This window comes from Lithobates pipiens, unplaced genomic scaffold, assembly GCF_037356315.1.
Source record: "Lithobates pipiens isolate NorthernLeopardFrog02 unplaced genomic scaffold, aLitPip1_a1.2 Scaffold_16, whole genome shotgun sequence".
Taxonomy (NCBI): Eukaryota; Metazoa; Chordata; class Amphibia; order Anura; family Ranidae; genus Lithobates; species Lithobates pipiens.
In genome coordinates, this window is record NW_027507748.1 from 227,370,860 (window position 1) to 227,659,217 (window position 288,358).

Here is a 288,358-nt window from a genome sequence, read left to right on the forward strand (position 1 = left end):
AAGTCCCTCTCTGGGGAAAAAAGGTGACCCTCTCCCACATCTCCATCTCACCAACCTCTAATTGATTTAAAAAAGAAAAACAGCTAAATGCCCCTATTTTACTTACCTAAAGCTGCAGTGATGAGACCCTGCCAACTTCAGTCTACTGTTTATTTCCTGGATGGGTCTTTCACTGCCTACATGACACTTCCTTTGGCTATCCAGTGGTGGGATATTCTCAGAATACAGAAGACTACTGATATCAATGGAGGGGAACAGAGTGTCTGGATGCCATCACACTGCAGGATTAACGCCCCCCCTCCCATCCACCAATGGCAGCACCAAGACACCTGGTTGGTGCAGGATGAGCATGTACTCATGCTATTCTATGCTAATGCAGTCTGAATAGCAAATCACCATAGTATTTTACTCTATGGTAATACAGAACCAAACCACGGTCAGATTGTGCTTTTTGCTTATGCTTGCTGAGTAATAAGTCATGGCCAGATGCTTAATGCAAGTAAAGCTGGCCATACATGGATTGAAATTGGTCTGGTTCAGCAAGGACCAGCAGCATTTCAATCCATGTATGGGCTAGTTGGTTGTACACAAGTTCATCTATTAATCGACTTGTGTACAACCAGCCTGTTGGGTTTTTCCTGAACAGTCAGTGCCACCAGCTATAGTTTGCAACCGTGTTCACTGCATTCTGTTGACGGGGAAGGTTTCCCACCAGCAGAACATAAAAGCACAGCAGGAGACTTTGCCGATCCACATTGAACGTGCACTGCTGGACTTAGTCCCTTATAGTCTGGTTCACCTGTCTACTGGGAACTACATCTAACCCATGGGCCACTGACACCTGCATTCCCCCTACTCTGCCAAATACAACTTAGACATGTTGGTTTGTGTCAGTATGCCCCTGCATATTTGCTAATAGATGTACTGTAAGACTGTATTCATTCTCTAAAGAGAGAATCTTTGAAACTAATTTTGGTCTGCAGCTATTATGCCCAAATCTAGTAATTTGTTTTCTCTTGATTGTGGTGGTCAGCTTTATCCTTTAAATTAGTGGCATTGATTGCTCCAGTTTGTGATTGTATCTTGTTGAGCCATGGGATACATGTTGTCAAATGGCTGTGATTTTTATCTCCAGCTGTACCGTTGTCCTGGATTATCTTTGAGGAACAATGTTTTATACGATACTACTGTTGGCAAGAGCAGCCATCTTCCTTGGCAGAAGAAACCTAAGGCCGCGTACACACGGGCGGACTGTCTGGCCAACTAAGTCCGTCAGACAATCCGACAGATAGTCCGTCCTACTTTTGAATGAACGGACTTGACCACACACGATGAACAGACAGTCCGCTGAAAGCTTGCGCGATGACGTGTACAGCACGTACGACGGGACTAGAAATACGACGTCCAATACACTGCAATGCAACCTTCGGCCGTGTAAATCCTTTCTGAGCATGCGCCATACTTAGTCCGTCCAACTTGCCTACTCACGAGCGGACTGTCCGCTGAAACCAAGTTTGGACGGACAATATTACGGAAATTCCGAAAGACTTAGTCCGCCAGACTGTCCGCTGAAAAAGTCTGCTGAAGCCCACACACGAGCGGACTGTCCGCTGAAACACGTTTCAGCGGACCAAGTCCGTCAGACAGTCCGCCCGTGTGTACGCGGCCTAAGGAATACACTGTTAGGTCTTCCTTTTCTCTCCCACAGTTGATAAATGTTCCTTTTGTTTCTCTACTTCTTTGTCAAGACCCTGCAAGCCCGGTTCCCACTCTGTCTGCAAAGTCTGTCACTCATAGTCTGCCAAATCATCAGACTAGCATTTGTTGACATGCAAGGTTGCCCCCACTTTCAAGAGTGGGGGAACACTTGAAAAAAGTTGCATGTTCATTGCTTAGGTGCAAGAGGTAGTATCCCAGGAATATAAACTGAAGCTTTACTTCCTGTCCCCTCCTCAGTTTTTCACCTCCAAACTGTATGTCACCCCACAGATTATCAGGATTAAATAATGCCCTCTTGGGTCTTCTTGATAAAGGTGCCACTGCCCTCGTTCCTGCAGCGGAAAAATTTCAGAGATTCAATTTCAACGTATTCACCCTTTACCAAAGAGACTTTCTGATTTTAGTAAGCATCAAGGACACATACCTGCATGGCCCCATGTTTTCAGTACATCCGTGTTTCTTACTGTTTGCTATTAGTTCATGGGCCAGCCCTTCAGCCTCTTGTCTGTACCTCAAGTGTTTACCAAATGTTACATTTAGTAGTAGACCTGCTACACTCTTGTAACATCCTTATTGTGGCATAGTTGGATGACCTACTGTTTAGGGAACATTTGGTGCAGGCTTTGACTGCTCAGAAGTTGCAGCAGCTAGTATGGCTCCTGAGCCTTCAGGAATTGCAACCCACTCATCAATTGAAGTATATAGATGTAGTCCTGAACACAGATCAGGCCAGGGCGTTTCCTCCTCAGAAATGTCAGATTTTCCTTTCTTATATTCAAGCCTTCTATTCTACTATTTTAGTCAACTAAAATACGACTAAAACAATTGAAATTACAAATATACGACTAAAACTAAAATGGCATTTTAGTCAAAAGACTAAAATACAGACTAAAACTAAAATGGCATTTGAGTCAAAAGAGTATCATTAAAACTAAATTAAGATCATTAATTAACAAATTAACATCAATTTTATGCAAGCCCTTGGATACGGGACTATATACAAGATTTTAGTAATGACAACGCTATCATTAGCAGTAATCAGCATGAATTCATGAAGAATTGTTCTTGCCAAACCAATCTATTAACCTTCTATGAGGAGGGGAGCTGCATCTAGATAAAGAAAGGCCTGTAGTGTATATCTGGATTTTGCAAAAGCATTTGATACAGTTCCCCATAAATGTTTACTGTACAAAGTAAGGTCCGTTGGCATGGACCATAAGGTGAGTACATGGATTGAAAACTGGCTAAAGGGGCGAGTTCAGAGTGTAGTGATAAGTGAGGAGTACTCAGAATCAGGTCCGGGGTGGAAAGGGGGGTCCCCCAGGGTTCTGTCCTGGAACCAATCCTATTTAATTTATTCATAAATGACCTGGAGGATTGGATAAACAACTCAATCTCTGTATTTGTGGATGATACTAAGCTAAGCAGGGTAATAACTTCTCCACAGGATGTGGAAATCTTGCAAGAAGATCTGAACAATTTAATGGGGCGGGCAACTACATGGCAAATGAGGTTTAATGTATAAAAATGTAAAATAATGCATTTGGGTGGCAAAAATGTGAATGCAATCTATACACTGGGGGGAGGACCTCTGGGGGAATCTAGGATGTAAAAGGACCTGGTGGTCCTAGTAGATGACAGGCTCAGCAATGGCATGCAAGCTGCTGCAAGCAAAGCAAACAGAGTATTGGCATGCATTAAAAAAGGGGATTAACTCCAGAGATAAAACAATAATTTTCCCGCTCTCCAAGACTCTGGTCAGGCCGCACCTGGAGTATGCTGTCCAGTTCTGGGCACCAGTCCTCAGGGAGGATGTGCTGGAAATAGAGAGCCCAGAGAAGGGACCCACCCACCTCTGACCCACCACTTACCCCTGAGCCACCCACCCCCCCAACCCACTTATCCCTGACCCACCTACCCACCACTTACCCCTAAGCCACCCACCCACCCCAACATACTTACCCCTGACCAACCCTTTTACCCCTAACCCACCCCAACCCACTTATCCCTGACCCACCCACCACCTACCCCTGAGCCACCCACTCACCCCAACATACTTACCCCTGACCAACCCAATTACCCCTGACCCACTCACCCACCCCAACCCACTTATCCCTCACCCACCACCTACCCCTGACCCACCCAACTCTGACCCACCATTTACCCCTGAGCCACCCGCCCACCCCAACCCATTTATCCCTGATTCACCTACCCACCACTTACCCCTAAGCCATCCACCTACCCCTGACCCACCCAAAACTTACCCCTGAGCCACCCACTTCAACATACTTACCCCTGACCAACCCACTTACCCCTGACCCACTCACCCATGCCAACCCACTTATCCCTGACCCACCTACCCCAGACCCACCACCTACCCCTGACCCACCTACCTCTGATTTACCTTCTTCTGACCCATCTACCTCTGATCCACCTACCCCTGTCCCCTCCCTCTATCCCCCTGCCCCCTCTATCTCCCTGTCCCACTGGTGGCATGATCCGTTATGCAGACAAAGCTCAAGACAGGTGCCAATCAGTGCCAAGCCCTGCTGTTTGGATATAGAGCAGGTTGGGAAAAATTTCTTCTCTCTGCCAGGAATGATCATTGTCATGGTCTATACTTTGGTCCATGGTGGGCATTTCTTCTTCTTTCTGCCAAAAATGACTGACTCTTATACAGCCTGTGTCAGTATACTCTATATTCCAGTATAGGCTAACACTGTGCTGCCTTATCAAATGCAGACCATTAAGATCCACACAGTATCTGAGATTATTTATCAGGAGGGTGGCGGCTGCAATCCACTCAGGGAGGACATCAATGTCGAAAAATATTTCCTGCCATTCAGGGGTCCAGAATCCATGGTTAATAAACAAACAAAAGATTGTGGTGAAAATAATGTTTATGATGGCGTTAATTCTAATTTGTTCTAATGTAGAACATGGGCCGGCTGCAGATATTGAGCTTATACTGCAATGTAGTCAGCCAGATGTTGTGTATTGTCACTCCTCCATAGAACATGACTGTCCCGATCCTATGTGGTAAGGGACTGGAATTCACTGGGTTTGCGCCAACCAAAAATGTTCCAATGCAGCTGATCAATCCGATTGCTAAGATGGCGTTCTGCGCCCAGGGGTGGCAATTCTCTGAGCGTATGGAGAGGTGTTTTGTACATATAGTACTTGATGAGGGCATCAAGAGCAGCCGCCAATGCTACAGTAGAACACCAAAGAAAATGGACTTCTCCAGTTCGATGCATCCAGTATTGCTGATATACAATACATAGGTTTTAAAATGATGATTTTCAACAGTGAGGACAAATGTTATTAATCCCACACTGACCAAAATTGCCAGAATAATTGCTAGAAAAACCAATCTGTTCATTTTTAAATGCAAATATGATTTGAAGTGAAAATAAAGCCGTTCAACTCAATACAACGTGGAGCTGATTAATCTGTGTGCTTCCTCTACGCTCTACAACTGTAGAATGAGGCTGGTAGCTGTGTGTGCTCTTATATTGGAAGACAAGCTGATGTCATAGTGAGTGGGCAGAGCTTTTTTTTTTTCCAAACTTTATTTACCAAAAAGCCTTTGAACAACAAATACCCACACTGGTTTGTAATATAGGATAATGTATCTGGGATTAAGTATCTACAGCTTGGTAAAAAATATGAATAACTTGATAAATGTGTTTTTAGCAAGGAACAAACGTTCCACATTATTAAATCTGCTACAAAAATGAGTGTGTGCTGTAAACTGCCTCCGGCATTGCTCCTGTTTCTTCTTGCTGGAGGCTGGCATTTTGTGAACAGAAGGAAATTATAAAGCGGAAACCAAACCCATCAATTTTAACAGTTTAAAAAAAAACAGTTACATTCATGGAATACGGGGATTTCTTTCTTTATTATTTTTTATTTAACCACTTAAAGTGTAAGTAAACCCATCGATTTGGCGGTTTAAAAAAACGGTTGCATTTCCAGCACATGCCGGGATTGTAACTGTCACATTGTTTGTGCTCTCGACTGGGGTGTCGGGCCATCCAATGGCTAGAGTCATAAGTGATCATATATGGGTTAAAAAAACAAAAAAACAAAACAAAAACATGTTTATGCTGTTTTTTTGCTTCTGTTTGCCTAGTTTGACAATAGCCTTTTTAAAACAACCATTATTCTAGATACAAAGTATGCCTTTTATTTTGCAACTAATTATTTTATTTTTTTCCAAAGAAAAATTATTTTTATTAGATAACAGGTAGTACAAACAGGTAATTCAATACAGAACATATGTATTACAAATACAGGAATATATGCCCAGGACAGGCTTCACAAACCAGTAACAGAGAAGACATCTAGGCCAAAAGTAGTATACATTGAGGATAATATACCTTGTTTGTGATGTATGTAGAGAGGGTAAACTCGATATCTGTACCGAATGAGGAGAAGGTTGTGAGTTGCCTCTCAGGGAGCTGTGCGGTGTTAGAGGTCAGTCATTTTAATATTGCCACCTAAATTATCTCTTTTGTGGTGTCTATTATTCACTTAAAATGCGTGATGAATATAATATTAAGTTCTGTCTTGTGGTTTTGTTTATTTGTTCGTGTATGTGTCCAGCACATCTTCGAATTCCGTCCTGAGTCAGAAGGTATTTAGGAAGAGAGGGGGTGGGGTAGGGTAGGGGTAGCTATAAAGGAGATATATTTTGTGGTCTGCCAGAAGTCGATGTGAGTGTATTATGTTTGATGGAGCTCTTGACAGGTTATGTTTTTGTATGTGTATATTGATAGAATGCTTCAATTGAGTTTCTCCCCATGGAGAGTCAGTGTCTCGAGGATTTTTACAGCTGATCTTTCAGTTTATACTGGTCTAATTGGCTTATGGTGTGGTTTCTCTCAGTTATGGTGGTTGCATATTTTTAAGGTACACTTCAGTTGTTTTAAAGTGTGTCCAGCAGGCCCAGAGCGTAGAGAATTTGTGTGGTGCGTTACGGGATATTGCGATGAGTTCTTCCATTTCTTCGATTCTGCATATTCTTTTGAACCGATCTGAGATAGAGGGTGTTCTAGGAGTGCCCCATAGAGGTGGTATGCACATTTTAGCCGCGTTAACTAGCATCATGGCTAGTGATTTGAAATATGGAATATTATCAGTCTTAGGGAGGTGTAATAAGAACTGCGCAGGTGAGTATTCTAGCGTATAAGTGGTATACTGTGTACTTGTTTCCAGAATACCTGAATGTTGGGACATTTCCACCAAATGTGTAAGAGGTCCCCTTGCTCGCTTTGGCACCTCCAGCACTTATCAGAGTATGCTGTGTCAAACTTATGTAGTATAGCCGGGGTGCGATACCAGCGTGCGATAACTTTATAGTTTGCCTCCTGAATGGAGACATTTATAGAGCTTTTGTGGGTATTTCTGTATATTGTGTCCCAGGAGTCACTGGTCAAGTCTATACCTAGGTCTTTGTTCCATGCTTTGCATGCCCTTCCGTCATTCGTCTGCGTATTGTTCCAAAACATACTGTATATCCTAGAGATGACGTGTCGTTGTGGAGTGTCACTAAGGCACAATTTTTCTAAGTCTGTTAGTGCTTCTGTTGAGTTCATCTTGCTTTTAATGCTGTCTACATAGTGCTTGAGTTGCCAGTATTCTAGCGCGTTTAATTTACGTGTTGTGCAGGATGTTTCTATTTGTTCTTGGGTTAACAAATTGCCTTTATGTGTTATGTGGTATAAACGTAGACCTATTTCTGGTTGTGTGTGGGATAGAGGGTGGTGTTCCATACCAGGTGGGAACTGTGGATTGTTCAAGATTGGTGTGAGGGGGTCTGGGTTTGCAGAGAGTTTAAGTCTGTGGTTAGAATGCTTAAAGCATTCCAGCGTGGGGCCTATCGTTGGGTGATTCATAAAGGTATTTAGTTGTAATTTGTTTTTAATCCAAGGAGTCCCCATTATGGGGTATGTAGAGAATGAGTTCTCTAGGGCTACCCAGTCTTTGGTCCGTTTATGTATGTGCCAGTCTATAATTCGTTGTAAGTGACATGCCCAATAATAATGTTGTATATCAGGTACTCCTATACCCCCTTTGGTTTTGGGTTTGATTAGCTGGTTATAGCTGATTCTTGGGTGCTTCTGGTCCCATATAAAATTTCTGTTCATTCTTGCGATCATTTTTAAAAATGTATTTGGGAGTTTGATAGTGATCGTTTGGAGTAGATAGAGCACGCGTGGTAAGATATTCATCTTGATTATGGCCGTTCGTCCAAACCACGAAAAGTGTGATTTGTTCCACTTTTTAAGGTCGTCCTTAATGGTTTTGAGTAGTGGTAGATGTTTTTTTTTTTCAAAATAGTTTTTATTGAGTTTAGCAAACATACAACAATGCAAATAAGCAGTAGGTACAAACGGTACTATAGGTACAATAGGTACAATATATTGTTCAGTTAAGTACATAACGGTCAATAACATCAGCTTATAAACAGAAATAATGATAGGGAAGGGTGAGAGGTGGGGAGGGGGGGAGAGTGGGAGGGGGGGAGAAGAAAGGGAGTTAAGAAAAAGAGGGGGGAAGAGAAGGGGGGGAGGATGGGAGGGGAGGAGGTAAGAGAGGACAGAGAGCTGTGGTATTATCCAGAATCAAAGAATTAATCAAACATTGCGGTAATGGTCAAACCATACCGTCCAGGGATACCAGAGAGTTTTAATGCGATATTGGTTGTGTTTCCCTCTAGAGAGGACAATCTCATATGTATAGTGAGTTTGGACTACCATGATAATTTCGTCCAGTGAAGGGGCTGCAGTTGTCTTCCATTTCCTTGCTATCAAGAGTTTTGTGGCTAAGAGAATGTGTGTGGTGATTAAACATAGGTCGGGTGGAATATCATTGATGGTGATATTGAGGATCGCCAGATGAGGAGTAAGTGGAATGTATAGGTGCAGAACTTCATGTATTAGTGTTTCTACTTTGGACCAGATTTGTTTTATACGTGGGCATGACCAGAAAATATTTATTGTCCCAGGCATGTTACATTCTCTCCAGCAGGTATGCGTTGTTTGTTTGTTAAATTTGACCATTCTATAGGGTGACAAGTACCACCTCATTAGAAGTTTTTGGGTGAGCTCCCAGAGTGCGGAGCAAGCAGTGTATTTGTAAGTGGACTTAATTGCTTGTTGCCACTGATAATCTGAGAATTGTGTTTTAAGATCTGTCTCCCAGTCTGTAAGAGGCTTGGACTTGTAAAACGTGTGTTTCCCCTGTAAGGTGGAGTACACTATGGAGATCCCTTTAGAGTTATGGTCGTTAAAGAAGGGGAACTTCCAAATGTTTAGTGGTAAAGAACTTTCTAAAGATGGGTGAGCAGCGAGGCAATGTCTTATCCTGCAGTACGTAAGATAGTCCTTCATGCGAGTGGCCGACTGTTGTTGCATGAGTGTATGCGAATTGGACTTAATTAGGGAGCGAAGTTCTGACGTGCAAGTTGCCAGGGCAGATATCCAAGCAGGGATGTGAAGGTCGGGAGTAAGTAATTGTAGTGTCTCAAGGGGGATGGGTATGGGTCGCATGGGAAGATTCGTCCAGTTAGTGTAATGTAGTGTTCTCCAAGTTTTGGCAGTGGCTTGTATGGTAGGTGAGTACAGGGATAGTTGTGGAGACTTAGTGGAAGTGCTAAACAACCAGGTGGATAGGTTAGCTCCAGGTGTCATTGCGTTCTCGATATCTCCCCACAGGGTATTGGTGTGTGTGTTGAACCATTCTTTCATTTGGGATATGATGGTAGCAAAATAGTAATCCTTAACATCTATGTGTCCCATACCACCTACCAATCTGTGTTTAATGAGCTTTGTATGATTGCATCGTGGTTTCTTGCCCTGCCAGAGGAAGTGTGTTAATGCAGATTGTAGTGAATTAAGATAACAGAGCGGTATGGGTATAGGAAGTGTACGAAATACATATAGCAGTTTAGGTATTGCCATCATCTTGAAGGCAGCTAGACGACCCGCCCAAGAAAATTCATGTTTCGAGATCTTTTCCGTGTCTTGGAGTAGTATTTGTTTGATGTCAGCATAGTTACGGGAGAAGAGTAACTTTGTGAATCTAGTAATATGTACACCCAGATATGGTAAACCAGTGTCAGCCCAAGAGTAAGGGAACAAGTTTCTAAGGAGGTTACCAGTGGTCGCATCCAAACCCATGTCTAAAATAAGGGATTTATGTTCATTTACTTTATAACAGGATACAGCACTGAACCGTTTCAATAATGAATGTAGCGAAGCCAGGGAATGTAGGGGATCCGCGATCATCAATATTACGTCATCAGCAAATAAATTAATTTTGTGTTCTGTCTGGCCAATGGTGAATCCTTTTATGTTGCAATGTGTTCTAGTGTGTTCGGCTAAGGGTTCCATTATTAGGTTAAAAATAAGTGGAGATAGGGGGCACCCTTGGCGCGTGCCATTAGTGATCTGGAAGCGTCTAGATAACATTTCAGAGGTATATACTTGGGCGGATGGTGACGAGTATAGAGCCAAAATTGCAGAGAGTATCGTATCCTGGAATCCAAACTTAAGTAGGGTTGCTTTCATATATTCCCAATGTACTCTATCGAACGTCTTCTCTGCATCTAAAGATAGAAGCAGAGAAGGCGTTCTAGTAAGTTCAGCATGGTGTATCACATTAATTATTCTACGGGTAGCATCAAAGGCTTGTCTCCCCTTGGTAAATCCGGATTGGTCTCTATGTATTAAATGGGGCATTAAGTCTATCAGTCTGTTAGCTATAAGTTTGGCGTAGATCTTGGTGTCTATATTTAGAAGAGAGATTGGCCTAAAATTTTGTGGATGTGATGGGTCCTTCCCCGGCTTCGGCAGCGTAATAATAAGAGCAGATAACATTTCTGGAGGTAGGGAGGAGGAGGAGGCAGCATCGTTGCATACTCTGGAAAAGTAGGGACTGAGGAGCGAGCTAAATTTGTTATAATATTCACCGGTGAGACCATCTGGGATCGGAGATTTGTTGGATGGCAGAGCAGATATGGTGTTAATAATTTCCTGAGGTGTGAGTGGTGCATTCAGTGATTGAAGTTGATCACTTGAGAGTCGTGGGAGTTTTATTTCTTGGAGAAAGGAATCTATGGCCTGAGGAGAGGGTTGTATGGTATTGGGGTCAGTTCTTAAATTGTAGAGAGATTCGTAGTAGTGGCTGAATGCGTCTGCTATAGCAGAAGGATCTATCACTTTTTTATTCATGGTGGGGTGAAATATGAAAGGAATTTTAGTCTTGGAGTAGTGGCCTTTAATTCTGGTAGCCATGGCTCGTCCAGCTTTGTTACCAGTGGAATAATGTACAGCTCTAAAGTATGTATGTGCTTTCTGGTAAGAATCAAGTAGGTGGGCTCGTAGTTCTGGCCTAAGGTGATCCAATTTAAGTTTAGTGGAGGGGTTAGGGTTGGATTGATTTTGGTTTTCCAGGATTTTGATGTCTGAAGTAAGTGTGTCTAGGCGCTGTGATCTCCTCCTCCTCTCTTTAGCTCCCAATTGTATAAATACTCCTCTTATGAACGCTTTATGAGCGTTCCATAGTGTGAAATAACAGACTCTTCATTGAGGGAGAAGTACTCCTCCAATGCTTGCTTGAGGTGTTCAGAATGTGACGGGGAGTTGATAAATGAGGCATTAGCTCTCCAGATCCGGGTTTTGGATGTGGTCGGAGCGTCTTCTACAGTTATCATAATCGGTGCATGGTCGGACCATGTAATGGTAGCAATCTCTGAAGCAGATATATGGGGTAAAGTCCATTTGTCTACCAGGAAGTAATCAATGCGTGTGTAAGAATTATGGCGTGGGGAGAAGTATGAATAGTCTCTTTCTGTAGTGTAGTGACATCTCCAAACGTCATAGAGATCATTATTCCTTATGAAGGGTCCCATTTGGGAGGCAGGTCTAGTAGTGTGGGAGGAGGTATCGATGGTGATGTCCGGGACTATGTTGAAGTCTCCACATATGAGTTGGCCGTGTTTAAATTTATTTATCTTCTTCAGAAGCTTGGAGAGGAAGTCAATTTGCTTTTTGTTGGGTGCATATAGGGCCAGAATAGTATATCTGGTGTTATTTAAAGAGCAATCTAGCGCAAGATATCTTCCATTGGGATCTACTAGGCTATCGTGAAGCGAAAAGGAGAGGGTAGTTTTTATTGCTATTAAAACTCAGTTTCTTTTTTCAGGCCCCGAGGCTCGAAAGATATTGGGGAAGTGTCTATTGGTACATGTGGGTTCTGCTGTGATTTTAAAGTGCGTCTCCTGAACGCAAAGGACATCACAGTGAGAAGATAGTGCAGTTTTCCACAGAGACGAGCTCTTGGCTGGATGATTGAGTCCCTTGACATTGAGAGACAAAAATTTAAGCATTCTGTGCGAAGGTGAATGAGGGTCGTGGGAGGTGTAGTAGTACTCACAGTTGACGGCTTATCAGGTGTTGTCGGTGTAGAAGCTGCGGAGACGATGGGTCCACTGGTCGGTTGATGGAGCAGGTGTGGCAGTCAGTAATGGTCTGAGGGCTGTTCTCTCCAAGGAAAGGATGTGTGGGGGAAATAAACGGACAGTCAATATACGCAGGTTGAAACAACAGTAAAAAGGAGATAAAAACAATGGAAAGGGGGTGAGATGATGAGAGGAAGAAAGGTAGAGCTCGGTAGTAAGATGGTGGAACTACCTAGCAATCTGTGGGGGTAGAGTTCGTGTACAATCTGCAACGAGCAGGCACTGGAACAGAGGTTGCAGTGGATTTCTAAACAGTGATACCACTAATCTCATGCTCAGTAGCTGGAGTGGACCCTAGGGTCAGAGGAGCCAGGGAGTTGGTTTTTAGTATGCAGCTTCTGGGTCGGCATTACGGGTTCAGGGACAATGCCCCATTCACGGAGAAGCTGTATACCTTCTTCAACTGTATGGATGCTGTATTTCTTTCCATTTCTGTTGATCAGGAGCTTGGTGGGGTAACCCCATTGATATGGAATCTTGTGATTATTTAGTGGCTTAGTAATGGTGTGTAGTTGGCGCCATTGCTGGCGCGTGTACTGGGATATATCCGCATAGAATTGCAGTTTTTGGTATGGTGGAGGAAGATGTTCCATTCTTCTGGTTTTTGCTAGAAGCATATCTTTGGTGTGGAAGAAATGTATTCTCATGAGGGTATCCCGTGGAACTTCCACAGATAAGTGGGGCGGTTTCAGAAGTCGGTGAATACGATCGATGATCGTTTCAACTGGGGGCAGATCAGGCAGGATTGAGGAAATCATCTTTCTAGCATAAGATTGTAAGTCTGAGGGCAAGATTGTTTCGGGTATCCCCCTGATTTTTACATTATTGCGCCTCGAGCGATCTTCAAGGTCCGCCATTTTGGCGCAAACCCATTGTTCTTCTCTGGTGTGGTCATGAGTATCAACTAAATCGTTAACTGTGACAGCCATTGTGCCCATCTTCTGTTCAATAATGTTTACTTTGCCACTCGTGTTGCCCATTTCAGACTTGAACGCTGTGAATAGCGAGGCAATGTCAGAGTGTAGGGAGCTGTGCAGTGAGATCAGCATGTCTTTTAACATGGTGTCTATCACAGGCTGATTTGTGGTGGGGAAGGCCGCAATAGGGTAGGATGCTGGTGTCTGTGTGAGGAGACTGTCCAGTGTAGGCCTTACCTTCAGGGCTTGAATAGTAGCATCTAGCCTCATTCGTGACTTAGCCAGGCTGCTGGATGCTGACTGGGGTCCCTGTGAAGCTGCGGAGTTCACATCTTCTTCCTGTGTCTGTGTGTTCAAGGTGTCCGCGTCAGGCAAATCAGTATAGGCCCGTTCGTTTTGCTGTGAGGTATCGCGGGCACCATTTTGAGAGCTGCCGGAGGAAAAGAAGTCTGTCAATTTTTTCGGGTGCCGGTACTCCTTTAGTTTTTGCAAAATTCCGTTCTGATTCCTGAACGTGTGGGGATCCGGTTGGTTCATTTTTCGGCGGTTGGATCAGCGGTATACAGCTATTTTCATCCGTTCAGTGCAGGAGCTGAGGAGTCAGGCTTCCATTCAGCTCGGCAGTTGGCCACGCCCCCCCTGGTAGATGGTTTTTAAGAAAGAGATTTGATAGGCTTACGGGTAACTGTATCCCCAAGTAGGTTAGTGTGTCTGCCTTCCATATGAACAGAAAGTTTTGTTTGCAATGTGACACTTGTTGTTCTGTAAGGGTTATGTTAAGGGCGTGTGATTTTGTAAAGTTTATTTTGAGATGTGCTATGTATTGTAATAATCTAAAATCTTTAAGAAGGTTAGGGATGGTTATAAGGGGTTTAGATAGAAATAGGAGAATATCGTCCGCGAATGCGGCTAGTTTAAACTCCTTATCTGCTATTGAAATTCCGTGTATGTCTTGGCTGTTTCTCAGTCTATGGAGGAGAGGTTCTAGTGTAAGGATGAATAGGATAGGGGAGAGGGGGCATCCCTGACGTGTGCCGTCTTTTATTTGGAAGGCCTTTGACAATTACTCTGATTTTCGCACTAGGATTGTTATAAAGAGACGTTATAAGGTTTATAAGTCTCTCTCCGAAGCCGAGCTTTCGTAGTACAGCTTCGAGGTAATCCCATGCTAGCCTGTCAAAGGCCTTCTCGGTGTCTAGTGACAGGAAAAATCCAGGGGATTTGTTGGAAGAGAGCCAGTGGTGTATGTTGATCGCTTTGAGGGTATTGTCCCTAGCTTCCCTTCCTGGGACAAACCCTACCTGATCTGTTGAGATGAGGTTTGGGATAAGGGGAAGTATGCGATTGGCTATGATTTTTGCAAATATTTTTAAATCTGCGTTCAGCAGTGAGATGGGGCGATAGTTTGAGGCAAGTTCTTTGTCCTTTCCAGGTTTGGGGATTACACATATATGTGCTTCAAGTAGGGTGTTGGATGACCTTTAAGGTTGGGACAATAAATTGAAAGCTTTTAAAAAAGGGGTGGTAAGTATGTTTGAGAAAGTTTTATAGTAGGTCATGCAAAATCCGTCTGGCCCGGGGCTTTTGCCTATTTTCATTTGTTTGATAGCTGTTAGAAATTCTTCTCCAGGGGACCGTCTATGGATTTTGCTTGTTCAGGGGAGATGGGTTTAGGGCTGTTTTGTGTGAGGAAATCCGCGATTATATCCTCACGTGGCCTAGTGTCGTTCTGTGGTGTTTGTTCTGTATAATATTGGGCAAAGTGATTTGCGATGTCATCGCTATTGGATAGCGTTGATGTCAGGGACGATTTGAGCTTGTGTATGGTGATGTTTGCTTTTTTTGTTTGCTCTAGCTAAGAGCCTTCCGTTTTTATTGCTATGCTCATAGAAGAGCTTCTGGGAGAGAATATAATTTTTCTTCGTCTTTTTCCCAAGTTCTTCCTTGAGTTGCTTTCTGGCCTGCTCCAATTCTTGTAAGGTGGAACGGGCCATTGTGAGTTTGTGCGACTGTTCCAGTTTTCATATTCGGTTTAGCAGGGCATTAGTCACTTCTTGCTGGGTACGTTTACGGGCGGAGGCCAGTTTGATTAATGCCCCCCTGACCACGCATTTATGGGCTTCCCATTGGGTTATATAGGACGTGTCAGGAGTGTCATTTGTTTTAAAGTAGTCTTTTATTATTTTTATTATTATTATTGTTATTATCATTATTATTGTACAACGATGTTCCTTGTTCAAAGGAAGATACATTTATTTACTATTTACAGTTATTTTTTTTATTTGCATATGCATTGTTTTGACACAGCACTGCATAAGAAATTAAATAAAACAAAAAACTAGCACATAGACCTTAAAAGAAAAATAAAGTAATGTCAATAAAAAAATAAAGAAGTTTCTTAGAGGCTAATTAGGTTATCATGGGGCATGGCAGCACAGTGGCTTAATGGTTAGCACATATGCCTTGCAGGACTGGGGTCATTGATTTGAAACTCAAGCAGGATATTCTAAAGGTGGGTGCACACTATAGGAAAATCGGGCGAATGATTGTCTGGTTTTCCTCGATGTTTCACAGCAAGTTGGAACCGACGAAGGAAATAATGTAAAAAAGTTCTCCTACAACAAAGGCTTTTTTTGCTCATTACCAATGCAGTACAAATCAAACAAAAATCATTTGTTCTGTTCACGCATGAGAAAAATTTTGGTGCTGGCCCTTTGGAAAATTTTGTTTGCAAAGTCTGAATCTGATGTTGAAAGTTTGTGTGCACACTGTATGAAAATCGACCGATCGTGCCTCGTATGGACTTTTTCTTCAGATTTTCTCATAGTGTGTACCCAGCTTAAGGAAAAGGCTTACAGGCGTACCAGACTTGTTGCTCAGAGAGGACTTGGCAGAGACCTGCAGCATGTTTGTGCGTGTGGGAAACTGTGCTATACTCCTGTGCATGAGCACACATGCTGCGTTTCTCTGCCACTGTATGGGTCTTAACAGACTTGTAGCGTGTCTGCGCATATGTGGACATTTAGCATAATTTTGCAAACACAGACCGCAGATCTCAGGTCCTCTATATGCGCATACATGATATATGTGCACAGCATATACTACAAAATAACAAGAAATATTCAGAGCAGATATATAAGTAAGAACAAATGTGATGGTGGCCAGCTGAACACTACAAGGATAATTCACAATAAACCTTGAAGATAAAATATAACACAACCAGTGCAGCGCAACAATAAATATGTAATGTAACAATGGCGTCACTAGGGTTGGTGTCACCCGGTGCAAAAAAAAAATGGTGTCACCCCCCACCAGCTATAGTCCCCCTTCAGTACAGACCCCCCTCCACTAACTAAAGACCCCACTCACAAAGTATAGATCCTCCTCCCTCAGTCCAGACCAGCCTCCATCAATATAGACCCCCTCCCTCAGTATAAACCTCCCCCTTAGTACAGACACCCCTTCAGTGCAGATCCCTCCATCAGTACAGACACCCCCACCTCAATACAGACACCCCCACCTCAGTACAGACACCCTCTATCAGAAAAGACACCCTCACCTCACTGCAGACCCCCCCAGCATTACAGAAACCCCCACCTCAGTGCAGACCCCCTCTATCAGTACAGACACCCCCACCTCAGTGCAGACCCCCACCTCAGTACAGACACCCCCACCTCAGTGTAGACCTCCTCTATCAGTACAGACACCCCACCTCAGTGCAGACCCCCTCTACCAGTACAGACACCCCCACCTCGGTGCAGACCTCACCTCAGTACAGACACCCCCACCTCAGTGCAGACCCCCTCTACCAATACAGACACTCCCACCTCAGTGCAGACCCCCTCTATCAGTACAGACACCCCCACCTCAGTGCAGACCCCCACCTCAGTACAGACACCCCCACCTCAGTGCAGACCCCCCTATCAGTACAGACACCCACCTCGGTGCAGACCCCCTCTACCAGTACAGACACCCCCACCTCGGTGCAGACCCCCACCTCAGTGCAGACTCCACCTCAGTACAGACACCCCCACCTCAGTGCAGACCCCCTCTACCAATACAGACACCCCCACCTCAGTGCAGACCCCCACCTCAGTACAGCCACCCCCACCTCAGTGCAGACCCCCACCACCAGTACAGACACCCCCACCTCAGTGCAGACCCCCACCTCAGTACAGACACCCCCACCTCAGTGCAGACCCCACCTCAGTGCAGACACCCCCACCTCAGTGCAGACCCCCTCTACCAGTACAGACACCCCCACCTCAGTGCAGACCCCACCTCAGTACAGACACTCCCACCTCAGTGCAGACCCCCTCTACCAGTACAGACACTCCCACCTCAGTGCAGCCCCCCACCTCAGGGCAGACCCCCTCTACCAGAACAGACACCCCCACCTCAGTGCAGACCCCCCAGCATTACAGACACCCCCACCTCTGTGCAGACCCCTCAGTGCAGACACCCCCCCTCAGTGCAGACCCGCCTCAGTTACAGGCCCCTTCAGTGCAGACCCCCCAGCAGTACAGACAACCCCCAGTGCAGACCCCCCTCAGTACAGACACCCCCTTAGTGCAGACCCCCCAGCAGTACAGACACCCCCCAGTGCAGACACCCTCTAGTGCAGGCACCCCTCAGTACAGACACCCCTCAGTACAGAAACCACTCAATGCAGACCCCCCAGTGCAGACTCCCCTCAGTGCAGACCCCCCCAGTGCAGACACCCCCCAGTGCAGACACCCCAGCATTACAGACCCCCCTTTGTGCAGACCCCCCAGTGCAGACCCCCCCAGTAGTACAGACCCCCCTCCGTGCAGATCCCCCCAGTGCAGACCCCCCAGTGCAGACACCCCAGCAGTACAGACCCCCCTCTGTGCAGACACCCCAGTGCAGACCCCCCAGTGCAGACACCCCCAGTGCAGACACCCCCCCCAGTGCAGACATCCCCAGCAGTACAGACCCCCCCTTAGTACAGACACCACCCTCCGTACATACCCCCCAGTGCATACTCCCCTTACATACCTCAGAACAGCAGATACACACAGCGGTGTGTGTCCCTCCAGCTCGGGTTCCTCCTCCTCTGTGGATGTAAACAGAGAGGAGGGGAGGCAGCTTCGTTCCACTCCTCTGAGGGACACCGCCGCAGTGTGAGACACAGAGCAGCGGCGGTATTAGCGGTGACGCTACCCACGGTGTCACCCCTCTGGTGGGTGTCACCCGGGTGCGGCCCACACCCCCTGCACACCCCTAGCAACGCCACTGTCATGTAACAATAACAGTCCCAATATGCAACATGATCCTCCTCTATGTGCACGGTGCCTGATGTCAAATAAGACAGTGATCAAGAGTGAATGAAGCCCATCCACCAGAGACAATCCTAGCCTCTCACCTCAAACATTTGACCTGAAACAGGTCACACAGCATGTATTCCCACAACAGGAGGTATCAATGTCCAAGGAATCAGCAATATTCAGATCGTTCCCATATATGTAAATAAAGATAAAAGATCTAGTGCACTCTGTTTCATATGTTTTATTTGCAACAAAAAAGATAAATACTCACTTACAAAGAGAGCACTTCAGCCAAGTGCAGCCGTATAGGCATTGGTTTGATCATGATTTGAGAGGGGGATAGGGCTAGTTTGTAAACTTTCACCAATAAGTTGAAATGTAACAATAAGTTGAAATGTAACACTAAGAACATCAAACTTACTTGAAATATTCATTTCAACCAAACCCCCTTCTTAGATATAGAAATTTTCAAGAAGGACGATCGTTTTCTTACTAGGAACCATTTTAAGCCAACAGACCATAACGCATAAATAGAGCCACCATAATTGCTGACACCAATAGAGATGGAATTGGCAATAAAAGAGAGTTCCATATGATTACGGGTTACAGTAGTCAATATAAAAAAACTCGAAAATCAAATCTAAATATTGCCCAATACTTAAACATGATTGAGTTCTTGGTCCAGGACTTCCCATAAAGCCTTGGTTTATTTATGATAAAGCCCCCTCACTTTAGAGTTCAGTTCATCTGTTACACACAAATAGGGATGAGCTTCGCGTTCGAGTCAAACCCATGTTTGACTCGAACATCGCCTGTTCGCCCATTTGGCGAATTCTGAACGTTATAGGCAATTCGCGCCAAATTTGAGTGGCGCATCATGACCCATAATTCACTGCGGCATCTCAGTGCATTGCTGGCTGCCGATTGGCCAAGCATGCACTATGACCCGCATGTTTTAGCAAATCACAGAGCAGAAAAAAAATGGAGAGCCATGATTGGCCAAAGCCTGGGTGGCTTGGGCCAATTATGTCTCAGGGGGTTTAGTACACGCCTCACACTATATAAGGCCGCCTGCATGGCGGCCTTGTGTAGTGTGTTGCGGTGGCGGAGAGAGATAGACAGAGGGACAGTGTAATTTGATTTAAGTTAGATAGACTAGGCAGTCGAGTCAGCTTCAGTTACAGTGTGTAGAGGATATATATGCATCCCAGGTGTGTTGTATATATATTTATACACTGTATTCTGTTTAGCTAGATCCGTTCCTGTTATTCTCTTCATAATATACTGACAGGCAGGGAGCTGCACTATTTTCACTTAATGTACTGTGTCCTTTGCACAGTGTGCACCTAAAGCTTTACCTGAATACAATTGCCGGCGTTCTCATACAAATACAGGCAGGGAGCTGCAGTATTTTGTTTTCGTGTCCTTTGCACAGTGTGCACCTAAAGCTTACCTGCATACAATTGCCGGTGTTCTCATACTAATAATACTACAAGCAGGCAGTTGATTCTGCTAGCTGCAGTATGATCAGTATACATATACATCCCAGCTTTGTGCAGCTACATCTCCCTACAGGCCATTAGTATGTCTGGAAGGCCAACAAGGAGAGACAGACAGTCACGAGCCAAATAAAAGAGGGCAAGCATGCTCTGTGTCTAGAGGCAACAGTGCTGGTCGTAGACACGGTGCATCCTCATCAGCAAGTGGCCGTGGGACATGCTCGTCCTTTTTTTTCACCAGTTGGTTGTGTTGAGCTGCAACATGCCGAAGACTTAGTAGAGTGGATGACCAAGCCGCCCCTTATCCTCCTTATCCTCTCTCACCCAGGCTCAGGGTACTTTGTCTGACAAAGCAGCTGCCAATGCGGCCTCTTCCCTCGGCTCATTGGCATCAGTCACTCCTACCCTAGCCGCACCATGTTCTCCTGAGGAGTCCCCCAAACTGTTTGACCACAGTGTTGGGTACAGGAGGATGCCCAGCATTTTGAAGGCTCTGATGATAGTACCCAGCTAGAGGAAGGCAGTAACGTGAGCCCAGAGAGAGGGATTGCCCGAGAAGGACAGCAATCTCTGATGTGGCCATAGGAAATATCCTTTGGCACCCTCAAACATCTTGAGAAACATGATGGTCATCTTGGGAAGCCAGAAAAAAATAGGTCAACTCCAACAAAAAAAGAGAACTCTATGGCACCTGGTATTCCCAGGCGGTCTCCCATCCAGGTACTAACCAGGCCTGACCCTACTTAGCCTCTGAGATTAGAAGAGATTGGGCGCTTTCAGGCTGATTTGGCCGTAGGGACTAGGGAATCTCATGTGGCACCCTCAACCCTCTTGAGAAATGCCAAGATGGTCACCTTTAAATACTAGAAACAAAATAGATAAACTCCAAAGAAAAAAAAGAAGCCTACATCACCTGGTAATCCCAGGCCAGGCCCGACCCTGCTTAGCTCCTGAGATCAGAAGAGATTGGGCGCTTTCAGGCTAATGTGGCCAAAGGTAATCTCATTTGGCACCCTCAACCCTCTTGAGAAATGAATCAAAGGACAGGAAGGGAGATTAGGGATTTTCGCGGTGCTAATTAACAAAGTACAATTAATTAAAGTACAAAATTACTAGTACAAAAATTTATTAAGTTTGAGGTTAAAATCAGTAGCAATATATGCTTAAAAGATTCAGAATAATGCAATACAGTGGTTGTTCTCGTCAAGCACACATAGTCCCGACATGTTTCGCATTGGATTGCTTCTTCAGGGGATGTGTGAATGTTTGAACAAGATCTAGACCGAAAATACAAAAATAATAATAGAATATATCACAAAATTCATAAGTGCAGAAATAGGGAAAAAAAAAAAAAAAACACACACACACAGACACACATCAAACCCACCTTCAGCCACTACGTTGGTGGTAAAGTAGGGGAATTGTCCACCTCGGGGGTTAGCCGCAGCAGTGCTGAATCGCAGGGGGCTAAAAAGCCAACCCAAGGAAACTGATAGAAAAAGGGGTATGTAGTAAGAAAAAAAAAAAATAAAACAAAAAAAAACGAAATTTGAAATTTTGGGATAATTTAAAGTTCTTTAATACATGACTTAATTTTAAGGTTGCTAAAATAAAACAGCCTTTTAGGGGTGAAAAACCCTCTAAAGTATAGAAATTGAGAAAGGTAGTACAAAGATATATTTTAATTTCAAATGTATTACTTACATAGGTTGGATAATTGTAAGAAATGGGGACGCTCGTATTTTGAAAAAAATCTTTTTGAGCACTCAGGGAGACACACCTGCACAGAAATACCAGCTGGGTGGCCAATCAGAGAGAAAACAAAACGAAGATTAGAAGGGTTAGAATAGATAAGAAAGTATATCTCAAAAGGGTGGTGTGTACATCATAAACTGAGTGTTATAAAAACACAAACCCTCAAGCATATAGATATACACCAAGAGTTACACATTAGCATCCCAAAGCATAGAATTCAAAGCCAGGGAGTCAATGCAGACATACAAAAAGAGACATGGACAGTAGCCCAGGTCTAAAGAGTTGAAAAACCGGCAGAAAGAGAAGTGAACGTTTGCAAATGAAAAAAACGATCGAGTAAATATAAAAAGATATAACAGTAAGCTTACCAAGAAGTACAGAGTCTGGAGGATCAAGCGTCACCCTTGGCTGCGACCCGCAAAGGAATGACGATATTACGAAGGCTTTTTATATGCCCCGCCATCAAGCCGGCGTCTGACGTAGTCGGCCTGATGTGGACAAAAGGAGCGCTATTGCGCATGCTCACCAATGGGACGAGACTGAATAAGCCTACAAATCCCATAATGCCTCAAGCATGTGGGCGGAGGAAAGAGGGGAACGATCGATGCCTTCGTAAAAGGCGACGGCATAGACGAACGTGGCCACCAATCCGACTGCCCAGTCAGGCGTAGAGGCGAAAACGATGGAAAAAAAGGGTCGGAACAGAATGGCAAAAGAAATGGCCAATCCTTCCGACCGATGTAAGGGGAGCGTCGCAGCGCTAAAGAGGGGCAGTGGCACACAAGGCGCCTATGCCCCCGGGCGTCCGTGCGAACAGCACTGATGGGGAAACCGTGGAGGTGGACCATTCGGGTGGGAAATCATAAAAGGGAGGGCAAAAAATTATTTCTCTAAAAGCTGCACATAACAGAACATAATAATATCATAAACATATAAACATATACATGATGTATTCTTATACTCAAAACAAATCAATACAGACAAATTTCAAATAAAACAATACAATAATACAATTAAACAATGGAAAAAAAAAAAAGGGGGGGGAAGGGGGAAGAAGGGAGGGGGAAATGGGAACCCAACCAGGTTCCCTCTCAGAGGGGCGGTCAGCAGGACTGAAGGGCCAGAAAAGGTTTCTATATCACAAAAAGGGTTTAAAGCTTAAGTTTTCATTAAAGCCAGGTGAAATTGTAGCCCTTAGATTAAAAATCCATTCAGCTTCATGTTGAAGTAAGATATTATCCACACTGCCCCCTCTCACATCAAGGGGGATATGTTCAAGTGCGGAAAAGGTGATAAATTTGGGATTGAAAGCATGGAAGAGGCCAACGTGTCGACTGATGGCCGTCTCCATTTTCTTTTTAATAATGGGTTTGATGTGGTCCTTGATTCGAATACAAAATTGTCGCTTTGTTTTACCTACATAAAACCCGCCACAAAGGCAACGGGCAAGATATATAACGCCCTGTGTTTGGCATGTGACTCGATGTTTAATGGAGTGCCATTTGCCATTTGGCAGTTTAAGTTTGGTATGTGAATTAACATAACAACAAACGTCACAATGGCCACATGGAAAAGTGCCATTAGTTACTTTTCTAGTGTCCAACTTTGGTTGTTCAAAGTGACTATGCACTAGTTTATCTTTGAGAGAGGGAACTCTTTTAAAGGTAACTTCGGGAAAATTTTTAATATATTTCTTGGTAGTAGGGTCAGCTAGAAGGAGTGGCCAAAACTTGTGTAGAATTTCCTTAAACTTACGATGCTGATTAGAATAGCGAGTAATAATTCTAACTGAATCATTTGTATTGGAACGTCGGGTTGAGAAAATAAGTGAAGTTCTAGTTTTGGGTTTTACACGGTTATAGGCTCGTTTCAAGCATTTATGACTGTATCCTCTTTTTCTCAATCTTTGGTAAAGGTCATCAGCTGCTGTATTAAAATCTGAGTTTTTGCTACAATTTCGCTTTAAACGCAAATATTGGCTATAAGGAATACTATTAATCAAAGAAATTGGGTGAAAGCTAGTAGCGTGTAAAACCGTGTTACCAGCAGATGGTTTCCTAAATAAGAAAGAGTTGAGTCTACCTTCACTGTCCAAAGAGATGGTTATGTCTAAAAAGTTAACTATTGACTGACTATGTTGCATAGTAAATTTCAAATTAAAATTATTAATAGAAATCAATTGAAAAAAAGTTTTTAATTCTGTTTCCGTGCCTGACCAAAAAAAAAGAACATCGTCGATATAACGAAACCATGAAACAATTTTATCCAAAAACGGTGACAAATCTTCTCTAGAGAAAGTTTCCTTTTCCCACCCCCCCAGGTACAGGTTTGCATACGATGGGGCACATTTAGTCCCCATCGCAACCCCCTGTACCTGGAGGTAGTGGGTGGAGTCAAAAACAAAGACATTATGCTTAAGAATATATTCAAGAAGGTCCACAACAAAAGAACTATATTGTAAGAAAGAGGAGCCTCTTTCGGAAAGAAACCTGCGTACAACTTCAACTCCCTTGTCATGGGGAATTGTGTTGTAGAGGCTTTCGATATCCAGGGCAACCAACCATGAGTTGGGAGGGAGAGACAGTCCCTCAATCATTCTTAACAGATCGATGGTATCTTTAACATATGAAGATAAAGAGATGACATGTGGACTTAGATAGCTATCAACTAATGCGCTCGCATTTTCAGTTAAACAGGAACATCCTGAAATGATAGGACGTCCTGGAGGATTTGTTTGAGACTTATGAATTTTCGGTAGTGCGTAAAAAGTTGGAATCTTTGGATCCTTGGTGTTTAGGAATTTCCATGTGTTAAGGTCAATGACCCCTTGTTGATATGCCTTAAAAATGAGATTCAAATAGATATTTCGATAATTTAGAATAACGGTTTTAGAAATAGGACGATACCAATTTCTATTGGACAGTATATTTCGACACATGGAAGTGTATTGTGCAACTTCCATGATCACCAAATTTCCGCCCTTGTCTGCGGGCTTAATAATTAAATTTGTATTTTTTTGTAGAGATTTAATAGCTGCTCTGTGTTGTAACGAAAGATTGGTAGATAAGGGTGAGTGGAAAGACAATTTCTCGATCTCTATAGTTGTTTGCTGTATAAACGCCCAAATGTTTGGGTTTGCATTGAGTAGAGGAAATGCTCTGGATTTGCATTTAAAGGATGGAGGAGGGGGAAAGGAAACACCTGGGACCGACAGACTCGGAGTAAAAATTACTTCCGAGTCGTCGTCATCAGTGTTGCCCTCCTCCCATAATTCCATCAAATTTTTGATAGCATAATGTTCGGTCATATTTTCATAAGACCGGACATCGTCATTACTATTAAAACCTGCAGTAGCAGGCTTATCAAAGATAACTCGATACAACAATCTACGGGCAAAAAGATGTAAATCCTTAATAAGTTGAAATTTGGTTGTATTTGAATCAGGACAAAAGGTTAGTCCTAATTTCAAAACTTCCAATTCAGGTTCGGATAATCTCTGTGATGATAAATTTATTATTGACAACTCATTTGTAGATGAATCAAGATTACCTTGTACATAAGTATCGTTCAAATCATCGGTGGAATCGGGTCCTTGCCTAAAAAAATAGGTGCCAGTTTCAAATCTGCAGGTAAAGGAGTACCTAGAGGCGAGATAATGACAATAATGTAATGATTCTTACAATTATCCAACCTATGTAAGTAATACATTTGAAATTAAAATATATCTTTGTACTACCTTTCTCAATTTCTATACTTTAGAGGGTTTTTCACCCCTAAAAGGCTGTTTTATTTTAGCAACCTTAAAATTAAGTCATGTATTAAAGAACTTTAAATTATCCCAAAATTTCAAATTTAGTTTTTTTTTTTTTTTTTTTTTTTTTTTTTTTCTCACTACATACCCCTTTTTCTATCAGTTTCCTTGGGTTGGCTTTTTAGCCCCCTGCGATTCAGCACTGCTGCGGCTAACCCCCGAGGTGGACAATTCCCCTACTTTACCACCAACGTAGTGGCTGAAGGTGGGTTTGATGTGTGTCTGTGTGTGTGTTTTTTTTTTTTTTTTCCTATTTCTGCACTTATGAATTTTGTGATATATTCTATTATTATTTTTGTATTTTCGGTCTAGATCTTGTTCAAACATTCACACATCCCCTGAAGAAGCAATCCAATGCGAAACATGTCGGGACTATGTGTGCTTGACGAGAACAACCACTGTATTGCATTATTCTGAATCTTTTAAGCATATATTGCTACTGATTTTAACCTCAAACTTAATAAATTTTTGTACTAGTAATTTTGTACTTTAATTAATTGTACTTTGTTAATTAGCACCGTGAAAATCCCTAATCTCCCTTCCTGTCCTTTGATTCATGTTTCAAATTTTCAGGGATGAGGTGCCATCTTTGTTAGGTGTTGCTTGAGGCTGAACCATCAAAATTATTCCAATTTTGTCCCCTGGTGTTTCAATACACTATTTTCTCTTTGGTTCATCATCAACAACACAACATATGTTTCTACTCTGTTATCTTAGTAAATAATAACGTGTATTGCATTGTGTTTTTTTTTTTTTTTCTCTCTTCCCTTCCCACACGTTCCCTTATCTCGGTATGGCGGCCTTTAGTGGCGAGGCCTGGGATGCTTTAATGGACAAAGTCCAACTTACACAAAAAACAGGCGACATTTCAGATAAAGATCTCGATTTTGCTTTCCTTAGATTACAACGCCTTCTCGAACGAAAGGTTCGAGTTTTTTGGCACAAAAAATATTTCCATAAATACATAGAAAATCTCATTGTACCTTTTGGACTGCGAATCCAGATCTTTCCTAATATTAAAAAAGTAGATGATATCATTAAATCGAAATGGGAAGAAAATCTACAAACATGCTCTTTTGGCATGATGTCTTTGCTATGTATTCAGTATGACCATGAACTCTCTATACTGGACAGTCTAATCTCCCATTGGTATGAAGATCATGAATCTAGAATTTCGACCACGAGATTTCAGAAAAAGGAACAGGACCTTCAAGTCCTTATTGAAAAATATACTTTAGAAATTATTCAGATCAAAGAAAATAAATTTGCCAGGGATAACCTGGCCCATACAAATGGTTATGCCTACAAATGGACTTGAGATTCCAAACCTAAATTCACTAAACCTTTCAACTCACGTACAAATAGAAATAATGATAACACCCCCAATGTCTCTCCACCCTCCTCTTTTTCTTCTACACAGTCAACCATGTATCGTGACCTGTCTGAGGACAGAGTACCGAAAAAAAGAAAAGGGAACTCTGAACACGCCTCCACTGAGTCCCTTCGGAATCAATTGGGCACTCCGCTCTCTCGTCGGGCACCACCGTTTTCATCGAAACCAACACCTGCTGGCACACTTGCGATGTTTCACCCCTCTCACTCCCTTTCTTTAAGCTCTCGTGGCACACAATCAATGATAAATCAATGCACAGCCTCTTCGGCCCAGGCAACTTCCTCTATAACTTCTTTGCAATCTGCGAGTCCATCGGTAAGCACTACCAATGTCATTATCTCGCCTCTAGGTACTCCTTTACCTGCAGATTTGAAACTGGCACCTATTTTTTTAGGCAAGGACCCGATTCCACCGATGATTTGAACGATACTTATGTACAAGGTAATCTTGATTCATCTACAAATGAGTTGTCAATAATAAATTTATCATCACAGAGATTATCCGAACCTGAATTGGAAGTTTTGAAATTAGGACTAACCTTTTGTCCTGATTCAAATACAACCAAATTTCAACTTATTAAGGATTTACATCTTTTTGCCCGTAGATTGTTGTATCGAGTTATCTTTGATAAGCCTGCTACTGCAGGTTTTAATAGTAATGACGATGTCCGGTCTTATGAAAATATGACCGAACATTATGCTATCAAAAATTTGATGGAATTATGGGAGGAGGGCAACACTGATGACGACGACTCGGAAGTAATTTTTACTCCGAGTCTGTCGGTCCCAGGTGTTTCCTTTCCCCCTCCTCCATCCTTTAAATGCAAATCCAGAGCATTTCCTCTACTCAATGCAAACCCAAACATTTGGGCGTTTATACAGCAAACAACTATAGAGATCGAGAAATTGTCTTTCCACTCACCCTTATCTACCAATCTTTCGTTACAACACAGAGCAGCTATTAAATCTCTACAAAAAAATACAAATTTAATTATTAAGCCCGCAGACAAGGGCGGAAATTTGGTGATCATGGAAGTTGCACAATACACTTCCATGTGTCGAAATATACTGTCCAATAGAAATTGGTATCGTCCTATTTCTAAAACCGTTATTCTAAATTATCGAAATATCTATTTGAATCTCATTTTTAAGGCATATCAACAAGGGGTCATTGACCTTAACACATGGAAATTCCTAAACACCAAGGATCCAAAGATTCCAACTTTTTACGCACTACCGAAAATTCATAAGTCTCAAACAAATCCTCCAGGACGTCCTATCATTTCAGGATGTTCCTGTTTAACTGAAAATGCGAGCGCATTAGTTGATAGCTATCTAAGTCCACATGTCATCTCTTTATCTTCATATGTTAAAGATACCATCGATCTGTTAAGAATGATTGAGGGACTGTCTCTCCCTCCCAACTCATGGTTGGTTGCCCTGGATATCGAAAGCCTCTACAACACAATTCCCCATGACAAGGGAGTTGAAGTTGTACGCAGGTTTCTTTCCGAAAGAGGCTCCTCTTTCTTACAATATAGTTCTTTTGTTGTGGACCTTCTTGAATATATTCTTAAGCATAATGTCTTTGTTTTTGACTCCACCCACTACCTCCAGGTACAGGGGGTTGCGATGGGGACTAAATGTGCCCCATCGTATGCAAACCTGTACCTGGGGGGGTGGGAAAAGGAAACTTTCTCTAGAGAAGATTTGTCACCGTTTTTGGATAAAATTGTTTCATGGTTTCGTTATATCGACGATGTTCTTTTTTTTTTGGTCAGGCACGGAAACAGAATTAAAAACTTTTTTTCAATTGATTTCTATTAATAATTTTAATTTGAAATTTACTATGCAACATAGTCAGTCAATAGTTAACTTTTTAGACATAACCATCTCTTTGGACAGTGAAGGTAGACTCAACTCTTTCTTATTTAGGAAACCATCTGCTGGTAACACGGTTTTACACGCTACTAGCTTTCACCCAATTTCTTTGATTAATAGTATTCCTTATAGCCAATATTTGCGTTTAAAGCGAAATTGTAGCAAAAACTCAGATTTTAATACAGCAGCTGATGACCTTTACCAAAGATTGAGAAAAAGAGGATACAGTCATAAATGCTTGAAACGAGCCTATAACCGTGTAAAACCCAAAACTAGAACTTCACTTATTTTCTCAACCCGACGTTCCAATACAAATGATTCAGTTAGAATTATTACTCGCTATTCTAATCAGCATCGTAAGTTTAAGGAAATTCTACACAAGTTTTGGCCACTCCTTCTAGCTGACCCTACTACCAAGAAATATATTAAAAATGTTCCCGAAGTTACCTTTAAAAGAGTTCCCTCTCTCAAAGATAAACTAGTGCATAGTCACTTTGAACAACCAAAGTTGGACACTAGAAAAGTAACTAATGGCACTTTTCCATGTGGCCATTGTGACGTTTGTTGTTATGTTAATTCACATACCAAACTTAAACTGCCAAATGGCAAATGGCACTCCATTAAACATCGAGTCACATGCCAAACACAGGGCGTTATATATCTTGCCCGTTGCCTTTGTGGCGGGTTTTATGTAGGTAAAACAAAGCGACAATTTTGTATTCGAATCAAGGACCACATCAAACCCATTATTAAAAAGAAAATGGAGACGGCCATCAGTCGACACGTTGGCCTCTTCCATGCTTTCAATCCCAAATTTATCACCTTTTCCGCACTTGAACATATCCCCCTTGATGTGAGAGGGGGCAGTGTGGATAATATCTTACTTCAACATGAAGCCGAATGGATTTTTAATCTAAGGGCTACAATTTCACCTGGCTTTAATGAAAACTTAAGCTTTAAACCCTTTTTGTGATATAGAAACCTTTTCTGGCCCTTCAGTCCTGCTGACCGCCCCTCTGAGAGGGAACCTGGTTGGGTTCCCATTTCCCCCTCCCTTCTTCCCCCTTTCCCCCCCCCCCTTTTTTTTTTTTTTTTCCATTGTTTTATTGTATTATTGTATTGTTTTATTTGAAATTTGTCTGTATTGATTTGTTTTGAGTATAAGAATACATCATGTATATGTTTATATGTTTATGATATTATTATGTTCTGTTATGTGCAGCTTTTAGAGAAATAATTTTTTGCCCTCCCCTTTTATGATTTCCCACCCGAATGGTCCACCTCCACGGTTTCCCCATCAGTGCTGTTCGCACGGACGCCCGGGGGCATAGGCGCCTTGTGTGCCACTGCCCCTCTTTAGCGCTGCGACGCTCCCCTTACATCGGTCGGAAGGATTGGCCATTTCTTTTGCCATTCTGTTCCGACCCTTTTTTTCCATCGTTTTCGCCTCTACGCCTGACTGGGCGGTCGGATTGGTGGCCACGTTCGTCTATGCCGTCGCCTTTTACGAAGGCATCGATCGTTCCCCTCTTTCCTCCGCCCACATGCTTGAGGCATTATGGGATTTGTAGGCTTATTCAGTCTCGTCCCATTGGTGAGCATGCGCAATAGCGCTCCTTTTGTCCGCATCAGGCCGACTACGTCAGACGCCGGCTTGATGGCGGGGCATATAAAAAGCCTTCGTAATATCGTCATTCCTTTGCGGGTCGCAGCCAAGGGTGACGCTTGATCCTCCAGACTCTGTACTTCTTGGTAAGCTTACTGTTATATCTTTTTATATTTACTCGATCGTTTTTTTCATTTGCAAACGTTCACTTCTCTTTCTGCCGGTTTTTCAACTCTTTAGACCTGGGCTACTGTCCATGTCTCTTTTTGTATGTCTGCATTGACTCCCTGGCTTTGAATTCTATGCTTTGGGATGCTAATTTGGGATGTAACTCTTGGTGTATATCTATATGCTTGAGGGTTTGTGTTTTTATAACACTCAGTTTATGATGTACACACCACCCTTTTGAGATATACTTTCTTATCTATTCTAACCCTTCTAATCTTCGTTTTGTTTTCTCTCTGATTGGCCACCCAGCTGGTATTTCTGTGCAGGTGTGTCTCCCTGAGTGCTCAAAAAGATTTTTTTCAAAATACGAGCGTCCCCATTTCTTACAATTATCCAACCTATGTAAGTAATACATTTGAAATTAAAATATATCTTTGTACTACCTTTCTCAATTTCTATACTTTAGAGGGTTTTTCACCCCTAAAAGGCTGTTTTATTTTAGCAACCTTAAAATTAAGTCATGTATTAAAGAACTTTAAATTATCCCAAAATTTCAAATTTCGTTTTTTTTTTTTTTTGTTTTTTTGTTTTTTTTCTTACTACATACCCCTTTTTCTATCAGTTTCCTTGGGTTGGCTTTTTAGCCCCCTGCGATTCAGCACTGCTGCGGCTAACCCCCGAGGTGGACAATTCCCCTACTTTACCACCAACGTAGTGGCTGAAGGTGGGTTTGATGTGTGTCTGTGTGTCTGTGTTTTTTTTTTTTTTTTTCCCTATTTCTGCACTTATGAATTTTGTGATATATTCTATTATTATTTTTGTATTTTCGGTCTAGATCTTGTTCAAACATTCACACATCCCCTGAAGAAGCAATCCAATGCGAAACATGTCGGGACTATGTGTGCTTGACGAGAACAACCACTGTATTGCATTATTCTGAATCTTTTAAGCATATATTGCTACTGATTTTAACCTCAAACTTAATAAATTTTTGTACTAGTAATTTTGTACTTTAATTAATTGTACTTTGTTAATTAGCACCGCGAAAATCCCTAATCTCCCTTCCTGTCCTTTGATTCATGTTTTAAATTTTCAGGGATGAGGTGCCATCTTTGTTAGGTGTTGCTTGAGGCTGAACCATCAAAATTATTCCCCTCTTGAGAAATGCCAAGATGGTTACCTTGGGAACCAAGAAAAAAATAGGTCAAGTCCAACAAAAAAAGAAGCCTACGTCAAATGGTATTCCAAGGCGGTCTCCCATTCAGGAACTAACAAAGCTCAACCCTGCTTAGCCTCTGAGATCAGACGAGATTGGGCGCCTTCAGGCTGATGTAGCCATAGGCAACCTCCTTTGGCACCCTCAACCCTCTTGAGAAATGCCAAGTTTGATACCTTGGGGAACAAGAAAAAAAAATAGGTTCACTTCAACAAAGAAAAGAAGCCTACGGCACCTGGTATTCCAAGGCGGTCTCCCATCCAGGTGCTAACCAAGCTCGACCCTGCTTAGCCTCCGAGATCAGGTGCTTTCAGGCTGATATGGCCATAGGCAAGCTCCCTTGGCACCCTCAACCCTCTTGAGAAATGCCAAGATGGTCACATTGGGAAACGAAAAAAAAATAGGTAAACTCCAACAAAAAAAAGAAGCCTACGGCACCTGGTATTCCAAGGCGGTCTCCCATCCAGGTACTAACAAAGCTTGACCCTGCTTAGCCTCCATGATCAGATGAAATCGGATGCTTTCAAGCTGATGTTGCCATAGGTAAGCTCCTTTGGCACCCTCAACCCTCTTGAAAAATGCCAGGATGGTCACCTTGGGAAACAAGAAAAAAATAGGTCAACTCCAACAAAAAAAAGAAGCCTATGGCACCTGGTATTCCAAGGCGGTCTCCTATCCAGGTACTAACCAAGCTCGACCCTGCTTAGCCTCCAAGATAAGATGAGATTGAATGCTTTCAAGCTGATATGGCCATGGGCAACCTCCTTTGGCCCCCTCAACCCTCTTGAGAAATGCCAAGATGGTCACCTTGGGAAACAAGAAAAAAATAGCTCAACTCCAACAAAAAAAAGAAGCCTACGGCACCTAGCATTCCAAGGCAATCTCCCATCCAGGTACTAACCAAGCTCGACCCTGCTTAGCCTCCCAAATCAGGTGCTTTCGGGCTAATGTGGCCATGGGCAAGCTCCTATGGCCCCCTCAACCCTCTTGAGAAATGCCAAGATGGTCAGCTTGGGAAACAAGAAAAAAAATAGGTCTACTCCAACAAAAAGAAAGAAGCCTATGGCACCTGGTATTCCAGGCGGTCTCCTTTCCAGATACTAACCAGGCCTGACCCTGCTTAGCCACCGATATCAGATGAAATCTGGCTATTTCAGGCTAATGTGGCTGTAGGCAATCTCCTTTGGCACCCTCAACTCCCTTGAGAAACGCCAAGATGGGAACGAAGAAACAAATAGGCCAACTCCTACAAAAAAAAGAAGAATACGGCACCTGGTATTCCAAGGCGGTCTCCCATCCAGAAACAAAGCAAGCTCAATCTTGCTTAGCCTCTGAGATCAGATGAGATCAGGTGCTTTTTAGGCTGATGTGGCCATAGGTAAGCTCCTTTGGCACCCTCAACTCTCTTGAGAAATGCCAAGATGGTCACATTGGGAAACGAAAAAAAAATAGGTAAACTCCAACAAAAAAAAGAAGCCTACGGCACCTGGTATTCCAAGGCGGTCTCCCATCCAGGTACTAACAAAGCTTGACCCTGCTTAGCCTCCATGATCAGATGAAATCGGATGCTTTCAAGCTGATGTTGCCATAGGTAAGCTCCTTTGGCACCCTCAACCCTCTTGAAAAATGCCAGGATGGTCCCCTTGGGAAACAAGAAAAAAAATAGGTAAACTCCAACAAAAAGAAAGAAGCCTATGTCGCCTGGTATTCCAGGCGGTCTCCTATCCAGGGACTAACCATGCCTGACCCTGCTTAGGCACCGATATCAGATGAAATCGGGCTATTTCAGGCTAATGTGGCCGTTGGCAATCTCCTTTGGCACCCTCAACCCTCTTGAGAAATGCCAAGATGGTTACCTTGGGAACCAAGAAAAAAATAGGTCAAGTCCAACAAAAAAAAAGAAGCTTACGGCAAGTGGTATTCCAAGGGGGTCTCCCTTCCAGGAACTAACAAAGCTTGATCTTGCTTAGCTCTAAGATCAGATGAGATCAGGTACTTCCAGACTGATGTGGCCATAGGCAAACTCCTTTGGTACCCTCAACCCTCTTGAGAAATGCCAAGATGGTCACCTTGGGAAACAAGAAAAAAAATTGTTCAACTCCAACAAAAAAAAGAAGCCTATTGCACCTGGTATTCCCAGGCAATCTCCCATCCAGGTACTAACCAGGCTCAACCCTGTTTAGCCTCCGAGGTCAGACGAGATTGCATGCTTTCGGGCTGATGTGGCCATAGGCAACCTCATTTGGCCCCCTCAACCCTCTTGAGAAATGCCAAGTTTGATACCTTGGGAAACAAGAAAAAAATAGTTTCACTCCAACAAAAAAAAGAAGCATACGGCACCTGGTATTCCAAGGCGTTCTCCCATCCAGATACTAACCAAGCTCAACCTCGAAGATCAGGTGCTTTCAGGCTGATGTGGCCATAGGCAAGCTCCTTTAGCACCCTCAACCCTCTTGAGAAATGCCAAGATGGTCACCTTGGGAAACAAGAAAAAAATAGGTAAACTACAAAAAAAAAGCCTACAGCACCTGGTATTTCAAGGCAGTCTCCCATCCAGGTACTAACCAAGCTTGACCCTGCTTAGCCTCCCAGATCAGGTGCTTTCAGGCTAATATGGCCATAGGCAAGCTCCTTTGGCCCCCCTCAACGCTCTTGAGAAATGCCAAGATAGTCACATTGGGAAACAAGAAAAAAAATAGGTCAACTCTAACAAAAAAAAAATTCCAAGGTTGTCTCCCATCCAGGTACTAACCAAGCTCGACCCTGCTTAGCCTTACAAGATCAGGTGTTTCCAGCTGATGTTGCCATAGGCAAGCTCCTTTGGCACCCTCAACCCTCTTGAGAAATGCCAAGATGGTTACCTTGGGAACCAAGAAAAAAATAGGTCAAGTCCAACGAAAAAAAGAAGCCTACGCCAAATGGCATTCCAAGGTGGTCTCCCATCCGGGAACTAACAAAGCTCGATCTTGCTTAGCGCAAAGATCAGATGAAATGGGGTATTTTCAGACCGATGTGGCCATAGGCGAACTCCTTTGCCACCCTCAACCCTCTTGAGAAATGCCAAGATGGTCACCTTGGGAAACAACAAAAAAAAATAGGTCAACACCAACAAAAAGAAAGAAGCCTATATCACCTGGTTTTCCCAGGTGGTCTCCCATCCAGATACTAACCAGGCCTGACACTGCTTAGCCTCCGAGATTAGACAAGATCAGGCGCTTTCAGGGTAATGTGGCTGTAGGCAATCTCCTTTGGCACCCTCAACCCTGTTGAGAAACGCCAAGATGGTCACCTTGGGAAACAAGAAAAAAATAGGTCAACTCCAACAAAAGAAAGAAGCCTATGGCACCTGGTATTCCAGGCGGTCTCCCATCCAAGTACTAACCAGGCCTTACCCTGGTTAGCCACCAATATCGGATGAGATTGGGTGCTTTCAGGCTGATGGTGCCATAGGAAATCTCATAGTTTCATAGTTTCATAGTTAGTTAGGTTGAATAAAGACACCAGTCCTGAGTGAGTGTCTACAATTGTCCCTATCTCTGTACATTGCACACTCATGTTGGTCTCTACCCTCAAGGAGCCCACAATCCACAGTCCCCATTCATATACTAGGGCCAATTATGTACAGAAGCCAATTAACCTACCTGCATGTCTTTGGATTGTGGGAGGAAACCCACACAGGCACAGGGAGAACATGCAAACTCCAGGCAGGTAGTGTCGTGGTTGGGATTTGAACCAGCAACCCTTCTTACTGCTAGGTGAGAGTGCTAACCACTACACCACTGCCCTGCCCTTTTGCACCCTCCAGCAAAAAAAAAGAAGCCGACGGCACCTGGTATTCCCAGGCGGTATCCGATCCTGGCGCGACCCTGCTTAGCCTCCGATATCAGATGAGATCTTGCGCTCTCAGGCTGATGTGGCCGTAGGCAATCTTGTTTGGCATCCTCAACCCTCTTAAGAAACACTAAGATGATCATTGTGACGGAACCTTTCCACCACACTCAGCTTGAGTGTTTCCGTCTATATACCGCTTCCTAAGTCCTGGAACACGAGTCCAATGGATCTGGCTATAGGAACCCCCAAGAACTAGACAACGCCAGTCTTGGAGTACATCAGAAATAGCCTTTTATTTGAGTTCTCCCACAGATATATACAGCAAGATGACTAAAACCTAACCTAATTAGCATGAGCTAATTATCTAATCATTGACCCAGACCAGTTGACTGAGAGATAACACTTTTCAGGGTATGTCTCCTAGCTCACTGACTGACTATTCAATACACATTACCATATTACCATAAACATCAACACAGGGTTAATTAGCACAACAACATTGTGTGGAATATTCTTAGAGGCCAGACTAGACTGATTTACACAACAGACAGGTGGATAGAGTTCATGACATTAGCATTTAACAGTGTGTGTCCCAACAGTGTGATTCAGTCTATTGCTAATATGGCATATACATATCCAGAGTCTGTGTGTCTTGGGGGACGGCATGAATCCAAGTAGCACCTCAGGGGTCCCCAGGCATATAACTCAAAAAGAGCACTGTTCCCCCAAATGCCGGGGCCCATAATCGCAAGGCAAGAGGCTGGCATTCAGTCCCCTCCAACAGCTTCTGTCCCAGCTAGGTCTGTCACAGTCATCTTGGGAAAGAAGAAGCAAAATAGGTCAACTCCAACCAAAAAATTGAAGCCTACGGCTCCTGGAGTTCCCAGTCGAGGCAGCCCCCCATCCAGGTACTAACCTGGCCCGACCCTAATTAACCTCTGAGATCAGAAGAGATCAGAAACTTTCTAGTTGATGTGGCCGTAGGCAATCATGTTTGGCACCCTCAACAATCTTGAGAAACGTCAAGACGGTCACCTTGGGAAACAAGAAACAAAATAGTTCAACTCCAACAAAAAAAAAGCCTATGGCTCCTGGTATTTCCAGACGGTCTGCCATCCAGGTACTGACTAGGCCCGACCATGCTTAGCCTCCGAAATCAAACGGGATCAGGCGCATTAAGGCTGAAGTGGCCATAGGCAATCTCATTTGACGCCCTCAACCCTCTTCAGAAACACCAAGATGGTCACCTTGGGAAACATGAAACAAAATTGGTCAACTGCAACAAAAAAAAGTATTCCCATGCGGTCTCCCATACAGGTACTAACCAGGCCCGACCCTGCTTTGACCTCCAAGATCAGATGAGATTGGACGCTTTTAGGCTGATGTGGCAATCTCCTTTTGCACCCTCAACCCTCTTGAGAAATGCCAAGATGGTCACCTTGGGAAAAAAGAAAGAAAATAGGTCCAGTCCAACAAAAAAATAAGTCTACGGCACCAGGTATTCCCAGGCAGTCTCCCATCCAGGTACTAACTAGGCCCGACCCTGCTTAGCCTCTGAAATCAAACTGGATCAGGCGCATTCAGGCTGAAGTGCCCATAGGCAAGCTCGTTTGACGCCCTCAACCCTCTTCAGAAATGCCAAGATGGTCACCTTGGGAAACATGAAACAAAATTGGTCAACTGCAACAAAAAAAAGTATTCCCATGCGGTCTCCTATACAGGTACTAACCAGGCCCGACCCTGCTTTGACCTCCAAGATCAGATGAGATCGGGCGCTTTTAGGCTGATGTGATCATAGGTAATTTTGTATGGCACCCTCAACCCTCTGGAGAAACGCCAAGATGGTCAACTTAGGAAACAAGAAAAAAAATAGGTAAACTCCAACAAAAATAAGATGCCTATGGCACCTGGTATTCCCAGGTGGTCTCCCATCTAGGTACAAACCAGGCACAACCCTGCTTAGCCTCTGAGATCAGACAAGATCGGATGCTTTTAGGCTGATGTGGAAATAGGCAACGTTCTTTGGCACCCTCAACCCTCTTGAGAAACGTCAAGATGTTCTCCTTGGGAAAGAAGAAAAAATAGGTCAACTCCAACAAAAAATTCAAGCCAACAGCACCTGGTATTCCCAGGTGGTCTCCCATCCAGGTATTAACCAGGCCCAACCCTGCTTGGCCTGCGAGATCAGATGCGATCAGGTGTTTTCAGGCTGATGTTGCCTTAGGCAATATCATCGGGGACCCTCAACCCTCTTGAGAAATGCCAAGATGGTCACCTTGGGAAACAAGTAACAAAATAGGTCAACTCCAACAAAAAAAAGAAGCTTACGGCACCTGCTATTCCCAGTCGGTCTCCCATGCAGGTACTTAACAGGCCGGACGCTGCTTGTGCTCCGAGATCAGATAATATCAGGCACCTTCAGGCTGATGTGGCCATAGTCAATCTTCTTTGGTACCCTCAACCCTCTTGAGAAACGACAAGATGTTAACCTTTGGAAACAAGAACAAAATGGGTCAACTACTAATCAGGCCCGACCCTGCTTTGGCTCTAAGATCAGATGCGATCTGGTGTTTTCACGCTGAAGTTGCCATAGGCATTCTCCTTAGGCACCCATAACCCTCTTGAAAAACTCCAAGATGGTCACCTTGGGAAACAGGAAAAAAATAGGTCAACTCAAAAAAAAAAGAAGCTTATGGCACTTGGTATACCCAGTTGGTCTCCCATCCAGGTACTATCCAGGCCTGACTCTGCATTGCCTAAGCGAGCAGATGAAATTGGATGCTTTCAGGCTGATGTGGCCATAAGCAAACTCCTTCTGCATCCTCAACCCTCTTGAGATACGCCAAGATAGTCACCTTGGGACACAAGAAAAAAATAGGTCAACTCCATCAAAAAAATAAGCCTATGGCACCTGGTATTCCCAGACGGTCTCCCATCCAGGCTCTAACCAGGTCCAACCCCTCTTAGCCTCCGAGATCAGATGAGATCAGGTGCTATCAGGCTGATGTGGCTGTAGGAAATCTTGCTTGGCATCCTCAATCCTCTTGAGAAACGCCAAGATAGTTTCCTTGGGAAATAAGAAACAAACTAGGGCCACTCCAACAAAAAAAAAGATAAGCCTACAGCACCAGGTATTCTAAGGTGGTCTCCCATCCATTAACTAACCAGACCTGACTCTGCTTAACCTTGGAGAGCAGATGAGATTGGGCTCTTTCAGGCTGATGTGGCCATAGACAATCTCCTTTGCAACCCTCAACCCTCTTGAGAAACGCAAGGATGGTCACCTTGGGATACAAGAAACAAAGTAGGTCAACTCCAACAAAAAGAAACGAAGCCTACAGCACCTGGTATTCCCAAGCGGTTTCCCATCCAGGTACTAACCAGGCCTGACCCTGCTTAGCCTCTGAGATCAGATGAGATAGGTCGCTTTCAGACTGATGTGACCGAAGCCAATCTCCTGTGTTGAGAAACACCAAGATGGTTACCTTGGGAAGCAAGAAACAAAATAGGACAACTGCAACAACAAAAAAGAAGCCTACAGCACCATGTGATCCAAGACGATCTCCCATCCATTAACTAACCAGGCCTGCTCCTGCTTAAAATCTGAGATCAGATGAGACCTGGAACTTTCAGGCTGATGTGGACATAGGCAACCTCCTTTGGCACCCTCAACCCTCTTGAGAAATGACAAGATGGTCACCGTAGGAAACAAGAAAAAAATAGGTCACCTCCTAAAAAAAAATGTTAGCCTACAGCACCTGGTATTCCCAAGCAGTCTCCCATCCAGGTACTAACCAATTCCCACCCTGCTTAGCCTCTAAGATCAGACTGATGTGGCCATAGCCACACTCCTTTGGCACCCTATAAGGCGGCACAGTGGTGTAGTGGTTAGCACTCTCACCTAGCAGTAAGAAGAGTCGCTGGTTTGAATCCCAACCACAACACTACCTGCCTGGAGTTTGCATGTTCTCCCTGTGCATGCATGGGTTTCCTCCGGGTACTCCGGTTTCCTCCCACAATCCAAAGACATGCAGGTAGGTTAATTGGCTTCTGTCCAAAATTGGCCCTGATATATAAATGGGGACCTTGGATTGTGGGCTGCTTGAGGGTAGGGACCGATGTGAGTGTGCAATGTACAGGGATAGGGACAATTGTAGATGCTCACTCAGGTTGAACTGGATGGACTGGTGTCTTTATTCAACCTTAGCAACTATGAAACTATGAAACCCTCAACCCTCTTGAAAAACACAAGTATGGTCACCTTGGGATACAAGAAACAAAGTAGGTCAACTCCAACAAAAAGAAAAGAAGCCTACAGCACCTGGCCATATGCAACCTGTTTAGGCACCCTCAACCCTCTTAAGAAATTCAAAGATGGTCATCATGGGAAACAAGATAAAAAATAGGTCAACTCCACCTAAAAAAAAGAAGCCTACAGTACCTTGTATTCCCAGGCGGTCTCCCATCCAGGTACTAACCAGGCATGACCCTGCTTAGCCTCCGAAATCGGTTGAGATAGGGTGCTTTCATGCTGATGTTGCCAGAGGTGATTGCCTTTGGCGCCCTCAACCCTTTTCAGAAACGTCAAGATGGTCACAGAAAAAAAATAGGTCAACTCCAACTAAAAAAAAGAAGACTACGGCATCTGGTATTCCCAGGCGGTCTCCCATCCAGGGCTGACCTTACTTTTGCGCTTTCAGACCGATGTGACCATAGGCAGTCTCCTTTGGCACCCTCGACCCTCTTGAGAAAAGCCAAGATGGTCACCTTGGGAAACAAGAAGAAGAATAGCTCAACTCCAACAAATTAAAGAAGCCTACGGCACCTGGTATTCCCAGGTGGTCTCCCATCCAGGTGCTAACCAGGCCCAACCCTGCTTAGCCTCCAAGGTCAGAAGAGAACTGGCGCTTTCAGGGTGATGTTACCGCAGGTAACCTCTTTTGGTACCCTCAACCCTCTTGCAAAATGCCAAGATTGTCACCTTGAGAAACAAGAAAAAAAAATAGGTCAACTCCAACAAATAAAAGAAGCCTACAGCACCTGTTATTCCCAGGCGGTCTCCAATCCAGGTACCAACCAGGTCTGACCCCGCTTAGCCTCTGAGATCAGACGAGATAGGGTGCTTTCAGACTGATGTAGACATAGGCACTCTCCTTTGGCACCCTCAACCCTCTTGAGAAAAGCCAAGATGTCACCTTTGGAAACAAGAAAAAAAATAGGTAAAATTCAACAAAAAAAAGAAGCTTACGGCAGCTGGTATTCCCAGGCAGGCTCCCATCCACGTACTAACCAGGTCTGTCCCTGTTTAGCCTCCGAGATCAGCTGAGATCAGATGCTTTCAGGATGATGTTGCTGCAGGCGCTCTCTTTTGGAACCCTCAACCCTCTTGAGAAAAGTCTTGGGAAACAAGAAAAAAAATAGGTCAACTCCAACAAAAAAAGAGGCATACTTCACCTGGGAGACTGTCTGGGAATACCAAGTGCTGTAGGCTGATTTTTTTTTTGTTGGAGTTGAACAGTTTTTTTCTTGTTTCCCAAGTGACGATCTTGCCGTTTCTCAAGAGAGTTGAGGGTGCCAATGGAGTTTGCCTGCTAGCCCTAGATCTTGTCTGAACTTGGAGGCTAAGCAGGGTCAGGCCTGGTTAGTACCTCTATGGTAGATCGCCTGGGAATACCAGGTGCTGTAGGCTTTTTTTTTCTGTTGGCGTTGACCTATTTTTTTTCTGGTTTCCCAAGGTGACCATCTTGGCGTTTCTCAAGAGGGTTGAGGGTGCCAAAGTAAATTGCCTATGGCCACATCAGCCTGAAAGCACCTGATTTTGTCTAATCTCAGAGCCTAAACAGGGCCAGGCCTGGTTAGTACCTGGATGGGAGACCACATGGCAATACCAGGTGCCATAAGCTTCTTCTTTATTTGTTGGAGTTGACCTATTCTTTTTCTTTTTCAAAAGGTAACCATCTTGGCGTTTCTCCAGAGGGTTGAGGGTGTCAAACTAAATTGCCTACGGCCACATCAGCCTGAAAGCGCCCGATATTGTCTGATCTCAGAAGGCGAAGCAGGGTCGGGCCTGGTTAGTATCTGGATGGAAGACCGCCTGGGAACACCAGGTGCCTTATTCTTCTTTTTTAGGAGGTGACCTATATTTTTTCTTGTTTTCCAAGGTGACCATCTTGGCGTTTCTCAAGAGGGTTGAGGGTGCCAAAGGAAATTGACTATGGTCACATAAGCCTGAAAGTGCCCAATCTCAACTGATATTGGTGGCTAAGCAGGGTCAGGTCTGGTTATTACCTGGATAAGAGACCACCTGGAATACAAGGTGCCATAGGCTTCTTTCTTTTTGATGGAGTTGACTCATTTTTCTCTTGCCAAAGGTGACCATCTTGGAGTTTCTCAAGAGGGTTAAGGGTGCCAAATGAGTTTGCCTACTTCCACATCAGCCTGAAAGCACCCGATTTTGTCTGATCTCAGAGACTAAGCATGGTCATGCTATCTTAGCACCTGGATGGGAGACCGCCTGGGAATAAAAGGTACTGTAGGCTTCTTCTTTTTTTGTTGGAGTTGTCCTCTTTTATTTCTTGTTTCCCAAGGTGACCATCTTGGTATTTCTCAAGAGGGTTAAGGGTGCCAAACAAGATAGCCTATGGCCACATCAGCCTGAAAGCACCCAATCTCATCTTAACTTGGAGGCCAAGCAGGGTCGAGCTTGTTTAGTACCTGAATGGGAGACTGCCTGTGCCATAGGCTTCTTTTTTTTGTTGGAGTTTACCTATTTTTTTCTTGTTTCCCAAGGTGACCATCTTGGCGTTTCTCAAGAGGGTTGAGGGTGCCAAATAAGATTGCCTACGACCAAATCAGCCTGAAAGTGCCCCATATTGTTTTATTTCAGAGGCTAAGCAGGGTCGTGCCTGGTTATTACCTTGATGGTAGACCGCCTGGGAATGCCAGGTGCCGTAGGCTTCTTTTTTTTGTTGGAGTTGACCTATTTTGTTTCTGGTTTCCCAAGGTGACCATCTTGGCGTTTCTCAAGAGGGTTGAGTTTGCCAAATGCTATTGCTTATGACCACATCAGCCTGAAAGCACCTGATCTTGGACGCTAAACAGGATCAGGCCTGGTTAGTACCTGGATGGGAGAACGCCTGGGAATAAAAGGTACTGTAGGCTTCTTCTTTTTTTGTTGGAGTTGTCCTCTTTTATTTCTTGTTTCCCAAGGTGACCATCTTGGTATTTCTCAAGATGGTTAAGGGTGCCAAACAAGATAGCCTATGGCCACATCAGCCTGAAAGCACCCAATCTCATCTTAACTTGGAGGCCAAGCAGGGTCGAGCTTGTTTAGTACCTGAATGGGAGACTGCCTGTGCCATAGGCTTCTTTTTTTTGTTGGAGTTTACCTATTTTTTTCTTGTTTCCCAAGGTGACCATCTTGGCGTTTCTCAAGAGGGTTGAGGGTGCCAAATAAGATTGCCTACGACCAAATCAGCCTGAAAGTGCCCCATATTGTTTTATTTCAGAGGTTAAGCAGGGTCGTGCCTGGTTATTACCTTGATGGTAGACCGCCTGGGAATGCCAGGTGCTGTAGGCTTCTTTTTTTTGTTGGAGTTGACCTATTTTGTTTCTGGTTTCCCAAGGTGACCATCTTGGCGTTTCTCAAGAGGGTTGAGTTTGCCAAATGCTATTGCTTATGACCACATCAGCCTGAAAGCACCTGATCTCGGACGCTAAACAGGATCAGGCCTGGTTAGTACCTGGATGGGAGAACGCCTGGGAATACTAGGTGCCGTAGGCTTCTTTTTTTGTTGGAGTTGACCTATTTTGTTTCTTGTACCTCAAGGGGACCATCCTTGCGTTTCTCAAGGGGTTTTAGGGTGCCAAAGGAGATTGCCTAAGGCCACATCAGCCTGAATGCTCCCAATCTCATCTGCTTTGGGAGGCTAAGCAGGGTCAGGCCTTGTTAGTACCTGGATGGGAGACCGCCTGGAATTCCAGGTGCCGTAGGCTTCTTTTTTTGTTTAAGTTGACTTATTTTGTTTCTTGTTTCCCAAGGTGACAATCTTCTCATTTCTCAAGAGGGTTGAGGGTGCTTAAGGAGATTGCCTATGGCCACATCAGCCTGAAAGTGCCCGATATCGTCTGATTTTGGAGGCTAAGCAGGGTCAGTCCTGTTTAGTACTTGTATGGAATACCGCCTGGGAATACCAGGTGCTGCAGGCTTCTTTTTTTTGTTGGAGTTGACCTATTTTGTTTCTTAGGTGACCATCTTGGCATTTCTCAAGAGGGTTGAGGGTGCCAAAGTAGATTCCCTATGGCCACATCAGCCTGAAAGTACCCAATCTTGTCTGACCTTGGAAGCAGAGTCAGCCCCTGGTTAAAGAGGAAGTAAACCCTTTCAAACCACTTTGACCTACAGGTAAGCCTAGATTAAGGCTTACCTGTAGGTCCAAGCAATATCTCCTAAACCTATATGGTTTAGGAGATATTTGCCCGAAAATGGGCACCGCTGTCTACGGCGCATGCGCCGTAGACAGTGGCGCGCAGGCGCACTAAATGCGGCAAGTCCAAGAATGGATTTGCCTAATTTGTCGACTCCCGTGCGCATGCGCGGGAGTGACGTCATCGCGGCTTCGCCGAATGGCAGAGGCGGAGCTGCGAGACGCGACTCCCGTGCGCATGCGCGGGAGTGACGTCATCGCGGCTTCGCCGCTGTGATTCGTCGGAGCTGCGAGACGCCACCAGCAAGATGGATGCGGCGGACTACAGGGGACAGCGGCGACTTCGCTGGCTCCTGTGTCAGGTAAGTGACACATAATGGGCTACTATGCGATGCATAGTAGTCCATTATGCTTTACCTTTGCAGGGAAAAAAAGAGGAAGTAAACCCATCAGGGTTTACTTCCTCTTTAATACCTGTATAGTAGACCACCTGGGAAAATCAGGTGCCGTAGGCTTCTGTTTTTTCTATTGGAGTTCACCTATTTTTTTCTGTTTTTCAAAGGTGATCATTGTGGTGTTTCTCAAGGGGGTTGAGGGTACCAAATGATATGTATGGCCTGAAATGCCTGATCTCATCTGATCTCAGAGGCTAAGCAGGGTCAGGCATTGTAAGTACCTGGATGGGAGACCGCCTGGCAATACAAGGTGCCGTAGGCTTCTTTTTTTTGTTTGAGTTGACCTATTTTTTTCTTGTTTACCAAGGTGACCATCTTGGCATTTCTCAAGAGGGTTGAGGGTACCAAAGCAGATTGCCTATGGCCACATCAGCCTGAAAGTACCTAATTTAGAAGGCTAAGCAGGGTCGGGTCTGGTTAGTACCTGGTTGGGAATACCAGGTGCCGTAGGCATCTTTTTTTTGTTGGAGCTGACCTATTTTTTTTTCTTGTTTGCCAAGGTGACCATCTTGGTGTTTCTCTAGAGGGTTGACGATGCCAAAGAGATTACTTACGCCCACATCAGCTGGAAAGCATCTGGTCTGGGAGGCTAAGCAGGGTTGGCTCTGGTTAGTACCTGGATGGGAGACTGCCTGGGCATGCCTGGTGCCATAGGCTTCTTTTTTTGGAGTTTACCTATTTTGTTTCTTGTTTCCCAAGGTGACCATCTTGACGTTTATCAAGAGAGTTCAGGGTGCCAAAGGAGATTGCCTATGGCCACATAAGCCTGAAAGCGCCCGATCTCATCTGATCATGGAGGCTAAGCAGTGTCGGGCCTGGTTTGTACCTGGTTGGGAGACCTTATAGGAATACCAGGTGCCGTAGGCTTCCTTTTTTTTCTTGGAGTTGACCTATTTTGTTTCTTGTATCCCAAGGTGAGAGAACGCCTGGGTATACCAGGTGCTGTAGGTTTTTTTTTTTGTTGGAGATAACCTATTTTTTTTTTCTTGTTTCCCAAGATGACCATCTTGGCGTTTCTCAAGAGAGTTGAGGGTGCCAAAGGATATTGCCTATGGCCACATAAGCCTGAAAGTGCCCGATCTCATCTGATGGTTGAGGCTAAGCAGTGTCGGGCCTGGTTACTACCTGGATGGGAGACCACATGGCAATACCAGGTGCCATAAGCTTCTTCTTTATTTGTTGGAGTTGGCCTATTCTTTTTCCCAAGGTAACCATCTTGGCTTTTCTCCAGAGGGTTGAGGGTGTCAAACTAAATTGCCTATGGCCACATCATCCTGAGAGCGCCCAATCTCATCTGATCTCGGAGGCTAAACAGTATCGGGCCTGGTTAGTACCTGGATGGGAGACCGCCTGGAAATACCTATTTTGTTTCTTGTATCCCAAGGTGACCATCCTTGCGTTTCTCAAGAGGGTCGAGTGTGTCGAAGGAGATTGCTTATGGCCACATCAGCCTGAAAGGGCCCAATCTCCTCTGATTTCGGAGGTTAAGCAGGGTTGAGACCTGGTTAGCACTTGGATGGGAGGCTGCTTGGGAATACCAGGTGCCATAGGCGCCTATATTTTTTTGTTGGAGTTGACCTATTTTTTTTTTTGTTTTCCAAGGTGACCATCTTAGCGTTTTTCAAGAGGGTTGAGAGCGCCAAAGGAGATTGTCTATGGCCACATCAGCCTGAAAGAATCTGATCCCAGAGGCTGAACAGTGTGGGGCCTTGTTAGTACCTGGATGGGAGACCGCCTGGGAATGCCAGGTGCCGTAGGCTTCTTTATTTTGTTTGAGTTGACCTATTTTTTTCTTGTTTACCAAGGTGACCATCTTGGCATTTCTCAAGAGGGTTGAGGGTACCAAAGCAGATTGCCTATGGCCACATCAGCCTGAAAGTACCTAATTTAGGAGACTAAGCAGGGTCGGGTCTGGTTAGTACCTGGTTGGGAATACTAGATGCCGTAGGCATCTTTTTTTTGTTGGAGCTGACCTATTTTTTTTTTCTTGTTTGCCAAGGTGACCATCTTGGTGTTTCTCTAGAGGGTTGACGATGCCAAAGAGATTACTTACGCCCACATCAGCCGGAAAGCATCTGGTCTGGGAGGCTAAGCAGGGTCGAGTCTGGTTAGTACCTGGATGGGATACCACCTGGGAATGCCAGGTGCCGTAGGTACCTTTTTTTGTTGGAGTTGACCTATTTTTTTCTTGTTTACCAAGGTGACCATCTTGGCGTTTCTCAAGATGGTTGAGGGTGCCTAAGGAGATTGCCTATGGCCACATCAGCCTGAAAGTTCCTGACTTTGGAGGCTAAGCAGGGTCAGGGCTGGTTAGTACCTGGATGGGAGACCGCCTGGGAATACCAGGTACCGTAGGCATCTTTATTTTGTTGGAGTTGACCTATTTCTTTTCTTGTTTCCCAAGGTGACCATCTTGGCGTTTCTCTAGAGGGTTGAGGATGCCTAAGAGATTACCTACACCCACATCAGCCGGAAAGCATCTGGTCTGGGAGGCTAAGCAGGGTCGAGTCTGGTTAGTACCTGGATGGGATACCACCTGGGAATGCCAGGTGCCGTAGGTACCTTTTTTTGTTGGAGTTGACCTATTTTTTTCTTGTTTACCAGGGTGACCATCTTGGCGTTTCTCAAGATGGTTGAGGGTGCCTAAGGAGATTGCCTATGGCCACATCAGCCTGAAAGTACCTGACTTTGGAGGCTAAGCAGGGTCAGGGCTGGTTAGTACCTGGATGGGAGACCGCCTGGGAATACCAGGTGCTATAGGCATCTTTTTTTTGTTAGAGTTGACCTTTTTTCTTCCTTATTTCCCAAGGTGACCATCTTGGCGTTTCTCTAGAGGGTTGAGGATGCCAAAGGAGATTACCTATGGCCACAACACCCAGAAAGCATCTGATCTGGGAGGCTAAGCAGGGTCGGGCCTGCTTAGTACCTGGATGGGAGACTGCCTGGGAATGTCAGGTGCTGTAGACTTCTTTTTTTTTTGGAGTTTACATATTTTTTTAATTTTTCCCAAGGTGAACATCTTGGCGTATATCAAGAGGGTTGAGGGTGCCAAAGGAGATTATCTACGGCCACATCAGCGTGAAAATTCCTGATCTTAGAGGCTAAGCAGGGTCAGGCCTAGTTAGTACCTGGCTGGGACTAACAGGTGCTATTGGCTTCTTTTTTTTGTAGTTGACCTATTTTTTATTTTATTTCCCATGGTGACCATCTTGGTCTTTCTCAAAAGGGTTGAGGGTGCCAAAGGAGATTGCCTGTGGATGCATCAGCCTGAAAGTGCCCGATCTTGTCTGATCTTGGAAGCTAAGTAGGGTTGGGCCTGGTTAATACCTGGATGGGAGACCGCCTTGGATTACCAGGTGCTGTAGGCTTCTTTTTTTTGATGGAGTTGACCTATTTTTTTTCTTGTTTACCAAGGTGACCATCTTGGCGTTTCTCAAGAGGTTTGAGGGTGCCAAAGGAGACTGCCTATGGCCACATCAGCCTGAAAGCATCTGATTTCAGAGGCTAAGAAGGGTTTGGTCTCGTTAGTACCTGTATGGGAGACCGCCTGAGAATAGCAGGTGCAGTAGGCATCTTTATTTGAGGTTGAGGGTGCCAAAGGAGATTATCAATAGTCACATCAGCCTGAAAGCACCCAATCTCATCTTATCTTGGAGGCTAAGCAGGGTCAGGCCTGGTTAGTACTTGGATAAGAGACCGCCTGGGAACACCAGGTGCCGTAGGCTTCTTTTTTTTGTTGGAGTTGACCTATTTTTTTTTTCCTGTTTCCCAAGCTGCCCATCTTGGCATTTCTCAAGGGGGTTGAGGGTGCCAAAGGAAATTGCCTACGGCCATTTCAGCATCTGATTTTGTCTAGACAGAGGTGGCCAGGTCAGGACAGGATAGGGGAGAGATTATGTCATATAGGTGGTCAGTAGCAGAGTAGAGAAGTGAAGGGTTAAAGTGGTGAAGGCTCCTACAAGTAATTGTTTGCTGCTTGGAGGGAGGGGTGGTTGGAGGCAAGGATACAGTGAACCTAATGAGGTTGTGATCAGAGAGAGGAAAGGGGGTGTTTGTGAGATTGCAGAAATGGGAGAATACAAGTTCAAGGGTATTACCATTGGAGTGAGTGGAAGTATGTGTCCATTGGGTTAAGTGACAAGATGAGGTTAAGTCAAGAATTTTAGCTGTAGTAGGGCTGTTAACATTGACAGGAATGTTGAAGTCACCAAGAATGATAGTGGGTATTTCAGAGGAGAGAAAGTAGGATAGCCAGGCAGCAAAATCATCAAGAAAGTGCAATACCGATCCAGGAGGCCGTTAAATTGCTGCAATCCTCAGAGAAATAGGAGAGAACAGTGCATCTTGAAAGAAGAGAGGGATAGAGATAAAGGGATAGGAAGGACTTGGAAGGTGCTTTGTGTAGATAGAAGGAATCCAACTCCACCTCCTTTCTGTCTGTTGGGTCTGGGGGAGTGAGTCCAATGGAGGCCACCATTGGAGATGGAAGAAGGGGAAGCTGAGTCAAAATTCTGATGCCAGATTTCGGTTATGGCGAGTATGTTAAAGCCATGAGAGATGAAGCGTTCATGTACAGATATTAGCTTATTATAGATAGAACAGACGTTCCAAAGGGTGCATGAGATAGGTGGGCTGCTTTGAGGAAGCAGGGGGATAGAAATTAAACTGAGTGGATTGTGGTGGTTGCCAGAGGAGGTGGGGTATTGGATATGTGGCATTCAGTTGGAAAATGGCAGAGCAGGATTAGGAGAACTGTCACCTGAGACTAGGAGAAGGAGGAGGGTGAGGAAGGCAAGATCGGAGTGGGATGGGAATGGGATGAGCGCACATGTCTAGTTGCCCTGGTGCTTATGTCAGCATGTGGGTGAAGCAAATGCAGGAGATGATGGATGCAGTAGTAGGGAGAGGGTGGGAGTGAGGGTGGTATGTGTATGCTGCAGGATAGACAAGAGGGGTAGAGTAAGAATAATTTGAGGATAGAAGACAGACACAAATGTGAGAAGGAAGATAATGAGGAGCATGTTAGTGGATAGAGAGTGGGAATCTGACTTGATAGGAAGAAAAAAGTCAAATGCTGGTTTGCTTGTCATCTTTCAGAGTGGAGCAGAGTTCTTGTTGTATCTTCATTCAGCTTCAGTTATCCTGCTTTTGTTAAACTGTGGCGGAGTTTAAAGATATGACAGCAGAAGACTACCAAATATAAAACAGCAATGTCAGATAGTTCAGCAGAATAGAGCGTACAGATGGAGAGTAGACATTTACCAAATATAAAACAGCAATATCTGATAGTTCAGCAGAGTAGGGCCTTATAGGCCAATAGCTTTAATAAATACTGATTTTAAAATATTATCGAAGATACTCACCTTAAAGTGGATGTAAACCCAATTTTATTTTATTTTTTGACGTAATGTAGAGTATAGAATGTCCTATCATTTGAGCCCAGTCTGGCCACAAAAGTTAATCCAGCTCTGAGCAATCCTCTTTTATTGTTCAGTGAGATAAATCTTGACAATCAGAGAAAAACTTTGTTAAATCCTCCCCCTTGCTGTGAGTGACAGTTGATTTACATATCTGGTGCACTAGCCTAAGAGACATGCATTCTTTTTTAATTCCCTCCCACTCCTTTCTTCTGCTGCTCTGCAAGGATTGGCTGTTCCACAGCTCAGCATGATTTGGGATGCTGAAGTCATGTGGGGACTTTTCTGGGTTTTGACTGGATGCTAGTGATCATAGCAGAAGTTCAGTGGAATAAATACACAGGAGAAAATACATGTGGATAAGGGGAGTGAAGGGCTGAGCGGGGAGTCTACTGACATCATGATGCACTCACTGTGCCCTGGAAAACAGACCCACCCACAAAATCTGCAGTTTTTCGGGTCTCATAGCAGACAGAGGGGAAACATTTGACAGATAAGTATACATGCAGGAGGCATGTATATCCTTCTAGATAACCAATGTTGCAGTAGTTTAGAAAGGATGAGAGTGGGTTTACCTCAACTTTAAGAATCTATTATTGACTCAGATCAGATTGGATTTATGCCCCAAAGAACAACAGATATTAATTCACGTAGATTACACACTAATATACATGTCAAATATATAAATGAAGGCTCTAGAACGGTTGCCACTTTGGATATAGGAATGAGAAATACGTAGAAGGATGGGATTCCCATTGGTGTTTATCTCGTGGTTGCAGACATTGTATCAAAATCCCATATCAGTGATCAAGCTGGGCAGAAGGTTGCCAGCCCTTTTCCAGCTATATAGGGGGACGCGACAGGGCTGCCCTCTCTCTCCAATTCTCTTTGCGATAGCAATAGAGCTGGTGGCAAAGGCTCTTTGGGCTTCTTCAGATCTTTGGGGACTTAGAATTGGAGGGTAGGAGGAGAGGGTAGCCCTATATGCAGATGATAGGCTGCTATTCATGAATAATACCAGTTAACCATGACAGGGAGCCTTGGACCTGATGAATACATAATCAGGGGTTACGGGGCTTAGGGTGAATTGGAGTAAATCTTTGCTATTGATCCAGGGGCACAGGCAACGGCATCTTTGAATTTGCCATTTTTGACAGAATTTAAATATTTAGGGACTTCATCTAACCCCAATAGTTCAGGAGGTTAGGAAAAAAATTTAAATCATGGGAGATGTTACCTTTGTTGTTACTAGTCGGATAAATTTAATAAAAATTAAGATCCTTCCAAAATTTTTATATATACAGCATATTGAAATTCTCCACAGTGGTTGCCAAAATCTTTTTTTAAACAACTTCATAGTATCTTTACTTAATTTCTATGGAGGAACCAGTCACCTAGATATAAACTTACCACACTTATGCACCCCTTGGTATTTTCAGATTTTCATAAATATTATTTGGCAGCACAGCTGGTAGCAGCAGTAGGATGGCTTAATCCATATAAATGTAATCCTTCTATAATGTTAGAGGCGGCGGACCGGCGGTGGTACATTCCATTGAGTCACTTCAAGCATTTTTGTTTTGAGGCTTGAAAGCCTCATATAATTTGACCTCCTTAATGATAACAACTATTAGGGCGTAGAGAATCGGTCTAGCTTGTGAGAAATATCCCGGAATGACTATGTACCAGAATATCCCCTTGTGGGGGAATCCCAAATTACCCCAACTGAGCTCCATTCAAGATCCAGGTGCCTAAGCTAAATATAAGGTTAAAACTATAGACCAGGTAGTGCAGGGAGGAAATGTGAAACTCTTTGTAAGATTAATGGAACTATGGAATAGTCCAGATAGTTATTTTTTACGCTATGTGCATCTTTCTCACTCCCTTTCTGCTCAATTCCCACAAGGTCTCCCCCAACTTATAGAGTAGGTTTCAGCAGATTTTTTTCATATATTCTGGACCTGCCTGGCTATCATCATGTTTTGGGCAGGAGTCATAGAAATAATTGTGGCAGTTACATCTGTCGCTCTAGAACAGAGCATGGAGATTTGCCTCTTATGCCCTGTACACACTGACCATGTGACTTTCCGATGGAAAATGTGCGATCAGATCTTGTTGTTGGAAAATCCGATCATGTGTGGTCTCCATCTGACTTTTTCCGTTGGAATTTCCGACACAAAATGTTTGAGAGCAGGATCTAAAATTTTCCGACAACAAAATCCTATTGTTTCAATTCTGATCGTTTGTAGACAATTCCGACGGACAAAGTGGCCCGCATGCTCAGAATAAATTACAAGACGAAAGCTATTGGCTACTGGCCCATTTATAGTCCCGCGGTATGTGTTGTACGTCACCGCGTTCTGAACGTTGGGGTTTTCCCACAACTTTGTGCAACCGTGTGTATGCAAGACAAGTGTAGGCCAAAATCTGTTGGCAAAAATCCAATGGATTTTGTCGTCCGAATGTTCAACCGTGTGTACAGGACATTAGGCTTAGTGAAAAAAATAATTATGCAGTGGCAAAAATATCCCGGCATGACTATGTACCAGAATACCCCCTTGTGGGGGAATCCCCAGTTACCCCAGCTGAGCTCCATTCAAGATCCAGGTGCCTAAGCTAAATATAAGGTTAAAACTATAGACCAGGTAGTGCAGGGAGGAAATGTGAAACTCTTTGTAAGATTAATGGAACTATGGAATAGTCCAGATAGTTATTTTTTACGCTATATGCATCTTGCTCACCCCTTTCTGCTCAGTTCCCACAAGGTCTCCCCCAACTTATAGAGTCCAGGTTAGAGCAGGTAGTTAGAACAAAATCAATAAAGAAACCCATATCAGCTCTATATACCCACCTTTTGACAGTATCTCTATCGGATATGAGGAAGCTCTGGTCAAGATGGGAGAAGGATATCCCAAAGTTAGAGGAAGAAGATTGGAAAGATATATGGGGTTTCCCCTTTCAGACAGTGGTATCTTTTCTGGGATAAACTCATAGAATTTAAGCTAATACATAGAGCTTATTATACACCATATAGACTACATAAAATAAGTCCATCAAATTCTCAGAACTGCTGGAGATGCGGATAGGTTTCAGGAGATTTTTTTCATATATTCTGGACCTGCCTGGCTATCATCATGTTTTGGGCAGGAGTCATAGACATAATTGTGGCAGTTACATCTATCGCTCTAGAACAGAGCATGGAGATTTGCCTCTTATGCCCTGTACACACTGACCGTGTGACTTTCTGATGGAAAATGTGCGTTCAGATCGTGTTGTCGGAAAATCCGATCATGTGTGGTCTCCATCTGACTTTTTCCGTTGGAATTTCCGACACACAATGTTTGAGAGCAGGATCTAAAATTTTCCGACAACAAAATCCTATTGTTTCAATTCTGATCGTTTGTAGACAATTCCGACAGGCAAAGTGGCCCGCATGCTCAGAATAAATTACAAGATGAAAGCTATTGGCTACTGGCCCATTTATAGTCCCGCGGTATGTGTTGTACGTCACCGCGTTCTGAACGTTGGGGTTTTCCCACAACTTTGTGCAACCGTGTGTATGCAAGACAAGTTTAGGCCAAAATCTGTTGGAAAAAATCCAATGAATTTTGTCGTCGGAATGTTCCACCGTGTGTACAGGACATTAGGCTTAGTGGAAAAAATAGTTATTCAGTGGCAAAGAGAACACAAATAAGCCTATCACTTTTCTATGAGAGAAAGAAAATTGTATTAAACTGGAAAAAAATGGCTCCACCGTCACTAGCCTTTTGGAAATATCTAGTAAATAGTAATTTATCTCTATATAAAGATACATATTATAACAGAGGAAATCAAAAAAAAAATATGAGAAAGTTTGGTCTAGTTGGATAGAACATCCTATAACTGCATCGGAACAGTCTATGGACTAAACAAAAATAAATAGCAATAAGGCAGGGAAGATAGACGGGAGTGAACATGTGGGAAGTCTAATGAGCACTAACATGAAGCAATTTAAGATAAGAAAGCAAGGGAGTATACAAAATACACCAAGGTATGAGTTGATCGGGGGAGAATGAGACTTTTGTGGTGATGCAACTGTGGATATAATAAAGTATGTGTAGAAGCTCCTGCATGAGCTCAAAATAGAGTCTGAATGTATGTTTTTTTTCTGTATTTGAAAAAAAATAAAGAAATAAAAACAAAACAAAAAAAAATGCATTTTCTTTTTGCACTGCTTGCTCTAAATCTTATTTCAAATACTTGTATTTACGTTTCCTGTATCTATGCTTTCTCTGTATTTCCTTAAAGCAATAAAGACATATTGAAAAACAAAATACTTTAAAATGAAATTACACTGAATTGATTGTTATAAAGAACAGCATGCCGTTCTTTCAATTTTCTAGCGTTGTTGTGACCTGTATGTGAATGGCCTTCAATTTTTATCTCAAATAAATTGGTAACAGTAAAAGTAAATCTTCTGCCACATAAAAAGTCATATTTATTAATGAATTCATATTACAGAAGCAGAACAAATAAATTACATTTATATTTACAAAGACTTACATAGAATGTTTCATAAAGTAATGGATTTCATAACTAGAAATAAAGCAGGCTTTTAAAAGCAGCTAGTGAGTCTATTTGCTGACGAACTGCCAGGCTTCCCTTTATCCTATGAACGTCATTATTTAATTCTTTCCCAAGTACTGTATGTAGAAATACTGTCAGAAAGATGCTTAGCTCATGGCACCAACTGAAGCTAAGCTGTCTACACATAATACCACAATGTTGCCTGACAGACTGCGAGATCTATTTTCAATTCAAATGCATGTTTTATATTTTGTTATGGAAAAATGTATTGGTACAGGAAAATACAGTGCTCATACAGTTAAATTTGAGAAAAACGGTGTTATAGGAATAGGAATTCTGTGTAAACATGTTTCATGTTATATGACCCTCATCAGTGCAAGTCTTAGCCTTCAGAGATCGATGGTATGATACATTTAAAATGAAGCAGACGGGTAAAAGTAGAATCAATGTGTTGTCCTTGCCAGATTATAAGGGCAACACTGCATTTGTGTACAGCATATATGTGCAGCAGCTCTGTACAGTCCACTGTGATGGGAGCTAAATAAAGGCTTGGGATGGTCACCGTAGATCAATATGCATTTACAAAACACTACCGTGTAACAAAAAAAAAAGTTCTTACACTTTCATACACATTATATACATGGTACTTTTGCCAGTAAGATGTACAGTATAGTTGTAAATGATACAAGGAAGTTGATTGTACACATAGGTAAGTCCCCCCTGTGATGTCCATGATTGGAGATAATCCTTAAGTCATGGAACTTTATAGATCTGATGTTGTCTCCTCAGTGAGCTATGAATCCTTTATTGACAAAAATCATTGCTGTATCCTTCAGAAAAATTCCCACGATATTCAGTGAATGCTCCCAAAGAGAAAAGAAAAGCAATCTTCTCTGCCTTTATTCTGAAGCAAGATCAGTATGTGGCTTTAATACACAGGTAACTGCATAGCCCTTCTGTTGACAGAAAAAAAATCATGCATTATTACATGAAACATAACAACAGACTTTAGTACCACTTTAAACGATTTTCCAAATAATTTAAAAGTTCTAACAGTCCTTAACTCTAATGCATTCCCTGCATTAACGGTACAAAAGATCCCCTACTAAATATTCACCCTACCACCTACCCCCCCCCCCCCACAAACACTTACCTGAATCCAGTCAGTGATCCAGCACTGTCCAGGCTGCAGCTCTTCTCCCTTCATTTCCTGGTTTCACAGAAAGTCAAAACCTGTGCGGTGGAAGCTGGGGACATGGCCGAGCTGCGCTGTTTGTGACTATGGATGCACAAAGCACAGCTCTAGAGTGCGCCTGCATGGGTGCCCTCATAACACACATCTTGCAATAGTGGCACTGACAAGAAGGAGGAGTGGATAGTGCTGGTGGGGAACTCCAGAAGAGGAGGCAAGGAACCACTTTGTGCAATGCCATTGCACAGAGCAGGTAAGTATAAACTAATTTTTATACTAATAAAAAGAAGGCTTTAATATGACTTTAAGTATACAGTATATAAACCGTTAAAAATGTAATATATTGTAGCATATCAGTCCTTGATATGAAGTGGCTGCATTAGGTTCTCTTTTTAGGCTTTATGTCCTTTATTTTCAATAGGGCATTCTGCCAGAATTGCACACCCTGTTCTACAGTAACAACACTCACTCACTGTACTGTATCTATTGGGGATGCTACTTTTTCACCCTAGGCTGCTTTCCTGATTGGGATTACAAAACTCTTATTTTCTCCTCATTTCCATTACACAGTGAAGGATTTTTTTGTAGTTCAGAGAAGATAGCTGAGAATGAAATTTGACATATCAGTTCAGTGCACAAGAAGTTACAAGGATACAGGAATCCTTGAAGATAAACTTGTTTTTTTTCTATATGTGTTGTTCTATAGTGTTGGGATAGTGTCAAATTCTTATTACTGTCTGTGTTCTCACTGGATGATTCTCTCTCTTTATTTTTCCTGGTGACAATTGTCACTGGAACATAAAGTGATGGTAAATCTGTGAATTTCCAGTTGTCACCAGAATAAGAGTTGGGGACACCTGTTCCTAATTTTGTAGAGATATCCTCTCACTTCCTGCTGTATCTTCAGGACAAAAAGTGAAGGGATGGCTCCCCAATGGGACACAGACAGTAACAAAAATAAACTGACAAGGATTTTTACCCTTCTCTGTTATGTCCAAAATTTGAAAAAAAAAATGTGGGCTTTACTCTGTGTTTGCTCATGGTTAAATTTGGTAAATATAGCTAACAAAGGTCATAGCACAGCAAAGCCCATTATTAAGATGAATGCTGAGTGAAAAAGCTTGTTGTTCTACCTGTGTTAGGCCACTTTCACATGAGTCAGATCCGCTGAGCTGGTGGAGTCTGCCAGCTCAGCGGGTGATCGCTCCATTGATACCTGCTGAGCCGGTGGATGACAGGTCCATCTCTTCTCACTGTGCAGGGGTAGACCTGTCAGAGCTACGATGTCTATGGGAGATCGGACGAAAACAGATCCGCCATTCCATTTTCATCCGATCCCACCCAATCCGATCTGCCAGACAGATGCCAAATGTATCGCCATACGTCTGTTTTCAGCAAATCTTATCAGATCAGATGGCAGGCCAGTGTCAGCGGACACATCTCCATTGACATCTGCCTGCCCATACAATTCAAAGGGTGGCCCGCTCGGATCCGCCTGAAAAACCAAACACCCAAGCATTTTTCCTATCAACAAAAATGTAGCATGTTAACCAAGTTGTTATAATAAATTATATACAAAGCTAAAATATATATATTTTTTTTTTTTTTTGTTTGTGTAGTTTGTCAATAGAGGGGGGGAAGCTTAGAATCCCTATTTGGTTTTACCATTATCTGGAGCTCCACACACTTTTTCACCCTGAAAATCGGGTGCAAATAGCGTGTGCATGTTATATGCCGATACTTCAATTTTTGCTGCCTCGGAGGAGACAAGGAGGGGGGCATGATGAGCACCATCAGATTACATACAGTAAGAATCTCCTATTTACTTGGCGGCCTCTATAATAGGAAGTCCCATCTCCTGGGCCGCCTATGGAACACTGTTCTGTCTATCATAGGAGATTCTCACTGTATGTAATCTGTTGGCGCTCATCCCGCCCCCTCCCTGTCCCTTTTAGGCTGCAGATGGGTATCGATCAGACTTTACTGATGGCAACGTTGAGGCTGCTACATTTAAGGCAGTGGTGAGGCTGCTGCATTGATGGCAATGGTGAGGCTGCTGCATTGATGGCAATGGTGAGGCTGCAGCATTGATGGCAATGGTGAGGCTGCAGCATTGATGTGGACTAATGAGGCTGCATTGATGGCACTTGTGAGGCTGCAGATGGCCATTGATCAGGCTGCATTGATGGCAATGGTGAGGCTGCAGATGGGCACTGACCCCTATTTTGATTCAAAGTTCCTTATTTAAAATGTACGTTTTTTTCCTGAAACTTTTCTCTTAAAATGAATGTGCGTATTATGTGCCTGTGCATGTTATACGCCGATAAATATGGTAAATTGATAAATACCTTTTCTCCTCAGTAATGCTGTATATAGTAGCCTTGTGAATTATATCAGTGTCCAATTGAGCACTGGCTAAAGCTTGTAAGAGGAGTTTTCATTCTACTCTGACTGTCCAATGAGAATGCAAAACCCCTGACCCTCTGTCTGGACAGTGGCAATTGGCCCTGTGCTGATCACATGCACTCTCCCCCCCAAAAAAACTCTCTATCAATACACACCAAACTGAGCATGTGCAGCCTGACTCCAAGGCTATGTACTATCAGGAGATGGATTGGGGACAGTAAAACAAAGGGATGATCAGAGAAGGCAGGATCAAAGAGCCTTTTAACACAGTGCAGAGGATTAACCCCTTAGGTTCAACAGTGAGTATAACAAGCATGCTTAACTGTATATACAGACTGATTTTTTTTTGGCTCACTTATTTTCCCAGAAGTCTGCACTACAATACAAGTCAGATTTTTGACATTCCCTGCAACAAAAATATCATCTTTGGTAAGATACTCCCAATAGGAAATAATATATAAAGGGATACAGACCCTACAATTTTCCTCATTAGAGCCCTGATTCTGCAGGAGCTGTTTGAGAATTAAAAAAAACACTCCCATTTGACTCACTGAGAACAGGGGCACAGAGGAACAAACAGTGATTTCTTCAGAAAGGTAGGAATCTGCAACAAAGTTTGTTAAAATCCTTGCAACGTATATAGATCACCCAGAGGGGATCGTTCTTTTCTCAATAAAAGTGGAATTACGCTTTAAGTGGCCTCACTCTTCAAAAGGTTTGGCACCCCTGATGTAGGGGATGAATGGCAAGAAACAAGGGTCACACAAGAGATGAGAATGCTACCTCTTTTAGTGAAGGAACCTGCCATTTGGGTTTTTTACGGAGCACGAGGGTCTCTAAGAATTAACACATATGATCTTACATATCAGTGCAAAACAATAGCAGTTCAATAAACTGACCTGTAGAGGAAATGTGTTACTAAAAAGGGTTGTAAACCCTCATGTTTTTTCATATTAATGCATCCTAAGCACCCGTTTTACTTACCTGAGCACACTTCATTCAGTCAGCGGAGACCCGCTCTCCCTCTCTCAATGGGTCCTGGCTCTTGATTGGATAGATTGATAGCAGAACAGCCATTGGCATTTGCTGCTGTCAATCACATCTAATGATGCGGGCGCCGTGGGTGAGCGCTTCTGCTAGGGGATTATCTGATGCGGGGAGGAGCTGTGAGAGCTGCCGAGGGACCCCAGAAGACATTGTTCGGGGCCACACTGTGCAAAACGAGCTGCACAGTGGAGGTAAGTATGACATTTGTTATTTGTAAAAATTTTAACTAGATAATCAATGTAAAAAAATCTTTTTTAATCTTAAGATTAGGTTATTGTTTACCATCTTTGAATCTGTACACTAGTAAGAAATTCAGCACTAGTTATAACTATTTAAATGCCCAACTATGATTCTAAACAGTATTACTATGAAATATATTTCATACTTTCCAGATGTTGGTTCTCCAATATTGTTCATATATAAGGATGAACAAATTGGTTCACAAAATCTGGTATTTACTCCAGAACATGCTGCTTGCCATGGATGTGTAATCTGTATGAGTGAACCAATATGTTATTTGTAAACTGGCAAACATTGAGAGTGTTTAGCTGTTCTTTGAGTGTCCTCCATTTATGTGAAGGCCATGATACATCTTGGCCAAAAGCATCTTATACCTTGGCAGTAGCTAGTAGGGGTTCTCTTTATATTTACTGGCAGAGGGCACAATGCAATATGAAGTGACATTGCCTGTCCGATGTAACAGCTGTGGTAGTGTGGTACCCCACCAGTGTATGGACCCAGCATTTTCAACCAGGCGGGTTGAGGGGCTCCAGGGAGCTTGCAACATTGGGAGGAAACTGACTTTTAAGTTTCCTCATTATTTACTAAATCCTGTTTTGGGATCTGGAGTCCGGAGATTTCGTAGTGATCCGGGTGGGATGAAATCCCCAGTCCTGGGTCCAGGTTTTGGGATTCACCAGCACACTCACTGGTCAGGTGTGTGTTGGTCTATTTCTAGACACCTGACCATGGTTCTGGGCTCCACCCTCCCGAAGAGTCCAGGCAAGCAAGGGAGAAGCATGCATGTCTGCATGGTGTAGTCAGAGGGCCCAAAGCTGTAGGATGAGCAGTGAGGAAGAGTAAAAGAGTTACAGTCCATGATCTCTATTATATGGCCAAGAGGGCTGAAGGGTAAAGCCCAAACGGCAGTACTGCTGACCATAAAGCCAGGTGGCTTGGTATTTTTCATTTACTACTGCTGTGAAATTGAAACCCTTGCGTGGGAATTATTGATGGACATTTTCTTTTCTTTTTTAATAAAAGTGGGTCAAAAAGCCCTGAAAATTGAGTTTCTGGTGTGAATTGGTCTCGCTAGCGGGTGCTTCACTTGAGTTAAACAACCCCCAATATTACACAGCATAGACCTAATAAGGAATTACTATAAAAGGTCACCATTAAAGAGAAAGGCAATCTTTAATCATTTGCTACACTAGCCTACCATTTTACCATGAGTGTTTTTAAACCATTATTCTTATCTTTTATTTTAAGTATTCTTTCTCCCAGCTGCAGACTTTTTTGTCTTTTTTTAATTGAGCTGCCCTTTAATCAGGGGCAAGCTAATTCTTAAAACTGACATATGGGGAAGTGGAGCTGCCCCTGCACTGCAAGGGTTAAATGTTTATCTCTAGGGTACAAGGAAAAGCACCTTTGCTTACCCAATCCTTTGCTTCCGCAGGCCCCCTGCAGGCTGTTAGATCAGCCCCTGCAGCCTCTTCTCTCCTGTGCTTCAGTTGCTCTCTAATAGCTCATCAATAGATACCACGCAGAGCCCATAGCCCTGCTTTGGACATGTGGACGCTGAGGAACAGTGTCCACCAAAGCATAGGGGAGTGATTGGTGCCAGAGGAATGGGGTTCAGGTAAATAAAAGTGCTTTCCCACCCCTAGACCTAAATGAACATTAAACCCTTGTAGTTTCTGGGACAGCCCTACTGCAAAGGAGGATTTTTACTTTCCCTCAGAAGAAGACCTTAACAAAGATCTCCTTGATGTACTGGACAGAAGTTTTTTGTTTTGGAATAGTTTTACATAGAAATGATTACACAAAGTAATAAGTAAGAGATTGATTGTAAACTGAAATATTGGAGGGGTTTGAAGCCCAAACACATTTTTTGGAGGAAAAAGAGATCTGCAACTTAATGAGATATCACTTAACACACATATTATTATAAAATAATCGTAACCATAAATACATTCAACTTACAATGAAACATAGTCAGCCAGAATACAGTAATGCTGTCACATGACTGAGCAGACCCCTGTCTGTCCACTGCCACAGTGTGTGTAATTCGTAGTTTTCGCTGAAGTTGTGATGCCGTTCATGAATGCCCTGAAATGAAAAACGACAAAGTATAATTTTTAGAGTATTAAACATCTTTATTCCTTTATAAGGCTACTTTCACACTGGGGCGGAAGAGAGGGGCGTTAGCGGTAAAGCACTGCTAGTTTTAGCGATGATTTACCACTGTTATAGCAATGCTTTTTGGCCCCTGCTAACGGCTCAAAAAAGGGTTAAAAGCTCTCGTGCTGTGCACTGCTAAAGCGCTTTGGCAATGGCAATGGCAGGGGCAGTTTAAGAGCTGTGTTCGGTATACACCGTTCCCCCCCACCCCAAAGATGCTGCTTGCAGGACTTTTTCTCCTGTTCTGCAAGCGCACTGCCCCAGTGTGAAAGCACTAAGGCTTTCACACTGGAGAAGCATGAGAGGCAATTTTCAGGCTAAAATGCCTGAAAAGTGCCAGCTAGCAAACAAGAGGGTATAAAAGGTTTAATAAAAAAAATACTTATAAGAGCAATATTAAAACAGGCATTAGGAAACACAAGATGTATCTTACACCCTCCACTGGCACCACAACATCACTGCTGCTTCCTTGCCTAGCCTGACATACTTTTCATCTGAATGGACTACTTCTGGGAGGTAGTACTTTTTTTTATTAAACCTTTTATAATACATTGGACTCTGCACAATGAGTTTTTTCTCTTCTCATTGATATACAACATGGCTGGTCTGAGGTTCCCTAAGGATTTGTTAACATGGCGATTTCCATCAGTGATATCCACAATGCAGTTGAAAAACCTGAAGTTAAGGGGTCAAACTCACTGATGCATGTACAGACCTTTAGAGGCCTGAGAATCTGGTAAGAGGATGATTTTCTCCTATCGGGAGGACTGGATGTTGCACTAATTTAGAACTGGAGGACATCTGCACTTGATTGTGAATCACCTTTATGGACTATATGGACACATACTAATAATTGTTAATTTTATCATACCATTGATACTGTCACTTAACCAGTTCCCGACCAGCGCACGCCGATGTACATCGGCAGAATGGCACGGGCAGGCATATTGGCTTACAGGTACGTCCAATCTTTAATGCCGCCCTGCCATCACGAGCGCGCTGCCAGCGGCACGCTCGCTGGTCGGGACCCCCGTGAGTCTGGTCGTGGGTCCCGCGGACTCGATCGCCATGGGCATACCCGCGATCGTCTCACGGGGTGGCTGAACGGAGAGATGCCGTTGTAAACAGCATCTCCCCGTTCTGCCTAGCAACTAGTGATGCTGATCTCTGCTCCATGTGATTGGAGCAGAGATCAGTGTTCACTAAATGAAAGCCCAGCCCCCCACAGTTAGTAACACACCCCTAGGAACAAGTAACCCCTACACTGCCACCCACTAGTTAAAACCCTTCACTGCCAGTGTCATTTACACAGGAATCACTGCATTTATATAGCAGTGATTGCTGTATAAACGACAATGGTCCCAAAAATGTGTCAAAAATGTCCGATGTGTCCGCCATAATGTCTCAGTCACAATAAAAATCGCTGATCGCCGCCATTACTAGTAAAAAAAAAAAAATTCCATAAGACTACCCCCTATTTTGTAAACGCTATAACTTTTGCACAAACCAATCAATAATTTGCCAAAAATATGTAGAAGAATACGTATCGGCCTAAACTGAGGGAAAACATTTTTTTATATATATTTTTGGGGGATATTTATTATAACAAAAAGTAAAAAATAATGCGTTTTTTTTTCAAAATTGTTGCTCTATTTTTGTTTATAGCGCAAAAAATAAAAAACACAGATGTGATCAAATACCACCAAAAGAAAGCTCTATTTGTGGGGAAAAAAAGGACGTCAATTTTGTTTGGGAGACACATCGCACGACCGTGCAATTGTCAGTTAAAGCGACGCAGTGCCGAATCGCAAAAAGTGGTCTGGTCTTTGGCCAACAAAATGGTTCGGGGCTGAAGTGGTTAATAAGCCATTCATAGTGATTTAGACATAAGGTTACAACAGCACAACACATTTTTTATTTTATAACAAACTAACAAGCTGTGTTATTTCTGAATACCATATTGTAAATGAGGTATCGATACCCAAATTAGTCAGAGTGTAAAAGTGAGTGTGCTGGGTGTGCAACATGTGATGAAAAGGGTGTGGGAGTATTGTATGGCGCTATTGTGATGCAAGGCACTAGAGAAATAGTGTGGGTAAACAAAATGTAGTATTAATAATAAACCTATATTACATAATGATGAAAAGCTTTAAAGTCTACATTAAGTGGTTGTAAACCCTTGTTTACAACTTTATGTTACAGGTAAGCCTATATTGAGGCTTACCTGTAGCTAACAAGGATATGTCATAAACCCGCATGGTTTAGGAGATATCCCTGTATTTGCATGTACCGATGTCATGCGTTGTCGGTGACGTCCCGCACATGTGATGTCGTGACATCACGCAATTGCATCGGAGGTGATGGCGAGTGCCAGGGATCACGCCTTCCGGAATGCCAAGGGGGCCATGCAGATACCGCTGGTATGGCGGTGGGGGCAGGCAGGGGAGTTTTTGACGAGGAGGAGCTTGGCGCCTGCAATCCATAGGTAATCCATAGGTAATTAATTGAGACACAACATAAATTAGCAGTTCCCAGATGATCCTGAGGCAATCTCAGGAATGCTGCCACTTCATATAAAAAGAAGTTAACACTAGGTAAGCGCAGCAATTTGTACACGCAAGTCTGGCTGATATCAGTAATTTTTTGAACATTTCATTTACTCACTGTTTTCCCTTCTTGGGCTCTCTATATAATTACTATCTAGCACAGCTATTATACTTCCCCATCATTGTAAAGATATGGTTTTATCAAATACCTCAATACTCGTACCTAGCACCAAACACTTTTCATTTTGTTTAGTTTAACCAATACATGGATTCTTTCACCATCACAGGCACTTAATGTAGACTTTAAAGGCTTTTCATCATTTTGATAATTATGTAATATAGGTTTATTATTAACACTACATTTAGTTTCCCCACACTATTTCTTTAGCGCCTTGCATCACGTTTGTACAATACTCTCACACCCTTTTCATCACATGTTGCACACCTAGCACACTCACTTTTACACTCTGACTAATCTGGGTATCAATACCTCATTTACAATATCCCTATTTAATTTATCCTACTTATATAAATTAAAACTAATCAAACTCTAAACCAATCTAACCAATGGTTAAATCATATAATAAAACTAATAGGTCCAATTAATATGAATCAAATATTTGATTTAGTACGGGCCAGTCTGTAGTCACAAAACTGTACTAGATACTCACAGAATACCTAAATACTAAGGTTTATCAATACCCAATTGCAGGTGCCTTGCCCCCCCCCCCCCGTCCTCCCCTCCAGGTCCAAGCATATGGCCCCTTGCAAGTCCGATGTACTGTGTATCCACCTGTTGGGCATGGAGGGAACATGCACGGTCATTGTGATCTTTGAACTCAAATGTTTTAACAATCTGGTTTGTGTGATGCATCCTCACTATATCATCTACTTAATGGTAAAAATACTTCCATGTATATGGAGAGACATTGTTTTTTTTGCACAATTTGAAATATTATAATAATGTTCTGTACATTGACAAAAGTCTTAAATTAAATTATATTTTTTTGATACATTTCCCTAGAATCTAAATCCCCCTGAAGAAGACCATACCGGGTCGAAATGCATTGGGGTATTCATGTGGATACGAATGTTGTAAGTGCAATTGGCAGATTATGTTCTCCTGAGGGCCTCTTTGCCATGAGTGATGTATTATGTTGTTGTTTGTTAACGTGAACCAGAGTTTGTATTTTTTATAATAAACCCATTACATATTTTAATCTATCTTGAATTTCTGATCTACTCCATATCCTTATATCAATATTTAAATGTTTTGCTGCTTAAAAAAACCCCATGGGGAAACTTTCCATTTTTTGAAAAAAAATGCATATTTAAGTTAAACCATACTGCAAATGGGCAGTAACCAATCAGAATATATGCACACTAGTCTGACTTCAGTAAAATCAAATATACTAGATTACATTCTGTGCAATATTTATAATTAAGCACAAATATCTGGATGAAATGACCTGATTGTACTGTACACAAATGAAGAACTTTTTTTTACAAATGTGTGTCGCTGCCTTTTATAACAAAAGGCTTTTGTGTAGAAAGCATTTTCATAAGAATGGATTTCTATATCCCACTGTTAGTTTAAAAGCACGATGATGTTGCTGCTCAAAGACAGTCACCTTCACTTCTGCCTCTTACAATGGAATAGGTTGGTATTCTTAGCTATTTATATACTGTTTTTCTGTGCTTTTATTCTGAGACTCATCATCACTAAGTACTTTGTTTTCACTTAAACTCATGTGATCTTAGTCTATTCTATATGGGTAGAATATGTCCCCTTCCAATGCTACAGGCTTATATGGCAACATACAAATTACTTGCGCTAGAAAATATATTTTCTAAAATCACAAATGTATCTATCTGTCTTGGTTTTGAAGTTTCATTTTAGGATATATTGACTAGTAAATGATTTCTAACATATTATGCTGCTTATTATTGCTGGATTAAAAAAACAATTATTGTTGGGCATATTTGTCCACATTTTAAAATATTTTCCAAAATGCAAAATATCAGTGGGCACCAGAAAATATGGTTAATTTATGAAAGGAATAAAACTTCACTTTGCTTAGTGAATGGATCATTAATGTGAACATCACTTCATCTCAGTCATATGCAAGCAAAAATATTGTTATTTTAATTCCCCTTGAACAAAAATTGGGTATTCAATATGAGCTCTTTTAGAAGCAAAAACTTTTATTTGTGGCAGGTATATACTATATTAGTGTCCATGTCTAAGGTGTCAGAATTAGAGGGAGCAGCATCAATCCCAAATTTTACAAATTGTGATAACTTTTCCCCAATTTTCCAAGGGATGCAGGAGATGCTGAGCAGAGCCATGAGGCACTTAATAGATCAGGAAACATTAAATAGACTGTTTTGTGTACTCATTCCACAACTCAGACACCCTCCCCCCCATGTAATGTACATAGTTACATAGTTAGTCAGGTTGAAAAAAGTACATCAAGTTTAACCAAAACAAAATAAAAAATAATACAATCCCATATACAAGAAAGGACTTTGCTCGCTTTGGAAACTGCAGCTTGGCATTGCATGCTATTATTGAGCTTATGATCTACCAAAACTCCCAGATCCTTCTCCATTGATTCCCCCAGTTGTACTCCCCCTAGTATGTATGATGCATGCATATTCTTAGCCCCCAAGTGTATAACTTTACATTTATCAACATTAAACCTCATTTGTGACTTAGTTGCCCAATTAGACATTGCATTGAAGATGGATTGTAAACTGGAGACATCCTGTAAGGACGTTATTCTACTGCATAGCTTAGTGTCATCTGCAAAGACTGAAATTTTACTTTTAATCCCAGACCCTATATAATTTATAAAGATTATAAAAAATAAGGTTCCCGGCACTGAACCTTGGGGTACACCACTGATAACCTTAGACCATTCAGAGTAAGAGTCATTAACTGCTTCAATACAGGACATTTCCCCCCTCCTTCCTGCCCAGACCAATTTTTAGTTTTCAGCACTGTTGCAATTTGAATGACAATTGCGCAGTCATGCAACACCGCACCCAAATGAAAATGTTATGTTTTTTCCCCATAAATAAAGCTTTCTTTTGGTGGTATTTGATCACCTCTGCGGTTTTTATTTTTTGCGCTATAAAGAAAAGAAGAGCAACAATTTTGAAAAAAACACAATATTGTTTACTTTTTGCTATAATAAATATCCCATTAAAAATATATATATATATTTTTTCCACAGTTTAGGCTGATATGTATTCTTCTACATATTTTTGGTAAAAAAAATTGCAATAAGCGTATATTGATTGGTTTGCGCAAAAGTTATAGCATCTACAAAATATGGGATAGATTTATGTCATTTTTATTTATTTATTTATTACTAGTAATGGCAGTGATCTGCAATTTTTTTTCATGACTGCGACATTGCGACGGACATATTGGACACTTTTGACACATTTTTGGGACCATTCACATTTATACAGCGATCGATGCTATAAAAATGCACTGATTACTGTGTACATGTGACTGGCAGGGAAGGGGTTAACACTAGGGGGCGATCGATGGGTTAATTCTGTTTACTAGGGAGTGATTCTAACTGTAGGGGTCGGGGACTCACAAGGAGAGGGAACCGATCGGTGTTCCTCTGTACTGGGAACAAACCATCTATCTCTTCTCACCTGACAGAACGCGGATCTGTGTGTTTACATACACAGATCCACGGTCCTGCTGTGTTCATGGGCAATCGAGGGTGCCCGGCGAACATCGCAGCTGCTGGGCACGCGGACTGGGTCCCTAGCATCACGCTGCATGTGTGCCCCCTGGATGGCTGGGAAGCCCAGGATGTCATATGACGCCCACACAGGATGGGAGATCTCATCTGCAGACGTCATATCACTATGGGTGGTTAATGAAGTGGTTAACCACTACTCTCTGAATTCTGTCTTTTTGTATCCATTTACAAATTGATCTTTCCAAACCTGTAGACTTTACCTTACACATTAGCCATGTGTGGGGAACTGTGTCAAACGCTTTTACAAAATCCAGGTATACCATGTCCACAGCCACCCCTCCAAGGTTTTACTTACCTCCTCCTAAAAAGAAATCAGGTTTCTTTGACAACTTCTGTCTTTCATGAATCTATGCTGTCTGTTGCTTAAAATATTTATTTTCCAGCAAGAATTCGTCTATGTGGTCGTTTATTAAACTTTCCAGTATCTTCCCAACTATAGGAGTTAAACTAACAGGTAAAGACTTTGATCCCTTTTTAAATATGGACACCACATTGGCCCATTACAGTAACGACTCCCTAAATATTAGAAACAATGGCCTAGAAATGACAGAGCTCAATTCTTTTAGGATCCGTGGGTGGATGCCATCTGGTCTGTCTAAATATTTCTGGACCATATCCCTTTTGAGCCATTGTGGATCATTTGGGGTTGTGTCAATATCATCCCCATTATGGACATGAGCTCCCCCACGCTCCTTTGTATACACAGTAGACATGTGTGATTCATTTCATACGAATCGAAAATTCATACATTCTTATGAATCCGAAATACAAATTTTTATGCATACGAATTCCGTACGAAATACAAAATTTAGTTTACGAATTTCTAATCCAAATTCATAGTTAACGAACCTAAAAGTTAAAAAGCCAGGAAGTCAGCACAGAACAGGGATGGTGGGAACCCCTCATAATGATAAATGCATCATAACGAAAATTCGTAATTGTTACAAAAAGTTAACGAGCCTAAAAGTTAAAACCCCAGAAAGTCAGCACAGAGATGGTGGGAACCCTATGGGTAATTTCCAGGGCTGGACTGGCACAGAAATTTGGCCCTGGACTTCATCCAGACTGGCCCACTTACATTTTGAGTGTCCCATCATCAGCCACTTACAACAGAGTGTCCCATCAGCACCACCTTACATGAGAGTGTCCCATGAGCAGCCCCCTTACATCGGTGTCCCATCAGCACCCCCTTACATCAGAGTGTCCCATGAGCAGCCCCCTTACATCAGAGTGTCCCATCAGCAGCCCCCTTACATCAGAGTGTCCCATGAGCAGCCCCCTTACATCAAAGTGTGCCATCAGCAGCCCCCCTACATCAGAGTGTCCCATCAGCAGCCCCCTTACATCAGAGTGTCCCATCAGCAGCCCCCTTAGATCAGAGTGTCCCATCAGCAGCCCCTTACATCAGAGTGTCCCATCAGCACCCCCTTACATCAGAGTGTCCCATCAGCAGCCCCCTTACATTAGAGTGCCCCATCAGCAGCCCTCTTACATCAGAGTGTCCCATCAGCAGCCCCCTTACATCAGAGTGTCCCATCAGCAGCCCCCTTACATCAGAGTGTCCCATCAGCAGCCCCTTACATCAGAGTGTCCCATCACCAGCCCCCTTACATCAGAGCGTCCCATCACCAGCCCCCTTACATCAGAGTGGCCCACTGAACCATCGGCCCACCGGGAAACTCCCGGTAGTCCCGATGGCCAGTACATGCCTGGTTATTTCTATGCTTACGAATTTCGGAATTTCGGAGCCAAATTAACAGAATTGTGACTGGTGTTTTGTTCACCAATTAAGAGGAAGTCAGCACCGCACAGGGATGATGGGAGCCCCTCATAATGGTAAATTCATCATAATGAACTTTTGTTATTTTTACGAAAAGTTAAAGGTTAAAAACCCAGGAAGTCAGTACAGCACAGAGATGGTGGGAGCCTCTCATAATGATAAATTCATCCTAACAAACTTCATTATTTTAACAAAACGTTTACGAATCTAACGGAAATTCGTATTTCATACGAATCTGAATTTCATTTCTTACACAAATTATGAAATGCAAATTTGTTTTTGTAAAAAACGAAACGGAACAAAACAAAACACATTTTTTGACGGCGCCCATGTCTAATACACAGAGCTGAAGAAAGTATTTAATACATTTGCCTTCTCTTTGTCCCCAGTTACCCACTCTAGATTATTTTGTAAAGGGCCTAAATGCTCAGACCTGACCTTTTTACTATTAATATATTTGAAGAATTTTTGGGAGTTTGTCCTACTATATTTTGCAATCTGTTGTTCGTTTTGAATTTTTGCACCCTTAATTTCATTTTTACATATTCTGTTATATTCTTTGTAACATTTAAACAATGATAGTGTTCCTTCATTTTTACATTTTGTAAAAGCCTGTCGTTCATTTTGAATTTTTGCATCCTTGATTTCCTTTTTATGTAGACCATTAGCACCTTACATGGACTGATAGCTGCATTCCACATCACAGTCCTTAGAATGATTGCCACCTACACATATAGCACAACTATAAAGAAATGTAAGTTTTATAAATGAAACAATGTGGTGCTTATAAAATAATATTATCCACAAATGCAGTGATATAAATGTAAAGAAACATCCAGGAAAACAGGGTGTATGCACACAGGAAACAGTTGAACTAAACAGTAACAGTGTTAGATTGCCCCCTTACTGATCCACATTCACACTAGACTTGTGGAGGGGTGGGGAGGGGTTATTGTTTAGGGTGGAGAGGCAAGGGGAGTTTTAGGGTGGAGAGGTGTGGGGCAGTTTTAGGGTGGAGAGGCAGGGAGGGAAAATGTAGGAAGTGGGGGTTTGGGAAACCCACAGCTGCACTTCCCTGCCCCACAACACTCAGCAGCCCTACCCTCCCCACTCCATGAATCTCTGCAGCAGTTGAGAAAAGTGAACAGAGGTGGGGGAGGGGAGCCAAGTTCACGGCAGGACACACTACACATCAGGTGGAGCAGTCACTCTGTAGCCATCCTGCAGAGGAGTCTGAGGATTCGGGGTAGCATGCCGGGAGGAAGAGACATGCCATTGAAAACAGCAAAAAAAGAGAATTGCAGCAGCCAGGTATACTCTGTCTTCAGCTGCAATCCTCTTTGTCATTCACAGTGAGAGAGATCACCTCTGATCCCCGCACTCACCTTCTGCTCTGGTACAGCGTGCTTGGGCTCAGCTCTGCACCCACCTGCCGTATCTGTGATCTGCTCCTTGCCTCACATCACAGGGTCCTGGGTTGCAGTCAAGTAGTCTCCGCAGTGTCCGCACTCCACTCTGACTCCAGGGAAAACTGGAAGTGACGCCGTAGTGCTGAAAGAGCACCGCCCAGTCGCTCTCCATTCCCAGCCAATGAAAACAATGGACAAGAGCCAAGGACAAATCACTGGAGAGTGGAAGTGTTTGCGTGCGCATTACTTGCGCCCTGAACATGCCCTGAACATGGACAAATCAAATCATAGACCGCTGTGTGTCCGGCGCCTGGTCATTCTTAACCACTAGCCAATCAGCCACCGCGGTTATACTGCGGCAGATTGGCTCAGCTGGGCAAATCTCCATAGCTGTACATCACTCCTTTAAGACGTGAAAGCAGGCGCGTGTTCCCGGAGCCGATGTGCATGTCCCGCGATCTCCCATGACAGAGCGAGAACTGAGATCTGTGTGTGTAAATACACAAATCCTGGTTCTTTCTAGGGATAGGATACAGATTGTGTGTTCATACTCTCTCCTCCCCTAGTCAGTCCCATCCCCCCTACAGTTAGAACACACCCAGGGGACACAGTTAACCCCTTGATAGCCCCCTAGTGTTAACCCCTTCCCTGCCAATGTAATTTATACAGTAACCAATGGCTATTTTTAGCTCTGATTGCTGTATAAATGTCAATGGTCCCAAAAAATTGTCAAAAGTGTCTGATCTGACCGCCAAAATATCGCAATCTGGATATAAATCGCAGATCGCTGCCATTACTAGTAAAAAAAAACTAAAACTAAAAATTACATAAATCTATCCCCTATTTTGTAGACTCTATAACTTTTGAGCAAACCAATCAATATACACTTATTGCGATTTTTTTTACCAGAAATATGTAGAAGAATACATATCGGCCTAAACTGAGGAAAAAAAATTATTTTTGTTTTTTATGTGGGATATTTATTATAGCATGAACTACAGAATATTATGTTTTTTTCAAAATTTTCGCTCTTTTTTTGTTTATAGCACAAAAAAGAAAACCACAGAGGTGATCAAATACCACCAAAAGAAAGCTATATTTGTGAGAAAAATTTTGTTTAGGTACAACGTAGCACCACCGCGCAATTGTCAGTTAAAGTGACGCAGTGTCTAATTGCAAAATATGGCCTAGTCAAGAAGGGCTGCCACTGATCAGATGACAAGACCCAAAATGCCAAAAAAGAAAACCAGGTTCCAAGAAGAACTTACTGATCCAACTGAGTGTGGGTACAAGCCCTAGTACTTTAACCACTTGGGACCCGCGTTATAGCCGAATGACGGCTACAGTGCGGATCTCCTTTTCCGGGACTACGTCTATTGACGTAGTCCCGTACATGAGCGGCCTGCGCGCCCCCTGAGGGGCGCGCGTGGCGCGCTCTGTGATCGGCGAGTCTATGAGACTCGCCTGATCACCGATCAGAGCAAGGGGTCGATCCCAACCCCTTATCACGTGATCAGCTGTCAGCCAATGACAGCTGATCATGTGATATAACGGAGCCGGTAAACGGCTATTATTCCTCCTCGCGCTGACAGCGCGAGGAGAAAAAAAAAAGCCGATCACCGGCGGCCGTGATCGGGACATCAGTCCCGATCATGGCCAGCCCTGCCCGTGCCCACCTGCCCCCTGCCAGTGCCCACCTGCCCCCTCATCAATAAAGATGATAAAAAATAAGTGCCCCCCGTCAGTGCCACAAAGCAGTGCCCATAGTGCCACCCAGCAGTGCCCACAGTGCCACCCAGCAGTGCCACCCAGCAGTGCCCACAGTGCCACCCAGCAGTGCCCACAATCTGCCTCAACAAAGGTGCTGCACCCCAGTGCCACATATCCGTGCCCATCAGTGTCATCTACCAGTGCCCATCAGTGCCCATCAGTGCCGCCCATCAGTGCCCAGCAGTGCCACCTATCAGTGCCACCTATCAGTGCCCATCAGTCCCATCTATCAGTGGTACCTATTAGTGTCCCTTAGTGCCACCCATCCGTGCCACCCATCTGTGCCACCCATCCATGCCATCTTATCTGTGCCCATCTTTGCCCATCAGTGCCGCCTTATCTGTGCCCATCGGTGCCGCCTTATCTGTGCCTATTAGTGCCGCCTTAACTATGCCTATCAGTGCCCACCAGTGCAGCCTATCAGTGCCCACCAATGCAGCCTATCAGTGCCCACCAATGCAGCCTATCAGTGCCCACCAGTGAAGCCTATCAGTGCCGCCTCATCAGCGCACTTCAATGAAGGAGAAAAATGACCTGTTTGCAAAATTTTATAACAAACTATTAAACATGATTTTTTTTTTTTTTGCATCTTTTTTTGTTTGTTTAGCAAAAAATAAAACTCCCAGCTGTAATTAAATACCACCAAAAGAAAGCTCTATTTGTGGGAAAAAATGATAAAAATTTCATTTGGGTACAGTGTTGTATGCCCGCGCAATTGTCATTCAAAGTGCATCAGCGCTGAAAGCTGAAAATTGGTCTGGGACTGAGGGGAGTTTAAGTGCCCAGTAAGCAAGTGGTTAAATCAACAGGGCCAGAAGGTTTTGTGGTGACTATCACTACAGGAGGCCAGGGGTTACAAGTTAGTGGAGAGGTAATGTGAAATATTTTCCTAACAAACTTCAGGTATCTCTTTCACTATTAAAACTAATGTTAAACACTGCAGTTAAAAAATCAAAAAAGTTATTATAACACAGGTAGTGTTATGCCCCTTTCACATTGGGGCAGCTTCTAACTGTTAGTGCCTGTAAAGCACCTCGGTGTGAAAGGGATCTTAGAATATGCCTGATATAGAATTTTGAGATAATGTTTAGAAGGCATTCTGAAAACCATTACATTTAGGTTACCAACCTGCTTGAAGTGAACTTGGGACAGGCTAAGAACATTCAAGTGTTTTATTTTAACAAACAGTAAGTACTGTGGAGTAGCAATACAAAGGTTGGGGATGACAGATTATCTCCCTAACAAGTATAAATCAATTTGAGCTTAAGAATTTTATGACACTGATAAAATAAACATGGTAAGGAAATATAAACATTTGAGAATGTAGAACTAAAATTTTCTAAGTTCCTTTTCTATCGCATCTAGCACAATTGCTTTAGTCTTGGGAGGAGCAGAACATACAGAATTTTGATATAATGTTACAGAACTTACTGTTTTTTGTGACTTTTCTTCATCAGAACATGTTCTGAGCAGGATATTGGCTTTCCTTTCTCATAGGTTTCACCTGAGCTTCCATGTGCCACATATAAATTAGTAGGAACTGAAAACTTATCAGTCTTAGCAGTTACATTAGATAAGTCCAAGGGTTTGCACTGAGGGATTTCCATGCACAGAATATCATGATCTAAGTTAGACTTCTTTGTGCTGCTCTTCTTGGCTGTGTTTTCTTGAACAGAAGTCTGAGCACTGATCTTTTTTGAAAGGATCTTTGGAGAGCCGGATTCCTTTATGGGATTTTTCTGAGAAGTTGGACTTGCTTGAGGAGGAGGCTTTTGAGTGCTGTTAGTTGTAACATTAACTGGTGAAGTTGTCTTTTTGCAAGATGTATTTGCAGATGGCGTTTTTTGCATGCTATGTCCTTTAATTTTCTCAGAAGGTGGCAATGTGAGATCAAGAGATTGAGAAATGTTTTTAGGTTTCTGTTGCTGGTTGTCCTTTGAATGTGAATCAGATTGTGTTGGTCTACTCAGAGTTGTAGACTTTGTAGCCTGACTAGCCTGTGGCTTGACTATTGTTGAGGAGTGATCATCGTTTATGGAAGCAGCTTGATTTATTTCTGAAAGTGTATTGTGCACTGGACTGGTCTGTGTAGCACTATTTTGTTTTATATTCCTGAGGTATTTTTTGGGAGGGTCACTTTGCACCCCTTGATTTGACTTGGGAAGAACATGGCCTTGAGTTGGTTTATGGTGAGATGAATTAGCATTAGCCCTCTTGCTTTGCTCAAGATGACTCTGGTGGAAATCCACTGAACTGGTATCTTTTGAAAAGTTATCACATACATCATTTGTTGCTTTTATTACATCAGGATTTTTCTTATCATGGCAAAGGTTACATAAACTCTTTGTCTCTGTGCTTCCAGTAGACAGTTTGTTGGCTGCATGGACAAGTAAGCTATCCTTGTCATATAGGCTTCCATCCTGAGAAGTGCTGATGATTGGGGTTGATGATCTTGTAGCATCATATACTTTGATAGTGGGCACTCCAATCTTTACCTCAGAAGAAGATCCACAGCTTTGCTGACTGTTATGCATATGCATTTTTTTCATGTGATAAACAACTGTTGCTGCATTGAATGCTTGCTGCAAAAAAAGATAACAAACTATTACTGATTTTACATTTAGATCTATTGCATCCCACTCAATAAATGCAGAATTGTTCTTTCTTTTGATTGTGCCACTGCATACTACGGTGATATTTTTCTGCAAAATTATTTTGATTTATTTTTATATAAAGTGAGATTACTGGGCTTTACTTAGTTGCAAGTGAACAGATAAAGCATAGATTGTTGTTAGAGCTTGACGGTGTAAATTATAGATTTTTTGAAACAAGGAGCATTTTTATTTTTTCTTAAGAACGTGATCAGTAAGCATGGGTATAGGACTCTGTATATGGAGATTCTATATGTATTTATTTGTTTTCTTTTGGTTGAACTAGATGGACTTGACTAATTATCAAATATTATACAAAAACGTGCAAACCACTTACTCTCCATTTGCTTTTAGCAAAGTTCTTCTTAATCTGGATGCTTACTGAATGATAAATATCTCGACGGAGAGCAGTGTTTCCAGCAATCCTGTAGATAGAAAAATACCGCATTGTTTAGTCCTGTAGTGAATGAGAAACAAAATATAACTAAATAAAATAACTAAAACAAAGCAGCTTCCCTTTGACTGGTATTCGAGTCACCTTTTTCATTTGTATTAACACATATGCTGCAGGGACTGAAGTGACTTTGTGAGTTGGTATATTTCTACAGTTTAAACCATTTAACCTCTTTATTAGCAATATAAACTGACAGGGATTCTAACTCTTCTACACTGTAGCCATCCCACTGAATATCTCATGAGATAAAACACTGCATGGTTTAATGAGGTAAATACTGCATATTTTGGAAAAATACCGCACGCAGTGTTTTAGAAGCATTTTTTTGTGAATGGCTAAAATACAGGCAGTCCCCAAGTTACGAACACCCGAGTTACAAATGACTCCTACTTATGAATGGCCTCAAATGCCAGCCACTTGTGCTCCACGCTGGCACTGGATACTTTTCGAGCACCTCCGGACACATCCCACACTGAAGTACTACGCTCCAGATAACATAACAAGTGCCCGGAACATCCCACATCCATGCACAGGCGGAAGTTACACTTACGAACGCAGTGTTCCAACCGGTAGTTACGCTTACAAATTCAGTGTTACGAATTAGGAACATCTTCGACTTACGAACAAAGCTATAGTCCCTATTGTGTTCGTAACTCTGGGACTGCCTGTATTTTTGGAAAAAGATATGCGTTATTTGACCACATTGCTTAAAGGGATAGATACCGCTTCATGAATGGAGTCCACTGTGTCAATTTTTTTTTTTTTCAAATATGATTTTGTTAATTGCATATACATACTTTAACAGTGTTTACAGAATGAGAGATCATAGTCTCCTAAAATAATAAGCATATATTACAAAAGAAACTTAACATATATTAGATTTATACATACAAGAACTCAAAAATCGAAGTATCTCCCGATCTCACTGCTACAATAATCTAAGTTCCTGCTTCTTATCACCTTATGTGACAAAGCAACAAATCTAAATAGAGGACCAGAGGAGATAACAAAAAAAAAGAAAAAAAAAAGGGGGGGAGGGAAGTTTTAAAGGGGAGGGAAGGGGAAAAATAAATAAATAAATAAATAAATAAATAGGGGAAGGATTCCAAAAATGGCACTTGGTATTGCATCTGATGTCTCTTTGATTGCACATCCATCATATCTCTTAACTCAGACTCTTCTGAATTAATAAACAAATTCCAAGAGGTCCATGTCTTTTTATATAACTTCTGTCTATCAGTTGCTGTCAATATCAGGTCCTCCATCTTTCTGTGTCAAATTATTTTTATTAGTATCTGAACGAGTACAAAAAGCATGCATAACACAATATGGGCCAAATTATATTTTTGTAATGCTTGGGACTAAAACAGACATAAGACTGAATCACTTTCAGTTCAGTGTAAAGAATAGTATATGTTATAGGGTAAGCCTGTTTTATTTTCCTAAAGGGCGGCTTAAAAAAAAATGCTGTTTCAACACAACTGAAAATGTTGTTTGACTGTCACTTTGATCCTCTAGCTCCGAAAGTTACTTGCACGTAAAAAGTATGTATGCCAAGAGATCTGTCTTGCTGTATATAAGTATCTGTAACTTACTAATCAGATATTTTCAAGGCAATCTAGGGACTGGTATGCTCCGAGAAGGGTAGTAATAAAAGAGCATATCTTTAATTAATCATGGCACCTTCCTTTAAAGTGTGCTCTATAGTTTTAAATATGTTAGGAGTAGATGTTTTTGTTTAGAACCCTCAGGACACTGGCCAATTGATACCACACTGTTATCTCTTTGCCTTTTTTTTTTTCAAGGCAAAATGTAACATAGATAATATAAGCTATTGTAGCTGTCAGAGAAATTGACTACAATGGCTTTCTCCATCTTCTTCCTAGGCAAACGACATTTTGAATTGCAATCCCAACATCGCAAGCTACTCACCACCCCACCTCACCACTAGCCAGGAGGAAATTCAACAAATGTATAACTGAGAATTAGCATGATAAGACATATATAAATTAAGGTATACACTATCTTATAAACAATACATAAAATGTTTGCCATTTATTAGATAAATACTCTGTTTAAAAATTCCAAGGTGTTAAAATATAAGTTAGTACTTTCCACTGGGGCTTGTCATTTGATTTTTACAAACTTCAATCACAAATATGCAAAGATTAAAAACTTGTATGTGGTTATGTTCAAAGAAATATTTGGGTCTGCTTGGTGTAAGGCTATAAATCAACTATGGAAGTGAATTTATTTCTATGGAAGAGATTGCCGTATAGTTTTTTTATGTGCACTAAACCTTAGCATTTTAGAACAAAGGCTGTGCACAGGAATAAATAGTATATATTTTTTATACATATGATTAATTATACACAATAATGAGATTGACATTAGGGATGAGCTTCGTGTTCGAGTCGAACATACGTTCGTCTCGAACATTGGCTGTTCGTCCGTTCGGCGAAGTCCGAACATTTTGGTCCGTTCGCGTCAAATTCGTGTGGCGCTCACGGCCCACAATGCACTGCGATGGCGCAGTGCATTGCTGTCTCATGATTGGCCAAGCATGCGCTGTGACCCCGCATGCTTAGCCAATCACAGCGCCAGCAGCGAGGAGAGCCATGATTGGCCACAGGCAGGATGCCTGTGGCCAATCATAGCTCAGGCTGTGTAGTGCACGCCCCACACTATATAAGGCCGCCAGCGCGGCGGCCTCGTGTAGTGTGTTGGCGTCTGAAGCAGTGGGTGTTCTGTGTACCTTCAACACAGTACACACCGATCGTTTTCGGCCGATTTTCGATCTTGCTGTTGTGTAGTGGTTATTGTCTGCGTGCCCTGACCGCAGTATACACCGCTATATTCACCTCAACTATATAGCTAGTGATCTATCTTTTATAATAGAGCTTGCAGTCAGTAGTGTTAGGAGATAGTGCGTGCTGTCTGCGCGCTCTGTACCCAGTACATACCGCTATATCCACCTACATAGCTGTTCTCTATTTGAGCCCACTTGCCATCTGCAGGAGTTATTGGAAGTTGTGTGTGCTTCCAGCACAGCACAGTATACATCTGTATATACCCCTTTATCTCTGGTGTTCTATAATAAAGGCATCTGCAGGAGTTAGTGGGTGTTCTGTGTACCTTCAACACAGTACACACCGATCGTTTTCGGACGATTTTCGATCTTGCTGTTGTGTAGTGGTTGTTGTCTGCTTGCCCTGACTGCAGTATACACCGCTATATTCACCTCACCTATATAGCTAGTGATCTATCTTTTATAATAGAGCTTGCAGTCAGTAGTGTTAGGAGATAGTGCGTGCTGTCTGCGCGCTCTGTACCCAGTATATACCGCTATATCCACCTATATAGCTCTTCTCTATTTGAGACCACTTGCCATCTGCAGGAGTTATTGGAAGTTGTGTGTGCCTCCAGCACAGCACAGTATACATCTGTATATACCCCTTTATCTCTGGTGTTCTATAATAAAGGCATCTGCAGGAGTTAGTGGGTGTTGTGTGCCTCTAGCACAATATACACTACCCAACTGCTTTTTTACCCAACTCCCTTCAGGCCATTACCATGTCTGGAAGGCCAGCAAGGATAGGAAGACAGGCGCGAGCCGATAAAAGAGGGCAAGCAGGCTCTGTGTCTAGAGACAACAGTGCTGGTCGTGGACGCGGTGCATTGTCATCAGCACGTGGCCATGGGACACGCTTGTCCTTCTTTTCGGCAGCTGGACATGTTGAACCGCAACATGCCAACGACTTGGTAGAGTGGATGACCAAGTCCTCTTCATCCTCCTCATCCTCTCTCACCCAGTCTCAGGGTACTAGCAAAGCAGCTGCCAACGCATCGTCTTCCCTCCTCTCAATGTCATCATCAGTGACTCCTTCCCTAGACCCACCACGTCCTCCTGAGGAGTCTCCTGAACTCTTTGAGCACAGTGTTGGGTACATGCTCCAGGAGGATGCCCAGTGTTTTGTGGGCTCTGATGATGACACTCAGCTAGAGGAAGGCAGTACCGTGAGCGCAGAGAGAGGGGATGCTCAAGAAGGACAGCAATCTGGCAGTCATGTTCCACAAGCTGCAGCATACTGCCAGGTTTGCTACAGCGATGAAGAGGGAGGAGATGATGAGGGCACTGACTCCACGTGGGTGCTTGGAAGGAGAGAGGAGGAGGAGGAGGAGGAGGAGGAGGCACATGTCCAACGAGGCAGGATGCCCTCCGGGGGCCAGCTTAGGGGCAGCACACCAACTGAATCACACCGCAGAGCTCCGCCTGTGCAGAGCGCTGCCTCTGCGCGTTATTCTAAAAGTTCTTTGGTGTGGGCCTTTTTTGAGACGAGTGCATCAGATCGCACCGCTGCTATTTGCAACATATGTCTCAAGCGTATCTCACGTGGCCAAAACATCAACCCTCTCCTTGCTCCTCCTCACCTGGCATCTCCAACCCCACTAGACCTTCAGTCCTCTCTGAAACCTGCTCTGAGAGGAATGAAGGTGTAGAATTAGGTGTGTCACAGCCAAGTGCTTCCGGGAACTCTGCTAGCGGTACACCCACGTCCGATTATAGCAGGCAAATGTCCCTGCCCCAGCTGCTGGACCGGCGAAAGAAGTTCACTCCCAGCCATCCACATGCCCAGCGGTTGAATGCTAGCTTGGCTAAATTGCTAGCACTTCAACTGCTGCCTTTTCAGTTGGTAGACTCGGCCCCCTTCCGTGAGTTTGTACAATGTGCGGTTCCTCAGTGGCAGGTCCCCAAATGCCACTTTTTCTCACGGAAGGCGATTCCGGCTCTCTACCGGCATGTGGAAGGCAATGTCCTTGCCTCGCTGGACAGGGCGGTCAGCGGTAAGGTGCATATTACCGCTGACTCATGGTCCAGCAGGCATGGACAGGGACGTTACCTGTCTTTCACGGCCCATTGGGTCACTCTTCTGGCAGCTGGGAAGGATGCAGGACAAGGTGCAGTAGTGTTGGAGGTTGTTCCGTCACCACGCCTCCAAAATGCTACTATTGGTTGTGACACACCTCTCTCCTCCACCCCCTCCTCTTCTTCTTCCTCCATGGCCTCTTCCAGTGCTCTGTCCTCAGAACCAGCGGTGCTCCGTAGGCGTTCCAGGGGCTACGCAAGTACGCAGGCAAAACGATGCCATGCCGTGCTTGCGCTGGTTTGTTTGGGGGACAGGAGCCACACTGGGGCGGATGTTTTGTCAGCTCTGCAGGGGCAGGCCGAGAGGTGGTTGACGCCACGCCAGCTTAAGCCAGGAATGGTGGTTTGCGACAATGGCACCAACCTCCTCTCCGCCCTCCGACAGGGACAACTGACCCATGTGCCCTGTGTAGCTCACGTCCTTAACCTGGTGGTGCAGCGGTTCTTGGGCAGGTACCCCGGCTTACAGAATGTCCTGAAGCAGGCCAGGAAAGTCTGTGTGCATTTCCGCCGATCATTTAATGCCTGTGCTCGGCTGGCTGAGCTCCAAAAGGAGTTGAACCTGCCCAAGAACCGCCTTATATGTGACATGCCCACCAGATGGAACTCAACATTGGCCATGCTGCAGCGGCTGCACACGCAGCAGAGGGCCATCAATGAGTACCTGTGTGACTACGGCACCAGGACAGGGTCAGGGGAGCTCGGTTTTTTCTCACCACGCCAGTGGGGCATGATCAGGGATGCATGCACTGTCCTGTCACCGTTTGAGGAGGCCACAAGGATGGTGAGCAGTGACAGTGCATGCATCAGTGACACTGTACCTCTTGTCCACCTCTTGGAGCATACGCTGCGTGGAATAATGGACAGGGCACTTGAGGCAGAACAGAGGCAGGAAGAGGAGGACTTCCTTGCCTCTCAAGGCCCCCTTTATCCAGACAGTGTTCCTGCTGTGCCACCCATCCCACAGGAAGAGGATGAGGAGGAGGAAGAGGAGGAGGAGGATGATTGTGTCAGCATGGAGGTGGAGGCTGGCACTCAGCATCAGCATCAGCAGCAACAGCAGCAGTCTTGTAGGGATGATTTACAGTCCCAAGAAACACGTGGACTTGTACGTGGCTGGGAGGAGGTAGCTGCGGATCATGTTGTCCTTAGTGACCCAGAGGACTCCGGACCGAATGCCTCAGCTACCCTACGCTGCATAACCTCCCTGATCCTGCAAAGCCTGCGGAAGGATCCTCGTATTCTTCAGATCAAGGAGAGGGACCATTACTGGCTGGCCACTCTCCTTGATCCACGGTACAAGGGTAAGGTTGCCGACCTTATCTTGCCATCGCAGAGGGAGCAGAGGATGAGACATCTCCGGGAGGGCTTGCAGAAAGGTCTGTGCAATGCGTTCCCAGAGACTGGGAGGTTACAAACTCCTGGTCCTGGACAACGTGTTGCTGAGGCATTGGTCAGAAGGAGCGGTGGAGAAGGTGGCCGTCTGACTGATGCTTTCAGACAATTTTTTAGTCCGCAGCCCCAAGGTATGATCGGTTCCAGCACCCATCGCCAGCGTCTGATTTACATGGTGCAGGAATACCTAGGGGCAAGGTCAGACTTGGACACCTTTCCCACCGAAAATCCTCTGGCTTACTGGGTCTTGAGGATGGATCACTGGCCAGAGCTTGCACAGTATGCAATTGAGCTACTGGCCTGTCCTGCATCCAGCGTTCTTTCGGAACGCACCTTCAGTGCTGCTGGTGGCTTTGTTACCGATCACAGGGTGCGCCTGTCCACCGAATCAGTTGATCGACTGACCTTCATCAAGATGAATCAGTCTTGGATCACCCACAGCTACCAAGCACCTGAAGCTGATGTAATTTTTTTTGAAATATCACATCCCTTCAAGACTGCCTATGCTGATGCTGAGTGACTGTCCTGTTATGTTGATTGTCTATCCTCTTCCTCCTCCGCTGATATGTTGGAAGAACATTTCTGGTTTTGGTTGATGCCATCAGCCCAATTTTTCTGCCCCTGTTTAACAGGGGCGTTTAAGTACAATTTTTGATGCAATGCTTTGCAGCAGGGCTAATTCCTGCAATCAAACAAGAGCATATGGGAGAGGTTGCAGTGTGGTGGCACCAGCACCAGTGCCTAAGGCCCAATTTTTCTGCCCCTGTTTAACAGGGGCATTTAATTACAATTTTTGATGCAATGCTTTGCAGCAGGGCTAATTCCTGCATTAAAACTATAGTATATGGCAGAGGTTGCAGTGTGGTGGCACCAGCACCAGTGCCTAAGGCCCAATTTTTCTGCCCCTGTTTAACAGGGGCGTTTAATTACAATTTTTGATGCAATGCTTTGCAGCAGGGCTAATTCCTGCAATAAAACTAGAGTATATGGCAGAGGTTGCAGTGTGGTGGCACCAGCACCAGTGCCTAAGGCCCAATTTTTCTGCCCCTGTTTAACAGGGGCGTTTAAGTACAATTTTTGATGCAATGCTTTGCAGCAGGGCTAATTCCTGCAATAAAACTAGAGTATATGGCAGAGGTTGCAGTGTGGTGGCACCAGCACCAGTGCCTAAGGCCCAATTTTTCTGCCCCTGTATAACAGGGGCGTTTAAGTACAATTTTTGATGCAATGCTTTGCAGCAGGGCTAATTCCTGCAATAAAACTAGAGTATATGGAAGAGGTTGCAGTGTGGTGGCACCAGCAGCAGTGCCTAAGGCCAAATTTTTCTGTCCCTGTTTAACAGGGGCGTTTAAGTACAATTTTTGATGCAATGCTTTGCAGCAGGGCTAATTCCTGCAATAAAACTAGAGTATATGGCAGAGGTTGCAGTGTGGTGGCACCAGCACCAGTGCCTAAGGCCCAATTTTTCTGCCCCTGTTTAACAGGGGCGTTTAAGTACAATTTTTGATGCAATGCTTTGCAGCAGGGCTAATTCCTGCAATAAAACTAGAGTATATGGAAGAGGTTGCAGTGTGGTGGCACCAGCACCAGTGCCTAAGGCCCAATTTTTCTGCCCCTGTTTAACAGGGGCGTTTAAGTACAATTTTTGATGCAATGCTTTGCAGCAGGGCTAATTCCTGCAATAAAACTAGAGTATATGGCAGAGGTTGCAGTGTGGTGGCACCAGCACCAGTGCCTAAGGCCCAATTTTTCTGCCCCTGTATAACAGGGGCGTTTAAGTACAATTTTTGATGCAATGCTTTGCAGCAGGGCTAATTCCTGCAATAAAACTAGAGTATATGGAAGAGGTTGCAGTGTGGTGGCACCAGCAGCAGTGCCTAAGGCCAAATTTTTCTGTCCCTGTTTAACAGGGGCGTTTAAGTACAATTTTTGATGCAATGCTTTGCAGCAGGGCTAATTCCTGCAATAAAACTAGAGTATATGGCAGAGGTTGCAGTGTGGTGGCACCAGCACCAGTGCCTAAGGCCCAATTTTTCTGCCCCTGTTTAACAGGGGCGTTTAAGTACAATTTTTGATGCAATGCTTTGCAGCAGGGCTAATTCCTGCAATAAAACTAGAGTATATGGAAGAGGTTGCAGTGTGGTGGCACCAGCAGCAGTGCCTAAGGCCAAATTTTTCTGTCCCTGTTTAACAGGGGCGTTTAAGTACAATTTTTGATGCAATGCTTTGCAGCAGGGCTAATTCCTGCAATAAAACTAGAGTATATGGAAGAGGTAGCAGTGTGGTGGCACCAGCAGCAGTGCCTAAGGCCAAATTTTTCTGCCCCTGTTTAACAGGGACATGTAATTACAATTCTTGATATAATATTTCACAGGAGGGCCCCTTCCTGTGCCCACCCAGAGTAACGGTGAGGACTTATAGTGTTGTGGCACCAGCACCACAACCACCAAAGGTAAATTTTTCTACCACTGTTCAACAATGGCATGTAATTACAATTCTTGATATAATCGTTCACAGCAGGGTGCTCCAGCGCCCACCAAGAGTCACTTTGAGGGCTTACAATGTTGTGGCAAAACCAACACCTTGTTCCGCCATTTCTGCAGAGCATATAGGGCAGGCCCCTACTTTCAAACATCCAATTTACAAACATCTCCTACTTGCAAACGGAAGGAGACAACAGCAAGTGAGATGAAAAAAGATGGACGACAAAACAAATTATACAGGGGTGATAACCCTTCCCTATGTTTTCCAAAAAGCTTAAAAATACTTTTTTTGACTGGAGCTACACTTTAAAAATGTACCAGTTGAAAATTACAAACAGATTCAACTTAACACAACAAACCTACACAGTCCCTGTCTTGCTTGCACCACCTGTATACTGCTGTTCTGAGTATATAGGGCCTGGGGGCCACACGCATTTCCTTTTTTTAATATGGGTACAGGGTTCCCCTTAATATGCGTACAAGACCCAAATAGGCTGGTAATGGGCAGGGAGGGCTACCCATGCCATTTTTCTCAATGATTTTCAACCATATTGCAGGAACCAGATATAACATTAAAACCGCAAGCAGTTTTAAATGGTGTTATTTCCGTTTAATGTCATTTTGTGCAGGGACTGTTCTAAACACGGGAAACACGTGGCACTTCACAGGCATACTACAGACACCCCCCAGGCACCATATTTAAAGGAATATTTCACTTTTTTTTTTCACTTTAATCGTCATTAAAATCAGTGCTCCCGCCAAAACGGACATTTTTAAAAACATTTTAGGCATTGACCCATGTCCCCTGGGGCAGGAGCCAGGTCCCCAAACCCTTTTTAGGACAGTATCTTGCATATTAGCCGTTAAAATTAGCACTTTTCATTTCGAACGTTCGAGTCCCATAGACTTCAATGGGGTTCTAAAGTTCGTTCGAATTTGGGGTCCGTTCGAAAGTTCTGGTGCGAACCGAACCGGGGGGTGTTCGGCTCATCCCTAATTGACATATACCATTTTAATGTGTGTAAACCTCAACATTTTAGAAGAAAAGCTGTGCACAACATGGCATTTATTTTGTCAACACACACTGTGACTCAAAACTTTAGCTTTTTGTGAAACAGTTTACAAGATACTTTATTCATTGTCTTTAGTTCCTACTGCCAGACACCAGCTAATTAGATGATCATATCATTGAGCATGACTGTTATATACTGACATTCCTCTAAATTGCAATACAATGTTTATTGACTAAATTGTCTGACATTTTTCTTCCTTTTTTAAATGGCACTTAAGATAGATGTGTGGAAATGATACATGGAGTGCCACTGTGCACTTGCTAACAGCTGTTGTTAGAGTCATTTCACAGTAACATTAATAGGTTTTTACCACTGGAACCTTAAAGTGCAATCTTACCATGGATGCTTAAGGGCCTTCTCACAGTTATAGCGTTTTTTGGGATCCTTCTCTAAAAGGCAACTTATGAAATCTTTTGCTGGAAGAAAAGATAAATCAGCAAGGTTAGAAAAATGATAGTTAATCTAATATTACCGATTGATCTTGCAAAAGGTAATGTTTTAATGGGCCTATTTACAATCTAAACAAAGAAAAAAGAAGGATTTTAAAGTTTGCCACTAATAACTCCTAAATAAAGGAGATGAGTACTAGAATTTTCCATATAAAAGAATACAAACTTTATAGTCCAAAAATCATAAAATTAGTATATACATATATATAAAACAAACAAAAAAACTAAACTATTTACTATCATTAGACTAGATACTGCCCTTAGGGGTTCCCTGACAGCTGTGTTTGGGCTAGAATTGTATTAGCTATATGTACTCCATCGGGGAATCGAATGACACCCATTAGGGAGAAAACTGTTTTTTATGCCGATTTTAGGATTTTTGGACTATAAATAAACTTTGTATACTTTTATTCGCAAAATTATAGCACTCATCTCTATTATTTAGGGGTTATTAGTGGAAACCTTTTAAAGTCCTTTTTTTTCTTTGTTTTTTGAGTCAGTTATCATTGGATGCTGTGGCACATTAACAATCTATGCTTCTTTGTGCTACAGAACACATATATGTATATATAGATAAAAGTGACATTGTTGTCCATAGCCACATACATGCACACAGGAACACATACCAGATTTAGAAATGTCATCCCAAAATGGGGATTCAAATTCATAAGTGCCATCCTTGATTTTCTCAAACAGCTTAGATTCAGTTTCTTCATAGAAAGGGGGGTAGCCACATAATCTGGAGTAAAAAACAAAAACAAAAAAAACGTAAACGTAAGGTAAAAAGGTAAACATTATGAAACTTTAATTATTTAAATCATTTACTACTTGACCTCTATATAGGTTCACATGTTTCAAATGTAAAATCTCAATGCACTGTGTTGGAGCACATAATCATGAGATATAGAATTTTCAACATTCCTAGGATACTGCAGGAAGGCTGACTGATATCATCCTCATCTAGGAGATGCATTGGAAAATTGAGTCTAAAGTAAACACAGTATTTTTTACTTTTAATTAACCACCTCAATACTGGGCACTTTTACCCCCTTCCTTCCCAGACCAATTTAAGCTTTCAGTGCTCTTTCACTTTGAATGACAATTATTCAGTCACGCTACCCTGTACCAAAATGTTTTTTTTTATAACTTTTTTTTTTTTTACACAAATAGAGCTTTCATTTGATGGTATTTATTAACTACTGGGTTTTTTTATTTTTTGCGATTTGTGAAAATCTTGAAAAAAACAATCATTTCTACTTTCTTTTTAAAAGAAATCCAATGAAATCGAATATCCTCATACATTTAAGCCAGAATGTATTTGGTAAAAAAACAAATCCTGATAAGTGTATGATAGGTGGTTTATATGAAAGTCATAGAGCTTACAAGCTATGCTACGTATCATTAAAATTTGAACAATCCTGATGTACTGACGGCATATCTAATTTCTTGAGGCCCTAAAATTACAGTACAAATATCCCCCAAATTACCCTTTTTTGGAAAGAAGACAGTCCAAAGTATTTAGTAGGTGGCATAGTGAATTTTTTGAAGTTGCAATTTTTTCCCACAACACTTTGGAAGAAATGTATATATTTTTTGCAAAATTGTCATAATTACAAGTTATTTCTCACACACTGCATATGCATACTTGCAATTACACCCCAAAATACATTATGATACTCCTCTTGAGTATGGCGATACCACATGTGTGAGACTTTCCACAGCCTGGCCACATACAGAGGCCCAACATCCAAGTAGCAACTTCAGGCATTCTAGGAGCATAAATCACCCATCTAATGTCATGACTACCTATCACAATTTTGAAGGCCCTGGAGCACCAGGACAATAGAAACTTTCACAAAATAACCTCATTTTGGAAAGCAAAGACCCCAACATATATTCTATGAGGCATAATGAGTCTTTACACAAAGTTGTCAATTTATAAGATTTTTCTAATGCCGCGTACACACGAGCGGACTGTATGGCATACTTAGTTCGTCATACAATCCGACGGACAGTCCGTCGTACTTTCCACTGAACGGACTTGACCACACACGGATGCACAAACAGTCCGTCGAAAGCTTGCGCGATGACGTGTACAGCACGTACGACGGGACTAGAAATAGGAAGTCCAAGACACAGCAAAGCACCCTTCCGCCGTGTAAATCCTTTCTGGGCATGCGCCATTCTTAGTCCGTCGAACTAGCATACTGACGACCGTACTGTCCGCTGAAACCAAAGTACGACGGACAGAATTTCGAAAAAACCGAAATACTTAGTACGCCGGACTGCACGCTGAAAAAGTCCGCTGAAGCCCACACACGAGCGGATTGTCCGCTGAAATGTGTTTCAACGGACTAAGTGCGCCATACAGTCCGCTCGTGTGTATGCGGCATAACACATAGCATGTACATAGGAAAAATGACACCCCAAAATAGTTGATCACTGGGACAGATGTGTGCAGATGTTGATCACTGGGACAGATGTGCGCAGATGACAGATGTTGATCACTGGGACAGACTTGTGCGAATGATAGATGTACAGATGACAGGTGTTGATTACTGGGACAGATGTTGATCACTGGGACAGATGTGCATAGAGGTTGTGCACTGGGGCAGAGGTTGATCACTGGGAGAGATGTGCACAGATGTTGACCACTAGGACAGAAGTAAGCAGCTGTTTATCACTGGGACATATGCGCTTTACTGTGTGTGTGTGTACACATTGTGGGGACACTTACTGTGTGATCAGTGAGTGTAAAGTGCTTTACACTCACTGATCCTTGATGGCAACACAGACCAGCTCTACTTCTCCTGACAGGCTCAGTGTGAGGAGAAGCAGAGCCGATCAACTCACAGCCGACTCTCTTTACATCACACGATGCCTGTGATTGGACACAGACATCATGTGATCAGAAAGGCCAATCACAGGCCCCTTCTGCCGATAAGAGATGTGCCGGGGACACAAGCACATCGGGATTGCGCTCCTTCTTAGATACGTTCAGGAATGTCCACTCACAAGGATGAAATTCCCACCCTGCCATTTATGTACAATGGCCAGGTGGGAAGAAGTTAATAATTATTTTGTGTGTTTTAAGAGTGAATTTTCATTTAGCTTAGTAAATTAAGTGACACTATAATGACTTTGGTCATCAAATCGCTTAGCTTTGCCTCACTCACTAAAATAAGTGAAAACTCACTTTGCGAAAGGAACATGCACTTTTTTAGTAAAGCAACCTTATTATCATGAAATGTAAAAAAGGAAAATAATCATAACAAAAAAAACAGTGGGCCAGATAAACTTTGCTTTTCCAGCAGTTTTTTTTATTTGGTGCATGTCAAGTGCACATCACATGTGCGCCAACAGACATAGTGGGGTTTTACTAAAACTGTAGTGTGTGAAATTTGGTGCAGCTATTCAGGATAGCCAGTCAGCTTCTAACTTCAGCTCGTTCAATTAAGACTTGATAAAAAATCCTGGAAGCTGATTTGTTTCTATGCAAAGCTGCACCAGATTTTGCCCTCCCCAGTTTTAGTAAATCAACCGCAGTGCACCTATGTTGAAGAGAATTTGCAATATGTGCTCCAGAAGCTGGAAAAACCTCAAATTGCAATTTGATGCAGAAATGCTGCCATTTATGAAGTCTGTAAACTCACAGGATCTCTGTCTTTTAGAGGCATTCTGCATGTTTATGAACACACATATACAGTATACTGCACCAAGTAAATCTCACCAGGTTCATTATGCTTCTCATTGTCACTGCTGTACTTACAAAATGTATGTTATAACTCCAATAGACCAGCAATCCACCGCTTTACTGTATGGCCTTTGTGCAAGGACTTCGGGAGCTGAAAAAAAAATCAGGTGAAACGAGAATCAGAGCATAATTCAAATAAAAATGAATTTTAGGTAAAAAAGCAGTGATGCAGCTTATTATTAAGAACAGAATATCTGTACATGAATGATTTTTTGTGGGGAGGGTTTAATTATAGTTTACAAATGAATGCATGTTATTGAATAAATGAAACAGAATGTTCAATGTATTGACAGTTAAATAATAAAAATCAAATGCTCAGATATGTGGAAATGTGTTAATTGGAGGACTCTGTAATTCATAATCATAGTGGTGATGCCAATGGAATGTGTTATATTAAGAGGAACCATGATTTGAAAAGGCTGCATGCTCCTAGGGCGTTTTGCTTGCTGTATCCATATAGCTTAATTTAGGTGTCATCTCTTGATGTTTAACCACTTCCGGACCGCTGCACGCCAATGTACATTCCTACTTTGGGGACGGATATCGTTGTTATGGCAGCAGCTAGCTGCCATAACCCTGGTATCCCCATGTTCGGCCGGCGGTCCGGTACAAGATAAAAGTGGTCTCTGCAGCGGATTTGCTATAAGATCACTTTTATTGGTGGCGAGAGGGGGCCCCCCTCCCGCCGCAATCTGGTGCCCTCTGCCGCTTACTGGAGCTGTCAGCAGCGGCGGAGGTGATTGGGTCTGTTCCTGGGCTGACATGGAGACAAGTGAGGGGATGATAGCACCCATCTCCATGACACTGCAGGGCGGCAGTGATGTCAAAACTTCACTTGTGCCTATAGATCTTAAAGAGCCATTTTATTTTATTTATTTTTTAAATGACAATTTTTTTTTTAATGCATTTTAGGGCAAATATCAGATCTGAGGACTTTTTGACCCCAGATCTCATATGTAAGAGGTCCTGTCATGCCTTTATTCTATTACAAGGGATGTTTACAAAACAAAATAAAAGTGACACTTTTTTTTAAAACAGTGTAAAAATACAAATTAAAAGGTAAAATAAATAAGAAAAAAAATATAAAAATTTTAAACGCGTCCCATCCCACCGAGCTCGTGTGCAGAAGCGAACGCATACCTGAGTAGAGCCTATATATGAAAACAGTGTTCAGACCACACATGTGAGGTATTGCCATGATCGGTAGAGTGAGAGTAATAATTCTAGCTCTCCTCCTCCTCTTTAACACAAAACATGCAACCGGTAGAATTTTTTAAATGTCGCCTATGGAGATTTTTAAGGGTAAAAGTTTGTCGCCATTCCACGAGCGGGCACAATTTTGAAGTGTGACATGTTGGCTATCAATTTACTCGACGTAACATTATCTTTCACAATATTAAAAAAATTGGGCTAACTTTACTGTTGTCTTATTTTTTAATTAAAAAAAGTGTCTTTTTAAAAAAAAAAAAGTGCACTTGTTAGACTGCTGCACAAATACGGTGTGACAGAAAGTATTGCAATGACCACTATTTTATTCTCTAGGATGTTAGAAAAAAAGTATAATGTTTGGGGGTTCTAAGTAATTTTCTAGCAAAAAAAAATGTTTTTAACGTAAACACCACATCTAAAAAAGAGGCCCAGTCTTAAAGTGGTTAACACTACTCAATAAAATAAAGCCAAACTTAAAAAGTGATTCCCTGTGTCAATACACATTGGAGAGGGGACAGGATGGCTTAGGCAGAAGCAGCAGTGTTACAACTACCTGCTGTGCCTATACAAACTGACCTACGGCTTCTATTGGGATATAAATCTTTGCTGGACATAGATTGGTGCACTTTAAGCACCTTGAAAATGTGAGTGCCCATGTAAAGGGATTTTTTAATAAAGAGTGGTTTTAAATGATAAAACACCATCCAGATTGTTTTTTCTTATATGCACCAAGGAAGCAATTTATGCATGACAGAGGAGTCTGCAAAGTCTACTAACAGAGCCCAAGGGTAGTTCACCTTTGTGTTTTGACCAAACTTAAATGTGCGGTCACACATCTTGAGGTGAAGAAAATTACAAAAGGGGAGCACAAGAGTGGTGGCACTTTGGAGCACTCTCACAAGGATTTAAACTGGAAATGTATTTATTATGGACACTTGGGCACTTATATGCACTTGGGATTTCAATACAATCACACATTTATTATATTGTAATAATTAGCACATTGACACTTTTTGATATGTGGATTTTTTATATAATTTCATTGTATCAAGTTTATCTTTCATGATTCCATCAGTACATTTGCATGTATGATATTTGTCAACATATATTTATTAGCGCTGCATTTTACAGTTGCCTTTGGTCAATTGGACATCACAGGGTAATAGTTAAAATCAGTCATAAAGTATGACTTTACTAATATAACCTCAAAAACTGTTCTATAGAAACCAATGTTTTTTTGAAAGAATGGAGTACTATAGTGAAAATGTCACTGGTATAGCTGTAAACGTGTCAAAGATTGTTTTCTTCTGCAGTTTGGAAGAATTCATCTACTCACCAACATAGCCTGGAGTGCCACAGGCTGTGGACATGATCCCACTTTCCTCCATTTTGGAAAGACCAAAATCTGTTATCATAATCTTTGCGTTTTCATCAGGAGTCAGGTAAAGGAGGTTTTCTGGCTGTAATGAAAATGTAAATACACACTGTAAAGGATATAATATAAAATTTAAATAAGCAGATGATGTAAGCAATTGCCATATTGCTATAGAGCTTTAATAATTTTTTAACACTGTTTAGCTAATAGATGTTGCATTTTTCACAGTTACTCAATGTGTAATTTCTATGGTTGGATTCACACTTCCACTAAATGTGGATTTACATGTAACATGAGTTGCTGCACTGTGATGCCAATCATTTTGAAGTTTCATAATATTCATACAGTAACCTCTCTTAACCTCTTTGTACTAAATGTTGTTCATTGATGTCACTCTTTTAATCCAAAAAGGACTAGAGATGTATATTTTTTGTAGGCTGTTACTGCAAAAACCATGTTTTTTAAAGTTCTAATCTAAGCTCTAGCAATACATTTCTCCTAGTTGCTCCTTTTTGGTCTGTAAAATATACCAATAATTGAAATAATTTTGTTATATTTGTTTGACAAATTCAAATAACATAAAGCTTATAATCCAGCAAGAAATCTGATGAGCTGATAACTTTCTGTGCTCTGTGCCTTTGCAGACAGTTATGCATTAGTATTGTTCTCAGCTATCTTCATACTTCAAAACACCCTACTCCATGCTTTGGTATTATAAAGTCATATCACACTCCCTTCCTAGAGTGACAACACTGCTCCTAGATACAGTACAGTTGTCACCTTGGGATAGGAAGTGGCACAATCACCTGGCAAAAATAAAGAAGAAAGTGTGAAAAAAGACAAAAAAAGATTTGGCCACCACATATTGACAAAGGTTAACCACAACACCATACATTTTTATTCTTGGGTTAATATATGTTTTAATTTTACCTTTAAATCTCTGTGGACAATTCCGTTGTCATGAAGATACTGGACGGCAGACAGAACCTGGCGTATAACATTGCTGGCATCTTTCTCTGTGTATACTCCACGCTCCAATATACGATCAAAGAGCTCCCCTCCAGATACCCTATCACATATAATTAAAGCGGTCAGATGTTATATTATGAATACACACTATATTATTAACTACAGTAACAACTGAAATATTTACCATAACAGAGAAAGAATAACATATTTGGTCCATTTTATTAACTTTTTTTAAGCTTTGTACATGATTAAAATTACATAGTTAGTCAGGTTGAAATAGTTTTACATCTTTTATCGCTATTCATATAGATCTTTATTTTACTAATAAACATATAGTGTTCAAATCACTTGCTTTGCATTTAGCATGCTTTAATCCACATCTAGCACATGTGCATTAATGTAGGTTTTTTTAACGTGTTGCCTTATTGTGCATTTTCTTTGTTTTGTTTTGTTTTTAAGGCAAGAGGCAATTTTTTTTCCCCCTAAAGCAGTAGTAAAGTCCGCTTTGTGATTTTTACCTACAGGTAAGCTTACCTGTAAGGAAAAATTAATATCTCCTAAACATGCACCATTCAGAAAATATTCACTCTTTTGGCAGCCAGTGACATCACCGGCACATGAGCTCTGAAGGAATGGCATACTCATGCTGTTCCTTCAGAGCGATATGCCATGGCCATGACTCCCATGCACATGCGTGGTAGTGATGTCATCCCCCTCAGCCATTCAAGCTGCCAGAGCCCACAAACCCAGAAGATGACCAGGTGAAGATGGAAGCCCTCAGCTGTAGAGCTTCATTCTAAGGTAAGTATTTTATAATGTGGTAGTGTGTGATGCATACTAGAAAAGTATGCAATTTCCTTGCAGGTGATTCTTTTTTTTGTGTCATGGTTTACTATCGCTTAAACATGTAGCGTTCAAAAGGAACAATTTTGCATCTTTAGCACACATGAATGCAAAGCATTGGAGGGAACTGGACCTATTGGAAACAATAGTTTTAGCTTGTCATTGCATTGGGCCTCTGTTGTCCATATCTCTACAGTAGCGGTTTCTTTTAGACTCTATCACTCTTAACCACTTGACCTCATTCACGAAATTGTACCCAAATAAAATTTAGGTAATTTTTTTTACCACAAATAGAGCTTTATTTTCGTGGTATTTGAGCACCACTGCATTCTTTTTTTGCGCTAGAAACAAAAAAAGACCTAGAATTTTGAAAAAAATATATATATATTTACTTTCTGCTATAAAACACATCCAATAAAAAAAAAAATCAAATTTCTTCATAAATGTAGGTCAACATGTATTCTGCTACGTGTTTTGGGTAACAAAAAAATCCCAATAAGCGTATATGACTGGTTTACACAAATGTTATAGCGTCTACAAACTATAGGATATATTTATGGATTTTTTTTTATACTACTAATGGGGGCGATCAGCTCAGTGAAGAATACTCTTTTTCAGCAAATGGACTAAGACTAGCCTGTTAATAAGGAGAATAGAATCCCTGAGTTCCATCTTTTTGCTGAAAATGTAGAGATTATATATTTACATTTTTCATTTAAGTCCTAAACATCATAAGTATAATATGCCAAAACACATATATATTTAATTTATTACTACAACAAAAAGCAGACATGTAATGTTTTATTATCGATGCATCATTTTCATTGGAAAATGTTATAGTTCTCAAAATAACATTAACAATTTTCTCTGCCATTTTTTCATCAATACTGCTGTATATTTAGTTTTTTCATACTGAGATAATATTGCATATAAGAAAGTTCATGTATTTACATACTTATAAGTAAGCATATAAGAAAGTTCATACTATAGGGAGATATTGATATTTTATTTATTATATAATATGTTACCTTGACAGCAGTATTTCCTCATGTAGCTATTGTTTTATTATGCAGTATTAGTTTTCTGTAACACAACATATGAACTAGAAATCATATTCCAGTGCACTATGCTACTTACAGCTGCATGACAAGGTAGAAGTGTGAAGAGCTTTCGTAGATATCTTCAAGTGTCACAATATTATCATGTTTAATCCTTCAGAGAACAGAACAAAATATTAGTTCAAGCTTCAACTTTTATCCAGAAGAAAGTAGAAATGAAATAGAGAGTATTTTAGACATGACTTAATGCCAGATCAATTTAATATTTGATTTTTCAAGTACATCTAAGATTTTGATGATTTTTCCCTGTAAATATCACTGGTTTTGTAAAAGTAACCAACTGTAAACAACCAATTTTACCTGAATTAAACAACCTTTATTCATTTAGCAGACAATCCTTAGTGTGTAGTATATCTCTGTATTGCTAATGCCCCACATTTATAATGACTCATAGATGTCTACTATGTTAGGCATCTTCCTTTAGTTCTGTGCTATCAACCTCCAAATCTAGTAGAAGACATTTCCAATGGCCCACTTGGGGAAGTAAATAATGCTGCTTGTTGGAGGATTTTCTTAAACTTTTTCACACATGATTAAATGCACATTATAGAGCTAAAACATTGCTAGAGAACCCAAAACTATATATTTTCTAAAGGTGGATACCCTATAATCTTGATTCCCAACCTGTGGCTCGGGGGACACATGAAGTCCTTTGCCACTTATTGTGCAGTCCTCTGGGACCCTGCATACAGTAATCTTCCTTACCTTGCCTATGAGCTTACTTGTGTAAGTGAAGAAAATACATTCTTTAGGTGTTTAGTAGTAAAATGGCTTCTCTTTTCCTGTCTTACTTTTTCTGTGCTTCCTACCCCTTTTTACTTTTTTCATGTAATCCCCCAATCTTTTGTTAGGACTCTTGCTGGAAGAAATATCAAACGTGGCACAAATACTTTTTTAGAGTTGGTTGTAGGGAGGTCAAACTTGGAAGCATTGATTTGTAAAGGGCTTGCACAACAACAGCAGTGATCTTTTGCAATTTTTCACAATGCATCTCGTCTATGACTTCCCAGTCTCCAACATCTTCCATAGCATGTTTGGAGTCTTTGACCATCACTTGTAGCATACCCATAATCGTTTACCCTCTGTTGTTTCTTATCTGCTATTCTGTAACATTATTACTTAATTTTACTTCATGTCATGTGCCATCCTTTGGTGATGTCAGGGGCTGCACTGAGGCCCACTGCATCAAGAAGGTTGACCACTACCATCCTAAATAATTAAACTATGGTAGCTCTGATTTTGTTTGCTTGTTTTACAAGCTTGATAATTTATTCATAAATTGTATCCAACCCCAAAAAAACTAAATGTGGTACAGCTAATCATTACTTAGATGATGAATTGGATGCATTTGTTTTCACTTTTCAGGCCAAGAATATTTTTTAACCACTACAATACAGGGCACTTTCGCCCCCTTCCTTCCCAGCCCAATTTTAAGCTTTCATTGCTCTAGTGCTTTCAGTGACAATTGCGCGGTCATGCTACACTGTACTCAAATAAAATTTTTATCATTTTGTTCGCACAAATAAAGCTTTATTTTGGTGGTATTTACTCACGACTCTGTTTTTTATTTTTTGCGATATAAGCGCAAAAAAAGCGGAAATTTGGAAAAAAAACAATATTTTCTTTTTTATATTTTAAAAGAAATCCAATAAAATCAAATTTTGTCATAAATTTAAGCCAAAATGTATTCTGCTACATGTTTTTGGTAAAAAAAATTCTGTTAAGTGTATAATAATTGGTTTGTGTGATCACGGACATATGTACGCAAATGATCATGTACATATGTGTGCAGGTGATCACGTACATATGTGTGCAGATAATTATTGGGACATGTGATTTTAGTGGGACATATGTGGGGGACATGTTTTTATTATTAGGGACATGTGTTTTATTATTTGGGGACATGTATGTTTTGGGGACATGTGTGTTTTGGGGACATATGTGGGGACATTGTGTTTATACTGTGTGGTGTGTTGTGTGTTTACACTAGACTGGTGATCAGTGAGTAAAAAGCTGTAAAAAACAGCTCATACTCACTGATCATCAGCCGGCTGCAGCGATCTGCTCTCCTCTCCTCAGCGATGACTGCTGTGTGAGGAGAGGAGGAGCCGATTGCCTAGCAACCGGCTGTTTGTTTACATCACATGACGGCTGTGATTGGACACGGCCGTCATGTGATCAGGAGGGCCAATCACAGAGCCCTCCTGCCGATCTGAGATGTGCCGTGTCCGGGTGACACGAGCACATCGGGATTGCGCTGCTGCGCGAGCACGCGCGCGCGCGCGATCCCGCTCCTTCTGAAGGACGTATCAGAAGTAGACGGCTCCCACCCGGCCGTATATATGCATTGGCCGGGTGGGAAGTGGTTAACAAGTAAATAAAATATCTGTTGATCTTGCCAGAAATACAGTGTCCTTTTCACTTCATGTGAGCATAAAATAATGCAATGTTTATTGTTTAAACTACTAATCCCTTCAATCCACCCTGTAATAGAAATAAACAAAGGAAGCCATGTTTGAAGTCCATCTTGTTTTAAACCATGGATGCCCACATAGATACATTGGAGAATGGAGTGTAGTGTATTGGTCACAGGATTACCAAGTGAAAATAAAACAAAAAAGCCTGAAAAACTAAAACAGATGAAGCCACCATATCTAAGGGCTAGTGAATTGCAATATATTGCATTTTCAGTTTTAAGTTTAAATACCTTTTAACATTAGTAAAACATCCATATTATAGTATACAAACCAATACAATATGAACTTCACAATTTTAGCTTAACAATTAAGACGGACTTAATAACAAATATAGCTAACCTAAAAATTGTGTGTACTTGGAAATCGACAATGAACTTGCAAAACCACAAAATTGTAAATATGTAACAAACCTTTTTAGGGCATACAAATTGAAACTCCTAAGGTTTGACCTCATATTATATGATTTTGGTAAATCTGTTGATGTAGATTAGTTAAAAATGTATTTTGTTTGAAATGTCTTTGTAATAGTTGTATAATTTTGCTTACTGATGGCATAAGCACAGTTGCTAATGCAACTTAGATTTCAGGACTAGAAGAAAATGTGTGTCTGAACAAAATATAATGAAGATATAAAACATACATTGCTTTATTTCAACAAAATAAACTATGGCATAGGAACTACAGTATGTTAGCACACACTTATGCATATGTTCAAACTTCTAACTGAAAAAAGTAGTAGGCGATGGCTCAAATGAGTATAAATGAATGAATACTATAAAAAGTAATGTATAGATACTTAAAATATAATGCAATATGGCCTTTTATTTGGAGTGAAATGAGGACAATCAACTTGCAGAAGATCATAGTAGCTTACGAATACCCTCAGACATACCAGATCTTCTAAGAATTGCCATATTGCTAGTGTAGGCCTGCAAAAGTTGCCAGCTCATTACTTTAATTACTGACACACATGAATTACTCAGGTTGTTTTGATAATTAAAAAATGAAATCATATAAACCAACGGCTGAATCTAATTAGTTACAACACAGCCTGTATAATTTTAATGGGGCAGCAATTAAAGGAATGAGCTGGCAACCTCCTGAAAGCCTATTGTCATGTCTTACATTACTTGTTGTGAAGTAAAATGTATTTTTTGAACTAAATTTCCCTTCATGATTATCACATAATTTGAACAAGTCTTGCAAGCCTGCTGTTATTTGCAGTTAAGAAACACATTTTAAGAAAGATAGTGAATCATTTATTGTTTCTGAATATGATATATATTTTCTACAAATTAAAAAAAATGCATAATAATCATGGAAAATCCCACTGCACTTACTTTTTTAAAACTGCTATTTCATTCTCCAAGCTTCGGTCCCTTGCACTATTTACTTTCTTTATACATTTTAAAGCATAGTGTTGTCCAGTGGATCTGTGTTTTACTAGGTAAACCTCAGAAAAGGCACCACTGCAAGGAAAAAATAGATGACGTTGTTACAAAAAGTAGCATCATATAAAACTTCATACTTGAAGTGTAATTCCTTTGGTTGAACAACACCCCCCCCAGGTGATCAATGTACATTGCAAGGATTTTGACAAACTTTGTTGTAGATTCCTACCTTTTGTTATTCTAAAGAAATCCCCCTTTGTTTGTCTGTGTTCATGTGGGAAAGTGAATCTAATGGGAGTGGTTTCATAATTCTCAATCAGCTGCAGCACCTGCAGGGCACTAATGAGAAAAGCTGCTGGACTTGCATCCCTTTAGACATGTTCCAATTGGGAGTATCTCACCAAAAATCAAATTTTTGTTGCAGGGGATGCCAGAAATCTGACTTGCATTTTAGTGCAGACTTCTGGGAAAATTAGTAAGCCAATCACACAAGCAGGAAATTATGTTTCTGGGGGACGTTCCGTATACATTCTGTGTACAGAACACCTCCAGGTAGCCATATTGCATTTTCAGAAAATGACAGCGGCTGCTGATTGAAAAGGAAAGGTCCTTTTTAATAACATTGAATTACAATATGACTTGTGTCGCAATTGTATATGCTGTATTATTTTTTCTTTATTTGATATTTTTTTCCCCCCATGAAAGTGGAGCTACCCATTAAATATTTTTCAAATTTTTTATCTTAAAGTCCAGGTTCACACATATGCGATCTCAGACATTTCATGTGATTCGCATCTGCACTACAGAGCTGAACTCGCATTAGATTTGGCGAAAAAGAAGTGCAGGGACTTGTTCTCTCCTATGTAATCCAATTCCTGAGTGAGTTTACAGTTCGCACTGCGATCTGTGAACCGTTCTTGGGATGTCATTAACAATGTATTGACACCCACAGCGGTTCACAGAGGACAGTGTGAACTGCCTGTGGGAGAGATGCGATGCTGGAACTCTCACTGTAATAGCACTGGTTCCCGCATCGCACAAGTGTTAACCTAGGCTCAATCATAAGGATGGGAGGCCTACAGCATTTGATAACACACTTAGTGAAGTTGATGATTCTAAAGGAGTAGAGGCTGCTAACTTTTCAAAGTAAATATTAATTTAGCTTGGAAAATAAGGTGAAGTTATCTTTAATACCCAATCATGTTAAAAAAGAAAATTAAGAAAAATAGGACTTTAGTTTGCACATGATTGGATCATTGAAGTAAACACAGCTTTCTCTCATCCACTAAATTATGTGAATGATATTTACACGTTACAAATATTAAATTTCTTTAGTAAATCGGCCCCCATGTTCTGCACCATCTTTGTAACTTAAAACTGCCTTTTAGGTGTATGTGTGTGTGTGTAACCAACATATACACAATGTTTATAACGTGTAAAACAAATGCATTAAAAATAAAAAAAAACACAAAAACATTTTTGTCTATTATAGAAATAATGTCAGATTAACCACTTTCAGACCGGACCATTTTGCTGGTAAATGACCAGAGGTCTTTTTACACTTTGGCACTGCGCTGCTTTAACTGGTAATTGCGCGGTCATGCAATGTTGTACCCAAACAAAATTTGCGTCCTTTTCTTCCCACAAATAGAGCTTTCTTTTGATGGTATTTGATTGCCTCTGCGATTTTTATTTTTTGCGATATAAACGTAAAAAGACCGCAAATTTTGAAAAAAAATGATATTTTCTACTTTTTGTTATTAGAAAAATCCAATAAACTCAATTTTAGTCATACATTTAGGCCAAAATGTATTCAGCCACATGTCTTTGGTAAAAAAAAAGTCAATAATTGTATATTTATTGGTTTGCGCAAAAGTTGTCACATCTACAAACTAAGGTACGTTTTCTGGAATTTACGCAGCTTTTAGTTTACGACTGCCTATCTCATTTCTTGAGGTGCTAAAATGGCAGGGCAGTACAAAACCCCCCCAAATGACCCCATTTTGGAAAGTAGACCCCCTAAGGAAATTGATAAGAGGCATGTTGAGCCCATTGAATATTTTATTTTTTTGCCTCAAGCGATTGAATAATGACAAAAAAAAAATTTTTTTTTTTTTTTTACACAAAGTTGTCACTAAATGATATATTGCTCACACATGCTATGGGCGTATGTGAAATGACACCCCAAAATAAATTCTGCTGCTTCTCCTGAGTATGGGGATACCACATATGTGGGACTTTTTGGGAGCCTAGCCGCGTACGGGGCCCCGAAAACCAAGCACCGCCTTCAGGCTTTCTAAGGGCGTAAATTTTTGAGTTCACTTCTCACTACCTATTACAGTTTTGAAGGCCATAAAATGCCAAGATGGCACAAAACCCCCACAAATGACCCCATTTTAGAAAGTAGACACCCCAAGCTATTTGCTGAGAGGCATGTTGAGTTCATGGAATATTTTATATTTTGCCACAAGTTGCGGGAAAATTACAAACTTTTTTTTTTTTTTTTTTTTTTTTAACAAAGTTGTCACTAAATGATATATTGCTCATGCATGCCATGGGCATATGTGAAATGACACCCCAAAATAAATTCTGCTACTTCTCCTGAGTACGGGGATACCACATATGTGGGACTTTTTGGGAGCCTAGCCGCGTACGGGGCCCCGAAAACCAAGCACCGCCTTCAGGCTTTCTAAGGGCGTAAATTTTTGAGTTCACTTCTCACTACCTATTACAGTTTTGAAGGCCATAAAATGCCAAGATGGCACAAAACCCCCACAAATGACCCCATTTTAGAAAGTAGACACCCCAAGCTATTTGCTGAGAGGCATGTTGAGTCCATGGAATATTTTATATTTTGCCACAAGTTGCGGGAAAATTACAAACTTTTTTTTTTTTCACAAAGTTGTCACTAAATGATATATTGCTCACGCATGCCATGGGCATATGTGAAATGACACCCCAAAATAAATTCTGCTGCTTCTCCTGAGTACGGGGATACCACATATGTGGGACTTTTTGGGAGCCTAGCCGCGTACGGGGCCCCGAAAACCAAGCACCGCCTTCAGGCTTTCTAAGGGCGTTACAGTTTTGAAGGCCATAAAATGCCAAGATGGCACAAACCCCCCCCAAATGACCCCATTTTGGAAAGTAGACACCCCTAAATTTAGGGGTACACTAGTGAGACTAGGTAATAAATGGCGGGTGCCCTGAAACTATAAAAAAATAACTAACCAACCAGCGTCACCTGTAACAGTTATATGGTGATCACTGGTGAAAGGGTTAACTAGGGGGCAATTAGGGGGCTTTATGCGGTAGTATATGGGGGTCCCTGGCGCTATAAAAAGCTGCAGCGAACCTAAATACCTACCTGCCTAACTAGCGTCACCTGTGACACTAATACAGCGATCAGAAAAACGATCGCTTATTAGGCTGGGTTCACACTGGAGCGATGCGGGAACGCCACGAATGCGCGGCGGGTTCCCGCATCGCATGCCTCCCGGCGGCAGTTCACACTGCCCTATGCGAACTGCTGGGAGTGTCAGTGAAATGTTACTGACACCCCCAGATCAGTTCGCATATCGCAGTGCGATCTGCAAACTCGGATCGCATGGTGTGAACACCCATGCGATCCGATTCTGCTGCGGGCCAAAAAAAGGGTCCCGTGCGAATTTGCGGCGGGTGCGGCGAATGGCTGAACTCGAATCGCACAGAGATCAGATGTGATTTGCACTGCAGTGCGGTGCGAATCACATCCGTTCTCATAAACCGCTGCAATGTGAACCCAGCCTTAGTGACACTGGCGACGGGGGGTGATCACGGGGTTAAACCTTTATTGGGGGGGTTAGGGGGTACCTTAGAACTAAAGGGGGCTAACCCTAACTGCCCTAACAGTTATTAGTCACAAATGACACCCGCCGGGTGATCAGGGGGTTAAACCTTTATTAGGTAATAAATGGCGGGTGCCCTGAAACTATAAAAAAATAACTAACCAACCAGCGTCACCTGTAACAGTTATATGGTGATCACTGGTGAAAGGGTTAACTAGGGGGCAATCAGGGGGCTTTATGCGGTAGTATATGGGGGTCCCTGGCGCTATAAAAAGCTGCGGCGAACCTAAATACCTACCTGCCTAACTAGCGTCACCTGTGACACTAATACGGCGATCAGAAAAATTATCGCTTATTAGGCTGGGTTCACACTGGAGCGATGAGGAAACGCCGCGAATCCGCGGCGGGTTCCCGCATCGCATGCCTCCCGGCGGCAGTTCACACTGCCCTATGCGAACTGCTGGGAGTGTCAGTGAAATGTTACTGACACCCCCAGATCAGTTCGCATATCGCAGTGCGATCTGCAAACTCGGATCGCATGGTGTGAACACCCATGCGATCCGATTCTGCTGCGGGCCAAAAAAAGGGTCCCGTGCGAATTTGCGGCGGGTGCGGCGGGTGTGGCGGGTGCGGCGGGTGCGGCGAATGGCTGAACTCGAATCGCACAGAGATCGGATGTGATTTGCACTGCAGTGCGGTGCGAATCACATTCGTTCTCATAAACCGCTGCAATGTGAACCCAGCCTTAGTGACACTGGCGACGGGGGGTGATCACGGGGTTAAACCTTTATTGGGGGGGTTAGGGGGGTACATTAGAACTAAAGGGGGCTAACTCTAACTGCCCTAACAGTTATTACAGTCACAAATGACACCAATGCAAAAAAAAAAAAAAAAATGACATTGGTGTCACTGTGACTGGGGGGCAGGGGTAATTGGGGGGGGTGATCGGGGGGTAAAGGGGGGGTGTGAGTGTGCCTGGCATGTTCTACTGTATGTGTAGAGTGTTGGTGCAACTCACCGATCCGCTCTCCTCCGTGTCGGAACGAAAAATACCGACACGGAGGAGAGAATACATCACTTCCTCTCCTGTGTTTACATTACAGGAGAGGAAGTGATGTCACCGGGGATTTCTATTCGTCGGGAGCGATCGCGAGGGGGTGGCCATGAATGAATGGCCGCCCCCTCGTCCCGGATCGCTCCCGGACGAAAACCGACCGCCGCAGGCACCGGGCGGGGGCCCGATCGGGCCCCCGACCCGCGGGAGGCAAGGGACGTACATGTATGTCCTTATGCCTGCCCGTGCCATTGTACCGACGTACATCGGCGTGCGGCGGTCGGCAACTGGTTAACTGATATATACTGACACTGCTAAATGTGAACTGGGTAGCTTGACCTCTGGTCATGAAATGTTTAATTACTGAAACTATCCACTGATTAAGCAGCTTGATTTTTTCACCTCAATGTTTTGCTCCTTAGAAAGATGTCCATAAGTGAATTTCAGTTATCGTGAGTTCGTCTAGATCTATTAAAGGATGATGGGGAGGGGGATGTGACTTCTTGGCACGCAGCTGAAATACTTTTACCTCCTCCTTTTCTAGTTAATCTAGGATATTTAATTTGCATCAACTACATGTTTCCATTATTTGCAGACATAAATCCTTTCTAAGTCCATGAAAGTCTTAACTTATGCTGTTTCAGGTCAAGATGCCAAATCCAAAAACTACTGAACAACATATAAAATCTTGCAGGCAAATGTATAGCTTAAAATCTTTGTGCTTTATAAATACAAAGGAAACTTTAGCTATTCCCATCATATATTGTATACAGTATCTCACAAAAGTGAGTACACCCCTCACATTTTTGTAAATATTTTATTATATCTTTTCATGTGACAACACAGAAGAAATTACAATTTGCTACAATGTCTTACAAGTGTTCATCATCTATCACCAAAAACTGCAGTGAATCCACCACCAGCTGTAGAAACTGCTTACCAGCTCCTGTAGACCCCTTATTATAGGGTGTTGGTGTGTGCCTGTGGCTTAAAACCCAGTCGGGGCCTTTATCCACATCTTAGGGCTTCTCTACACTTCCAATGTCACTCAATGAGTAGGAAGGGGACTGGGCACCAAAAAGAGACCAAAGGCTCCACAGAGCATAAAATCCTTGGTGGGTTTATGTTTAAAAATACACTTACAACAGTAAGTATGCAAAAGCACCTTAAGTTTGGTGTGTTGGCCAGCACACAACCAAACAAACTCATCTGTTGGGACACGAAAGAGAAATGCGGAGCAACGTGCTGATGTCACCATCTTTCTCTCATGTCCCGACAGACAAGTTTGTCGGGACATGGAAAAAAGTGATGGAAAGCTGTCACGTGACTGACTTTTCTGCAGATTTATGCAGAGAACACTCTGTAGGACATTACAGGATCCACACTGTGATGTGCATTTAATGATTTACTTGTAAAATGCAGGTTTAGTGTGGAATAAACACTTTAATGCAGAGTTGTTATTGGCATGCAATAATGAACATTATAGACGGGACTTTGGAAAAGGTTTGCACACCTCTCTATCTTTGTAGGCAGAGACAGACTCATATGCATTTCAATATGCAGAAGCAGTCAACTTATGCAAAGGCAGTGCTGGGCTTTATTTTTAAAATGAGAAATCCTATCATTTACTAAAAACCAAGTGCTATGGAAGATTGTATTCAAATAATGAAAACACATAAACATTAGATTATAAGCAATAAAAGAATATTGTTTGCTTTGAAGAAATTCCCTTTTTTAGCAGCCCTTATTTCAGCATTCTTTTGAATTGATCCATTTTATATGCAATAAACAGTATTCTTAGAGAACAACCAAATATTTTGAATAAAAAAAAAAACACTTTATATAACCAACAATCTTTCGATGTTTTGACTTTTTTTACTGCTCTGAAGCACAGTAATCATAAACAGATTTTAAATAATTATTTTAAGCATTCTTTTAAATAAGTGAATATTCACTTTTCCACACTCAGATGGCTAATTGGAAATACTTATTAGATTAATTTTATAACACCTACAACATTGTTTCTAGTCTGTCACAGAACATATGAGGGTAGTAAGGCCTGGAAAGGGCATCTTGGAATTCATTATCTAATGAAACGAGTAAGTCAGTAAGTATGTCCAGTGCAACATTTTCTAAGCCCTGGATTTAAAGGTAATTTGTGGTAAGGCACTTAAGTTTATCTAAATATAAAGCTGAAAACCTAATTATACAAGAAAGTGTTATGCAAGAGACCTTTACCATCTGCAAGCTAGCTTGACCAGGCAAAGCCCCTTCAAATTATCTTCAGCACTTTCTTTTTTTATGCCAAACATTTTAAATTATTCTTTTGGTTAACCACTTAAGAACCAGCCTCGTTTTGAGATTTTGGTGTTTACATGTTTAAAACAGTTTTTTTTTCTATAAAATTACTTAGAACCCCCAAACATTATATATTGTTTTTTTTTCTAACACCCAGCGGTCTTACAACCACACTTTTTTTGGAAAAAATAATTTTGAATAAAAAATTAGGCAACAGTAAAATTAGCCCAATTTTTTTTAGATTGTGAAAGATAATGTTATGCCAAGTAAATTGATATGCAACATGTCATGCTTCAAAATTGCACCCGCACGTGGAATGGTGACAAACTTTTACCCTTAAAAATCTCCATAGGCAATGTTTAAAAAATTCTACAGATTGCATGTTTTAAGTTACAGAGGCAGTCTAGGGCTAGAATTATTGCTCTCGCTCTACTGATCATGAAGATATCTCACATGTGTGGTTTGAACACCGTTTTCATATGCAATCGCTACTCACGTATGCGTTCGCTTCTGCACGAGAGCTCGCCAGGACGGGACGCGTTTACATTTTTTTTATTATTATTATTTATTTTACCTTTTTTTTTTCGTATGTAAACATCCCTTGTAAAAAAGCATGACAGGACCCCTTAAATATGAGATCTGTGGGTCAAAAAGTCCTCAGATTTCATATTTAGACTAAAATGCAATAAAAAAAATAATAGTTAAAAAAAAGGCCCTTTAAGAGCTGTGGGCTGAAGGGACATTTTGACGTCGCTTCTGCCCAGCATTCGTATGGAGACGGGTGGGAGCCATCTTCCCCTCACTTTTCTCCATACCTGACAGGAGATGAGATGCAATTGCCTCCGCCGCTGCTGGCGGCTCCGGTAAATGCTGAAGGGCAAATCTGACACAGAGACCACTTTTATCTTGTAGCGGACTGGCTGCTGAAGAAGGGAATACCAGAGTTATGGCAGCTAGCTTGCTTGTTAATTGCTTGTTTAACACCTAAATTCCTGACTTCCAATCAAAGCCAGATTAAGTTATTTTTGTTCAACCCAGCGGGCTGAATAAAAAAACCCTGAGAGGTCACTGTACTAACTAAGGAATGTTAGTGTGGGGATCTCCCCTGCTATGCTGTTGTGTTTTGACAGGGGGGCACCCCCTTGCCATTGGCCACCAGCTCTGATCAGCTGCTGGTTGGCTGCTGGTTTTCCAGCATGCCCGTTCTACATATCACTCCCGGCTTTTGGCAGACAGGCAATTGTACATGCTGTCCAAACATGGCTGGTTCCTGCTGAAACATTGAAATTTGGATCATATGTACACATCATAAGACTAAATATGGCCCTAGACAGGTTAAAAATGTTGACCCCCCCCCCATATGCATCACTTTTTTACATATTCTTCACATATATTCCCACAAAACTATATCTTTTCTGAAAGAAGAGGACCTATATGATATAAATACTATCTGTATTACTATATTTGCACACATTTTTATAAAAAAAAATCTGTTAAAAAAACACATGATATTCCCTAAATTCTAGTAAATGTAAAATTTATGACAGTGTAAAATTCATAAAATCTAAATATATCTAGTATCTGAATTGTACATCCCCTTTGCCCTGGGCCCCATCCTATGTCATTTTGTAGGTGACCTGGCTCTGCATCGAGTCAGAAAACTCTGTTTTCCAGAAGACAACATGCTGGTACATTCAGGTGTTATTAGCTTTTCTTGCTTACCTTTTTTAAGCCTCTAGTTTAAAGGATAGGTTTACCTCTTGGAACATATTATATGTTACACCCATATTTACAGTTTCCCTCACCCTCATTGACAGTGGGCAGGGGTTCATCCCCTGCAACTGTTGCCACATTAAAAATTGGTGCGGCTATGCACAGCCACATCATTCATTGACAGAGATCTGTAAATAAAAAAGCTTCAAGTCCCATCTGCCACCATGGCACATGGACTTCTAGTTTCAATGAACTGTGACCATGCTGATCAGTGTTCTCATAGTCTATTCACAAGTCATTCAGCATCCAAACAGAAAACTCATAGGGCTGAAAGCTGGAAGACTTGTTTGCAGGAGCCTGATATTGTAGGCTCCTGGGGGGGGGGGGGATAATAAATATACAATTTTTTTCCCGCAAATATATGTGCATTTATTCTTATATCCTCAAAATTGAACTTAGACTTTAAGGATAGATTAAGGTTACCCTTGCTGGCTCAAAGGAGAATATAAAATATGTATATGCAATAATTGTGATTGGATTGATTGGGAAAGAAAAAAAAATATCTACAAAACAAATTTGTCTTTAAGATAAGCTGGAGGTTAACTTTCACATTCACAGCAATCTAAATATAGTTAAGGAATGCTGGGAATGTCTGAAACTGAGCTAATTACACCAATAATTTTAGTGCAAATCTCATGGTTATGATTCCAAGTACATGTTTTCCCTTAAAATGATACTGTCATCTAATGAATACAGAGCAGCATTCCTGTAATGTTAAAGATCATAGGTTGCCAGGATACCAAAGTCAATCTTTCTGCATGCTGTGAAGATCCATTGCCAAGGCTTCAGTATCTACAGTATGTATCCAAGGTAGTGCAATCTAAGCATACCAATGATCCTAGCTTCAATAATTTCAATAGACTCCACGTGCACACAACGTCATACTGGCAGGTGCTTGGCTGAGGAAAATTAATCTCACAGCAAGTAGAAAAAGATTTTTTTTTTTTTATGTGGACTGTTTAAGGGCTTTCCCTAACAGGGAGACAAATGTGCATTTACACATACCAGCTAAACAGAACCAATATTTCACTAATTTGCCAACTCTAAACTGTTAAAAGCTAAAATATGATCTGGCCTGAAATGAAAGCTTTGAATATTTCAAATGACTTCAATTTTCAGTTGGTAGCATGCTATATTCACCAAGTACTTTGTGTATTGTTACAATGCTAAATTTCTCCAGACTTTATTTATTTTTAGGATGTGTATGTAAAAGTGTCATCAGGACAAGGGAGAGCTCTCAAATATAGCTCAATGGTTTGGGGCTCTAGTTGTGCAACATGCCCCTTGCACAGTACTGAAATCTACAAGTTAAGCTACCACACTCTCCTGATAGCACCACAAACCACACAGATCAAATAAAACATATATCCTTTATCAAATAAAACAGTATGAGAACATGTAACACTCTAACTAGACAAAAATCCCATCTCATTCAGGAGTCTATTGAAATATAAATAATAGTTGAAACTGGTACATAAACCAACAAGCAAATACAAACAAGGATATTTGTACCAAAGTTGCAAAAAAAAGTTGCAAAAACAATATAAATTGATTACACTTGAGAACCTGGGTTATAAAACTTAACACAAATTTATATAAACTTAACAGCAATTGTGTTCAAGGATAAACAAACACAAATGTTGATAAAATGTGCACTAATCTTTCCATGGCCAGCATGCAAGGTGGTGCAGTTCTAATTTTGGTTTAATTCCAATCTTCCCTGAGCAGCATGCGTGCATAACAATTAAAAAACATGATCACTTCAACATACGAGGTGTGTCTGTTAAATAACAAGACTGTGATCCCACCTAGTAAACAAAGCAGTCAGAACCGATTATAACTGCATGTGTGGTGACCTTGAACCTGCATGACAAGCAGCAACTCTCTTTGACGTTCAGTTGATGGCAGGGGCATGTTGTCATATTGTCATAACCTGGAAACCTGTTCAGAGGCAACAGTATATATATATATATATATATATATATATATATATATATATATATATATATATATATATATATATATATATATATATATATATATATATATAGGATCATTCCCATGGCACTGGCCATAGCAAGCATATCTGTGTAAGCATACTATAATACACGTAGCACAATGTGTACAGAGGCTAGATGAAGGGTTTAGTGTAGTATAACACTTTTGGTAGTTAAATGGTTAACTTTTAAATAAACCTTAGCATTATATATCAGAGCAGAAACGAGAGTTATGAAAGACCAAAGAGGGAAGGAGGGATTTGTTTCTGAAAAGGGACAGTTGGAAGCTGTGTCCACAGCGCACGAAACTCATATATTCATGATGAAGGAAATATAGCAGTAACTTAATACACTTACGATCCCAGCACTTCCATGAACACGAAAGTGTCACGTATGTTATTTGTTTGCTTCTTCCAAATACAACCATCTTCCTCCTCTTCTTTGTGACCCATTTTATCTATAGTGGACACAGTGAATTCTATAAATGAAGGATAAAAATGAGGCATTAACCAAGATTAAAAACACACAAACACAGAAGCAAAATAATACAGTCGAGCCGTATGTTATTTTTCAAAACATAAAAATAAAAGTACAAGTATACAGTAATAATAACTATCATAAAAATATAAATATACACTTAACTATAATGAACAAATAAGTTTAATGTAACAAGCAAGCTGTTAAGAGTCTATCAAAGTCAAGCCATATAAAGCCTACTTTTTGTAAGGTTGCTTGTGTATTAGGTATTACTTTTGAATCATGTGTGGATAAGATACACATTCCAATGAGAGCTGAAAATTAACCCTTGAGATGCAGAGAGAAAACCCAGTTTACCTTCTGAAGGTTTCATTTTTTCTTCCCATAGCCCTCACTGGACCCCACTAGTTTAAACAACTTAAGACCCATTTACTTGTTCCTATTTACCTCCAAACTTCTTGAAAGCTTAGTCTACAACCAGAGCAGATCCTGGGCGTGTGCGCGTGGTGCACCAAACCCAGGCACCGCAGAGCTGGGGGCACTGAAGTATTTCCTGCCCATCCCCCTCCCTCCTCCTGTCAGAGGAGGAGGGCAAAGCAGCCGGAGATCAGAGCAGCCATGTCTCTGTGTGGAGAGAGAGCAGTCGTGGGCTCTTCTTTCCCCCCTCCCTCTCCTCCTTGCACTTCTGTACTAGTGAGCGGCGCTTGCTAGCATAACCGCCCACTATATTTCTTCTCCCTTATTCATATTAGCCAGGGAGGAAATACAATAAAAAAGGAGCAGAGAAGCAGATTGTGGAACATGTAGTCCCAAGGACTGGTGGCCCCCTTGTAACCCAGAAACTGCAGCCCACACAGCATGCCCAGCTGAATGGGAGAGGGAGAGAGAGAGAGTTAGGAGCCCAGGAAAGCTTTCAGGGAAGTACACCCAAGACTTCAGGGAGAGGACAGTGCTGAGGGGACACCAGCAGAGAGAGAGAACCCCGCTGTCCTGCGCCAGAGGGAAAGCCACACAGCTTAGCACCATGCCTGGTGAAGAAAGGAATGGAGTCATTGCCAGAATCTAGATCTGAGCGCTACCCAGCGTAGTCGCCACGGGCAATTCAGAGTGAGCCAACTCCTGATCAGAGGAACCGTTATTGCTGTATTGCTGGGTCAGGTGAGAGGGCCGGTCGGCCATTATCTACTGCCATCCGTAGGAACTGCAGTCTCTGACCATCTCCTGTACTACGTCTGCAGTCTCTGACCATCTCCTGTACTATGTCTGCAGTCTCCGACCATCTCCTTTACTATGTCTGCAGTCACTGACCATCTCCTGTACTATGTCTGCAGTTTCTGACCATCTCCTTTACTATGTCTGCAGTCTCTGACCATCTCCTGTACTATGTCTGCAGTCTCTGATCATCTCCTGTGGTATGTCTGCAGTATGTCTGGAGGGTCTTTCCAACAAACTCTTTAACAGAAGCCCTCTCTGTGTGCATTGGAGAGACTCCTCTCCAGGTCCCATTAGTGTATTCTCTTCCTGTATTTTCTTTATTGTTAAAAGTTTATGGGAGGATTCAGGGTAACAAAGACTTCTTAGGGGAGCATCTCTGTGTTTGAGCCGCTGCCATAGAAACACCTGTAAAGGGGAGGAGTTAATAAGATGACCACCCCCATGTGGGGTGCCAGAAATATGATCCTAGGATCGGCCCTGTCTATAACTGTTTCATATGGACCGTAAGGAAGAAAAAAGTGTAAGGATCTACTCCCTACACTAAAATGCTGGCTCAGATTACACTGACATGCAAATCCTTTTGCCTGTGGCTGTGTCTGCAATATCTGACATAGGTCAACCCCTTGCTGCTGCCTATCACTGTTTCGGCTTAATTATTGGGGTAGAAGACCAAAAATAATGATTAAATAATGAAGTGTCTGAAAAGGTCCAAAAAGGGGTACCTGATATCATTAAGTTTACATAAAGGACAGCTAAGGAGGGAAGTTTGGTGTCTTGAAAAGAGGTTCATTTATTAGATTCCTCCTACATAAAGTAGAATTATTACATCATCTAAGCCTGGGCAAAGTCAAGTGACTGCAGCTTGAGGACTGTGCTTTAAAGTGGTACCTAACCCAAAAGGGAAGTTCTGCTTTTTGTGCCTCCTTCCCTACTTTTGACACATACATTTTTTTTGGAAGCTGGTACCTGGTTTAGACAGGTACCTACTCCCACTAGGATCACCTGGCTGACCTAAGCGGCAGTTCGCCCCCCTTAATCCCAATCAGCAATCTCTTGGGACATATCACAGGTTCTAGTGGGAGGCTGGCTGCTCAGTGGGAGGCTGGCTGTAGTGCCACAAGGAGTTACAGCCAGCTTCCTACACCAAAGATGCCAGCGCTGGAGACCCAAAGACTGGTGAAGAACTGGCCTGGATGAGGATGGTGCTGGATTCCTGGAAAGGTAAGTATTTTTAGCAGCTGACTGAAGAACTGCTTTCATATAAAAAATATATATTTTATATTTTGAATGGATCTTTTTAGAATAATACATTTTTGTGCCACAATCTTTTGCTTTTTTCATATATATATATATATATATATATATATATATATATATATATATATATATATATATATATATCCAGTAAAATAAAAATGGCTTTATTCAGCAAAACGTCAAAACAAACAGAAGAAACTACAGGCTTGTCTTGCAATACAGGTGCACATATCGGAAAAGTTCAGCCTGTGCTGCCATAGGCTGGTGTGCACAGTATACAGCTCAAACCAGAGCAACAGTCTTTTATGCAGTTTAGCTAGTTTAGCTCACCCCAGCAGGTACACAATCCCGCAAAGGGCCTTTTCACACAGCGTGCTGCTATGTCTCTCACTCCTACTCAAACAGCTCTCCTTTGACACTTTCAGCCCAGCTGGCAATAAGCAGGTCCGAAGGGGAAGTACCTGACCTCTTTAATGAACCCCTTCTTAATCCTGCCCCAGGCTGACCCTCTAATTATATATATATATATATATATATACACATATATATTTATATATATAGTGGGGAGGGAAAGTATTCAGACCCCCTTTAATTGTTCACTCTTTGTTATATTGCAGCCATTTGCTAAAATCATTTAAGTTCATTTTTTTTCCTCACCCATATTGACAGAAAAACACAGAATTGTTGAATTTTTTGCAGATTTATTAAAAAAGAAAAACTGAAATATCACATGGTCCTAAGAATTCAGACCCTTTGCTCAGTATTTAGTAGAAGCACCCATGAGTCTTTTTGGGAAAGATGCAACAAGTTTTTCAAACTTGGATTTGGGGATCCTCTGCCATTCCTCCTTGCAGATCCTCTCCAGTTGTATCAGGTTGGATGGTAAACATTGGTGGACAGCCATTTTTGGGTTTAAGTCAGGGCTCTGGCTGGGCCATTCAAGAACAGTCACAGAGTTGTTGTGAAGCCACGCCTTCTTTATTTTAGCTGTGTGCTTAGGGTCATTGTCTTGATGGAAGGTAAACCTTCGGCCCAGTCTGAGGTCCTAAGCACTCTAGAGAAAGGTTTTCTTGCAAGATATCCCTGTACTTGACCATGTTCATCTTTCCCTCAATTGCAACCAGTCATCCTGTCACTGCAGCTGAAAAACACCCCCACAGCATGATGCTTCCCCCATCATGCTTCACTGTTGGGACTGTATTGGACAGGTGATGATCAGTGCCTGGTTTTCTCCACACATACCACTTTAGAATTAAGGCCAAAAAGTTCTATCTTGGTCTCATCAGACCAGATAATCTTATTTCTCACCGTCTTGGAGTCCTTCAGGTGTTTTTTTTAGCAAACTCCATGTGGGCTTCATGTGTCTTGCACTGAGGAGATGCTTCCGTGGGGCCACTCTGCCATAAAACCCCAACTGGTAGAGGGCTGTAGTGATGGTTGACTTTCTACAACTTTCTCCCATCTCCTGACTGAATCTCTGGAGCTCAGCCACCGTGATCTTTGGGTTCTTTTTTACCTCTCTCACCGAGGCTCTTCTCCCCTGATAGCTCAGTTTGACCAGACAGCTAGCTCTAGGAAGGGTTCTGATTGTCCCAAACATCTTCCATTTAAGGATTATGGAGGTCACTGTGCTCTTAGAAACCTTAAGTGAAGCAGAATTTTTTTTTTAACCTTGGCCAGATCTGTGCCTTGCCACAATTCTGTCTCCTAGCTCTTCAGGCAGTTCCTTTGACCTCACGATTGTCATTTGCTCTGACACGCACTGTGAGCTGTAAGGTCTTATATAGACAGGTGTGTGGCTTTCCTGATCAAGTCCATTCAGTATAATCAAATACAGCTGGACTCAAATGAAGGTGTAGAACCATCTCAAAGATGATCAGAAGAAATGGACAGCACCTGAATTAAATATATGAGTGTCACAGCAAAGGGTCTGAATACTTAGGACCATGTGATATTTCAGTTTTTTTTTTTTTATAAATCCGCAAAAATTTCAACAATTCTCAGTTTTTTTTGTCAATATGGGGTGCTGTATGTACATTAATGAGGAAAAAAAATGAACTTTAAATGATTTTAGAAAATGGCTACAATATAACAAAAAGTGAAAAATGTAAGGGGTCTGAATGCTTTCCGTCCCCACTATATATATATATATATATATATATATATATATATATATATATATATATTTAAACTGTGTATTGTGATAAGTCAGTAATGCATCCTCACAGCCTTCTAAAGTCAACTAAGTAAGTACGATCAATCACAAACAATCTTTTGAACATCTAATAAAATATTGAACCATATATCATATGTTGCAATAAAATGTATATAACAATCAAAGATATGGGCAACAGTGATAAAATGAAAAAAATGATCTACTAAAGCAATCTTTTAATCGATCTGTCTTAAGGTTGATTCTGTCAATTCAGAATCTTGTCAGTACCATTCTTGTATAACCCTTTGGATTTAAAAAAAAGATAGTTTGGCATGCAATAGCTGACATAAATAAAAGCCAGTCTCAAAGCAGCCACTGAGAAAAAGATGACTTCCATGTAATTCTCAAAAGGGTCATGGCTTTAGAATTTAATTCCTTTCGTATTAAGTATTTAATCTACATAGTTTATAGCAACTAAATTAAAATGTAACAGAATTATTAGCTATTTTAAAAGAAAATTTACTTACCAACTGGGGAAAATGCAGCCAGCTTGGCACTTGGCATATTAGCTGCAATACGAGCCAACCTAAAATAAATAAAATAAAAATGTTATATATAAAATGATAATATTCATTTAGTAGTTTCATTCCCAATAAAGACAACAGAGATGCAGTAAGAACTAGTGGTTATTGGCCTCATTTACCCTTCTGGTTCATTTACTAAAGGAGTAGAGACTGTTCACATGGCACAGTAAGACCTTGCATATATTTTGTTATTCAATCGAACATATTAGTAAGTAATTACATGGTAAATCAAGCCCTGTGTATGTTAATTAAAAATGTTTGGATTAACCCAGTATATGTTAACTAATAACTTTCAGGTTTCACTTCATTCAACCATCATGCAGAAGCAAAAATCCTCATTTTTATTACCGGTACCTTTGCATGTTTTGGAAGTTTTTTTAACATAGTTTCTCCTTATTCACTTTACTAAGTGAACATTAACTAACTACCGTACTCTACTAAGTCAAGCCCTGTATATGTTAACACCTATCTGGCTGTGGTCAACATAGTGAGTTTTTTTTTTACTAAAGGTGTTGAGACTGTTCACTTTGCATTCAGACTAGTTTCATTGTATACCCAAGTTATTTTTCTCTCTGTAGTCATTGCTCTTTTACTATACAAGGCATTTGCCATGAGGTAGTATGTTTCCGTGCAGTTGCACTATGCTTACCATGTAACATTTTTAGCTTTGAAGTGGTAGTATGTAATTATAAATAACAGTTCTGTAAAACGTGTCCTATTAGCTTCAGTGTGGAATACATGATCACGCTGTCTTCATCTCTGAATGTACCATAACTATATCTAGACCTATGGTGCAGTCAGCATTTGGGACCAAACACCATGAGGCTAATTTGCTAAAGGAGTTGAGAATTGTTGCACAATAAATTGTGTCAAAATGTATTTCAATTATCTAATCATGTCTGTACTTATTTCATCTGCCCATGATGAGATAATTAAATGAATATTCACACAATTTATTTTGTGAAGATAATCAACTCCTTCAGTAAATCAGCCCATGCAGTATGTAATTCCCTTTCTAGTTTTATTTATCATAGATGGTAAGAACTAGACCAGGGGTAGGCAACCTTTTGAGCACACTGTGCCGAAAAATATTTTCAAAGAAATTGAGAGTGCCAATTTTATAACAAAAAAATGTCAACTTCTCAGTCACGAAAAGGATTTTTTATAAAGTAAATGCTGTAAACTACTTTGAGTAGTAGTGAGAAATTAACATCCTGCACTCACGCCTCAGATCAGCCTTGATTCATGCATCTGCATCTGTCCCACCACTGTAACCCCCTGCACATCTGCCCCACCACTGTAACCTGCTGTACATCTGTCCCACAACTGTGACCCCCTGCACATCTGCCTCACCACTGTAACCCCCTGCTCATCTGCCCCACCACTGTAACCCCCTGTACATTTGCCCCACCACTGTAACCCCTGCTCTTCTGTCCAACCACTGTACCCCCTGCTCATCTGCCCCACATCTGTACCTCCTGTTAATCTGCCCCACCACTGTACCACTCTGTTCATCTGCCCCATCAATGCTCCCCTTTTCTCATCTGCCCCACCACTGTACCTACCTGCACATCTGCTCCATCACCGTACCCCCATGCTCTTCTGTCTCACCACTGAACCATCTTCTCATCTGTCCTAACACTAAACGTATCTGCTCATCTGCCCCACCACTGTAACCCGCTTTCTCATCTGCCCCACCACTGTACCTCCTGCAAATCTGCCTCACCACTTTACCTCCTGCACATCTGTCCCCCCTGCTAATCTGTCCCACCAATGTACCTCCTTTCCCCTCTGACCCGCCTCTGTACCCCCTGCTCTTCTGCCAAACCACTGTAACTCCCTGCTCATCTGTCCCACCAATTCACCTCCTTTCACATCTGCCCCATAACTGTACCCCCTGCTCATCTGCCCCACATCTGTACCCCCTGCTAATCTGCCCCACCACTGTACCACCCTGCTCATCTGCCCCACCAATGCTCCCCTTTTCTCATCTGCCCCACCACTGTACCTACCTGCACATCTGCTCCATCACCGTACCCCCATGCTCTTCTGTCTCACCACTGAACCATCTTCTCATCTGTCCTAACACTAAACGTATCTGCTCATCCGCCCCACCACTGTAACCCGCTTTCTCATCTGCCCCACCACTGTACCTCCTGCACATCTGCCTCACCACTTTACCTCCTGCACATCTGTCCCCCCTGCTAATCTGTCCCACCAATGTACCTCCTTTCCCCTCTGACCCGCCTCTGTACCCCCTGCTCTTCTGCCAAACCACTGTAACTCCCTGCTCATCTGTCCCACCAATTCACCTCCTTTCACATCTGCCCCATAACTGTACCCCCTGCTCTTCTGTTCCACCACTGTACCCCCTGCTCATCTGCCCCACATCTGTACCCCCTGCTCATCTGCCCCACCACTGTACCACCCTGCTCATCTGCCCCACCACTGTACCATCCTGCTCTTTTGTCCCACCACTGTAACCCCCTGCTCATCTGCCCCACCAATGCTCCCCTTTTCTCATCTGCCCCACCACTGTACCTCCCTGCACATCTGCTCCACCACCGTACCCCCATGCTCTTCTGTCTCACCACTGAACCATCTTCTCATCTGTCCTAACACTAAACGTATCTGCTCATTTGCCCCACCACTGTAACCCGCTTTCTCATCTGCCCCACCACTGTACCTCCTGCACATCTGCCTCACCACTGTACCTCCTGCACATCTGTCCCACCTCTGTCCCCCCTGCTAATCTGTCCCACCAATGTACCTCCTTTCCCCTCTTGACCCGCCTCTGTACCCCCTGCTCTTCTGCCAAACCACTGTAACTCCCTGCTCATCTGTCCCACCAATTCACCTCCTTTCATATCTGCCCCATCACTTTACCCCCTGCTCTTCTGTTCCACCACTGAAACCCTTTCTCATCTGCCCCAACACTGAACCTCCCTGCTCATCTGTCCCACCACTGTAAACCCCTGCTCATCTGCACCATCACCTTCTCATCTTTCCTAACACTGAACTTATCTGCCCCATCACTGTAACCCGCTTTCTCATCTGACCCACCATGTACCTCCTGCACATCTGTCTCACCTCTGTACCCCCTGCTCATCTGCCCCACCTCTGTTCTCCCTGCTCATCTGTCCCACCAATTTATCTCCTTTCACATTTGCCCCACTGCTCTAACCCCCCTGCTTTTCTGCCCCAATTTTGAACCCCCTTCTCATCTTCCCCAACACTGAGCCCCTTCTCATTTGCCCCAACACTGAATCCCCTTCACCCTCTGCCCCAAAACTTTTCCCCCTGCTCATCTGTCCCACCACTGTAACTCCCTTCTCATTTGGCCCAACACTGAACCCCCTGCTCATCTGCCCCATCACTGTACCCCCCTGCTCTTCTGTCCCTCTGCTGAAGCCCCTTCTCATCTCTTCCACCACTATACGTCCCTGCACATCTGCCCACTGCTGTACCCCCCTGCTCTTCTGTCCCACCTCTGTATCCTCCTGTTCATCTGCTCCACCACTGTACCCTCTTCTCATTTATGATATGCAGAGTAGTGAAAGAAAGCAGAGATGAGACACATCTACCTGTCCTGGCACACTCATCCTGCTCAACCAACTCTCGCATCCAGTCCACGTGGATGTATGGGATGTATGTGATGTATGGGATGTATGTGATGTCACATACAAGCAGGGGCATTTTCTGAAAGCAATGGGCCTGTGTGCAGGATCATAAGTTGGGCCCCCGCAGCTGAGAAAAAGTGCAACACTCAAAAGTTGAGTGTGATTTTCATTGTGCTGAATACTGGCTGTGGCTTAAAGGGACACAGAGTGCAGGGGTTCAGTAGTAAGTGATGCAAAGTTTCAGGAATAATTTCAACAAAGTTCCCAGACGCTCAACAGTAATTCCACAAACTGTAACCTTATTGTGGTTTTCTCAATCACAGTGAAATCCCTTCTTTCTGAGATTGTTAGTGGCAACCAAGTGAGTCATTTTTCTCCAGATGGTGGGGGTCTAGCAGGACTGTGATTGGCTTTAACAGTGGCCAATGACAGTCCTCCTCCTCTTGGAAACAGGGACTGCCCTCCCTCAGCAGGACTGCACCCAATCTTTTCCCCATCACAAAAGCTGATGATTGCAGCTACAGTAAAGTTAAAGAACCAAACGTTTTCAATCTTTTACAATGTGTGGAGGCACAGTGCCTCCCCCTCAGTGCAGGTGCGGAGTGCGGAATTCTGAAATTGGAATGCATTAGTGTCTCACCGACACTTCCCTGCACTGCTCTGCTGATGGGGGGGAATCGAGTGCTGGAAAAAGAGGCTTTGAGTGCCGCTTGTGGCACTAGTGGCAGGGCTTGCCTACTGCTAAACTAGACTGTCTATCATACATCAGTTTCCAAAGTTGTGTAATATATGGGCTGATCGTATAAATTAATCAAAATATTGCAGTATTTTTGGTACATCTTTTGGTACATCAGGGAGATAAATGTTTGTCCACAATAACACACAGTTTTCAGTTTCTCAGGGCAAATGTTATCAAGTAAAACACTGCATAGTGGTACATTACAACTGCCAAAGAATATATAAAACAAAGCAGTACAATAATTCACACTAAGAATATTATTTGTGTTTGGGTTTAGTTTGATTATTTTTGTATGGACTATTGAGGCATCCCCTTTGCCCATTGGCACATGAACAATTTATATTTATTCTTGTATGGAAATTATACCTACAACTATGTTGGTGTTAGTTGAAATGTTTCATTGTCATTGCTACTGTATATCCACATGATAGAAAATATCATTGCATTCAATAAATAGGCCAATGCATTTTTTTTTGGGGGGGGTTTCAAGGTGCCCCCTTCATGAGGGTTATAAAATGCACATTCAAAGAATACTAAATAATGTTCCTTCTACAATACAATAGATAAATGGCTACAAATACGCAAATTATTTACAAAACAGACAAACAGTTGTATAAAAAACAAGAGAAAAAAACAATAATGCACGAGAACACAAAATTAATTAACCCATACATAAATTATACATATATGGAATTTTATAAGAATGGTTAATACATAAATAGATTTTTCAGTATATAAAATTCAGTATATACACATATATATATATATATAATATTACGATATGTATAATAAATCCAAAGTTTTAAAGTGATTACTAAATGTAAGAAATACTAATATCTACTATCTTCAGGATTTACTTTGAAACCTTAATTTTATACCTTCTTTGGGTGCTTATTTTATATCCCTGATGAGGGGCTGGTCCATTAATCCCCTGAAATGAATTTGTTTATTTTATCAAATGCAATGACATATACTACTAGTTTGTACACTTTTTTGAATTGCTGATCTCTTCCATATCCTTCTACCACTTTATTATAAGAACCTGTACATTAGTGGCACTATTTCCCCAACCACGATTCAAATAAAATAAAGAGAACCGGTGATCCTCATTTTTTTTTTTTTTTTTTATACAGCATGGTTTATAATGCTATACATCAACAGAAAAGATCATCATAGCAATGGGAAACATTTTAAAAGTTCCAAAAGAGAAACACCTACAACTACAGTAAATGGTGTCAGGACTCCATACTGTAAAAGCTATTTAATATATATATAGGCTGTTTGTACACTTACCAATAATGTACATTATTAACCTGTACAATCATTGCGGTACTGGTTGTAAATGCTGTATAAAAGACAACTAATTCATTTGCAAATTGCAGTCATAATTAAGCATTTTTGTAAACATGTATTTAGAAGTCAACAATCAGTGTAATCTGTAGTTGCAAATTACTCTTAAAACAGATCTCAGCCTAAAGAAATGTGCTATGTATTTTCAGAAGATAAATAGTTAAAAACTATAAACAAACTATAAACTATCTTAATAATAGTTACCTAAAGCTGTATGGTTAAATCCTTGGTTATATGGTAAATTGATAGATTGGTTCAGCTTGAATAGACTTGAGCTCCTCGTTGTAGTTTTACTAATTTTGCAATGGTGATCAAATTGTTAATCTCTCTAATTTTATAATTTAATTATTTAATATTATATTAATCAATATTAAGTATTTAATATTCATTTTTCTATCTTGAATTTGTTGCAAGGGTTGTGGTTTGATAAAATTATGATGCATAACTTATTTTAAGTTTTTTTTTTTAATGATCTATTCCTGTTTAATGTTTTAAACTATGCTGTCTTGTTTTTATAGTCAAAAATTAGAATTTGTATCATCATGGCATGTTTGTTTATGTTTTTTGATTCTGTTACTGGAAAACTGAATACACAGATATTGTGAACAAAAGATTCCTTAACCTGAAACAATATTGTCTGGATGGGTGCGTAAGTGAGTGGATGCATGTTATAGCAGAAAATAATGAAAAAGTCACATACATTTGCTGCCTTGTTTGCTAAATGAGTAACAACTGTTCTATAGCAGATTGAATGTTCACTGAGCTTTTTACCTTTTTTCCTTCAGGCTGAGTTCACACTTATACCGGATGTGGCTCGCCTTAGGTCCAGTGCATCCCTGTTCTCAGTTTCAGGGACAAATAAGGCCCGTTTTTTTGCCTGAATTCGCTCTGTAGCCACTCCAGAAAACCATTGAGAGCCGGTCACAATCTCCTGTCATGCGAATTGAATGCAGTGAAATCCACATCCAATTCACACTAGAATGGACCCAGCCTAAAACACAATTGGCCATTTAAAGTGAACACAGTGGGGTCGATTTACTAGAATGCAAAACCTGGTGCAGCTATGCATGGTAGCCAATCAGCTTCTAACTTCAGCTTGTTTAATTATGCTTTGACGAAAAAAAAACTGGGAGCTGATTGGTTTCTATGCAGAACTTTACCAGATTTTGCGCTCTTCAGTTTTGGCAAATGAACCCCTTTGTTTATTATCATTCAACATACTCTTTTCATAATGAACAATCTATATTCTTAGTAAATAAACACTAGTTAGCGAAGGAGGACCCATCACTGAAAGGGTGGATCTTGTGGCACAAAACAAGGACAGGGGTTGTATGCATATTTCCTTCTATTAAAATGCTCGTGAAACAATAAGGTTAGCTATATTATTTTTTTTTTTTTAACAAAACATTATTAAATTATTTCACACATAACAAAACCAAAACTTTAAATTATTTTTTATTTGCCATGCTATGGATAATATTCCTCTATCTACATGTTTCAAATTGTCTGTATATGATGTACAATAATTTTCCTTACTAATTAAAACATGAAAAAAGTGGAATTTGATTTAACTTTATTATGATATTATTATTTTTTTTATTTTTTTTGTGCTTGAACTGGATGGACTTGTGTCTTTTTTCAACCTGACTAACTATGTAACTATGAAACTATGTAACTTACTAAGTCAGCAGCTCCCTCTCACCAATTATATTTTTGATGTGCTCTGAACTAATATGCATCATTAGTGCTAAAGTTATTCTAAAATTATTCCCAGCTACCGCCAGCTAGTAATATTTTTACACATCTCTGATATTTAAACTAGTATGAATCATTATCCGCTCTTCTAACTTGTCCTGTAAGGTAATAAAAGACAATTCCTACCTGAAGTCCGGAGAGACAACCTTGCTCCTGTGTGCCAGACTATCACCACAATAATGAACTAATCTTTCCTAAGGTTTGCTAGAGGTGTAAAAGTGGGGAGTGTCTGATCAGATTATGTGAAGGAGCAGGGACTAGACAATCACATGTGATCTTAAGGCATAAAGCTGCTCACTTTAAATCTACTTAGGTGTCCATTGTAGATATACAATGAGGGAAGGAGAAGGTCAGTACATCTGACCATCTCTGGTATGAGCTGCAAATGTCAAAATGACATGTTCCAACAGTCCTCTGTGACAGTAATGCTTTCCTTTCCTGAAATCTCTACTATGTAAAGGATGTCAGAATACATAAGAGTAACTATATTTCTATTCATTCATGAGTTGTTCATGTTGTCATAAGCAATATATCAAATTTTTAGTCGATTTTTGCTGATGAATTTTACTACATAGACATTGCAATTTATTTATTTTCCACAGGCCCATACACACACAAATACAGGGCATTTTTTTTTCTTTTGTATGCATGCATTAGGTAAAACCCAACTGCACAATGAGATTTGAGCTAGTGAAATACAATTAAAAAAGTAACCAAGTGAAGAAATTATCAGCTGCTGCATATTATGTTCTATTACCTTTCTTGAATTGACATGCAAACATATCATATTTGTTATTCTGTTACTCCAATAAGGCAGTAGACTGCATATTAAATACAGTGTTCAGTCTGCCTCATTAGTTTCAGCAAGTAACACAAATAGCACTCTTGCAAGCATGCAATTTCTCAGTGACCAGTTATTGCAGCTGTCAGATCACTATCTGCTTTTGTCATCTGGGGACCACAAATAGAAAGTGAAATTTTACAGCTTTTTGCAACAGTCCTTAAGCATAATTATTGTCAACTTAGAAGATTTCTAGCAATGCACTACAATATGGAATAACATGTGGAACTGTAAACTTGAAAGAAAAGTATGGGGTTTGGCTTTTTTTTCTGAATCATACTAACACTGAGAACTGAGTGGACAAACTCTGCAGATCACTTGGTTCTCTGGGCTCCCTGAACAGAAAACTGGTGACTAGGGATGAGCTTCGTGTTCGAGTCGAACATATGTTCGACTCGAACATCGGCTGTTTGCCCGTTCGGCAAATTCCAAACGTTATTAGCCGTTTGCGCCAAATTCGTGTGGCGCTCACGGCCCACAATGCACTGCGATGGCGCAGTGCATTGCTGGCTCATGATTGGCCAAGCATGCACTGTGACCCCGCATGCTTGGCCAATCACAGCGCCGGCAGCGAGGAGAGCCATGATTGGCCACAGGCAGAATGCCTGTGGCCAATCATAGGTCAGGCTGTGTAGTACACGCCCCACACTATATAAGGCCGCCAGCGCGGCGGCCTTGTGTAGTGTGTTGGCGTCTGAAGCAGTTAGTGGGTGTTCTGTGTACCTTCAACACAGTATACACCGATCGTTATCGGCCGATTTTTCGTTCTTGCTCTTCTGTAGTGGTTGTTGTCTGTGTGCCCTGACCGCAGTATACACCGCTATAATCACCTATATAGCTAGCGATATATCTATCTTTTATAATAGAGCTTACAGTCAGTGTTAGGAGCTTGTGCGTGCTGTCTGCGTGCTCTGAACCCAGTATACACCGCTATATCCACCTATATAGCAAACTATCTTGCTCGTTTTAAATAGAGCTTGCAGTCAGCGGTAGGAGCTTGTGCGTGCTGTCTGCGTGCGCTGAACCCAGTATACACCGCTATATCCACCTATATAGCAAACTATCTTGCTCGTTTTAAATAGAGCTTGCAGTCAGCGGTAGGAGCTTGTGCGTGCTGTCTGCGTGCGCTGAACCCAGTATACACCGCTATATCCACCTATATAGCAAACTATCTTGCTCGTTTTAAATAGAGCTTGCAGTCAGCGGTAGGAGCTTGTGCGTGCTGTCTGCGTGCTCTGAACCCAGTATACACCGCTATATCCACCTATATAGCAAACTATCTTGCTCGTTTTAAATAGAGCTTGCAGTCGGCGGTAGGAGCTTGTGCCTGCTGTCTCCATGCTCTGAACCCAGTATACACCGCTATATCCACCTACATAGCTCTTCTCTATTTGAGCCATCTGCAGGAGTTAGTGGAAGTTGTGTGTGCCTCCAGCACAATATACACTACCCAACTGCTGTTTTTCCCAACTCCCTTCAGGCCATTACCATGTCTGGAAGGCCAGCAAGGAGAGGCAGACAGGGGCGAGCCGATAAAAGAGGGCAAGCAGGCTCTGTGTCTAGAGACAACAATGCTGGTCGTGGACGTGGTGCATCGTCATCATCAGCACATGGCCATGGGACACGCTTGTTCTTTTCGGCAGCTGGACATGTTGAGCCGCAACATGCCAACGACTTGGTAGAGTGGATGACCAAGCCCTCTTCATCCTCCTCATCCTCTCTCACCCAGTCTCAGGGTACTAGCAAAGCAGCTGCCAACGCATCGTCTTCCCTCCTCTCAATGTTATCATCAGTGACTCCTTCCCTAGACCCACCACGTCTTCCTGAGGAGTCTCCTGAACTCTTTGAGCACAGTGTTGGGTACATGCTCCAGGAGGATGCCCAGTGTTTTGTAGGCTCTGATGATGATACTCAGCTAGAGGAAGGCAGTAGCGTGAATGCAGAGAGAGGGGATGCTCAAGAAGGACAGCAATCTGGCAGTCATGTTCCACAAGCTGCAGCATACTGCCAGGTTTGCTCCAGCGATGAAGAGGGAGGGGATGATGAGGGCACTGACTCCACGTGGGTGCCTGGTAGGAGAGAGGAGGAGGAGGAGGCACATGTCCAACGAGGCAGGATGCCCTCCGGGGGCCAGCTTAGGGGCAGCACACCGACTGAATCACACTGCAGAGCTCAGCCTGTGCAGGGCGCTGCCTCTGCGCGTTATTCTAAAAGTTCTTTGGTGTGGGCCTTTTTTGAGATGAGTGCATCAGATCGCACCGCTGCTATTTGCAACATATGTCTCAAGCGTATCTCGCGTGGCCAAAACATCAGCCGCTTGGGCACCACATGCTTGACCAGACATATGTTGACCTGCCATGCAGCTCGTTGGCAAGCGTACCTCAAAGACCCACACCAAAGGACAAAGCGGACCTCTCCTTGCTCCTCATCAGCTGGCATCTCCAACCCCACTAGACCTTCAGTCCTCTCTGAAACCTGCTCTGAGAGGAATGAAGGTTTAGAATTAGGTGTGTCACAGCCAAGTGCTTCTGGGCACTCTGCTAGCAGTACACCCACGTCCTTTTTATAGCAGGCAAATGTCCCTGCCCCAGCTGCTGGACCGGCGAAAGAAGTTCACTCCCATCCATCCACATGCCCAGCGGTTGAATGCTAGCTTGGCTAAATTGCTAGCACTTCAACTGCTGCCTTTTCAGTTGGTAGACTCGGCCCCCTTCCGTGAGTTTGTACAATGTGCGGTTCCTCAGTGGCAGGTCCCCAAATGCCACTTTTTCTCACGGAAGGCGATTCCGGCTCTCTACCGGCATGTGGAAGGCAATGTCCTTGCCTCGCTGGACAGGGGGCGGTCAGCGGTAAGGTGCATATTACCGCTGACTCATGGTCCAGCAGGCATGGACAGGGACGTTACCTGTCTTTCACGGCCCATTGGGTCACTCTTCTGGCAGCTGGGAAGGATGCAGGACAAGGTGCAGTAGTGTTGGAGGTTGTTCCGCCACCACGCCTCCAAAATGCTACTATTGGTTCTGACACACCTCTCTCCTCCACCCCCTCCTCTTCTTCTTCCTCCATGGCCTCTTCCAGTGCTCTGTCCTCAGAACCAGCGGTGCTCCGTAGGCATTCCAGGGGCTACGCAAAACAATGCCATGCCGTGCTTGCGCTGGTTTGTTTGGGGGACAGGAGCCGCACTGGGGCGGATGTTTTGTCAGCTCTGCAGGGGCAGGCCGTGAGGTGGTTGACGCCACGCCAGCTTAAGCCAGGAATGGTGGTTTGCGACAATGGCACCAACCTCCTCTCCACCCTCCGACAGGGACAACTGACCCATGTGCCCTGTGTAGCTCACGTCCTTAACCTGGTGGTGCAGCGGTTCTTGGGCAGTTACCCGGGCTTACAGGATGTCCTGAAGCAGGCCAGGAAAGTCTGTGTGGATTTCCGCCGATCATTTAATGCCTGTGCTCGGCTGGCTGAGCTCCAAAAGGAGTTGAACCTGCCCAAGAACAGCCTTATATGTGACATGCCCACCAGGTGGAACTCAACGATGGCCATGCTTCAGCGGCTGCACACGCAGCAGAGGGCCATCAATGAGTACCTGTGCGACTACGGCACCAGGACAGGGTCAGGGGAGCTCGTTTTTTCTCACCACGCCAGTGGGGCATGATCAGGGATGCATGCACTGTCCTGTCACCGTTTGAGGAGGCCACAAGGATGGTGAGCAGTGACAGTGCATGCATCAGTGACACTGTACCTCTTGTCCATCTCTTGGAGCATACGCTGCGTGGAATAATGGACAGGGCACTTGAGGCAGAACAGAGGCAGGAAGAGGAGGACTTCCTTGCCTCTCAAGGCCCCCTTTATCCAGACAGTGTTCCTGCTGTGCCACCCATCACACAGGAAGAGGATGAGGAGGAGGAGGCGGAGGAGGATGATTGTGTCAGCATGGAGGTGGAGGCTGGCACTCAACATCAGCAGCAGCAGCAGCAGTCTTGTAGGGATGATTTACAGTCCCAAGAAACCCGTGGACTTGTACGTGGCTGGGAGGAGGCAGCTGCGGATCATGTTGTCCTTAGTGACCCAGAGGACTCCGGACCGAATGCCTCAGCTAACCTACGCTGCATGGCCTCCCTGATCCTGCAAAGCCTGCAGAAGGATCCTCGTATTCTTCGGATCAAGGAGAGGGACCATTACTGGCTGGCCACTCTCCTTGATCCACGGTACAAGGGTAAGGTTGCCGACCTTATCTTGCCATCGTAGAGGGTGCAGAGGATGAGACATCTCCGGGAGGCCTTGCAGAAAGGTCTGTGCAACGCGTTCCCAGAGACTGGGAGGTTACAAACTCCTGGTCCTGGACAACGTGTTGCTGAGGCATCGGTCAGAAGGAGCACTGGAGAAGGTGGCCGTCTGACCGATGCTTTCAGACAATTTTTTAGTCCGTAGCCCCAAGGTATGATCGGTTCCAGCAACCATCGCCAGCGTCTGATTTACATGGTGCAGGAATACCTAGGGGCAAGGTCAGACTTGGACACCTTTCCCACCGAAAATCCTCTGGCTTACTGGGTCTTGAGGATGGATCACTGGCCAGAGCTTGCACAGTATGCAATTGAGCTACTGGCCTGTCCTGCATCCAGTGTTCTTTCGGAACGCACCTTCAGTGCTGCTGGTGGCTTTGTTACCGATCACAGGGTGCACCTGTCCACCGAATCAGTTGATCGACTGACCATCATCAAGATGAATCAGTCTTGGATCACCCACAGCTACCAAGCACCTGAAGCTGATGTAACCAAATAATTTTTTTTGAAATATCACATCCCTTCAAGACTGCCTATGCTGATGCTGAGTGACTGTCCTGTTATGTTGATTGTCTATCCTCTTCCACCTCCGCTGATATGTTGGAAGAGCATTTCTGGTTCTGGGTGATGCCATCAGCCCAATTTTTCTGTCCCTGTTTAACAGGGGTGTTTAATTACAATTTTTGATGCAATGCTTTGCAGCAGGGCTAATTCCTGCACTAAAACTAGAGTATATGGGAGAGGTTGCAGTGTCGTGGCACCAGCACCAGTGCCTAAGGCCCAATTTTTCTGCCCCTGTTTAACAGGGGCGTTTATTTACAATTTTTGATGCAATACTTTGCCGCAGGGCTAATTCCTGTACTAAAACTAGAGTATATGGGAGAGGTTGCAGTGTGGTGGCACCAGCACCAGTGCCTAAGGCCCAATTTTTCTGCCCCTGTTTAACAGGGGCGTTTAATTACAATTTCCGATGCAATGCTTTGCAGCAGGGCTAATTCCTGCACTAAAACTAGAGTATATGGGAGAGGTTGCAGTGTCGTGGCACCAGCACCAGTGCCTAAGGCCCAATTTTTCTGCCCCTGTTTAACAGGGACATGTAATTACAATTCTTGATATAGTATTTCACAGGAGGGCCCGTTCCTATGCCCACCCAGAGTAACTGTGAGGACTTATAGTGTTGTGGCACCAGCACCACAACCACCAAAGGTCAATTTTTCTACCACTGTTCAACAATGGCATGTAATTACAATTCTTGATATAATCGTTCACAGCAGGGTGCTCCAGCGCCCACCAAGAGTCACTTTGAGGGCTTACAATGTTGTGGCAAAACCAACACCTTGTTATGCCATTTCTGCAGAGCATATAGGGCAGGCCCCTACTTTCAAACATCCAACTTACAAACATCTCCTACTTGCAAATGGAAGGAGACAACGGCAAGTGAGATGAAAAAAGATTGACGACAAAACAAATTATACAGGGGTGATAACCCTTCCCTATGTTTTCCAAAAAGCTTAAAAATAGTTTTTTTGACTGGAGCTACACTTTAAAAATGTACCAGTTGAAAATTACAAACAGATTCAACTTAACACAACAAACCTACACAGTCCCTGTCTTGTTTGCACCGCCTGTATACTGCTGTTCTGAGTATATAGGGCCTGGGGGCCACACGTATTTCCTTTTTTTAATATGGGTACGGGGTTCCCCTTAATATGCGTACCAGACCCAAAGGGGCTGGTAATGGGCAGGGAGGGATACCCATGCCATTTTTCTCAATGATTTTCAACCATATTGCAGGAACCAGATATAACATTAAAACAAGCAGTTTTAAATGATGTTATTTCAGTTAAATGTCATTTTGTGCAGGGACTGTTCTAAACACGGGAAACACGTGGCACTTCACAGGCATACTACAGACACCCCCCAGGCACGATATTTAAAGGAATATTTCACTTTTTTTTTCACTTTAATCGTCATTAAAATCAGTGCTCCCGCCAAAACGGCCATTTTTAAAAACATTTTAGTCATTGACCCATGCCCCTGGGGCAGGAGCCAGGTCCCCAAACCCTTTTTAGGACAGCATCTTGCATATTAGCCGTTAAAATTAGCACTTTTAATTTCGAACGTTCGAGTCCCATAGACTTCAATGGGGTTCTAAAGTTCATACGAATTTGGGGTCCGTTCGAAAGTTCTGGTGCGAACCGAACCGGGGGGTATTCGGCTCATGCCTACTGGTGACTGTCAGTCACCAATTCTCTGCTCTGCCCCCCCCACACTTACTGGGGTGCTGGGCTGTGGAGGGGGCGGGAGAGGTCAGCTCAGGCTGTTAACAGCTGTTTTTCCTTTATGCCAAATGTAGTATAACATTTGGGTTTGCTGCTTAATCCTTTTTTTTCAAATTATCTTTTTTACTTGACAAGCGTGTTTTTTCCTCTTTTTTCTATATGTTGAGAGGCTGTGCTGGGTGCCGATAAAGGCATGTGAGCGGATCCGATTTCATTGTCGTAATCTTGCCCAAGCCTGGACCGGCTCTGTTATTTCAGCCCGCTGTCTGCTGAAAACAGATCACAGGAGAAGTACAGCCAAAAAAGAGGGACTGGAACACCACTCCAGGTAATACAAAAGCTGTACTGAAGATCTAGTGCTGGCCCAATCCGTGAACTGCAAGACTGTCAAAGTATGTGCAAAAAGAGATGCACTCCAATCTTCAGAAGTATAAATGCTTTAATTGTAAAAATCCACACATAACATCACTAGACCACAATACAACAAGACTGTAGCAGGAGCAAGGTTAACATGTTTCATGAACCAAATCGCAATATCATAACCTCAGAAGCCCATGTGTAATTAACTCTTAAATTCCTGAATAACAGCTAAATCAATTAGTGCTTAAACTGGATGTAAACCCACTGTCATCCTTTCTAAACGACTGCAATATTGGTTATCTAGAAGGATATACATGTGTAGCACTGACCCACGAAGGAGCTGCTGGTTTTATTGGGCTTACTGTTACCTTCTTGACCTCATCTCTGTCTAGGGTTTCCCGTGGTAGATGGCCCAAAGAAATGTAGAAACTGACACTTAATCTTCTTTTGGGTTATTTATTTGAGGTAGAAACAGAATCTCTCAGTTTAGGGTAGAGGGTTAGGAGGAAGTTCAGGTACTTTGGACTGTCAAAAATGGAAAGTCTTTTGTAGACGAAATCCAGAGAATAACCATTTCACAGCTGGATTTTCACAATACCCGGATAGACCTCCTTTCACTAGGCCTAGCAGCCGGTAGGGAGTTAAGTAAAGTCTCTACCACAGACTTGAGTGTACAATACTTGAGAAAAAGTCTCTGCTACAGAGTTGAGCGTGAGTGAGGGACATAGCCAAATTTATAGAGCTATCATACGGTACCAGTATCTCTCAGCCGGTCCGGCGATACTGTATGCAGCGCCGGATTAACATAGGGGCTATTGGAGCTGCAGCTCCAGGCCCCTTTCTTAAGATAGGCCCATTTGCCAAAAAAAAAAGATCGACTTCGAGGATTGTAGCTCGGCGATCAGGAGTCACAGAGACCCCACATGTGGGGGGTAGGTAGCTAAAGACCCACTCCAGCACTGGTTAATATATGGGGCTGCTATCATCTATGGTTCTGGAGATACAGGGCTGCTTGCGCTGCCTGTCAGAAGCTACATACAGAGTGGCCAGTTTAAAGAGGAAGTAAACCCTTCCAAACAACTTGGACCTATAGGTTGCGCCGCTGTGATTCGTCGGAGCTGCGAGACGCCACAAGCAACATGGATGCGGCGGACTACAGGGGACAGCGGCGACTTCGCTGGCTCCTGTGTCAGGTAAGTGACACATAATGAGCTACTATGCGATGCATAGTAGTCCATTATGCTTTACCTTTGCAGGGAAAAAAAGAGGAAGTAAACCCATCAGGGTTTACTTCCTCTTTAAATACAAGCTGAAACACTCTGCAGCAGACTGAGAGGATGAGCTCACAGTGCTTATAATAATTATTTGTATATTGAATAAAATGGTGGTCTTTGCAACTTTTTATGTTACACAATATTTGCGCAGCAATTTTTCAAACTTTTTTTTGGAAATAAACTGTTTCATTCATTAAAAAAAAAACACAAAAGTTAGCACGATTTTTTTGTTGTGTACTAAGCGATGCTTTACATTTTTTTACATGTTTAGAGTTACAGAGGAGGTCTAGTGCTAGAATTATTGCTCTCGCTCTATGTAACCTGTGTGTATCTGCTTCTGATACTAACCAGTGCCTACCCGGGGACTGACTAGTATCCTCTCCCCAGCCTGTCCCCACACACCCTCTCACCCTCTCACCTGCTGACCTGTGAATGGGGCAATCACTCCCGCAGTGTTATTGTGTTCTGTCAGTGAATACAATGATTAGTGTTGCTAACTATAGCTGACAGCACTGATTGTTTTGGGGAAAACCTGACAGACTGGTTGTACTCAAGTCGGTTGATAGGTTGACTTGTGTAAAACCAGCTAGCCCATACATAGATCGACTATGGCTGGTCTCTGCTTAATTAGTGTAATTTCAATCCATGTATGGCCCGCCTTACGCAGTCCCTAAACATCCTTCCACAAACCTTTACATGCCCACTTTCATACTCTCCACACTTCTCTCCTATACATAGTGCCTACTGTCATACTCTCCACACTTCTCTCCTGTACATAACGCCACTGTAATATCCTACACACCCCTCTCTTGTACATAGTGCCCGCTGTCATACACTGCTCTCCTGTACATAGTGCCCACTGTCGTACCCTCCACACTCCTCTCCTATACATAGTGCACACCGTCATACCCTCCACACTCCTCTCCTGTACATACTACTCACTGTCATACCCTCCCCACTCCTCTCCTATACATAGTGCCCACTGTTATACCTCCAACACTTCTCTCCTATACATAGTGCCCACTGTCATACCCTCCACACTCTTCTCCTGTACATACTACTCACTGTCATACCCTCCATACTCCTCTCCTATACATCGTGCCCACTGTCATACCCTCCACACTCCTCTCCTATACATAGTTCCCACTGTCATACCCTCCACACTCCTCTCCTGTACATACTACTCACTGTCATACCCTCCATACTCCTCTCTTATACATAGTGCCCACCGTCATACCCTCCCTCCACACTCCTCTCCTGTAATTACTGCTTACTGTCCTACTCTCCACACTTCTCTCCTGTACATAGTGCCCACTGTCATACCCTCCACACTCCTGTACATATTGCTCACTATCAAAAAATAGCTGCGCTAAAACTTATAAAACAAAATTATAAAGTGACATAATTTTTCTAATTTACAAAAAATCCCAAAAACATGCAAAAATAGTGCCAAAGTAATGATTTCCAGGCATATAAGCAGTCCAAAGAAAAGGAAAGATGGATAGGATGCTGAATCTTAGTCCATTTTCGGTGACTCTCAAAAACCACCCTTTACACACGTAGCAGGTGCACCCAGAGTAGAAAGAGATTATCCACCACCAAATTAGAGGAGGCTTACCAGCTGTCAAGATCTCTTTTTAAGGAGATCATACGGGCTTGTAAAATGTTACGTTCCTGGTCCCCACACTGGGCTCTGTTGGTAACACCAATCTATCTGCTCCCTCTTTATGGTATATCTCGTTCCACCACAATCATTTAGTATGGCAAAGAGAGAAGAAAAAAAGCTCCCATAGCATAATTCCGTAAAGATTTATTAAAATATAAAAAGTAAAGTAACAACTCACGAATTCCCAGCAGAGTGTAAGCGTATAGCGTATAAAAAACGAGCCGGCCGGCTCTCTCTTGTTTGCATTGCCCGCCCTTCCGGATTAACGTGGAAATGCGGTGACGTCAGCACGCCGCTCACCCTACGTCGTTTCGTCAAAAGTGACTTCTTCCTGGGGTACGAGCGGCATGCTGACCCACCGCCATAAGTACTCACTGGTGATTGTAACTGCCCATTTCCGAGCTCCTGGTCACAGTTCCCAATTCGCCATCTTAGAATAGGGCAATCTGCCCATACTAGATCATCACCTGTTCCAAAGGGAAAAGGAACCCATTTCCCAAACAAAAATAGCAAGTTTACACCTACATAGGAACAATATACCTAAGGAACCAATTTGTTTGTTTAATTCATCAACAGAGGTGTCTGTATCCGAACGCGCAAATTCCCCATGCGCAAGTTATTTAACGATCACATACTTCCTAACTAAATAAAGGGTATGTATTAAGACCAGTAATTAGATTGTGACACCAGTCCATACAACCAATAAAATGGATAAAAATCCACAACCTATATTAAAAAAACGTTCCTCATCTCGGGGTATAATCAAAAATATACCACTATCGGGAACTTATTAAAAAATGAATGAATAAAAATAAAAATGAATTCTTGTCTTAAACTGTATATTCAATGGATATATTTATAACCATATATATAATAAATAAAAGGAGTCAGAACACCCCCCCCCGCCCCCCCAATTGCCACTATCACAATTACCAAAAAAATATAGGGCTTTTCTTTACTTCATATAAACAAAGTATATTATTACATCCATACGGATGTTGGTATTACTTAACCCCATCCTAGAGGGAGGAATAGTATTTATATGTTTAACCATTGCTCCCCCTAAGTGAATAAACCCAGGGATGACCAGACCCATCTCAGATGTCATGACGAGGTCCCTCCGATGGGTCTAACCACACCCCGGGGTCAGTACCCTATATCCCAAGGGACGTGCATATTTAAATTATAGTCAATGAACTGATTTAAAAAAAATTGTAAAAATCTCCCGTACCACTACCTCCCTAAGGGCAAAATAAATTGAGTGGAAACAGCGACTATCACCCTATAAATTAAATTATAGGGGTCAGTACCCTGTATCCCAAGGGATGTGCATATTTAAATTATAGTCAATGCACTGATTTAAAAAAAGTTGTAAAAATCTCCCGTACCACCACCTCCCTAAAGGCAAAATGAGTTAAGTGGAAACGGCGACTATCACCTTATAAATTGAATTATAGGGGTCAGTGCCCTATATCCCAAGGGACGTGCATATTTGAATTATAGTCAATGCACTGATTTCAAAAAAGTTGTAAAAATCTCCCGTACCACCACCACCTCCTTTGTTTATAACACTCTTTATTAACATAAGTGTCGTTGTAACATACGGTTTATTAGGTGATAGTCGCTGTTTCCACTTAACTCATTTTGCCTTTAGGGAGGTGGTGGTACGGGAGATTTTTACAACTTTTTTGAAATCAGTGCATTGACTATAATTAAATTTATAAGGTGATAGTTGCTGTTTCCACTTAACTCATTTTTGCCTTTAGGGAGGTGGTGGTACGGGAGATTTTTACAACTTTTTTGAAATCAGTGCATTGACTATAATTCAAATATGCACGTCCCTTGGGATATAGGGCACTGACCCCTATAATTTAATTTATAGGGTGATAGTCGCTGTTTCCACTCAATTTATTTTGCCCTTAGGGAGGTAGTGGTACGGGAGATTTCTAATTTTTTTTTTAAATCAGTGCATTGACTATAATTCAAATATGCACGTCCCTTGGGATATAGGGTACTGGCCCCGGGGTGTGGTTAGACCCATCGGAGGGACCTCGTCATGACATCTGAGATGGGTCTGGTCATCCCTGGGTTTATTCACTTAGGGGGAGCAATGGTTAAACATATAAATACTATTCCTCCCTCTAGGATGGGGTTAAGTAATACCAACATCCGTATGGATGTAATAATATACTTTGTTTATATGAAGTAAAGAAAAGCCCTATATTTTTTTGGTAATTGTGATAGTGGCAATTGGGGGGGCGGGGGGGGGGTGTTCTGACTCCTTTTATTTATTATATATATGGTTATAAATATATCCATTGAATATACAGTTTAAGACAAGAATTCATTTTTATTTTTATTCATTCATTTTTTAATAAGTTCCCGATAGTGGTATATTTTTGATTATACCCCGAGATGAGGAACGTTTTTTTAATATAGGTTGTGGATTTTTATCCATTTTATTGGTTGTATGGACTGGTGTCACAATCTAATTACTGGTCTTAATACATACCCTTTATTTAGTTAGGAAGTATGTGATCGTTAAATAACTTGCGCATGGGGAATTTGCGCGTTCGGATACAGACACCTCTGTTGATGAATTAAACAAACAAATTGGTTCCTTAGGTATATTGTTCCTATGTAGGTGTAAACTTGCTATTTTTGTTTGGGAAATGGGTTCCTTTTCCCTTTGGAACAGGTGATGATCTAGTATGGGCAGATTGCCCTATTCTAAGATGGCGAATTGGGAACTGTGACCAGGAGCTCGGAAATGGGCGGTTACAATCACCAGTGAGTACTTATGGCGGTGGGTCAGCATGCCGCTCGTACCCCAGGAAGAAGTCACTTTTGACGAAACGACGTAGGGTGAGCGGCGTGCTGACGTCACCGCATTTCCACGTTAATCCGGAAGGGCGGGCAGTGCAAACAAGAGAGAGCCGGCCGGCTCGTTATTTATACGCTATACGCTTACACTCTGCTGGGAATTCGTGAGTTGTTACTTTACTTTTTATATTTTAATAAATCTTTACGGAATTATGCTATGGGAGCTTTTTTTCTTCTCTCTTTGCCGTACTAAATGATTGTGGTGGAACGAGATATACCATAAAGAGGGAGCAGATAGATTGGTGTTACCAACAGAGCCCAGTGTGGGGACCAGGAACGTAACATTTTACAAGCCCGTATGATCTCCTTAAAAAGAGATCTTGACAGCTGGTAAGCCTCCTCTAATTTGGTGGTGGATAATCTCTTTCTACTCTGGGTGCACCTGCTACGTGTGTAAAGGGTGGTTTTTGAGAGTCACCGAAAATGGACTAAGATTCAGCATCCTATCCATCTTTCCTTTTCTTTGGACTGCTTATATGCCTGGAAATCATTACTTTGGCACTATTTTTGCATGTTTTTGGGATATTTTGTAAATTAGAAAAATTATGTCACTTTATAATTTTGTTTTATAAGTTTTAGCGCAGCTATTTTTTGATTGTTGTATATTGTGTGTCTCGCATTGGGTTGCAGCAAGAACTTACTACTGTCAGTATTAACACTAATATCAAGTTTTTGTTTTATTTACACTTGATTTTTTCATATATATTTGTCTAGCACTTTGTTTAGACCAGCGCTGTTTTTCGAAGGTTTTATACATATTGCTCACTGTCATACTCTCCACACTCTTTTCTTATACATAGTGCCCAATATCATACCCTTTACACTCCTCTGCTGTGCATACTGCCCACTGTCATACCCTTCACACTCCTCTCCTGTACATAGTGCCTTCTGCCATACCCTCTGCACTCCTCTCATGTACATAGTGCCCACTGTTGGACCCTCCACATTCCTCTCCCTCACCTGCACATACGTCACACTTTTATACCATCCATACTCCTCCCCTATGCCTCTTACCCACAAAAACTGTTCTTTAACCACTTGACCACTGGGCACTTAAACACCCTTAATAACCAGACCAATTTTCAGCTTTTGGTGCTCTCACATTTTGAATGACAATTACGCAGTCATGCAACACTGGACCTATATGAAATTTTTGTCCTTTTTTTCACGCAAATAGAGCTTTCTTTTGGTGGTATTTAATCACCTCTCAGTTTTTTATTTTTTGTGCTATAAAAGAAAAAAGACCGAAAATTCTGCGAAAAAATGAATTTTTCTTCGTTTCTGTTATAAAATTTAGCAGATTAGTAATTTTTTCTTCATAAATTTTGGCCAAAATTTATACTACTACATATCTTTGGTAAAAATAAGTACAAATTGGTGGATATTATTTGGTCTTTGTGAAAGTTATAGAGTCCACAAGCTATGGTGCCAATATCTGAAAATTGATCACACCTGAAGGACTGACGGCCTATTTCAATTCTTGAGACCCTAACATGCCAGAAAAGTACAAATACCCCCCAAATGACCCCTTTTTGGAAAGAAGACATTCCAATGTATTTAGTAAGAGGCATGATGAGTTTTTTGAAGTTGTCATTTTTTCCTACAATTCTTTGCAAAATCAAGATTTTTTTTCCTTTTTTTTCCCACAAAATTGTCATATTATCAGGTTATTTCTCACACACAGCATATGCATACCACAAATTACACCCCAAAACACATTCTGCTATTACTCCCGAGTACGGCAATACCACATGTGTGAGACTTTTACACAGTGTGGCCACATACAGAGGCCCAACATGCAGGGAACGCCATCAGGCGTTCTGGAGCACCCAGGACAATTCTGACATTTCTCTCCTACATGTAAAAATCATCATTTATTTGCTAGAAAATTACAGAGTACCCCAAAACATTATATATTTTTTTTTAGCAAAGACCCTGGAGAATACAATGGTGTTCATTGCAAATTTTTATCTCACACGGTATTTGCGCAGCAATTTTTCGAACGCGTTTTTTTGGGGAAAAACAGTTTTGTGCTTAAAAAAAACAAAAAAAACAGTAAAGTTAGCCCAATTTTTGCATAAAGTGAAAGATGAAGTTATGCTGAGTAAATAGATATCAAACATGTCACTCTTCAAAATTGCACATGCCCGTGGAATGGCGCCAAACGTTGCTACTTAAAAAATCCCCATAGGCGACACTTTACATTTTTTTTACTGGTTACATGTTTTGAGTTGCAGAGGAGGTCTAGGGCTAGAATTATTGCTCTTGCTCTAACGGCGATACCTCACATGTGTGGTTTGAACACCGTTTTCATATGTGGACGGGGCTTACGTATGCGTTCGCTTCTGCATGCGAGCACATGGGGACAGGGGCGCTTTAAATTTTAAATTTTTTTTTATTGTTCATTTTACTTTATTTATTTTAGTTTGACATTTTTTTCCCCAAAAATAAGTTTTTGATCACTTTTATTCCTATTACAAGGAATGTAAACATCCCTTGTAATAGGAATATGGGGTGACAGGTCCTCTTTACAGTGAAATCTGGGGGTCAATATGACCCCACATCTCACCTCTAGGCTGGGAAGTGAAATAAAAAAAAAAAAAAAAAAAAAGATTCTGGCTTTGATCGTACTGACGAGTTGGTAGAAGCACCGGAGGGTGGTGAGGGGTGGGGGGGGGGGGTCTATGGCTGGGTATTGCAGGGTATCACCGAGTATGGCTGGGTATGGCAATTTATGGCAGGGTATTGGCGGGGTATTGCAGAGTATTGGGGGGTATTGCAGAGTATTGGGGGGTATTGCAGAGTAATGGGGGGTACTGCAGAGTAATGGCAGGGTATTGCAGAGTATTGCAGAGTATTGCAGAGTATTGGCAGAGTATTGGCAGGGAATTGAGGGGTTAAATTCAGTGAGCAGCGATGTGGGCACTGCAGATGCAGCCCACATAGCTGCTGACACCGATCTCTTTCCCCTCCGCTGTACCGATCGGTACAGAGAGGGGGAGGGAGGTACCGGCGTCATGTTATGACGCCGGTTTGTTTACAAGTGATCACTCCGTCATTTGACGGAGCGATCACGTGGTAAACGGCCGCGACGAGCGGCCGTTTACCGTGATCCGTGATGCGCCGGGTTCAGTGGACCCGGCGGTCACGGATGATCTCGTGTGCGCGCCCCAGGGGGCGCGTGAGAGCAGAATTCTGGGAGGCCATTAATTAAACAGCCGCCCTGAAGCCGTTAATTGGCAATGGGCCGTTGTTAAGTGGTTAAAATTATACTGAATATTCTCAATGTTACCAGCTCTAGAATGGGCACACTTTTGTCAGTTCAACTAAAGGAAATCTCACAGTCCTCATATTTGTTCTGCCCCATTATTAGTATTTAATTTTGTAATTACTATTGTGATGTATAGATGAACATAGGGGATGTCAGCTACTCTAAATTTAGCACTTGTAAAAAAAGCGTCCCTGAAAATATTTTTGAAATGTTGACAACTATGCAGTTAGGCACTGCCCAAGGGCCACAGGGTGAGTAGGGGGCCCCATGAGAGGCTCCTGTGATATTAAAGTGGTAGCAAACTTTTCTAACATTACTACTTTTTAGAGGCCCTGGGGTAGGTTATGCCATAATGTACAAGTATGCACAGCATATTAGCACATTAGGGCACACTTAAATTGTCAGACTGAGCCCTCCAGTGCTGTGCTGTGATCAATCCAGTGGGGCCCGTGCACTTCCACCTTTACCCGGTCTTCCTTCTGGGTTCTGTGTCTTCCTTCACTTGCCTTGGCCAGGTTGCGTTGATGTCATTCCCACACATGCTCATGTGCATCCTCTTTCTCTCATCCCCCCCTTTCTCTCTCAACCTCCCTCTCTTACCCCTCACACCTCTTTCATCCCCTTTCTCTCTCTCTCTCTCTTTCTCTCTCCCTCATCCTCCCTCTCGCTCTTTAATTTAATTTGTTATAACAAAAAATAGTTTGAATTTTTATAGGGCTGTTACTGATTAAAATGTTCCTGTTCGATTAATCGATTTTTTTTAAATTGATTAATCGACTAATTTTGATTAATTATAACACACATACAGTTTTTACAATATTTTTTTATTAAACTTTAAGAAAAACGTAGAAAGTTAGTTTAACTTTAACTGTAATATCCACATCTCCCCCATACTGTAATATCCACATCTCCCCCATACTGTAATGTCAACATCTCCCCCCATACTGTAATATCCACATCTCCTCCCATACTATACTGTCCACATCTCCCCCCATACTGTACTGTCCACATCTCCCCCATACCTTAATATTCAACATTGTCTGCTCTGTCCGGAATAGACAGCAGGCAGACCCGTCCATCCTCAGAGTAGACAGCACAAGGAGGCGGGCGATGATGACGTCAGCGCGCCACTACTAAGCTGCTGTCGGGTGGACCAAGATGGCCGCAGCTCCGGAGCTAGGCCGAAGCCGCGGCCTTTCCTATGGGTGAGACTGCGGAGCTCACTCCACGGATCGTCCTCAATCAAAATAATTTGGATCGATCAAAGAAATTAACGATTAATCGAACAATTAATCGTTAATTTCTGCAGCCCTAAATTTTTATTTATGTATTGTTTATAAAAGGCCCACCAAAATCCTCAGCACCAGGCCCATGATGTTCTTAATCTGGCCCTGACCGTATGAGTGCAGATCCATGAAGTGTCCTTCAACTGAGCCTCCAGGCTCCTTCAGAGAAGCCAGCCTTGTGCATGGCCTTCTCCTTAAGAGTTCTCCCCTGAATGCTTCTCCAGTTGCTGGGCCTCTCCTTAGATGAGATGGCACCGGACCACCCTTGAATCAGCACGCCCCGATATCCATTCAGGCATGTCCCTGCAGTTGCTTCGCCTCAGGCTATCCAGCCCCGAGACTTGGAAATGCATGGAATCGCACCCCAGGCCAGGAGGACCATGGGGGCTGGTCAGGAGGACCAGAACCAAACAGACTTCTGGAATGGAACCCCGTAGCATGTGACGTCAGTACCTTAAATACCACCTCCCAGAATGCACAGAAGGAGAACACTACCACTGGGCTGGTTTCCGAGAAAAACATGGCACTCAATACACCCAGCTAAACTGCATTCTCTGCAGTTGCTTCGCCTCGGGCTATGCATACGTGAGACTTGGAAATGCATGGAACTGCACCCCAGGCCAGGAGGGCCATGGGGGCTGTTCAGGAGGACCAGAACCAGACTTCTGGAATGAAACCCCGTAGCATGTAATGTCAGTACCTTAAATACCACCTCCCAGAATGCACAGCAGGAGAACACTCCCACTGAGCTGGTTTCCAAGAAAAACATGGCACTCAATACAGCCAGCTAAACTGCGTTCTCAAACTTGCCGGCAGTGACAGCGACACCTGCGGCCAAGGAGAATCCAGTGCAGCCCAGCTGGACTGTTACTGAAATCATATTTTAGTAAAATTATCCCTAAAACCCAACTGTGGTTTCAGGAATATGAACTTTCAAAACATATAGCGCATGCTCGTCAGCAGCCAGCGCTACACATGCCTCCTGTATGTATACTTATATGTCAAATGTCTCATCTCTGTCTGCTATGAGACCCGGAAACTGCAGATTTTGTGGGTGGGTCTGTTTTTCAGGGCTCAGTGGGTGGAGTCGTGATGTCAGTAGACCCCCCCATCCACTTCTACACTCCCCTTAGCAACATGCATTTTCTCCTGTGTATTTCTTACACTGAACTTCTGCTATGATCACTAACATCGATTTAAAACCCATAAAAGTCCCCACATGGCTTCAGCATGCCAAATCATGCTGAGGGGTGGAACACCCAATCCTTGCAGAGCTGCTGAAGAAAGCAGTGGGGGGTGGGAATTAAAAAATAATGCATGCCTTAGACTAGTGCACGAGATATGTAAATCATCTGTCAATCACAGCAAGAGGGAAGAATGGACAAAGATTTCACAGTTTGCCCATTTTATTTCACTGAAAAAAAGATATGAGGATTGCTCAGAGTTGGATTAACTCTTTGTGGCAAGACATCCACTTTAAAGACTGCTGCTTAGGACAAAACAGACACATCAAGCGTGTAAAGAAACACACAAGATAGAGTAAGGTAAAACAGACAATTGTTATCAGATTTTCCATGGACAAATGTTGGATGGCAGGCTTTAAAATCTTCCGCGGACAAATGTCTGTTGTCGGATATTCTGAGCATGTGTACACAAGTCTGTCGGACAAAAGTCCAAAGTACATGCTCCGAAGCAAGGATGAGCTGAAAGCAGCCGGTCTTGTAAGCTTGCGCTCATAATGAAGAATTAACATTCGTGACGTGACAAATAATGAAATCTCAAAATTCAGCGCACATTCTCTTTTTCTTTAATGGGATAATAATGAAGCTGCTTTGCTGGTGATACTGATGGAGTTATGGCAAACGTAATTTCAAAGGCTTTTATTTTCTAGTGATATGACGAATAATATTATGATGTTTATTTATTTTTATTTTTTTGGGCAAGTTACCAAAACACGATTATCCTGTAGTTTTTAAGATCAAAGATACAACTTTGTTGGTGTTCCTTGTCATTTTTTTTTTTTTAAATGTAGCTGCCTACTCCCAAACTGTCATTTGAAATAAAACACATAGCCAAGTATTATTCTACACATTTTTTTACTGTGCATTAAAAAAGAAAACAAATAAAATTAGACACACTATCTGCCAATAGAAATTAACCAAAATTGCATTCTATGCATCCAAAAATATAGAAAATATACTAAATCAAATCATTATTAAACCAAAAAATAAAATAAAAGCCTCATGCATGTGTCTTGCTTCTTAACCACTTTCAGACTGGACCATTTTGCTGGCCAAAGACCAGACCACTTTTTGCGATTCAGCACTGCATCGCTTCAACTGACAATTGCGCGGTTGTGCAACGTGGCTCCCAGACAAAATTGACGTCCTTTTTTTCCAACAAATAGAGCTTTCTTTTGGTGTTATTTGATCACCCCTGCGGTTTTTATTTTTTGTGCTATAAACAAGAGCGACAATTTTAAAAAAAAACGCATTATTTTTTACTTTTTTCTATAATAAATATCCCCAAAAATATATAAAAAACATTTTTTTTCCTCAGTTTAGGCCGATATGTATTCTTCTACATATTTTTGGTTAAAAAAAATTGTAATAAGTGTTTATTGATTGGTTTGCGCAAAATTTATAGCGTTTACAAAATAGGGGTTAGTTCTATGGCATTTTTATTAATATTTTTTCTTTTACTAGTAATGGCAGCGATCAGCGATTTTTATTGTGACTGTGACATTATGGCAGACACATCGTACATTTTTGACACATTTTTGGGACCATTGTCATTTATACAGCAATCAGTGCTATACAAATGCACTGATTCCTGTGCAAATGACACTGGGAGTGAAGGGGTTAACCAGGGGGTGGCAGTTTAGGGGTTAAGTGTGTCCAAGGGGCGTGTTACTAACTGTGGGGGGCATGGCTGTGTGTTAGTGAACACTGATCTCTGCTCCAATCACAGGGAGCAGAGATCAGTGTTGTTTGTTGCTAGGCAGAACGGGGAGATGCTGTTTACTTCTGCATCTCTCCATTCAGCCTCCCCGTGAGACGATCGCGGGTATCCCCATGGTGATCGAGTCCGAGGGACCTGCGACCGGACTCACGGGGGTCCCGACATGCAGCGGCGTGTGTGATGGCATGGCGGCATTCTTAAAGGGACATACCTGTATGCCCATATGCCTGTCCATGCCAATCTGCCAACGTATATCGTCATGCGCCGGTCGGGAAGTGGTTAATATAGGGGGCCAACAATGCCAAGAGTTGGTGAAATCAGGGGTCCGTCATCAGGAGATAATTTTGAAAATCATCCGGATTATTCTCTCCCGCAGCAAAGGCATATGAAATAATTGGTCATGATTAATAAAGCAACCAATTTTTGGTCCAAAAAATCCTCCCACTCCTGTTCCTGGACTGGACTTGGGTCAAAGCAATAACTCCAAGGCCAATAATAAATAACACGTTATCTCCTCTGATTCCGCAACATGTCTGGTTGACGAGCAGCCATTCAGAAATGAACTAAAAAGCACGAAATGAAAAGCGTGAACTAAAAAGCACTAATTGAAAAGTGCAAAATGAAAAGTGCACACTCACCGAACTTCTACTCACACAAAATTAGCAGAAGGAGCCCAAAGGGTGGCGCTAAGGAGCTGAAAAAAACACGTAGTACGTCACTACCTTGATGTTTGTTAGCTGACAATTCTTTGCCATTTGTATGCAAGACAAAATCCAGGCACATACCTTCGGACAAAAGTTAGAGGTTTTGTCTGTGGAAAATCCGATCGTGTGTAGGAGGCTTTAGACATGAACAAATTGCTATCACTGCTATAACCAAAAAACATATGTACAGCACTTCTAATATTACAAAACCTTGACCGTGCCAAGGTTACACCAGCATCATCCATTTACATCAGCACCCTCAGCTGCTGCATACTTATATAGTGGCTTAGGTTGAAAAAAGACACATTTACCAAAATCAAATCTGTCATATACACTAAAAGTATAGGTCCCCATAAAGACAAAAAAAACACTTTGCAGCGTTGGACAGCTTTTCCCTATCAAGGTTAAAATGCCTATTAAACTCCACAATGGCATTCAGATTGATTTCTTGAATCATTGTATTTTGTAATACTATAACAAACTGTGTATAAAATAGTTGTGGGAAACCATAGTCATATAGTCATAGTCTTTGTTGTAGGAAAACAAAGTCCCTTCTTAAATGATTTTTTTTTTTTTTGTTTCACAAAGTTTTATTGGGTGAATAAGAAAACAAAATACACCTTGGTATAGAAATATACAGTGGAGCAAGTTCAACATGCGTTTGTTGTAAAATACAATTATAAAGGAAAGTAGAATCTACATTTAGATGAATACAACATTTGGTTTGTGAACAGCTAATTATAATATTCCAATATGTTTATGTAAAGCAGCTTATAGTTAAGTTGACCAAAAAAAACAGAGTGGGGGGGTAAGGGTAATGAGGGTAAGGAGGGGGGGAGAGGGGGGGGAGAAAAAAAAAAGGGGGGGGGGGAAGGGAACAATGAGACTGATACTTATAGTAACATGTGCTCCTTCAGTTTACCTTATAAATACCATTTGTTACTGTTTGATAATTGATTTATATTCCTGAGAATTCTTAAATTCTATCCATTTATGCCAAGTTGCAAAAATTCTTGAAATATTCTCCTGAGATATACTTATTAGTTCTTCAATTTGTTCTATATTATTTATTCTCCTAAACCATTCCAATTTCGTTGGAATGGCATCTGATCGCCAGTGGAAAGGAATATAATGACGTGCAGCGTTAACCATGACCATTGGTAAAGATTTCAGATATTTTTTCCTGGGAAAGTCATTGATATGAAGGAGGTATTGTGCTGGATTAAAGTTCAGGTGTTCTGAAGTGATTGCGTTTATGGTTTCGTGAACTGCCTCCCAAAAGGCCTGAATCAAGGGGCAGGACCACCATATGTGGAGCATCGAGCCTTCTTCTCGTTTGCATCTCCAACATTTTTCTGAAACTGAGGGAGAGAATTTGTGTAAAGTAGAGGGCGTCCTATACCATCTGGTTAAAATCTTATAGCTACTTTCTTGTGTGGCTACGTTTAGTGACCCTTTGTGTGCGTACATATGTATTTTTTCCCATTGTTCCTCGGATATTGAGATATCAAGGTCTTTTCCCCAATTTTTACATGCCGTGTTGGAGAAGTCTGTTAACCCTTCAAATAATGAGTTATAGATAATTGAGATAATATGTCTGTGTGGAGTTTTTTTAGTACAAAGGTCTTCAAGAAACGTAAGGGACGGTGTCCAAAAATGTGAGGTCTGTCTATCGGTCAGGAAGTGTCTGATTTGATTGTAGATCCATTGGGGTATTTGGAGGGGTGCAATAATTTTATGGAGATCTTCTCTAGATAATATTTTTCCGTTTTTAAAGAAGTGTTTAGTAAGGATTTCCTTGTGTGGCCAGTTATGTTTAAGGAAGTTTTTTTCTAGACCTGGTGGGAAGTCAGGGTTATTTCTCAGAGGTGTAAGAGGGCTATACCAGGGAGTAGAATTCCTGGATTTGAATGCGTTGCGAAAGATTTCTATTGTGGCCCCAACTAGGGGATGTGATTTGATGCAGTTGGAGTGGTGTTTGGGGTGAATCCAAGGTAGTGATTGGATTGGGGAGGAAAATTGAGATTGCTCTAGCGTCACCCAGTCCTTAACAGATTGGTGAATATTCCAATCAACTATTCGTGTTAAGAGTGTTGCTTGATGGTATTTCCTTAGATCCGGGAGAGCTATACCACCTTTGTGTTTAGGGAGATTTAGTCTGGCATATTTTATTCTGGGGGATTTGCCCCTCCATATAAACAGGGAGCATGCCTTGCGGAAGGCGTCAAAAAATTATGATGACACTCTGATGGGGATTGTTTGCATTATGTAGAGACATCTAGGTAGAATTGTCATTTTTATCAGCGAAGATCTTCCAAACCACAAGATATTTAGGGAGTTCCATCTTCTAAGATCCTCCCGTGTTTCTTTTAGAATGGGTATATAGTTTAATTGGTAGAGGTTTTGTAGATTCGAGGGGATTTCAGTTCCTAAATATGTAATGCTCTGTTTTATCCAATGAAATGGGACGTTTTTCTTGCAGAGCTCTACTGAACTTGGCTGCAGCGTAATGTTGAGAGCGTTTGATTTGGAGTGATTGATTTTTAGGTTGGAAAGAAGATGGAAATGTTCCAGGTCTTTTAGGAGATTAGGCAAGGAGGTGTGTGGTTCTGATAGGAAAAGGAGCATATCATCAGCGAATGCTGTGATTTTATATGTGTTATTTTGAATCTCGATTCCTTTGATATCGTTGTTTGCCCTGATTTTATTTAGTAGTGGTTCTAGAGTAAGGATGAATAGAAGTGGGGATAAAGGGCAACCTTGTCTGGTGCCATTTCATAATTTGAAGGCGTTCGATAGGTGGCTATTAACTCGAACTCGCGCAGTCGGGATAGAGTATAGTGCCTTAATGTAATATCTCATTTGAGGTAAGATGCCTATGTGCTTCAAGACTGTGTCTATGAAGTCCCAAGCCACCCTATCGAACGCCTTTTCTGCATCGAAGGAGAGGAAGAATCCTTGTTTTTGTTTGGAGGTTAACCAATGACTAATGTTTAAAGCTTTGATCGTATTGTCTCTTCCCTCTCTGTCAGGTATAAAGCCCACTTGGTCAAGTGTTATTAGGGATGTTAGTAAAGGAAGAATTCTATTTGCTAAAATTTTTGCATATAATTTTACGTCTACGTTGATTAAGGAAATCGGCCTATAATTTGTGACCTGGGTTATGTCCTTGCCTTCTTTAGGTATTACGGATATATGTGCCTCTAGAAGTTGGTTGGGGGGATGTTTTTCGGTATGCAATGATTGGAAAGATTTCAAGAATCGTGGTTTTAATATTTCAATAAAAGTCTTATAGTATTGAAGGGGTAATCTGTCAGGGCCTGGGGCTTTTCCTATTTTCATCTCTTTTAGAGCTATATCTAATTCTGCGCCAGAAATTGGTTCTTCTAGTTTTTGGGCTGTGGTATCTGAGATTCGGGGTGGACTATATTTTCCTAGAAAGTCTTGGATAAGTTTAGCTCTTAGGTCTGAGTTATGCGGACTTTTGGGATTGGATGAGATATTATAAAGGGATTGGTAGTAGAGTTCGAATTGTTTTGCAATTTCCTCATTTGAGGATTGTAATTTGCCTTGTTTGTCCATTATCTGGTGAATTGTAGCTGGGATTTTTTTGTTTTGAACTGCTTTAGCAAGCAGCTTCCCACTCTTGTTTCTCAAGATATATTGCCTTTTAGTTTTTATATTCAACTCTTCTGCAAGGAGTTTTCTCGCATTCGTAAGTTCTTCAAATGCTGAGATTGCAATAGTTTTTTTATGTGTTATTCCTAGATTGTGGATATGGGCTATCAGTGAATTTATTTTGGATTGTTTTTCTTTCTTTATTTTGGCTAGTTTTTTATAAATTCCCCTCTAATCACACACTTGTGTGCTTCCCACTGCGTGATTGAGGAGGTTTCGCCATTATCATTTCGTGTGAAGTAATCTTTTAATACTTCATTAAGCTCTGATACATCTTTAGGGTCTTTCAGTATGGAAGTGTTCAGTCTCCATGTTTTGGTGCTAGTGTTTTTCTCTGGGAAGGTTAAAGTCATGGTAATTGGGTGGTGGTCTGATAAAGTCATTGGTTCAATGGTACTGTTACTCAGAAGAGTTAAGTCTGGTTGTGTTATAAAGAAATAGGCAATTCTTGAATATTTTTGGTGAACGTTGGAAAAAAGTGTAAAGTCTTTGGTTTGAGGGTTAAGGGTTCTCCAAGTGTCATGTAGCATGATGGATTGTAGTTGGATTTTGATTTGTTTCAGTGCTCTGTATGGAAGGCTTGATGCTCCATTGGAAGTGTCTATTGTGGGATTTAGCGGGATGTTGAAGTCCCCCCCTAGGATGATAATTCCTGAAGCGAAAGTCATTAAAAGGTCTTTGATTCTACAAAAGAAGGCTACCTGTTTAGTATAAAAAATCAAAAAAAATATAAAAAGGGTTTAAAAGGGGAAGAGAGATGGGAGAGGGGGGGAAGGAATATGTGGTGGGAGGTGGACCGGGGGTAGAAATAGACCTGCTAGTCTACCCTATTAAAGATCCGGTTTGTTCAAAGAGCAATGGGGGTTGCTCCTTGTGTGGGAACGGTGTCTACACAGGACTTGATGGAGGCTTGTAGTTGCTGAGTGCTTGGTAGTAAATTAATCAGTAAGGATCTTTCCTTTCTTTTATTTTTTATTTTTTCTTTCTCTCTTTTCTGTTGTACAACTTCCTGTACCCGGGAGAAGCCAATACTAAATTGTTTAAATGATATAGGGTGTGCTCATGATATATTGAGCCAGGGGAAGGAATGAGGTTTGAATTTAAAACAGTTAGATAGTGCTATGTACCTGCTAACGTGGTGCAGCCATCAAAATAAAAGAGTGGAATCATATTGGGACAGATGGTGTGGGGAAGTATCTTGTCATATGATATTTTTGAAACATTTGTGTATTTCAAGTGACTGAGATCAGCTAACAGAACGTTTGAGTGGCCTTTAGAGGGAGCCAAAGTATCCAAAAACTGTGTGTTGCTTGCAGCATGTGTATATTATACAATAAGCAGTAAACCAGAAGTGAGTTACTCCAATAACCTAAGTTTGTATTTTTACTTATGGTTTCAAGTAATGATTTTTCCTCATTAACTATTTTTAAACATGTGAGGCGACATATAACGTGTAACTGTGTGCCTTCAAAGTGTATTGGAAACGTCCGACCAACTTTACATATCGATTATATTGTCTGTAATCGAATCTAAGTATCTCTCCTATTGGTATTTAGGAGGGGTAAAAATTGGTTATAAAATGGCGCCTTGCATATTCACCTCCTATTTCTGAAGGAGGGGAACACTCCTCAGAGCTTATCCTCATATAACTTAGCTCTATTAGAACTCCAAGCTAATAAAATTTTTAACCTGAGTCAACATTGCATGTGTCTTAATCATCTTATATTAAACTCTATTATCAGGGTGATATTAACTTCAGCACCCAAAACATGTATGCATAAACATCCTTTGTTACCTATATTCATATCTACCAGGCTGCATATAGTTCAGTACAATAATTTTCATTAGAATGTATAAAACGACATTCTTTGTCTTCGATCGTTGATCGTATTTGTGTTGTAAGTAGCAGCCTGACTAGATATTTTCACAATCATTTTGTAAGCATCAAAGAAACCCATTCAACAATAAATCTTATCTCTATCCTCCCCGCTCTTATCTCTCTGGCCCCTTCATTCCTTTTCGTGAAAAACCATACCAATGGGTTGAGCTCACAAGCCTGTAAGTCTTGATTGGTCTGAGACGTTCAAAGAGTTTGTCTTGGTATAAGGAATGACCATAACAGTGGGGGCTTTAGGGGTGAGTGTCAGGGGGGGGTCATTACAAATCCTTACTTGTGGAATTATCCAATAGTAACACAGTTCACAAGTGGAGGAAACGGAGAAAAAAAAAGGGGGGAGGCAAAAAAGAAATATACTTTCCCTTCGGCTCAATAACCCCTCACTAAACCACACCCCCCTCTCAGGACCTCTTACCAAGTGTTGATTGTGACGTCAATCTTTTCGAGAAGGAAGGGAGCAAAAAAAAAAAGAAACAAGAGGGAGAGGAAAAAATAATAAATAAAAAATCAAGGGTACTGGAAGCGTTGAATAGATGATGTTACATTTTGCGATAGCCTCTAGGAGTATGGCTTAACTGAAAAGTAGGGCTTCAGGTGTCCATTTGTTCTCGGTGATCTGTGCGATCTCTGCGCCTGGGTGGGGAGATTCCAGGACTTCTCTGGAAGGCGTTTCTTCTGCTATAATGCGGAGAAGGTGATCTGCGGCGGCGGTCTCTAATCCTCTGGGTTCTTGGAGTGTAGTTATTAGAGATTGTGATCCACGATTCGTTCGGTGTAAAGGAACTATACCATTCTGGTACCTCAATCTTAGGAAGATCAAGAGATTCGGAGAATGCTTGCAGGTCATCAGGAGTGCGCAGTAACGCTGTGTGACCTCTCCACGTGGCTGATAGACAAAAAGGAAATTTCCATCTGTATGGAATGCCTCTGGTGCACAGTTGCTCTGTGATCGGGCGTAAGGCTTTGCGTTGCTGCAGTGTAATATTCGATAGGTCTTGGTACAGTTTGATTTCATTTCCATTAAAGATGATTCTGCCTTTCTCTCTTGCTTTTTTAAGAATTGCTTCTTTCAGGGGAAAGTTAACAAGGCAACAAATTATGTATCTAAGGGGGGTCATCCTCTCTACCCCTGGGTCTGAGAGCTCTGTGAATCCTCTCAAATTCAATGGGGGAGTCAGGGGGTCTATACAGAATCTCATTGAATAATGCGGCTGCCGTTTGCTCAATCGGGTTTTGATCAGTTATTTCTGGGACTCCTCTGATTCTTATATTGTGCCTTCTCCCCCTATTATCTAAATCTTCTATGCGGCAATTCAGGTCTATGATGTGGTTGAGGTGTAAATCAGCATTTTTTGTACCTGTTTAATTGCCTCTGCTTGATGGGCTGAAGCTTGCTCCATTGCTCCTGTTCTTGCTGCAATCCCTTGTATGTCTGCCCTTATCTCGCTGATGGCTGCAGAAAAGGATGCTTTTATGTCCATAGACATAGCCTGTAAGTTGGCTTGAAGGTCTGCCAGGCTCAGCGCATTAGGTTGGTGTATTTCTGAGCTCTGAGCGCCGTTCGCGCCGTTTGCAGTGTCCGCGATGGAGGTGGGGCCGCCGGGCGGCATAGCTGGCTTAGGCGAGGCCGCGGCTTTGAGGCCTTCGCCGTGCGATGTCCAAAACATCGCAGGGATGTTTACCGGCGGCTGTTGTTGTTGCTCCATCTGTGCTTGGGGTGGTAGGGAGCTCTGGTCGTCCTTTCCCTGGCGTGGATGCCTCGTGATTAGCCCTTAAGCTGATGTTTTGTTCTCCCGGCTGCTCTAGAAAAGGGATTAGGCATCCATCTTCGTCCGGAGTTAGGCCACGCCCCCTTAAATTTTAATTTTTAAGTCATTTATTTGCATTTGATAAACCCAAACAGAAACTCTACAAGGAGAAAGTAGAATAGAGAGTCATGTCCTACTAGGGAAGAGCTGCTACTAATCCAGACCAGAAACGGGGATTATTAGGAAAGTGTTTCTATGTGTATTCATTTACCATTGTTGCCCATAGCTTCTAGGTGTATATATGTATTTATTTAAAGACTGGTGACAAAGGAATATCTGTCCCCTTGATGTTATTCCACATGCACTATACCAGATAGTTCAGTCTGTGACATGTGTGTGTGTGTGTGATTAGGTGAACCTGTGTATTGCAATAGAGTTTATATACAGCTTCCGTCAATTTAGATAACCCTGTCCCTTCTGTTCTGGGATTCCATAGCTCTCTCTTTCTCTCTCTCTCATCCACTGCTTTAAAGAAGTTTCTTATAAATTGCAGAAAGGCAATTCCAGATATAAGTCTAGCAGCAGAAGTCTGCAATGCAAGAACATACAAACTGGATGGGATCATTTACCAATGCTCTTAGATGCCAAATTAATATATTGCACTATGTACTCACATACCACTTTTCATTTCTGACTACACTCTGTCTAGTCATCACTAGGGAGATTTACCTTCACTTCCTGTTGTGGTTACTATGCTGCAAGTGATGGAAATTAGTATAAAAAAAATTATTGGGGGTCTAACCCTTCCTCAGCCTACTAATTAAATACTATTGCTTAGTTTATGTAATCATAATACATTTTAATAATTAAAATATTGACTGGACCAAAGGCTATGTGAATCAAGGTAAAGTTATACATGTTGCATTTTTTTTAGCAGATTTTTGTATATTTGCACATCTAGCAGCATGATATAAATATGGTCCAGAAAATGCACATAATGAAGCTAAGTATAGATCAAATTGTCTGGGCATCTAGACTGGCCCTATGGGGCTCCAATATGTTTACTGGGGGAGGTTGCGCTCTGCTTTGGAATGGCTCTATCACGTTGCACATGAGCTTGTGTGCAAAATCCAACACAGCTGAATCCTTTTCTGAGTTAAACCAGTTAGAACAGTTAGCTAGGGTGCTTTCTCATGTGTATCCAAAATTATTTCCTTGTTTTCCTGAAATCAGCTAGACAAGTTAGGATTGCCAAATGTTTATTGCCGCTGTTAGCAACAGTTGCACATGGCAATGCATGATTTCCTTTCTAAATTATACTTTAGTAAAATTGGAACTGTTAGCCCTTGTACACACGGTCAGACATTCCGACAACAAAATCCGTCAGATTTTGTACGACGGTTTTGTTCGAAACTTGTGTTGCATACACGCGGTCGGACAAAGTTGTCGGAAAATCTGATCGTACGTAACGTGATGACATTATTTCGTTAAGACGGGACTACGTCAGGCTAGTAGCCAATAGCTTTGGTCTAGGAATTTGATCTGAGCATGCATGGCACTTTGTCCGATCGGAATCCTCTACACACAATCGGACAAAGTCCGATCAGATCATGTTGTCGGAAAGTTTTATAGCCCAGCTCTAAAACTTTGTTCATCGGATATTCTGACGGAAACAGTCCGATGGAGCCCATACACAGTCGGATTATCCGACAACATGGTCCGTCGGAATGTCCAACCGTGTGTACAAGGGCTTAGAGTTAGCCCCTGGTAGATTGCAGACATCAAATAATAAAAGTGGAACTAAACTGTGCTGTGCTGCAGTACTGTTTTCATAAAATATGTATCTGTACTGTTATTCTATTTTAATCTATGTGTGAGTGCTGAAATTGCTAGTTTAGTCTTTATTTTATACTGCTTAACTTTATCAACTTCATACATGCATTGTCAAAGGAAGTTGCAAAGCAGCTTATATGAAGTCACAGTGATACTATTCAAGACCTGTTCTTTGCTGACTCAGTAATGACATTTCAGTCTGATGCTTAGCCACACACTGCTGAGAAGAACAAGCCGAGTGAAAATCTTTTTTTTATTGAGGAAAGATGTTGTAGTGTGGGTGTGGTTAGTGGCATTTTCACATTGTGTAGGAGTTTATAGTATTTAATATAAACCTAAAAATAATTGAAATCCTTTCTGTTATTGTACATACTGGTACAGTAAAACCTTGGATTGTGAATAGCTTGGTCTGCGAGTGTTTTACAAGACAAGTTAAATTTTTTCATAAATGTTAACCTGATAAATGAACGTGGTCTTGCAATATAAGTAGCATCACGTCACAACTGAGTATAAAAGAGAAGAGAGGTGCCTCTAAATGTTTCAATATGGTTACATTTAATGAAGGTACAACACTTCGGGTGGCACAGTGGTGTAGTGGTTAGTACTCTCACCTAGCAGTAAGAATTGGTCACTGGTTTAAATCCCAACCACGACACTACCTGCCTGGAGTTTGCATGTTCTCCCTGTGCCTGCATGGGTTTCTTCCAGTTTCCTCCCACACTCCAAAGACATGCAAGTAGGTTAATTGGCTTCTGTCCAAAATGTACCTTAGTATATGAATGGGGACCTTGGATCATGGGCTCCTTGAGGGTAGGGACCAATGTGAGTGTGCAATGTACAGGGATAGGGACAATTGTAGACACTCACTCAGGATGGACTGGGGTTCTTATTCAACCTTACTAACTATATAACTTATGCTCGGTTCACACTACCGTAACTTGAGGCCGACTTGTGAGACTCAAAGTCACATGACATGTGAAATCCCATTTTAGTCAATAAGAGCTATTTTAATTAGCACTACTGAAGTCATCCTGACTTTATAAAAGATTCCTGTACTACGTCAAGGCGACTTCGATCCAACTTGTGCCCATAGACTTTAACAACTTAAGCCCCAGACCATTTTGATGGCCAAAGACCAGAGCACTTTTTGCAATTCGGCACTAGTTCGTTTTAACTGACAATTGGGCTGTCGTGTGACATGGCTCCCAAACAAAATTGATGTCCTTTTTTTCCCCACAAATAGAGCTTTATTTTGGTGGTATTTGATTACCTCTGCTGTTTTTATTTTTTGTGCTATAAACAAAAAAAAGAGACAATTGTGAAAAAAACACATTATTTTTTACTTTTTGCCATAATAAATATCCCCCCCAAAAATATAAAAAAACATTTTTTCCTCAGTTTAGGCTGATATGTATTCTTCGACAAATTTTTGGTAAAAAAAAATTAATAAATCGCAATAAGCGTTTATTGATTGGTTTGCACAAAAGTCATAGCGTCTACAAAATAGGGGAAAGTTTTATGCCATTTTTATTAATATATATTTTTTTTTACTAGTAATGGCGGCATTCAGCATTTTTTATCATGACTACAACATTATGACAGACACATCGAACTATTTTGACACATGTTTGGACCACTGGCATTAATACAGCGATCAATTAGGGCTGCAACTAACGATTATTTTCATAACCGATTAATCGGCCGATTATTTTTTCGATGAATCGATTAATCGGATAAAAAAAAACTGAAAAAGGGGAGAATTATATATATACACACACATACACACACACGTGTCCCCCCCAGTATAGATGACACATTCCTCCCCTCTCACATGGTGTTACTACCCCACCTCCTCTCAGTGCTCCCTTCCCTCCCTCCAGTGTCTCGGGTTTTCTCACCCCTTCATGGTGACAGTGGCTCCTCCTCGGTGTGCTGGGGTGGTGTGGGGCGGAGTCTCAGTCCGGACCCGCCACACGTGACTCCTCCGAATGGATCAAAGGGCACCTCGAAGCCAGGAGATGGATGCACGCATGTGCAGAGCACAACCTCCAATCACTCAGAACTGGAAAGCGGCCCGACGAGGGCTTGCCGCGCCTGCACTCTGCGGTGGGTCTATCGGAAGGCTGCTGGCTAGAGGGGGGAGGAGGAGCCCAAAGCAGCGCAGGCGCGTTGCTGGTGGGACGTCAGCTGGGTGGAGAATGCAAGCAGGTGCAGCTGCATGCTCATGGACGTGGTGCATGCGTAGGACACGGGAGGCTACACAGGATTCTAACGGACCGGCAGGGGGTAAGGTGCGGACTTGGGATGCAACGGATCAAAAAACTCACGGATCGGATCGTTCCTCGGATCAGAGTCACGGATCGGATCAATTTTCGGATCAGCAAAAAAAATAACACTATCCCCGCCCCCCACAGCCACATTGTTTATTTAAATAAAAGGTATAACACTATCTCCCCCCAATAAAATGCAGCTTATTACAAGCATAAAAACATAGTCAGCATATCACTGATTTGCGCCAAGCTCACCACCGATCAAAGTTCCTCCAAACAGACCGCCACAATGAGTCCCGGGATGCCTATTGGCGCAAATCGTCAGTGATATGCTATGTTTTTATGCTTGTAATAAGCTGCATTTTATTGGGGGGAGAGATAGTGTTGTACGTTTTATTTAAATCAACAATGTGACTGTGCCGAGCAAGTGGAAAGGCTTAGATAGGATTAGATAATAACTAACTACTATCTAATAGATAGTAGTTAGTTATTAGGTTAGATTAGGTAATAAATGTAGTGGTACCTGCATAAAAGAAGTTTTGAATGAGGGCAGGCAAGGCATCTAGCGTGACTCCTCCAGAATTCCTTCACTTGGGCTGACACAGGCTGAACAACGCGCTGGGGGTGACGTCAGTGCGCAACTCGCCGCCGCCGGGTGTACCAAGATGGCCGCCAGCTCCGGATCGTTGACAGCGATTTTCATTATCGATTATTATCGATAATATCGATTAATCGTTTCAGCCCTACGATCAATGCTATAAAATTGCATTGATTACTGTAAAAATGTCACTGTCAGTGAAGGGGTTAACCACTAGGGAGCAGAGGAGGGGTTAAGTGTGTCCTGGGGAGTGATTCTAACTGTGGAGGGGTGGCCCAGCAGTGACACGACACTGATCGCTGCTCCCAATGACAGGGAGCAGACGATCAGTGTTCTGTCCCTAGGCAGAACAGGGAGATGCTGTGTTTACATCGGCATCTCCCTGTTCTTCAGCTCCATGACATGATCATGTTCACCTGGCGGACATCGAGTCTGCGAGTCCTGCGGGCATGGTTACGGAGCTCGTGGCAGGCACGCGCACACGTACACAGCAGGATATTCAAAGACACATTGCTATACTATTTTTATATGGACTATAGACTGAAGGACAATGCTTTGAATTAAAAGCACATTTCTGGAACAAATTACGCTCACAATCCAAGGTTTTCCTGTACTTTATTTACATCCACATACAGCTGTTCAATTAAACACAACTCTCCACTGTTGTTAGAGACCTGCTCAAGGTGCTATGGCTGCACATGTCAGCATTGGGTCCACCTCTCTCTTTCATCCATGTGCATTAAAGAAGCAACACATACAATATTGGCATACAATCACAATAGCCAGTCTCAGCTCCCTCCTGATTATACGTTAAAAAAGCACCATCTAATAAAACATAGATCATTTTTTTATGTCTCGATCTTATAAGTGCCTATTCACACATAGCACTGTGTCTGGCATTTTTCCACACTGGAAGAATACCAGTCACTGCTAGGACACACAGAAAACAATTGTTTTTTATATGCCTTGTTGGCACTGTAACATAGCCTGGAAATGAGGTGCAGTGAGCTGTGATAAAATGCAGACACTGAACGGCTCCAAAATACAATCAAGGTGGTACCGTACTCCAACTCTCCTACACAAATTCACTCCGAGCACTACGGAAACTTGTTGGAGGTGCCACCAAGATAAGGGGACCCTATTACACATTTGGTGGTCCTGTACCCCACTGCAAGTGTACTGGAGAGAAGTATGCAGAATCATCTCCCACGTTACCACATACGACGTCGATCCCACCCAATCTGAATGCCTTCTCCACCTCTCGCCTCTACCGAGAAAGGCTTATCATGGCTCATTGCCAATGCACATGATCAATGCAGCTAAGCAATGTATCCCCATTAAATAGGTGAACAAAATGAGCTGCGCTAAAAACAATGAAACTAGAAAATAATCAAACACCAAAAAACCTAATCAACCTATACCAATAGACGTAAAAACAATATTAAATTGACAGAAAAATGTGATTAGTGAATAGTATACATGAATACTAACGTATCGTCATAAAGTGAATAAAGTGTATACTAGACCTAAAATGACATTGATGTGAATATTACAAAGAAAACCCCCACAATAATTAATGTAGATTGACACAAAAAAAGGGTTATAATGTGTGCTAGATTTAAACGAATAGTATTAACTAAAATAATATTCAAAAAACCATAAAAAGTTCATATGTGATGAAAAAAATATATTTATATATAGTCCCAAGATTAATATTGGTTCTTCAAACTTGACATAAAGGTGCAAAAATATCCACAAATGCGTGTATATAAAAACAAAAAAATTTTTTCAAAACAATCCTCCACCAGTGAGAAGAGGGGCCGCTTACCAGAGCTTTAGATCCCAGTGTTAGTGAGATCAGTAAGGCAACAGCACAGAGGTTTCTGGGTGAACCGTCACAGGCATCCCACCATCTCCATCTCCAATATGAAGCCTCCAATCGAGAAACGAAGGTGTCGTAGATTGCTGACACCACGCTGTCTCTATCTCCAATACGAAGCCTCCAGTCCGGGAACGAAGGTATCGTGGATCATATAAAAAATCAAAGACACTCGCATAGCGTAAAACCACTTGGTTTAATAAAGTAAAGTTTAAAAGATTTACACTCACATGCGTAAAGAAAAAACGATCATATAAAAACGAGCCGGCCGGACTCGTGTGCCGCCCGCACTTCCTGGTTGGGCGTAGAACGCGGAGACGTCAGAACGCCTATCTCCCTACGCGCGTTTCGTCACGAACGGACGTGTTCACGGGATGCGGGACGGCGTTCTGACGCACCGCCTATATACAAATTCTTAAACGGACAGCCTCGGTCTGAGCTCCATGCTGTCCTCTCAATCCACCATGTTGGGTGAGGGAAAGAGGACTGGAATGCCCATATTAACCCCCAGTCCACCATTTTACATAAGAAAAAAAAGGGGTAAAGATTTTTGCCCTACCATTACGCAGAGGCAAACCCATAATAATAACCCTCCCGATTCTTTTAGGAACCATAAATTAAAAATACAAAATTGTTATAGAAGTACATAAAAAGAAATTAAAAAATTTCTTTCAAATATCAATTGAAAAATATATTTATCAAAAGGTATCCAATAAAATAATAAAACAATATTAAACACAAACAAAACAATCCAAACGGATAAACAAGACAGCTTCTGTAGTAAAGATATATACTGTCTCGTATGTCCAGATACTAATACGTTCTTAATTGAAAGAATTATATACCAGTGGAAATTGGAAACTTTTTATAGTAGTAAAACCACTGATATGGCGTGTCAAAAAATGATAAGGGCAAAAAAACCTCATTGGGGACTCATGGAACTCACACCAAGTTTACAGTTGAAAAAGCAGCAACTACCACAGGAAGCTTAAGCTATGTAAATTATTCCAACCAATCATATACTATTCAAGAATTGTCAATAAACGCATTTACGTCTACTTCAATATTAAGACCATGAGGAACATAACTTTTTAATCTGTGTATCCACATCATTTCAAGCTTGGAAATGCTTCTTACCAAATGGGTTCCCCTCCAATGGGGGTTGAACTTGTCAATTCCCATAAATATTGTGTTGGTAGGGTCTCTATTGTGTGCCAGCAGGTAGTGTTTGGAGACCGAATGCTGGGTATATCCTCTACGAATATTCCCAATATGCTCATTCAAACGTACATGTAAAGCACGTTTGGTCCGCCCTACATACTGGAGGCCACAAGGGCACTCCAGCATGTAGACCACTGCCTCTGAACAGCAGGTAATAAAGGGTTCTATGGTATAAGACCTAGATGTGACCGTAGATCTAAAGGTAGTACTTCTCCTAGACCGACAGCCATTTAAGCTACATACCGTGCACTTCCTGCATTGATAGTACCCAGTAAGGTTCGAGAAAAAATGCGGACGATTCGTGGGTGGGTCCAAAACATTAGGGGCCACCCTATCCCTCAGAGAAGTTACGCCTCTATAAACTACTTGGGGTCTGTCAGGCAAAATGGTTCCCAATACTGAGTCGTTCCTAAGTACATGCCAATGTTTTTTAAGTATATGTTTGATCCTAGTGTGTTGGCAGGAATAATTGGTGATGAAGGGGTAACGAAAATAGTTTTGACGGTCTCCTTCTCGTTCCTTTAGTAAATCGGATCTTTCTACTTGACTAATCTCATCTATCAGACGTGTCAAGGGTTCAGGTGGATAACCTTTATCAATGAACCTCTGAGTGAGAACGCGGGCCTGTTGTATAAAAACATCCTGTTCTGTACAGTTACGTCTCAATCTTAAGAGCTGACTTCTAGGTACTGATTTGAGCCAAGATGGATGATGGCAACTAGTAGTAGGTATAAAGGAGTTCCTATCGGTGGTTTTAAAGAAAGTTGATGTAATAAAACGTTCTCCTTTAATAGTGATAGTAAGGTCTAAAAAATTTATTTTAGTAAGACTGGCTTCATAAGTGAGGTGTATACCCCTGGTGTTGGCGTTAAGCTCACTCATAAACAAGGAGAGATCCGATTCACTCCCATCCCATAGGAGGAGGATGTCGTCTATGTACCTGGCCCAAAAGGTCAGCTGTGGCCTGACACGGGCATAGACGACATCCTCCTCCCATTTCCCCATAAACAAATTCGCCAAACTAGGGGCATATTTGGCCCCCATTGCGACCCCTTTAATCTGGCGAAAAAAATCCCCTCCAAACCAAAAAAAGTTATGCGTAGCCGCATAGTCTAAAAGTTTCATAATAAAGATTATTTGTTCTGAGGGGAGGTCAGAAAACCTTTCTAGGGAATCTGAAACGGCCTCTAGGCCCATATTTTGGGGTATGCTTGTATAAAGTGACGCAACATCTGCAGTCACCAGCAGAGTCCCTGGTTTAGGATGGTATCCCTCGAGAAGGTTAATTATATGCCTAGTGTCTTTAATAAATGATGGCATTCGACGCACTAGAGGTTGTAAAAAGAAATCTATATACCTGCCCACCCGGGAAGTGATGGAATCGATCCCACTAATAATGGGTCGTCCCGGGGGGCAGGTTAGACTCTTATGGACCTTAGGTAGGTAGTAGATTACAGGGATTCTAGGAGTTTTTGGGACAAGAAAGGCCTTTTCTTTCTTATTTAAGATTCCCTGATCGAATCCCTCGGCAACAAGGGACTCCAAAGTTCTTTTATATTGTACATTTGGATTAGAGGGTAGGGAGATGTAAGTAGCCCTATCTCCCAAAATCCGATTCATCTCGCCTATATAGTCATCCTTATTAAGGATGACTATGCCCCCCCCTTTGTCCGCTGGGCGGATGACCACATTTTTATTGTTGCAAAGGGATTCAATGCCAGCATCAATCACCTCTTTATTTCTAACTTTTTTTATACGCAATTCTTCAAGGTCTTTGAGGGCCAGATCGCGAAAGACTTTTAAAGAGGGACACAAATGCCCAGGTGGGTTGAAAAGTGATGGATTAGAAAGCCCCGAGTGACAATAGTCGCCAGAGGTATTTCTAAGAAAGTTGGTAGGATTTGAAGCTACATATCTTTGAATATTGAGTTTTCTAACATACCTATGAATATCCATGTATGTTTGAAACTTGTTCATGTTTTTGGCTGGGGCAAACTTGAGGCCCTTATCCAGGACACTCAGTTCACAATTACTAAGAGTGGCCGAGCTAAGGTTAAAAATACCTGCACCAGTTATGTTCTTGGTCTTTTTGGGCTGAGTACGCCTCCCCCCTCTAGTTCCTCTCTTAGCTCGACCACTCTTTTGATGCCTTGGTTTGGCCTGGGAAAACCCCAATTGCTGTGGCTTGGGTTCATACCCAAGTTGCCATTACCAGAGCTTCCCTGAATGTCATTATAGGGACCCATATTGTTAGGCCTCAGATTAGTCATACCCTCCATAGGTGGAAATCCCGAATCTTGTAAAGGCAAAAAGCTGTTTTGTGTAGGAATATTAAATTGAGATTGATAGTCCACATCATAATGTACCACTTGACTGTTATTATAAGCAGTTGATGGGTTAGATTTTGGATATTGAGAAGGGAGGGGTAATTGACTATAAGTAGGGGATGGAAAATAACCCTGTTTTGAAGCAAAGTTTCCCATCCATCCAGGGGGAGGTACAAACGGTCTCTCCTGTCCCCAGTTTGGAGGGGGGGCAGCCTGACCATAATAGGGAGAGGGGGCTTGGGCATATATGTGGGGGAGAGGGGGGGCATTCTGACGTTGCCCACCCCGTCCCCTTCCTCTATTGTCATGCCCCTGAGGGGGTCCTCGCTTTCCACCTCTCGTTTGACTGTAGTTTCTCTTTCCCTCACCAGGGGAGCGGAAACGGGAATTTACAGAATTTGCAGATGGTACTGTCTGGTTTTGTATATTTTGGGGTGGTATCCCACCCTGGGACATAACCACCGGGGTAGTATCCATAGCTGGACCGGAGACATCGATTTGTTCTATCAATAATCTCTTTTGCCATTCAAAAACAGTCAGAGATTGATAGTCCAAGATATCTCGGTTATATTTCTTTTTCTTTTTTAGTTTTTGTTCCCTATCCTCTTTCTCCAACAGTTTGAGAAGACCTTTGGATCTATCTAAATATTCCTCATTATTTTTGAAGGGCGATATTTTATCTTTTAAGTTTTTGATCTCAATATCTAAACGGTTAAGTTTCAAATTTTTCCTCTCCACCAGGAACCGTAGAAAGGCAACGCCAGCTTCATTAAAATATTTATACCATCCATCCAGATCTACTTCACCTTTCTGGGGGCAAACCTCCCACCTTAAACTGCGTGGGACCATCTGTAATTTTATATATGTTTCCAGAAACGCAATGTCCCATTGAGTGTGGATCTCAGATACTATAAGGTTTTTTAGCCTTGTAAAGAGACCACCCAAATCCCCATCACCTTCAGCAAAGGGTTCAAAAACCCCTTCTGTGTTTACCACTCTGGAGGCACGAAAATCAAAAATATCCATAAATAGAGTAGCTGCAGTAAATGTATAAGAATCACAAACACGGTACAAAAGGTAAACCGCGCTACTCAAACAACAAAAGAAAGCAACCTATAAGCAGCAACCCTAATCGTAATACTCCGATATCAAACTAAATAGGTGAACAAAATGAGCTGCGCTAAAAACAATGAAACTAGAAAATAATCAAACACCAAAAAACCTAATCAACCTATACCAATAGACGTAAAAACAATATTAAATTGACAGAAAAATGTGATTAGTGAATAGTATACATGAATACTAACGTATCGTCATAAAGTGAATAAAGTGTATACTAGACCTAAAATGACATTGATGTGAATATTACAAAGAAAACCCCCACAATAATTAATGTAGATTGACACAAAAAAAGGGTTATAATGTGTGCTAGATTTAAACGAATAGTATTAACTAAAATAATATTCAAAAAACCATAAAAAGTTCATATGTGATGAAAAAAATATATTTATATATAGTCCCAAGATTAATATTGGTTCTTCAAACTTGACATAAAGGTGCAAAAATATCCACAAATGCGTGTATATAAAAACAAAAAAAATTTTTCAAAACAATCCTCCACCAGTGAGAAGAGGGGCCGCTTACCAGAGCTTAAGATCCCAGTGTTAGTGAGATCAGTAAGGCAACAGCACAGAGGTTTCTGGGTGAACCGTCACAGGCATCCCACCATCTCCATCTCCAATATGAAGCCTCCAATCGAGAAACGAAGGTGTCGTAGATTGCTGACACCACGCTGTCTCTATCTCCAATACGAAGCCTCCAGTCCGGGAACGAAGGTATCGTGGATCATATAAAAAATCAAAGACACTCGCATAGCGTAAAACCACTTGGTTTAATAAAGTAAAGTTTAAAAGATTTACACTCACATGCGTAAAGAAAAAACGATCATATAAAAACGAGCCGGCCGGACTCGTGTGCCGCCCGCACTTCCTGGTTGGGCGTAGAACGCGGAGACGTCAGAACGCCTATCTCCCTACGCGCGTTTCGTCACGAACGGACGTGTTCACGGGATGCGGGACGGCGTTCTGACGCACCGCCTATATACAAATTCTTAAACGGACAGCCTCGGTCTGAGCTCCATGCTGTCCTCTCAATCCACCATGTTGGGTGAGGGAAAGAGGACTGGAATGCCCATATTAACCCCCAGTCCACCATTTTACATAAGAAAAAAAAGGGGTAAAGATTTTTGCCCTACCATTACGCAGAGGCAAACCCATAATAATAACCCTCCCGATTCTTTTAGGAACCATAAATTAAAAATACAAAATTGTTATAGAAGTACATAAAAAGAAATTAAAAAATTTCTTTCAAATATCAATTGAAAAATATATTTATCAAAAGGTATCCAATAAAATAATAAAACAATATTAAACACAAACAAAACAATCCAAACGGATAAACAAGACAGCTTCTGTAGTAAAGATATATACTGTCTCGTATGTCCAGATACTAATACGTTCTTAATTGAAAGAATTATATACCAGTGGAAATTGGAAACTTCCACTGGTATATAATTCTTTCAATTAAGAACGTATTAGTATCTGGACATACGAGACAGTATATATCTTTACTACAGAAGCTGTCTTGTTTATCCGTTTGGATTGTTTTGTTTGTGTTTAATATTGTTTTATTATTTTATTGGATACCTTTTGATAAATATATTTTTCAATTGATATTTGAAAGAAATTTTTTAATTTCTTTTTATGTACTTCTATAACAATTTTGTATTTTTAATTTATGGTTCCTAAAAGAATCGGGAGGGTTATTATTATGGGTTTGCCTCTGCGTAATGGTAGGGCAAAAATCTTTACCCCTTTTTTTTCTTATGTAAAATGGTGGACTGGGGGTTAATATGGGCATTCCAGTCCTCTTTCCCTCACCCAACATGGTGGATTGAGAGGACAGCATGGAGCTCAGACCGAGGCTGTCCGTTTAAGAATTTGTATATAGGCGGTGCGTCAGAACGCCGTCCCGCATCCCGTGAACACGTCCGTTCGTGACGAAACGCGCGTAGGGAGATAGGCGTTCTGACGTCTCCGCGTTCTACGCCCAACCAGGAAGTGCGGGCGGCACACGAGTCCGGCCGGCTCGTTTTTATATGATTGTTTTTTCTTTACGCATGTGAGTGTAAATCTTTTAAACTTTACTTTATTAAACCAAGTGGTTTTACGCTATGCGAGTGTCTTTGATTTTTTATATGATCCACGATACCTTCGTTCCCGGACTGGAGGCTTCGTATTGGAGATAGAGACAGCGTGGTGTCAGCAATCTACGACACCTTCGTTTCTCGATTGGAGGCTTCATATTGGAGATGGAGATGGTGGGATGCCTGTGACGGTTCACCCAGAAACCTCTGTGCTGTTGCCTTACTGATCTCACTAACACTGGGATCTAAAGCTCTGGTAAGCGGCCCCTCTTCTCACTGGTGGAGGATTGTTTTGAAAAAATTTTTTTGTTTTTATATACACGCATTTGTGGATATTTTTGCACCTTTATGTCAAGTTTGAAGAACCAATATTAATCTTGGGACTATATATAAATATATTTTTTTCATCACATATGAACTTTTTATGGTTTTTTGAATATTATTTTAGTTAATACTATTCGTTTAAATCTAGCACACATTATAACCCTTTTTTTGTGTCAATCTACATTAATTATTGTGGGGGTTTTCTTTGTAATATTCACATCAATGTCATTTTAGGTCTAGTATACACTTTATTCACTTTATGACGATACGTTAGTATTCATGTATACTATTCACTAATCACATTTTTCTGTCAATTTAATATTGTTTTTACGTCTATTGGTATAGGTTGATTAGGTTTTTTGGTGTTTGATTATTTTCTAGTTTCATTGTTTTTAGCGCAGCTCATTTTGTTCACCTATTTAGTTTGATATCGGAGTATTACGATTAGGGTTGCTGCTTATAGGTTGCTTTCTTTTGTTGTTTGAGTAGCGCGGTTTACCTTTTGTACCGCGAATGTATCCCCATTCACTGGGGCTCCCCCAGGACACCATCAATTAAAGAATGGTTCACCAGAATAAATAAAATAGCATAAATGGAGGAGCTGATCCACATTTCCAGGGACACACCCTCGAAATTCAGCAACAAATGGGCTTGCTGGAAACACTTCCAGACAACCATTGCATTCACAGAGGTAAACAAATAAAGACCCATATAAATATTTAGCTATCTGCCATAACCAGCACGCCCCAGTATAAACCCAAGGTGGGGTAAAGAATTAGAAGGAGGCATATGATGAATTAAGTAACTTACCGGTTGAAATGCTCCGGGGGGGGGTTGCCGAGAAAGAGCCCTGACCTCTCCTACACCCCCAAGACTCCTGACGATTGTGCCAGATGTCCCGAGAAACCCTCCCTCCATTCCCTCCCCCCCCTCCGCTCTCCCCTTCTCTCTCTCACTCCCCACCCCCTTGCCTCCCCTCCCCCTCCTAATCACTCCCCATCCTGATCCCACCCCCCACTCTGTAGACACACAACATTCAATCAAATACCAGCAGTACAGAATCCCGAAAGCACAATCCATTATTGCTGTGCATTGACTTCCGCTATGGACCCCCCAAAACAGCCTGGTACGAAAGATTTCACGAATGAGCCACCATGTGCTGTAGACACTCACCCAGGCTCCATTAGCCTTATCCTCGAAGGACCCCCACACATTGTCACTCCCAGACCGAATAGGCATTAGGTTTGAGGATTAGGATCCCCTCACCGCCCCACAACATACCAACCCAGTTTGACCTCTCTTTTTGGCTCCCTCCTCTTTTACTTTTTGATAGCTACTCTGAAAACGTCTATCTCTGATAATTTGTAACCCAAGGTGGCCAAACTACCCTAAGAAAGTTTGTATGTTCAATTGCTCAGTGCTTTGATTCCGTTTCTGCCAAGAACTCTGATTGTGTTTATGTAATGTTTTTCCAGCATGTTGGAATTTTCTGTACATCTATGCATTTTCCTCAATACAAATTGTTGCAAAAAAAAAATGCAGACACTGTAACATGAATGAAGTTTCACTTTGTGCACTTCACATAAAGTTTGGAAAAAAAGGAGCTGTGTGATGTGGTAAAACACACATCACACTCCCCCCTGCTACTGGCTCACTGCATAGAGAGCTGCCCACACACTAAACTGGTATGGTTTAGGGAGCAGTCAGTGTGAATGGGCCCTAAATCCTATTGAATCTTATGTAGATCATTTCCAAAGATAGAACCCCTAGCATTAATGTGAAAACACAAAATAGTAGAAGAAAAAAAGAGAAGAGGAATAAAAATTAGGAAGGGAACAACTGGGAGAGATGAAAGGCAAACAATGAAGAATAGGGGATACAATGAATGAAAAAGGAGGGAGGACAGAAGGAAATAGAAGGGTATGAAGTATGGGTAGGAAGAGTAAGGAGAGAAAGTGAAGGGGGTAAAAAAGAAAAACAACTGCTTCTTAGCCCCTGTACACACGGTCAGAGATTTCCACAACCAAATCCGTCGGATTTTGCCCATCGGATTTTGTCCGTCGGATCTTGTCTGAAACTGTTGCATACACACGGTCGGACAAAGTTGGCGAAAAATCCGATCTTTCAGAACGTGATGACGTAATTTCGTTATGATGGGACTACATTCAGGCTAGTAGCCAATAGCTTTGATGTAGGAATTTGATCTGAGCATGTGTGGCACTTGGTCCGATCAAAATTCTCTACACATGATCGGAGTATGTCCGATCGGCCCAGTTGGTCGGGAAATATTTGCAACATGTTGGAAAATTGGGTCCGACGGATATTCCGATGGAATCAGTCCGATGCATACCTCACACAGTTGGATTATCCGATGACACGGTCCGATAGGACACATTCCGACGGATTCTCCGACTGTGTGTACAAGGGCTTAGTAGTGTGATAAGCCCTAATTAAAGTTGAAACCATGTAGGTTCCTTGTGTGAAGTTTGAATATCCACAACCTAAATATCTAGACGCACCACATTTTATATACAGTATGCTACTAGTAATCAGTGTGCATGTGTTTTTTCACAGGGTACATTTCTAATTGTTGCTGGCTGCAATTGTTTTCTTCGTGGCTTTTTTAAAATGTTGTCAACAGTGAAATGTGCAGGTGATGTGATGTCTCCCACAATCTCTATCCCATATATCAATATTACAGCTTCTATTTTCATAAGAGATAACCAAAAAAAAATATTTTTCTGCAGCACCTGACAGCATCCCTTGAAACAAAAAAATGTAAAAACACTGTGCATCCAAAACACCACACATCCTCACCAAAAGGTGCAAGGCATCCCACTGCCATATCCCCATATACCCAATTTTTCTAAAATATTACAGCTAAGACCCTTAGATACTACTTGGTTAAAGTTGGCCTCCCCCAGGATTGAACATGACCAGGTAGATTGGCCGAAGCTAAAATGTGTACACACAAACAAGGCAGGTGTTTTTTTTTAAACGAAAAATCCATGTGTATCATCTTAAACATCTACGATGTAAAATATAAAAATGCACTTGTGAAACAAATTAAAATGTTTGTTAACCCCAAAAAATTTAATAAAGATCCTGTTCCTTTATATTTCAATTTTTTTTAATTTAGAATAAGAGGCAATACATGTAAATACATAGAAATAATATCTCAAACATAGATCAATAATAAAGTAACAATTAAGGTGCAACATTTACTAGACCAATATAGGAGAAGAGTTGACTAATACCAGGGATGTCAATCCCAGCCCATACCAGGCTACTGGCTAATTGTCAGGAAACAAATGTAAGAATCCGATCTGTTTAGTATCGGTACCTGCACCCTCCAACACCCCTCTGGGGATCATACTGTGCCGGAGGGGGCCAGTCCCGGTCTCAACCGACAATGAGCACTCCCTCTAAATCTGAGAGTTGAAATTATTTCCGGGCACCAGGAACTGTGCTAACCGCTGCAAAGTGGTTAACCTTTGATCCAGCCATTAGTGCCTGAGCTGATCAGGTGCACCTTTAAATCAACTTAAATATTGAGATATAAGTGACGGAACCAAGTCCAAGGCAGACTAACATGAGGTAAAAGAAAGGGAAGAAGAAAGGCTAGAAATAGAAAGAAGAAGAAAGGAGGGGATTATAGAGAAAAGAGTAAAGGAGCACCACTACTCGATCAGATATGGTTTTATGTGGAGAACGTGGAGGGCCCATCAGTCGAGCCCACGGCTCCCAAGTAGCTTCAAATTCGTTAGATGTGTCTTGTAATGGGCTGGTGAGCTTCTCCTGAGACATTACCAATGGAATTTTCCTTTTTGCCATTGAAAGGGAAACACCCGGCTTTTTCCAGGCCCTGGCAATCGTGAGTTTAGCTCCCAAGAGCACAAACTGTGCTAATTTACCGGAGGGTTTAGAGATTTTGTGGGATCGATTCATTAAGAAGGACCACCATGGGAGTCCACGGAATACAGGAGCCCACTAACTTATCAACTATGTTAAAGATTTTTTTCCAGAAAGTACGAATCTTCGGGCACTCCCACCAGATGTGTGACATTGTGCCTGTAAGTTGGCAACCCCTGAAGCATAGAGGGCTGGCAGTAGGGAACATTGAGGCCAGTCTGGAAGGCACATAGTACCATCTGGTTATCACTTTAAGCTGGTTTTCCATTAGTATGGTATTAATGATGCCCTTGAAAGATTCAGAGCAAACTGAATGCCATTTCTCCATTTTCCATTGGAAATTAAAGTCCGCTTCCCAGGCTTCCATAAAGGTAGCTTTAGAGGTGGAAGAGACAAGTGACGAATAGATTATCGAGATCCCCCCCCTCCTCTGGTCCATGGCTTGATTGCACCACATTTCATATTCTGTGAATGTCGGGGAAGGGGATTGTCTTTACATAGGGAGTGCAGGAAATTGTATATTTGATTAAACCAAAATAGTTCAGAGTTGGGGAGGTCGAGCTTTTTTGTGCAGTGTTTAAGGGTGAATGGGCCAGCAGCCATGAAGAAGTGTCCTATCCTGTAGAGATCTTTATCTACCCACCATTTAAAGGCTAAGACGTTTCTGCCAGGGGGGAGTTTGAATTATTAAATATGTGGGTCAGACAGAACACCGCTCAAATTACACCGGATATTCCCAAATCTTTCCCCCCACTGCTGGAGGTGTAACTCGGGATTGGCTTGTTTTTGCACATTTGGTGGATGTGATGTTTTGGACAGAAGTCCACAGACTAGTTAAACACATAACCACGTATGACCTTGCATTCATGCCCGATCAGTTTCTCTTAAACCTACCCTCTATTCCCAAGAGGTCCTAATTCCGCTCTTTGGCTATGCATTTGGTTAACGCAGCTAAAATGTGCATCCCTGCCAAATGGCGCTCTTGCGAGCCACCGACCCTAATGGAGTGGCTGAGATGGAAGACCTGATCTATCAAGCTCACGATAAACCCGCCAAATTTGCCACTACCTGAGCTTGCTGTCTTAATTTTATCTCTACTTCGGAATATAAACAGCTCCTACAGTAGGGGGCGCTTGGAGAACGGGGCAGATGGGGACAGCCTAATAAAATCCATCCTTATCCTACCCTTCCCCCACTCACCTAAGATTTGATCCATCTTCCTTTCCTCTATTTCAGAAGTTCAATCATACTGGTCTTGACGACACTTTCTATTAGCCAAACTTATAACCCCCAATACAGCCTCTTGATCTACCGGCCATGGCCTATGAGAATCATATTGCTCCATCAGCATGATACCATGGACTTATAACAAGTTTCTTTTGCAAATCCTATTATACAGACCTTCAATGTAACATAATGATTTACCCAATGGAGACTCTGAGTATCACCCCCACCTAGCCCCATCTTCTTCGGAACGCTAGAGAATGACTGCTCGCAGACGCATCTGTCGATGAGATGCTAGTTATAAAGTCCTAATAGAAATGTGAAATTTATGGATGATCCTCTTTTGGCAATCACGGCATCGCCTGCCTTATATGTTAGGTTCCTGTATTTTTACCTTTGTTCAAACATTTCTAGTATGATGTTTATTCTGTATTGTGTAAAAATTTTACTAAACTCTTTTGGAAATCCAATGTTGGTTGGGGGTGTACCCCTCTCCTCGCAGTTAGACCCCAATGGGGCGACTGGGTAGAGGGTTGGACCTCTCAGCTCACAATTACATAGCGATAGTTATAAGTACAATGTTTATTTTACAATGTCATCTTGCTGACTGTTCTGTACTTTTGACTTCTGTTCTACTTACATCTGTATGATTGTAAATCTCAATAAAAAATTTTTGGAAAAAAAAATATGGGGATCAGGGGTTTACAAGCTGATACTAGTGAGGCTGAAGAACCAGAGGGCAAAGGAGAGGGCCCAGTGGGTCTATTTTTCAGAGTGGTCCAGAGCAAGAAATTCAGGGTGAAGTTAGGGACTGCTTGTTTTTCTATTTGGTCAGGCTTCTCAAATCTAGAGTAGACTATTGACAGTTGGGCTAGCCTAGCCGCTTGATAATATTTGTAAAGATGGGGGTGTCCCAAGCCTCTTTTTCTCCTGTGGGAGAATCTGTAACCTGCCTTGCCCCACGTAAACTTCAGAATCTAATTTTGGAAAGTTTTGATATGGTCCTTCCGAATGGGGATGGGAAGAGAGCGAAAGAGATACAATAATCTGGGGAGTAGTGTCATTTTAATAGAATTTATTCTTCCCAGTCAGGAAATGTTATGTTGAAATGTTATGTTGTTATGTTGAGCCCAAGTATGTAAATCTGTTTCTAGTTTGCGGAACATGGGAGGGTAATTGTGACTATACAGGTTTTCAATTTTAGCTGTTAGGGTAATTCCTAAGTATCTGATGGAGGAGTCACTCCACTTAAAGTGAAAGGACTTTTTCAGGAGATTCACTGTATTAGTTTCAAGGGAGACATTTAGAACCTGAGATTTGGAATAATTCACATGAAGGCCCGCCATCTTTGCAAAGGTATCCAGAGTTTTACATAGGTTGGGGAGAGTAGTTATGGGAGAGGTGAGGAAGAGCATAACATCATCCGCAAAGAGGCCACACTTATGAATTTGGGAACTGCAGGAAACGCCCTTAATACTCTGGTTTTGGCAGATCGCTATAGCGAGCGTTTTTATCACTATTGCAAAGATCAGTGGTGAGAGCGGACATCCCTGTCTGGTCCCCTTTCTTATTGTTATGGACTTAGAGTAGAAGCCTTGGAGCCTTACCTGCGCTGAGGGGTTGGAGTAGAGTGCCTGTATCAGGCCCATAAATTGTTGGCCATAGCCCCACTGTTTTAATATGGCAAAAATATAGGGCCAGGAGACTGAGTCAAAGGCCTTTTGTAGGTCCAATGATAAGAGCATACCTGATTGTTTGGGGCCCCGATCCCAGTTAGTTTGGAGAATAGACATTACATCTATTGTCCTTCGTATATGATCTGGGCCTTGCCTGCCTGAGATGAAACCCACTTGATCCTTGTGGATGTATGTGTTGATGAAGAGGACAATACGGTTGGCGAGAATTTTGGTCAGAATCTTGACGTTGCAACCCTTGGTCAAAAGACACATTAGAGTCACCTCCAAAAATGACCGTGCCCTCCAGTGATGGGGAGAGGGTTTGGAAGAGATGTCTGAAGAAAGCTGCCTGCCCCTTGTTAGGGACATAGTAGGAGATCAGGGAGTATAGCTGACCATCTATTGTGCCCTTGACCATGATGTATCTTCCCCCTGGATCTTTAGTATCTAAAATTCAATTGAAGTTGCATATTTTAGCTATCATGACTGCCACCCCTTTGGTTTTATTTTCTGCACTTGCCATGTAAAATTAGGGGAAATGGGAATGGAGAAACTTAGGGTAGTATCTAGTGGGGAAATTGGTTTCTTGCAGTAAGACTATTTCAAGTTTAGAAGATTTGTAAGTATTAAAATCATTCTTACGCTTTAGGGGGAGTTTAAGCCCTGTACATTATGGGTAACAACCCGCAATACATTGTGTGTGTGATCAGCCATGGACCCGGGAGGAGGGTGAGCTGCAAGATCCTTTGCCACTTACCTTCATCTCGGTCGACTGGGCATAAGCCAGTTGGAGTAGAGTGCCTGTATCAGGCCCATAAATCGTTGGCCAAAGCCCCACTGTTTTAATATGGCAAAAATATAGGGCCAGGAGACTGAGTCAAAGGCCTATTGTAGGTCCAATGATAAGAGCATACCTGATTGTTTGGGGCTCCAATCCCAGTTAGTTTGGAGAATAGACATTACATCTATTGTCCTTCGTATATTATCTGGGCCTTGCCTGCCTGAGATGAAACCCACTTGATCCTTGTGGATGTATGTGTTGATGAAGAGGACAATACGGTTGGCGAGAATTTTGGTCAGAATCTTGACGTTGCAACCCTTGGTCAAAAGACACATTGGAGTCACCCCCAAAAATGACCGTGCCCTCCAGTGATGGGGAGAGGGTTTGGAAGAGATGTCTGAAGAAAGCTGCCTGCCCCTTGTTAGGGACATAGTAGGAGATCAGGGAGTATAGCTGACCATCTATTGTGCCCTTGACCATGATGTATCTTCCCCCTGGATCTTTAGTATCTAAAATTCAATTGAAGTTGCATATTTTAGCTATCATGACTGCCACCCCTTTGGTTTTATTTTCTGCACTTGCCATGTAAAATTGGGGGAAATGGGAATGGAGAAACTTGGGGTAGTATCTAGTGGGGAAATTGGTTTCATGCAGTTAGACTATTTCAAGTTTAGAAGATTTGTAAGTATTAAAAACATTCTTACGCTTTAGGGGGAGTTTAAGCCCTGTACATTATGGGTAACAACCCGCAATACATTGTGTGTGTGATCAGCCATGGACCCGGGAGGAGGGTGAGCTGCAAGATCCATTGCCACTTACCTTCATATCGGTCGACTGGGCATAAGCCGGTAGGGGGCGTAATAAGCGCCCCCCCCCCCCCCCCCCCTGCTGTTAGTGTCCGTCTGCTTCAGCCCACAGTGAAATAGGTCTGTAAATGAAATTAAGAGTGAGTGATGCTCCAAAGAGAGAGAAAGAGAGTAGAGAGGAAAATAGAGTCCAGGAAGAGAGGAGATTAACCCCTCCAAGGGTGTCAAGGACCCAAGGGAGAGAAAAGTCCCAGTAGTTATCTCACTGAATGTTGTGAGACGTTGTAGGAAGATCAAAATACCAACCATAATGATTGGACTTCCTATCTCTCAGACAACCGAAGGCGTCAAAGGGATAGGAGGAGGCACATGTGAACCAAACCACGCCAGAGCGCCCTGAAACCTATAGTGCTGTGCCACTAACAGAGAAACCAGTCAATAATGAAAAAAAAACAGGTTGTAACAAGCGTAGCTAAAAACACCACCCAGGGGGCATACCAAGCCCCATAAACGTTACCACTCGGAACCCCCCTAAAAAAGGGGGGAAATGGGGGGGGTGAGGGAGAGCAGGCCCGCCGTCCCTAGGGACAACTGACTGATCCGCATGGGGATCTGTCTTCTCCCTCAAGTGAAAGGAGAAACTGGCACACCCATTCCCATTTGTTGGGAGAGAGCCAGGCTCTTAGAACAAAAAACAAAAGATTTAAGTGCAGAGACTGATCTGAGAGTCAGTTTTAGGTATCAAATGGAACCCATAGTCATGCAGGTCCGTTATGAGAAGATCTTCTAGACTTGGTCTTGCTCCAGAGAGGGTTCAGAGAGCTTGTCGGGGGAGGACGCTTGTTGGATCCTGATAGGGATGAAGGAGTTTCCATGTCCATTTCCTGAGATATTATTTTCAAGTTGAGGAGTAGCTTCTCACCTGAAATGAAGTTGGAAAAGGAATGTTGGAAAAGGGTCCTTTGAGAAAGTCACGTGATCGTGACGCAACACGTCAGGGAGGAGTTGAGGTGTCACTTGCTACTTCCGGTCACGGCCGAGACCGGAAGCTCCGCTGTGTACAGGTTTTGAGAAGTTTTCCTAAATGTAAGTGCTGATTTTATATTTAAATAAATATTGTGTGTTACTACTCATTGGAGCCCCCCCCCCCCCCCTCATTCTTTCATATACTGCCTGAATCATCTCTATTGGAGGAACTGGTGGAGTTCTTGGTGGCTGTATATATTTTTTTTGACGGTGGAAGAGTGGTTACTAACCATCCCCTAAGTGTGATCAGGTCCGTAGGGACCTTCATTGGAGGTGAGAGGCTGGGGGAAACATGGGGTGCATGCAATAGCACTGAAAGTAAGCACTAAAAGGAAGAGGGAACAACTGATTGACTGCTCACATTGCATGGATCGTACTGCTAAATGAACTGCACATTGTTTAGAGTGGACTGCTTACACTGTGTTTCACTGGGCACTGGAATTTAATGTTCACAGATTATAATTTTTATTGTTTATTTTGCCGGATTTTGCACTATCCTTACACTGGTGCATGCAATCTGCGGTTAATGTAGATTTTTCTACCTTGGTATATGATTATATATTTTTTTTTCTTTGATATATTTTTTGATTTTCAAGCACGTGTTATTTATTTATTTTATTAGAAGTATGGCAGCATTATGCTGGGTGCGTTCCTAATAGTTGCACTGTCGCATGAATTTTTTTATAATTAAGATATACTGCTGATGCACTTCAGTATTTAGATTATCTGACATCTATGCACTTTATTGCTACTTTGTAGCCTGATTATTATTTTGAACTATTGTGATAGGTTGGATAGATATATATATATTTATTCACAATTGCATTTATTTAATTTTTGCAGTATTCACCTTATTAGTATTTACTTAGGTAGCGCCACATAAAAACAACCCTTAAATATCATGTGAGTACATTTTTTTTTGTTTTTAATCATTGTTATTTGCTTTTCCCTCAGAACTTTTTTCCTTTCCCATTGGTGGAACCCTTGAACAGTGTGCCACCTCATCATCTACCACCTACTCATTGCTGGAACCTACTTTACAGTAAGCTCCAGCTGCTGGGACATTGTTGCTTCTTGCTGCTTCCTGTCTGATGACCTAAATACTCTGTGGCTTAACTCTCCTCCTATATGGGGATGCTATTTTCCTCCTACTCAATATCTGAAAGGAGGGATGCTTGCTTATAGCCAAGATCATCCTCTTGCACCAAGTTATTGATCATGTGATCAAATGTACTCCTCCTAGCCAGTTTTCAGAGCTATGGTGGTATTAGCAGAGTAGGAAGAGAAGTACACATTAGCAGCTTTAGCAGACAACTGGCTGCTCTGCATGTGGGAAGAGAAATCAGAGCAAAGCTTTGTCAGCCACTTCTCTACTTTCTGCGGAGCTGCGGAGATACAAAGCGTAGACTTGTCCTACCCCTGGAAGATGGTGCAGCCTCACCATAACTTGGTTCTGCAGAACTTGTTAACCTCTAACTGTAAACACAAGAGTCCTTCCATGTAGTGTGTGTTAGGCCGCGTACACACGAGAGGATTGTCCGTCCAACTTAGTCCGCTGAAACGTGTTTCAGCGGACAGTCCGCTCGTGTGTGGGCTTCAGCTGACTTTTTCAGCGGACAGTCTGGCGGACTAAGTCTTTCGGAATTTCCGTAATACAGTCCGTCCAACTTTGGTTTCAGCGGACAGTCTGCTCGTGAGTAGGCTAGTTGGACGGACTAAGTATGGCGCATGCTCAGAAAGGATTTACACGGCCGAAGGTTGCATTGCAGTGTATTGGACGTCGTATTTCTAGTCCCGTCGTACGTGCTGTACACGTCATCGCGCAAGCTTTCAGCGGACTGTCTGTTCATCGTGTGTGGTCAAGTCTGTTCATTCAAAAGTAGGACGGACTGTCTGTCGGATTGTCTGACGGACTTGGTTGGACGGACACTCCTCTCGTGTGTACGCGGCCTTAGTGTTAGCTCTGTTTGGAACATGTTTACTCTTTGGACGAAATCAAGAGACATTTTATTTATCCTCACCGGGTTGCCAACTTTATCTATATAGAATGACTCTTATGTTGGGGGGTGGAGACTGAAAGTCAGGCACGGTGAGTGGAAACAGAGAGCTCTTGCCAGCCCTGATTGCATGATTGGGTTTCAGTGCCATTATCTTGCATGGTTTTTCCCTATACCACCTTTTACTTCTATTTTAAACTGATTGGGCTGTTTTACGAGGTAAGGACTCACATATGCTTTAACCACCAGAGCAGGCAAGCTGCCGTTTCTTCTTTCACCTTGTATCATGAATTTATAAAGCACCATTGCTAACATACTAATTCATTTTTAATTACCACCTTGTTTACATATACACAAAAAGCAACACATAAACTGGAAAATTATAAAATCAGCTTATCAAGCCCAGTCTTGGCTAATTAAGCAATCCCCAGAATCTCTAGCAGAAACATTACTGTTCTGCAAATAGATCCCTACACAGTCAGAAACTTGCCTTGGAATAAATGTGAAATACAGAAGAATCACATTATCATATTTTTTAATCACTGAGTTATTTCATTTGAGAATCATATGGCATTTTTTCATTACTTATTAGAGATATTAATTAATTATTCAGGGACACTATATTAAAATGTTACTAAGTTAGAAATGCAAAGCTGAACTAAAAGCCACTGAGATTTAGAGAAAATCTTTACAATACTTCATTTTATAAATGAGTCATCATATTTCATTTATTTATTGAACCTTATATAGCTACTAAAAGCTCAGACACCAGAGACCTATAATAGAAGGAAAATGGAAATCAAAAGACAAGATCCTTGCAGACACCTTGGCTGTAACATAAAGTATCCGTTTAGATGCATCAAAATGCATGCATTTTGCTTCATAAATATGCATTTTAGGCACAGATTTTATTTTCGTGTGCTACAGTTTTATGCAAAAGGCAAAGGGAAACTCTATAATTCACACCTACCCGTGTGCATTACCATGGTCACTTCACATAGAGCAGTAGGGTTTATTTACTAAACCCGGAGAGTGTAAAATTCAGTGCAGCTCTGCAGAAACAATCAGCTTCCAGGTTTTATTGCCAAAGCTTAAAGAGCAAGTAAACAAGTTTTCCTGACACCAAAAGAAAAATGATGACAAGGGAGGGAGTTCCAGCTGATTGACAGCCTCAAATCTGTTCCTGTGTGTTGTGTGAAGGGGGTGTGTCAATTCCCTCCAATCAGCTCTCAGACCTTTCCTCACTGATGTAATTTCACCTCTCCATCCCCTGCTTTTTCAGAGCTGAGAGATCCCGTGTACATTCTGCATTTTGAATGGATGTAGGAGAAAGACGGCTATAGATAAACAGGTACAATTGGTGTAGGAGGTTTTGTTTCATCTCTGTGTATCACCTGAGGCCAGTTACTTCACTATGCAGATGTAAAGGTTTACAATAACTATAAGGATTTTTCAGGCATACAGTCCAGTGCTTGATTAAAAGAGACGCATGGGATTTTTTAAAATTTTAGAATAATGCTTACCTAGGTGGATACAGCATCGGGCAGATGCTGCATCTGTCCCCCGCCGGCTCTAAGGCTAAGAAACAAGTGATCAAACACTGCAGCTCCATGAGCAGAGAGCTGGTGACTGTTAGTCACTGCTGTCTGCTCTGCCCCTGCAGCGCTCACTGGAGCGCTGAGCTGTGGTGGGGGTGGGAATGGCTAGCTCAGGCTATCAGTGACTTGCTGGGAAGCTGAGCCAGGCGTCAATCCAGGAATGTGGGTGTATCATGATCTTTCCTAAACCTGGACCGACTCTCGTCAGCCAACAGTGGGCTTCAGGAGTGTGGGAGAAACTGTTCTCCTGTGATCCACAGGAGAAGTACAGCCAAATGAGCTTTGGCTGTACTTCTCCTTTAAATACCAAAAGGTGCTAAATATCAAATATGTAACATGTAGGTTGAATACAGTTGATATTTAAACAGAATCAGCTATGTAGGAGGAATGAAAATGGTTGATGCAAAGCCATTCTCTTTATTCTGACTCCGATTTGTTGTGAAGTAACTATCCCTTGTGAGACCTCTATGGCTGGCCTTTATAAGATATAATCACTGAAGACAATCCTCATCAGATAGCTTGAACTCACCAAATACCGATTCCATCCACAAGATGCTTTTATTCTGAACATCAGGTTACAGCAGATGACAGGATACAAACAGATGAATAGGTTGTAGTATTTATGCGGTCAAAAGATGATATTGTCTGTAACTTACTATGCAGAATTCATGTGCCCTGCTACACGTGGCTTGTTGCTGCATTGATCACACAGGAAGTATAAAAACACAGGAAGAAGAGTGGAGCATTACATACAAAGGAAGTGTGTCATACATCAAAGAAAAGACATGTAAAACAGGTGCATTACCATAAAATGTCCATAGAAATATAAATGATATGTCCCATTGGGGCAGCACACTGTTCTAACAAGCTGATGTCTCTGAAAAGAGTTCAATGTAAAAAGTTTACACAATTGCAAGGATGAGCATTGAAACAAGGTCTCTCACAGGCAGAACAAATGTTTAAGTTAGACAAGTAAGTGACAAGTGAGACATCATGCAATACCAAGCCATATTCATTCTGCAGCAGGACAATGATTCCAAACATATAGCAAAAGTCATAAAGAACTATCTTCAGTGAAAAAGAAGAACAAACAGTCCTGGGAGTGGGGGTTTGGCCCCCACACAGCCCTCTCAATTATCTCAATATCATCAAGTCTTGAATAGACAGAAGCAGTTTATACAGTTTAAATCAATGTGAGCATTTCTCTTAGATGTTTGGAATAACCTACCTGCTGAATTCCTAAAGAAAAACTGTTTGCATGTACATTTATGCTGTTGTGAAAAGAAAATGGTGGATACTAGGGATGAGCTGAATGTTTGGTCTGATCACATATTTTTTTTTTTTTTTTTGAAAATGTTTTTTATTGAGTTTTAGACAGACAAACGAACATTCAACAAAAAAAACAAAACCAGTGACATGCCACATTGTTATGGTTAGACCCACGCAGGGGTCGTCAAGTGATTCTAACAGAATAATCGACACCTGTAGCACATCCACAACAACAATCACTAACTTAGTGCTAGGTTGGCTCCCGCTCCATATAACAACTTAGGACCAATTTCTGTAGTCGGGCCGCAAGGGGCACCAGAATAATTGAACTAGGCATATAGGATTGGTAACACTAAAAAAACCAAGACATTGAGGTGGAGCAATGCCAGGGGGCCCTCCCCATCCACACTCCCATCTTCCCTCAGGATGACATCCCAGACATGTTAATCTGTAGTCACTGTGGAGGCATCAGCCAGCCACTTAGACCACACTTTCATGTATTTTTTGGGGCAACCCCTGTTATGATACGTTTCCTTGTAATGTGGTAAGACTTTATTGACATGGGATTTCCACAGTTGTAATGACGGCGGGGCCTGCTTTTTCCAGCATAAGGTGATCATTTTCCTGGCATAAAAGAGTAGAAGTCCTATCAGGGTTCTGTCTGCTATCCTGGGGGCCACCCCGTCCACCAATCCCAGAAGGCATATCCGCGGGGTCTGGGCTACATCTATTCCCACCACTTCATGAATTATGGATAGTACCTGTGACCAGTAACGCTGAATTACCGGGCAGGACCAGAAGATGTGTATAAAGTCACCCGGATCCCCAGTACATCTCCAGCATTCCGAGGACAGGGAGGTTCTCATTTTATGTAATCTATACGGGGTAATATATGCCCGGTGTAGAATTTTGTATTGTATGAGGCGGTCCCGAAGGGATACCAGGATGGTGAAGGGAAAGTCCCACATGTCCTCCCAGTCCTCGGAATCCAGATCCGATATGTCTTGAGTCCATCTCTGCCGGAGCTTTGACAGATCTGGAAAAGAGACCCTAATAAGGTGCGCATACAGGACCGAAGTCGGTTTCCTAGTACATTCAGATCTTGTAATCTTTTCCAGGGCGGATTGCACAATTTGCGTGGTATTGGGTACCACTTGAGCCTTGAAAGCATGGGATAGCTGCATATAGCGGAATAGATGCGAGGGGGGTACATTATTGCGAGATACCAGGTGATTAAAGGGGTGTATAGTCGTACCGGTCGTGAGGTCAGATAAGAGTTTTATGCCACATCTGGCCCAAATTTTGGGGTCTGGTAGTGAATAGAGGTGGGGTAAGGTAGGATTATTCCATAGGGGGGTGTGCGGGGAGATTGCAGTCCCCGGGAACCCCTCCAGTCCCAGTCCCGCCCGCAAGGCCCTTAGAGTTGTGTGCATAGAGGGTGTCAGGTCATAGGGGGCCCTGGGACCCCGCAGGGGTAAGTGTGTCAGGGCCTCCACGGATCGGACCACCGCAGCCTCCAGAACCACCGCAGTGTTGGACAGGTCTGGTGTCATCCACCAGACTACCGTGACCAACTGTGCTGCCAGAAAATATTTCTGGCAGTCAGGAAACGCCAACCCCCCCGCAGCACCGGACGCATCAGCGTGGATAGTTTAAACCTATGGGGGCCGGAGCCCCAGAGGAAGGAAGAGAACAATCGATTCAATTTCGTAAAAAATGAGGAAGGAATCCATTGTGGGGAGTTACGGAATAGATAGGTAAATTTAGGGATTATCTTCATTTTGATGAGGTTAACGCGGCCTAAGAGGGATAGGGGAAGGTTTTCCCAGGCTTTCAACCTAGCCTTGACATTTTGAACCACCGGATCTAGATTGAGGGGGATAAAGCTGGATACATCTCTCGAAACCCTCACTCCCAGATACACCATGTCATCTACCCATTGCAGTTGGATATTTGGCGGGGCTAGTCGTTTTGCCTCAGGGCCAATAGCCAGTAACTGGGACTTCGTCCAGTTCACCCGCAGTCCAGTTATCCTAGAAAAGTCAGTCAGTACTCGCAGCGCTCCCCTAAGAGAAGGGCCTGCGTCATTCAGAAAAAGCAGAAGGTCGTCAGCATACAGTGCCACCCTCTCCTCCAGCCAGGCCATTTTCAGTCCCTTTATATGGGGCGAGACCCGCAATGCTTCCGCCACCGGTTCCATAGCAATGGCGAAAAGTGCTGGAGAGAGAGGGCAGCCCTGCCTGGTACCCCTGGACAACGGGAAGGGAGCAGAAACATCCCCCGCCAGCCTAATGGCTGCCTTTGGGGATCTGTACATAGTCTGCAGCCACCCAATAAAAACCAACGGAAACCCCATCCTCCGCAGAACCTCCCAGAGATAAGGCCACTCAATCGAATCGAATGCCTTCTCGATATCAAAGGAGGCAACCGTTCTAGTGCCCACATTATCATGTTTGGCATGGAGATTGGTGAAAAGTCTGCGGAGGTTGATGTCCGTCGATTTCTGGGCCATGAACCCTGTCTGGTCAGGGTCTATAACGGAGGGCAGAAGGGGGTTAAGTCTAACCGTGATCAATTTAGATAAAATTTTAAAGTCAGTGTTAAGAAGAGCAATGGGTCTATAGGAGGCGCATTGTTTGGGATCTTTATTGGGTTTGGGAATTAAAATGACATGGGCATCCGCCATGGAGGGTGGGAGCGCTCCCCCCTCCAGACACTGGGTATACAGGTCAGCCAGTAGAGGGGCCAGGAGATCCGCGTGGGATCGGTAGAACTCGACGGGCAGACCATCCGGGCCCGGGGGCCCTCCCAGCTGCGAGCGAGTTGATAACAGCAAGCACTTCCTCCGCAGTAATAGGTCGGACCAGATGGGACCTCTCCTCATCTGAGAGCCACCCCAAGGCCAGGGGGTCTAGGAGAGGCGCCATCCCGCCCGGATCCACAACAGGAGGGAGCGTGGAAGTGTATAATTTCTGATAGAAGGCCCGAAACTCCCTTAGGATGTCCTCCCGGGATGTAAGAGAGTCCCCGGTAGGAGAAACCAACTCGGGAACCAGGGTCATAGGGGTATCATGGTGAGACATCATTGCCAGTAGCCTACCATTCCTATCACCCTGCTCAAAAAACTTTTGTTTAGAGTGAAAAACCTCCAACCGGGTAATCTCAGAGAGGTGGAGGTGGAGACACCGTTTTGTGGAATGAAGCCAATCGAAATTGGAGACCGAGGGGTCAGACCCATAGGCAGCAGCTGCCTCCTCAATCTCTCCCTCCAACTGGGTTTTTGTGACCTGCTGATTTACCTGGACTGCCTTAATTTCTGACATATATTGCCCTCTAGTGTATGCCTTAAAGGCATCCCAAACTGTGGGAGGAGAGGATGACCCCGCATTAAGTTCCCAGTATTCTCGCAGTGCATGTGGGATTCGCTCCGCTATCTCTTCATGGGAGATCCACTGCACCCCAAGGCGCCATAGGGATCTGTTGCGACGCTCCGTCGCCCGCATAGTAATTTTGAGGGGGGAATGGTCAGATAGCCCACTAGGCAGGTATGTTGCCTCTACCACGTCCGATAACATATGTTGATTTGTGAACGCATAATCTATTCTAGAGGAGGTTTTGTAGGACGTAGAGAAGCACGAGTAAGCCTTAGTACGTGGGTGCAGCCATCTCCACACCTCCGTAACCCCCGCCGTGTCTGTCCACCCCATCAGGTCTCCCCTAGAGGATTGCGACGGAGTGGGCCTATCAAGATCAGGGGAGAGGGTGTTATTAAAGTCTCCCAGGAGTAGTAATTTAGCTGGACAATACGGGGTAATCCTCTCCAAAATAGTGTACAACACTTCCGGTCTAAAAGGTGGCGGAATATATACCCCCACCAAAATATACCTTTGTTGCCAGGCCGTGAGTACCACAATTACATATTTGCCATGAGGGTCCGTGTGAACAGCTTCCACTGTACACATAAAGGATTTGTTTATCAGAATGGAGACCCCCCTGGCATATGAGGAATACGTGGCATGAAAAGTCTTCTGAACCCAATGTTTTTTCAGAGTCAACAACTTACTCCCCATCAGGTGGGTCTCCTGTAGGACCAATATGTGTGGGTTGTGCGTCTTGATATACTGGAACATCAGTGCCCTTTTAAACTTAGAGTTTAGGCCCCTAACATTCCAGGACACCACCGACCAAGTACCCAGATCATGTGACGCCATAATTCCAGGGGGGAGAGTTTAGCAATCGGATGATTGAGTCCCACCTGAGACCCACCCGACAAGCAGTGAAAGAGCACGAGCCAACCGCACATAACATATACAAACTACAAAAAACTTTACAACTTCCCAAGCACTGGGTGCTCTTCCTACCGGTACCCGGTGCCCCCCAAAAACACTGGGGGTGGACCAGGAACCGGTCTATACCCAAAACTAACCGTAACATTGTGGAGTGTGAGCCCAAACTCTAGGCCACACTACAGTCTTCCGCAGAACCGCGGATTCAACCTTTGAGGCGTGTATTCGGTACCAACACTCTGATGTCCCCTTGAACCATGGAAGTCCGCCGAAGGGCCTGAACCGCCCCCCTTGGTATACAGAGGCCCCCTAACGTGGGGTGGGGGGGGGGGGGAGTAATATCCTTCCACGGCAAAAGGGTTCAGTGAGAATGCCTCCAAGGGAGTGGAGAGCAGTTAGTTCCCAACTTCGTGTAGATGAACCCAATCGTAGGGGGTTCAATGGGGGGTCACCTATTCAAATACCTGTGAAGTGGCTCCGGTAGTAAGAGGAGCTTGGGCCAAAAAAAAACAAGCCAGGTTCAGGGTCACACAGTGATCGTCTCAAGGATAGGCCATCAATGCAAGGTGGTCAGCCAGGCGTCCGCGTCCGCTGGGTTATCAAAGAATCTGAGTGTTCCATCATGTTGGACCCGCAGGCGGCTAGGGTAAAGCATACTATACTTTATGTTCTTGTCCCGGAGCCGTCTACGAACATCATTGAATGTTTTCCTCTTCCGCTGCAAGTCAGCCGAGAAGTCAGGGAAAAGATGAATGGATGCGTTTCCATATGTGAGAGTAGGATGCTTGCGGGCCTCCGATAGAATTCTGTCTCTGTCTCGATAATTGAGGAAGCGGACCAGGAAAGGCCTGGGATGGTTCCCAGGGATGGCACGTCCGGAGGGCACCCGATGGGCTCTTTCCACCACATAGGTAGGAGGGACCTCGGTGAGATCCAGGAGATCTTTAAAGAACCCTTCCGCGAAGACAGCCGGGTGATCCCCTTCCTCTTTCTCGGGCAGCCCCAGGACTCTAACATTGTTCCGTCTGAGCCGGTTTTCGGCGTCATCTGACTTTGCGACAAGGGACTGTACTGTGCGCTGCAGCTCAGCAATGGAGGAGGTATGTGCAGCAGTAAGATCCTCCATGGCGGAGACTCTGGTCTCAGTTTCAGTCATTCTCCCTCTGATTTTATCAAGATCATTCCTGATAAAGTTACACTCCTCTGCCAGGTGGTCAATACGCACAAGCAGTGACGTTCTGCTCTGCTCGATTGCAGCAAGGATGGTGGCCGTGCTGTCCTGCGGCGGGGGGGCCGACCCCGTGGCTGCCGGTGCCTCCGTAGTGCCCATCTCCATCTCAGACAACAAGGCCCGGAGTCTCCCCACAATCAAATGGTCCGGCTGGCTAGGATCAGGAGATAGTGGAGGCAGGCGGGGTGGGGAGTCAATCTCCACAGCCTTGAAGTGCTTTTTCCCTTTTTTGGAGGGGGGTGACATCTGACGGGACACAAAAAGGGGGGGGAGACCCCAACACAGGAGCACGGGGGATCACCGCTCACAGCCCAGGGGAGCACGAGGTACCCAGCCAGGGGGGGGGGGGGATGTCACAGTCCAGGCAGGCAGATAACAGTCCCTTGCAACCCCCCCACAGCAAACACCAGAGCAGAGGCAGATGGAGATGGAGATATAGCTGGTAGAATGGTCAGAGAAGGCCGCAGGCAGGGGGGGGGGTAGAATGGACGCTGGGGAGGGAGACACCAGGCCACAGTGCACACCCTGCAGCCCCCACAGCAGCCCCCTCCGCTCAGCACACTCAGTCACTACAGGAAGGCAAGTGGAGGAGAAGGTAGATGCAGGCCGGAGGATCCCCGAGCTCAATTTAGGGCTTGACCGGCCGCGACACACTTCCGCGGGGCAGCCGTGCAGGAAACAGCGGTGTCCGGCGGGTCTCACTAGGCCGCAGTAGGCCGCAGCCGCCACGAGCGCGTCCAGCGGCCCAGGAGGTCCGCGATTTCGGCAGACGGGCGAAGGGGCAAGCAGGAGGGGGAGAGGGGCACCGGTAACTGGATGGATGGCAGTCTCTTACCCCAGGCCTGGAGCGGTTCGATGCAGGAGATCCGCAAGATGGCGGCGGTTGCAGGCCCGAGCGGTGCGCGGTCCCCCTCGACCAAAATTCCTCCCAATTTCACCTCAGGGCTCTGGAGGGGACAGAGAGGAGCAGTTTGCAGAGTTGGAGCGGTGTTTTAGGGCCAGTAAAAGCCGGGATGGCAAAGGATGGAGTACAGGATTCCAGGAGCTCTTCACAAACACGTCTGTCGCCTCTCACATCCGGCCACGCCCCCCCTGATCACATATTTTACCTATGCGTTGGTAGCCAAACATCAATAGAACTGTGTTTTTCCTTCTGCTATTACACATGACGACTTCCCCCTGTCAATGTTTAGGACATCGGCAAGGGCTGGCATTGCTGAGTCCCAAAGGCCCCATTCACACTGGGGCGTCGGTGCCGTCTGCGGTAAAGTGCCGCTTTACCGTTGTTTTTGCAAGGGTTTTCAGTCACTAGCGGGGAGCTTTTAACCCCAACTAGCGACTGAAAAAGGGTTAAAACAACCCGTAAATCGCCACTGCAGCGGCGCTTTGCCAGCGGTTCTGCAGCGCTGCCCATTCATTTCAATGGGCAGGAGTGGTGAAGTGTATACACTGCTCCTTCACCGCTCCAAAGATGTTGCTTGCAGGAGATTTTTTAATGGAAAAAAGGGGAACAAAAACTGTGCTAAGGTGAGACACAAGAAACAATTATATAGATTGATCCTAGACGGATCATATTTGGCTGCGGCTTAACTGTGTCACATAACTACAGAAAAAAACTAAAGATAAAAATATAAGCAGGGGGGCGGAGCGCAGGGTGAATGGACGTGTGAGTCCTGAGCTCCTGCCTTACGGGACATCCAGAGCTAAATACAGCGACGGTTAGCACGGATAAGCGGCAACTCACCAGGTCGGGAGACTAATCCGGACATGTCACGGAGGAGGAGAGAGCGTCCGCAGCCCGGGAAATTGACTGATTTCTTCGGCCGGTCAGGCCGCGTGGCTGGGCAAGATGGCGCGGACGCCGCACATAGATCCCAGGCCTCGGAAGACACGGAGGATTCGGCGGGAGGATGGGAAACAGTGAGTAGGCATAAACACAAGCATGAGGCGCCACAGGTCCCATCCCAATCCTCCTCCACTACGAATAGCCCTGTTAAAGTGAAGCCCAAGCTGACACAGGAGCTGGTAGGCAGAGGGGACAGCGGCATGGCTGATGCTGTGAATGATACCTTGAAGTTTCAGGACGCCATTGCGGCATTCCCCACCAACAATCAGCCTTTCATGGACTCCACTTTAAAAGGAATGCTAGTGTCACTGAGAGGAGGGATCCACACTGACATGCTGCAACTGGTGACTCAATGCAAGACAGAAGTGAGTGCGGTCAGTGACAGAGTTTCCCATATAGAGAACAAGATGGGGGAATTTACTGATACGCTTAACAATATGGTGGACGCTCATAATGAACATGATGATGATATAGCTTGGCTAAAGGCAAAAGTGGCGGACCTGGAAGATCGTTCCAGGAGGAACAACGTGAAAATTAGAGGAATCCCTGAGACTGTTAAACCCCAAGAACTGATGGCGTATCTTACTACTATTATGCGCGAGCTTCTGCCGGAGGTTTCTTTGGAGGAACTGGCAATCGACCGTATACATAGACTACCAAAGCCGCAACATATACAAGCCAAACTCCCCAGAGACACCATTGCAAGGATACATTACTACAGGGTGAAGGAAAAATTAATGTTCGCCATACGTCAAGCTATCCAACCCCTGGAATGTATACAGGGGCTTACTTTCTTTGTGGATCTGTCAGCGCACACCATGCAGCGACGGCGAAACCTCCTGACCGTTACCAAACCGCTTCGGAATCACAAGATACCTTACAAGTGGAACCACCCAGCTACTTTGATCATCTCTAAAGAGGACCGGGAATATCGAGTTAATACACTGGAAGATGGCCTGCGTTTGTTGGAAAAGTGGAAAATCATTACCTCGGCACCAGCTGACCCCTCGGCACTCCAGGCGATGACGGTTCCTCCGGATGGATGAAGAAGCTTCGGTGACTTACCGTGCTTAGTCTACATTTTTCTACTAGTGACTCTGGATGACCCCATCGGCATTGAGACTTGTGTTTCCCCCCGCTTATACAGCCACTGTTGGCTCAGATTCCTTGGAAAAGGTTTCTGTGTTCTTTTTTGAATTACTTTTTATTTTATCTTTTGCTCAGCATTTTATTTTATTTTTTTTAATTCTTTTTTTTACTTTTTTTACTTGTCTATTTTTTTATAATTACTCTCTGGAAACAAGACTTTCCACATACAGTTATTACAGTACTCATATGTCCTTCTGGTGATGGGCCGCATTTAGGAGTATAGCACTTCTGTGTGTTTAAAGTTCTCTCTTTCAGGTTTTGGTTGGTTACACGCTCACCAGTATGGTATTTAAAGTATCATCATTAAATGTTAATGGTTTAAATAGCCCGCAAAAGCGGCACATGTTATGGAAGGAGGCCCGGTTATTGCAAAGCGATGTTCTGTGCCTGCAGGAGACGCATTTTAAAGAAAATAACCACCCCAAATTGTATAACAAACTCTTTCCTACGATATACCTGTCTAATGCCTCTACGAAGAAAAGAGGTGTCGCTATTCTCATTAAACAATCAGTTGCCTATAAATATGTTTCTCATCTTCAGGATAAAGAAGGGAGGTATTTGATCCTTTGTTGTGAAATTAACAACGTGGCCTACACCATAGTTAACGCCTATGCCCCAAATGCCAGACAGGTCCATTTTTTGAATAAGCTCTGGAAAAAAATACAAAACTTAGCCAAAGGCCACGTTATCTTTTGTGGAGACCTAAACGCAGTTCCAGATAGTATTCTGGATGTATCCAGTTCCACCCCGCGTCAGTCCTGCAGGCCAGAGATTGCTAATTTTCTAGGTACAGCTGGCCTATTTGATGTATGGAGGTGCCAGCATTCTACTGAGCGTGACTTTACTTTTTTCTCGCGAGTACACATGTCCTACTCCAGGATTGACATGTTTTTAGTCGATAAATTCTTACTGCAGCGTATCTCCAAATCGGAGATTGGTACAATAACATGGACTGATCATGCACCAGTATCAGTTGTGGTTGGGGATGGTGCCTTCTCTACTGGGGTTAACAGGTGGAGATGCGATTTCCAACTGTTTAAAAACCCAGAGGTTGTAAAGGAGGTTTCGGCCTCCCTACAAGAATACTTTACCACTAATGATGTTGATGATGTAGACTCGTTTACATTATGGAATGCACACAAAGCATTTATTAGGGGTCTCTTGATCAAGATCAGTGCAGGAGAGAACATGAGGAGGAGGCTGCGCCTAGACTGTCTTTTGAAGGAGATAACTGATTTAGAAACCTTGAACAAGGATGCACCCTCTTTTTCTGTCAGCAACAATCTTGCGAAGGCCCGTAATGACTTACGTGCATTACTTGTAGCCCAACACTCAAGGAACATCCATAGACTTAAGGCTAACTATTATACACATGGAAATAAAGCAGGGAAACTCTTGGCCACACAGCTTAAGGAGAGAGCGCTTAGACAGAGAATACCTTATATAATCCATCCTCAGAGCGGTTCTAGACTTTCTAACCCTAAAGAGATAGCGGATGCATTCGGCTGGTATTATAGTAGTTTGTATAACCTGAAGGAAGATACTTCTACTGTACAACCCACTCCTGATGTTATAGATCGCTTCCTTCGGGAGCTACGCCTCCCTCAATTACAATCACAGCAACTAGAGGAATTAAATGCCCCATTCTCGATAGCTGAAATTCAAAAGACTATAGAGGCCCTCCCTAAAAATAAATCTCCTGGCCCTGATGGATACTCTGCAGAGTATTATCGAACATTCTCTGGTATCTTACTCTCCTATATGCAGAGGATGTTTCAGGTAGCAGCCTCCTCGGCCTCATTTCCACCTGAGATGTTATCAGCGACTATTGTCACATTGCCTAAGCCTGGGAAAGACCCGGATAGAGTACAGAACTTCAGGCCCATATCTTTGTTAAATGTAGACCTGAAGATATATGCAAAGATCTTGGCAAACAGGTTAACAAAGGTCTTGCCCCAACTGGTACAGCCCGACCAGGTGGGATTCATTGCGGGGAGGCAGGCCCCGGATGCCACTAGAAGGGTGTTGAACTTAATTCACTCCGCGTCCGGTGGGGGGGGGGGGGCTGCGGTCCTCCTGTCGCTGGACGCGGAGAAAGCCTTCGACAGGGTGCATTGGGGGTATCTCTCGGCAGTCCTGTCGAAGTTTGGCTTTTCGGGTCCTGTTTTTTCCGCCATATCTGCTCTGTATTCCAGGCCTTCGGCGCATGTTTTCGCGGAGGGCCTGTTTTCGGAGCAGTTTTGCATTACCAATGGTACGAGGCAGGGGTGCCCTTTGTCACCCCTGATCTTTGCCCTTTTGATGGAGCCGTTGGCGGAGAGGATGAGGACTCATCCAAATATTCGGGGTATTTGCTCTGGGTCCACCAGACACTCTATAACTTTATATGCGGATGACGTGATCTTGTCTTTGGTGGATCCGGAGACGTCCCTGAAGATGGTATATGAAGTGTTGGAGGAGTTCGGAAATGTTTTTTATTATAAGATCAATGCGAATAAATCCAGCATATTGGGAATCAATGTGCCAGTAGACATGTGTAGCCGTATACAAACCTCTTTGCCATATGTTTGGGCAGCAAATTCTATACAATACTTGGGCGTAAGGCTGACTAGCTCCTTGTCTCAAATTTACAAATATAACTTTGAACATGTTCCATCGATTTTTGAGAGAGAACTGTCCAGATTTAGAAAGTTTTTTCTTTCCTGGTCCGGCAGACTGGCTGCGTACAAAATGTTCTTACTACCGAAGCTTTTGTATCTTTTTAGAGCACTTCCCGTTGCACTGCCTGCCTCCTTCTATAGATCGCTTCAAAGCCAATTAGGTAGATACTTGTGGGAAGGGAAGCCAGCCAGATGTAGCTTCAGAATCCTATTCAAGCACAGGCAGGTTGGTGGAATGGGAGTTCCAGAGTTGAGAGATTATCATATGGCGGCTATTTTGGACCAACTTAGAACTTGGTTCTATTCCCCAGAGCAGAAAAGGTGGCACGTATGCGAATTAGAACAGGCACAACAAAGGGATCTCTTGGGTTTACTATATGCCACAGCCATAGGGGACCCTAGACGTTATAAGCATCACCCGACTATACAGGCGACTCTTCAGGCCTGGTCTTACCTGCATAGGTGCCAGCACGACCTTACTGAACTCAAACACCTTCCTATTCCCCTCTCGGCCTTATCGTTTCTTACACCTGACCTACAAGTGACTCACTGGGCAGACTATGGACTATGTTTTATGCACCAACTGCTATCGCAGGGGGAATTACGATCGTTTGATAGCCTGAGGATATCTCAGGGCCTCCCCAAGACGGAATTTTTAACATACGCAAGAATAACCAGCATGCTTTCTAGTGATAGATCACAGTACTTTAGTCTTCCGAAATTGATCTGGGAGTTGTGGCAGCCATGCTCTGCTCAAAAGAAGGGTATCACGGCCATCTACAATCTAGACATGTGCAGAGTAAAATATTTCGTTTCGGAATTTCGTTTTCGTCCGAAAACTTAATTTATTTAGTTACTCCCGAAATTCGTTTTTATTTATTTAGTTTTTCGTTCAAAAATTGCATTCGTCTGAAAATCCACATGAATTACAGTCGAATCTGTCTTTGAAGGCTTATGGTGTCTGTCGAATGTATAAAGAAGATTCGACGGAGCTAGTATATAGCATACTTTAGAACCCTATTAAAGTCTATGGGACTCCAACGTTCAAAATCTAAAGTGCTAATTTTAAAGGCTAATTTGCAAGTTACTAGTTACTAAATTGTCGGCTCCGTAATACAGAGAACACTCATTGAAAGTCATTGATAAAAAAATAATTAATAAAAAAAAAAAAAAAAGCGTGGGGGTCCCCCAAATTCAATTACCAGGCCCTTCAGGTCTGGTATGGATATTAAGGGGAACCCTGCCTCAAATTTAAGAAAAAAGAAAGATGGATCGCTGCGCTGGATGAGATGAGACATCGCTGGAGAGATGACCGTCCGTCGCTGGATAGCAAGAGTGGATTACCGCCGCTGGAATCTTTTTTTTATTTTTTTTATTTTTAATAAAGGAATTTTTCAAAAGTGTGTTTGTTTTATTTAACCATTTTTTACACTTTCTTTGTGAAATGGTAGGGGTACATTTGTACCCCCTTACCATTTCAAACAGGGGGGGGCGGGATCTGGGGGTCCCCTTGTTAAAGGGGGCTTCCAGATTCTGATAAGCCCCCCACCCGCAGACCCTCACAACCAACGGCCAGGGTTGTGAGGATGAGGCCCTTGTCCTCAACAACATGGGGACAAGGTGCTTTGAGGGGTCACAGACCCCCAAAGCATCCTCCCAATGTTGAGGCCATGTGGCCTGGTACGGTTCAGGAGGGAGGGGGGGGGGGCGCTCTCTCGTCCCCCCTCTTTTCCTGCGGCCTGCCAGGTTGCGTGCTCGGATAAAGGGTCTGGTATGGATTTTTAGGGGGACCCCACGTAATTTTTTTTTAAAATTTGACGCGGGGTTCCCCTTAATATCCATACCAGACCTGAAGGGCCTGGTAATTGAATTTGGGGGACCCCCACGCTTTTTTATTTTTTTATTTTTTTATTTTTTTTATCAATGACTTTCAATGAGTGTTCTCTGTATTACAATTCATAATAGCTGCGAGTGATTTTAAAGGACTTTTTTTCCTGCATAAATGACACTTTGTGCAGGGACAGTTCTAAGCACCAGAAACATGAGCCCCTTCACAGGCATACTATAGACAACCCCCCCTCCCCCTATGAAATTTAAAGGAATATTACACTTTTATTGTTTCACTTTAATCATTATTAAAATAACTGCTCCCGAAAAAACGGCCGTTTTTAAAACTTTTTTTTGCATTGATACATGTCCCCTGGGGCAGGACCCGGGTCCCCAAACACTTTTTAGGACAGTAACTTGCAGAATCTTTTCTCTCTGTCAAATCTTTTTTCTCTGTCGAATATTTTCTCTATATAATCTTGGACTAATAGAGGTAAGGTTAGGCACATTCGACCACAGGTTCTATAGACAGATTGTTATCGTCAGAGTCATGTCGAATCTCCTATTCTATATCGAACTGTTGTAACAATGAAAACGAAAATAAAGCATTTATTTATGTCGGATCTTTCGTTTTTCGGATTTTGTGCTTTCGTTATCGTTTGTCAAAACTAAAACGAAAATAGCTGAAATTCGGACGAAAATGCATTCGGACGAAAACGAATGCACATGTCTACTACAATCTACTTCACGGTAAATTACATTTTCAAGTGCACAAACAGTTGGCGAAATGGGAAGAGGAGTTAAACATTACTATTTCCCCAGACCAATGGATCAGAGCAATTAAGGGTAGCTATATTTCCACTCGTTGTTCCAACTTTAGGGAAGGAGCACAAAAGATACGTCTTAGATGGTATAGGACTCCCTACTTGTTGGCGAAATACGCAGGTGAGGAAGCGAATGTATGTTGGAGAGGCTGTGGCCAAGTGGGAACCCTGACGCATATTTTTTGGTCATGCATATCTTTACGTAGTTTTTGGAGGGAAATAGGCAAGATAATAGCAGTGACCACAGGGATTTTGAACCCCCTCCGGGCTGAGTAGGCACTTCTAGGAGTGGCAATGGATATATATCCACCCATGGAACGTACGTTGGTGATGCATATTTTGTTCGCGGCCAGGCTGTGTATTGCACGCAAATGGAAAACTTTGGTTTCTTCCTTACTGTCAGAGGTAATAGCTTTGGTGGATGATTCTTTTGAATATGAAAAAACGATAGCATATCAGGAAAATAGAATGCATTCTTTTCTTCGTAAATGGGCCCTACGGGACAAATATAGGCAACGTCCTTAGTCGTGCGCAAAATCAACTACTGCTTGTCTGATCTATGCCTATATGACACCCTATCTTTGTTTTTTTTACTGAATGTTGAAACCCTCGTTGTTAGCACGTGCTATGTTTTCTGGATATGGAGATTCAGATTTCTCCTGTTAAACTAATCGTTCGGTATGCTCCCGAATTTGGTCTTGATATGTCGTTACAGATTGAATATACTTGAACCTGTATTTCGATATTTGTTAACCTGTGAAATTTTTCAATAAAAAGATTTTGGAAAAAAAAAAAAAAAAAAAAAGATAAAAATATAAGCTGCGCTAAATCCCACAAACATCAAATTGTGTATACAAAAATAAAGTAACAATGAATTTTGGGCTGTTTCCAGCCTCTAAACATAAATTAATATGAAATCAAACCATAAATAATAAATGCATATAAATATTACAAACTCAGACCATGCGAACCGCCTATTCCTTGCAGTATAGGACCAAGTCGCATGCCCCTATGTATAGCAATACAAACTCTAAATACACCCAGTGTATGAATTACAAGTCTGTATGTGTAAATCAAAAGAGAGTTCTTTTAAGAATGTGAATAAAGTCCTCCACAAATGAACCATAAGCGATCCACTGCTGTGTGCGATTAAGTAGTGCTTGATCCACCACCAAAAAAAATTTATTTGCCGCTTACCAGAAAATCATGACCCCCCCCACTACAGAGGGTCACAAAAGGCATATGAATATATAATCATCTCCCAATCCAGAGGGGTCCTCGATATTCTCCTTGCGCCACCACTCCAATATAAGGATTGTAGAAAAACGCTCCCAAAGATTTTTTCTCATAAATTCAGAGGGACTTAGGATAGGTATACCAAAACCATGGAAGAGAAATAGAACTCCAAATAGTGTAAAACCCTTTATTACTAAAAACTAAAAAGTAAAATTGCACTTACAGTGTATAAAGAAATCATCAGCCTTAAGTCCGTTGCGCCGGCCGGACGCATGCGGACAGACCCGTTCTCCTGGAACTGTTCCTAACACGAGGTGACGTTAGCGCATCACTCAGCCCTACGCGTTTCGCAACAAAATTGCGTCATCCAGGGGCACGAGCGGCACGCTGCATCACCTCCATTTATACTGTCCCTAACCCTCCAAGCCTCACTCTGGGCACCCGGCTGTTCCCGCCAAAACCAAGCCTCGTTTCCGTGTCAGATTCTGATTCGCCAGGCCCTCCCCCAGTCATTAATCCCACCAATGAGATCAATAAACCACTCAGGGACTAAAACTGACCAAGCCTCATTCTAACTCCATATGGAAACCACCCAATTACCGGTGTGCTTGATACAAGTGAGGCTTCCATTGGATCAGCAAACTCACAAAGGGACCAATGAAACACTGTGTATTCCGCTGTATTTCCAGGGCACCATGTCTAACCACTGACAGGTCAATTCCATAACAACAACAGCAGAGGAAACCAATAAAACTCGGCGCCCTCCACTCTACTTCCGGTTCATCACATCCGGTTTGCGGCCACATCCGGTCTGACCAAGCCTTGCTTCCATTCTCAAATGATTTCCGGTTCATCACATCCGGTCTGCGGCCACATCCGGTCTGTCCAAGCCTCACTTTCACTCTCAAATGACTTTCGGTCAGTCCTATCCAATACACAGTCACTTCCTGTATACCCAAGCCTCACTTTCACTCGTGGCTACTTCCCCAGCCACCCTATGAGTCCTAGCTTCACAGGGATGCTTGCAATCATGCTAGATGTGAGATAGCCCACCATTGCAGACAGGCCACGCCCACACTTCAGGCCTAACACTAGCAGCCAGCTCCTACCTTTAACTTCCCAAAATGCCTTATAAAAACAGACCCACTGTGTTAAGGACCAGCCTAAACACTTCCAAAAATAAAAATGTAAAGTACAGCTCCATCGGGGGGAGGAGGAAAAAATAAAAATAAAAAATAATAAAATTAAAAGTAAAAAATAAAAGGCTAAATACAGGGCTCACCCCGAATCCAATAGAGACAAGTTCAGTCTTACACTGCTGGCACACTCGAACCCTGAGAATTGAGATATGTCAGAAATGTTGTATCCCATACCCCTATCCAAGGAAGCCAACACACACATCCATTACGTGTATACCCAATAAAGCCACCGGCCCAGAGTATAGACCTGTTGGGGAGAGCTCACAATATCTTATGATAGATGCAATGATATGATTTAAAACAACTTACACCATTCTTCTGACAATATATATAACAATGTATCAAGTAAACAAAACCTATATTCATCATTTCTTTATGTTATATATATAAAGGGGCCAAAATTTTTTTTTTCTCAAAACCACACAAAAAGCCAACCCATAACCTTGTCTATAGGGAGTCCCAAAGTGCTCATAAAATACAAACGGGATGTGCGCGCCCTATCGAATTATTAATGAAGGCGTTCACATACGTATCGACATTCAAGCCATACGGGACGTAAGTCCTGAGCCTATATATCCAGGCCATTTCTTGCTTAGAAATCTCCCTAACAAGTGACCCGCCCCTCCAATGGGGTCTGTACTTATCAATGCCCACATACAACGTATTGGAGGGGTCCCTATTGTGCATTTGGTCAAAATGACGCGACACCGGGTGCTTGTCAAAACCTCTCCTAATGTTCCCTATGTGCTCATTGAGTCTTGTTTTCAGTGCCCTTTTGGTCCTCCCCACATATTGGAGGCCACAAGGGCACTGAATCAAATAAACTACTCCTTCAGATGAACAGGTGATAAATGGTTCAACATCGTAGGATCTTGATGTACTTGTAGATGTAAACTTACAAATCTTCCTGTCCTTACAACTATTTAGGGTGCAAATTTGGCAATTTCTACATTTATAATATCCCTTCATATTCTGGAAAAAAGATCTATTAGTATTTGGAGGGTCATGCACACTTGGTGCCATGTGACTGCCCAAAGAGGATGCCCACTTGAACACTACTTGTGGTTTAGTTGGCAGAATGGCACCAAGAACCGGATCACTTGTTAACAAGTGCCAATGTCTCTGTATTAATTGCTTAATACTACGATGCTGCACCGAAAAGGTAGCGATGAATGGAATCCTATTCTGTACCTCCATGTCTACAGGTCTCCTATCGCCTAGCAATGTCATCCTCTCTTTCTCCCGAGCCGTTTGAAGTGCTTTTGATAAAAAATCATTACTGTATCCCTTTTCTAGAAATCTATTTGAAAGGAGAGTTGCCTGATCCTCAAAAGTGCTTATTTCGGTGCAGTTCTGTCTAAGACGCGTAAACTGCCCTTGAGGTACAGCCCTCAACCAGGGTTCGTGGTGACAACTATTCAAAGGGATATAGGAATTACGGTCAGTTGCTTTAAAGAAAGTGGATGTCACGAATCGGTTGTCTATTTTGATGCTTAGATCTAGGAAACATTAATATATATATATTGTAATATTTGGGGGTTATTTTAGCTTAAAGGTAGAGCTTACCAGTGAGCTGAGTCCACGCCAGATATGCCGTTTTAAGGGCTTGTAGGCCCACTTTTATTAAAGAAAGAAAAGTCCGATAACAAAATAGTTGCTCACACAGGGGTTTCAGCTTTCCACAGCAATAATGTACGTAGAACCAAAAATACCAAGCCACCTGGCTCTCTTTAGCAGCACTGCTGCTCAGACTTCTGCTGCAGCCCTCTTGGCTCTTTAACAGAGTTCCTGTACACCCAGTACCTCAGCACTCTTTACTAGCTTCTTTTTCAGCCCACAAGCTTGGACCCTCTGTCTGCACTGACAGACCGACCTGTGCAGACATGCACACTTCTTCTCCCTTACACGCCTGGACTCCTTGGGAGGGTGGAGCCCAGAACCATGGTGTTGGCTTTGTTTTAAGCCCAAGACCCACCTGTGCAATCATTGAGCCAGACTGCTGGCTGGTCCCAAAACCCGGTCCCAGGATTGGAGATTCCGTACTACCACATATCCCCCCCCTTTGTTTCGACCCAGAGGGCGGAACACCCAAGTTACTTTTGGCACCTCTGTGCCAGATACCATTTACAGAAGTACCCTCCTGTCCAACTTTGCTTCTCCTAACGGGGAATTCCACCCAATGCCTCCTTTGGTGTCTCCCTCTAAGCCTTACTGTCACTCTGCTATGAGCTTTGATGCGACCTTCCCAACTTTTTTTCCGAGTGAATTTCCATAAGCACTTCCTCTCCTGAAATCTTAATGGGTTCCTGTTGGTCTTTCTACCAACCCTTCTGCCTCCACGCTTCAGGTTCCCAGGTTTCCCCAAAACTCTCTCAGCAGTACTGTTCTGAGACTGTAGGGGGCCTATTTCTATAGTGTTTAGAACGGAAACCCACCTCTTATTTCTGGTACCTGACTCAGCAGTCACTAATTGATTACCAGGTTTACCTGTACCTTTGGGCACCACATTATCATGTACCATTAACACATTTGGTTCATCATTGACAGACATATTCAAACCAACATTAGACCTCTCAATGTTGCACATGTCACCAATGCCTTTTTTTCAAAATTTGCTAGGGCAGAGTCTGCAGAGGGCACACATACTGGAGGGCCGCCATCACCCACAGGAACCTCACAGGACGCCACCTCCCCTGGGTTCACCCACTATGCAGGCAGCTGTTCTACCACTTGACCCGTTCTGATGCTACCTGTATTTTTATCCACCGGAACAGGCAAGCTCTGATCCACATACAATTTTTACCATGCTCCTTGTCCATTCCCCTGTCCCGGGGACCTTATTAGGTTTGTCACCTAAACCAACCATTGGACTGGGGATCCCAGTCTCTTTAACCACCTTTGTTTGAGCCCTAGTCAGGATCTCTGCTGCTTTCAGGTCCACACATGGCCCTTCCACCTCATGTGGTTTTTCTACTGGTGCAGTATACACGCCCTTCACCAACTGACCAGCACCACACTGGACCATAGCAGCAGAAATGCTTCCCATCTGGCTGTTAGGAGGTGTAACCACAGGCAATTTAGGCTTATTTTCAACTTCTCCAACGTCTGTCTCAAATATTTCTTCTGGATCTAATCTAGCAGCATACGTAGCGGCAACTTTTAACAAAAGTAGCAAATTTAGGAATAAACCATTCCTGTCCTGTTTTGCTTTGCTCTGTACAGCCTGCCATACAGTGCTCCACCTAGTGGTACTGCGCAGTACCAGCCCATCAGACTGTGGAGGAGACACACTAGTATAGATTGGCTGTACATCCCAAAGTTCAAGCATCTCTTTTAATGCTTTGGTAAATAACCAGGCCCTTGACTCCAGACCCAAGTCCTTCCTGGGAATTTTCATGACACTGGGGATGCAGAGAGAATCACTTGCTGAGACTTGAAAAGTTGCAATAATTAACGGAACCTCCTCCCGGCTGGAGGTAAACACAGCCTTGTGCTCCACCAGAGCGCTGCCAATTGCTGGACTCATATCCAACTTCTCAGGCTCAGCATCAGTGAACTGCTCCAGAACATTACCAGTGACGTCACGTTGACACTCCATGTCAACCTCAGTTTTGTGGGTCACGGACAATGTCTCTGCTGTGCCCTTATTTGGTTCATCCTGCTCACCAGGGTTAACTCCTGCAGCAGCCACCGCGCCCTCAGGTACAGGCTGTTCTGCAGCCCCTCCTGCTGGCCCAGCAGAAACCGTGTCCACCTTATCTTTGTGCATAAAAGCCCTATCTATCAGGGAGATAAGATTTTTGCTCCAACTATCCCAATCTGTTGTATGTGCGCTCCCTTCTGCGGTATTCCTCAGCACCGATCCATCTGCCCAAGGAGACACATAAGAACAGACTGGCTCAGCTGCAGACTCATTACACCAGTCATTGTAAATCATGTCAGACTGTGGTAGCACAGGTTGCAATACACCATATACCTGCACATTTTTAGTACTAGCAGCTTGCACTAACACATTACCATTACACGGTACAGTTCCATTCTGTCCCACCAGAGTGACATCGCAGTTGTCCAGGGCAACCTCTGACTCCAACACATGAAGTTCCCTGGAGATTCCTGTGGACAACTGTGCTGTCTTACCACCAGTTGCTACAGGCAACTTCCCATTTTTGATAACCCCAGGTTCTTTCAGAGCAAAAGTTTTCCCAACAGCATTAAACTTTTCATTAACAGTAACACTTATAGCATTTTTCGCATTTGTAGGCTGTCCTAGCCCATGGTCAACTTGAGCCTGATAGTCATTAGACACAACACTTTTAGACATCAACAAAGGTTCTATTTGGATTTTAACCCTTGCATTCCCACTATATAGGGAAAAGTCAGTGGCCCCACTAACTGGGGTCACTCTCACATCATCATGGACAGTCTCGTAACCAGTCCTTTTATACATGAAATCAGCAGTTCCAGCCATCATTTCATTAAAGACAGTCTTACCCACCGCAGTAGTTGGGGTCACCATCTTCATTTGATTACGTCGTCTTATGCACCAGTCCTCTGCTGCACTTTTACTGGCCAACTCCTCCTGGTGGCCATGGGATGAAACTACAGCAGGCATCTCCCACCGTTTAGCACCCCCTGCAGGCACAACAGGAAACTTCTTGTTGCTAGGGGTGACTGCAAACATATTTTCACCGGAATCTGGGCCTACAGACAAAACTTTTTTTCTCAGCAACATTATCTCCAGCCGTATTCCATAACCTAGGGCGAGAAAACCTGCCATGCCCCAGCTGGCCACATTCCAGGCATGGTACTGGACGATTTTTTTCCAAAGCGCTTCTCTCCTGGTGATTCCCAGCTGGCCGGAATGCACAGGCCTCTTTGTGGGGACGCTGAACCAAACCTCTACTGCAGCTCCTTTCAGGCATAAATTTCACTCCGGTTGCCATGGGAGACCGCACTCTCCCAGCAGAACTTTGCTGGCTCTCTCCAACATGAAAAATTGGCTCCTCCTTAAGCTGCTTTCCATGATCCTTATTAGATATAGCCCATGGTACAGAGATAGCCCGACTGGCTTCCTCTGCGTTGCTATGGGCAACCACTCTCATCCTCAGCCTTTGATCAGCCTCTCTCCTTGCATATCGCATGGGCTTCTCTCTGCTGGATCCCGTCTCATGCTGTGACACATTCACATCTTTCACATTAGCTGTTTTAACTGCATCAGCTTTGCCAGGGGCAACAACAGCCCTCTTCCAGTTATGGACATCCAGCGGCTTTCCCCTTGCACTGAGGGTTGGCTTCCTTTCCTCTGTAGCTTGGTTCAGTGCTGCTAAATGCCGTTTGCACCAATCCACTGCAGATTCAAATGCTGGTGGACTCTCCATAACAGCAGTCACCTGTGCACTCATTGCACCAGTGTTGCTAGGGACAACCCCCAGCCCTTTTTCTCCTTGATACACTCTGATCAGGTATGTATGGGGCTCGTTCGGGCGGTAACAACCCCTCCAACCACAGAGCTCTGTCTCTTTTAAAGCAAGTTGCTTTTCTCTTCGTGCAAGCTTTCCTCACCTGCACATTGCACACACTGATTGTGCTGTCTCATGCACACAAACACAGTTCATAGCAAGAAAAAAAAAATTTGACTTTTCATTCACAGGTACACCACCTGCAACATGCAATGCCTTTTGCCTGGCTGCACTTCCACACACAGCCAATAGTTCCTGACTTGAACTTACTGTAGAGCAAGGACCCGGATTCCACCGTCTTCTGCCCGCATTCGAACACCACTTGTAATATTTGGGGGTTATTTTAGCTTAAAGGTAGAGCTTACCAGTGAGTCCACGCCAGATATGCCGTTTTAAGGGCTTGTAGGCCCACTTTTATTAAAGAAAGAAAAGTCCGATAACAAAATAGTTGCCCACACAGGGGTTTCAGCTTTCCACAGCAATAATGTACGTAGAACCAAAAATACCAAGCCACCTGGCTCTCTTTAGCAGCACTGCTGCTCAGACTTCTGCTGCAGCCCTCTTGGCTCTTTAACAGAGTTCCTGTACACCCAGTACCTCAGCACTCTTTACTAGCTTCTTTTTCAGCCCACAAGCTTGGACCCTCTGTCTGCACTGACAGACCGACCTGTGCAGACATGCACACTTCTTCTCCCTTACACGCCTGGACTCCTCGGGAGGGTGTAGCCCAGAACCATGGTGTTGGCTTTGTTTTAAGCCCAAGACCCACCTGTACAATCATCCAGCCAGACTGCTGGCTGGTCCCAAAACCCGGTCCCAGGATTGGAGATTCCGTACTACCACAATATATATATATATATATATATATATATATATATATGTAGGAAGGCCAGTATGGTGGCCTGAATTTATGGGAGGAGCCCAGAGGGTATTTAACCAGCCCGCTCGCCTGTGGTCTTTGTCGGTTTCCGGTGCGCGGCACTATGTCACTAGGCCGACGGCTCGTGTTTCGTTTCCATGCGGACAAAACGTCTCTCTCGTGGTTTTCTTTCCCGTTCGTTTTGTACAACATCGCCGGCTCTGTACAACGTCGCCAGCTCGACTGCCGCAGGTAAGGGTCTCGATTGACCTTCCTGTACTATTTTTAGTGTCGTTAAAACCTGAAATATCGAATCGTTCGTTATGATACCGGTTGTTATCACTCAATACGCTCCAAGTTCGCAGCGCCCTTCATTTCACGGGCGTCATTTCGGTAGATATTGCTGGTAGGAAAAAACTGCACTGTTTTAGTACTTGTTATATAGTCTCGTTACCGTGTTCCACAGTCAAAATCGTTGCCAGTCGTGTCCCACGGCACAGCGACTCGTACCTCTGCCATAGCTGGCTCACGTAGGTCATTTCATCATTTCACTCATTTCTGTCACGCACGGCGCTCCGATTCGAAACCAGTCGCATCCGCTAAATGCGCCGTTTCGTTCTGGTGTGCCCCTACTTGCTCGGCCTCATTTCGGTACATGCTCCAGAGCCCGCTCGTTGTTAAAACGACCCGGGTCTCTGTCATGGGAGTCATTTCACCTCACCTATTACGTTCGAATCAAAACCAGTCGCTTTTCTCAAAACGCGCAGGTTCGATCGACGTATCCCAGTTGCGTTGGCCTCATTTCGGTACATGCTCTAGAGCCCGTTCGTTGACGGTCGCAGGTTGCGTCCTCTCCGATTCGTAGCTCTATCATGGGAAACATTTCATTGTCACATAGTACGTTCAGTTCGAATCCGGTCGCATCCCCGTGCATCGATTCGTCCGGACGGCCCCAGATTTTTTTTTCGGCCTCATTTCAGTACATGCTCCAGAGTCCCGTTCGTTGTCAGTCGCAATCGCGGCACGACCGGTTCGGGCCTCTGTCATGGCAAACTTTTGTCACTCATTTCACTGTCACCTACCGCGCTCCGATTCGAATCTAGTCGCATCTATGATGCACCGATTCGTTCCGATGTGCCCCAGTTGTTACGGCCTCATTTCAGTACATGCTCCAGAGTCATAATTCATTGTTGGTTGCAGGTTTCGGTTCTCTGATTCATGTCTCTGTCATGGGAAATCGGTTCACTGTCACGTATCACGCTTCCGATACGAATCCAGACGCATCGTGCGCTAATTCGTCTCGGCGCGTCCCAGGTATTTCAGCCACATTTCAGTACATGCTCCAGAGCGTACACGGTTAACGGTCAGTCGCAATAGCGGCATGATCGATTCGTGCCTCTGTCATGGCAATAAAAATAATTTCGCCGCCACGTACCGCACTCTGTTTCGAATCCGGTTGCATACGTTATGCACCGATTCGTTACGGTGTGCCCCAGTGCTTTAACCTAATTTCAGTGCATACTCCAGGGTCCGGTTCCTCATCAGTCGCAGTCGCTGCACGATCGACTTATGCCTCTGTCATAACACATATTTCATTAATTTGACCGTCATACCGTGCCCCGATTCGAGTCAGTCGCATCTGTGAGGCACCGATTTGTTCCGGTGTGCTCCAATTGTTTTGTTCCGAATTGGCTCGGTCGCATTTCGTTACATGCTCCACAGTTCATCTCATCACTTTTCGTCTGAAACGTTGGTTATCGCAATCAGCCTATGTCACAGCAAACATTTCACTCATTCACTGCGCACTCTTGTCACTTGAGTCTAATCCACTCATACCAACAATACATTGGTTCGCACCCGTCATGTCAGCATTATAGGTATCGTTCGCATGTTGCCTGTCATTCCTCCAAGTCCGACACTCACTATAGATCGATCCTTCGTGCTTCGAATTTCAGCCAAAGGTCTCGATTCGTTCGTTAAAACCTTCACCTCACTACTACTCCCCCTGATAGTCGCACAATCCTATGCATCTTGGTTTCCTTTCATACATCTTACGATCGGTTCCTATCAGGATTGTTACATATAGATACAAAGATTCGTGTCAGTTTCATTTTCATACACGCTACAACCCGTTTCAATTCCAGTCGCCCCAGCGGCAAATTGATTCGCACCGGGTTCATCCCGTACTCTCCACAGTCTCTTATATATTAGATTAAATTCATACACTCTAAAACGGATTTTGTCAGATTAATTTCATGCGATCGGCTCATATAAGATTCGGTTTGTTCGACCGATTCATATCGGATTCATTCCATACACATCCAAGAAACAACTTCTTGCAAATCACTGCTAGCATGCACCCAAGCATACGCTCCCTGCAATCATTGCAAACATGTTCCAGGCGCAGATTTCTTGTAGTCGTTGCAAGCGCGCGTTCAAGCATGGACGTCTTGCAATCGTTGCAAACACGCATCCAAGCATAGACTTCGTGCAATCGTTGCAAGTACGCATCCAAGCATAGACTTCTTGCAATCGTTGCAAGCACGCATCCAAGCATAGACTTCTTGCAATCGTTGCAAGCACGCATCCAAGCATAGACTTCTTGCAATCGTTGCAAGCACGCATCCAAACATAGACTTCTTGCAATCGTTGCAAGCACGCATCCAAGCATAGACTTCTTGCAATCGTTGCAAGCACGCATCCAAGCATAGACTTCTTGCAATCGTTGCAAGCATGCATCCAAGTATAGACTTCTTGCAATCATTGCAAGCACGCATCCTAGCATAGACTTCTTGCAATCGTTGCAAGCACGCATACAAGCATAGACTTCTTGCAATCGTTGCAAACACGCATTCGAGCATAGACTTCTTGCAATCGTTGCAAGCACGCATTCGAGCATAGACCTCTTGCAATCATGGCAAACACGCATTCAAGCATGGACCTCTTGCAATCATTGCAAACACTCATTCAAGCATAGAACTCTTGCAATCATTGCAAGCAGATGTCCAGGCACAAGCTTATTGCAATCATTGCTAGCAGGCAGTTCTGACTAGCTCAATAGATTGCTTTAGGAAAGCCTGGATACTTTCCTAAATGTACATTATATAACGGGGTACTTATGTTTATAGGTAAAGTTGATCCAGGGAAAAATCCGATTGCCTCTCGAGGGATCAGGAAGGAATTTTTTCCCCTGCTGTAGCAAATTGGACTATGCTCTGCTGGGGTTTTTTGCCTTCCTCTGGATCAGCTGTGGGTGTAGAATTGGGTATGTTGGGTTGTGAAATACTTTGTTTATTTGATTTGTGGTTGGACTGGATGGACTTCTGTCTTTTTCAACCTGGCTACCCATGTATCCTACCATAACTCCTTGCTATCGTTGCAGGCACGCATCCTGGCATAACTCCTTACAATCGTTGCAGGCTCACATCCTGGCATAACTCTTTGCAATCGCTGCAAGCACCTATCCTGGCATGACTCCTTACAACTATGGCAAGCACGCATCCTGGGGAACTCCTTGCAGTCGTTGCAGGCACGCATCCTAGCATAACATCTTGCAATCGTTGCAAGCACGCATCTTGGCATTACATCTTGCAATCGTTGCAAGCACGCATCCAAACACACGTTCAAGCACAACTCCTGCAGTCTTCGCAAAGCACATGCGGTAACACGAATTTCTCAGAGTCACTACGAACACATCTCCAGTGACAAACTCCCGTGCCATTGTCGCAAGCACATGTTTAAACACAACTTTTGCAATCGTGCCAAGGCTCGCGACTTAGCATAACTTCTTGCAATCATTCTTTTGCTAGCACATTCTCAGTGGCCCACAAACTGGCTACACGTTGTTTTCAGCAGCACTTAATTGGCCACTTGTCTTCTGTGGCTTTTCTTACAAGCCATTCACCGTTCCCTGTCTGTCATCTCTCCCTTAGGACAGTTGAGTTCAACTTCCGTCCTGCACCGGGATCGTGTTGACACACGCAACTGGCTTCTTCTTGTTACACAGTCAGGCTATACCTAGCCAGCATTCAGCATTTCTTATCATTACAGGACTCGGAGAGCCATCTGTCTTTACGGCCCATACAGTAAGATCCCCACTACGAGGCATCTAGAGGCATCAGCCCATAGCCAACGGCATACACTCGCCCATCACATCTGCCATCTTTAGGGACACATAAAATCCTCGCACATTCCCCAGTCTGGTCGTCCAAGCGGCCATCTACAGGGCCCTTTGTGGTTTTCACGGCCTACCCAGTTTATCGTTAGTAGCACTGACAGCCAAGTTCTACACAGACACCACCTGACGAATGGTCAAAATCTACAATACGGACCATCCCCCAGGGTCAATCTTTATGTCACGCCTCCTGGTCTCCCTCTCACGGACGCAGGACCCGCTTAGATCCTTAATTTAGATGCCGTAGCATTAGCAGTCCTATCTATGTCGGAAGGTTCCTTACTGCATGGATTGGTATAGCGATGTGTATACCATCTACGATGCCCTGTCACCCCTGGTAGTGACGGATGCCGCAGCCTCCACAGGCTTCGCTGCAATTTTTGGCCACCACTGGCTTACAGAACCATGGCATCAGGGATACTCCTAAACCCCGGGTTTACCTGAACTTCCTCCCTCTTCAAGCTATACCCGGTCATGACAGCCTCTCGACTCTGGGGTCATGTCAAGACAGGACAGGCCATGGCGTTCACCACCGACAACTGGGCCGAGGTTGATCTTGTTGATGAAGCTAGGTCAGGACCGCTCTCGGTTAGGTCCTTCTACGCAGCCTACACCTCGACCCCGGTCCATAACGTGGTCACTCTTTAGTATTTGAGCACCCTTGGCAGCATGTTGGCCTGGGTCCCAAATCACGTCATTGAGAGACTAAGCAGTTGGAACCCTGCCTACCTCGCCCAGTACATCCCCAATCCTCGTGCGGAAGTGGCACAAGCATTCACCAAACTCGCTCATCTAATTTAGCTAAAACGAATAAAACTACACCCCTACCTGAATGTTTTTGCCCCCTTATTTTGGTATACCGACCATCAGACCAGGGCACACTTCAGGTCCATTTCATGTTGTTAATCCTATGGTAAAGTATATTGGTTCATATCCGTATCGGCCATAGGGCTTCGACCATAAGTAGGAAGGCCAGTATGGTGGCCTGAATTTATGGGAGGAGCCCGGAGGGTATTTAACCAGCCCGCTCGCCTGTGGTCTTTGTCGGTTTCCGGTGCGCGGCACCCACCCTCCCATCCCCTTTTCAGGGCATTTCTCAAATTCATTTCTCTTCACAATATATTAATTTCTAATCTAGGGTATGCCCCCTTATTTTGGTATACCGACCATCAGACCAGGGCACACTTCAGGTCCATTTCATGTTGTTAATCCTATGGTAAAGTATATTGGTTCATATCCGTATCGGCCATAGGGCTTCGACCATAAATATATATATATATATATATATATATATACATATACAAATTTGATGCCCCTATTGTTCGTATTGAGGGTGGCCATAAATGTATGTAATTCCGTTTCCGCTCCATCCCATAGGAGGAGGACGTTGTCAATGTAATGTGCCCATAAGGCCACTTCCGGCCTCCTGGGAGCATCAATGACGTCCTCCTCCCATTTGGCCATGGATAGATTGGCAAGGCTGGGGGCATATTTAGCCCCCATAGCCACTCCCCTATCCTGGCGATAAAATTGGTGGTCGAGCCAGAAATAGTTGTGACTGGCTGCATACTCTAAGCCCCTGTACACACGGTCGGAGATTTCGACAACCAAATCCGTTGGATTTTCTCCGTCGGATTTTGTCCGTCGGATCTTGTTTGAAACTGTTGCATACACACAGTCGGACTAAGTTGTCGAAAAATCCGATCTTTCAGAACGTGATGACATAATTTCATTACGATGGGACTACATTCAGGCTAGTAGCCAATAGCTTTGATGTAGGAATTTGATCTGAGCATGCGTAGCACTTGGTCCGATCAAAATTCGCTACACATGATCGGAGTATGTCCGACCGGCCCAGTTGGTCGGGAAATATTTCCAACATGTTGGAAAATTGGGTCCGACGGATATTCCGACGGAATCAGTCCGATGCATACCACACACAGTCGGATTATCCGACGACACGGTCCGATAGGACACATTCCGACGGATTCGCCGACTGTGTGTACAAGGGCTAAGAGTTCCATGATGAACTCAATCTGTGTAGCTACAAGGCCTGACCCCCTTTCAAGATATAATCTGATCGCTTCCAAACCCAGATGATGCGGGATGATAGTGTATAGTGAGGTGACATCTGCAGTCACTAGCCATAAACCTCTTTTAGGGGTTTTCCTAGATAAAGTATTGATGACCTGTTTAGTGTCCTTAATATAGGATGGCATGGTCTAAACCAACGGCTGCAGAAAATGGTCTATGTATTTGCCCACCCGGAACGTGATCGAATCTATGCGGCTCACTATCGGGCGTCCCGGGGGGCAAATGACACTTTTGTGTACTTTAGGGAGATAGTAGATTACTGGCGTACGAGGAGCACATGGTACCAGACAAAGTTTCTCCTTTTCATTGAGAATCCCCTTCCGGAAACCCCGATCGACAATCCGCTCAAGGGTCTTTTTATAGTTCAGAACGGGGTCCCTATTTAGGATGGTATAGGTATCACTATCGTCTATGATACGATGCATTTCTTTTAGATAATCCTCACGATCCAACACCACAATGTCCCCTCCCTTATCTGCTGGCCTACTAACCAATGATTTGTTAGTACACAACGAGTCTAGACCAACCTCAAGGTCTTTCTGCATTTTGAATTTCTTCACTTTCAGTGAATCAAGATCGCGCAACACCACATCCCTAAAAACCCTAATATTGGGTGGTATAGGGCCTGGGGGATTAAAAAGGGATGCATTGGAGAGGTTAGAGTGTTGGAACATTGACCTACTCATTTCCCCATCCAAAGTTGTATTACTAAGCATGTATCTTTTGATATTTAGCTAACGGACATATTTGTGTATATCCATATAAGTCTGGAACTTGCTCATGTTTCTTGGTGGGGCAAATTTTAAACCTTTATCCAATAACCTTTTTTCTGGGTCTGACAAAACCTGCTTACTCAAATTAAAAATACCAGATCCTATGGTATCCTTCTTTTTAGCTGACTGGATTCTCCTCCCCCCTCTGCTTCCTCTCTTCGTTCTACGGGCCTTTTTATATTCCTGTTGTCCCTGTGAAAATCCAAACTATGACCTTCTACCCTTCTAGGGGAGTCTATATGTTGACACCTACGATTGTCCTGTCCCCACCTGTGGCCTTCTCTCCCACCAGGGGAATCTGAGTATTGGGGGGTCCCTGATTGCCCTGAACCTGCACATAATCAGGGTGATGATACATCCTGGAACCATCACCATAACCCCCTCTATTTCTTGGGCCATCGTCCTGCCTAATGTGATCAGATGCCTCCAAATCAGACAAAGGAAAAAAGCGATTGTGGGTAATAGCCCCTGAATCGTAATTTCCATTGTCTCTATTGTGATAGATTGAGTTAGTCCTATCATATCTTTGTACATGGCCACGAGGAGGCCGTCTAAATTGAGGGCCAACCTGGGTTCTCTTCATATTCAAATGTTGGTGTGGATCTGGTCCATAACCCCCATTCCCTCTCCGTCCTCGGGATGGGGCATCGAAATATCATTGCCCTGTCTCTCTACTGGGCATCCTTGGCTTTGCTTTTGGTCTGCTACGTGTATTATCCCTTCTTGGAGAGCAATGGGAATCTTGTTGCACGTGGGCCAATGGGGGGTTACCACTCAGGTTATTAGAGGCCACTCCCTGGGGTAAGGTATCCATCGGCGTGGCCTCTTCGTTTTCCAAGGCGAGTTTCCTCTGCCAAACGAAAACATAGCCCGCCTGGTAATCCTCCCTGTCCCTACAATACTTCTTCTTATTTTTCAATTTTTGATCCTTCTCCTCTTTCTCTAGGACCTTTTGTAAATTTGTAGAACAATCCTTGTATTCTTCTCCATTAATGAAAGGTGTTAGTTTCTCCTTAATTAATTTGATGTCCTCATCCAATCTAGTCAGTTTCTCATTTTTCTTTCGAACAAGAAACCGTAATTCAATCCCTGCATCATTGAAAAATGTAAACCAGCTCTCCACATCAGGGTCACCCCTTGGGGGACTCACCTCCCACCTCAGGCTCCTGGGTACCATTGCTTCCCTTATATATGTTTCAAGGAACGCAATGTCCCATTGTGCGTGAATTTCTGATGTGGTGAGGTTTTTTAACCTAACAAACAAACCCCCAACATCAGATTCCGAGGTAATAGGGGTGGTGCTGAAGACTTCAGAGGTATTCACAACCCTCTTAGTTCGGAATTCAAAGATATCCATAATGGCAAAAATGTAATTTGCCCACAACCAAAGCCGCAATTAGTAAATGTGAAATAAGAACAGAAAAAAGGGGAAAAAAACTGCGCTAAGGTGAGACACAAGAAACAATTATATAGATTGATCCTAGACGGATCAGATTTGGCTGCGGCTTAACTGTGTCACATAACTACAGAAAAAAACTAAAGATAAAAATATAAGCTGCGCTAAATCCCACAAACATCAAATTGTGTATACAAAAATAAAATAACAGTGAATTATGGGCTGTTCCCAGCCTCTAAACATAAATGAATATGAAATCAAACCATAAATAATAAATGCATATAAATATTACAAACTCAGACCATTATTTATTACTTTTCATTTTATTATTTTTTATTTTTGTTTTTTCCTCCCCCCCCCCCCCCCCCCCCCGATGGAGCTGTACTTTACATTTTTATTTTTGGAAGTATTTAGGCTGGTCCCTAACACAGTGGGTCTGTTTTTATAAGGCATTTTGGGAAGTTAAAGATAGGAGCTGGCTGCCAGTGTTAAGCCTGAAGTGTGGGTGTGGCCTGTCTGCAATGGTGGGCTATCTCACATCTAGCACGATTGCAAGCATCTCTGTGAAGCTAGGACTCATAGGGTGGCTGGGGAAGTAGCCACGAGTGAAAGTGAGGATTGGGTATACAGGAAGTGACTGTGTATTGGATAGGACTGACCGGAAGTCATTTGAGAGTGAAAGTGAGGCTTGGGCAGACCGGATGTGGCCGCAGACCGGATGTGATGAACCGGAAATCATTTGAGAATGGAAGCGAGGCTTGGTCAGACCGGATGTGGCCGCAAACCGGATGTGATGAACCAGAAGTAGAGCGGAGAACCCCGAATTTTATTGGTTTCCTCTGCTGTTGTTGTTATGGAAGTGACCTGTCAGTGGTTAGACATGGTGCCCCGGAAATACAGTGGAATACACAGTGTTTCATTGGTCCCTTTGTGAGTTTGCTGATCCAATGGAAGCCTCACTTGTATCAAGCACACCGGTAATTGGGTGGTTTCCATATGGAGTTAGAATGAGGCTTGGTCAGTTTTAGTCCCTGAGTGGTTTATTGATCTCATTGGTGGGATTAATGACTGGGGGAGGGCCTGGGAATCAGAATCTGACACAGGAACGAGGCTTGGTTTTGGCAGGAACAGCCGGGTGCCCAGAGTGAGGCTTGGAGGGTTAGGGACAGTATAAATGGAGGTGATGCAGCGTACCGCTCGTGCCCCTGGATGACGCAATTTTGTTGCGAAACGCGTAGGGCTGAGTGATACGCTAACGTCACCTCGTGTTTGGAACAGTTCCAGAAGAACGGGTCTGTCCGCATGCGTCCGGCCAGTGCAACGGACTTAAGGCTGATGATTTCTTTATACACTGTAAGTGCAATTTTACTTTTTAGTTTTTAGTAATAAAGGGTTTTACACTATTTGGAGTTCTATTTCTCTTCCATGGTTTTGGTATACCTATCCTGAGTCCCTCCAAATTTATGAGAAAGATTTTTTGGGAGAGTTTTTCTACAATCCTTATATTGGAGTGGTGGCGCAAGGAGAATATCGAGGACCCCTCCGGATTGGGAGACGATTATATATTCATATGCCTTTTGTGACCCTCTGTAGTGAGGGTCTTGATTTTCTGGTAAGCTGCAAATTTTAAAAAAATTTGGTGGCGGATCAACCACTACTTAATCGCACACAACAGTGGATCGCTTATGGTTCATTTGTGGAGGACTTTATTCACATTCTTGAAAGAACTCTCTTTTGATTTACACATACAGACTTGTAATCCATACACTGGGTGTATTTAGAGTTTGTATTACTATACATAGGGGCATGCGACTTGGTCCTATACTGCAAGGAATAGGTGGTTTGCATGGTCTGAGTTAGGAGTTTTTTTAATGACTAGAGGTGGATCTGCTGACAGTCTAAAGATTCACTACTTACTCAGGGCTTCAACAAAATGGCAGCCTCAGCAAGAAGAAACGGGAACAATGCTGGAGGCAATTTATAGCACACACTAATGTGGAATGTATGTTCCTTGCTAAAGAACATTATTTTTTTATCAAGTTGTCACGCGTAAAGTTCCACTTTAAAGTGGTTGTAAACCCTTACAACACACTTTGACCTACAGGTAAGCCTAGATTAAGGCTTACCTGTAGGTCCAAGAAATATCTCCTAAACCTACATGGTTTAGGAGATATTTGCCGAAAGACAGGCACCCATCAACTCCCGTTGCGCATGCGCGGGAGTGACGTCATCGCGGCTTCGCTGAATTACATCGGCGGAGCAGCGAGACCCACCGAGAAGATGGAACCGCCGGACTACAGGGGACAGCGGTGACATTGCTGGCTCCTGTGTCAGGTAAGTGACACATAATGGACTACTATGAGATGCATAGTAGTCCATTATGCTTTACCTTTGCAGGGAATGAAAGAGGAAGTAAACAACCAGTAATATCACTTGCCCCATTCACGTACATGGCCAGGTCCTTTGAGCCTGGTATGGATTTTAAGGGTACCTCCGAAGAATCCATATCAGACCCTTATCCTAACATGCAGTCTGGCTAGTCAGGAAAGAGGGGGACAAGTGTCCTTTCCCCCTCTACTGAACTACATCTGGCCACATGCACTTGGGGGGGAACCCCTGGCAAGGTATTGTGATTGATGATGGAGCTGCATTGCTCGATGAGATGATTGATGATGGATTTACAGTGAGGGACATTTTGGGATTTTTTTTTTTTTTAAATAATGGACTTAAATATATGGGTGTCTTTATTTCTAGGTTACAACTTTTTGCATTGGTTTGCACAGATGAAATATTAAAACTTTATTACCAAAAAAGCCATTGTTTATATATAGAAATACCCCTACACTGAGGAATAGACTAGCATTGATCCACCAAAAAGCATAAAAATCTTTGAAAACCTGAAAGGTTTTTATAAATGTGGAAGATGCCTCCCTTGCAAAACCAGCTCAAAAACCACTAAGAAGAAAATAAGTAATTTTGTATCCTCTTCAAATGAGAAGGAATATAAAATCAACAAGCTCATTACATGTAGCAGTACTCATGTCACTTACGTAATTGAGTGTCCATGCTGAAAACAATATGGACCACACGACAATTGTACATAAGAATTAGAGAACACATAAAAAACATTAAAAAAGGATACCATAATCATAGTGTCTCTAGACATTTTAGGGACTACCATAACCGAGACCCTAATCTTGTGACATTTTACGGCATTGACAAAATAAAGGGACATTGGAGGGGAGAAGATAGAAGAATAAAAATCTCACAAAACGAGACAAAATGGATATTCCTTTTAGACACGCTACAACCGGCAGGCCTAAATATAGACCTGGATTTAAACTGTTTCCTAACCAACTACTAGCTTTTTCAACACACTCCCCCCTTCCTATTTTGTCCAACCCCTTCCTTTTTCCTAAACCTTCTTTTCTCACTTGTCCACTTTTTAATGTTTGGCAGGATCGAAGGTAATACATTCAACTAGGTCGAACGTAGTATATCACATCATTGGGACATAATTACCAAATAGGACAATCACATGATTTAACTTCAACATTCTAATTACATTAGTGTTTCAATTATATTACTCCCCTTCTTTTTGTTTTTTAGTCTAGTCCACATTTTTTGGGCATATACGTCTTGTGTTGTATATTCTGAACATATAATACTGATCAAGTTATAATTGCAGATAAGTGTATAGGTATGCAGGATAAAATTATAAACAACAACAAACTAAGAAAGTAGTAACAGGAATCAAAGATTAGACACTGATTGGCTCAAAAAAAAAATCCCCTCGAGGGTCCCTTCCACATATAAGAAATAAATATTGCAATAAGATAGGATTTGACCAGTGGTACATTTTGCACAACCCTGCCTATATAGCAATTTATATTTGATTTAGACACAAAGGTTTTCCCACTTAATTACACTAGGGGGCACTCCCACCTAGTAGAGAGCATTTCTATGCACACACATATTTCCTCATATGGGTCCATTATTTTAATATCCATTTAATTTTATTCTATTCATTTTTGTTTCCATCATCATGCAATTTTGTTTTTGCAATTTATATTTAATTTGCACCTATTTTTTAACTTTTATTTTATTCTTATACTTATTTTTATTTTTATTTTTTATTATTTATATTTATTTTTATTTTTATTTATTTTTCATTTTCATTTTTTAATGTTTACTCTCATTTATTTCACATAAATTTTTATACCAATTTCTATTTACATAAGTATGGGGTTCTATTTTCCATTTTTAATTGTTTAATTCATATTGTAAATTGTTGTCTTCACCACTGCCGCATACCTAGAAATATGAAGTCGCTCATTTTAAGAATAAAGACACAATCGTTGGTTGTGTCTTTCCTTCTCTTCTATTACAAACAGCAGAGACTGTGGATCTGCGCAAGTGCCACATGAACTCCAGCTTACAAACAATAGGTGTGTCTATCTAACATCCTATTCCAGCAAGAAAAATGGCATTTATGCGCTCCAAGATGGCCGCTCCAGACGACGTCCAATGACGAAACGCGTAGGGCGTGGCCTAAGGTGTACACTCTCTCACTACAGCGGCAGCGGTGAATTCAAATGCTGTGAACAGCTTATACATTGAGGCGCTTTATTCATCCTTCGTTTTGTGAGTAGCATTTCATGTACCTAATAAAATGTTGTTTTAAACTGGATCACACTATGTATGCTTCATTCTGTTTCTAATGAGGGAAACTACTGGATGGTAACCGGAGCAGCTCTATATAGCGACACAGGGGTTTACACTGTGGAGGCGCATTAACCCCTTAAAGCGGGAGTCCGCCGGGAGTTCCGCTGTTTTTTTTAAAAAGCCAGCAGCTACAAATACTGCAGCTGCTGACTTTTAAAATAGTGACACTTACCTGTCCAGCGCGCCTGCGATGTCGGCACCCGAAGCCGATCTCTCGATCGTCTCTCGGGTGCTGCCGCCGCCATCTTGGGTATGGGAATCAGGAAGTGGAGCCTTTCGGCTTCATTTCCCGGTTCCCTACTGCGCATGCGCGAGTCGCGCTGCGCAATAAGGATGGACCCGCTGCCTCTGGGATCTGTATGTTTCCCAGCAGGCAGCGGGGGGACTTTCGGAAAGGGGCATAATCTACGCCCCTTTCCGCAGAGAGCTATCCCGGAAGTGGGTGCAGATACCTGTACTGTACAGGTATCTGCACCCCCCTCCCCCCTGAAAGGTGCCAATTGTGGCGCCGGAGGGGGGGGGTTCCGATGAGCGGAAGGTCCACTTTAGGGTGGACCTCCGCTTTAAATGAAAGTATATTACATTATCCTGAAATCCGAGAGGATCTGACTAGGGAAATTAATTGGTATTTTCAGATTAATGATAACAGGGGGAAGACCCCAGGAATAGTATGGGAAGACCATAAAGTGGTAATCTGAGGAATTTTAATAACACATGGCTTCCAAATAAAGAAGGCTTGAGAAGAACAAACAAAAAAGCTACTGGAAGAGATACAGGAAATAGAGACACAACATAAGAGGATACCAGAAAAGGAAATATGAATTGAACTAGCACATCTGAGAAGACAGTTATCTGATCGCCTCCGGTACAAAGCAAATGTAATACTACAACAAGGCAGGAGGGTGATACAGTATATGAATCTGGAGTCAAGTGTGGCAAAGTGTTGGCAAGAAAATTAAAAAAACTACAGACATGGTCATACATACCATATTTTAAAACAAAAGGAGGTCAAAAACGTTCAATGCCAAAAGATATTGTAAAGGAATTCAGAGAGTACTATACCTCATTATATAATCTTCCGGTGCCTTCCTTGCCCCCCATGCCTTTGGAAGAATATTTAAACTCCTCACAATTAGTTTGATTACCATCCCCAATTTGAAGAGAATTGGAGAAACCAATCAAAATGCTTATAGTAATGAAGATGATAAAACAGGGAAAGCTCCCAGTCCAGATGGTTTCTCTATACAGTATTTTAAAATGTTCTTTACATTATTAGGCCCACATATGGTAAAAACATTTAATGCACTAGGGCAGATAACGGACCCTCCACTTGACATTTATGTTAGAAGTGCTAAAACATATGGGCCTGGGAGATCGAATGTTACATTGGATAGCCGGCATATACTCAACACCACAGGCCCTGGTTAAGGTTACATTCAGAAAACTTTTCAATTAGAAATGGGACCCGCCAGGGTTGCCCCCTTTCGCCCCTTTTGTTTGCTCTGACGCTGGAGCCTTTATTAAATAGAATTCGACAGAACCCCAATATTAGGGGTATATGCTTGGGAGAACAAGAATATAAAGTCTCGGCTTATGCGGAAGACTTACTTTTCTCACTCACTAGTCCACAAACTTAATTACCAAACCTTATGAAGGAAGTGGAACGATACGAAGCTCTGTCAAATTTTAAAATAAACTTTAGCAAATTGGAGACGATGGGGGTGTCACTGGCGGGCCCCATGCAAATTCGTTTAGTTTAACCACTTGCCGACCGCCGCACGACGATATACGTCGACAGAATGGCACGGGCAGGCATATGGGCGTACCTGTACGTCCCTGCCTTCCCGCGGGTGGGGGGCCCGATCGGGCCCCCCCCCGGGTGCCAGCGGCGGTCGGGATCCGTTCAGGAGCGATCCGGGATGAGGGGGCGGCCATTCATTCATGGCCACCCCCTCGCGATCGCTCCTGACGAATGGAAGTGAGGCGTGACATCACTTCCTCTCCTGTAATGTAAACACAGGCAGAGGAAGTGATGTAATCTCTCCTCCGTGACGGTATTTTTCGTTCCGGCACCGAGGAGAGAGGATCGGTGAGTTGCACCAACACGACACTACACAGTAGAACATGCCAGGCACACTCTCACCCCCCCTTCACCCCCCGATCACCCCCCCAATCACCCCTGCCCCCCCAGTCACAGTGACACCAATTGCATTTTTTTTTTTTGCATTGGTGTCATTTGTGACTGTAATAACTGTTAGGGCAGTTAGGGTTAGCCCCCTTTAGTTCTAAGGTACCCCCCTAACCCCCCCCAATAAAGGTTTAACCCCGTGATCACCCCCCGTCGCCAGTGTCACTAAGGCTGGGTTCACATTGCAGCGGTTTATGAGAACGGATGTGATTCGCACTGCACTGCAGTGCAAATCACATCCGATCTCTGTGCGATTCGAGTTCAGCCATACAGATAGTATGGCTGAATTTGCGTCGCACCCACCGCACCCGCCGCACCCGCCGCAAATTCGCACGGGACCCTTTTTTTGGTCCGCAGCAGAATCGGATCGCATGGGTGTTCACACCATGCGATCCGAGTTTGCAGATTGCACTGCGATATGCGAACTGATCTGGGGGTGTCATTAACATTTCACTGACACTCCCAGCAGTTCGCATAGGGCAGTGTGAACTGCCGCCGGGAGGCATGCGATGCGGGAACCCGCCGCGGATTCGTGGCGTTCCTGCATCGCTCCAGTGTGAACCCAGCCTAATAAGCGATCATTTTTCTGATCGCTGTATTAGTGTCACAGGTGACGCTAGTTAGGCAGGTAGGTATTTAGGTTCGCCGCAGCTTTTTATAGCGTCAGGGACCCCCATATACTACCGCATAAAGCCCCCTGATTGCCCCCTAGTTAACCCTTTCACCAGTGATCACCATATAACTGTTACAGGTGACGCTGGTTGGTTAGTTATTTTTTTATAGTTTCAGGGCACCCGCCATTTATTACCTAATAAAGGTTTAACCCCCTGATCACCCGGCGGGTGTCATTTGTTACTGTAATAACTGTTAGGGCAGTTAGGGTTAGCCCCCTTTAGTTCTAAGGTACCCCCCTAACCCCCCCAATAAAGGTTTAACCCCGTGATCACCCCCCGTCGCCAGTGTCACTAAGGCTGGGTTCACATTGCAGCGGTTTAAGAGAACGGATGTGATTCGCACCGCACTGCAGTGCAAATCACATCCGATCTCTGTGCGATTCGAGTTCAGCCATACAGATAGTATGGCTGAATTCGCGTCGCACCCGCCGCACCTGCCGCAAACTCGCACGGGACCCTTTTTTTGGTCCGCAGCAGAATCGGATCGCATGGGTGTTCACACCATGCGATCCGAGTTTGCAGATCGCACTGCGATATGCGAACTGATCTGGGGGTGTCATTAACATTTTACTTACACTCCCAGCAGTTCGCATAGGGCAGTGTGAACTGCCGCCGGGAGGCATGCGATGCGGGAACCCGCCGCGGATTTGTGGCGTTCCTGCATCGCTCCAGTGTGAACCCAGCCTAATAAGCGATCATTTTTCTGATCGCTGTATTAGTGTCACAGGTGACGCTAGTTAGGCAGGTAGGTATTTAGGTTCGCCGCAGCTTTTTATAGCGTCAGGGACCCCCATATACTACCGCATAAAGCCCCCTGATTGCCCCCTAGTTAACCCTTTCACCAGTGATCACCATATAACTGTTACAGGTGACGCTGGTTGGTTAGTTATTTTTTTATAGTTTCAGGGCACCCGCCATTTATTACCTAATAAAGGTTTAACCCCCTGATCACCCGGCGGGTGTCATTTGTTACTGTAATAACTGTTAGGGCAGTTAGGGTTAGCCCCCTTTAGTTCTAAGGTACCCCCCTAACCCCCCCAATAAAGGTTTAACCCCGTGATCACCCCCCGTCGCCAGTGTCACTAAGGCTGGGTTCACATTGCAGCGGTTTATGAGAACGGATGTGATTCGCACCGCACTGCAGTGCAAATCACATCCGATCTCTGTGCGATTCGAGTTCAGCCATACAGATAGTATGGCTGAATTCGCGTCGCACCCGCCGCACCTGCCGCAAACTCTCACGGGACCCTTTTTTTGGTCCGCAGCACAATCGGATCGCATGGGTGTTCACACCATGCGATCCGAGTTTGCAGATCGCACTGCGATATGCGAACTGATCTGGGGGTGTCATTAACATTTTACTTACACTCCCAGCAGTTCGCATAGGGCAGTGTGAACTGCCGCTGGGAGGCATGCGATGCGGGAACCCGCCGCGGATTCGTGGCGTTCCTGCATCGCTCCAGTGTGAACCCAGCCCAATAAGCAATCGTTTTTCTGATCGCTGTATTAGTGTCACAGGTGACGCTAGTTAGGCAGGTAGGTATTTAGGTTCGCCGCAGCTTTTTATAGCGCCAGGGACCCCCATATACTACCGCATAAAGCCCCCTGATTGCCCCCTAGTTAACCCTTTCACCAGTGATCACCATATAACTGTTACAGGTGACGCTGGTTGGTTAGTTATTTTTTTATAGTTTCAGGGCACCCGCCATTTATTACCTAATAAAGGTTTAACCCCCTGATCACCTGGTGGGTGATATAAGTTTGAGGGTCAGATAAGGTCTGCGTCGCCCCAGGCAGCGTCAGGTTAGTGCCAGTACCGCTAACACCCACGCACAAAGTATACACCTCCCTTAGTAATATAGTATCTGATCAGATCTATATTAGCGTCGCCAGCAGTTTAGGTTTCCCAAAACGCATTGTTAGCGGGATCAGCCCAGATACCTGCTAGCACCTGCATTTAGCCCCTCCGCCAAGCCCAGAACAGCCCACCCAAGTGCAGTATCGATCGATCACTGTCACTTACAAAACACAACACACATAACTGCAGCATTTGCAGAGTCAGGCCTGATCCCTGCGATCGCTAAGTTTTTCTTGTAGCGTTTTGATACAGTCGCTGACAGCCTAGGTGCTTTTTTACCTGTGAGTCTCACTAGTGTACCCCTAAATTTAGGGGTGTCTACTTTCCAAAATGGGGTCATTTGGGGGGGTTTGTGCCATCTTGGCATTTTATGGTCTTCAAAACTGTAATAGGTAGTGAAGTCAAAAATTTACGCCCTTAGAAAGCCTGAAGGCGGTGCTTGGTTTTTGGGGCCCCGTACGCGGCTAGGCTCCCAAAAAGTCCCACATATGTGGTATCCCCGTACTCAGGAGAAGCAGCAGAATTTATTTTGGGGTGTCATTTCACATATGCCCATAGCATGTGTGAGCAATATATCATTTAGTGACAACTTTGTGAAAAAAAAATAAAAAAAAATAAAAGTTTGTAATTTTCCCGCAACTTGTGCCAAATATAAAATATTCCATGGACTCAACATGCCTCTCAGCAAATAGCTTGGGGTGTCTACTTTCTAAAATGGGGTCATTTGTGGGGGTTTTGTGCCATCTTGGCATTTTATGGCCTTCAAAACTGTAATAGGTAGTGAGGAGTGAAGTCAAAAATGTACGCCCTTAGAAAACCTGAAGGCGGTTCTTGGCTTTCGGGGCCCCGTACGCGGCTAGGCTCCCAAAAAATCCCACACATGTGGTATCCCCGTACTCAGGAGAAGCAGCAGAATTTATTTTGGGGTGTCATTTCACATATGCCCATGGCATGCGTGAGCAATATATCATTTAGTGACAACTTTGTGAAAAAAAAAAAAAGTTTAATTTTCCCGCAACTTGTGGCAAAATATAAAATATTCCATGGACTCAACATGCCTCTCAGCAAATAGCTTGGGGTGTCTACTTTCTAAAATGGGGTAATTTGTGGGGGTTTTGTGCCATCTTGGCATTTTATGGCCTTCAAAACTGTAATAGGTAGTGAGGAGTGAAGTCAAAAATTTACGCCCTTAGAAAGCCTGAAGGCGGTGCTTGGTTTCGGGGCCCCGTACGCGGCTAGGCTCCCAAAAAGTCCCACATATGTGGTATCCCCATACTCAGGAGAAGCAGCAGAACTTATTTTGGGGTGTCATTTCACATATGCCCATAGCATGTGTGAGCAATATATCATTTAGTGACAACTTTGTGAAAAAAAAAAAAAAAAAAAAAAAAAGTTTGTAATTTTCCCGCAACTTGTGCCAAATATAAAATATTCCATGGACTCAACATGCCTCTCAGCAAATAGCTTGGGGTGTCTTCTTTCTAAAATGGGGTCATTTGTGGGGGTTTTGTGCCATCTTGGCATTTTATGGTCTTCAAAACTGTGATAGGTAGTGAGGAGTGAAATTACAAATGTATGCCCTTAGAAATCCTGAAGGCGGTGCTTGGCTTTCGGGGCCCCGTACATAGCTAGGCTTCCAAAAAGTCGACCACATGTGGTATCCCCATACTCAGGAGAAGCAGCAGAATGTATTTTGGGGTACAATTCCACATATAACCATGGCATGTGTGAGCAATATATCATTTAGTGACAACTTTGTGTAAAAAAAATATATATATTTTTTTGTCATTATTCAATCGCTTGAGGCAAAAAAATTAAATATTCAATGGGCTCAACATGCCTCTTATCAATTTCCTTAGGGTATCTACTTTCCAAAATGGGGTCATTTGGGGGGGTTTTGTACTGCCCTGCCATTTTAGCACCTCAAGAAATGAGATAGGCAGTCATAAACTAAAAGCTGCGTAAATTCCAGAAAACGTACCTTAGTTTGTAGATGTGACAACTTTTGCGCAAACCAATAAATATACAGTTATTGACTTTTTTAATAATAAAAATCGCAGAGTCAGTCAAATACCTTTAAAAGAAAGCTCTATTTGTGGGAAAAAAAGGACGCAAATTTTGTTTGGGTACAACATTGCATGACCGCAATTACCAGTTAAAGCAGCGCAGTGCCAAATTGTAAAAAGACCTCTGGTCATTGACCAGCAAAATGGTCCGGTCTGAAAGTGGTTAAAGAACAATTTCAAGTTCAATTGGACAACAACCACATTAAAATATTTAGGAGCACAGATCTCCCCAAAGTTAACAGATACTTACGTCCTGAACGTCCCACCTCTACTTAGGGATGTTAGAACAATATTAGACAGATGGAATAAAACTACGCACTCTTGCTTTGGGAGATGCAATATTCTAAAAATGAATATAGTACCAAAATTCCTGTATCTCTTCCAGGTGTTACCTATTTCTATCCCCATGGCCTTCTTTAGTCAAATTCGAGCCGAGTTCACAAAATGTATTTGGGCCAATAGACGCTCAAGGATTAACAGAGGTCTGTTGACATTGTCTAAAGAATCAGGAGGAATAGCAGCACCAGACTTATATAAATATTATCAGGCCGCCCAGCCCGGCAGAATGATTGACTGGTGTAGACACAGGGATTATAAATTGTGGACCACCATTGAACAACAAGTAAGCCCAGTCCCATTAAATAGAGCCATATGGTGTTATGCAGCCTTACCCCCCACGGTAAAAACACATCCTACGATAGGCCCTACACTCTGTATAGGTTCTAAGATTGTTCAGAACCCTAAATTTTCCACCCCAAATTCACCTCTGTTTCCCATTTTGGGAAATCCAGATTTTTCGCTCAGCCTAGAGCCAGGAGTATTTGGGAAATTGAGAGAGAAAGGGTGCTTTCAAGCCTCACATTTCTCGATCTCTAATGATTGGTCAACAATAGAACTTTTAATGCAACATGGAGGACAATATGAAATACCTTTCTAGCAAGCACGACAGATAAGACACTTCTTGGAAACACTGGGAGCGACAGAAAGTTATAGTGGACCACGTACAAAATTTGAGATGTATTGCAAAAAGAATGGGCCCCTTATCTCTAAAATGTACGCATTGTTGACAGCAGCTCCAGAGGACTTTATAATGACAAGTCTGGTTAAATGGGAGAGAGATCTGGACCAAACTTTCACATCAGACCAACGTCAGAAAATAATACACCTGATGCTAAAATCGTCTAGGTGTACAAAGATACAGGAGCCGAGTTACAAATTATTAACACGTTGGTACTCTATCAATATTGAACACATTTTTCCCAGACGCTTCAGTAATTAGACAGTTCTGGCAAGAAGTGCACAGAATTACTCAATTGTTTACTGAATATCATATCCTTGAGGACTCAGCATTTTTCCCTATTACAATGTTCACAAAGCTCAATTGAAAGATATAAGAACTCAGTGGTATGCCACTTGGTGAATGCAGGAAAAAAGTGTTGGAATGAGCCAAGAATTGGGATAATGGAAAATTTGATACCTATGTCTCCTGATAGAATGGAATGTACTTCCCAAATATGGGCTCCCTGGGATATATTCTTACAAACGGAGGAGGGGAAGAGGTTGATTGGAGAGGAGAAAGGAGAGTAGGATAGGTAGGAATGGTAAATGGGGGGATACAGTTAAAGGACCATGAATCCCTCTGGATGGGGAGACCAGGTGGGGGGAGGGGGGTTTCTTTTTTCCGAGGGTCGTTTTAGATGCCCTTTCAGGCCTGGGCCACAGAGTAGGAGGAGGTAAAGGGGAACTGTTTTTTGTGTTATATATATAAAAATATAAAAAAACACAGGAATGCAGATCTTAGATTTGGATATTATGCCTGGGTTTGAAGTATGTTTGTAAAAAAGATTCTATATAATTTTCTAGCAAATAATACTAGTTTAAACTTGTAAACAAAAAGTTCCAGAAAAGGCCTGGTCAGCAAGTGGTTAATGCCAGTGGCAGTTAGTCAGTCCCCCACAGCGTCAGTTAGTGTCAGATTGACTGTTGTATATGTTTTATGGCAGAAGTAAAAAATATAATTTTTTTCTTTATAAATTTCCGCCATTTTTCGTTTATATTGCAAAAAAGATTAACAACTCAGTGATGATCAAAGACCACCAAAAAAAAGCTCTATTTATGTGAAAAAAATTATATAGATTTTGTTTAGGTACAGTGTTGCATGACTGCGCAATTATCACCTAAAGTAGCGTAATAGAAAAAAATGGCCTGGTCATGAAGGGGGTAAAATCTTTCAGAGGGCAAGTGGTTAAATGCAATAAGACATAGGGGACAAATAACACTGACAATAATATTAATAATACTGATGAGTAACACTGATGAATAATAGTCTTAAAGTGGTTGTAAACCCTGTACTACCACTTTTACCTACAGGTAAGCCTATAATAAGGCAACATGAATATCTCCTAAACTTGCACTGTTTAGGAGATATTCACTGTATCGCACGGTTTCTTCAGTAGCTGTGCCATGACCGGGGGCTCCCGTGAGCATTCCAATCACAGTGCTGGAGCCTGCAAACCCTGAAAAAAAAATCCAGGAGACATGTCGTTGGTCACAGCGGTGTGCGGGGATCACTGTAACAGCTTTGATCTAAGGTAAATATTTCTTAATAAGCTAGTATGCAATGCATCATAGCTCGTTATGCCTTTATCCGGCAGGTTGTTTTTTGTTTTGTTTTTGAGAGAGAGAGTTTACAACCACTTTTACCACCTCCCACCCGGCCACTGCACATATACGGTCGAGTGGGAGCTTCCTCCCTCTGAGTGGACGTTCAGGAACGCGCACAGGCACGCACGCGCAATCCCAATGCGTTCTTATCACCCGAACACAGCGCATCTCTGATTGGTAGGAGGACTCTGTCATTGGCCCTCCTGATCACATGAGGGCTGTGTCCAATCAGAGACATCATGTGATGTAAATAGAGCGCTGGTTGCTAGGCGATTGGCTCTCCTCTCCTCATACAGAAGTTGTCAGTGAGGAGAGGAGAGCAGATTGCTGCAACCAGCCAGTGATCAGTGAGTATGAGCTTTTTTTTTTACAGCTTTTTACACACTGATCACTGGCCCAGTGTCCCCACACATGTAAACACACAATGGGGGTTATTTACTAAAGGAAAATCCACTTTGCACTGCAAGTGCACTTGAAAATGCACTGAAAGTGCACTTGGAAGTAAAGTCACTGTAGATCCAAGGGGGACATGCAAGGAAAATAAAAAACAGCATTTTAGCTTGCACATGATTGGACGATAAAATCAGCAGAGTTTCCACTCATTTCAGATATACCCCTTAGATTTAGAGCGACTGCATTTGAAAGTGCACTTTGCCATGCAAAGAGGATTTGCCTTTCATAAATAACCCCCAATGTCCCAAAAATAGTGTCCCCAAAACACTGTCCCCACACACATCCCCACACAGTAAAAACACCTGTCCCCACATATCTAACACTAAAGCCCCATACACACTATCAGATTATCTGCTGAGTTTTTCCTTCAGATTTACCAAAACCATGTAGTAGAAGCGCCTGCCTCATTGCATACACATTGAAACTCCTAAGGTTTGTCCTCATATTATATGGTTTTGGTAAATCTGAAGGAAAAACTCAGCAGATAATCTGATAGTGTGTATGGGGCTTATAATCATATGTCCCAATGATCATTTGCACACATATGTCTGTGATCATCTGCACACAACTGTACATGATCATCTGCGTAAATATGTCTGTGATCACACAAACCAATTATTATACACTTAACAGGATTTTTTTTGTACTAAAGACATGTAGCAGAATACAATTTGGCTTAAATTTATGACAAAATTCGATTTTATTGGATCTTTTTTAAAACAAAGTAGAACATTTTTTTTTTCAAAATTTCCGCTCTTTTACACAATTTACACACCTGGGTAAGCATTGCTCCCCTTTGGACTAAGCACATTGAGACTATTTTCATATTAAAAATGTCTTGTATTATATATGCATCTAACTGTACGGCACATATGTACATTTTGGACTTTTAAACTTTTTCTTTATGTTATTGTTAGTTACATACTCCCCTGAAGAAGCACAAATGCGAAACATGTCGGGAGGAAGTACGATCAGTTTCAGCAACTAACACTTTCAGGATCCCCTATACCCTATAGCTATGCATTTTTTGTACAATGAGTGTATTTGCTGTTATTGTCTTTTATAAAATATATTTTTAATGCATTTCTAAATAAAAAAGTTACGAATTCTTTTAAAAGAAATCTTTGCTTCTCTATAAATTGTACCGTATAAAAATCCCCTGCTCCCTTTTTCCTTTTCTAGGATACAATATTCTCATATTATATGGTTTTGGTAAATCTGAAGGAAAAACTCAGCAGATAATCTGATAGTGTGTATGGGGCTTATAATCATATGTCCCAATGATCATTTGCACACATATGTCTGTGATCATCTGCACACAACTGTACATGATCATCTGCGTACATATGTCTGTGATCACACAAACCAATTATTATACACTTAACAGGATTTTTTTTGTACTAAAGACATGTAGCAGAATACAATTTGGCTTAAATTTATGACAAAATTCGATTTTATTGGATCTTTTTTAAAACAAAGTAGAACATTTTTTTTTTCAAAATTTCCGCTCTTTTTCCGCTTATATCGCAAAAAATTAAAAATTTATTTGTGAATAAATATCACCAAAAGAAAGCTCTATTTGTGTGAACAAAATGATAAAAATTTCATTTGGGTACAGTGTTGCATGACTGCGCAAGCCTTATTGAAAGTGCAAGAGCGCTGAAAGCTGAAAACTGGCCTGGAAAGGAAAGGAGCGAAAGTGCCCAGTACTGAAGTGGTTAATACTGATCAGATTATGGGGAGACAACTGACATTACATTTAGTGACTCAAATCCAGGACTAGACTGGAGTGAAAGCACAAACAACCAATGTGTAGAAATCTTGCAAGTATAAAAATGCTTGTCTTCATCATACATTTTCAATGTTATCACTATTCATTTAATAGCCGTCATTTTGTTTTCCCTTATATTGCAAATTGGTATAGGTAAGTGCAATGACAATTCTGGAGGCAGGACTAGAGCCATGGAAGTAATAGGCTGCTTTATCGGGGATACTTCTTGTAGCTCTCATTTCTATTAACGAGGTAACCATGTAAGGTTTGACTATCACTGTTAACAGGTCTTAAATACAGAAAAGTGGAGCCATTGACTATATATTTTAATCATAACTTTAACTATCATTTTTCCATTTAAAGATATGAAAAGATTGGCTGCTAAGGCCAACTCTATTATTTTTCTTCGCTATTTTGTTCTTCAATGTCTCTTTGAATGTCAACAACATGCCACAGTTCACATTCACATCAATTTTTTGACATTGGAAATTTTTCAAAATGTGCTAAGGCTATTGAAGAACTTGTGAAGAAATACAGGTGTTATGAAAAGGGTTCTTTAAGCACAATTCACAATGCAAGGTGGCCTTGAACAACAAATGCATGTTGAGAATGAGCATCATTTTTTTTTCTAGGTTCTGTTTCCTACTTGTACATTATTAACTCTTGTACTTTCAGACTACATTATGTCATTAATATATAGCTTATTTTTTGACATATGGACAGACGCCTATGATGTCAACCCTATCACCAACAAGCACTTTAACCCTTTAAAGTCCACATTTTTCAATGAGTTAGTGTGACTCAAAATGTGCTCTACCAAATGGTGGAACAGAACGTCAATGGGTTAACATAGGAACACAAAATATAGAACTTGTGATAGCTGAAACTCAGCAGGATTATACAGTGTAGACTGGTACTTAGCCCTTGCTTGCATCTTCTTTTCCCAATAAAGTTAACCTTTATGTTTTTCTACCAGCAATGTCGAATCTCGACACACATAGCTTTATGATGTGTCTGGAAATGCAAGTCCTGCAGTCTGCTGACATTTATATTACTGGCCAGGCCTGTATAACCAGTGTTATGGATGCAAGAACAAAAAAAAAATGAATGAAGCTGCAGATATGGCAGGCTGGGAAGTAACACGCACAGAACATTCCCCTGCAGCAAACTTACACTGAAATGAAGAGGATGCAACACATTTTTGCTAAAGATTATCTTGGTAGTTGGCAGATGTGACAGAAAAAAAAGGTCATGCCCTGTTTATGGTATGTAAAGAATATATAAGTTTGGGGATCCTTACCTAGAGATCTGTAGATAGGATGCTCTGATCAGATGTTCAGTTCAAGCTGAGTCTATCAGAATAGACCCTTGTACTCTGTTAGAAAGAATCAGGGATTAGAGGGGAGGAGAGCTGTTATTCTCTCCGCTGTATGGTTACTAAGCAGCATGCACAGAGGAGGATGGAATGAGCCATATAACATACACTACCACAACTGGAGAGTTGCTTTATGTGTCTTTATTTGTATTCAAGACAGCTATCGACTAAAAAAAAAATGCCGATGTTTGTAGTGCAATTGTGTATGAATGGTTAAACCTAAATTCCTTAGCAGCTTATTTGTACTGCTGTCCGTAACAAATCCTAGTGTATGTTTTGATAGTGTTATTCTATATATTCTGGCATTTATGGTGTGTGTGTGTGTGTTATATCAGTGCACATTTTCTCTATAAGACTATAATTGTGCTTATAGCAAATAAAGACTGTGAATGATTAAATCAAACCAATAATATCAGCAACATTCTCTCTCACATGAAATCGAGCAGATGCATAATAATCAAATAAAAAAAAGGAGTGGACAAACATTTTGATGAGATTAGATATCATTTATAAACACTGATATGTATACAGATACTCCTTGTTTAATGACTTACCTGTTTAGTAACCACTCAGACTTACGACCAGCTCTCCCCACCATAACGACCCGCTATACATCATTGTATTGTACAGTACAGTACAGAATTTTTATTTGTGTTCTGTACTTTTGCAAATTAAAACAATGTTATTGAGCTGGAGTTTTGTGTTTAGAATTTTTTTTTCACAATACAGTACAGTAGTTAAGAATGCTTAAAATATTGATTAATGATTTTAATGATCAATTCTTTAACGACCAGGTCATTGGAACGAAACCTGTTTGTCAAGTGAGGAGAGCCTGCATACACAGTGTGCGCCAGTAGGAGTGGGTGTAGGGGTGAGGTAGGGGTGAAGGAATTAAATTGCATGTTATACTTACCTGCTCTGTTGCAGTGGATTTGCACAGAACATCCCAGATCCTCCTCTTCTTGGGTCCCTTCTTTGGCTCTCCTGGCCTCTCCCTCCTGTCGAGTGCAGCATACTATGGGGGCACCCGACCCGAGTCAAAGCTCCCTGTGTCCATTCAGACACGGAGCTACAAACCGGCCCTGTCCCCTCTCTTCTCTGATTGGCTAGCTGACATTGACAGCAGCAGGTGCCAATGGTGTCTCTGCTGTGTCTCAATGAGGAAGGAGAATCTCGGATGGCTGAGAAACTCATGGGCATCGCTGGACAGAGAGGGATCTCAGGTAAGCGTTAGGGGGGCTGAGGGGGGCTGCTGCACACAACATAGTATGCATAGAATGAGAGGATGAGAATGAGAATCCCCTCTCATTCTAGCCACAGAGTAATAGCATGAGAGGGGAGGCAGAAGGTTTTTTACTCTTATGTATTAAGGTAAAAAACCTTCTGTGTGCAGCTCCCCCCCACCCACTCCCCCCAAGCCCCCCTTATACTTACCTAAGCCCAATGTGGATCAAGTGCTGTGCACAAGTGCAGCATTGATGCTCTCTCTCTCACTCCTCCCTGGTTCAGAGGCAACAGTGGGAGCTATTGGCTCCTGCTGCTGTCAATCACAGCCAGTGAGAAGGGAGCAGGAAGTGGGGTCATGCTGCACTGTGTGTATTAATGGACACACACAGCACAGGGAAGAACAAAAAGTCTGGAATTTGCTGCACTCCTCGATATATTTATTGTGGTATCAAAATCCAATCACAGGCATAGCAGAAATAATATATTGTTCTTGCTATGCCTGTGATGGGATTTTGACACTACAATAAAGATATTGAGGAGTGCAGCAAATTCCAGACTTTTTGTTCTTCCATGATATTACAGATGAGCTGTGCAATATTGTTGTTACATAGTATCGAGTGAGTGAGCCACTGTGTGTCAATAAAAAAATATATATATTTTTACATTTCCAAATACTTTCATAGATATAATGCCTTTTGTCACTATTTTAGACACTGCAAATCATACCTTTCTATTAACTGCAAGATCTCATATCTGATAATAAAATTAGGATTTGCACTACACTTACTGTGTTATACATAAAAATGTTAATAAGTGTAGTTGAAGAAATGTGTCATTTCATACTCATGGTAAAAAAAAAAAATAGTGCAGCACACTAAATCATAATTGAAAAAATATAACCATCCCTGTGCTTTTACTACCAAAATCATTTATGAGAAAGGACAGTTATGTGATATGTAACAATCCCAATACATTGCATTGTTACTTTTTATCAACTGAAGCAGCCACAGTGGACATGGTTGCTTTTTTTTTTCTTCTTACAGGATACGGTTATTTTTATTTTGTTTTTATTGGAGTGAGCTGGTCTGCTATATTTTTTCACAATATATCATATCTGTCTGTTACAGGTCCTGTGTCATGTTTGACTATTACATGGAGTGTATCATACCTCTCTGTATCTCTGTGACACATGGTACCTCATACATCTTCATTACATGTGATGCCTCATAAAGGTCTGTACATATAATGCCTCCTGCTTCTCTATTACATGAATACTGCCTACCTCTAGATTTCATGCAGTGCTTTAGACCCCAGTGTTACAAGCAGTGCTTGATAGTTCTGTATTATATGCACCACCTCTTTAATCCCTATTACCGATATATGTATTGCCTCATATTTCTGTAATAAATTCAGTGCCTCTTGCCTGTTTGTTACACAACGGGGTTGATTTATTAAAGGCAAATAGAGTGTGCACTTTGCAATGTGCAGTTGCACTCTGCAAGAGTGATTGCTCCAGAGCTTAGTAAATGAGCAGAAGCTCTGCTGACTTCCATCATCCAATCATGTGCAAGCAAAAATGCAATCTTTCTAATTTTCCTTGCACATGATTGGAAATTCTTTGTAAAGTTAAACTTTACCTCATTTACTAAGCTCTGGAGCAACTGTACTTTGCAAAGTGCACAGTCTATTTGTCTTTAGTAAATTAACCTCACAATGCCTATCTTCCCTGTGTCGCACACTATACGGGCAAGCTTACATGACAAGTTAGAGAGGTAAGTGTTGTTGCGCTCCTAAAATTATTGTTTGAGGTTCATAACATAATTATGATATATCCAAGTGACAATAAATATAAATAAATATTGTTTGTGGTTCATAACATGAATCCGAGTGGCAATAAATACAAATAAAATGTATAATCTCCAGTTATGTCTCTTGCAATAAAGTGCTATTATGCAAACTTAAAATAGATCTAATCCGCAATGTGCAAAACTATAAATAAATAAATAAAATCAAAATAGACATAAACAACAATATGTGCAAATAAGCAAAATATATACATACTAATCAATGCATAACATTAGTGTGCAAATAAATAGAAGAAATGTGCAAATATGCAGAGTGAAATGCCACAAGAGGGGCATAAATAAATAAAGTCCAGAGTGAGATATGGAGCTCTGTATCGTTCACTGTGCAAAATAGTGCAAGTGTAGCAGTGTTTTACAGGAACACTGAGTGATAATGCAATAATATCCAGTGACAGTGTGACTTTTGAGTGCAGCAAATGTCTTCAGTGTCACTGACACTCGTGGCTGTGCTAAATTATTACCTTACTGCTGTAAGGTAAACAGCATGTAGAGGAGGAGGGGGGAGTTAAAGCAAGAGTCTGATAAACATGTATAAACCTCAGCACAATCAAAATAAATAAATAAATAATGAAACTCTTCAATTACATAGGATTTTGTCCACACTGAAAATAGTCAGAGAGCTAAGACTTTGCCGGAGCCTACCGTAAAGAAGAGCTTCATTAAAATAGACAGACTGTTGAGACAATAAACAATTTGATTAGGAATTTGTAATGTACATGTAGCGTTACCCCCAAAGAAGCCGCTGGCATTTTTTGCCCAGGTATTCCCCCACTTTTGCTCCGCAGCCAGACACAAGATAGATTCACATAGCCAGGTGCACACACACTTCCACTCATTGTCTTCAATGACCATTCTAGGGGTTTTGTTTTTGTTGTTTTATTTTTGGAGAATTTGGATAGGGAATTTAGTGGGGTACTCCTAGAAATAGAACTACTGACATTTGAGGACATCTAACTGATCTCTCATTTAAGCTGTGTTGAAGTCCATGTGCATAGCAGAGAGAAGACTTCTCCTTTAAAGTAGCACAAAGTAGTTTCAGGAGTGAGCACTGAGCAAAGTCCCTTAGTAGTAGTAGTAGTAGCAGGTCAAGTTCCTACCAGCCAGTTACTGCAGACTGTTTGGCAGTGCAGAAGTAGTAAAACGTAGTAAATTCCTATGCAGTAGCAAACAGCTGGAAAAACTCTTCAGGACACTAGCCCTTGTTCCCTTCTTCCCTTCTTCAGACTCTCAGCTGACTACAGGCATACCCCACTTTTAAGTGCACAATGGGGTTTATTTACTAAAGCTAGAAAGTTCAAAATCAGGCTCACTTCCGCACAGAAACCAATGAGCTTCCAGGTTTTCTTACGAAAGATGAATTGAACAAGCTGGGGTTAGAAGCTTATTGGTTTCTATGCAGAAGTGAGCCTAATTTTGCACTTTCCAACTTCAGTAAATAAACCCAATTGTGTACTTAAAAGTGGGGTATGCCTGTATACAGCACACCAGAAGGGGTTAAAAGCAAATGTCTATAGATCCTTCAGGTTGTCTGTACTCAAAAAATGTCCTGGGACAGCCGGTAGCCTCTTTCCAACTTCCAAGCAACACACTATGCCAGTGATCCCAGACCAGATCTTGAATAGACAGCCCCTTCAGCACTGCAGCACACTCTCACTTAAAGGGGTTGTAAAGGCTTGTGTTTTTTCACCTTAATGCATCCTATGCATTAAGGTCAAAAAACTCCTTGCAGTGTCCGGCCCCCAAGGCCCCCCCCCCCGTTTACTTACCTAAGCCCCGAATTTCCATGGGTGTGATCCTGTGTCGCTCTCTCTATGGCTTCTTGGCTCTTTATTAGATAGATTGATAGCAGTTCAGGCATTGGCTCACACTGCTGTCAATCAGCTATGGATGCTGACATCCGGCATGGGAGGGTGCCTGCAAGGTAACCTCCTTTGGGAGAGAGCTTACCAGAGGGGGTTCTCTATTGCGGGGAGGAGCCGTGAGAGCCACCGTGGGACTCTAGAACAGGTGGATCAGGGCCAATCTGTACAAAATCAACTGCACAGTGGAGGTAAATATAACATGTTTGTTGTTTAAAAAAACAAACGAAAATTTAAGTGTCACTTTTACCTGGTTCCTGACCAGCGCACGCTGATGTACGTCGGCAGAATGGCACGGGCAGGCATATTGGCGTACAGGTGCGTCCAATCTTCAATGCCGCCCCTGTGAGTCCGGTCACGGGTCCCGCGGACTCGATCGCCGCGGGCATACCCGCGATCGTCTCACGGGACGGCTGAATGGAGGAAATGCCGTGTAAACAGCATTTCTCCATTCTGCCTAGCAACTAGTGACGCTGATCTCTGCTCCATGTGATTGGAGCAGAGATTAGTGTTCACTAAAAGAAAGCCCAACCCCCCACAGTAACACACCCCTAGGAACACTTAACCCCTACACTGCCACCCACTGGTTAACCCCTTCACTGCCAGTGTCATTTACACAGGAATCACTGCATCTATATAGCAGTGATTACTGTATAAATGACAATGGTCCCAAAAATGTGTCAAAAATGTCCGATGTGTCCGCCACAATGTCGCAGTCGCAATAAAAATCGCTGATCGCCGCCATTACTAGTAAAAAAAAAATAATAAAAAATTATTAATAAAAATGCCATAAAACTATCCCTATTTTGTAAACGCTATAAGTTTTGTGCAAACCAATCAATATTCGCTTATTGCGATTTTTTTTTACCAAAAATATGTAGAAGAATACGTATCGGCCTAAACTAAGGGAAAAAAATGTTTTTTTATATATTTTTGGGGATATTTATTATAACAAAAAATAATGCATTTTTTTTCAAAATTGTCGCTCTATTTGTGTTTATAGCGCAAAAAATAAAAACCGCAGGGGTGATCAAATACCACCAAAAGAAAGCTCTATTTGTGGGAAAAAAAGGACGTCAAATTTGTTTGGGAGCCACGTCGCACAACCGCGCAATTGTCAGTTAAAGCGACGCAGTGCCGAATCGCAAAAAGTGGTCTGGTCTTTGACCAGCAAAATGGTCCGGTCTGTAAGTGGTTAAAGGGATTGTAAAGTATTTTTATTTTTTTTTAAATAACAAACATGTTATACTTACCTCCATTGTGCAGCTCGTTGTGCACAGAGTGGCCCCGAACCTGCTCTTCTGGGGTCCCTCGGTGCCTGTCTCGGCTTCCTCCCGCAGGTACTTCTCACGTTCATGCGAGCTCCCTCACATGGTAAGAAGCACATGCGGGCGCGCTCCCTTGACACAGCCGGCGGCTATAGCCGCTCACTGTATCACACGGCCCCACCCATGGCGCTCCGCGTCAGTGGATGTGATTGACAGCAGCACAAGCCAATGGCTGTGCTGCTTTTCATCCATCCACTCCAGCCAATCAGCGGCCAGGCTGAGTGGTGAAGAGGACGTTGGGGGCGAGCATGGGATTTTTGAGGGGTCAGGTAAGTAAAATGGGGGACTGGGGTCGCAGGCAGTGTCAGATGTTTTTTTGCCTTAATGCATAGAATGCATTAAGGTGAAAAAACATTTACCTTTACAACCCCTTTAAGTCAGACCCTCAGGTTACCCATCTGAGGCCATGTGGCAGCAGGTCCCAGATAGCAAGCAATTGAGCTACACGTTTGAAAATGACTTGTTAAAATATTGCTAGACTTGCCAGGCTTCACAAGTTTGTTGCACAATTACAGCAAGTCCACATTGCATGACTTCTGATCAATTTTCTTTGCAAGATTCTGCAAGTCTGCTGCAAGTTCTGGTTCAGTTATGTTGTGCAATAGTCATCCCACCACAGGGTTCACTGTGGTTGAATTTTCTGTAGACTGACCACTTCAACTTTGCCCAGACTTGACACCCAAATGTTCTACAAATTGGAAAAGTGGCAACTAGAACTTGTGCTTCAAGTGCTCTGCAAGTCTACAACTTGCCATTGAAAATGTGCAGCGAGTTAACAAACGTACAATTCAACATTGACACAAATGTGTGGCAAGTTATCCTTGCTATCTGGGGTGCTAGGGAAGGCAGCACCTCTTCCCTAGCTGGTGCAATTCCCTTCTAGGAAAGACACAGAGCTCATGTGGTCTTAGAATATAAATACAGGCACCCAGCATGCATGGGGCTCCTCCCTTTGTAATTGGCTAAGAGTATATGAATATTCTTTCTCCCATCTGCATGGTTTCTGCCTATCATCCAGAACTTTCCTTAGTTGCTTGGATACGGGAAACTCAAGACAGCATGGGCAGCACCAGAGTAACACCAGAGCAGGCTACACTAGCCGAGCATATATAACAACAAAAATTTCCAGCGCTAAAAAAAACAGGTATCAGACAATTATTATGCAGTCGCAGTCCAAAAGCTATATCCGTGAACCCGTGAACATTGAGGAGGAATAGGATAGTCATTCAGCATAACAATATAGTTAGCAGTTTTCAAGGGATCTCACACTCATAGAAAAATGAATCAGTTACATCAGCATCAGGTGCTTGGTAGCTGGTTATCCAAGACTGATTCATTTTTATGAAGGTGAGCTGATCAACTGAGTCTGTGTTTAGTTACAAAGCCTCCAGCAGCACTGAATGTGCATTCAGAAAGAACGCTGCATGCAGGACAGGCCAGTAGCTCAATTGCATATTGTGCAAGCTCTGGCCAGTGATCCATCCCGGTAACCCAGTGGATTTTCGGTTGGAAAGGTCTCTAAGACTGATCTTGCACCTAGGTATTCCTGTACCATGTAAATTGACACTGGCGATGGTTGTAGGAACCGATCAGACCTTGGGGCTGCAGACTAAAGAATTGTCTGAATGCATCGGTCAGATGGCCACCTTCTCCACCACTCCTTCTGTGACTGATTGAAACCTCAGCAACAGGGGCCCGCAGGAATACTGTCAAGATAAAGGGGACCTTGAGAGGTAAGGAAGTCCTCCTCTTCCTCCCTCTGTTCTGCCTCAAGTACCCTGTCCATTATTCCACAAAGAGTGTGCTCCAACAGGAAGACTGTCACTGCTCGCCATCCTCGTGGCCCCCTCAAATGATGACAAGACAGTGCATGCATCCTTGATCAGTAGCCACTGGTGTGGCGAAAAAAAGCCTTGACCCTGTCCTGTTGCCATAATCACACAGGTACTCATTGATGGCCCTCTGCTACGTGTGCAGCCGCTGAAGCATTGCCAAGGTTGAGTTTCAACCTGTGGGCATGTCACAAATGAGACGGTTCTTGGGCAGGTTGCATTCCTTTTGAAGGTCAGCCAGCCGAGCACTGGAAAATTCCCACAGACTTTCCTGGCCTGCCTCAGGAGATCCTGTAAGCCTGGGCACCTGCACAAGAACCGCTGCACCACCAAATTAAGGACGTGAGCCAAACAGGGAACATGGGTCAAGTGTCCCTGTTGGAGGGTGGAGAGGAGGTTGGTGCCATTGTCGCAAACCACCATTCCTGGCCGAAGCTGGCATGGCTTCAACCACCTCTGAGTCTGCCCCTGCAGAGCTTACAGAATCAATGCCCCAGTGTGCCTCCTGTCCCCTAAGCAGACCAACTCAAGCACTGCATGGCATCTTTTTGCCTGAGTGCTTGCGTAGCCCCTTGAATGCCTACTGGTTCAGAGGAAAAATCTGCAGACGAAGAGGCCATAGAGGAAGAAGAAGAGGAAGAGGTGGAGGAGAGAGGTGTGGCAGAATTACCACTACTAGCATTTTGGTTGGTGTCGTGGTGGAACAAGCTCCAACAATACTGCACCCCATTCTGCATTCTTCTCAGCTGCCAGCAGACTTACCCAATGCACCGTGAAAGAAAGGTAATGTCCCTGTCCATGCCTGCTGACCATGAGTCAGCGGTAATATGCACCTTACCGCTGCCCGCCTTGTCCAACTAGGCCAAGACATTGCCTTCCACATGCCGGTAGAAAGCCGGAATGGCCTTCCATGAAAAGAAATGGCGTTTGGGAACCTGCCACTGAGGTACTGCACATTCCACAAATTCACGAAAAGGGGCAGAGTCTACCAGCTGAAAAGGCAGCAGTTGAAGTGCTAGCAATTTAGCCAAGCTAGCATTCAGCCACTGAGCATGTGGAAGGCTGGGACCGAATTTATTTAGACGGTTAACAACTAGGGTAGGGAAATTTGCCTGCTACAATCAGATGTTGGTGTAGTGATAGCAGATTGCCTGCAAGTATTTGGCAAACCTAATTCTACACCTTCATTCCAATCAGTGCAGGTTTCTGAGAGAACTGAAGTTATAGTGGGATTGGAGATCCCAGCTGATGAGGAGCAAGGAGAGGTCTGCCTTGTTTTTTGGTGTGGGTCTTTTAACTACTGTTGCCTACTGACTGCATCTGAGGTCATATGTCTGGTGAAGTATGTGGTGCCCAAGCAGCTGCTGTTTTGGCCACGCTTAATACGCTTCAGACATATGTTGCAAACAGCAACCGTGTGATCTGCTGCACACGTATCAAAAAAGGCCCACACCAAAGAACTTTTCAAAATACGCGTGGGATTCAGCAGCGCCCTGCAAATGCAGAGCTCTGCGGTGTGATGCAATCAGGTGGCTGCCCTTAAGCTGGCCCCTAGAGGGCATCCTGCCTCATTGGAGATGTGCCTCCTTCTCCTCTCTTCTATCAGGCTCCCACGTAGTCAGTAACCTCATCATCTTCTCCCTCCTCGTCACTGGAGTAAACCTGGCAGTACTCTGCATCTGGAGGGACATGACTGCCAGTTTCTTGTCCTTCTTGGGCACCCCCTCTCTCTGGGCTCACGTTACTGCCTTCCTCAACCTGGGTACCATCATCGGAGCCTTCAAAATGCAAGACACAACACAACACAAACCCTAATGTCAGGCTAAACCCTCCTAATCTTGTCCCAATATAGGCCTCGATCTATAAGCAGTATAGGCCACTAACCACTGATGCCCCAAATTACAACTGTACCTTCATTTGAACGATCGTCACTAATGATCCTCCTTCCTCCATTCACAGATTGTATGTATGTCACTTGCGTGTTATGCTTTATATACACTGCGCATGAGTGAAACTCCGCCCATGTCTTTCTTTCTAGTGTATTCCCCGCCTCTTCTCTTTCGGGGCAAGTGGAAGAGAACATGGCAGAAACACAGCAGGTGTGTACTGAGAGCAGCAACGACAAAAGCCCGGAGCAAGGCAGTTCCTGATTAGGGATGAGCGGAACACCCCTGGTTCGGTTCGCACCAGAATCTGCGAACGGATTGAAAATTTGCGCGAACTTTAGAACCCTGTTAAAGTCTATGGGACTCGAACGTTCAAAATAAAAAGTGTGAATTTTACAGGCTAATATGCAAGTTATTGTCCTAAAAAGGATTTGGGGACCCAGGTCCTGCCCCATGGGTCATGTATCAATGCAAAGAAAAGTTTTAAAAACTGACATTTTTTTCGGGAGCAGTGATTCTAAGGATGCTTAAAGTGAAAAAAGTGAAATATTCCTTTAAATATCGTACCTGGGGGATGTCTATAGTATGCCTTGAAAGTGGCGCGTGTTTTCCGTGCTTAGAACAGTCCCTGCACAAAATGAAATTTTTAAAGAAATAAAAGTCATTTAAAACTGCTTGCGGCTTTAATGTAATGTGTGGTCCTGTCATGGTTATGCAGTGATCTTCCTGTGTTTGCTTACCTCCCCTCATGTGTTCAGACTAAGAGGCCAGCCACTTCCACCTGGTGGTTTTTATAACCTCTCCTCTAAGCATGGCTCCACCCCAGGCTCTATCAGGGAGCCCTATATTTACCTGTGCACTGCAGGCCATCAGTGCTGATCAACCATTGTGTATTCCTTTGTGTGTTTAGCTTCCTGTTACCTGCCGTGTGCTCTTCTGTTGTTCCGTTACCGACTTTGGCGTGTCTTTGACTATCCCTGTTTGCCTGTGATCCTGACCTTTTGGCGTGTCCCTGACTATTGCTGTCTGCTTGTGGCCCTGACCTTGGCTTTGTCCCTCACCATCCCTATCCTCCTGTTGCCTACTGTGGGTGTGAGCTGGGGGACCCTGGGGGTCGCGACCTGGAGCCAGTTGTAGCCAAGTCCATCCTCACCACTCGAGGCTCTGGTGAACACCTGCTGGCTCTTAGACTCTGCGCCCCAGGGAATCTTATGCTCTAACCCTGGTGGGACCTGTCTCCCGTCCACAGCAGTCATCCGTAGGGTCCACAACCGTGCGGTGTACTCCTGATCCCTACGGTGTGCATCTGTCACCTCGCCTCGGGGTGACCTGACAGGTCCTGGCAATATGGATGAAAATCAGTGAGACAAACGGCATGGGTACCCCCCCCCAGTCCATTACCAGGCCCTTTGGGTCTTGTATGGATATTAAGGGGAACCACGCACCCAAATAAAAAAAGGAAAGACGTGGGGCCCTATATACTCTGAACAGCAGTATACAGGCAGTGCAAACAAGACAGGGACTGTAGGTTTTTTGTTAATTAGAATCTGTTTGTAATTTTGAACTGGTTCATTTTTAAAGTGTAGCTCCAGCCAAAAAAATCTATTTCTATTTCTACCTTTTTGGAAAACATAGGGAAGGGTTATCACCCCTGTAACATTTGTTTTGCTGTCTGTGCACCTCTTCAGAAGATTTCACCTCACTTTCTGTCCCAATGACAAATGTTTTTAGAAAATTTGGGGTTTTTAGTGAAACAAGGATTGGTAATAAAGCATCACTCAGAGAGGAGACACATTTTTCCCATATCAACTCTTACAGGAGAGAATTTCCCTTCCTAGGGGTCGATTTCAACTCACTTCCTGTTGTCTCCTTCTGTTTGCAAGTAGGAGACTTTTGTAAGTTGGATGTTTGAAAGTAGGGGCCTGCTCTATATGCTCTGCAGACATTTGGGCCTAAGGTGTTGGTGTTGCCACAACACTGTAAGCTCTCACAGTTACTCTTGGTTGGCGCTGGAACGCCCTGCTGTGAACTATTATAACAAGAATTGTAATTACATGCCATTGTTAAACAGTGGTAAAAAAAATGGGCCTTTGGTGGTGGTGGTAGTGTTGCCACAACACTGTAAGCCCTCACAGTTACTTTTGGTGGGCTCAGGAATGGGCCCTGCTGTGAAATATTAGATCAATGTAGTACTGACACCCAAAGGAGCTGCTGGTTTTATTGGGCTTAGCGTTACCTTCTTGACCTTGTCTCTGTCAAGGGTTTCCCGCGGTAGATGGCCCAAAGAAATGCTTAAACTGACACTGGATCTTCTTTTAGGTTATTTATTTGAAATAGAAACAAGATCTCTCAGTTTAGGGTAGAGGGTTAGGAGGAAGTTCAGGTACTTTTGGACTGCAAAAATAGAAAGTCTCCTATAGAAAAATCCAGAGAATAACCATTTCACAGCTTGATTCTCACAACCTCTGGATAGACCTCCTCTCACCAGGCCTAGCAGCCGGTAGGGTGTTAAGTAAAGAAAAGTCTCTGCCACAGTCTTGAGTGTGAAATACTTGAGAAAAGTCTCTGCCACAGACTTGAGCATAACCGAGGGACATAGACAAATTTAGAGAACTATCATATGGTACCAGTATCTCTCAGCCGGTCCGGTGATACCGTATGAGTGTAGATCCATGAAGTGTTCTTCAACTGATCCTCCAGGTTCCTTCAGAGAAACCAGCCTTGTGCATGGCCTTCTCCTGAAGAGTCCTCCCCTGGATGCTTCTCCAGTTGCTGAGCCTCTCCTTAGATGAGATGGCACCAGACTACCTTTGAATCCTCAGGCCTCGATATGCATTCAGGCCTGTCCCTGCAATTACTTTGCCTCGGTTTATCCAGCCCCGAGACTTGGAATTGCATGGATCCGCACCCCAGGCCAGGAGGGCCATGGGGGCTGGTCTGGAGGTCTGGACCAGAACCCTGAAGCACGTGATCTCAGTACCTTAAATACCACCTCCCAGAGTGCACAGCAGGAGAACATTCCCACTGGGCTGGTTTCCGAAAATGTGTGGCACTCAATACACCCAGCTAAACTGCGTTCTACCACTTGCCAGCGGTGACAGCGACACCTGCGGCCAAGGAGAACTCAGTACAATCCAGCCAGACTGGCACTGAAACCATAATTTAGCAAAATTAGCCCTAAAACCCAACTGTGGTTTCAGGAATATTAATTTTCAAAAAACATATAGTGCGTGCTCGTCAGGAGCCCGGCGCTACACATAAAATTGTAATTACATGGACTTGTTGAACAGGGGCATTGGCCCTTTGGTGGTGGTGGTGTTGCCACAACACTGTAAGCTCTCACAGTTACTCTTGGTGGGTGCAGTAATGGGCCCTGCTGTGAAATATTAGATCAAGAATTGTAATTACATGCCCCTGTTAAACAGGGACTGAAAAATTGGGCCTTAGGCACTGGTGCTGGTGCCACAACACTGCAACACTTCACAGAAACTATAGTTGGAGCGCAGGAATGAGCCCTGCTGTAAAGTATTGCATCAAAAATTGTAATTACACACCCCTGTTAAACAGGGGCTGAAAAATTGGGGCTTAGCCACTGGTGGTGGCGCCCAGAACCAAAAATGTTCTTACAAGCTATCAGCATGATCATTGAGGAGGAAGAGGATAGTCACTCAGCATAACAGGATAGTCACTCAGCATTAGCAAAGGCAGCCTTGAGGGGATCTGACATTTCAAAAAAAATTATTCGGTTACATCAGCATCGGGTGCTTGGTAGCTGGTGGTGATCCAAGACTGATTCATTTTTATGAAGGTCAGTCGATCAACCGAGTCGGTGGACAGGTGCACCCTTTGATCAGTTACAAAGTCTCCTGAATGTGCGTTCCGAAAGAACGCTAGATGCAGAACAGGCCAGTAGCTCAATTGCATACTGTGCAAGCTCTGGCCAGTGATCCATCCTCAAAACCCAGTAACCCAGAGGATTTTCGCTGGGAAAGGTGTCCATTCTGATCTTGTCCCTAGGTATTCCTGCACCATGTAAATCAGACGCTGGCAATGGTTGCTGGAACCGATCATACCTTGCGGCTGCAGACTAAAAAATTGTCTGAACGCATCGGTAAGACGGCCATCTTCTCCACTGTTCCTTCTGTGACTGACCAAAGCCTCAGCAAATCGTTGTCCAGGACCAGGAATTTGTAACCTCCCAGTCTCTGGGAACGCGTTGTACAGACCTTTCTGCAAGGCCTCCCGAAGACGTTTCATCCTCTGCTCCCTTTGCGACAGCAAGATAAGGTCCGCAACCTTACCCTTGTAATGTGGATCAAGGAGGGTTGCCAGCCAGTAATGATCCCTCTCCTTGATCCGACAAATACGAGGATCCTTCTGCAGGCTTTGCAGATCAGGGAGGCCATGCAGCGTAGGTTAGCTGAGGCTTTCGCTCCGGAGTCCTCTGGGTCACTAAGGACGACATGACCCGCAGCCACCTCCTCCCAGCCACGTACAAGTCCATGGGTTTCTTGGGACTGTAAATGATCCCTAAAAGACTGCTGCTGATGCTGAGTGCCAGGCTCCACCTCCATGCTGACACAATCTTCCTCCTCCTCTTCCTGTGTGATCGTCGGGGCAGCAGGAACACTGTCTGGATGAAGGGGGTCTTGAGAGGTAAGGAAGTCCTCCTCTCCTGCCTCTGTTCTGCCTCAAGTGCTCTGTCCATTATTCCACACAGCATGAACTCCAACAGGTGGACAAGAGGGACAGTGTCACTGATGCATGCACTGTCACTGATGCATCCCTGATCATGCCCCACTGGCGTGGGGTAAAAAAACAAGCACCCTTGACCCTGTCCTGGTGCCATAGTCGCACAGGTACTCATTGATGGCCCTCTGCTGCGTGTGCAGCTGCTGCAGCATGGCCAACGTTGAGTTCGACCTGGTGGGCATGTCATATATTAGGTGGTTCTTGGGCAGGTTAAATTCCTTTTGGAGGTCAGCCATCCAAGTACTGGCATTATATGACCGGCCGAAATGCACACAGACTTTCCTGGCCTACCTCAGGACATCCTGTAAGCCCAGGTACCTGCCCAAGAACCTCTGCACCACCAAGTTAAGGACGTGAGCCAAACAGGGTACATAGGTCAGTTGTCCCTGTCGGAGGGTGGAGAGGAGGTTGGGGCCATTGTCGCAAACCACCATTCCTGGCTTAAGCTGGCATGGCGTCAACCACCTCTCAGCCTGCCCCTGCAAAGTTGACAGAATTTCTGCCCCAGTGTGGCTCCTGTCCCTCAAGCACACCAGCGCAAGCACTGCATGGCATCTTTTTGCCTGCGTACTTGCATAGCCTCTTGAACGGCTACGGAGCACCACAGATTCAGAGGAAAAAGCACAGGAAGAGGCCATGGAGGAAGAAGAAGAGTAGGGGGTGGAGGAGAGAGGTGTGTCAGAATCATCAGTAGTAGCATTTTGGAGGCGTGGTGGAGGAACAACCTCCAACACTACTGCACCTTGTCCTGCATCTTTCCCAGCTGCCAGCAGAGTCACCCAATGCACCGTGAAAGATAGGTAACGTCCTTGTCCATGCTTGCTGTACCATAAGTCAGCGGTAATATTCACCTTACCACTGACCACCCTGTCCAGCGAAGCCAAGACATTGATTTTCATATGCCGGTAGAGAGCCGGAATCGCCTTCCGTGTGAAAAAGTGGTGTTTGGGAACCTGCCACTGAGGAACCGCACATTCCACAAAATCACGGAAGGGGGCAGGGTCTACCAACTGAAAAGGCAGCAGTTGAAGTGCTAGCAAATTAACCAAGCTAGCATTTAACCAAGTGAATGGCTGGGAGTGAACTTCTTTCGGCGGTGCAGCAGCTGGGGCAGGGAAATTTGCCTGGTACAATCAGACGTTGGTGTACCGCTAGCAGATTGCCCGCAAGTACTTGGCTGTGACACACCTAATTATACACCTTCATTCCTCTAAGTGCAGATTTCAGAGAGGACTGAAGGTATAGTGGGGTTGGCGATCCCAGCTGACGAGGAGCAAGGAGAGGTCTGCTTTGTTCTTTGGTGTGGGTCCTTTAGGTACGCTTGCCAACGAACTGCATGGCAGGCTCTACGGCGTGATGCAGTCGGTGTGCTGCCCTTTAGCTGGCCCCTGGCAGGCATCCTGTCTTGTTGGAGATGTGTCTCCTCCTCCTCTCTCCTATCAGGCACCCATGTGGAGTCAGTGACCTCATCATCCCCTCCCTCCTCATCACTGGAGCAAACCTGGCAGTATGCTGAAGCTGGGGGAACATGACTGCCAGATTCTTGGGCACCTCCTTTCTCTAAGCTCATGTTACTGCCTTCCTCTAGCTGGGCATCATCATCATAGTATTCAAAACTCTGGGCATCCTCCTGGAGCATGTACCCAACACTGTGCTCAAATGGGGGACTCCTCAGGAGAACATGGTGGGGATAGGTAAGGAGTGACTGATGCCATTGAGCTGAGGAAAGAAGCCACATTGGCAGCTGCTTTGCAAGTACCCTGAGCCCGGGTGAGAGAGGATGAGGACAGCTTGATCATTTGCTCTACCAAGTCTTCAGCATGTTGCGGATCAACATGGCCAGCTGCTGAAAAAAAGTACACCAATTGTAATTGCCACAGCTGCTTGCGGATAGGATCAGCAGCACACCAGCAATTTGGGTAGCTTTAGGTGCACACTGTGCAGATGGCACAATACACCAACTGTAATTACAACAGCTGCCTGCGGATAGGATCATCAGAACACCAGCAATTGGGGTAGCTTTAGGTGCACACTGTGCAGATGGCACAATACACCAACTGTAATTGCTACAGCTGCCTGCGGATAGGATCAACAGAACACCAGGAATTGGGGTAGCTTTAGGTGCACACTGTGCAGACAGCACAATGCACCAACTGTAATTGCTACAGCTGCCTGCAGATATGATCGGCAGAACTCCAGGAATTGGGGTAGCTTTAAGTGAACGCTGTGCAAAGGACACAGTACACAGGAACGAATATAGCTAAACTGAATACAGTGTATATATATATATATATATATATATATATATATATATATATATATGTCTCCCTGTCTATCTGTCTCCGCCGCCGCAACACACTACACAAGGCCGCCATGCAGGCACCCCTATATAGTGTGAGGCATGTACTAAATTCACCGAATGGACAAACAGACAATGTACGAGTCGAACATGGGTTCGACTCGAACACAAAACTCATCCCTATTCCCGATCCAGGAGGAGATATAAGGCCTCAAATATGCCCTTTGAAGAATTGGTGGAGATGGTGGACATCTTAAAGAGAATTAGACAGAAAGAACGGTAACACCCCCAAAATTGGGGTCAGAGGGCGCTGATCACCCCTGGTATGTTATAAACAAAAAAAGAAAAGAAAATGGTGTCCCCGGAGCGGGGCTTTTTGCCAGCAAAGTTTAACCTGTGTAGTATAAATAACATTGACATGTAGAGAAGTAAACTAATATTGTAAATATTTATTAATAATAAAAAAAGAGGATAAAATAGGTCACGCAGTAGTCAAAGACTGAGCTCCACTAAATAGGTAAAAATGTATGGTATTACATGTATGAACAGAAATACACATATACATAGAATTGTGATGCTTGAGACATAGTATCAATACAGTAAGAGATATATGCGTGTAGATAGTAAAAACCCTTTACGCGTTTCAACCCTCCCAGGGGTCTTCTTCAGAAGGTTACTATCTATTTATGAAAGAATAGAAAAAAAGAGACAAGCATAAATATATATCACAATACATGATGCACTGTGTTGTACTAAAAATAATCTGTTGTAGACAGAGTATATATCAAAACATTGTAAGATTACACAGTTAACAATCAAGCGATACATATTGTAACAATAAATACCTATGTTGATCACAAGGGAAATCCTCTTTTAAAAGACCGGACAGGATTCCGTACATTCTCCCATAATCTTCATAGATGTGCCGACCTTATGTAGATGGAAAAAATGGCTAGCTCTACCCGGACAGAGGGGGGAAGAGCAAGGAAAATGGATCCAAATGGTAAAAAGCTTGCAAGGGATCACATCCCTATTACCACCTCCAAAACATAATAATGGAGGAAGGTATGGGTATGGGTAAGCGGGATTAGGAGAGAGGGCAACCTACAGGAAAAGAAAGGATATAAGACATGTGTATATATATATATATATGTATATATAAAGAGGGGCCCTATTTAGAAACCTATCACCTCTGTATAGAGAGATAGGACATGCCCGCATGCAGTGTCAATAGTATACACACGTCTAGGATACACATATGTCAAGTGAATCCTGCCATTTCAGAGTGGAATATTTCACTCGGTTAGAGTGTGAGCAGATGCCCAAAAAAATCCCCAAAGAAAAGACCAACGCCAGACCAAGACACCATATGCAACAAAGGTGGGAAAGGGGGGAAGGATGAAGAATAAAGAGGGAAAAGAAACAGAAAGGGAAAAGGAGGTGAAGTGACTGCGAACTAGTGCCAAACAAAACTACAAAAATGAACAAACAGTGAACATGGCTAAAGAAAAAGGTGAATGGGGAAAGAAAGTGAAGTGGTGTAGCAGCTTCAGAATATCACAGCGTGACCACAGTGGTGCAAAAATAAAATAATGTATATATACCTATAACCAATTTCCAATGGGTCCACATTGGACAACAGAGCCAAAAAGAAAACACTCAAATAATAAGTGGTAAAGTGGCTTAGAAGTGGTGACCTTTACAATACAGCCCTTCACATTAATATGTTTCCATGGGGCCAGAGTGGTCTTAAGTCTGCAAATAGACAAGAGATAGTCTTATACTCCTGCCGACAGAACTATATATAGTGCAATAAAATGAGTGGAACAGCATAGGGTAAAAGAACCCAAGGACTTACCCAGTTGCGTGAAAACGATGTGCGTGTGCTCCTGTGGATGAGGAAGTGATGTGCAGTGTGAAGGGGTGGGATATAAGTAGCCCAGGTTGGGTTGATAGGTCAATCAGAAGTCTCCACCCGTTAACCCATGACCACTCTTGGTCGCCTAAAAAACGACCGGATGTGGTCCCCTCGGCGTTCCGGAAATGACTCTCCTGATAAGACGGGAGAGTACACGATAGCGTCGCACCAGCGTGACGTGGGTGCGTCGCGTCGCACGCGCGGAACGCGCGTGCGCAGTGAGGCCACCAGTCCGATACCGTTCGGAATGCCGCCGACCAGAGATTATCGTCCCGGGTGGACGGGCAGCGCTCACCCGTTCGTACCCCGGGACCTAATGGGGAGAGGCAAGCGCGCGCCACTGCCACTCCCCTCTTCTGGTCGTGAAGCCCTACCCCATTGGTCCATCCAATCGACATAGATAAGGATGGGAGATAACCTCACATGGCACCATCTAGTGGAGAAAAATGGGAAAGTGCAACCGGACCCTCCGTAGTACAGCATAAGGGATAGTAAATCCAAAAGAAGGTATATTTTAATAACAACATGTCACAAGTAAAGAATAACAATAAGTAAACATAAATGAAGAACATTTCATAATGAGCATGTAATCTACAGGTAAACTGGGCACACAGAAGGAGAGATCTACTGGTTGGTGTATAAAAATATGACAGACTAGTGATCACGGGGCACGGAGTTGTATGCTGCACCAATGCATCACACACATGCACATACGGCCCATCAAAACCACAAAGGTGAACGGGAGCAGGTGGAATGCACCCATTCCAAAGGGAGATGGGGTGCATGAGCATGCGGCATGCATAGCATGCCATGCATACATGCAGCACAACCGGCCAACATACGTGCCCCACAAGACCCACGCACGAAAAACAAGAGGTGAATAGATCTGCAAGGAAGTCAAAACCAAAGACACAAAAGTATATTGAAAGGACGACATGGAAAACACATGGCTAATCCGCAGTGTGTCACTGTGTTTTGCCAGAGGTGAAACCCTTTAGAAATGGAGCAAACGATATGGCTTCATTCAGGCCTGGGGAAACGGTAGCATTGAGCTTAAAGATCCATCCCTGTTCGAGTTGGAGAAGGGTCTTATTCCAATCTCCCCCTCGAACAGGGATGTGTATACGATCTAAAGCTACAAAGGAAATAGCGGGCATCTTGTAGTCATGTGTAATTACTACATGTCGTCCAAGGGGTACATAAAAGTTACCAATCTCCATATGGTAAATGTGTTTGGCCATCCTTTTATGTAGTTCCAACTTAGTTTTTCCTACATAGTACGACCCACATTCGCACTCCATGAGGTACACAACCCCACGTGTTTGACAATTGGCGAAGTGGGATGGACGAAATGTTCGACCATTTGGGAGTTGAAAGATTTTATCCCGTTTAATGTACTTGCAGGTAGAGCAATGCCCACAGGGAAATGATCCCAAAACTGAGCAGTGCACTGCTCGTCTTGCTTCATCTCTATATTCACTTTGCACTAGTTTGTCGCGGAACGAAGTAGCGCGTTTGTGGGTAATTAAAGGCTGTTTCGACACTAGTTTGCCAATTTTGTGGTCATCTTTCAGAATAGACCAATGTTTTTGGATAATATGACGAATCGAGGCATGTTGCCTGGAATAACGAAGAACGATCCTGGCAAAATGCCTAACAGGGTCGCTCTTCGCTGCCCCAGGGTGTAAAAGATTGTTACGGGATTGGGCCAGTGCTCGATTATACGCCTTACGCAGACATACCCGACTATAGCCACGGGCTAAAAGTCTTGTCTGTAATTGGGCAGCTTCGGCCCTAAAGAGGGCATCATCCGAACAGTTCCTGCGCAACCGCAGGTACTGGCCATAAGGTATGGACTTCTTAAGATTTATTGGATGGAAGCTGTCTGCATGAAGTATAGTGTTCCCGGTAGTATCCTTACGATACAGAGTAGTGAAAATTGAATTAGTAGGAGAGCGCCCAATTTTTATGTCCAGAAAGGTGATCAAATGAGGACTATATGACATTGTGAATTTTAAATTGTATTCATTTACATTGATTAGGGTCATAAATTCGAGTAGCTGATCCTCCGTGCCCTCCCATATGACGAGAATATCGTCGATGTATCGCCGCCATAAACAAATATGGCGCGTAAAATCGGCGAACCTCTCGCCAGACAGGAGGGATTTCTCCCACTCCCCCAGGTACAGGTTGGCGTAGGCCGGGGCACAACAAGTGCCCATGGCCACGCCCTGCACCTGGAGGTAGTGGGAGTTGTTAAATACAAAATAATTATGATGCAGGATATACTCCAAACCCTGTATGATGAAATCACTCAGGGTCTGGCCATATAATTCCCTATGTTGTAAGATGTTGTGGATAGCTTCAATCCCTTTAGTGTGGGGTATTGAGCTATAGAGGGCTTCTACATCAATTGCTACTAACCAAGCATTGGTCGGTAATATCATATTGTCAATGATCTGCAAAAGATGTATGGTATCCTTCACGAATGACGGCATCTCCATCACAAGGGGTTGCAAGAAAGAATCGATTAACTTGCTAAGGTTCTCAGTTAACCCCCCCCCTACCAGAAATTATGGGTCTCCCGGGTGGACGAGATGGATTCTTGTGAATTTTAGGAAGGCAGTAAAAGGTTGCTTCTATGGGAAACTTGGTGTTGATGAAAGAGTATTGGTCTCTGGTGATATTACCCATCTGCAATGCACCATCAATCAATTCATAAAATTGTTGATGGTAAGTAAGTATTGCCCTGGTGGGGATCACCTTATACCAATCCGTATTGTCCAGTATGGCCTGGCACATGTTAAGATAATCGGAATTGTCCATCAACACCACGTTTCCCCCCTTATCCGAAGGTTTGATGGTGATATTTACATTGTTCCCCAATGATTGAATAGCTCTGTATTCATCACTGCTTAGATTGGCGGGATAGGTGTGCTTACGACGGAGTTTAGAAATGTCATTCAGCACCTGTTTGACAAAGATTTCAATGCATGGATTTAGGTTTAACGGGGGAAAGGAGCCTGATGGTTTTTTCAGGGATGAATGACATTTCACCTGATCAGTATTACTCCCTAAGAGAGACTCCAAGTCAACTCGATCAATTAGGTCCAGAGTGTTATTTTCCTCATAGAGCAATGTTAGATCTCGTAGAGCTCTAAGTTCTCTCATGCCTAATTTAGGCATCTCATGGTCCTCAACATCTACATCCACCTTCGTATGCAAGCTCTGAAGAAGGAGCCTGCGTGCGAAGAGTTGGATATCAGTTGTCACTTCAAAAATGTCATATTCCTCCTCTGGACAGAAAGTAAGTCCTCGCGACAATACACTTGTCTCTATTGGGGTCATGCTATACGAGGACAAATTAATTACACTCATAAATTTTGTGGGATTCTGGTGACAAACATGTCCAGATTGCCCAGTCCCCTGTTGTTCGGGGGAAGGGGAGACCCCCGTATGGCATTTAAAGTATTAGATTTTATCTCAGATGTAGGTTCAATAGCATTCAAATCTCCCTTCGGGCATAACATGTTAGTCGCATCAAAGGTAACTGATCTATTATCATGCCCAGCAGGGGATTCATTGGCAAGCCTAGTTCCAGTGGAAATCGGTATCGGGACCTGTTTGGTGTTGGATTCTAACTGGGTCTCCCCCCCGGTGTTACGTTTCTTTTTCTCTTTGTCAGGTGAATCCCTATTATAGTTTCTTTTGGCTTTCCTTCGTCCCTTATTTGGTGCAGTGGATTTCAAATGGCCACTGGGTGCATTGTTAGATTGTGGTGCACCCATTGCCTTATTATGGGTATGTTTAATTGAACTCCCTTTTGGGGTGGATATGTTCATATTCCATTTATAGGCCCGACCTTCAGAGAAGATCGACTTATCCCTCCAGAATTTGGTTTCCTTTTTACGTAAAATATCACGATTGAAGGTCTGTAGGCCTTCATTCAGTTTGGTGCGCAGATCCAAGAACCGTGCACTATGCGAAAAGGGTTTTAGAGCAATTTCCAAATTATTAATCTCCCCATCAAGGGTTACCATTTGTCTATTATATTCCCTTATTAAGATGGTCATCATTTGTTGGGAGCATGTTTTTAGATTCTCTTCCCATTCCATCCTACATTCATTACCGATATGCTCCATATTTGGAAAGATTTGGACCCGAAGTCCTAAGGGGTTAATATTATTATCAATGTATCTCTCGAAGGATTTTATATGCCAGAAAAGTGCCGACTTCTTCTCTAGCACTTTGGTGAATTTAGAAAAAAGAGTGGAGATCTCAGTTTCCACTCGATCACCATTTTCAAATTCAGTCTCATAGCTGGACATTAGATGGTTCCAATCATCACCCTGGAAGCTATTCATATTATCAGCAAACGAAAAACAACGATAAGGAATTGTACCAAATACAAATATACCAAGTAGAGCTCAAGTCCCAAACCTCTTGCGTTACCGAATGGGGAAGGGTGTTTAACCACCCGGGTTTAAAGAACTAGACAGAAAGAACGGTAACACCCCCAAAATTGGGGTCAGAGGGCGCTGATCACCCCTGGTATGTTATAAACAAAAAAAGAAAAGAAAATGGTGTCCCCGGAGCGGGGCTTTTTGCCAGCAAAGTTTAACCTGTGTAGTATAAATAACATTGACATGTAGAGAAGTAAACTAATATTGTAAATATTTATTAATAATAAAAAAAGAGGATAAAATAGGTCACGCAGTAGTCAAAGACTGAGCTCCACTAAATAGGTAAAAATGTATGGTATTACATGTATGAACAGAAATACACATATACATAGAATTGTGATGCTTGATTGTGATACAGTAAGAGATATATGCGTGTAGATAGTAAAAACCCTTTACGCGTTTCAACCCTCCCAGGGGTCTTCTTCAGAAGGTTACTATCTATTTATGAAAGAATAGAAAAAAAGAGACAAGCATAAATATATATCACAATACATGATGCACTGTGTTGTACTAAAAATAATCTGTTGTAGACAGAGTATATATCAAAACATTGTAAGATTACACAGTTAACAATCAAGCGATACATATTGTAACAATAAATACCTATGTTGATCACAAGGGAAATCCTCTTTTAAAAGACCGGACAGGATTCCGTACATTCTCCCATAATCTTCATAGATGTGCCGACCTTATGTAGATGGAAAAAATGGCTAGCTCTACCCGGACAGAGGGGGGAAGAGCAAGGAAAATGGATCCAAATGGTAAAAAGCTTGCAAGGGATCACATCCCTATTACCACCTCCAAAACATAATAATGGAGGAAGGTATGGGTATGGGTAAGCGGGATTAGGAGAGAGGGCAACCTACAGGAAAAGAAAGGATATAAGACATGTGTATATATATATATATATATATGTATATATAAAGAGGGGCCCTATTTAGAAACCTATCACCTCTGTATAGAGAGATAGGACATGCCCGCATGCAGTGTCAATAGTATACACACGTCTAGGATACACATATGTCAAGTGAATCCTGCCATTTCAGAGTGGAATATTTCACTCGGTTAGAGTGTGAGCAGATGCCCAAAAAAATCCCCAAAGAAAAGACCAACGCCAGACCAAGACACCATATGCAACAAAGGTGGGAAAGGGGGGAAGGATGAAGAATAAAGAGGGAAAAGAAACAGAAAGGGAAAAGGAGGTGAAGTGACTGCGAACTAGTGCCAAACAAAACTACAAAAATGAACAAACAGTGAACATGGCTAAAGAAAAAGGTGAATGGGGAAAGAAAGTGAAGTGGTGTAGCAGCTTCAGAATATCACAGCGTGACCACAGTGGTGCAAAAATAAAATAATGTATATATACCTATAACCAATTTCCAATGGGTCCACATTGGACAACAGAGCCAAAAAGAAAACACTCAAATAATAAGTGGTAAAGTGGCTTAGAAGTGGTGACCTTTACAATACAGCCCTTCACATTAATATGTTTCCATGGGGCCAGAGTGGTCTTAAGTCTGCAAATAGACAAGAGATAGTCTTATACTCCTGCCGACAGAACTATATATAGTGCAATAAAATGAGTGGAACAGCATAGGGTAAAAGAACCCAAGGACTTACCCAGTTGCGTGAAAACGATGTGCGTGTGCTCCTGTGGATGAGGAAGTGATGTGCAGTGTGAAGGGGTGGGATATAAGTAGCCCAGGTTGGGTTGATAGGTCAATCAGAAGTCTCCACCCGTTAACCCATGACCACTCTTGGTCGCCTAAAAAACGACCGGATGTGGTCCCCTCGGCGTTCCGGAAATGACTCTCCTGATAAGACGGGAGAGTACACGATAGCGTCGCACCAGCGTGACGTGGGTGCGTCGCGTCGCACGCGCGGAACGCGCGTGCGCAGTGAGGCCACCAGTCCGATACCGTTCGGAATGCCGCCGACCAGAGATTATCGTCCCGGGTGGACGGGCAGCGCTCACCCGTTCGTACCCCGGGACCTAATGGGGAGAGGCAAGCGCGCGCCACTGCCACTCCCCTCTTCTGGTCGTGAAGCCCTACCCCATTGGTCCATCCAATCGACATAGATAAGGATGGGAGATAACCTCACATGGCACCATCTAGTGGAGAAAAATGGGAAAGTGCAACCGGACCCTCCGTAGTACAGCATAAGGGATAGTAAATCCAAAAGAAGGTATATTTTAATAACAACATGTCACAAGTAAAGAATAACAATAAGTAAACATAAATGAAGAACATTTCATAATGAGCATGTAATCTACAGGTAAACTGGGCACACAGAAGGAGAGATCTACTGGTTGGTGTATAAAAATATGACAGACTAGTGATCACGGGGCACGGAGTTGTATGCTGCACCAATGCATCACACACATGCACATACGGATCTTTAAGCTCAATGCTACCGTTTCCCCAGGCCTGAATGAAGCCATATCGTTTGCTCCATTTCTAAAGGGTTTCACCTCTGGCAAAACACAGTGACACACTGCGGATTAGCCATGTGTTTTCCATGTCGTCCTTTCAATATACTTTTGTGTCTTTGGTTTTGACTTCCTTGCAGATCTATTCACCTCTTGTTTTTCGTGCGTGGGTCTTGTGGGGCACGTATGTTGGCCGGTTGTGCTGCATGTATGCATGGCATGCTATGCATGCCGCATGCTCATGCACCCCATCTCCCTTTGGAATGGGTGCATTCCACCTGCTCCCGTTCACCTTTGTGGTTTTGATGGGCCGTATGTGCATGTGTGTGATGCATTGGTGCAGCATACAACTCCGTGCCCCGTGATCACTAGTCTGTCATATTTTTATACACCAACCAGTAGATCTCTCCTTCTGTGTGCCCAGTTTACCTGTAGATTACATGCTCATTATGAAATGTTCTTCATTTATGTTTACTTATTGTTATTCTTTACTTGTGACATGTTGTTATTAAAATATACCTTCTTTTGGATTTACTATCCCTTATGCTGTACTACGGAGGGTCCGGTTGCACTTTCCCATTTTTCTCCACTAGATGGTGCCATGTGAGGTTATCTCCCATCCTTATCTATGTCGATTGGATGGACCAATGGGGTAGGGCTTCACGACCAGAAGAGGGGAGTGGCAGTGGCGCGCGCTTGCCTCTCCCCATTAGGTCCCGGGGTACGAACGGGTGAGCGCTGCCCGTCCACCCGGGACGATAATCTCTGGTCGGCGGCATTCCGAACGGTATCGGACTGGTGGCCTCACTGCGCACGCGCGTTCCGCGCGTGCGACGCGACGCACCCACGTCACGCTGGTGCGACGCTATCGTGTACTCTCCCGTCTTATCAGGAGAGTCATTTCCGGAACGCCGAGGGGACCACATCCGGTCGTTTTTTAGGCGACCAAGAGTGGTCATGGGTTAACGGGTGGAGACTTCTGATTGACCTATCAACCCAACCTGGGCTACTTATATCCCACCCCTTCACACTGCACATCACTTCCTCATCCACAGGAGCACACGCACATCGTTTTCACGCAACTGGGTAAGTCCTTGGGTTCTTTTACCCTATGCTGTTCCACTCATTTTATTGCACTATATATAGTTCTGTCGGCAGGAGTATAAGACTATCTCTTGTCTATTTGCAGACTTAAGACCACTCTGGCCCCATGGAAACATATTAATGTGAAGGGCTGTATTGTAAAGGTCACCACTTCTAAGCCACTTTACCACTTATTATTTGAGTGTTTTCTTTTTGGCTCTGTTGTCCAATGTGGACCCATTGGAAATTGGTTATAGGTATATATACATTATTTTATTTTTGCACCACTGTGGTCACGCTGTGATATTCTGAAGCTGCTACACCACTTCACTTTCTTTCCCCATTCACCTTTTTCTTTAGCCATGTTCACTGTTTGTTCATTTTTGTAGTTTTGTTTGGCACTAGTTCGCAGTCACTTCACCTCCTTTTCCCTTTCTGTTTCTTTTCCCTCTTTATTCTTCATCCTTCCCCCCTTTCCCACCTTTGTTGCATATGGTGTCTTGGTCTGGCGTTGGTCTTTTCTTTGGGGATTTTTTTGGGCATCTGCTCACACTCTAACCGAGTGAAATATTCCACTCTGAAATGGCAGGATTCACTTGACATATGTGTATCCTAGACGTGTGTATACTATTGACACTGCATGCGGGCATGTCCTATCTCTCTATACAGAGGTGATAGGTTTCTAAATAGGGCCCCTCTTTATATATACATATATATATATATATATATACATGTCTTATATCCTTTCTTTTCCTGTAGGTTGCCCTCTCTCCTAATCCCGCTTACCCATACCCATACCTTCCTCCATTATTATGTTTTGGAGGTGGTAATAGGGATGTGATCCCTTGCAAGCTTTTTACCATTTGGATCCATTTTCCTTGCTCTTCCCCCCTCTGTCCGGGTAGAGCTAGCCATTTTTTCCATCTACATAAGGTCGGCACATCTATGAAGATTATGGGAGAATGTACGGAATCCTGTCCGGTCTTTTAAAAGAGGATTTCCCTTGTGATCAACATAGGTATTTATTGTTACAATATGTATCGCTTGATTGTTAACTGTGTAATCTTACAATGTTTTGATATATACTCTGTCTACAACAGATTATTTTTAGTACAACACAGTGCATCATGTATTGTGATATATATTTATGCTTGTCTCTTTTTTTCTATTCTTTCATAAATAGATAGTAACCTTCTGAAGAAGACCCCTGGGAGGGTTGAAACGCGTAAAGGGTTTTTACTATCTACACGCATATATCTCTTACTGTATTGATACTATGTCTCAAGCATCACAATTCTATGTATATGTGTATTTCTGTTCATACATGTAATACCATACATTTTTACCTATTTAGTGGAGCTCAGTCTTTGACTACTGCGTGACCTATTTTATCCTCTTTTTTTATTATTAATAAATATTTACAATATTAGTTTACTTCTCTACATGTCAATGTTATTTATACTACACAGGTTAAACTTTGCTGGCAAAAAGCCCCGCTCCGGGGACACCATTTTCTTATCTTAAAGAGAATAGACTATGATGGGAATCATGGGCTGTACAGAAACCCTAGTGTGAGAAAGGCCAAGATCATGGCTAAAGTTGACAGAAGTATGCACAGGAATTTTGGGGTACGATGATCCAAGGAGCAATTGAGGAAGAGCTGGTCAGACCTGAAATTGAGGGAGCAAGATCAGTATAGAAAGATCAGGTAGTGCTGCAAAAAAGTAAGTATTTGTTGTGTGTTCCTATTATTATTAGTACTTTCGTGCTTGTCCATGTGCTTTTCTATACTGTTGTACAGTTTTAAATGCCAAGTTTGAGGTGCGTGGACACAGGAATCGTTCTTAATAAACATTATTTGTTTGAGCATTAGTACGTTGTTTTTGGCAGATGCAGGTTAACTACATTTGTTCAGGCCTATTTTGATTAAAATAAGTTTATTAGATTGTTGTCTAGAGGTGTTTGAAACTATAATGAAATTGCAACTTTATTCAGTGTTTGGAGAGGACACTCAGCAACTGTTTACACATCTGGATACAGGAGCACCAGTGTGGGACACTATAACGCCCTTGTTGTGGTGTCCCATGCAGGTGCTCCAGTGGATACTAGGGGTCTCTCCATGTGTGAAACTTGCACAAAACAGGTAAGTATTCCAGCTTTTGAAAGGGAAAAAATCATGTCTTCAGCTTGGAACTCTGTCAAAATAGACAATTGGATGACACTTCCAAGCAATCTTTCATTATACTATTTCTAGCCTAACATATCTGTCTCCTAAATATACTTTTTTTTTGTATTCACATAGGGGAGAAAAGAATTAGGACATTTGGGGACACCAGTAACCCCACACCGAATGAACAAAGGGAACTCACCACACACCATGAAGATGTTGATGCAGAAGTTCAGGAAGTGCTGGGTGAAGTTGTTGAGATGGTGTCGACAACAAGTCAGTGTCTGAGACCACAGCTTCAGGTAATAGATGGATGCCTGCATATTTATAATACATGGTGTGTTTTATTTTTATTTTTAGGGGATGTGGATGTTGTGGAAGAAGAAACTCACTTCAGCAGTGCAAGTGCACAAGTCCTGATCAGTGAGATGATGGTGTACAATCGTGATTTGGAAAAGATGAAACAAAACACCCATGATGTTCAAAAAAGACTGAGCAACATCATCGATATTTTAGGCAAAATCGAAAAAAATTTTTAAAGTTGTAGTTATGGGGTTGTCAGGGCTGGCTCAGCCCTTCCTTCTCAGAGCTGGCCACTCAGCTGTCAGCTAATTGCCAGCTCTCATCTCTCTCCACAGTTACCTAGCTGTTCCTGCTCGTCTGACCTGCCTACTTAAAGCTGTCCAGCTCACTTCATTGCTGCCTTCGCTTTGGTCACATCACAAGAAACCATCTCCTGCGTACCTGTTAAAGACTGGCTTTGCTGACATCCCTTCTGGCTCCTTTGCCTGCTTGCTGTTCCACTTGCATCCCTGACTTCTTGCATGGCTGATTACCCGATCTGGTTACTGGACTCTGGCTATGCTTTGACTATGCTTACTCTATTTACCTTTTTATTTTTATTAATAAACAAGTGTGATTTAATTGTACTTCTGTCTCAGTCTGATTCATGGTTTCTGGCAGTAGGCGAAGGCCATGAATGCAGAGGATACCGTCAATCCACTTGTTGGTAATATTTTTTCCAGATTGAATGAGCAAGATCACCGCATGGATCACTCACAAGCCGTCCCTGCTGCTGCGTCAGCCTCTGTGCAGGCACCCGCCTCGAGTATTACATCTATAAGAGGTATGTCTGGTTCCGTTCTGGTTCCCCAGCGATTTGGGGGTGATCCAGTTCAATGCAGACGGTTTCTCAATCAGGTTGAGATATACTTCGAGATGCTGTCCCAGGCATTTCCCACAGACAGACACAAAGTAGGCTTTGTGATATCTTTGCTTTCTGAGAGAACCTTGGCTTGGGCTAACCCTCTATGGGAGATGCAAAAACCTGTTTTCTTGAGTTACCCTCAGTTTGTGGCCTCCTTTAAAAGGTTATTTGACGTTCGCGCATGCTCCGCTTCTGCTGCCAAGTGCCTCATGTCCATCAAACAGAGTACGAGAACTGTTGCTGACTAAGCCATTGCATTCCGTACTCTGGCAGCAAAGGTTGCTTGGAACAATGAGGCCCTCGTGGCTGCTTTTTCTCATGATCTCTTGGATTCCATCAAGGATGAGATAGAAGCCCGAGATATACCCACTGAGTTGGAGAGCTTGATCTCGTTTGCTATCCTCATTGACTTCAGACTCAGAGAAAGACTTTCTATTAAGGAACGCTTGCGGAAGCCTCCTGTACATTTGCCTCCAAGCTTTGCAGTACCACCCGTGCCTCCCTCACCTCCCATGCCTCCTGGCATTGAGTCGGTCAGTGAAGATGAACCCATGCACCTGGGCTTCATGCATCTCTCTGCGGATGAGAGGGCCTTTAGGAGGAGGGAGAGATTGTGCCTTTATTGTGGCCAGGCAGGTCACTTTTTGAAGTCTTGTCCTACCCGTCCAGGGAATACCTGAACCTTGAGGTCCTGTCATGGACAGACCTTAGGTGGTGTTGTTTCATCCCCAGTTATCCAGAAGGATAAGCCCCTGGTTTCGGTCACCCTTTCTTGGGCTGAGTCATCCATCGAAATACAGGCTCTAATCGACTCTGGGGCTGCAGGCCTGTTCATTGATGCTGCCTTTGTTGTGCAGCACTCAAATCCACTGCAGCTGTGTGACACTCCGCTTGCCGTTGAGGCTCTTGATGGGAGACCTCCACAGCCTGCCCATGTGACTCATGAGATGGTTCCGTTGTCCATGAACGTAGGGGCTCTTCACCATGAGATAATCCAGTTCCAAGTTATTTCCTCACCTAGGTTTCCACTGGTTATTTGTTATCCTTGGTTAACAAAGGCACAAATACAGAGGCACAATCCCTCTTTTGATTGGATCCATGCTGAGGTTCTCTCCTGGTCACCACAATGCAGTGAGACATGCTTCCTGAAGGTATCCAAGGTCCTGTGCACCTCTTCACTCTCCCCCCTGCTGGAGGAGTACCGTGATTTTTGTGATGTCTTTGACAAAGTTCCAGCTGGTAGTTAATAAACAAGTGTGATTTAATTGTACTTCTGTCTCGGTCTCATTCATGGTTTCTGACAGTTGTCCATGTTTTTACATTTTTAAATGAATTGCAAAGCCACATTTTGAAGATGCACACAGTGTGTCAACATGTTTGTGTGTAGCAGACCCACAGCACAAAATAATAGTTAGCTGAAGAATAAATTGTCACCTCATGTATCACATAAGTTACGTTTGCAATATTGAAGAAAATGGCCAAAAATAAAAGCCCATTTGAGAATCCAGGAGACAGATAAGAAACACAAACAATAATTCAAATGAAATATGAGTATAGTTTTTCTAAAAAAAATTATACAGCTGCAAGATTTTCTTGTAAATCAGTTGCCCCCCTACCCACAAAGTAATTGACATAGTTTTTCTGGACTTCGCTTGTGATTGGGGGGGAGCATGCCAGGACCGCCACTTTCGAGCACCGTCAGTGATGTAGGTTCTGCAGAAAAGTCGGCCTCAGTCACAACTGAGGCCAGATACGTGGCTGCATTCTTGCAAAGGTAATTGTGCAGAATTCAGCAGCTCAACACAATGTGATTACGTTTGTATTCGATCATGTTGATGGCCGTAAGGAAAAGCCTGAACTGGCTGGCCATTATGCCAAAGGCATTCTCAACCACTCTTCTGGCATGGGCCAGCTGGTAATTAAAAACCTTCCGCTCTGGGGTCATGGTCCTCATGGGGAACAACCTCATCAGATGTTCCCCCAGAGCAAAGGCCTCATCTGCCACAAACACGTACTTGAGGCCTGCAACATTATCCTCCGGAGTTGGCAACCATAAGGTGCCATTTTGTAGACGCTGGTAAAACTCCATCTGGGTGATCACTCCTCCATCAGACATATGGCCGTTCTTCCCTACATCCAGGTAGATGAATTCATAATTGGCCATCACCACCACCAACATCACGATGCTACTGAACCCCTTATAATTAAAGTAGTACAACCCCCGAGTTGGGTGGTGGGGCGATCCTGACATGCTTCCCATCAATTGCACCACCACAATTGGGAAAGTCCCACATTTTTACATTTTGAAATTACCTATCAAGATTATAGGAGAACAAAACTTTAAACAGTACCATTTGAAAGTATTCAGGCAGGCACTTACACTACATGCTTTGGTGAATCCACCCATAAATATAACCTCAAAAGAGGTAGGTATAGTTTGTGTGGGTTTGACAAAGTCAGCAGATATTGGTTGACTTAGAAGTTGGGGGGAGGGATGCTTCCAAATGAGTTTGGGCCCCCCAAAAAAAGCCTCTTGCACTCTGCCTGCATTTAGGAAAACAATAACATTTGGAAACATTTTAGGGGGTGTTTAGGGTAAGCACTACAATGGAGCTGACAAAATACATTGTTAAGTGACTAAGCTAGGTGTGTATGGGCCCAGAATAGCATGCTGGGGAGGTTAGTGAAGGCAATTATGTATGAAGGACAAAAAAAGAAGCATTAAAAGCTTACAGTATGCATGAGGACAAAGAGGACATTCACAGCATATTACAAACATGGTAATTATGAAATGATGAAATGAATACAATACATCAGCAAACATTAAATACATAGAATGTATGTTAAAGGATAAAACCTACCCTAATATAGTCCTTCTGCAGGACTTGAATTATGGCAGAACAGGTCTCTGGAATAAGGATTCCCAGAGCCTGGGGGGGATCCCAGTCTAGAACTTCAGGTCCTGGAGACTTCTCCCCGTTGCCAAGTACCGCAAGGTGGCAGCGGGGCCTTTGCTCTGGGGAGGTGACCTGCCACATGCAGGTGTTCTGCTTCATAATATAAGGGGACAGCAAAGCCAATAGACGATGAAAGACAGGGTCCGTCATCCAGAGATGATACCTGAAATCATCAGGATTATTCTCCTGGAGCTCCAGCAGCAAAGGCATATGACAGAATTGGTCAGGATTAAGCAACCAATTCTTGGTCCAAGAACTCCTCCTCCCCCTGTTCATGGACTGGACTTGGGTCAAAACAATAACACCAAGCCCAACAACAGCACAATCTCTAGGACGAGCATGCAACCACAACATGGCTAGAAAACAAACAGCTGCTCAGAACGAACTGACAGAATGCACTGAAAATCAGAAAGGACCTGAGAAGAACGACCTGAAAATCAGAAATGACCAGACAAGCACACACTGAAAATCAGAAGCAAACTATAAATAGAATGCACTGAAAGACAGAAACAAACTGACAAGCGTGCACTGAAGAACAGATACGAACCAACAAGCACAACCTGAAAAGCAGAAACCAACTGAAAAGCATGAGGCTGAAAAGCGCAAATCCTCACTCACCAAAACTTCTACTAACACGAGATAAACATGACCTTAGTAGAAGAAGCCCAAAGAGCGGCTCACAACTATTGAACTTCCTTTTTATCGGCTCATCGAACGTCTTGTACATCACTACGTTCGGAAATTTTGGCCAACATTTGTGTGACCATGTGTATGCAAGACAAGTTGGAGCCAACACCCTTCGAATAAAAATCCACAGCTTTGTTGTCAGAAAGTCCGATCGTGTGTATGCGGCATTAGAGTGTTCCTGCTTGCAACCTGTATTCTTGTACCTGTTGTACTTTTGAGCATCCCAGTGTCCTTGTACCTCTGTTTTCCTTGTGTACCTCTGCCAGCTTTCAGCCTTCCATCCCCTTTGTGATCTCCCATGAATTCCTGTTTGCTATTTGTCAGCATCATTTGTGTCTACAGTCTGCTTAACTGTCTGCGAGTGTATATCTAGTCTGTTTCCTGCTTGGTGTCCCTGTGCACCTGTACCTGCTCCTTCAGATTCCTGTTTGTCTCTTTGCCTTTGTGCTCTTTCCTAGCTGTCCTGTGTGTCCATGTGCACCTGTTTCCTATTTCTGTATGTTTCTATGCACACCTGTGAGCTTGGGCTGTATTCCCTACTGACCTGTGATTTACGCACCTCAGTGCTGCTGTTTATTATCCTTTAGTTCTCAGTACTGCCTCCTTAGGTGAGCCTGAGAACCAAAACCTGGGGATTATCTCCACCTTCTGGAGCTTTGGAGAGGACCAGGTGGTTTCTAACTCTGCTTCTTGGCCCTTCTAAGGATCCTCACCTTTGATGTATGTGCGGGCCAGTTGGGTTCCCCCCTGTTATGTCCAATAGGTATCCCCTCTGTCCTTGACTCCTTTTGAACCTCGTCTTTATTCCTGTGTATCTGCATTCCCTGGGGCCCCTGTGCACTTTCATGTACCTCATACATATTGCTGCTTCTAGACTTCTGTAAACTTAACATCCTGTGCTAAGATACTGTTATCTCCCTGTGAGCCCTTACCTCAGTGCACTAAATGTTTCTTACTACTGTTCCGTGCCTGTGTCCTGCCTTACAGCAAGCCCTCATCACAGAGCCACCCATCACAGATCCCCCCCATCACAGACTCCTCTCCATCACAGATCCCTCCATCACAAGCAGCACAGTGGTGTAGTGATTAGCACTCTCACCTAGTAGTAAAAAGGGTCACTGGTTCGAATCCCAACCACGACACATCCTGCCTGGAGTCTGCATGTTCTCCCTGTGCCTGTGTGGGTTTCCTCCAGGTACTCTGGTTTCCTCCCACACTCCAAAGACATGCAGGTAGGTTAATTGACTTCTGTCCTAATTTGGCCCTAGTATATGAGTGGGGACCTTCCATTGTGGGATCCTTCAGGGTAGGAACCAATGTGAGTGTTCAATGTACAGGGATAGGGACAATTGTAGACACTCACTCAGGTTGAACTGTATGGACTGGTGTCTTTATTCAACCTTACTAACTATGCAACTATCACAGATTCCTCTCCATCATAGATCCCCTGATCATAGACTCCTCTCCATTATAGGTTCCCCCTCATCACAGATCCCCACCCACCCATCAAAGGCTCGTCTCCTTCACAGATCCCCCATCACAAACTCTTCTCCATTACAGAGCCCCCTATCATTAACTCCCTCATCATAGACCCCCTATTACAGTCCTCCATCGATATTACAGACTGCTCCTTCCATAAGATCGCAGCACTCTCCTCCCCATCCCTTATTTACACAAGATGGGAATCATTGCAGGTCTGGACAAAGGGCAGGACTTTTCACGTGAAAGGCAGGTAATTGATTGCTGGGACTGCCCCACTATCTAGTAATTTATCACCAACTTCTTAACTTGAAAAGTCCTGCCCTTTGTCCAGACCTGCCATGCTTTCGTCTTGTGTAAATAAAGTAGGGGAGGGGGAGTGCTGCGATCTTATGGAAAGGACAGAGCTGCTGTACCTGCTGGGCCAGTTGGAGGAAAGCTGTACATCTGATCTGGTGCCAGCAGTGGGCACCAAACTGCTGGAAAAAATCTTCTTGGACATCATTTCTGCCCCTCTCAAAGTGCCTCTTGGGTCCAATGAACTCAGCGGAACCCATGGTAGGGCCAGCCCTGGCTGTTGAATTGATTTTTTTCTTTAACGGTTAGCTTGTAATAAATATAGCAGTAACCCCCCAATATGAATAGTTTCAATTTGAGTTTTTCAGGTAGGTTTAGCCCTTTTCATCAAGTAGTAATAAGCCAACTTTCACCAGCATATGGGAATTGGGCATCAAACTCTGATTAGTTATTTAGAAACGACAGATGATGCAGCAATGTAAAATTATCCAAGACTTTTTAAAAGATAATTGACCAACATGTACTAAAAAAAGATTACTGTACTACAAGAGCTAAAAAACACACATTGACCAGCAGCAGGACAATTTTAATGAGCTAGGCCCAAATTTACAAAAGAATAAGAACACAGGCTGGAACCTTACTGCAATAATTAGTACTGTAGAGGATGTAGCAGTGTAAAACTGGCAGAACAAATTGAATTAATGATAATAGGCCTAACTGGTATATGCTTAACTTTTATTTTACCTGTGGATATAGGGGGTGTAGTAAACATGAGTTCTATAATGTGAGGTTGTTTAGGTGTGTACTATTTTTGCAGTTTTATTGATTCTTTCAAACGATGCAGTGGCATGCTGTCAACAAAAGGAAGCTCCACTTCAGTGGCCAATGTGTCCAATGTAAGAAGCAGTAGAAAGAGTAAGTTCTGTCCTTCAAACCTGACTTACCAACCAGAGATGGGAACCTTAGTGTTCGCTATTGTTTCAGTAACACACCCCCATCCATCAATGGACAAATATTTGACAAAATTGGTCACAGTCAAAGTTTAAAGACTGCAGCTGTCTGTAACCCAAGACGACTGACCATGCGGCCGCCAGTGACTTAGCCTACTCTGATGCAAAACCTGCTGGACTTCCAGCTTCTCTGACCCTGGACTAACTTACCAACAAGGTGGTCCAGCAGCTAAAACCTGAACTCACAGTTTACATACAAGAAGCAATCACCCCTTACTTAAGAGCTCCTTTGTACAGTTGAACAATATGATATTCATTACTCCATCACTAGGGTGTGAGTAAATATACCAGAGGACTTGCTTGCCATTGCTCAGTCCCACTATTAAGCCCTCTATAAAACCACACAACCATGGTAGAAAAACTTGTGGATCAGGAATATACGGTCTTTGTTTTGTGGGACTACACAAACCTTGTGAATTCTGCACTAAAGTAGAAGGATCTCACAGATTGGACCTGTCAAAATCAGATTACACTGCTCCATGCCCAATTATTGCCTGTTTCTTGGACTTCATTGAAAAAAACGGAAATACTGTGCGACTACCACAGTAAGTGACACCTGATCATACAGTATCACAAACTGCTGTTCTTTTTGGACTGCTCGGCTGAGGTGACCAAATGACACAAAACATTTGCTGGTGTCTTTCAGCAAGTAGTGAACAAGCACATAACTATTACTATCCTATTTAGCCCTCATCTGCCCCACTACACCGGCAGGCAAACAAGGAGCCTTCACAGACCCAGCTAGAGATGAGAAGATCGTCGATCTTCATGCCTGTTTTACCAAAGACCAAGTCTGCCTACTCAAATGACTTGAGACTACAGAGCCCATCAATCCATGTGGTTTCACCACCTGCTGATCCAAATGAACTAGGAAAGCAGTGCAGGACCCCCTTGTTCCACTTTCACTTCACAATTGTTGACGGCTGCCCTGGACAGTTGCTGTCTCATTATATGACTATGATGCTACCCCGGTTTTGTGATTAAATGTTACATGCAGTTAAATGCTGATGTAATCCTACTTCAGCAACCCAACTCCATGAAACTGGATTCAAGTACTTACAGAAATCATGTGTGGTCTCTATTTCTGACTGCTGGCAGGAGTCATCCTCATCAATAAAAACCTGGTTTGTCATCTTTTATCAAACTAACAACCCAGCAGCAGGGTGGTGGGCTTTGATCATGCTCAGATTGGCTATGATGACTCTTACAATTTACATCATATATGGTCTAAACACTGCTAAAGTATTCTAAGAGAATTACTCAGTGTGACAATACTATCATATGATTGTTGGGGGGAAACAATATGGTTCAGGTTTCTCCAATGGACACACAATATTAATCCACAGCTCATCTCTTCTATTTACACCTGGCCTTCCACAATTTTGAGATAGCTACAGACCTCAAAGATGGCTGGAGACATGATTCATCAGCTCTTGACACATTGTCAAGGCTGCATATGATTTTGATAAGTAGACCTTTAGATGAACCTGTGGCAAGCTGACATGCACTGAATAGCAATCGCAGAACATGCCCTAGTAAGTCTCACTCTAGTGACTTTCTCATGAAGTATTCTCAGATTATCCCCATTAACTTGTGGCTAGAATATTGTTTTGTATAGTGCTTCCCACAGAAATAACCCAATTCTCTACTGGGAGGGATCCAAAGAATTCCTACAAGGAGAAATCATGGTAAACAAAGAAAGAACCCCTTCCGTTATTGGTATTGGTATGGTAGGCCTTTTTTGGAAAAAAAAATAATTGGAAAAAAACGGAGGGGGGAGGGTTAAAGAAAAATTTGAAATAAATGTGGAAGTTGATTGTGCGTGTCCTGCTGCCTAAGCTGGCCTGTGGTGGTCTGAAGAAGGTTGAGTGGAAAAAAAGAAAGAGGAGGAAGGCGTGTGATCTTGCGTGATCATATGTCTCTCGGAGACATATTGTCTGCCCCCTCCTGTCCCTTCCACTCTGGGATGTGCGGCAAACGGGGAGTTTTGCATGCAACTTTTCAAGCATGCATCCCGCATGGCTAGCAGTGAACAGATGGGCTTGCTCTCGTCCCTCCAGATCCACTGGATTTACTTTTGTTCTCCATGATCCAGGCGACTCGAGCGACCCCAGGGATCCTACTCCCACATACACTTCTTTGGAGGAACCATAGCGGCCTCTACTATCTGTCTAAGGTACATCATATCAGTCTCTCCTCAGCGGTTCACCTCTCTACATGTGAGGGATGTGGAGGAGAGACTTTGAGAGATAAAAATAATCACAGGTATTTTTTTTTTTACCCCTCTTTTTCTACCCCTGTCACTAATTATTTGTTTCTCTCTCTCTCTCTCTCTCTCTCTCTCTCACTCTCTCTATATATATATATGCTTATGCAGCCTCTTCAGAAAAGCTAATATTTGTCTTTTTGGATTAGATCTTCATCAGCTGTGAATCTTGTCTTTTTATTCATCCTGAGATGTTTTTTCTTTATCGTTTCCATAAAGTTTATACACACATAAATCACCTTTCACCAAATTGAAAACAATAATTTCATTTTACAAAATCATTTGGCACTAAATGCTTTACTGAGTTTCCAATAAGGTCTGTTATAAACCAGAGTGTATACACCTGGTAAGTAACCACAAATATCTTTAACCTTATTTGTGTGTTATCCCTATCTCTTTCCTTACCTTTTGTGCTCGTCACATCCCCAGCACCAACCCCCCTTTCTTTCCTCCCCCTTCCCCCCTTCTCAGTTCCCTCCCCCTCTTCTCTATTTTCCCTTTTTTTTACTAACATTCTCAGTCTCCCAGTCCACAATGACTATATGGCTTATTACATTTCACCATCTGTATATATAGGGGCCGTCCACTTTCCTCTGCCAAAGTGGGGTGAAGCATCCCCATGGGCTCACAGGCCTCAATGTCCCACTGAGCCGGCGTCCTCTGATTACAGTCTTCGGGTGAGTGGGGATACATGTGAATGAAACAAAACTCTTTGTATTTTGGGAAATATTTGATCGTTATATCTAGACAGTTAATATTATCTGACTGATCATCTTTGCCTAATTCTCTATATGAGAAACACCGCTGCACACTAACAAGTATAAAATGTAATTGTAACTCTATATGTCAAATGTTTTACAATACAATATATAGATTTTATTAACAAATATTTATTATGACATGACATTGACGTAAATCCATGTGAAAACAAATGTATTAACATACCTACATTATCCTGGTCTATGTAAATCATGTAATTTATGTATTATTCATTAATATTATATCTATAGAATTCATATGATGTCCTATTGTGCTACTTTCAAGGCCCCGACGAAGCAGAACTGTCTGCGAAACACGTAGGCCACACTTCTGTAGCTGTTTGGGCCCTGCACACCCTGAATTTAAATCAATACTGTAATGTATCTTAACTTGATTTTTAGAAGGTACTGCCCCATGGCAGATGAATAATAAAAATGTTCTATATTTATATAATCATAGTATTGTATTCTATTTTGTTTACACTCCTCTGAGGCAGAATTAAAGTCCCATTCTTTTCTATATTTTTTTGAAACATAGTTGCATAACACAGGCAGAGTAGCCGACCTGCACATGCTCAGTTGTGTCTTTTATGTTGGAGGGCACATTTACTTGTTGATCAGAGATAGCCAGGTCACATGATTATGACATCACACATGTGGGCATGTATACAGGCTGCAGTGGAAATCTCCACCTTCCTGAACTCTCAGCATTGGGAAAACTGCAGTTTATCATATAACTGTGGTATACAGATCATCCAAAAAGGTATATAGTAGCAGTATTTTAACCACTTCAGCCTTGGAATGATTTACCCCCTTCCTGACCAAAGCACTTTTTGCGATTCGGCACTGCGTTGTTTTAACTGACAATTGAGCGGTTAGGTGACATGGCTCCCAAACAAAATTTACATCCTTTTTTTTCCCACAAATAAAGCTTTCTTTTGGTGGTATTTGATCACCCCTGTGGTTTTTATTTTTTGTGCTATAAACAAAAAAAGAGCAAACATTTTTTAAAAAACGCATTATTTTTTACATTGTAATAAATATCCCCCAAAAATTATAAAAAAATATATTTTTCCTCAGTTTAGGCCGATACGTATTCTTCTACTTAGTAGTGGTAAAAAAAATTTCAATAAGCGATTAGTGATTGGTTTGCGCAAAAGTTATAGCGTTTACAAAATAGGTGATAGTTTTATGGCATTTTTATTAATATTTTTTTTTACTAGTAATGTCGGTGATCAGCGATTTTCTATCATGACTGCAAAATTATGGCGGACACATCAGACATTTTTGACACATTTTTGGGACCATTGTCATTTATACAGATGCACTGATTCCTGAGTAAATGACACTGGCAGTGAAAGGGTTAACCACTAGGGGGCAGTGTAGGGGTTAATTGTGTCCTGGGGAGTGTTTCTGTGGGGGGGCATGGCTATATGTGTCATGTCACTGATCTCTGCTCTCGATCACAGGGAGCAGAGATCAGTGACACTGTCACTACGCAGAATGGGGAGATGCTTGTTTACATTAGCATCTCTTCGTTCTTCCTCCCCGTGAGCTGATCGTGGGTATCCCCATGGCGATTGAGTATGCGGGAACCACGACCTGACTCATGGAGCTTGCTGCAGACTGCCTTTTAAAGGGCCACGTACAGGTACGTTAGTTTGCCTGTATGAGCCCTTCTGCCGACGTATAGTCGGTCAGCAAGCGGTTAATGTAAAAATATGATGTATAAGCTGTGGGTACTGTGGGGGGGGATGAACTATTTTCATATTGCCAGGTTTAGTAACACTTTAATTGCTTGCTATTTGAGAGCTGTATTTCACAGCTTCCCACTGTCACTGGTCTGTCACCGCAGAGAACGATCGCGGGTGGCCAGGCGGAAATCGATTTCGTCCCACCCGCTGATTGGCTCCCCGCTAGCCAGTGGGCACCGTGTACGAGCTGACGTACAATGACGTCAATTTGCAGAATCGAAACACATTGCTGCCGTCCAACTGCGGCATCTGGTGCATAAGTAGTTAATGTTCCTATCTAATAATTTAAAGAAAAAAAAAATGAAATCACAGATCCTGGAATAATTTTTTTTTTACATTGGTACATGTTCCCCAGGCCAGTGTCAAATGTTCAGGTTTGGCATCCAAACGTCTTTGAAGTTTGCTGAACCCTGCTCAAACCAAACCCAGGACACCGCTATTTGCCAGGACCATGAATCTCTATCCTTCAGGATTCACCTTGAATCCATAGTAAAGCCAAAAATCATCCCTGGTCCTCTGCAACCTTTGCAGCAAATAACATAACAAATGAGATTTGTAGATTTTTCTTTTTACTTAAAGCGGAGGTCCACCCTAAAGTGGACCTTCCGCTCATTGGAATCCTCCCCCCCCTCCGGCGCCACAATTGGCACCTTTCAGGGGGGAGGGGGGTGCAGGTACCTGTACAGTACAGGTATCTGCACCCACTTCCGGCGTAGATTCTGCAGAAGGTACGCCCCTTTCCGCAGAATCTACGCCCCTTTCCGAAAGTCCCCTGCTGCCGTCTGGGAAACACACGGATCCCAGAGACAGCGACTCGCGCATACGCAGTAGGGAACCGGGAAATGAAGCCGCAAGGCTCCACTTCCTGATTACCATACCCAAGATGGCAGCGGCAGCACCCGAGAGACGATCGAGAGATCGGCTTTGGGTGCCGACATCGTGGGCGCGCTGGGCGGCTAAGTGCCATTATGTTAAAAGTCAGCAGCTGCAGTATTTGTAGATGCTGGCTTTAAAAAAAAAAAAAACGGCGGAACTCCTGGCGGACTCCCGCTTTAAGTTTTAATCACTGTTGCTATGTGATCCCTTCTAATCTTTCCCTTCATCATATCGGCTCCTGACGTCACTTCCCTCGGATCCTCTGCTTGCTACATCCTGGGAGATGTGTGCCATCATTTCCCAGGAGTCAGTGGGCAGCACTGAGGCCTTCATTGCAATCACAATGGGGCCGGCACTTCTGACGATGCCCCCGTTGTGATGGCAACCTGTATAGTTTACAGCAGCTCTACGTGATATTACTGCGCATGAGTGAGAATGCGCGGTACATGCTGGGAATACAACAGCACTGTATCCTAGAAGAATATGCTTGTGGGCTTCTCCTGCCCACAAGTAAGATGGGAATCCACAAGAAGGAAAAATCTAAGGTATTTTTTAAGATAAATATATCATAAAGGCAGTGCTAATGACAAGAATAATGCCCCGTACACACAATCGAACTTTCCAACAACAAAACCCTGGCTTTTTTGTCGGAAGGATGTTGGCTCCAACTTGTCTTGCATACACACAGTCACACAAATGTTGGTCAAAAATTACAAATGTAGTGATGTACGTGATATCTCCATTACAAATGCTAGTTATATCTCCGGCTCGTACTTGATTCCGAGCACGCGTGGACTTTTGTCCATCTGACTTGTGTACACCCGATCGTAAAGTCCGACAACAAACATTTGTTGGCAGAAAATTTGAGAACCTGCTAGCTAACATTTGTTGGCGGAAATTCTGACAACAAATGTTCGATGGAGCATACACACGCTAAGACTTTATGCCAACAAGTTCATATCCAATATTTGTTGTCGGAAAATCCAATCGTGTGTACAGGACATAAGATTTGCTTGATATGCATTACGCAAGAGTAATAGAAAAAAAAAAGTCATATGCCTTGTACACACGGTTGGACATTCCGAACACAAAATCCGTCTGATTTTTTCAGATGGATTTTGTCCAAAACTGGTGTTGCATACACATGGTCGGACTAAGTTGTCAGAAAATCCAATCGTTCAGAACGTGGTGACGTTCGTTGCATATGATGGGACTACATAGAGGCTAGTAGCCAATAGCTTTGGTCTCGTAATTTGATCTGAGCATGCGTGGCACTTTGTCCGTTGGAATTCTCTACAAACGATCAGAAAAAGTTTGATCTGATTTTTTTGACGAAAAATTTTAGATCCTGCTCTCAAATTTTTTCCGTCAGAATTTCCAACGGATAAAGTCTGATAGAGCCCACACACGATCGGATTTTCCCAACAATATAATCCGATCAGACCTTTTCCGTCTGAATTTCCGACCGTATGTACCGGGCATTAGATGTGGGTGGAACTCCGCTTTAAGTAGTTGTTAAAATACACCTATCATAAAAAAAAAAAAAACATGTTGGCTGTCTTTGCTGTCCTGGCTTTGAAAATGGTACCAGACTGTTTCTGTTTTCAGTACTTCTGCGGCACAGACCCAGAACCAGCGCGCATCAATTGACAGTAATTATAAATATTTTTTGTTAAACTTGTGTTAGGTCAGTTACTTAAAGTATTGAGGAATTCTTATTTACTAAAGGAGTTGAAAACGTTCACCAAAAAAATGATTCACCTCAGTTATCCAAATACTTTAACTGCCTATCTCCCACAACAGTCATATACTCTACTTAAAATATCATACAAGAATTTACTACCTGATGTATATATAAAAAAAAAAAAACGAACACGCAAACCAAATGAACCTCAAATGAATTTCAGAGTGGCAGCCAACATTAAGAATGTGTCCCCACAAATGGATAAATATGTAAAATAATTAATGTGTCACTGACTCAGTAGGTACAAAAAATGTGCGTAGTGCCACATTTACTACCTGATGTATAACTTATACATACCTATAAAAAAATCCTATTTAAACAGTGGGAGTAGAAGAATTATCTCTATAGTAGCTGCATTCAAGTAGAAAAGGGCTACCATGGCAACCAACAATATTTGCAGAGCATATCTATATAGTGTAGAATTATACAATCATTATAATTATACAATGCCTATAAATAAACACACATAGACTGTAAAATAGAAAATATATTTTGTATATTTTTTTTATAAAGAAAGTATCACTTAGCACAAGGTGCTAGTAAGTAGTAAATTAAATCCTAGAGCCAAATTGGGGCTGTAACTGAAGTGGGTCAAATGTGCTGCTAGGATCACATTTATACCATTTTATTTTTTTGGGGGCCATTGTCATGTCATTATACTAGCATACTTTTTAGTTAGAAATATCCAATGAAGGGGAAGAGATCACAATAAAGACACAAGATGAGATATAAATAACTATTTGTTTAATGGATGGACAGAGTTACAAGCAGCACAGATGGACCTAAACACATGGTGCTAGCCTTGAAATCCACCTTGTAATGTTCCACCTGACAGGCATACACATTTTCTCCACTAATACCTTTGCATATAAAGCCCAGGATGCCAGAACACCATCTGTAAAACGAGCATTGAGTTTCAAAGGAGAAGGAAGACATGCCAAGAGATATGCACTCTGAAATGTTATTATGACCCATGAGCAGATGACCTTGGATGAGGCTCCCAGGCCCCTTTTTGGTCCTGTAGGTAGTGGAGATTATTTACTGGGCAGGACCTCATTCATTTAAGGTAGGTTGAAATGATATGTACCAGGTCCAGTGCTTCCTAGGAGATTTTACTGGCAAAGGAGGAGGATGCAGAAAAAAATGGGAGAACTAACTATTAATTGTTGTGAAAGGATGGCACTTTCAGAACAAAGATGATATAAGGACGAATGAACTGAAAGAGTTTTGATGCCAGTGTCCTGTGCTGAAACTTTTCTTACTAAAAATATAGCTGTGAGAAAAACAGCCTTGATGGGTAAAGTATTGATGAGATCAAACAAAGGGTCCATCAAGGCTTAGCGCATCAGAGGTAAGTCCCAAAAAAAAAAAATTACATCAATGGTATTCAGTCTAAACAAAGCTGAATGGTATACATCAATGGTATTCGGTCTAAACAAGGCTAAAAGAAACTGGGATATCAAGCAATAATTTGGCCAAGTAAACCCTGTAAAGGTTGTCAATGCCAAAACGTTTACTTTAATAAGCAATAAAGCAAGGTTTTGTTTGATGTCAACTGCAGAAATGCAGCCTTAGAAGTGAGGTATACAAGAGCTGTGTTGAGAAGCTATAACATCTAGTATCATACTACAAAAAAACAACTGTTGATAAGCACCAATCAAGGATCACTCATTTGGGTCAGCAAACTGCAAGCTTAGTTTTACTACCACCTAATTCTCCACTTGGCCAAAGACAGCACCCACTGGAAGATCTCTACTGCAGTTTGATGAATGAATGGCATTGGATCCCCTTTTGTGCATTACAGTATATGACACTACTATCATGTTGTCCATGGCTTGAGTTATTTCTGGTGAAGGAAGTGGTTAAAAATCAAAAGGGCTTCAAGAGTTTCCCTCACTTCTAGGAGATTTGGAACAGCAAGTAGATGGATCTTGCAAAAAGGCTTTAACTCTAGGGAATTGGCCTAAGTGTAGTCTGGGCACTGTTTTACAAGAAAGGTTGCCCATTACTGATTACCATTTCAGATCATTCCTGATTTAGAAAGGAAAATCAATAGTTTGCTTTTGAGTGTTGGAGTCTCATTGTTGGAGACAGAACATTTTCTCAAGGGACAACCAGGAAGTTAGATCAATGCATGCTAGGAAACTAAGACAATCTCTAATGCACAGAATGGAAGAATACATCACCATTTGGGTACATGTAGCACAACTGGATATCTTCAGAGAGGGCAGGAATACATTTATTACTGTAATCCCGAACACCACATCCAGGTACTTCATCTTTTGTATAGGACTAAATTAACCATCCAAATTCATTGAGTCCTCTTGTAGGAGAATATGATCAAATGGAAAATATGGATCTGTGAAGCTTCAACAGATAGGTTTATAATAGATAGATGAGCAGGTAATTAGGTTTGTAAAAATGTTTGATTTAGTTTGCATGCTCCTGTTCGCTGTGTTCTCTGACCATACCATATGCTCACGTTCCTTGTCTCTTGTTTTTGTTATTTAATTTTTTTTTTCGGTGAAACTTGTTTTAACCATTTTCTAAGACAAGGAGGCCACACAATATGAAAGGTTTGGGGGGGACACAAAGACAAATTAAGTTCGCCCAGGGCTTTGTGAAAGCATCTGGGAAAAGTGGACTGTTGCTTCCAGGACTAGGCTCACCTGGACTAGACTAATGCTGTATTTATCTATTTTATCATCTGTAATACAACTTTAAACCAAGAAAAGTAATATCCTTTCATGGTTTCACTACTGTTGAGGTATTTGAATTATTGCACTGCATCCACATATCTGAAAGGTTAAAGTGAAGCTGACCTCCAGGTTTTAGTAAAGGTAAAATAGCTGGTTCAAATGAACTATTACCTTTACTGCCAGATGTGTGTGCTGTATAAACTGTATGCCTCAGCTGAACACAGTATACAGCATTGTATTCTGGCAGTGGAAAGTGGACTTCCCGTCCTACTCCCAGAATAAAATTCTGTCATAATGAGCACTACCACGCCATTCACAGGGAGCTTTGTATTCTGTGGCCATTCAGAGGAAGCTTTTTGTTAATTCATAGAACACTCAGCCCAACTCAAATTTTGTTTCGGGAATGACCTGCAGCAAGTTCCGGGTCATCTGGCTGGGCAGCAAGCTCCGGATCATCAGGCTGGCCAGCAAGCTCTGGGTGATCAGGCTGGGTAGCGGTAAAGGAACCACCAGGCAGGGTATCAAGAATGGGATCATCAGGAACTGGATTGTCAGGCTGGATATCAGGTACAGGATCACTAAGCAGATCAGAGATCAAATCATCAAGCATGACAAAGGGCGCTGGGAAATCAGACTGGGAAGCGGGCACATCAGACTGCAAGACAGGCAGGTCAGACTGGAAAGCAGTCAAGTCAGACTGGAAAGCAGGCAAGTCAGACTTAAAGGAAGGCACATCAGACTGGAAGGCAGGCACCGAGACATCAGACTGAACAGCGGGGACTGAGACATCAGACTAGGCAGCAGGTACTGGAACTTCAGACTGGGCAGCAGGCACAGGCACTGGCATATCAGGCAGAACAGCAGGTGCTGGCACAACAGGCTGAACAGCAGGTGCATCGGACTGGATAGCAGGTACTGGAACTTTAAACCGGGCTTCCGGTACTGGAACTTCAAACTTGGGCAGCAGGCACAGGTGCTGGCACAACAGGCGTGACAGCAGGTACTGGCACAACAGGCTGAACAACAGGTACATTGGACTGGACAGTAGTCGCTGGAGCATCAGACTGGAACATTGACACTGGTATTTCAGACTGAGCAGCATGCACTGGGACCTCAAACTGTACAGCGGGCACAGGCATTGGCACAACAGGCTGAGTAGCAGACACTTACACATCAGGCTGGGCATCAGACAGGAACACATCAGGCTGGGCAGCAGACAGGAAGACATAAGGCTGGGCAGCAGACAGTGGCACATCTAGCTGGGACCCCGGATCTTCAGGCTGGGACACTGGCTCTTCAGGCTGAGACATAGGCATCAGAACTTCAAGCGGGGATACAGGCACCAAGACATTAGACTGAACAACGGGCACACCAGATGAAACAGCGGGCACTGGAATGTCAGACTGGACAACAGGCAGAGACTCTGGCACAACAGGCTGAACAGCAGGCATTGAAACATCAGGCTGGAGTGGATTAACTGGTGTGGAGGCAGGATTGGGTGATGGCAGGACGGTATGGGTTGAGAAAAACTTCTGCTTCTTTTTGGTTTTAGCCACTGAAGATTTGTATGTGGATACAGGGCTGTAGGTAATGGGTGCAGCTGGTAGAGGTGAAGAACGGAAGGATGGTGAAACAGAGGGCACAGATTTTGGAGGGGATTTTGGTGGAACTGATGGAGACAGTTGAGAAGAAGAAGAGTTAAAGGCGGGGTAAGTGCAGCAGGAGGAGACAGGGTACTGGTACTTCTTTGTTATCAGGGTGTATTGGTCTGCAACTGTGGTAGTTGGGGGGAAAGGAGAGGAAGACATCTTAGCAGGCTGGTGTCTAGACACAGAAATGGGTGGTTGGGAGCTGACAGAGCTGAGTACAACAAACTTGACCAGACCTGTAATAATGGTTGCACAAAATCCAACAGCCACACCAAGGACTCTACCTGAGCTGCACTAAAAGGGGTTGTATAGTCATCACCTCCACAAGAGGCATCAGACAGGGCCAACTCTGTACAGATCCGAATTAATGGCTGCACGTCCTCAAACAGAAAACTGCCCTGATCAAGAAAAATGTGGGCTATATGGATGCATTCCAGAAGCTGCTCTCTGGTGTATACACTTAATGCCCGATAAAAAAATCTCTGTCATCTGTTGCCAGGAGCGAAAGATACAGAATATCTTCCAGATGCATTTTTATTTTTTAGCAATTGGCCAGACCCAATTCCTAAGTACAGCCGATCTGTTTGTATGGCTTCAGTATTCTCTCATGGAAGAGATGCCTAACACAGGCATCCAGCACAGAGTAAACAGATCAGTGGGTTGCACTAAAGGAATCAGGCACAAAGGTAAGCGAATATATATATATATATATTATTTATTAAAGATAAAGACACACGTACAAAACCAAACACAGCAAACCATGAACAAGCAAGAAATGCAAATAATACACAGAACCCCAAACACCTAATCTAACTAACTAACTAACTATATATATACACAAGGAAAGGAAAAATATACATCAATAAGGCAGGGACGAGAGACAAGGGGAACAGGAGGCCAGACAAAGGGAGCAGAAGCAGGTGGGAGTTGGAAGCAGAAATCAGGGGACAAGTCACAGGAACAGGGTATAGGAAAGAGACTACAGGACAGGGCAGGAAGCGGATCAGGAACGGGTTTCAGGTAACGGATCAGATCAGGCAGTGACAAGGGTTGCAGAGGGAATTACACCCTTTGGTGCTGAAAGCAATAGTGCCACCAGCAGGTGACCCAGGCAATAACACTGATCATGACAGCCAGAAAGCTACATCTGTGCTACGGTTTATGTGTCGTGGTCATTTTCCATTATATTAGTAGGTGAATCTGTTTATTGCAATCAAGTTTATATGTAGATACTGTTATTTTAGTTACTTCTGTTCCTTCTGGTCTAGCTATAGCTAGTTTTAGCTCTGGGCTCAATAACCAACATAGATTAGAGCCAGGTTAGTTACCCAATGCCCAATTTTGGTAGTTAGAGGTCTAGTTGCATGACAGATTAGAAACTACTAGGGACTAGAGATGGCCTTGCGGTTCGCCTGTCGGTCGCTTTGCGGAAAACTTTGCTCATTCACGATTCGCCAAACCAGCGGACTTCTGGCTCTATTCGCGGCGGACATATTCGTTTACATTGTGAAGAACTTTGACCCATGACACATCCATCATGGGGTACAGTACAGCCAATTGAGACATTTAAGCACATGGACATACCCCCTACCTTATAAATAGACCTGATCTGGCGGCCATTTTACATTCTGTCTTTTGTCAGTGTAGGGAAAGGACGCTGTGTGGAGCAGGGACAGTCAGTCTAATCACTAGCTATTACTATTAGGTCCCCAAAAGTCCTTTTAAGGACTGGTATAGGTGTTAAGTATATAGGGTTGTAATAAACTTATAATATACTTTCTTTCAAATATAGAAAGCATATTATAGTGCACTGCAGTGCTGCTGAGTGTTGACTGATTCTGCAGCAGTCTTTTCTCAGTGTAGGGAGGGATAGTTTGGTGTTTGGAGCAGGGACAGTCTGCAATTCACTAGCTACTACGTAGCTACTATTAGGTGCACAAAGGCCCTTTTAAGGACTGGTATAGGTGTACAGTATATAGGGTTGTAATACACTTATAATATACTTTCTTTCAAATATAGAAAGCATATTATAGTGCACTGCAGGCAGTGCTGACCGATTCTGCAGCTGTTGTTTCTCAGTGTAAGGACAGTTTGGTTTTGGAGCAGGGACAGTCTGCAATTCACTAGCTACTAGGTCCACAAAGGTCCTTTTAAGGACTGGTATAGGTGTATAGTATATAAGGTTGTAATACACATATAATATACTTTCTTTCAAATATAGAAAACATATTATAGTGCACTGCATGCAGTGCTGACCGATTCTGCAGCTGTCATTTCTCAGTGTAGGGACAGTTTGTTTTTTGGAGCAGGGACAGTCTGCAATTCACTAGCTACTTGGTCCACAAAGGCCCTTTTAAGGACTGGTATAGGTGTACAGTATATAGGGTTGTAATACACGTATAATATACTTCCTTTCAAATATAGAAAGCATATTTGTCAGGAACCATGAAACAGACTGAGACAGAAGTACAATCAAATCACACTTGTTTATTAATAATAAAAATAAAAAGGTAAATAGAAAAAAGCGTAGTCAAGCATAGCCAGAGTCCAGTAGCCAGATAGGGTTGTCAGCCAGTCCAAAGTTCATAAACCAGATCAGGTAATCAGCCAGGCCAGAAGTCAGAGATCCAAGGAGAGCAACTGCAAGCAGGACAAGAAGCCAGGAGGGATGTCAGCAAGCCAGTCTTGAAGCAAACAGCAGGAGATGGTTCCTTGTGATGTGACCAACGTGAAGGAAATGGAGAAATGAGCTGGAAGGCTTTAAATAGGCAGATCAGACAAGCATCATCGGGAACAGCTGGTAACTGTGGAGAGAGAAGAGAGCTGGCAATTAGCCGACAGCTGAGCGGCCAGCCCAGAGGCGGAAGGGCTAAGCCAGCCCAGATAATATTATAGTGCACTGCATTCAGTGCTGACCGATTCTGCAGCTGTCGTTTCTCAGTGTAGGTACAGTTTGGTTTTTGGAGCAGGGACAGTCTGCAATTTACTAAGCTACTAGGTCCACAAAGGTCCTTTTAAGGACTGGTATAGGAGTACGGTACATAGGGTTGTAATACACATATAATATACTTTATTTCAAATATAGAAAGCATATTATAGTGCACAGCATGCAGTGCTGACCAATTCTGCAGCTGTCGTTTCTCAGTGTAGGGACAGTTTGGATTTTGGAGCAGGGACAGTTTGCAATTCACTAGCTACTAGGTCCACAAAGGTCCTTTTAAGGACTGGTATAGGAGTATTGTATATAGGGTTGTAATACACGTATAATATACTTTATTTCAAATATAGAAAGCATATTATAGTGCACTGCATGCAGTGTTGAGCAATTCTGCAGCTGTCGTTTCTCAGTGTAGGGACAGTTTGGGTTTTGGAGCAGGGACATTCTGCAATTCACTAGCTACTAGGTCCACAAAGGTCCTTTTAAGGACTGGTATAGGTGTACAGTAAATAGGGTTATAATACACATATAATATACTTTATTTCAAATATAGATAGCATATTATAGTGCATGCAGTGCTGACTGATTCTGCAGCTGTTGTTTCTCAGTGTAGGGACAGTTTGGTTTTTGGAGCAGGGACAGTCTGCAATTCACTAGCTACTAGGTCCACAAAGGTCCTTTTAAGGACTGGTATAGGTGTACAGTATATAGGGTTGTAATATACGTATAATATACTTTCAAATATAAAAAGCATATTATAGTGCACTACAGTGCTGCTGACCGATTCTGCAGCTGTCGTTTCTCAGTGTAGGGACAGTTTGGTGTTTGGAGCAGGGACAGTCTGCAATTCACTAGCTACTAGCTAGCTACTATTAGGTCCACAAAGGTCCTTTTAAGGACTGGTATAGGTGTACTATTTGGTGTGCAGTATATAGTAGACATGTGCGATTCGTTTCGTATGAATCTCAAATTCGTACGAATTTCTCAAAATTCGTACGTTCAGGAGGATCCGAAATACGAATTGCCGTGCGTCCGAATTCTGTACAGAATACGAACTTTTGTTTACGAATTTCGGATTTTGGATCAGCGTTTTTTGCAGCGTTTTTTGCCGCGTTTTTCAGTCATTATGCTTATTATGACTTGCAGAAGACTTCTGTGATAGAAGTCAATGTAAGTTGCCTGAAGACATCAGTGAAGCACTTTCATCCTCTCTGGGCAGGCTGCCAAGAAAAGAACAAAATGATACAATGTTTCTTCTTCAATGGGCTGAACTCTGTGTGTAGAAGTTCTCAGTTTAACCATTTAAAGACTAAATCTTTTTTGACACTTGTTGCTTACATGTAAAAATCCAGTATTTTCTGCTAGAAAATCACTCAGAAGCCCCAAAAATTATATATATATTTTTAGCAGAGACCCTAGGGAATAAAATAGCGGTTGTTGCAATATTTTATGTGATGCGGTATTTGCGCAGAGGTCTTTCAAACGCAATTTAGCCCTTTTTTTGTTCGGTCGACCTCTAGAAAGCACTGACATTAGCAGCGTGACATACAGCAATGACACCTGCACCGTGATAGAGTGATCTGACACCAGCACCGTGACATAACACATGTATGAGGTGAATCTGGGATCGAAAACTACAAGCATTCTTTTTTTATATGTGAAATTCTGAAAATTCAGGAATCTTGAGATAATGGAGGCGAGGGAAGGTCAGGGTAGGCAAAGAAGGGGGTGCAGGAGATGATCACCAGCACCGTGATATAGAGCACTGACACCTGCACTGTGATAGAGTGATCTGACACCAGCACCGTGACATAACACATGTATGAGGTGAATCTGGGATCGACAACTACAAGCATTCTTTTTTTATATGTGAAATTCTGAAAATGCAGGAATCTTGAGATAATGGAGGTGAGGGAAGGTCAGGGTAGGCAAAGAAAAGGGTGCAGGAGATGATCACCAGAACCAGTACCGTGATATAGAGCACTGACACCTGCACCGTGATAGAGTGATCTGACACCAGCACCGTGACATAACACATGTATGAGGTGAATCTGGGATCGACAACTACAAGCATTCTTTTTTTTATATGTGAAATTCTGAAAATGCAGGAATCTTGAGATAATGGAGGCGAGGGAAGGTCAGGGTAGGCAAAGAAAGGGGTGCAGGAGATGATCACCAGCACCAGCACCGTGATATAGAGCACTGACACCTGCACCGTGATAGAGTGATCTGACACCAGCAACGTGACCGACAGGTGTCCGACTACATCGGGTTACCGGCCGATGTGGACTCTCTGAGAAGTGATGAACACCTGGACTACTGGGTGGGCAGGATTGACCTCTGGCCAGAGCTTGCACGATTTGCAATGGAACTGTTGGCTTGCCCCTCGTCCAGTGTCCTGTCCGAAAGGACATTCAGCGCAGCAGGGGGGATCGTGACCGATAAGCGCACTCGCCTAGCTCACAACAGTGTTGACTACCTCACATTTATAAAAATGAATGAGGCATGGATCTTGGAGGAATTCAACGCATGTGACCAGTAGACCTTGTATATGCATAACTCTATAAACGATTTATATAATATAGCACACAGACCTTTTTTCTACCTTTGACTCACTTCCTTGTACAAAAAAAGCACACCGTACTATATGCCCGTACCCTCCTGTTTGAAGAGGTTGAGCGGTGTCATATTTTTGGGTCCTGCAGCAAGTTGCTGGTATCAGTGCTGGTGTCAGTGCTCTCTATCTCGGTGCTGGTGTGGTGTCAGTGCTCTCTATCATGGTGCTGGTGTGGTTTCAGTGCTCTCTATCACGGTGCTGGTGTGGTGTCAGTGCTCTCTCTATCTCGGTGCTGGTGTCAGTGCTATCACAGTGCTGGTGTGGTGTCAGTGCTCTCTATCATGGTGCTGGTGTCAGTGCTCTATCTCTATCTCTGTGCTGGTGTGGTGTCAGTGCTCTCTATCTCGGTGCTGGTGTGGTGTCAGTGCTCTCTATCACGGTGCTGGTGTCAGTGCTCTCTATCACAGTGCTGGTGTCAGTGCTCTCTATCACGGTGCTGGTGTCAGTGCTCTCTATCTCAGTGCTGGTGTCAGTGCTCTCTCTCTATCTCAGCGCTGGTGTGGTGTCAGTGCTCAATATCTTGGATCTTGGTGCTGGTGTGGTCTCAGTGCTCTCTATCACGGTGCTGGTGTCAGTGCTCTCTATCACAGTGCTGGTGTCAGTGCCCTCTATCTCGGTGCTGGTGTCCGTGCTCTCTATCACAGTGCTGGTGTCAGTGCTTAGTCTCTATCGCGGTGCTGGTTTCAGACAGTGAGGGAGATAGCAGCGGAGAAGCCAATCAGCAGGCAGTGCCAGCACCATGGCTGAGGATCAGCACTGGACTGGCACCTCCGGACCACCGCAGTGGAGCCCTGCATAGGTGGGGGTAAGGACCGGGCAGAGGGAGGGGCTCAAGCACAGGTTGGCACACTGGGACACTGGCACAGGACTGCCACTGTATGATCACAAGGTCTGAATGAACTTGTGTGATCTGGTGTGTTTGAACTGATCTCTGTACCCTATTTCTGTTCTCCAACCTTCCTCCAGTAACTCCATATGTATGACGTTAAGGAAATTGTCAAATTGTTTCTTCTTGTTGCTGGTAAGATGTGAAGAGAGATGTAAAAGATCTACTGTTGCCTTTGCCAAAAAGATCAGCTTCAGTTCCTCGAGGACAGTGTCAACAGCAGTTTTTGGGCTTCTGATTCTCTGGCAGTTTCCACATTTCTTGTCCACGTCTCAAAGCCTTGGCCACCAAGATCAGCATCCCTGCCAATCTCCAAGTCAATTCTAAGGATGAATCAATCTATTTAAAGTCTGAATCTATTCATCAATCCATTGGGTCCTCAAAGGAGACTTTAATCTCTAGTGAAAGAGCTTCTGAAGACATCGCGCTGATGACGAAACGTGTCAAGCTGGGATGCACGTTGCGCTTTATTGTACACAGGTGGAAGGCACGCTAACACCAAGCGGGTCCGACTTCCACTGCTCCCATTGCACAGTGCAAAAGTTTCGCACAGGAGGGATTTTTAAACTTTTTGTATTCACAACCTACTATGGGGGCTTTTAATAAAGCTACCCAAAACTTCTTTACGCTATGAGGAGTCTGCTCTCTGTTATTTTCTCTTTTCTTCTGCCACTGACATGCCACGCTGGAACTTCTGACCACCGCGAGGAGGGCACTTTGGGAACTGGCTTGAGGATATATTTTCATCACAGAGACCACCAAAGCTTTTTCCTCTTTATGGCTCATTACTGGAGCAATTTGCGGATCACTGCAGGAAGGATTCCACATACTGGATGCCACAGGGGATCATTTGGGATTTTGTTTTTTAATTATCACTATATGGACTTCACTTGTTTTTGGTTTTAATTTAATAGCACTGTTTTTGATTAGAGCACATCATTAATGTGGACTATATATCATTGTTTTAACCACTAGGTTTGGAACAGCAGCTGCAAACACTAGATTACTATCAACATAGGTTTATAGTTTTTATCACTATTGACATGAGTGGATTTACATTTACATTTGAACCTGATTGAACATCTCTGGAGAGATCTGAAAATGGCTGCGCACTGATGCTTCCCATCCAACCTGATGGAGCTTGAGAGGTCCTGCAAAGAACAACGGGAGAAATTGCCCAAAAATAGGTATGCCAAGCTTGTAGCATCATAATCAAAAAGACTTGAGGCTATAATTGGTGCTAAAGGTGCTTCAACAAAGTATTGTGCAAAGGCTGTGAATACTAATGTATATATGATTTTTTATTTTTTTTATTTTTTATAAATTTGCAAAGATTTCAAACAAACTTCTTTCACGTTGTCATTATGGGGAAAATAAAGAATCAATTTTGGAATAAGGCTGTAACATAACAAAATGTGGAAAAAGTAAAGCGCTCTGAATACTTTCCAGATGCACTGTAGCTATAGCCCTCAGCAAGGACCTTGTATATTATTTATACTAAGAATAATAGTAAATATATATGCATAAAAAACCTATATAATGCACAGAAAATATATTATTACACTTATTCTGTTATTTTCACTATAGAAAAAAAAATGTTTTTCCACAAGTAACTATATTTTTCTTATTCAACATTCAAATACTCCTTTTTCGAAGGTATAGTAATGTAGCTAGTATGTGCTTTGCATATTAGCACATGTTGCCACCTTGTGGTATATCAGTGGTACTTCTTTAAAGATGTTATGAAGTTTATGATTGTTCTAAATGTTTTACACATTTGTTGATGTTTAGCAGTCTCTGCCTCTCAATTTTCATTTCAATTCTTTTTTATTAAGTTTTCAACAAAAAGTTTATGCCGTGCGTACAATAGTGGCTTACATAGTGCAATTCATAGAATAAAAATAATATAGTTATCAACAATTATCACATACCAGCGTAGTTGGCTATAATAGTAGCATGGGCTGAGCCTCCTACTTCACAAAGTGGAAGCTACAGTCCCACCTATAGAAACCATAGCGTGCAGGTAATATGTTTTTATTTTCAAAAGATTTTATTGTAGAATAATACAATAACAGATATTGATAACAACCATTGTATATGAGATACAGAGAGTTGACGGACCAAAGAAAAATAAGACAAACAGGAAGTTCCCGGATAAATTGAAAAACATGTGTTACTAACAGAGGAAAGAGAAGGAAAAAGGAAAAGGCCTATGGGCCTGGGGCCCAGTTGCTGTATACTATACATTCCTAATCGCTAGGTCCGGTAGGTCCGGGGGCATCCCGTCCCCTCTCGACACCTCAGTGGGCTGTGTCGAGTGGGGACGCCACGCCAGATAAAACAGTGTAAGGTAAGGTAGAGTGAGAGTGCAATTTAGTCCCAATGCGGTTGTAAAAAGAATCAGGAAGAAGAGAAGGGAAGAGAAACAGGTAAGATAGAGGAGGAAATTGATGGAAATGCATGAATCGAAAAACCTGAGCTGCAGGATAATCAGAGCTAACTTACAAATACTGTATGAGAGATAGTACACTGAACCAGTGACTTTCGCTGCCGGCTCTACTTGGTCTGGGGATGATGGATTACTAGTTAGACAAGCTTAATACATTTTGGGTGTGATAACCAGGAAGACCATTGTTTGTTGAATCTAGATTCTGTCATGTGTACTCTGGAGAAAAGAAATTCCATGCGACAATGAACATTAAGTGTGTTAATAAGCTCAGTTAGGGTTGGAGGGAGGGGGTTTTTCCACGCACGAGCTATGAGCAGGCGCGCTGAGATTAAGACGTGGTGTACCACGGGTAGACAGAAGGAGGGCCAATATTGGGAATCCAGACCAAAGAGAGCCATTCGCGAGGTCAGCTGTTGGGGAGAGTTGGTTAAGGTCTGAACCAGAGAGGAAACTTGTAGCCAAAAGGAACCAATAGCCGGGCAGCTCCACCAGATGTGAAATAGGTCCCCGGTGGAGTTGCAGTTTCTCCAGCACTGTGGGGAGTGGGTGGGGAAGATGGTCGCTAACTTTTGCGGTGTATAGTACCACCTATGAAACAGTTTCATGACCGCTTCCCAATGTGTAATGTTTTTGGAGATGACTAGTGGGGTGCGAAGTACGCGATGCCAATCTTCCATGGGGAAAGAGCAATGTAGCTAGGATTCCCAGTAGAGTATGCTCGAAGATTTTGAGGATGAGGTGGGTCTGGAGAGGAGTTTGTAGATGAAGGATATGCCCTTTAAAACAGTAAGAGGGCGGTTATAGAAATGGAGAAGCTCCTTGGAGGTGGGGTCTGGAGTCGTCAAGCTTTGAGAGATGATATGTCGAAGCCTTAAGTAGATATAAAAGTCCTTATGTGAGAGACTAAATTCCGAAATCAATTGTTGAAAGCTTTTTAGATCCGGACCAAGAAACAGGGCTCCAATGGTGGTGATTCCGGCTTCATGCCAGTGCTTAATTGATAGGTCCGGAGAGAGAAGTTGTAGCGCTAGTAGGGGGAGATTGTTCAATGCAGTTCTGTGTATGCCCAGATGATCTTTGCGTATTGCACTCCATTGAGATAGGCAGGCCCTTACTGTGGGAAGGATGGATCGTGTGATCGGAAGAGACAACCAGATCGCTGCTAGGGTCAGTTGTGGGTCAGCTGGGAGAGTTGCTGCTTCGATTTGGTGCCATCTCGTGTTGGGGTCTTGCGACCAAAGTTGTCTCCCCTGGTCTAGAATGATTGCTTTATAGTACTTTTTAACGTCCGGCGAGCCCATCCCTCCTGAGGTAGAGGGAGTGCTTAGAACAGAGGATTTCAAGCGAGGTTTACGTCCTGCCCAAATGAACGAGTCTAAGGTACGCTGTAGTTTAGCTAGGTCTGCTGAGAGAATCGGAAGCGGGAGGGTCCGAAAGAAATAAAGAACATGTGGAAGGAGAAACATTTTGGTTAGGGCTATCCTACCAGCCCATGAAGCTTTCAAGGAGGTCATATTTGAGGATAAATTGTTCAGTTTCGTGAATAAAGAGACAAGATTACTTCGTAACAAACCAGAGGAGGGAGAGACCAGTTGAATGCCTAGATATTGCAGGGATGAGCCGGGGGCC

At 43.0% G+C, this 288,358-nt stretch overlaps 1 protein-coding gene and 11 pseudogenes across 2 annotated transcripts; 2 read left to right on the top strand and 10 right to left on the bottom strand.

Moving 5' to 3' along the window:
- Positions 1 to 32,003: 32,003 nt before the first annotated feature.
- On the bottom strand, positions 32,004 to 32,112 carry LOC143984734 (5S ribosomal RNA; annotated as a pseudogene).
- Positions 32,113 to 32,419: 307 nt separating this feature from the next.
- Positions 32,420 to 32,538, bottom strand: LOC143984674 (5S ribosomal RNA; annotated as a pseudogene).
- Positions 32,539 to 33,895: 1,357 nt separating this feature from the next.
- Positions 33,896 to 34,014, bottom strand: LOC143984989 (5S ribosomal RNA; annotated as a pseudogene).
- An 887-nt stretch (positions 34,015 to 34,901) lies between these two features.
- Positions 34,902 to 35,020, bottom strand: LOC143984722 (5S ribosomal RNA; annotated as a pseudogene).
- A 94-nt stretch (positions 35,021 to 35,114) lies between these two features.
- Positions 35,115 to 35,232, bottom strand: LOC143985210 (5S ribosomal RNA; annotated as a pseudogene).
- A 1,862-nt stretch (positions 35,233 to 37,094) lies between these two features.
- Positions 37,095 to 37,213, bottom strand: LOC143985095 (5S ribosomal RNA; annotated as a pseudogene).
- A 293-nt stretch (positions 37,214 to 37,506) lies between these two features.
- On the bottom strand, positions 37,507 to 37,625 carry LOC143985361 (5S ribosomal RNA; annotated as a pseudogene).
- Positions 37,626 to 37,718: 93 nt separating this feature from the next.
- On the bottom strand, positions 37,719 to 37,837 carry LOC143984652 (5S ribosomal RNA; annotated as a pseudogene).
- A 2,587-nt stretch (positions 37,838 to 40,424) lies between these two features.
- LOC143986386 (5S ribosomal RNA) lies at positions 40,425 to 40,543 on the bottom strand (annotated as a pseudogene).
- Positions 40,544 to 41,395: 852 nt separating this feature from the next.
- Positions 41,396 to 41,514, top strand: LOC143985418 (5S ribosomal RNA; annotated as a pseudogene).
- A 3,726-nt stretch (positions 41,515 to 45,240) lies between these two features.
- Positions 45,241 to 45,359, top strand: LOC143985013 (5S ribosomal RNA; annotated as a pseudogene).
- Positions 45,360 to 54,361: 9,002 nt separating this feature from the next.
- On the bottom strand, positions 54,362 to 229,389 carry LOC143982448 (uncharacterized). 2 transcript variants are annotated; one of them, XM_077481160.1, is made up of 14 exons: positions 229,272 to 229,389; positions 115,962 to 116,020; positions 110,688 to 110,808; positions 99,331 to 99,459; positions 95,533 to 95,607; positions 93,514 to 93,652; positions 92,545 to 92,668; positions 90,015 to 90,090; positions 86,872 to 86,984; positions 86,134 to 86,212; positions 75,802 to 75,889; positions 74,245 to 75,395; positions 61,323 to 61,448; positions 54,362 to 55,431 (listed from the first exon to the last, which is right to left on the bottom strand). In XM_077481160.1, the coding sequence occupies exons 2-13, from the start codon at positions 115,996 to 115,998 to the stop codon at positions 61,358 to 61,360; spliced, it is 2,223 nt and encodes a 740-aa protein (XP_077337286.1). In that variant the 5' UTR covers positions 115,999 to 116,020; positions 229,272 to 229,389; the 3' UTR covers positions 54,362 to 55,431; positions 61,323 to 61,357. The 2 variants fall into 2 exon arrangements, with proteins under 2 accessions (XP_077337286.1, XP_077337285.1); XM_077481159.1 differs by lacking the exon at positions 229,272 to 229,389 and adding an exon at positions 123,609 to 123,693.
- Positions 229,390 to 288,358: the final 58,969 nt, after the last annotated feature.

Bases quoted from the DNA above. Each gene is read 5' to 3' on its own strand.
- LOC143982448 (XM_077481160.1), bottom strand. From the start codon at position 115,998: ATGCCAAGTGCCAAGCTGGCTGCATTTTCCCCAGTTG. The intron at 95,608-99,330 runs GTAAGTGCAGTG...TGTTCTCTGAAG, and splicing joins GAAATAGCAGTTTTAAAAAA to GATTAAACATGATAATATTG. The intron at 75,396-75,801 runs GTAAGTGGTTTG...CTTTTTTTGCAG, and splicing joins TTGCTAAAAGCAAATGGAGA to CAAGCATTCAATGCAGCAAC.